At 45.3% G+C, this 288,358-nt stretch overlaps 14 protein-coding genes across 14 annotated transcripts; 4 read left to right on the forward strand and 10 right to left on the reverse strand.

Moving 5' to 3' along the window:
- Positions 1-751: 751 nt before the first annotated feature.
- tmcc1a (transmembrane and coiled-coil domain family 1a) lies at positions 752-28,818 on the forward strand (the record flags this gene model as incomplete). The annotated part of the gene is made up of 5 exons (XM_079225949.1): positions 752-1,396; positions 24,283-24,540; positions 24,707-25,398; positions 27,051-27,186; positions 28,504-28,818. 5 exons carry the CDS (start codon positions 752-754, stop codon positions 28,816-28,818), a joined length of 2,046 nt encoding a protein of 681 aa, XP_079082075.1.
- Positions 28,819-33,254: 4,436 nt separating this feature from the next.
- Positions 33,255-98,313, forward strand: plxnd1 (plexin D1; the record flags this gene model as incomplete). Its single annotated transcript, XM_079226791.1, has 36 exons — positions 33,255-34,466; positions 36,577-36,753; positions 41,297-41,428; positions 42,969-43,069; positions 48,302-48,431; positions 52,351-52,528; positions 52,717-52,825; positions 58,083-58,182; positions 59,429-59,527; positions 61,510-61,599; positions 61,825-61,933; positions 63,016-63,173; positions 66,335-66,480; positions 71,936-72,041; positions 73,348-73,487; positions 74,789-74,968; positions 75,392-75,476; positions 76,123-76,392; positions 78,953-79,102; positions 81,161-81,275; positions 81,861-81,968; positions 83,387-83,499; positions 84,500-84,604; positions 85,529-85,662; positions 88,029-88,227; positions 88,325-88,471; positions 88,612-88,768; positions 89,136-89,239; positions 90,614-90,677; positions 92,020-92,054; positions 92,704-92,808; positions 92,930-93,093; positions 93,184-93,331; positions 95,670-95,810; positions 95,918-95,992; positions 97,441-98,313. 36 exons carry the CDS (start codon positions 33,255-33,257, stop codon positions 97,555-97,557), a joined length of 5,703 nt encoding a protein of 1,900 aa, XP_079082917.1. The 3' UTR covers positions 97,558-98,313.
- Positions 98,314-99,369: 1,056 nt separating this feature from the next.
- On the reverse strand, positions 99,370-103,823 carry exorh (extra-ocular rhodopsin; the record flags this gene model as incomplete). Its single annotated transcript, XM_079226371.1, has 5 exons — positions 99,370-99,498; positions 100,288-100,527; positions 102,117-102,282; positions 102,470-102,638; positions 103,463-103,823. The coding sequence occupies 5 exons, from the start codon at positions 103,821-103,823 to the stop codon at positions 99,370-99,372; spliced, it is 1,065 nt and encodes a 354-aa protein (XP_079082497.1).
- A 640-nt stretch (positions 103,824-104,463) lies between these two features.
- ift122 (intraflagellar transport 122 homolog (Chlamydomonas)) lies at positions 104,464-122,801 on the reverse strand. The gene is made up of 23 exons (XM_079226722.1): positions 122,674-122,801; positions 121,677-121,752; positions 120,589-120,780; positions 120,057-120,195; positions 119,469-119,671; positions 118,382-118,519; positions 118,018-118,182; positions 117,710-117,907; positions 117,475-117,615; positions 117,154-117,207; positions 116,488-116,649; positions 115,301-115,467; positions 113,637-113,808; positions 112,271-112,373; positions 109,591-109,731; positions 109,353-109,450; positions 107,827-107,927; positions 106,407-106,572; positions 106,208-106,325; positions 105,984-106,112; positions 105,331-105,407; positions 105,079-105,243; positions 104,464-104,984 (listed from the first exon to the last, which is right to left on the reverse strand). The coding sequence occupies exons 1-23, from the start codon at positions 122,784-122,786 to the stop codon at positions 104,898-104,900; spliced, it is 3,105 nt and encodes a 1,034-aa protein (XP_079082848.1). The 5' UTR covers positions 122,787-122,801; the 3' UTR covers positions 104,464-104,897.
- Positions 122,802-124,987: 2,186 nt separating this feature from the next.
- Positions 124,988-127,937, forward strand: mbd4 (methyl-CpG binding domain protein 4). The gene is made up of 8 exons (XM_079226425.1): positions 124,988-125,087; positions 125,241-125,488; positions 125,584-126,158; positions 126,862-126,927; positions 127,039-127,173; positions 127,263-127,412; positions 127,513-127,616; positions 127,717-127,937. Exons 2-8 carry the CDS (start codon positions 125,265-125,267, stop codon positions 127,789-127,791), a joined length of 1,329 nt encoding a protein of 442 aa, XP_079082551.1. The 5' UTR covers positions 124,988-125,087; positions 125,241-125,264; the 3' UTR covers positions 127,792-127,937.
- Positions 127,938-131,549: 3,612 nt separating this feature from the next.
- Positions 131,550-135,500, reverse strand: creld1b (cysteine-rich with EGF-like domains 1b; the record flags this gene model as incomplete). The annotated part of the gene is made up of 10 exons (XM_079226154.1): positions 131,550-131,770; positions 132,279-132,419; positions 132,505-132,600; positions 133,200-133,283; positions 133,386-133,481; positions 133,569-133,748; positions 134,029-134,120; positions 134,384-134,494; positions 135,219-135,301; positions 135,384-135,500. The coding sequence occupies 10 exons, from the start codon at positions 135,498-135,500 to the stop codon at positions 131,550-131,552; spliced, it is 1,221 nt and encodes a 406-aa protein (XP_079082280.1).
- A 2,797-nt stretch (positions 135,501-138,297) lies between these two features.
- Positions 138,298-146,941, reverse strand: LOC306743900 (uncharacterized protein; the record flags this gene model as incomplete). Its single annotated transcript, XM_079226463.1, is given in 16 exon segments — positions 138,298-138,822; positions 138,824-139,581; positions 139,891-139,929; positions 140,018-140,113; positions 140,267-140,318; positions 140,450-140,497; positions 141,024-141,250; positions 141,348-141,405; positions 141,630-141,751; positions 142,317-142,358; positions 142,845-142,953; positions 143,741-143,856; positions 143,955-144,074; positions 144,326-144,463; positions 144,547-144,574; positions 146,810-146,941. Coding segments are annotated over 16 exon segments (2,280 nt in total). The 3' UTR covers positions 138,298-138,627.
- A 2,035-nt stretch (positions 146,942-148,976) lies between these two features.
- On the reverse strand, positions 148,977-155,091 carry LOC306743901 (interleukin-17 receptor E; the record flags this gene model as incomplete). Its single annotated transcript, XM_079226464.1, has 12 exons — positions 148,977-150,540; positions 150,921-151,028; positions 151,134-151,185; positions 151,273-151,341; positions 151,442-151,593; positions 151,681-151,726; positions 151,810-151,857; positions 152,588-152,769; positions 154,303-154,369; positions 154,461-154,529; positions 154,616-154,732; positions 155,002-155,091. 12 exons carry the CDS (start codon positions 155,089-155,091, stop codon positions 149,618-149,620), a joined length of 1,923 nt encoding a protein of 640 aa, XP_079082590.1. The 3' UTR covers positions 148,977-149,617.
- Positions 155,092-158,891: 3,800 nt separating this feature from the next.
- On the reverse strand, positions 158,892-172,259 carry brpf1 (bromodomain and PHD finger containing, 1). The gene is made up of 16 exons (XM_079225550.1): positions 172,192-172,259; positions 170,188-170,969; positions 169,689-169,878; positions 169,309-169,596; positions 168,250-168,767; positions 167,527-167,689; positions 167,188-167,319; positions 166,404-166,532; positions 165,458-165,881; positions 163,916-164,224; positions 163,090-163,368; positions 162,842-162,989; positions 161,693-161,826; positions 160,790-160,908; positions 160,530-160,684; positions 158,892-159,732 (listed from the first exon to the last, which is right to left on the reverse strand). Exons 2-16 carry the CDS (start codon positions 170,922-170,924, stop codon positions 159,549-159,551), a joined length of 3,909 nt encoding a protein of 1,302 aa, XP_079081676.1. The 5' UTR covers positions 170,925-170,969; positions 172,192-172,259; the 3' UTR covers positions 158,892-159,548.
- Positions 172,260-175,661: 3,402 nt separating this feature from the next.
- LOC306743902 (serine/threonine-protein kinase WNK2) lies at positions 175,662-216,681 on the reverse strand (the record flags this gene model as incomplete). The annotated part of the gene is made up of 27 exons (XM_079226465.1): positions 175,662-176,009; positions 176,352-176,659; positions 180,952-181,176; positions 181,395-181,621; positions 182,222-182,901; positions 183,069-183,142; positions 183,236-183,293; positions 183,750-184,522; positions 184,938-185,036; positions 185,229-185,271; positions 185,558-185,728; positions 186,277-186,393; positions 186,495-186,654; positions 187,870-187,913; positions 188,121-188,426; positions 190,227-190,412; positions 190,916-190,954; positions 191,079-192,191; positions 192,766-193,665; positions 193,990-194,105; positions 194,197-194,473; positions 196,407-196,626; positions 197,843-197,931; positions 199,699-199,856; positions 199,973-200,193; positions 200,285-200,457; positions 216,043-216,681. 27 exons carry the CDS (start codon positions 216,679-216,681, stop codon positions 175,662-175,664), a joined length of 7,764 nt encoding a protein of 2,587 aa, XP_079082591.1.
- Positions 216,682-223,524: 6,843 nt separating this feature from the next.
- Positions 223,525-226,207, forward strand: LOC306743903 (ninjurin-1; the record flags this gene model as incomplete). The annotated part of the gene is made up of 2 exons (XM_079226466.1): positions 223,525-223,732; positions 226,065-226,207. Exons 1-2 carry the CDS (start codon positions 223,540-223,542, stop codon positions 226,205-226,207), a joined length of 336 nt encoding a protein of 111 aa, XP_079082592.1. The 5' UTR covers positions 223,525-223,539.
- Positions 226,208-229,590: 3,383 nt separating this feature from the next.
- On the reverse strand, positions 229,591-235,064 carry LOC306743904 (caspase recruitment domain-containing protein 19-like; the record flags this gene model as incomplete). Its single annotated transcript, XM_079226467.1, has 6 exons — positions 229,591-229,694; positions 229,849-229,914; positions 231,876-231,944; positions 232,840-232,996; positions 233,452-233,597; positions 234,878-235,064. 6 exons carry the CDS (start codon positions 235,062-235,064, stop codon positions 229,591-229,593), a joined length of 729 nt encoding a protein of 242 aa, XP_079082593.1.
- Positions 235,065-235,788: 724 nt separating this feature from the next.
- Positions 235,789-242,005, reverse strand: susd3 (sushi domain containing 3; the record flags this gene model as incomplete). Its single annotated transcript, XM_079226468.1, has 5 exons — positions 235,789-236,678; positions 236,769-236,936; positions 237,869-238,016; positions 238,763-238,957; positions 241,921-242,005. The coding sequence occupies 5 exons, from the start codon at positions 242,003-242,005 to the stop codon at positions 236,333-236,335; spliced, it is 942 nt and encodes a 313-aa protein (XP_079082594.1). The 3' UTR covers positions 235,789-236,332.
- An 11,196-nt stretch (positions 242,006-253,201) lies between these two features.
- On the reverse strand, positions 253,202-271,439 carry fgd (faciogenital dysplasia; the record flags this gene model as incomplete). Its single annotated transcript, XM_079226469.1, has 19 exons — positions 253,202-253,791; positions 254,685-254,825; positions 255,751-255,879; positions 255,979-256,080; positions 257,324-257,377; positions 257,842-257,946; positions 258,532-258,562; positions 259,390-259,469; positions 259,572-259,664; positions 259,755-259,901; positions 260,406-260,464; positions 261,585-261,723; positions 261,981-262,137; positions 263,050-263,186; positions 265,357-265,446; positions 268,094-268,706; positions 268,867-269,068; positions 271,052-271,222; positions 271,301-271,439. The coding sequence occupies 19 exons, from the start codon at positions 271,437-271,439 to the stop codon at positions 253,543-253,545; spliced, it is 2,838 nt and encodes a 945-aa protein (XP_079082595.1). The 3' UTR covers positions 253,202-253,542.
- Between the last annotated feature and the right edge of the window lie 16,919 nt (positions 271,440-288,358).

Genomic DNA, 288,358 nt, shown 5'->3' on the forward strand with positions numbered 1-288,358 from the left:
CAAACAACCACATGTCTGATATAGTTAATCCTAGAAGAAGAAGAGAGGCGACGTCCCGCTTTAGTCCGGGTTGTCGGGCATTGAATCAAATTTATCTGTTTAGGTCCACAAACGGAAGGAAAGATTGTCTTCTTGTCTCAGGCTGGTCGTGTCATTTACTATTCATATTTGTGGATAAATGTTTTGCAATTTAATTAATGAATACTGCTGCAAGCAGTATGCTTTTAGTGCCAATTACAAATCCTTTTGAAATTATTTCAGACCCCCCTCAAAACGTTGTTGAGGCTTTCAGGCGGTCAATCAAATATATTTTGCACACTGATTTTGGTACTGATGAATGCGGTTTAGCCCGCAGACTGTTTAGTATGTATTCACACTTTCAAACCATTTGCATGACATTTCAAAGATGCAAATGTCACAAGTTAAAAAAGGAAAATGTGACTGGATCTCGGCAACATTCCAGCCTCTCATAATCCACGTCCTCTCTCTGTCTGTGCTAGACCAGCAGGGCTACTTGTTCCTGAATGAAAGATGCATGCTCCCAGTTTGGATTCATCCCTCTGACCGTCACTGAGCCGATCCAACCCTCCAGCAGGCAGCCCCATCTCCACTCCCACTGTTCTCCTTGTTCTCTACTGTACTCTATCCTGGTCTGACCCTCCGCGTGTCTTACTGATAGACAGGGACGTGTTTGCTGACTGTTTGATCGGACGATTCCTCCCTGCTATTCATGCGGGGTCGGCAGGGCCGCATGCAGCAGGGCAATGACACTCATAGGGAGCCAGAGGGGGTGGGCCCCAGTTCAGATCCTGGAACTGGACGAGAGGCAGGGGGGACACAGGGCCCAGAGTTGAAAAGGGCCTCAGAGAACCCCTCCTTCAGTAAGATGAGCCAAAACGCCAGGGAGAGCATGGGGGTTCTTGGCCAGGGACTGAAGCAGCTGTTCCAGCAGCAGCGTAGACGCCTTTCCCTCTCTCGCTCCACCATCCCCTCGTCGTCTTCCTCGTCGTCTTCCTCTGTAGCGTCGGCAGGTGGCGCCTCCCCCTCTGCCCCGGGGCCCCGCTGTCCTGAATCTGACCCCCTCTCTGCTCCTGTGGTTCCCCCTGCAGCTGGCCGGGGCTCGAGCGCCGCGGGCACGATGAGGCGCGGGACCAGCCTGCAGAGCCGCCGCAGCAAAGGACCCGGGTCGGGCTCCGGAAACGGAGACCGCGACCCTCTCCTGAGAGGTAGCCCCCAGGCCCCGCACCGCCGCAACACCCACGATCCGCAGCAGCACACCAGCCGCCCGCGCTCCTCGTCCACCACCGACACCACACCCAGCAGCCCCACGCCCGGATGCACCTTAGGCGATGTGGTGCTGTCATCGGGGTACCAGTCCACGGAGGAGACGGACAGGGTAAGTGACGGCAGCCGGGAATCGTCTTATGACGGCACGGGAAGATCGATGCGTCTCCTGCACCCTTTTTACCGGCGTCAGGCCTTCAATCAAGAGCTGAGGTTCACCTTGCTGCCGATGTTACATCGCAGAGAGAAGGTCGACCGCTGTCCGTCATAAATCCATGAACGCGCGTATAGATTCACAATAGGCTAATGCACAACAGTGCAGCCAGTTTTCAGGACAGGTTCACAACTTTTCATATAAGAATAGTCAGGAGCACATATGAAACAAATTTTCCTTGCTTTATTCGTTCCTCCGGTTACACTGTCTGGAGAAACAAGGAAGGATTTTTGTGCTAAAATTATTTACTTTTGAAGATATTTACCAACTCAGACTGCTGACGCCTCATTGTGACTTCAGATATACCTTGAAATATATTATATATAATATATTTTGTAATTTATACCCCATTATTTCCAATATAATGGGATGTTTTATTGGCCAGATTTACCAAGAGGAATGAAAAACTGTTTTAATGTACTTAATGGACACCTGACTGGTTTTAAGACAAACCTTTTGAAACATTGTGAATCCAACCTTTAAAAGCAAATGACTCTTTAAATAGTTTTGCCTTCACTTTACAGTAAATGCTGCAAGATATCAACGTGCTTTCAAAATCCAGATCTTCTGTATTCTGCTTGGACAATCATCTATATGTGTAGTACTAATGAAGTCCGTTTGAAATACATTTGATTGCCATATCAATGTTATGCGAAAGGTTCTGCCTTTTTATTGTCAGACCATAATTTGTTAAATCCAGAGAATGTATGAAAAGTAGTATAGGGGGTTAAATGTTCTACACCTGTATGTGTATGTGTGTCGCTATTGGTTTGTTAAAACCTCACAGCCTTTTTACAACCGATACTATTTTACCTCGAGTTCAGATCGTGAACCTCCTTCCCTCCAGACTGCAGTTGGTCCGTCGGCCACCAGAGGTCGCTGTCGGATCAGCTGACCTGCTGTGAGCGGCGCTGGGCTTGGTTCACGTGGAGGTTGTGTTTGCATCATGAGCTCACAATTGCTGCGGAACAGACTGATCTTTTTGGGGTTAATGGAATAAGCCGTGCTGAGGACTCTGGTATCGGTGTGTCACAGAGGGAGTGATGCTCGGCTATCACTCTATCAGCGGGGAATAAGTCTAGACCAGTAGGCGTTACTATCCAATTTCCCTGACAGCTTCACTCTGTGAGCTAAATTTAGAACACAACCCCCTTTTGTCACTTGCAAAACCAAGTCTCCTCCAGTCGTATGTGAGTGACCTCACCTGGGACGACGTCTCGCTCGTCTCTAGCGAACGCCACAACAAACCCTGGCAATGTCATTCAGGTCACCCAGGGAGTTGCCGCGGTTACCCCGAAACTTGCCTCGAACTACGCCCCGCCCACCCCTGGTCTAGGTTGCCATGATAACCGCGTGGTTGACCTTGAAAGTGTGTGACATCCAGTTTGTAAGTGGAGGTTGAGGGATGCATAGCTTGTCAAAGTGTATGTGTGTGTGTGTGTGTGTGTGTGTGTGTGTGTGTGTGTGTGCGTGTGTGCGTGTGGATGATTCCTTTCTTTCTTTTTTTTCTCTCCCCCCCCCCCCCCCCCGCCCCCCCCCCCCCGTGTGCTCCCCTCGCCTTTTCTTCCTCCCTCTCTCTCTCTCTCTCTCTCTCTCTCTCGCTCTCTTTCTTTCTCTCTCTCTCCTTCCCTGTCCCCCCTCCCTATGTCCCTAGAGATAGTTAGTAGACAGTCAGCTGGTCCCTCCTCCCATCTCCCCCTTCTTCTTCTTCTTCTCCTCCCCCTCCTCGCCCCACCCTTCGGCTCACTGACAGGAAGCAGGAGGCAACCTTTCCTCGTCCTAGATGAGTGAGAGCCAAGCGCCGAGGCTGTGTGTGTGGTGTATTTTGTGTGACAGAGGATGTCGAGGGGTGTGTGTATATGTGCGACTGGAGGTAGCAGATACAGTGTGTGTATGGGTGTGGGTGTGTGTGTGGGTGTACTGGTAATCATTTGACAGCCATGTGGTGTGAGGATCTTGTGTGAGCGTCTGTGAGAGACAGAGCTCAGGGGATCACTGTGAATATGAGTCGAGGGCAACACAGCTGAGCTGACTTTATCTCTGCTTGCTCTCCCTCCCTTCTTTTTCTCTCTCTCTCTCCTCACTTGTGTTTGCATAGTAGACGAAAGCGGTGTGGACTAGAAGCGTGTGTGCTCATGGCTGTTTGGAGAGGAGGGTAGCGTATGTACCCTCTGCATGCATGTGTGTGTGTGTGTGTGTGTGTGTGAATGTAGCGTCTACGGTGTGAGGCGTCTTGCACTTGCACTCTGAAGAGATATCAGTGTAGAGGAGTAGAGCAGGGGTTCCAGCTGTGAAGCACATCAGTCAGGATGGTGCAGCGCTTCAATCTTCGTAGACAGTACTCCAAGGTAAGTTTAAAACACACAAGCTCTTTGGACTTTACAACCGTGTCTCTGTCGTCCCATCTCCACGCTGCAGCTCCATTCATGACTACAGCACAATTGTCTTAAGTCTTTGCCGTTGGCACAACCCTGTGTGGCGGTTTTGCTTCTTTTCTTCATCTTTCTGTTTCTCCGTCTTCCAGCTATTTGGTTTAGTGTCAGGAGTTTTTTCTTGGATGCTTGATTAGTATTTTGTTCAGACCAGCAGTCAAAACAGAAAAGATTGACTCTCTTGTCAGTTGCACCCTCGTACATCAGCCAGTTGACAGCCGGGGAGAAAGCACTGTTTGCTCAGTTCTTGCATATCAGAGTTTTTTACTCACTTTTCGGTAGTTCATTCCACACAGTAACTGAGTGGTCTTTCTTTGCACTTTATCTCAACTCTTGTTAAACAGTAACTCGCGTTAACAGCAGCGACAGTGGCGGTGTTCGGTCCGAGCCGTCGCCAGGGGATGTAGTTATTGGTAAATATTGTGTTTGATTGTCGCTGATTGGGGAGAGTTTATGGCTCGTTTGCAATAACAGGGTCGTTTATGGCTCCGCAGCCGTCTGTGAGTTTGATTCGTCTCTCCTCTGCTGCTGTTAAAGACAGTAGAGCGTATCAGAACTCAGCATTAGGTCTGTTAGAAGCCTGCTGTTCTGCAGCTGGTGCTCAGCCTCTGGGATTAATTACAATCAGCTGCTGATTAATTGATTGACTGCGTGCACGGACGTTCAAATGCCTGGAAGTAGCAACATGCACGTGCAGAGACCTGGAAGGCCGGATCCCAGACTGACGGAGACTAATCCGGTGTTTTCCTCTCTTCTCGGAGGGATGGGAAGCAACAACAAATGGAAGAAGTGAAGGGCTGCGAGGGGTTCGGGTTAAAAGAAGACTGGAGAACCAAGGAGGAGGCTCTAGTGGGACTTGAGCTGCAGAGATAGAACAGAAGCTAAACCTTGAGGCTAGTCCTCTCGCACCATAGATTTTATTTTGCTGGTGAGACTAAAGCTGTTGTTTTTTCTTTTGGAGAAAACAACCTCCTCCAGGGCTCGTCTGCGAAGGCTCACTGACCTTGGGTAGATTCGACCCTGTGTCTTTCCCCCCCAGGCCGCATCTCCACATGTCCACCTGTCTTCTCCTTTGTCTTCTTTCGTCTGCCACCATATTTTGGTTTCCATGTCGAGGTTACCTCCTGCAGTGTTTCCCAACCATCTCAAAACAAAAAGCCTCACATTTAAACAATTCAGAGGAGCAGCATTCAGTCGATGCACACAGCCGGATGCAGGCTGAAACGAGAACATGTTCTCAGCAATGCGTGGTTTTATATTTAAAAATAACATATTTTATTTATTTTGAGCTCCATATCTTATGCAGGGAAATTCCATTTTATTTTTTTATTTTTTTCTCAGCTTCCTTCATTTAGTTATATCTTTAAAATAATTAACTACACTGATTGACATAAAAAAAACAGCAAATTAATAATATGCCGTATCATAGAAACAAGTTAGTTTGTACAAAATGATCATCAAGTGCCTTATTACATTATTTCTGTAATGTACCTAGATTAAATCATACAAAGGTAAATCTATTACATCAGGGTCATTGATCTTTGTTTTCTTTACAAATGTATAGTTTGATTATAGTTGATTATGTTTGTGTTCAGACTGAACACTAAGAATAATAGATTTGGACAAATGAATGAATTATAATGTGACTCAATGATGTGTAGTTCAGGCACATTATAGAAGAATAGTATCCATAATTGCATGATATATTGTTGGATGGATTAGAAATATGAATTGCATGAACAGGGCCTCAAACTCTGCTCTCCTGATTTCAAGTCTTAATACAAAGCATGTATGTTCCAACTCTTCCAGTTTCCATCTCTTGTGTGAGGAGTTTGTTTTGCACCTTAATGACTCACATTAATAGGATTTGTATCTGGCAGAATACATTTCTAAAGGATTCGCTCCTCTTTCGTAATCCCAGGAGGAAGAAGTGTGGGTGGGAGGCGCCGCACATCACCTGGTTCCCCCGAGGCTTGTTCCGTCCCCTGTTGGTTTAACGTCCTCCTCGTTGCTCTCTCGTCAGTCTCTCAGCTCCCCGGGGCAACGGGCTTTGTGTCGATGAAAGCGTTGGTGCCCTTTGCAGCAGGACACACGCAGCTCGTCCTGAAACTATGCTGACGACATTGAGTTATTAAAAAAAGCTGCAAAAGACAACACGGAGTATCGGGTGGTCACATTCACTGATGCAGATCCGTACCGTCATTCACCGTGCAGAAACTCTGTATTTGCAGATAAAGATTAGGCTACACTAATATTAGTAATGTTGTACTATTTGTGGGATCGTTTCCGACTCTTTGAGATCCTAATAACGTCCAAAAGTCGGAACTCTGCAACTGGATTTTATCTAACGAAACATACGGCTTCAATCCATATTTATTGGTGTTTAGTTTTTCAAAACCAACATTTTCGCTGAGGTCAAAAAAAGGTTTTGCTCTGGATAGTTATATTTATTAAGGGCAGTTGATTTAATAAGAAAGACTTACTCATTTAATCCAATGAATCACTTTATTCAAATTTAGTTTACGTTTTTTTTCTTTTTCGGGTTATGAAGTCATAATATTCAAAGCTTCAATCGAAAACCTGAATGGAAGCTTTGAATGTAAAACAAACAAATGAGTTTTGGTTCAGCTCTAATAAGTCAAAGCAGTGCCTCTGCAGATTGCCCTCTAGTCACATTAAACACTGTCACACAGACACACACAGTCAAACCTGTGTGTGAACAAACAACTGAGTTTCGATTGACTTTCTCTGGCGATGAGGAAGCATGTGCTCTTAGTCCACACTGGAGGTGATGTCACTGTCGTGTTTGCCAACAACCGGCTCGTGGCAAATAGTTTTTCAGGCGCCTCGAGTGGGTGTGAGTGTGTGTGTGGGTGTGTTTGTGTGAGTCGTCGGCGCACCATCATGACTCTCTGTGGTTCGGGGTTGTTGACATTAAAGTACGAGACCTTATTACGGCGTTCCGGTCGGATGAGGAAGTAGCTAAAGCCGCTAATGGGTTTGGCACATCCGGCTGTGTGGTCTTGTTCTCCCTTTAAAAGTATAAATTATTTTCTAATGTGTTAATGTCCCGTTCCCCCTCTCTTGTCCTCGACGTCCTATCTGCCCTTCGGTCATTTTCCCTCCCTGTCTTCTCTCATTAGTCGTCTATCACTCATCTCAGACAAACAAAATACTCCTGTCTTTCGTTCGTCTTTCATACGTGTAAATTTCGCCTTTTTTCTCTCGTTGCAGTGTGTTAGTGTGTTAAACATTGTGTATTCTACCGTGTTGGGATACGTGTGTAGGTGCATGTGTGTGTGTGTGTATGTGTGACGAAGAGATAGTCATTGATTAAAAGAACAAACGCCGTTATCGACTGTGAATTAAACACAATGGATCTCCTGTTCTGGCCCTGCACCCTGTTCTCTGCTCTCTCCTTACTTCCATTACGTGTGTGTGTGTGTGTGTGTGTGTGTGTGTGTGTGTGTGTGTACTTTGTTAGTATTCAAGGAGCAACACAGGACTGCACAACAAAATGCAGTTGTGGCCCATTTGCTACACGAGAAAAACACGACAAACAAAAGGAAAACAGTAGCGCATTCCTGTAGTGCCTCAAGAAGAGTGTAAACATGCAGCAACAAAACGATTCTCTGGGCAATATGGCCGACGTCTTAACGTTAGATATTTGACAGCAGGTAAACACTGACCATCTACTTTAACATGTGTTTGTGCTCCCAACTCAAAACACTCTGCGCCTCCTCTCGTCCCGCTCTGTCCGGCGGTCTGCAGCTCATCCAGGATGCCCTGATGGAGCCAGGTGTCTGTGAAGATGTGAGCACAACAGTCACCATCTTCAGGTTCCTGGGTTAGCTTGAAATATTCAGCCAGACGTCAGCCAGCAGACTGGGTGGCGGCATAGCCTTAGGTCCTAGCTAGGTTAGCTTAGCTTCCATCTCTTCTCCCTCCGTCTCAAGGTCGACTCCCCTCTAATGAATTATATATGGCATGACTGCTCTAGTAATATAGACGGAAGGACAACAGATTAAGACTTAAATGTTGCAAAATTCATGGGAGCTACCGGGCCGGGGCAATACATTCAGACGGGTGTCGAATTAAGTCAATGAGGCACCAGATAGCTTCAAAGCTCCTTGGCATAGATTCAACAAGTCTCCAAACTCTACTGAAGAGATCAAACACTATACTTCTGAAATATATTCCCCCTCATTTGGAGTTTTAATGGTTCTAGACTTTACTGTAATTTTACTGTTTGTCTGACAAAACTGTTTGTCTTCCTGTTTGTCTTAGAGACGACAGGAGGAAACCATTAAAACTAGAAACTTGGTTCTAAACGGGAACCGGTTCCTAATTAGTAAAATAGAGTGTCTAAGGTCTGGAGTTAGCGGTTCTGCTATCGGTAGATAACCAGAACCAAACCTCCTCTCTCTGTCTCTTTGTCTTTGCACGAGGGGCGGAGTCGTGCTTCCATCTGAAACACACACAGTGTGCGGCTCAGTGCAGCGTGAGACACACAAACAACGGCGGAGAAAACAAAAAGATCCAGAGTGTGGCTACATTTTACTGCAGTAGGTGCTGAAAAACTCTCACAACATTTGGCCCTCAAGCAGAACATCAATCTGCAGAAATTATGATTTTTTAACTTTTATTGCTACTCAGAAAGACTATATTTATACATACAAGAATAATAAATTAAAAAAAAAATTCGAAACCGAAAGAACCTAGAAATAAGAGTTATAGTTTAGTTTTATTAGAGTATAAAAGGAACCGAACCGATAAGCAGTATCATTAAGAGCTCTACTATTGATAAAATCCTAACGATACCCTACAAAAACCATTGTGAGAACCTGAACACAGGTTAGGCGGAGTCCCTGTCAGATAAACTATGTATTTAATAATTTTATGCACTCGAGACGAATGATTTCTTGTAGAAATGTTCGGTGGCTCGTCGGTAGTGAATGGGACGAGGTCACTTGCTACGTCCAGAGCTTCCTTTGAGGTACTCGGTCCACGCCTGCCGCCTGGCTGCCATCTGTGCTCTCTCTATCTTACTGGGCGTGTTAACCGTTCTTGACAGTTTCCCTTTACATTTGACATTCAAGTGTCCGAACCAAACGTCCACATTAAAAGACCAGATTTTTAGGGAGACCATTTCAAAAACATTCTTGCTCACCCCGAAGCCATTAACCTTTCTGAGGAGGTGCAACCTCTGCATAGCTTCTTTTAAAAAATCTATAAAACAAAGGTGTTAAAGTCTAAATATAAAAAAAAATGAACCTTTTAGAGGTTGACATAAGTCTGGACTAACGTTCACTGGATGCGACCATTTCTCTCTCTCTCTGTCTCTCTCTCTCTCTCTCTCATATCTGTGTCCAATGCTTCGGCCGGGGGAGCCGCTTGCAAATCTCCATGGCAACAGGGTGATGTTCAAAGAGGGCCGTAGCGGCGTTACCCGGCTGAGCGCTCACAGGTTCACCGTCTGATCTCGCAGCCACTTCGTCAGCCTGAATAAACAACCTCTGAAGAGCGGAGATGATGAAGGCGTCTCTCTAAAACCGATTCTTTAAACGTGCTGACTTTGTCCTAAATGGAGTTTGTTCCTAACGTATTTGGGCTTTCTCTTTCGTCACAGGAGACGCTTGAATGATTTACAAAGAGAGTTGTCAGTAAATGTCAGTAAAGAGAAGTGTGTGTGTGTGTGTGTGTGTGTGTGTGTGTGTGTGTGTGTGTGTGTGTGTGTGTGTGTGTGTGTGTGTGTGTGTGTGTGTGTGTGTGTGTGTGTGTGTGTGTGCTCGTCGGTTGACAAACCTCGATGGGACTCACGTCTTCCACTTCAAAGAGAATTAATCAAACAAGTAAATACATACAATTTTAAATGGTTTGTTGTAATCATGTAAAATCCTGACGAGTAGCCTCGAATCAAACGCTCATCTATTGTGTGTGTGTGTGTGTGTGTGTGTGTGTGTGTGTGTGTGTGTGTGTGTGTGTGTGTGTGTGTGTGTGTGTGTGTGTGTGTGTGTGCATCACGTGCGCGTGTCTTTGTGTGCATTTAAACTCTCCACCCAACTGTTTGTGCTCTCTTTGAAGCGTCGCCCCAGCCTCTTTAATTAGGCTGTTGAATATTCATATGTGATTATACATATAGGCCAACGCCCTCATCCGGTGCTGGTTGCTATTAGCATTCACTACAGTGGGAACACACACACACACGCACACACACACACACATACACACACACACACACACACACACACACACACACACACACACACACACACACTCATACTAACACACATCACAGGTTTCACAGTAGATGCATAACAAGATAATTTGAGTGTGAAACCATTAAGGCGGGTGTGATGTTGTGAAAGGAAGGGCTCAAAAGAGAGACAGGGTGGAGGAATGTTTGTGTGTGTGCGTGTGTGTGTGTGTGTGTGTGTGTGTGTGTGTGTGTGTGTGTGTGTGTGTGTGTGTGTGTGTGTGTGTGTGTGTGTGTGTGAGGGCGGCCATTGATCAGTAGGATGGACAGAGTCGCGGGAGAGGAGAGGAGAGGAGATGAAGCCGTGTGTTTGAAGCCCACTCTTCCCTCTGTCAGTTTCATTAGGTTTTTCTAATCTGGGTCTGAATGAGGAACGAGTCGGCTGCAGCGCTCGGCCGCTTATTAATAGACGGATGTCTGAACTCGTGCATGTCAAGTTCACCCTTCACAGGCATTTAAATGTTTTAATATATTTTGGAGTCAGAGGTTTCCTTCACACGGACTAATATTCCACCCTTTGAGAAGTATATTTGTCTCACCTATTCCTCTCTAAAGGACAATACCAGATGATTGGCTTTTCTTTTTTTGTAAATAACTTGTTGCTGTTGATGATTTAAGTGATTATTATAGTATTTATAATGCACTTTCATCCTGAATGAGAATGTTTAAAGTGTGTTGTGTGTGCATGAGGTCATGTGCATTTAAGTGTGCATGTCAGCACTGAGTCACTATCGGTCATCCTTTGTGTATTTATTTTTGGCCTGCAGCTGGTCCTTCCTCTTTGAGCTGGTGTGTGTGTGTGTCTGTGTGTGTGTGTGTGTGTGTGTGAGTGTGAGAAAGAAGACATTAGTGTGTCTTTGCTGTTTTCTCAGCCGTTGCAGGATTGCTACATGCTTGGTCAGTCGGTCACTAAAGTATGTTTCTGCTCACCCTTGACCCACATGTCTCTTCCTACTCCGCTGGATTCATTTCTACGATCGCCGGCGCTCGCTATGTATATACGATCGAGGCAACCTTGACTCGTGTTGTCAGAGTGCGCTGCTGTGCACCTTCGTGAAAAAAGATGTCTGGCTTTTCTTCTCTCTGCTCGGAGAGGTCAGTGGATTGTTTGCGAAGGGAAATTGCTAATTCTGAGGGAGAGCAGAGAAAACAGTCTGACCGCCTCAGACGGGGCACGCTCCGCATCCCTGCCACTCCCTGCTCGGTCTCTATCGTTTGTGTGATTCTGATGAATTATGGATGAGGCCATAGATCTCTGAGCTCAGCTCTGCTCCACTGACCCACTTAGAGCACACACACACACACACACACACACACACACACACACACACACACACACACACACAAGTCAAATCTGATCACAACCTCTAGAGAGATATCGTCATGTTGTGTCTCCCCTAATAACCATAACCAATCCTCTCATTCTCAGGTGTTTCAGCCAGCATGAATTCTAGGATCTTTTTTTTTTTTACTCTATGCATCCCATCAGAAAGGCTCACAAATAACCTCTTGGCCACTGAGATAACATTGGCAGTGTGTTTGTTTTTGTTTAGGCAAAAAATGCAGCTGGTTGAAAGTGTTCCATCTGAAACAATAAAGCATCAACAAGCATTGTTTTATAAATAGACATGCATTTTTCATGACTTTCTCTAGTCTCCTGTCTTTGAAATACTGTTCAACCAGAACGGCTAAACCGCTTTCCGCCCTCAGCCTTGCCGGGTCCTCCCTGATCTCAGTGCACAGCCGTGTGCCTCAATGTTACTGCCACATCAGGTGTGTGTTGTGTTGCATGAAGGGCTGCATGTCAGTCAGGAGGAGTGATGTAATAAGGAAAGAATGCATTAATAGCAGGGTTATAGACAGGGAACATGACGGGAAATGTTCAGTCAAAGGTAATAGATTCAACTGTCCATACAGCAGTTGAATATTGTGTGCTCTAGCTCCCCCTCGTGGATTAAGACTGTAGGTGTTTGTGGTACTCATTTAGACAGTCCATCGCGTTGTTAGATAATCCTAATGGGCAACGTTTTCATTAGGTAATAGCTGTCAAGCGCTGATGAGAACTTCCTATTAGCGAAATGACAATCCTCATTATCTGTCCCCCTGTTATGAAATCTACTGCGTCCTAGTGGCCTAATTCACACAGTGAAGTCTTGCTCAAACTTCCCAAAACAGTACGCAGGCCCCCGACCATCCAATAAGTGTGCTCCAAAGTGGGGTCACCGTGGGGCCACACTGAGTGAGCGGTTCGGGATTCGGGTGGAGGCAAACAAGAAAACTGCGAAGGGGGCCGGACCAAATAATCTTTCAGGGCCAGAAAGCTTTGGACTGTTTGTTCCAGATTCTTCATCTTCCTGCTTATGAATAGGCTGGCAGTGAGTTTGGTTCCGCATACCGCCCCGTGGTACTCTGGGTGTCGTGCAGCATCCAGCCAGTCAAACTCGCGCATTTTGGGCCAGTGCCCTTTTCTGCTTCCATGTTGCATAACCAGAAGCAGCTCCAACAAATACCAACCACCACCAATGGATAAACATTGTCTCTGCCCACATCGCCACTGTTTCCCTTCATGTACACACACACAAACACGCACTGTCTCACCTTATTTACCCCCACACTGTCTCTTTAACGACACACCACCACCTGCAAATTCATACATAGACATGTACTGGGTACAGAAATATACATTCAAAGTTATAACCCAACTAATACTGGCTTTGTAAGGCTATTGCCACATTACTACCTGGACAATGTTTTGTTTAACTGGACCATGATGTGTACTGAGTAGGGACATAAATAACCTCTAAATTACCCGAACCTTACTTATTGGCCAATACGTATATATCTGCAATAAGCTGATATAGAGATACAAAGTCCCGCCCCTTTCCAGTTGACCACCGTGGGACCTTATTTTGGAGAAATTGTACGGTAGTCAAAGGCTGAGTTTTGCCATGAATTACACGTAGATTGTGCGACACGAGAGACGTTGTCCACTGGGCGGTTTCAAACAAAGCGTAATGTTATTGCGAGAAACCTACAACGTTCTTGACTTTCTAAATTATCTTTTATATTCATAAACATCATATGTGTAATTTATGGCACAATTCAAACCAGTTTCAGCATTGACTGCTATACATGTTTTTTCTGAAATATGCTCCCATGTTGGATGACGGTAGGGCCGGGACTTCCTCTCTCTTTATTAAGTTAATGTATATAAAGGCCCACCTATTTATTTCACATATGCACTTCATTCATCCTCAAAGGCTTAAACATTATGCTGAACTTTCACAAACCCTCATACTGTACAAACTGACCTGTAACCAGCTGAGCTTACCACGGATCAGCTGTCTGGCTTTTCTTTTGTAGACAGTAGTTCCAATGAAAACATTTGACACGCTGTTCACCGTTACATGTGCCCACTCCAGGATACTCTTATTTGTTTGGGTTGTTGTTGTTGTTGTTGTTGTTGACGTTTGTTTGTTGTCCTTCCTGCCTGGCTCTTGTACATGCCAGCATTGGAGTTGGCTACCAAGATGTTTCACGCTCTCTGACCTCGCCAGTCATAATGGCCCCTGTGTGTAAAGTGCCCAGTGGTTTATGTAACTGCTAATAGGGCCGTTGATTATACTGGAGCTTAGACTAAGGAGGACTGCATGGCTCTGTCGGACAGGGGGGCTTCTTTTTATGGGTGCGCTATTGTTCTGCAGGGCCTGAGCCCCGAGTCATGGTTGTCTCCTCTCTCAGGCTTGAATTACCCCCAGTCCGTGCAGACAAAGCTCTCGCTCTTCTGCCTTTATGTAACCTCTCACACCCCCAAACCTATGGCACACATGACCACAAGGCGGGGACCATAGATCGATAGTTAATGAGAAAATAAATCCTCAGAAACCCTTATATACGTCACATAGTCCCACGTCAATGGCTCTGTAATGAATGAAAGTGTTGTGTTTTACTCTCACTCGCTACATGGCTGTTACTCAATTCACATATTCTCCGATCAGCAGTCCAGTTCCATCAGAGCCGGTCTCTTCCCTCTGTCTTCTGGTTTCTTCCAGAACTTTTTGGCAGCGTAGCACCCGCCTGGCCTCCGTTCAGCACCAGGCTCTGTCCTCGGAATGACAACGAGTTTTATGTATTCTGTGTTGAGGACACATTGCATTGTCCATTAAAAAAACATGCAGCGTGTAAAACAATATATATTTTTACTAGTAGATTGATACAAAAGGGTGTCAGCACAGAGTCATCAGCAGGGTGGAGCATTTGGGGGCGAAGCCGGCTATTGTTGTGTTGCTACACTTTGGTAGCTGTGGAAAAATGGCAATAAATTACCCACAAATCGGCCATATTAGCATCCTTGCCAAGCATTCTCTCAAATATATCATTATTGTGCCTTAATTAAAAAACGTCTGTCTGCCCGAAAACACGATTGTCAACAATAATATCAGTATTTTGTATTTTATTGAATGTAGCTCCGCCCACGCAGAAACACATACTTTTCGGTCTGTCAATCACAACAATGATGAAGCTGCCTAGTTGTTGTCTACTTAGGTTCTTTATTTGTTTATATCATAACATAATAATTTATATATTTTTTATTCCTAATGTGTTCCAAAGTAAAATGCAGTCTAACAAGGTCGGAGAACTGCAATTTATTAAGAGAGTGAGTACATTCTTTGTCATGTGATCATGCCTATATGCTTGATGTATGTCTCAAAGAAAAATGAAGTTAGAAAAATGAAGTTAGTAACGGACATTAGCCTTCAAAGTTAGATGTGTCCCCATAACATTCTTTAAAAGCGATACCGGGTTACCAGTGCGTTTTTGCATGATTGACGTTCTGAGTTCCCGTTCAACTGCAGATGACATGATACTGTTGTAGCCTGGAGTCCCACTGCCGGGTGTGTCGTATAACTAGATAAGCATTCCAGCTCTGGATTGGCCGCATACATCAGCAGCTCAGCAGGTCGTGTCCCTCAACACATGCGTAAAATGCAAAACGTGTGGGTGAGAAAGAAAGAGATATTGTAATGCGATGTATTCATCAAAATGGGCCATTGTTTTGTTCTGCAAGGCACATCTGTCTCAAAGCCATTCAATTAGATGCCACATGTTTTCTGCTTTCTTTAACTGAACCCATTTGCACAAGCATCCTCTGACATTCACACATGGACATGCATCTATTGTACATTCTAGAAATGAACTTAATTGCAATTCAACTCTAATTCACATGTTCTTGGAACTGGGAAGCAAATCCGATCCCAGATGTGTCTCTGAAGAAAATGTCTACATTTAACTCTATTTTGAAAGAAACAGTTTGCAACGTTAAGGGGGATCTATTGGTGGAATATTAATAGGTATGTTTTCTTTAGAGTGTAATCGCCTGAAATTCGTTGTGTTTCAGTTAGTTCTGATCTGCAACCTCACCGCTAGACGCTCCCACATCCTACACATTAAACCTTTAAGTGGAGAATAGAACAGAAAACATGAAATCTAACGAATGACACGTGCTGTCTTTGGGCAGTCGGCAATAAAATGTGTCATTACTCCAAATTTAACCCAAAAATTGCACCACAGTGTCCAAGAAATCATATTTGAGTTGACAATATAATTATGAATATATTCTAATCACACATATAATGTATTTTTTCCAATAATTCTACTCCCGTCTTAGTTAACGTGCAGCAAACATTCATTTCTGCCGATGTAATTGACACCAGGTCACAGCTGTTCTTTCTGTCCCCTAATTTCTGACCAGATAATGTGGCACTAATAAGGTACAACGGCCCCAGAGGCAAACAAACTCCATTTTCTGTTTTGCCCTTGAGCATCAGTCACTTGTCAGGGCATGAGTGCCCCCACCCCCTCTTCTCTCTCTCTGACTGTCATTGCGCAGCCAGCCTGCTATTTGAGGCATGTTATTAAGACGTGACCAGTGAGTGCGTGAAGACGCCCTGAGTCACCCTGAAAGCCGGAGTATTCCTGGACTGACAGGAGCTGCTGGGGGCCACTCGGCCTCCAGGGGGGAAAAGAATGATTGTAATGCTTTCGTGCCTGAAAGGAACTTGAAAACTCTGATGACTAACGATTGACCGTCAAGCCATCTATAAGAAAAAATACCCGATTTAAACTTTTATTAGTTGCCGGATGCTGAACATTTATTTTTGTTTCCAGTCAAAGAACACATCTCAGCAGCTGTTCTTCAGTTCAAACCTGTTTACTTCATAAAGAAAAAGGTTACAACACCACTCAAACTTGTTCTTACACAGTAATTAGTTGTTAGTAAATATTTACTCTTAACTGCCGGATGTAACGAGCTAAATGAACTAGCTTGCTAGGTCAACTGACTAAGTAGATATTTTCAACAAATAAGACTCGACATTCTGTTCAGTAAACTGGAAAAACTTTAAATTACACATACAACGATCAACTAAACAAAATTACCAAATAAAGCTGGTGAGATTTCCTCCAGAATACACACATTTCTCCTTGTATGCATATATGAATTAAACATGCTGACATTTTTAAATAGTTGTTACGTTTAATAAACTGTTAAACCCTTAAAATAGTCAGTGTCGGTGACATTGACTTCCTGTTTACACAGTTGATTTCTTTTGATTTTACAATGTTTTCCAGCAAACCAGTTTACATGATATTCTGCTTTCGCTTTCTTTTGCAATGTTAAGGCTTTAGGCTTCAGACTTTAAATGGCTGCATGACTGCCTCCATGTGTCACATCGATTTAGTACCGGGGTCAAACCTCCGTGTCACACACTTGCATTCCCACCCGAGCAAATTGGGTTTTTCCTTCTTCTTTTTTTTACAGATGCAGCCTTTTCCCTAAATCCTAACCCTCTCTTTCCCGGTCCCCGAACTCCTCCCGCTCTCTCATTAAGGCCTGTATTCATGCTCGCCCCCCTCCCTCCCATCGGCTGACAAAGTCTTTAGTAGCCTTTCTCCTGCCTTACCCCCCACGCTCCCTGCTTTGCTCTTTCTCCCTAATTGGTTTGTACACTTTTGGAAGTAATGGCTCTCAAACACCACGATTTCGTCTCCGAGCACAAAAGCGCCAAAAGCTCCTATAAATAGTGTTTGTTGGAGTATTTTAAAATGAATTTGCATGTGTGTTCATGCAGCGAAGGGGACTTTACCCAGTGGACATTTTATTAGTGACAGTTTTCCTGCATTAAACGGTGCTAATGAACCGTAAACAGGATTAAGCTTAAGAATTCTAGTACAAATGATCGGTGTGCCGTTGCATGAACATCACCACTGTTGGACATTTCTCGTCGGTGGATAAGTAACGCAGTGACGCAATCGTAAGCTAAAGTCATGTGCACACATATGCACAGCTTTGGAATAGCAGCTTAGTAATCATCATATGACCGTGTGCTCTGTGTAATCTTGTTTTTTTCTTCTTTTTCCTCCTTGGGTGCAAGTTAGTATTTACCGGTCAGCAGAAGAAGCCATTTTTTGTTGTCTTTCTCTGGTTTTGTTCGGGCAGTGGAAAGCGATTCATTAACGCGATCACTCAGGAAGCTGATTGGCTGCGACAATCAAACTGTGAGATAATTGAAAGGCGGGAGTGGACACTTTTTTTTTCTCGCTCTCTGCCTGAACTAGTGGAGCTGGCCTAGAAACTCAGACAGAAGAAAAGCCCCCCTTCCCCTCCTCCCTTCACAAAGCTTTCTCACAACCCTTCTCTCGCTCCGTCTCCCTCTCAGTGACAGCTCCTGGTGGGCTCTTTTTTTTCTTCTTCTTTTTCTTCCTGTCTGCTCCCTCGCTTCCCTCACATCCGTCCTCTGGGGCTCTGCCTCTGAGGATTATTATCCCCGGCAGACTCTTTGAACACTTAACTTCACAGTAAACTCTTCTTTTAACCCCGCCGCCGTCCGGCCCCCTGCGAGTCTTCATCCGATTAACCGCCTCGGCTCTGACACCCCAAACCCGCCTCAGACGGGACCCTTTCGCTCCCGAGGAGTCCTTGTTCTCCCCCACGGATGCCCGCTGTCTCTAGGAGTCGTGCTTAGCGAAGCGCGCGCTTGTGTGCGCTCCATAGGCTCTCCGCCGAGGCGCGTCGTTGGCACTGAAGCGCGGCCGTGGGCTTTGAGGAGCGGCTGCACAACACTCCCGAGGCTCTGCAGCCGGCAGTAGTCACGCTTCATAGCCGCAGGAACCGAACGCTCTACGGATTCTGGATATTCAACCGGGCCACCAGTAGTTCCTGAGAGTCTCTACGTCTTTGCTGTGAAGCGGAGTCGTTGTCCGGTGGACTCCGAGTCAAGTGGACTTTGTTTGGGGGAAGCGTCCTGAGGGATGCGTTTCCTCCCGGGGCCGCGCTCTCCCCCTCTCCCCTTGGCTGTGCTCGTCTCCCCAGGGACACGGCAACAGATAGGCAGACCGAGCAAAAACCTCCCGTCCGAGCCACGCGCATGCGTCTCCCCGCCATGGAGCTCATCCTCAACCTGGTAACTGCTGACACCTCTCCACTTCCTGCTCCCTCCAGCGTGAGTCTCCGCCTGGTCATCCTTTATGTCATCATCTCATCCACCTCCTCGATGATTCGTGCAAATGTCATTAATCCGGCACATGCATGCGATATGACTACTCCGCCTGTTTTAAATTGGGTGTTTTAAGGTGTTGTGAGTTGTGTAACTAAACAGGATACTGTATTGAAAGCATTAAAGGTGTTTCAGAAGATGAGACCCGCAAAATCTCTGAGGAACGAAAAGGGTTTTGTCTTGAAATCATAGGGATTTAACATCTTTGTTGTGATAGAGGGGCCCGAGAAAAGCCTGTGTGTGTTTTTATTACTCTTTCTCCCCAGATCTACACTCTCAGCTGATGTGTGTTTCTTTCTTTTGGATTTCAAGGGTTTTTTCAAAGGGCTTTTAAACCTTTTTAAAACCCTTAGGAAATGCACTGGCAGGCATTGGCTGTGTGTGTGTGTGTGTGTGTGTGTGTGTGTGTGTGTGTGTGTGTGTGTGTGTGTGTGTGTGTGTGTGTGTGTGTGTGTGTGTGTGTGTGTGTGTGTGTGTGTGTGTGTGTGTGTGTGTGTGTGTGTGTGTGTATGATTAATAGTGTGTGTTGTGCTTTGTGCTAATTCATGGGTGAATGTGTTGAGTAAACTGCCACTTGTCCGGCATCACATGGAGTTATGCAATTTTCCATATCTGGTGAATGGGCCTCGTTGTTTCCACATATGATCCTTTAAAGGGAAACAAAAGCAACACGTTTAAAACGTTGTCTTTTGTGTGAATTTCAGCACAGTTTAATTTAGCACAACTGAGTGGGAACTGAAACCATGAGGAAATGAAAAGGGGTCGGGCAGGAAAATAATAGTTTCAGAGATTTGTCACAGAGATTTTTCAATAACTACATCACTACTAAGTGCAGCTGGACTCCCTCCATGGAAGCACGTGCACTTCACTGCATGCCCACTTCTGCTCTGTCACTCCAACCACACACCGTGAACCATTTTTTATCTATTTAATAATAAAAAGATATCAGGATCACTACGTAATGCCAATTTCTGCTGTGACAACCGCTTTCTGGTTGAATGCGGGGTTAAAGATCGAACCGACTAATCAGGAGTGTGAAGTTCAGCCGGTCCGAGATGATTGGCTTCGATGCCTCCTGAGTGATAAGGTCAGAGATACACAAGGTATAAATGGAGAGGGGACAGTCGTACAATTCAAAATGACTGTTTACATGGGAATGGGTCACGGACAGCGCTAAGCGTACAACTCCCGACCCCAATTCCCACGTCCACCATGGATCCGAGGTCCCGCCGCTCAAGGATATTGCACCCTGTAGATAAGCAAGGTTGGGGAACCAGCACAGCCAGCCAGCCAACTGCCGCTCAAACTCTGATGGGCTCTACCAGAGGGAATGCTGTGAAGGTGTAGAGCACAGCGATTTCCCCAGAAAGAATCCTCAAGTTACGGTATCACCGTTGCATCTTTGACACAGGAAACACACGCTGACATCACAGGAATGCGAGGCCTAACGACCAACAAGGTACTGCACTTGTTGCACATACAAATTGGCCATGTAGAGCGTGACAGTTTTTTGTGTGTGTAATAGAAGGAAATATGTTTGTATTCAAAACAATCGCAGCTCAACTCAGTGCCGTGTTTACGCTAAATACTGTATTTAAGATCATTATATAAGCTCATAAGTCTTGTAGCCCTTTGCCCTCTGGGGGATTGTTTCATTCTTAAACATGTGATGTAGAATTCTTCATCTTTTAACAATAAGCAGCCGTCAAGGATGGAAATGGGGTTCAAATACCCCCTCGACCTGAACTCACCTCACGTAACAACAAGTACATTAAACAGGACTTAAAGGAGGAGGAAAACATGCCTGAAGCTTCCGGGATTGAAAGAAATGAGAAGTGATGAATTGCCCCAAAATATATCGGAACGAGTCTTCTGGCGGCATCGGACAATTTTCCCGCTCCGGGACCTACATTGAGGCAGGAATTTGAGACACACGTGTGTCCTGTGAGGCAGAACGAGCGAGACGGGGCAGCACAGGATGTTCCTGTGGCCGGCATCTAATAATGCGTGATGCATATCTTCAGTAACTTGATAAACGCCTGCTTGTGTGAGACGTACCGGCCCGCAGGTCTGAGTGTTTAGGCTTTACCCATGCACTTGGTGGATCCAAGGTAAGTCAGGGTTGCCCTCTCACGGCTCTAACTAGCTTTACTTGGATCAGAGGCTGTTGCGCAACCTGATCCACCAGCAAACGGACCCAGTGTTTTTGGGGGACGGGGGTGGGGTGAGAACAGACTCTTTCCTGTGTGGATACAGGAGGAGACAGGTTTTTTGTTGTTGTCTTTTCTGACTGATAAAGTCTAATCTCCCACCCCCACCCCAATTACAACCACACACACACACAGACACACACACACACAGACACACACACACACTCAGCTTCCCTCATTAGGCTCCACCAGCTCCAGTGATGCAGTGCCTGTCGCTTCTTGCTCCAGCGGCTCGGCTGTTAACGCTCGTCAAATTGGCCTAATCCTTTCAGCTCACCGTCTTTAATTACGAAGTGATTAGCCGCGGAAAAAAACTCGACCGTTCGGGGACGACACCGATCCATTTGCTCACCCTCCTTATCTGTAGCATCCGAACGGAGCGTCGCTCTGCCCTGCGTGCTGGCAGCATGGAAACAAGTGTCATAAATGTGCAGTTAGCGGTCATAAAGAACGCGAGCCGTGAAACAGGGTACACCCTCGTGGATAACCACCTGACTGAGCAGCCGTGTGGTTCCTCTCCGCTCAGAATGTTTTGATCAGTGAGAGGCCGTTGATTTGGTGCCAGTGTTCTCAGATCACTGGGCCTTCTTATCACGTCTAAAAGCTCTATCTGCTCTGCAGTCCAAAGGGTTGAGCTGACTCGTCCTTTGCCCTCTTTATCTGCCGGATATCTTTAGTCAGAGGGCACATATGTTTAATTATTCAGATAATGTAGTCATCTGTGACCCGAGAGCAAACTGGGAAACCTTGTGAACTGTGCTCATATGGATAAAAGGAGCACTTAATACACCCTCATGGAGCTATTAATACTGTGTTGTTTATAGCGAGAGCCGACCAGGTGCCACTGTGAAGCGTCACCTCTTGGTTCTAGTCTGGCTGTTCTAGTCCCCTGATTCATTTGATCGCCTCGGCTGCCCGTCAAGAGGATTTGATCATGTAAAGACTCACCGCTCACTCGACAGTTGTGAGGTTATTGACTCGCGGCCGCCTTCTGGTAAACGCTGCCGTATAGGGACCAGAATGATGCAAAGCCGTTTCATTTCTTTAAGCCAAATTGCCTTAAAGAAAATGAAAATCTCGTTCTCCCTCTACCCGAAGGAATGTGCCCTTAGCTAAGTGTGTGTGTGTGTGTGTGTGTGTGTGTGTGTGTGTGTGTGTGTAAAAGGATGTCAGACTGGTTTTTCTTGCCCTTTAGAGCTGCTCTCTATCGGCACAGACGGAGTTGATGTAGTCTCACATCACATCAGGGCTCAGTCCGCCCTCCGTCCGTTTTGTTGTTGTTAAAAGAGTAATTATGAATGACAGGCTCTGGTGCAACGGACACCATTATAGTTTAAGTAGCAGTTTACTGTTTAAAGGGACAGTTCACCCCCAAATAAAATAAATACCTATTTACCCTCTTATCTGTAGTGCTGTTTATGTAGCTTGAGTAGTCTAGTTTTTGAGAGATCGGCAGTAGAGATGTCTGTCTTCTCTGTAATATAATGGGACAATAGGAACTATACTTTCTACATTAAATGGCTCACAACCACGTTTGTGGGTTATCTTGCGTAACTGGTTCTTAATTTGTTTTATTTATGTAGAAACTGATACTGAACAGTATTTTGTATCTACAAGTATTAACAATAGCTGTAAAATAAATGCAGCAACTATTATGACAATTCCTTCTGAAGTAGCTTGTGTGGTACTACTCTAGTTAAGTACATATATACCTAATTGTACTTGAGGACCGTACTTGTGTATTATTCTAATTGTAGTAGTGATCTATAGCCGTTTCACCCTTCTAATACCGGTTCTTAAGAGTTGACGTTGTTTTCTTTTTTTGCCTGTGAATGTTTTCTCTATGACAGTAAAATAAATGCTATTCCTGCTGCTGGTGAGTATGATTGACGGTAGCTCAGAGGATGATGTCACCCCTCAGCTGTGAGGGGAGGGGCGTGGCCAGTAAGGGGCGGGGCTTATCGCTCTGCCAGCTCGCTGAGTTTCAGGTGCGCCTCAACTTTCACAACAAGCCCGGCGAGCTGGAGCGAGAGCAGCGCGGCGAAACCACCCGAGGAACCGGCGCGGATCTCTTACTTCTCATTTTTAAAAACTTTTTTTTAACTTCGACGCATGAAAACACACAGCTCGTCTTCACTTTGTGAGGCAAAATGCACTGGGAGCAATTCCTCCGTTTGACGAATGGAAAGGTGAGCCGCTGTGAGCGCGCGCAGCTCCGGGAAGAGGAGTTATTACGCGTTTTTTGGGGGGTAATTTCTCTCTGTTTTGTAAAAGTTTGTCAGGAGGAATCTTGACTCTTGAATTCTGGTTTTGCTGCTGGGTGCTTTGAGGTTGTTTACTGCGCTGCATGTCATCAGTTAGTTAGTCATGCAGGTGAGCTGCTGCTTTGTTTTTGACCTGTTATGGTAATAAGGCACGCCTGTTCTGAGGGTGCAAGGTGAATAACTGTCTCTTCCTGTGGTCCTTCCTGGCTTTTTTTTATTATTATTTTTTATCTGGGTGGCTTCAAATACCCCGAGGTGTGCTGGGAAGTTCAGCCGCTTATTTTGTGTGCATGAGAAGAATAATATAGGAGAATATTATTGATCTCAATCTCCCCCTCTCCGGTGTCACAGTGGTCAGTGTATTCTTCCCCGGAGGCATTTGTGGGAAAATAATCACATTTGTGATTGAAGGTGCTGCAGGTTCATAATCTTCTCCGCTTGAGTTGATTTGGATTAAGAAACGCAGGAAACCCCCAGTTTAGATCGTTTCTTTGTTTTTTTACTCAATCGCTCTGTGGCTTTTTGACTAAATCAGATCAGTGTCTGAACAACGCAGACAAATATTCATAATCTGTGAAACTACTGTGAACAAAAATCGAATATCCTGTCTGGCTTGACCTGTGTCGCCGCTCCCTTAAAACAAATAGAAGTGGAGATTAGGCTGATGCTCTTTTCCTTCTGTTCCTGTCCCTTTTAACCAAAGAAAAAAACTGTGGATTCACACTTATACACTTCAGTATCGAGCTTTGTCAGGATGTACTGGAACGTTTTTTCCCCACTTTCCTTTCTTCGTAAATGAATACAAAAATGACATCATGCATCTTTCTCTTCAGGGCAACTGACCGCGAGTGGCCTTATGCAACGTCTCATTTTGCGCTCCTTCTTGGCGACTGGCTGCAGAAATGCAGAAGCCTTTTTTTGTTTTTTGACGTGTCAGCAAAATGACCTTCAATATGCACTCCAATAACACTTTTTTAAATGTTCCTCTTCAATCCCTCCTTTCCTCCTCTGCCACCTTACCCTACCCCCTCTGTCCTTTCTCCCTCTCTTCGTCTCCTCCCTCTCAGATCGACCGGCTGGAAGTGAGCGGCCTCGGCCAAACACCCCTGGCTGTATCGTGCGGGGCCGACGGTTCGTTCCCGGGAGCCGAGGACAGCACCCCCGACCCTCAGCGCACCAAGCAGGCGATCGCCCAGCTGCAGCAGAAAATCCTCAAGCTCACCGAGCAGATCAAGATCGAGCAGACGGCCAGGGATGACAACGTGGCGGAGTACCTCAAACTGGCCAACAATGCTGACAAGCAGCAAAGCACACGCATCAAGCAGGTGAGATCTAGGAAAGTAGTCATATTTATTTCAGGTTTATCTGACAATCGGTGCATTAAAACCAAACCTGTTGATTCACTTTGTTTGTCCCGAGGAGGGGGGAGTGCGTTATTGCAGTGTAATGTTTGTTCCCCTCACTCATCAAAACCCGCTCTGTGGCTGTCAGGTTTTTGAGAAAAAGAACCAGAAGTCGGCGCAGAGCATCCAGCAGCTGCAGAGGAAGCTGGAGCACTACCGCCGGAAGCTTCGGGAAGTGGAGCACAACGGCATCCCGCGCCAGCCCAAGGATGTCCTGCGGGACATGCAGCAGGGCCTGAAGGACGTCGGGGCCAAGGTCACGGGCTTCAGCGAAGGCGTGGTGGACAGCGTGAAGGGAGGCCTCTCCAGCATCTCCCAGGCCACCCACTCCGCCGCCGGGGCCGTCGTCTCCAAACCGCGGGAGATCGCGTCGCTGATCCGCAACAAATTCGGCAGCGCCGACAACATCCCGTCTCTCAAGGACTCTCTGGACGACCCCTCGGTGGAGGAGGCCGTGACGGGGGCCGGCGGACGCTCGCTCGGCAGCGCCGGCCACCACCTCCAGCCCAGTCCCAGGTACGGCAGCGAGGACGACTGCTCCAGCGCCACGTCGGGTTCCGCGGGAGCCAACAGCACCACGGGGGCCCCCGGAGGTCCGCCGAGCTCCAAGGGCAACACGCTGGAGAGGAGCCAGAGCTCCAGCCTGGACATGCTGCTGCAGGAGGTGCAGGAGCTGAGGGAGGGCCAGGCAAGGCTGGAGGAGAACCTGGACAGTTTGAAGAGCCACTATCAGAGAGACTACTCGGTCGTTATGCAAGCGCTGCAGGAGGAACGCTTCAGGTACGGAGAGAAGAACGTACGAGAGAGAGAGTGTGTGTCATACGTCCCTCAGGCACTTCCTGTTTAGAGCAAGAAAGTGTGTCATCTGTTCTATGTGGAAATATACTTCTGAATACAATACTGATGATTCATATTTCTGTAACTCGTCCTTCTTGTGAGCTCTTTTATCAAAGCTGTAGATAAAAACAAAACCTTGACCGGGACCTCCTATACATAGAGATTCAAGATATATTTTTTGTCATATGCACAGATAACAGAGTTACTCTGTACAATGAAAAGCTTATTTTGCTGGGTCTTCCTAACACACATAATTACAACAAACTTAAGGCAAAGAAAATAAGGCACAAAATACATAAACATGCATAAAGGTGCTGCTCCTGCATTATGCAGATTTTGAGTGTACCTGTGCTATTACAATGCCTAACTCTTGCGCTGACAACTTGCTTTTAAACATTTCAACGGATCCAGATATCCCTGGCTTCTGTTGGTTTTGTCACAGACACACCTGCACAGTTCCTCCAAGTACTTTGATCTTTCAGATCTTCTGTGTTATTTCGGCCCCTTTGTCCCAGCTCTGCTTATCTCGTCTCCGGCTCAGACGTCTCTGTGCAGCTCTTGTTTGGGGTTTGTCTCTGGGCAGTTGGCTTTAAAAAAAAACACACACACACACACACACACACACACACACACACATTCCTCCAGAATGTCCTGACAAGAGGGCACGAAGATTAGGAGGGCAGGACAATGGAGGGGAGGGGAGATGTGGAGAGCAGCTTACATAGCAAAAGAAACAGGGGCATTTTTCTCCCTAAAATGTCCACAGCCGTCTGCGTTTGTCCTGCAAGACCAAAATAATATCGGCCAGAACAGAATGACCACGAAGGAGCTTTTTCCAGCCCGCCTTCTGGGAATAATCATTCACAAACCAGTCTTGTTGCTCAATAGCTATTCAGGGACTGAATCAATCATTTCCATGACCAAGAACAGCCTAAAATATATATTTTTTTGAATTGTTGATGAATGTAGAGTTGACATTAATAACCAATGGACAGAAAACAAATCTTTGATGATTAATTATGTCATTTTCTAATTTAAAATCAAACACTCAGTTGTCTGTGTTCATAGTCTTGTATATTAATTACTGAACACCTTTGTGTTTTGAAGACCTCCCCTTGGGCTTTTGGAAAACATGACGTTCCCCTTTCTCAATGTTCTGACGTGGTCTATGTTAATAGACCAAACAGAGGATAAATATATCAAGAATGTTTATTGTACCTCCCTGAAATATTCAGTGAAAATCTAGTAAAAAGGGGAACAAACTTAGACGAACATACACGGATTAAGTCCAATGTCTATTCTTGTCCTACGCTCTCCATCCTGCCAAAAGTTCTAGAGCCGTATAGATCGCCCTCCTCCTGCCGGGTACCTCCCACTGGCCTCTCTCTCCTCCTGCTGACTCTCCGATTGGCCAGTTGGATCGGCAGATGAATAAGCGTGCCCTAATCTTGTCAGGGCGAGTCATCGGTTCAGTCGGGTGCCGTGTGGTCAGAAGCCCCCGGGGTCTGGTTCTGCTAATTATGCCACAGACTCACCTGTTTGTGTTTGTGTGTGTGTGTGTGTGTGTGTGTGTGTGTGTGTGTGTGTGTGCGCAGGTGTGAACGCCTGGAGGAGCAGCTGAACGACTTGACAGAACTTCACCAGAACGAGATCCTCAACCTTAAACAGGAGCTGGCCAGCATGGAGGAGAAGATCGCCTACCAGTCCTACGAGAGAGCCCGAGACATACAGGTCCGTCCTCCTGGCCGACGCGTCGCACATACAATGAACGGCCACCCAAAAAAAAAGCCGACAGTCATTGTACTTTTTTAAATTGGCTGCTTCAAAAAACCAGTCTGCCGTACAAATGAAGTGTCAGAAAGTGATGATAAGAACGCCGAGAGGATGGAGTGTTCAATTAAATGGCTGTGGTCCTCTCTGGTGAGCCGCTGAGTCACTGAAAGCGGTTACGTGACTCCTGATAAACACACACAAGCGACTGCTTTACATTTCATACACGGCAACGCACCAACACTTCACACCTCGCCTTCTGACATTCTACTGACGCCAAAAGCCGCTAAGCACCGAGTTTATTGAATATTAGTTTTTGTCCACATGTGGTAGTTTTTCTTTCAAAATGTCAGAAGTCTATTTTCACAGTGATGCTTTCATTTCCTTAATGCCACTTAATAACGGGGGTGTTGTCACTTAATGCCGGCTCCTGTCAGCCAATACCCGCCACCTCTTAGCACGCTCAGCGACTGCTCCTGGGTTTAACCAGCTCGCTCCCGTTAGCTAGGATGAATGTTTGAGTTGTAATGCTTTAACTTACAGTTTCTATCTGTAGTTGTCTATAAATATTCTTATCGGTTCATAGTCGTGTCCATTCGGAGGTCTGGCGAGGGCGTGTGCTGAAGAGAGCTCAGCCGTCTTTAATTTGCTTTTGTATGTAGTGCTAAGCTAATTAGGTCTGCTCAGACTGGACGTCAAGTTCAAGGTAGTCACACACACACACACTTGCACACACACACGCCCTCCAGCAGCTCCCGGCATGATCTCATCTGTCCATATTGGCACTGCAAACAGGAAGATGAAGTTTTCTTCACAACACGAGCGTTTCCTTGTCGTTGACTCGCATCGCTCCTCTCCTTTCCCGTCGGCTATCACGGCTTTGTGTGTTTTTATTTTTGTGTCTGCCTGCATCGAGTCTATTTACAGTTCCAAGTTGCCCCTTGGCTGCAGTTCTTGTCCCTGGAAGCAGGGGGCAGTAGAGGTCCATGAAATACACCCTTGGTAGGGACACCTGAGAAGTCTATTGCAACACAAATACAGCAGCTCAGACAAATATTCTACCTGCACTAAGATGATGATATGTAATATCAGGAACATATTTATATATAATGCAGTACATTACATTCAATTTAGCTGACGCTTTTATCCAAGTACAAACTCAATTCTATTCAAGGTATAGTCGTAAAGTAAAGTGGCCGCTGTGTGTGTCGTGGCTTTACTTCTCTGGACCCGAAGGTGACTTTGCTGACAGCCTTTCTTTTCTTTCTCCCTCTGCAGGAGGCGTTGGAGGCGTGTCAGACCCGGATCTCTAAGATGGAGCTCCAGCAGCAGCAGCAGCAGGTGGTCCAGTTGGAGGGGCTGGAAAACGCCACGGCCCGGACGCTCCTGGGAAAACTCATCAACGTGCTGCTCGCCCTCATGGCCGTCCTCCTGGTCTTCGTCTCGACCGTGGCCAACTGCGTGGTGCCGCTGATGAAGACGCGCTCGCGCACTCTCTCCACCCTCCTCCTCATCCTCCTGCTGGCCTTCCTGTGGAGGAACTGGGACGCCCTCTCCGGGTTCACGCACCGCGCCCTGCGACCCCCGGGATGAACCGGAATCCGCAAGCCAGCAACGTGTTTTTTTTTTGCGTTGGTGTGTGACACCAGGTGATGCAACTTTAGCTGCAATCGTGCAGGAAGTTTGAAGAGCGGCGGCCGCCGTTACAATGGCCGCCGCGCGGCCGGGCCACTGAGATATTCTGCCGAGCGCTTTCGGAACGCGGCATCCAGGAAAAACGTGACCCGAGCGGATCGGAGCCGAGAAGACTCGTGATTGTCTTTTAGGAAAGGACGAGACTGTTTACATTTCTGAAAATGAACTATTGCGTCGCTGTCCCTCAGAATGCAGCATTGTACTGTTTTTGTCCTTTTACGAGTTTAATCAATTGTTAATGTAATTATTTCTGATAATAATATTTTTCATTCTCGTTATTTTATTCAGTACCATGTAGCATTGCGCTCCCCTCGCGCTACACGGCGGGGAGCGCAGTCAGGAAACCGGGCCGGCGATTTGCTCCAAAGGCCCGGTCCAATTGTAGAGACAGGCAAATGTGATGATGTGGTTGATTTGCCTTTTTTAGGAAGAGAACTCTCCTCCAGCTGTGATTGGTGGATTTTAACCGAGGCTGAAAACCTTCCTGGGAGTTGCTCCTTTCTTGCTGTGATGAAATTTGTTCATACAGAACATTTTGTGACCGTGACCTTCAGTATGAGAGTCACGGCAACCAGAGACTTTTTGTGCTTCCTTACCATTTCTAATCACGTGCTTTTGACTTATTTCCTTTTTTATTAAAAGAAGAAAAGCTGTTTTATAAGGGAGATCACAACTGAAACACAAAAGACAGAAGGGGCCGGCGTGAATGAGGGGAGGAAAAAGCTCACCGTCGAAACGGCACATAAACACACAGACTGCCATATTTGCAACATTTAAAATACAATGCTGAGAAAAATTACAGGAACCAGTTTTGTGTTGTTTTTTTTTAAATGACAAAGGACCGCTGTCCGAGTGAAATCAATTTGCCGGGATAATTGTCTCTCCACCATGTTTGAGGAGATCAGGTCCGGAAAGAGAGACCACTGGTGCTCATCCAGCTCCATCCCAGCTGGAACAGGAATACTGCCGCTCTGTATCCACGCGTCCTCTCCTCCGCCATGACGGTCAAATGCTCCCCACTCGTATTGTCTTCATCTCCGCCTGTTATCTTCTCTGGCCGCCCCTTTTCTTTTCCTACGAGTACGCCGTCCTCGCGGTGGTAACCACCCAGTGCCAAAACCCTTCCAGAGGCTCCAAGCTGAGGCGCGTGAAAGAGGAGGTTGCTTCTATTCAGATATTTCATGAATGTCAAGGATGTATCCTTCTTCTTTTTTATTTTGCAAAGGAGGAAAAAATGATCTATTAGAGAATCTGAACACGAACTTCAATCTTCAGATGTGTGTTTCTGCACCTCGGGTACAGTCCCTCAGCTGGCGGCGTCCAGTCTTTTATTTCTTTCTCTCATTAAGTCAAGGACACAACAACACGTTAAAGTTCATTGTACATTTCTTGCTGAGAAGCGGATTCCCTAACAGGTGTCGAGATCATTTTTCGAGCTGCACAAAAGCACACGGCTAGGTAACATGTAAGTCAGGCGGAGGCTTGAGGGACCTTTTTTTTTGATGGAGACTTTCAAAGGCTGTCAGTCTGAAGACAGAAGGCCTCGGAGGGACTGGAGGAGTTGACTCGGGTCAGGATCACTGTCATCCTCGTCTGAAGAGAAAACCCGCAGAGAGGAACTCGCTCCATTTCTTGTCAAAGCGTTGATTAACTCGATTCGTCTCGAGACGAACATGCAATTAAAAGTGGTATATTTCATTGATTCTGCTTCCATCTCACAGCGGACAAGTTGAGAAGGGGCGGACCTTTGACCTCAGCTTGACCTTGCAGTAACACCTAATGATGTCGGGGGAGGGAGGGATGTGTGCTGAACCACTGCAGTGCCTTCTGATGTCCTTTTCTAAGTGTGGAATAAATAAAAAGCATTCCTGAACTAACTCATGAGCATCATTCTTTCTTAAAAGTGACTTCTTTTATTGTGTGTGTGTGTGTGTGTGTGTGTGTGTGTGTGTGTGTGTGTGTGTGTGTGTTGTTGTTGTTGTGGCTGCATCTTTGCTTTATGGGGATTCATCATTTCTGCAGCAGAGTTCTTACGGTCATGGAAAACCTGGAAAAGTCATGGTATTTTAAAATGGTTATTTCCAGGCCTAGAAAAGTCCTTGAAAAAAATGAAATCCCAAAAGTTTTGGGAAAGTCATGTAAATGTGTTATATTCATATAATCATGATGTTCATTTACGGCGAGTTTTAAATAATGAATATGCTTTTAAAAGAAAGACATTTAAAATATAAGCAGGCATACATACAGGCATCTATATAAATGTTTATTCTTTTAATCAAACTATTGTCTCATTCATTTGAGTCATTTAAGGTTTACTGTATGCTTTGTATTCTCATTGTTAGTTTAAATACTACATTTACTCACTTTTTCATGTTTACACCCAGATTTCACGAAATGTTCGGCCATGAAAATTTGGTTTAAAGTCGTGGAAAAGTCATGGATGTGTATGAACCCTGTCCTTAATAAAAGTCCCCTCCTGCATGTTCCTCGTGTCGCCACTAGGTGGCGGTATTTCACCTTGTATGCTCCTTCTCCCCCCATGACTGTGTCCGTGTAGAGTTGGTGTGAATGGTCCTCCGTGGGAGGTGGAGGTCTGAACAAGGAGGTGTTGCACCTTATCAGGAAGGAAGCAGGTTGGGTGGGAGGCCCCCATAAACCGCAGTCAGAGTGGTGGGCTACTAGGACACACACCGGAGAGACCACGTCCCCTCACACACACTTTATCTACTCACACACACACACACACATTTAGATTAATTCGGCTGAATGTCGCTTGATTGAGCAGCTCTCGGTCACACCTCGCCCGGTGGTATCTGATGCGGGCAGCTTTTGGCCCCGCACCGAGCCTTATCCCCGCAGGAACTCGTGTGCGCGTCCCCATGTGCGCGCGCGCACGGGGTTGAGGCTGGCTCATTCATTGTGTGTGCTGTGTTCCGTTTTTGGCACCAGGTGATGGAGGATGGAGGGGGGTCATTATGTTGCACTTTATCAGCGCGCTTTCCTCCTCTTTTTTTTTTGGATGCGCATGGCTGTGCGCCAAGGTAAACACGGCCGCGCACTTATCTGCCCCACTGAGAGCTCGCTGCAAGTGGCGGCGCAGAGGAGAGAGTGAGTTTATCCCCCCAGAGGAGTCCACACTAAACAAGCACAATCGATTGCGCACGATTTAGCATCGAGTTTAATTATTGCATGTATTCAGAGATAACACACTGCTGATTTATGCAGTGTCTGACACATCCGCGGTCATTCATTTCTATTCAGAGATGTGAGCATATGCACACGCCATCCAGAGAAAGAAGGGATGAAAAAAAAATGCTAACCATATTCGTGCATTTCTGAGTGTGGGTGTGGGTGGGTGGGGGGTGCGCATGTGTTGCGCTTGAATATTTATGAGGTAAAGAGCGCAAGAAAAGCTGCGTTGGATGGATTTGACTGTCAAAAACCGGAAAGGTGCGCTGGTGTGCCCATCTGGTAGCACTTTCACGCTGCTTACCGGGCCGTATGTGCCCAAAAAACGGAGCCCTCCGGATCTGCAGAACTAATCTGGGAGCCGAGGGAGAGGGGAGCGCAGGAGGCGGGACTGTGACCCGTCATTAACCCCAAAGACGAGCGGAACCACGCAGGGAGGAGGAACAGGGGGGGGGGGGGGGGGGGGGGGTCATCAAGTGGCCCATGAAAGCAACAGCACAGGCTACGTGGTCACTACGGCTTCATATAGCAGGATGACACACATTATAACACACACGGGCTCATATTTAACATTCAGTCAATATGAGCCTCGTCATATTTGATCTCGAAAAAAGTGCCATTCAGGTCAAATTAGCTCTAATAAGTGAGATGAATCTCATAATTGCATTATAAATGGAGGTGGCATTAAAACTATTTCCCACTGTGCAGTAGAATCCACATTTTACTTAAATGTGTACTTTATTCGTGATTTATTCATGAACACATTTTGGAATAAACCCACCCAACAAAAGTTTGATCACCTCTGTGCTGGCATGGCAATGTCCACAACTTGCGCATCAAACAAATTGAACAAATATCTGTGTGTCTCTATTGTCTATAGGGACATTTCAATTAAATAAATAAAAAATAAAACCCTGTGTTGTGGCTCGTGTGACTCGGGAGCGGCCGCTGCGCTGCGCGGTGGGAAGAGAGGGACAGGGGAGGAAGCACGACTCGCTCATCGCGTCATTCTGGGTTCAGGCGCTGAGCAGGAAACAGCCTTTCCTCCTCGGATTGTGTCGCAGTATAGGAACAAACAACACAATTCCGTCTTAGCTCAATGCACCCCTCGGCACAGAGCGCGCGGAAGCCGGTCAGAAGGAAACATGCCTCCTTCGGTAGCGATAGCCGTCCTGTTGCTCGGCGCCCTGGCTCTGGAGACGCGCCGGAGCGCCAGCGCGCTGCGCGTCCAACAGGCGTTCGCGTCTCCAAACCACACCAATAACTTCGCGGTGGACCCGGTGTCCCGGAGGGTCTACCTGGCCACCGTCAACACCGTGTACCAGCTGAACGGCACCCTGAGCGTGGAGGTGGAGAAGAGCACCGGCCCGGTGGAGGACAACCTGTTGTGCCACGCGCCGCAGCTGCCCCAGGCGCCGTGCGAGCATCCCAAAGCCCTCACGGACAACCACAACAAGCTCCTGAAGCTGGACCGGGACCAAGGGGTCGTGGTGGTGTGCGGGTCCGTGTACCAGGGCTTCTGCGAGCTCCGGAAAATGGGGAATATCTCGGAGATCGCGGTGGAGTTCCCGCACCAGGGAGAGAAGACGGTTTTCCCCAGCATGCTCAACATCGCCGCCAACCACCCGAACGCGTCCACGGTGGGGCTCATCTTCAAGAGCCACGGGGGCAGCACCCGGCTCCTGGTCGGGGCCACGTACACCGGGGCCGGGACACAGTTTTTCCCCAAAAACCACAGCAAGGAGGACCTGCGCTTTGAAAACACCCCGGAGATCGCCATCCGCTCCTTGGACATCAAGGATCTGTCCCGGCTGTTCACCTATGACATCAACCCCTCGGAGGACAACGTGTTCAAGATCAAACAAGACGTGAAGACCAAAAACAAGCTGAACTTCGTGCACGCGTTCATGCAGAAGACTTATTCCTACATCGCCTTCAATAACGACGCGAAGATGGGCCACAAGGAGAGCCAGCCCAACAGCATCCTGGCCCGCATCTGCCTGGACACCGAGAACCCGCGGAAGCCCAGCGGGCCGGAGAGCAGGAAGCTCACGGAGTCCTATATCCAGATGCCGCTGCAGTGTGGATTTAACGGGAACATCTACAACCGGCTGCTGTCCGTGTACCCGGCGGAGATCCAGGCGGAGGACGGGCGCAGCTCGGAGCCCTACCTGTTCGGAGTGTTCACCAAGGCGGACAGGAAGGCCGCCCTGTGCGCCTTCAGGTTCGGGGACATCGACGAGGAGATCCGGCAGGGCCGCCGCAGCTGCTCCAACTCCCCGAGCAGCGACGTCCAGGTGCTGGACAGCGTCATCCAGGGCTCCGGGGCGGCGTGCATCCAGAAGGGGAACCTGGTGGTAAGAGCTGTGTTTCATGTGGACGTGTTGCGTTGGAAATGTGTGTGTGTGTGTGTGTTTGGTTTGATTTCACGTGGTGTGTTATGCCATTAAATCAAACAAAAATTATCAAGTGACATTGGACGTTAGTATGGAAGCTCGTTTCCGCACACAAAAAAAAGAAAAAAAAAGTCATAAATATGAGATAATAAAGTCGAAATTATGAGATAATAAAGTTGCGCTCTTACTATCTCATAATCTCGATGAATTATGACTTCTTTTTTTTATTTTTATGTGGAAATGGGCTTCCATACTGTAGAGTCTAATTTGACAGAACAAATTAAGCAATCGACTAATTGAGGCAGTATCTTGATGATGCAGAATACAAATAAATTGTTCTCCACTTTTCGATTTCATATTATCAGAATCAGAACCATTTATTTGCCAGGTATGTTACACATGAGGACAAACAACTACAATCAACAGTCACCAAAGTGCATATGTGAATAGAAACATTCAGTGTACAATAGAATATCATGTATGTATCATGTATCAATGTATGCATTATTTTATGAACGTTATTGGATAATGACAATGCATACGTCTCCATTGGACGAAGCCTGGAGACATGCAGATTGGAGCTTAAGTGTATTTAATAAACCTGCAATGGTCCTGCTTCTCATCGATGGAGATATGCACGCTCATATCTGCTGCATCTCTCACGGCTTCTATCCTCTTTCGCCCCGAGGCTCATGACTTGGAGAGAGGATCTCCGGTGTCACGAGTAGAGGTCACGATAGCTGGAAAGATGCTGCCGCGCCGCGCTGGGGGTTATGGGAAGGGTGAGGCAGCAGCTCCCTGTCTTATCAAATAGGAAAAAGAGGAAAGGGCCAAATAGCCTTCTTTGTTTTTCCACTTCAACCTCAGACATGTTGTTTTTTTCCCTCCTTTTTATTGAGTGTGTGCTGGTAACTATAACCGAACCACAATTTTAGCACAACATTAGTGAATAAAAGGGCGGCTTTGTCGTAAACACATGGCTGAATGTTATCTCGCTTTTATGCTTTCCGCTCGCATGAAAAAAAAAGAAGAAGCATATTTTCCCTGAAGGAAACTTTTACCCTTTATCTTGAGCTTTGCACGGTGAAATAGGAACGCCGTGAAATTCCGGCTTTTTTTCTTCTTCTCCCATTGTGGCCGTTCAGACAGACGGAGCGGAGGTCAAAGGAGGCCGGGCCGCGACCACCGGGTCAGGAAGCCGCCCTCCACGCCGGCCCGGCCTTGTCGTCTGTGGCCCCGGGGCCACTTCTCCCGTGACCAGTTTTCTGAATACTATCTCAATTGGCCCACAGGCCTTCTTGAAATAGAGAACCACTCAGTTCAAAGTGGCTTTTTTTCTCCAATTTTTATTCCTCTCTTATTTTTTCTTGCTGTAATGTTTGTCAGTTATTTGGCTTCACCGCAGTCAACGTGAATTACAAGTAAGATAATATAAGAAACAGTAAAAAAAAACACACTGGGAGTTCAAACATGTGCAAACTCAGCGAGTATCACAGTAACAACCTACTTCCCACTCACAGAATTAAGTAACTCTTTCTTAAGTTTCACGTTTGTGTTGCAATGGCCGCTGAAATGCGATCTTTTGTTTTTTTGTAGTCGACAGTCTGAAGGCCAACACTGAGGGAAAGCCAGACACAATTTATGATAAGAGACACAAGGCCGTGAGCAGAAGGGCTCGTGGGAAACGACTCTACAAATATCCACTCTGCTTAATTCTTTCTCTTTTTTCTGCCTCTGCCTTCGCACGCTCTGAAATATTCAGAGAATTCCCAACAGATCCCGGTGCTCGTCGAAGCGTGGCACTAATGTTTTATCATCGCCGGCTGAGGATTTGACAAAAGCGGAGTCTTATGAGTGTTGAAGACCCTTGTAAGCTCCTTTCAAGTATTCCGAGATGTCTAAAAAGTGATTTGGAGGAATGAGCGGCTCCGCTGTGATAGCTGCTATCGGCTCTTGTTCTCCACTCCGCTTTCATCCTGCGCCGCTCTGTTCTCTGCTGCTCTCTAATCTGTGTGTGTGCTTCCGTGTGCGAGCTAATGAGCATCGATCTCGCTCTGGTTCTGGGTTGCAGCTGCAGCTGGAGCAGCTGGACTGCGGGGCGGCCCACCTGCAGCACCCGCTGGCCCTGCGGAGGTCCCTGAGGGCCGCGCCTCTGGTCGAGTACACGGGCCTCACCTCCGTGTCCGTGGACAACGTGCACAACCACACGGTGGTTTTCCTGGGAACCGGGAACGGGCGACTCCGTAAGGTGAGACTCATGAGGAAGACCAGCAGCACGGACGCATGCGCTCACACACACGCACACACACACACACACACACACACACACACACACACACACACACACACACATACACTAACTGTAAGTCTCAAGACTTTGCCCTCAGGTCTCTAGTCAAGACGGGAAAGTCTCGAGTCTTGATTCGAGTCTTGACTGGAAAGTCCAGAGTCAAGTTGCGAGTCAAAACGAGCAAAGTCTCAAGTCAATCACAATGGGAAAGTCCCGAGTCAAGTTTTGAATCAAGACAGGAAAGTCCCGTGTCAAGTCTCGAGTCAAGAGGGGAAAGTCTCGAGTCAAGTCCACAGTCAATACTTTAGTGAAGACGGGAAAGTCTCGAGTCAAGTCTCGAGTCAAGTCTCGAGTCAAGTCTCGAGTCAAGACGGGAAAGTCTCGAGTCAAGTCTCGAGTCAAGACGGGAAAGTTGCGAGTCAAGTCTCGAGTCAAGACGGGAAAGTTGCGAGTCAAGTCCCAAGTCAAGACCTGAATCAAGACTCTAATCAAGACGGGAAAGTCCCGAGTCAAGTTTTGAATCAAGACAGGAAAGTCCAGAGTCAAGTCTCGAGTCAAGTCTCGAGTCAAGACGGGAAAGTCTCGAGTCAAGTCTCGAGTCAAGACGGGAAAGTTGCGAGTCAAGTCCCAAGTCAAGACCCGAATCAAGACTCTAATCAAGACGGGAAAGTCCCGAGTCAAGTTTTGAATCAAGACGGGAAAGTCCCGAGTCGAGTCTCGAGTCAAGTCTCGAGTCAAGTCTCGAGTCAAGCCTCGAGTCAAGTCTCGAGTCAAGTCCCGAGTCAAGTCTCGAGTCAAGTCTCGAGTCAAGACGGGAAAGTCCTGAGTCAAGTCTCGAGTCAAGTCTCGAGTCAAGTCTCGAGTCAAGTCTCGAGTCAAGCCTCGAGTCAAGTCTCGAGTCAAGTCCCTAGTCAAGTCTCGAGTCAAGACGGGAAAGTCTCGAGTCAAGACCCAAGTCAAGTCTCGAGTCAAGACGGGAAAGTACCGAGTCAAGTCTTGAGTCAAGTTTTGAGTCAAGTCTCGAGTCAAGTCTCGAGTCAAGTCCCGAGTCAAGTCTCGAGTCAAGAAGGGAAAGTCCCGAGTCAAGTCTTGAGTCAAGTCTCGAGTCAAGTCTCGAGTCAAGTCCTGAGTCAAGTCTCGAGTCAAGACGGGAAAGTCTCGAGTCAAGACCCAAGTCAAGTCTCGAGTCAAGACCCAAGTCAAGTCTCGAGTGCAGTCTTGTTTTGTTGACCACCGCATAGTTTTTCTTCGTGAACAACATCGTTGGTGTCACGTTTTCCAGCTGTCGCTCAGTGATGTCACATCTTCCTGGTTCTTCTTGCAACTGGATGCTGGGGGACCAGTTCCAACCGAGTCCATCTGGGGAGCCAAGTGTCGACCTGCATGGGAATGAATAGCATTAAGGGAAATGATGTTATCTGCGGCACACTTTTTGAATAAGGGAAGGCTAAGCTAAGTCACAAGCTTTGTGTTAAAGTCCAAGTCGAGTCTGCAGTCACCAAACTCTCGAGTCTGACTCGAGTCCCAGTCATGTGACGGCTGTAAGTGCTCCCAAGCGAACACACACTACCTCTAAACACGGTTGCAGCAGATGGCCACCACTAAAAAGGAGTTCATATTTATTTAATGTGAATGAGCCCTCAAGCCTGGAAAAGAAACTATGACTGTAAAAGTTGCGCGGCTCTGATGTGGCTGCTGAGTCTTTCAATAAACCAGACAAAGGTGTGTGTGTGTGTGTGTGTGTGTGTGTGTGTGTGTGTGTGATGAAACACTCGCAGGAATGTCTGCTTTCATCTCGTAGGTTCTCAGCCCCGTTCATCCATGACCCATCACGGCCCATTAAGTCGTCCTAATCACGCGCTCTAATGGCCCTCAGACCTGGTCATTGTCTGGGAGATCACCAGGAAGACGTTGAACAAGAGCGGTCGACGAGGTATGACTCGGCGTGTGTTGGTCCGCTTCCTCCACATCTGCAGGAACAAAAACCTTATCCCGTTCAATTAACGGCATTCCTTAATTCTGTCTCAACAACATTCCTGGTCACCCCCGACCGAGCTGAGCTGCCTGCAAGCTCCTCAGCTGTCTGTGGGGAAAAACAACATAAACCTACTCCAAAAGCTTCGTGCGCCTATTGTTTTGCGTTAGGCGGGTACTTTATTATCATTTTACAACATTAAAACCACTCTGCTGGAGGGGCGTGTCTTCGCTGCAGAGGAAGGCGCTGTTTGAGCCCCAGCTGAGCGCGCACATAGTTTCTGGAAGGTTTATATCAGATGCACAACATTGGTGTGTGTGTGTGTGTGTGTGTGTGTGTGTGTGTGTGTGTGTGTGTGTGTGTATGCTACAGTATGTGTGTGTTTGCTTGATTGCAGGGTTGACTGTGTTTTTGAGGTGTTTGACTTTGTCTGTAGGCCAGTGTGAGTGGTTTAGTGATTTCATGTGTTTACTCAGAGATGACTGCATACCCTGTGATTATGTGCTATATGTGTGTGTTCTCTCTCACCGTGTGTGTGTGTGTGTGTGTGTCAACCTTGTTTCATAGGACGCACGGTATTTCGTGTGACCTTGGGCACCAACATACTCTGTGCTTTTTAGCTTTATGTGTCTTTTAATGTTCGTGTATGTACGTGTGTGTGTGTGTGTGGCAGCGTCTGTCTGCGCCTCTGTGTGTGTGTGTGTGTGTGGTGAGCCCTGAGGATAGAGCTGTTTCAGAGGTTAATGGTGCTGTTAGTGTGTGTAATGTGATTCTGACTGTGAGTTTGGCTCAGACTAAACACAGGGGAACAGTGGTTGAGATTAAGTTAGGCCTCTTTTACTGTCTTTGAGAGGGGCCCTCAGTGAAGTAATTTGTAATTACATGCATTTCTTAATGAAGTCTCCCCCTCCCCCATTACAGCTGACTTCCATTTTTCTGCCCCTCTCGCAGTGACCGCCTATTATCTCACTCAGTTTTTACTCCCGCAGACGCCCCGCCCCGCCGCTTCCCCGCTCCTCTCGGGGCTCCGTCTCAAATATAAAAGGCCTCTTTGATTCATTTTTGCAAACAAACAGACGTCATCTCTTTCTCCCTCTTGTCCTCCCATCTCTTTATACTCCCTCCTTTTACACACCCAGGTACACACACACACACACACACACACACACACACACGGACAGCAGCTGAGCACTCCTTAGTTGAATGGCGTCTTTCATCTGCAGGCAGATAGACAGAGAATGGAGTCAGAGCGACCCGCCAGTACAGCAGGTGTTTTGTTGGTTGACCTGGTGGCGCTCTGGGCCACAGCTCTCCTCAATCTTCCTCTTCCTCCTCTTCCTCTCGGCTCCTATTCTGCTCCCCGTCCAGGTGTGTGGGCTGCTGTTTACCAGCTCCTCACCGTGTCACTCAGCGTATGTGTTTGCAGTCTCTTGGGTGTGGGGTGAAGACATAGCACAGCTGCTTGCTATCTCCCCGGCAGAAGTGTGTGTGTTTGTCTGTGTGTGTGTGTGTGTGTGTGTGTGTCGATGGGTGGGTGGTATTATAAAAACGACAGTGATATTTGGAGGTTGAGATAACGCCTCTCATCACAGGTTAAGCCAATGGTTTGCTAAGCTTCTGTCTGCTCTGGTTTAACATTAACCAGCAACGTCTCAGTGGGTGGTGATAGTTTGTGTGTGTGTGTGTGTGTGTGTGTGTGTGTGTGTTTGTGTGTTCAGCGGATGGAGAAGTGAAGGAACCCGTGCTTGTCACCAGATGCCGGTCAGTTTGCCAGTTCCTCAGGATGTCTCCATTGAAGGGAGACCCAACAAATCGGAGAAATAAGAGCTTTCACTGTCTGCGTGACAGGAAGTCTCACTCGGCACAGTTTGTTTTCGCTACACAGCTCCGTGTGTGTGTGTGTGTGTGTGTGCATATCTCTGTGCGTACGTGAGAACATGTCACCCGTTTGTATTATCTAGAGCTGCAGGAAGGCCGGCGCGTAGATAAATCACAGCTCGGCGAAACCAGATTAGGAGCACAGCTTGAACAAAAGGACCTCCTAAAATATATTTTAAGGGTTGGGAAAATATATTTGGAATAGAACACAGGAGCATTTGTGATTAAGAAAGTACAATTAACAGAATCCGGCAGCTAACGCATATACATATTCATCTTTTAGTGCTGACTTGTGTATCTCAGTCGGGTTCAGAGCGAAAGTTTCCCCACAATGAAGGTGTTTATCTTCCCGAAACACCTTCGGGCTCCATGGCCTCGGAGTCAGACGAGTGATCATGATGTGGATTGCTGGTCGTGAATCCGCTGCCGAAAGCAGGTGGAGGAAATGAATAAAAAAAAAAAGTAAAAAAAAACAGCTTCCTCCGAGAGAAAAAAACACCTGGTCCTGAATTTAAACTGAGTTGCTTGATCAACAGAAAAAAACTGCTGCGCTCACATCGAGTTCTTTTTGTTGAATTAACTTGGAGGGAAATGTTTACCTCAACCCGCTCCAACCCGTGTCCTCTGCTCTTGTTGTCTCCTTCACAGCTGACCCTCTTGCCGAACATGACCTTGGCCAATCAGTGGACGCTGAAGCTGCCCGCCAGCGAAGCCGTCCACCACATCATGACCTTCGACCCCAACGACAGCAACTTCCTTTATCTCATGACCTCTCACCATGTAAGAATGTGGCCGGGGAGACGGCTCCTCTCTCAAGATCCATCTATTGATTTCTGCTCTGCCTCTGATTTATTCACGTGGGCTGTGGAGCAACGATCAGACCTCATTTCACATCCAGCAAATCCTCCTCCTCTCCTCAATTTGGCCGATATTTGCAGGCGTTATTGACGCATCTCCAAACCAGTGTGTTTCACGACAATCGGACTCATGACAGGACGTGGCGTGCACCTCCAGCACCTGAATGTCAGTGTATCTCAGTGGTTGTCAAACCTTTTGTTTTTCACGCCCCACTTTGGAGGAAGAAAAATGTTTGTGCCCCATCGACCCAACAAAATAGTTAAAAAAAATGGTCCATGCTGAATTATTTGTGTGAATCCTCCATCTGTGCTTTTTCAAATAATAGAATGAAGAAAATTGTAATCACTTTCAAGTAAACCAGATTGCTCCACCAGACAAAAACAAATAACATGTGCAATCACTTTGTTAGAACAATGCTCTATCTGTGCAAAAAATAACTCATATTTGGAAAAACAAAATAGTTTATTGTGGCTTTGATTAACCTGTTTTCCACTGAATATCTTTTCAAGATAATAACAATAGCGTGCAAAACAAAACAGATGTGTGAGCCATCACGTTATCAGCATCAGTGGCTGCAGTGAGCTGCTTTTTAAATCTAAAAAAAAACAGGGTTGTAGATTTGATTCGGCCGCTCTCAATTCATGCTCAATGTTGAGCTTAGATCTGTATTTTGTTTTTAGAGATGCAACAGCAGAACAAACTCTGGTTTAACTCGTCGTCCCACGGCTCAAGGTGACGCCGCTGGTCCGAAACCCCAAACATGTTTGATTAGCAGAACAGAGAAAAGCAGCAAAATGCTCCTGTAGCACTTTATGATAAGTACAAATTATTACTATTTAGCATTAGTAAAGCATGAATAAACACTTAATTAATCATGACATTTATTAATGCTTTGTAAGGCACAAATAGTCCTCACTTTAGATTAACTAACGAGTAGTAACTACCTGAATGAATCATGAATTGTACACATCTAAATCATTATATGCATAAATAAATGCATGAATAAATGACATTTAAATAAATAAAAATGATCATTTACTAACACTTTATATAGATCTTATCTAAAAGTCCTTAATACTTCATTTACAAATGTGGAATCCATCATTTATAAAGTATGAAAACCCAATCATGAGACATAATAGTCAAGCTTATTAATCAAGAATGAAAAATGTAAAACTGTGTCTATGAATTGCATACTAATGAGTTACTAATGAGTATTCATGTTGGAATAATGCTTTATAAATGATGAATTAAGTGTGTATTCATGCTTTACTAATGCTAAATAGTGTGCACTTATTATAAAGTGCTACTGATGCTCCAAAAGTAGGAAGCTGGAATCATATTTGTTCTTGATAAATGATGACCTGATAATCAGAATTGTTGTTTCAGGACAAGTTCATAGTGCATGAATCTTTCATCTAAAACATAGTGTGTTTAAGATGTTGTGTGTGTTTGTGTGTAGATGCTCAGGGTGAAAGTGGCCGACTGCGACCAGTGGAGGAGCTGCGGCGACTGCTTGGGCGCGGGCGACGCCCACTGTGGCTGGTGTACCCTGGAGAACCGGTAAGAAGCGCTCGCAGTTTGTTTTCCTTGCTTCTCCCTCTCTCCGCTCTCCATCTCTCCAGTTAAACGGCCGGCTCGCACTCACAGCCTCTCCCAGTAAAAAAAAACGTATAATTCATCCAAATTATCACACGCCACATCCTTTGTGCTTTAGAAACGTCTCCACTGTCGGCATTTAAGCGGCGATCACGCTGCAGCTGTTGACACGAGTTAATGCTCATTTCCAAGCAGTAACAGAGCAGATTGATGGCACAATAAAGCCATTTGAGCTTTATCGTTTTGTCTACTTTTAGCGTTTGAATTGATAGAAGAAAAAAAAAAAACACCCACAGACGCTGGTGTGCTGGTTTTCATCGCCTTCATTCTCAATTTTCAAAAATGTTGCTCGGCTGAATGAGCCTTTGGCAGCGAGGGAGCGTGATTTTTTTGGGCGGGGAGGGGGGAGCCTGGAAAAGCTGTTGTTGGATCAAGCTGAATTGATTTGCTTTTCATTAGGCCTCAGTGGTCTGGGGGAGTCACATCGTTGTCCCCTGACTCCCTGGTAGTTTGGGGAGGGCCCGGCGAGGAGTGACTTGGCGAAAGAGAGAAAGCACACTGTGATTAATGTGGCTCTGTCAGGGACCGGCTCTCTGGCTGGAACGTGTGGCGTCGAGCTATGTTTGTTTGTGTGTGTGTTGTTGTTGTCTTGCGTGCGTGCATGCATGCGTGCGTGCGTGCATGTGCGTGTGTGTGTGTGTGTGTGTGTGAATTGGTTGGTTGCTTGGTGATTAAAGCAGATCAGACGAGATAGAGCATTTTGTGATGAGCTGTGCTGCGGCTCTGGAGGCGCTGGCGTCGCCAGGGGCCATTCAGAGCTGCAAGAGTGGAACGGATGAGAGTTGTGTGTGTGGTCAGACCGTCTCGCTGTCATCTCCTTGTCTCCTCTCCTTATTTTACTATGTGTCGTCTCTTTATCCCAGTCGCTTCACTGCATTTTTTCTTCTTCTTTTACCCTCGTGATTCTCTCTCTCCCTCTCTCTGCCTTCAGCTTCCTTCTTTCTCTCGCCTTCGTATTTTCCAGTTGCTTTGAGAATTTAGCCCCAACTCTCAGCCTCCCTGGTCCTCGTCTCCTCGTCTCCTCCTCCTCCCCCAGTGCCCTTGTCCTCCTCTCTATCCCTCTACAAAGGAGCGTTGATTGTGATGATGGTGGTGGGAGGGGAGAGCGCACACTGGTTCTTTTGACAAGGAAATGTCAAAGTGTGTAAGCCTGTGTGCAAGTGTCAATGCGAGTGTGCGTCGCTGTCTGGCTCTCGGAGGCCAGGGAGCTGATGTCATGCGTGTGTGTGCGTTTGATGCACTGTTTGGCCGGTCATGCCGAGAGAGCTGGCGCTGTGGCCCTCTGAGCCCGAGGGATCGTGGGGGTTGATGTGTGGGGGCGGATGGACGCCTCCATCACCTTGCTGCCTGATACAACTAGAGAAAAGAGAGGAGGAGGAGGGGCTATCTGGCAATCTGTGAAGTTACAACTGTCTCCGTGGGTTTGATTTGAGCCACGGGCGTGACGTCCCTCAGCACGTCTGCATGTAGAGCATGTCTGTTCGCTCTTTGGAGTCGACATTGTTGTCTGAATAAGAGAGCGAGATAGTCCCCCTCCACCCCCTGCCACAGATAACGCTCAGTCCTTGATCACTCTCCAGCGCCGGAGCCGGTTTAATCTGCCACATGTCACAAGAAAGCACTTAAATATCTTTATTTGAATCAAATTATGCGTCATGTGCAGTCTTTGCTTTTCACAAATTATCATGCTTATCTCCCAGTGACTTTGTGCGAGGTTGTGCGTGTGTGTGTGTGTGTGTGTGTGTGTGTGTGCACTTAGGAGCTTGCATGTTCTCCGGCTGTTTAACAGTCTCACTGGTTTCCCACCTTATCTGATGAAATGACACTTAGAAGGTGGTGAGTTTTCTCGGGTCATATTCTAGCTGCATATGTTGACTCTGTTTATTTTAAGAAGCTGTTTGAAAAGTCAGCATGCAGTTGAGTAGTGTGTGTGTGTGAGAGTGTGTGTGTGTGTGTGCTGTATGTGTATAAATGTTGCTTTTTTAGGGAAGAGAAAAGTGCTTTGAATGTATTTCTTGCTCACTGCTGCACTTGATCAAAGAGTTGTGTAAATAAGTGGGCGAGTCGTGAATGCATTTAGGGGAGAAAGAAAATAGATACAACAAACAGAGAAAGACGAGTACACCGTGATGTGATTTTGCCAGCCAGTCGTTTCAAATCACGCAGCGTTTGTTGATGTTCATCCGAGACCGCATGTCTTTTTCTCTTTGAGATCATAAGATGACATTTCCTAGACGTCTGTTTCCCGTTTATATCAAGTGGCATCTATGATGTATTCAGTACTTAAAGATAAAGTCTGGAGTTTACTTGATAATCTAAATATATTCTTCCAGATGGAAAACAAGCAGGGCACTTTGGGCTCATTGTAACCCGAGAGGAAGTTGTGTTTTACGCCGTGATTTTGAAATGAAACGTAAATGAATCCCAAAACAAGTGACATAATTCATGTGACAAATGGTTGTGATCTCAAAGATAGGGCCGTTTTTGTGATGTGTGTCTGCAGCATCGAGGACCAAAAAGCACCGAATGCTAGCATCAAATTAGCAAGTTAGCATTTGTATATGTCTTGGTTTAGGTGATGACTAATGTGACACTATTTCATGGCTATTGTTTGAGAAGTTTGACATGATTTGTGAAACATATTCTATATGTTTGATTCAGAGCACTAAACAAGCAGCAGACAGCTAACGGCAGTGTGAAGATAAAGTGGAGTCATGTCTCTCTGAGCAGAGTCTCTCTGTGTTTGTTGTAATTGGAGCTTCTCTGTTTGCCGGCTGCTTCTAGTGTTTGTGAGTCTCTCCAGCTCCCCCCCCCCCCCCCCGTTTGGGTCCGTTGATAGTGTCCCAAAGCATTGTTACGTTTTATGCACTTATTTTAAGCCCAGATGTGAGATTTTTCCTAAACCTAACAACGTCTCATCTCCCTGTTAAAGTTTAATTGGGAGGGGGGGGTGGAAGAGTTTTGTTTTTCCTGTGCCGATCGATATGAGTTCCCGGGACAAAGGATGTCATATGTGTCCAGATTGTAAAGCCCTCTGAGGCACATTTGTGATTTTGGACTATGCAACATAAAGTGACGCCAATGGCTCCGACCAAAACATCTGTATGTGACGAGTTGGAATGAGAACCTGGTCTCTGTTGTGTCCCTCTGGCTGGCTCATGGCCACCACCCTGCAGTTAGCACTGCTAGCACTGTTAAAACTGTTGTTAGCACGTCGTTTTGTGCTGTTAGCACTGTTGTTAGCATGGTTTGTGCTGTTAGCACTGTTAGGACTGTTGTTGGCACTGTTTGTGCTGTTAGCACTGTTGTTGGCACTGTTTGTGCTGTTAGCACTTTTAGCACTGTTGTTAGCATGGTTTGTGCTGTTAGCACTGTTAGCACGGTTGCTGTTGTTTGCACTGTTTGTGCTGTTAGCACGGTTCATGCTGTTAGCACGGTTGCTGTTGTTTGCACTGTTTGTGCTGTTAGCACTGTTAGAACTGTTGTTGGCACTGTTTGTGCTGTTAGCACGGTTTGTGCTGTTAGCACTGTTAGAACTGTTGTTAGCACGGTTTGTGCTGTTAACACTGTTGTTGGTACTGTTTGTGCTGTTAGCACGCTTTGTGCTGTTAGCACTGTTAGGACTGTTAGCACTGTTGTTGGCACTGTTTGTGCTGTTACTAGTCGGCAACTCTGAGCGTTGTGGAGCAAATAGATATGCTCTAAATTCCTTATCGAGCACCTTTAAAGACTAAATAGTCTCTGGCCACGCTAAGCTCAGTGAGGCTGTGCAGTGTGCATACATGCTAGTCATGCTAATGTTTACAGTGTTCCCCGTCTCAGGGCAGGCTAGTGGTTTTAGTTTAGCAGGTATGGTCATAAAACATTGAATGTTTTAACTGGTGCTGAATGAAACATTCGTCAGTAGAATTCCTCCTCTGGACACCATGAATGTCTTTAGAAAATGTAGTGAGGTAAAAAGAGAAGAAAGAAAAAGCATCACTTTGGTACTCTCACTGAGAGTCGTACTCAAAGAACAACTTTCTGAATGGAAACTAGATCAAGAACTAAACCAGTTCTAAGCGTATTAGGCGGCTGAGAGTGTATCCAGAGTTTTGATTGTGTCTTTTTGGTGGCTTGCAGAGGCACTCAGCTCTATTTTTAGTTTCGGCAGCGAACCTCTTGGCCCCCTCGCAGCCCCTCATCAATCTGGACGTTCGCTTTTCCCGGACGCAAATACTCACACTCGGATGGCATTGTGGGCCACGCAGACACGCGCTTTATTTTAAAACAACTATAGAAGCGCGAGAGGGAAGTTGGATGTGCCAAACTCATTACGCGGCTTGTTAGGACGCCGCTATAATGGGGCCTGTTTGATTCCTCCTCACTCTGAGGTCACTTTGTCCTTCCAGGCTGCTCCGCGGATGAACTGAGCTCTGTGCCAGTGAAGTTCATTAGTGAAGCAGAGAGTGCGCGGCCACCTTGCTTGTTGAATGCCTCCTCACAATCCTTCTGTCCTCGAACGTTCATTATACTCACAGATTGGCTCGGCAGACACACTGTATTCTCTGTGCACGTCCACACAGACGCACACATTCACGGAGGCGCTGTTAGTCCACATTAAGAATCAGCAGTGTGTTTTGTGTGTGTGTTTTTTTTTTATTCAACTATTGGTCCTGCAGGACGGGTGTTGCCATAGCAATGTGTGTGACCTAGAGTCAAGTAGTCTCTTGTGTTGAGCCGAACAAACTGACAGCCGAGGTCTGAATGTGACATTAGGAGACCGGAGCACCTCATAAATCTGTGGGAAGCGGACCGTGAAAGCCCAGCGGTGAGAATTCGTCAAGTCCATGGGATGAATTGGAAACACAAAAGTTTGGTCCTCTCCGCACAAAGGATTAAACGTTGACCCCCAAAGCTCTCCGAAGATCGATTGGGTCTCCTTTACCAGCTGTGGCATTGACAAACAATTACTCTACATATGTTGCGCCACCTTTTGCAGCTTCTGTGCGTAAATTGAGTTTCTGGATTGAAGTCTCCATGACGTATCCAGTGCAATCTCTCAAATATCCTCTCTGTCTCTCTCTCTGTGCTGTAATCTAATCCGCACATCGATACGGCATGATATGAATGTGATTGTCTGTCACTTTGTTCCAGATGCACCATCCAGAAGGAGTGTGCTCGGGCGCTGCAGGCCCGCTCCTGGATCAGCATGGGCGAAGGCCCCCAGCAGTGTCCCTCCATGACCCTGACGCCTCCCGAGATCAGCATCGCCGCAGACATCAAGGTAGAGAAAATAAAACATCTCCCGCTGCGTTATTGTTGTCCCTCACACTTCATTTCCCTTTTGCTCCTCATCAAGGTATGTTTGTAATGGAGCCAGCCTATTTAAAGCGGATGTCTCATGACCACCTTTATAACCGGACACCTCTCACTATTATTACACACTCTATTATTATTATAACCGATGGCTGATAAAGTCATGCTAACACTGATTCAGCTCCATCCTCACAGTGTGTGCACGTTCTTGGTAAAGTTGGCTTTAATGTGGTTACGATCAATATGGGGATGATGTATTTTTATAGGCAAACCCCCGGAAGTGTTGTTGTTGTGTAGTCTCATTTAGCCGCTTTCTAAAGGCACGTAAAAGCTTAAAAAATCACAAGAGGGATGTTTACGGATGTATTTTATATATCGTAGAACAAAACATTACAATTTCTCACAGACTTTCTTACAGGCATCTAACCAAAAACCCATAAAACCCCCCAAAAAACATTGGCTTCGAGACAAAAGAAGGAGAAGTGCAAAAATGCTGACTCATTTCCGTTTCTGGACTCCTGCAGCACTCTATTAAAAATGTGATAACAGTGTGTGCTGGTTCCCTCTCACTGCTGCTTCGTTGGTTTTGGTTCAAGTTAAATGTTCAAAGTCAGAATATTACATAAAAAAAAAACAATGACAACGTTGTGATGTTATCAGTTTACTTCAGCGCACAACGGATCTGAACACACACTTTTATCGTGTCGTTCTTTCACAGTTAGTTAAACTGCAACCAAGACACTGAGAAACTTAGTTTGTGTGTATCACTTTGGTCGTAAAACAGCAAACCAGGTGTGTGTGTGTGTGTGTGTGTGTGTGTGTGTGTGTAAAAGCAGAGCTTCCCGGTGGCACAGCATGAGAGAGCATGCCATACACAGCTGTTTCCTTCTCTTTAACCATTTACTGACAGTAATTAACTTTTGATATCTGCCGTTGCTCGTTTGGCTCAGCAGGAAGGTTTTCTCCGGGCCTCCAGCTGTCGCTCCAAAAACACACACCAGTAGGGCTGCAACCAACGATTACGGGCATTGTCGATTAATCTGCTGATTATAAGTTGTTTGAGCTATAAAAATGTGAATCAACGTCTCCGAAAAGTCAAAGAGGACGTCCTCAAACTCAAAGATATTCAGTTTACTGTCCAGAGGAGTAAAGAAAGGATTTGACTCAAATAGATTAATCGATTATCATAAATATTTGTGGATTGGTTTCCTAGTTCTGCGAAAGATAAGTTTTCAACTATGACGGACATTCAGCCGTCATCAGATCTAATTCATATAAAGTTTAACTCTTTTGAATAAAGGGGCTGAAGCAAAATGTTGCACAGGAAACGCCGGCGTGAATTTTTTTCAAAAAGAATACAAATTCATTTTCCGAGTAGATTTTGTGAAAATTGAATCTGACGATAATCCATCTTTAATTTATTTTGTGCAAAACGAATTTGCATTGCAAAAAAAAGCAAAATGCCTGCTCTATTAAACATCTTCTCCAGCAGCCTCAGGGAGCCGACTGGACGACAACCGTCACAGTTCAGGAAATCAATACAAACTATTCCACCTTTTCTGACACGCAATCAAATTTAACGCAAAAAAAAAAAGCCTGATTATTATCACACATTAACTTCGACTCATAACCTGCGTCTGGTTCTGCATTTCCGACGTCGTGTAATTGGTTCGTGACATTCAGAAAGCTCAACCTCGCGGAGGCTATAATATAATCTGATGTGATTATTTTCATTATTTTCGAATTTGGGAGCGGCGCAGCCAAAATTGCGAAGGTAGCCCGTCCCCGTTTTCTCTCCATCGGCTTCAGCGGAAGTCGTGACCGTTGATAATGTCGCCGTTAGCAAGCGGCTCACTTTAATCCCCCGATGGCACTGACCTGTGTTTTTATACATAACCATGTGCTCTTCTCCCCATGATGCCATGCGACTTGGCCTCATGTGACTTTATTATTGCTTCATTACTACGAGACATCTGATCTCATTCTCTATCATGCTATAATAACATCATCTGCTTTTAATGCTATTTATTTTTAGGCTTCTTGTTGTCGTTCAAGCCCCTCAGCAGCCAAACTTTACTGAGCAGCTCTTCATGCGGCCTCCGTGTCGTGACAGCTGTGATCGGTCCGTCTGGTTCATTCTCGTGGAAATAATTTCTCAGGATCGCCTGGAAGGCATTTCTTCAGATTTGGCTGAAAACGTCCGTCGAGCTGATTAAATATTGGAGGTCAAAGGCAAATGTCAAGGTCGCTGTGACATGGCGACACAACCGTTTAGCCAGAACTCATGTGCTAATTATGACAAATGTCCAATTAAAAATGAATGTAAGGATAATCAGAAGATTAATAAGTGATGACTCTTAAGACATTGATGTAAACTCTAACCTGACCGGGGCATGGCAAAATGTCCACCTCTGTTATGTTTGCCATAAACGTTTAGTGGTATTAACAATCTGGGGGGAGGAGATTAAATATATATTTTCCAATGTCAATCGTAGGGACCAATAGAAGTGTATATATCCATAAAATATAATATTCAGCCTCCTTCACCACACCAACCATGTTCATAATGTTCCAAAGTCAATTGAAGACAAACTAAAATCCCTGCAATACCTTTAATAAACAATCACCTTATGTTAGCTTAGCATTAGCTCGCCAGATTAGTTCATTTTAGAGCAGTTAGTGTGTTGGCGCGTTTACTTTATTCATATCTTCAGCCAAACGTTATGACCATTGACTTTACATTTGACTTCAAAAACTGCTGATGCACAGTTGTGTCTCTGACTAATAATATAAATACAACAATTTATATTTATAGAGTGTCTCTGAAATGAAAAGTAATCTTAGGAAAAACATTTTTCACAGATTTAAGTCACATTCCAAAGTGGTCGTTTGATTCTCTTCCTTTGGTGTTATTCCCTTTTCTTTCAAATATGAACGTATAGTAATTATAAATCATGCTGCAAACATAGTATACTGGGAAGATTTAACACGAGATTGAGACGTTTGTGTCGTGTTTGCTTCTTCTCCGTAAACCTGTCCTCTTCAACCCGTCACCTGGATCTCGTATTGAATGGACTCGATTTTTAATGAAACCTCGCAAAAATATCCTGTCAGAAAGAGTCGCTGCATCACACTTTCCTTGCATTTCAACTGTTCACAGAAGCATAACAACACTCTGATAATTAGCTCTCCAAATTTTGACACTCAGAATTATATTTGACCTTTAATTACAGCTCATAATTAGACGAGCCCGAGAGACGACGGGTCATTAATTGGTTCATTAATTGTGGGTGTTTGCTTGTTATGTGGGTCACTTTGGCTTCGGGCTGTAATAGATCCACCAGCTGCCCGATCCACAGGCATCCTTCAGAGCCTCAGGAAGCGCGGCTCAAGGTTGTCTCCCCAAACAGGAAGCAGCAGGCAGGAAGTCGGGGCCTTCGGCAGGAAATGGCCGCTTCCTCCGAACAATAGAGCGGATTCTTTTTAGGACGTGTCAGCGCATGTTGCCGGCCGCTTCACCTCTAATCAGCAGATGTCCTCTTTCTTAACATTCTTCCTCCCACACCTTCTCTATTTTTCTCACATTGGAATCATTTAACTGAAATGCAGTCATGTCAGTGAGGTGTTATCTTTCTCATTACACGTCTGTCATACTTCATCACCGCTACAGCCACATTTAGACGTGAATGTAGCGCCGCGCCATCTGTTTCTTCGTTGCACATTAGTTCCTCCGTCTTTCTGCCGTTTGCCCTCCGCCAAAGACTAACTGCACACACCCTGGATTTGAATATGCGTGCGTGGGAATGTGGACGTTTTAGTTATTTAGTAATTATTTTTCTGTTCAGATGAGCAGGAATTCATATTCATGCTCCCTTTTTCCGTCGCAGGACGTCGGCATCCTGATAGATGGCAGCGTTCCCGATCTGGTCGGCTCCCAGGTGGAGTGCGAATACGGTCCGGGTGTTTCTACAGCTGCCACGGTGCACCTGGACTACGGCCCCGCTCAGATCCAGACCTGTCCCCTGCTCCCTCGAGAGAACTACCGACCCATCCCCCCCGGCACAGGTGAGACTGAGAACATCCATTTGCCCGTTCCTTATCTCTCTCTCCTCACAACCCAAGTACAGGTACGCGGCTTTAATTTCCCCCTTTTCAAAAGTTGAGGCCTCGCTGTCGGTGTTATGACAGCGATGCCGATCTCCGACGCTCGGCACATGCCGCGTTGTTGACGTGCCCTTTTTTCGTTTCTGCAGATCATCTGACCGTGTCCGTGGCGATAAAAGTGAACGGCACATCCGTGGTATCTGGGAGCTTCATCATCTACGACTGCGAGAGGACCGGAGCGATACACCCCAAGACGTCGTGAGTCGCACATTCGTTGTCACATTTGGGGGATTTATTATTCAGGGTGTGGGATGCTTTTCTTTTGCCAACTGCAAGCTTTGCTGTGATACATACATATATACCCCAAACCTCCGGCGCTGAGAAATAAAGCCAAACGCGGAACACTGCAGTTCCTCAAATGGCCACTTGAGGCAATCAGTCGCCCAATTTAACAGCAGAAACAAACAGAACCAGAACTGAACAGAGCAGACTGTCGGATGCCTGCTGCAGTAAAATCAGAGGTTTTCTCAAAGGGACTCTACCACCACTTTAGAGCCTCCAAAATCACCACAAAATGAACTTTAGAGCCTCCAAAATCACCACAAAATGAACTTTAGAGCCTCCAAAATCACCACAAAATGAACTTTAGAGCCTCCAACATCACCACAAAATGAACATTAGAGCCTCCAACATCACCACAAAATGAACATTAGAGCCTCCAACATCACCACAAAATGAACATTAGAGCCTCCAACATCACCACAAAATGAACTTTAGAGCCTCCAACATCACCACAAAATGAACATTAGAGCCTCCAACATCACCACAAAATGAACGTTAGAGCCTCCAACATCACCACAAAATGAACGTTAGGGCCTCCAACATCACCACAAAATGAACGTTAGGGCCTCCAACATCACCACAAAATGAACGTTAGGGCCTCCAACATCACCACAAAATGAACGTTAGGGCCTCCAACATCACCACAAAATGAACGTTAGGGCCTCCAACATCACCACAAAATGAACGTTAGGGCCTCCAACATCACCACAAAATGAACGTTAGGGCCTCCAACATCACCACAAAATGAACATTAGAGCCTCCAACATCACCACAAAATTAACGTTAGGGCCTCCAACATCACCACTACAGGCTGTGAGCATCTCCACCACTGCTTAGACCTTCATCCACTGCCTTCTTAAATTTGCAGGCGATGCCTTAAATCCAACCTCAATGAAACCTAAATACCAATAACCTGCGATCGCAGCCGAGCTGAGCAGCACTCAGACGTCAGCTCGAGTCTCGTCCATAACCTCTTCCTCTCCTGTGTTTTCCTCTGCTTTTCTATTTAGGGCGCCTCAGTTGGGTAAATATTGCCAACACGTCTTCTCGCGGCGCTCCATTGTGTGTTTGGCTCACTCAAGGTTTCTCAGCGCAGGATCAAATGTGGGGATTAATATGCTGTAAACGTTAAGCCAAAGGAAATTGGATGTGTGTGTCTGGCTGGCCATGTTGATGTTTGTTTTTGTGAAGGACTGTGACTCGTCTGGCCCGGCCACAAAAGAGGGTTTTCTCATATCTTGAGGCAATCCAGCTGGCTTCCTCTTGCATGTTGGACCATGTCAGAGGATCCACTTTATCTGATGGGCAGATCTGAGGCTCAGAGGGGCATCGCTGTGTGTGTGTGTGTGTGTGTGTGTGTGTGTGTGTGTGTGTGTGTGCGACTGATTCCCTGTGATTGAAATCGTTTGGGTGTGTCCCTTTTGTTCACTTTATGAAAACATCGTGGAGGTGTGAGCGCAGCAGTTGAAGGTGCACGCGTGCCAGACAGCACCCAACACTCGGCGAGCTTCAGGAGTGTGAAACTAGACGTTGGTTTGCTGAAGGTGATAATGAGCAAAGTGCCGTTCTCACAGGAGGAGCTGCTATACTCTGTCTGATTTTAATCACTTCAAGCTGTTTTTTTTAATAATCCCTAAAGAGAGTCTTATGAGCCACTTTTTTTTTCCCTTTCTCGCAATTAAACAATGTAGAGTCTCTTCTGTTTTGGTTCCATCATTGTTTTAGTCTTTTTTTCTCATGTCAAAGCTGAAAACGTTTTTTTTTTGGGCTTCACTCATCTGCACGGGAGAGAAAATATCACGTAGGAAGCCGTGTAAAAGTAAATTATAGAAAACTGACATCTCTTAGCGTGCGATTTAATTACTTTGTGATCCAAAAGCACATTTTCAGTCCAAACAACGAGGCGAGACCTCTGGATGCTCTGTCACAGCACATGTTCAGGCTGCAGCTAATGATGTGCATTATCGACTAATCTATCAGCTATGTCCTTGAATGATAATAACATAATGATAAAATAACATATAATGAAATAATAATCAGTCCAAGGTGACGTCTTCCCGATGAATCCTCAGTTTTGAGAAGCTGAAACTTGAGGAATCGATTCTCAAACTCTCGACCAGAGTTTCATACATTTTTGATAAATCCAATTATTAATTTAGCAATTAAATGGAAACAATAGTGACAGAACTTTTAAAGGAGCACTCCGCCAATTGTACACATGAAGATCATTTCACTTCTCAGTCTGTGAAACACATGATGTCTTCTGTAGCTTTCTTTTGTTTAAAGTTTTGTGGGCAGGGTCAGAAAACCCAGTGATGTCATCACAGTGATGACATCACAGTGATGACATCGAGTTTGTGTTGAAAGAGGTGAGATTGGGTGTGTCTAAAGACGATGTTATTAAGTTGCATTATGGGAAAGAAAAAAACTATTGCATTATGATTACGCATTTTTTTAATCTTGGCCCACACTAAGGAATAAAGTTCACAACATCTCGCCTTCCTCTTATTCCCTTTTGACCATATTTTATTTGAATGAGTCACCAAATTAACCAGAGATGAACATATTATAAAAGAGGAAATATACCGATACCTCACTAACCTACGACAATGTTACAAACTCCAGCTGTCTTTATTCAAGATATGACAATTTGTGTGAAATCAGTCTGCGTGTTTCCCTCTGTGTGTGTGTGTGTGTGTGTGTGTGTGTGTGTGTGTGTGTGTGTGTGTGTGTGTGTGTGTGTGTGTGTAGTCAGTTCTCCCATGACCCATTCAAAGTGGTCACTAGGCAGAGTGTTAATGACAACCAGACGATAGCATTCCAGTCTCACCAAGCAGCCCAGTAGGACAACCACCTGACCTGCCCTCTCACTCTCTTTATGTCTCTCTCTGTCTGACACACACACACACACACACACACACTCACACAAACACACACTTTTTCTCAGTTGTATTTGCATTATGTCTCAAGTTCTCCTTTCTCTCTCCCCTCGTCCGTCTCCGTCTCCCGCCTGAAATCTGCTCTTTTCTTCTGGACGTTTTCCCTCTTTGACAGAGACGTGATTGAGGATGTATGTTTAACCGCTGTGTCCACCGAGAGGCCCTGAGAGTGTGAGCCCGGCTGTGTGTTTAGTGTGTGCCTGCGTGTGTGTGTGTGTGTGTGAGTGCGTGAATGGTCATTATGCGTCGGGGTGGGCAGCGTTACTGGGTATTTACTGTCAGTGCTGGTTCATGCAGAGAGAGAGAGAGAGGGAAGGAGAGAGAGAGCGTACAATGTGTGTGTGTGTGGGTGTAAAGGTGTGTGTGTGTGGTAGTGCATAAGTGTTTTAATAGGACAGAAAGGGAGTCAGGGAAAACAGAAAAGCTGGAGCTGATAAGAGCCTAGAGGGGGCCGTCTGCTTCTAATCAGAACACACACATGTTTCGATTATGTCTCCACATCCCTTTACACCTATCCCATTCTCCCACACACACACACACACACACACACACCCCTAGTCTAGAGACCTCCTCAGAGTGGTGCTATCACTGGAGGCGCTATCATTCCTAGTGTGGGACATCTGTCTCCTCCCGGAGGCAATGCAGTGACACACACTCCTCACACTGTACAGCCGAGGTGTTCCAGTTTCGGTAGTTTATCGCTCACATGTTTCTACTCCACGTACCAAAAAAAACAGTGCAATCCAAATTCCCCGAACTCTAACCTGAACTCGTAACCTTCCTTTTTAGCTTAGTTTGTACTCGCCTGCCCGAGGTGCAATGACGTAACCGCGGCCTGCGCGGAGGCTGGATAAGCAGTCGCTGCAGAGCTTTACACACGTCTGTCAAAAGTAGCTCACTGATCGGAGTCGGGGGATTTTTGTTGTTTTAGTAACAGATGGTCAAAAACTGAAAAAAAAATCTACATTTGAGCGAATATTTTACCAGTCAAATCAAGTTGTTTACAGGAAAATCTAACTAGTCTTTCATTTGAAGCTGGCCCTGTTCCTTTGCAGGACGCGTATAAAGGCATTAAAGTCGTTCATGAATATAAGACTTCATTTAAAAGTTTATCAAAATTCCTCCTCGGGATAGAGGAGGTCGATTTATGGCGTTTTGCTCGTTACACTTGTTGTTTTTATGATTCTTCACAGTGCATTTTGTTTGCACACCCACTGGCGTTTCGGAGAACAGTGCAACGAGCAGCAGATGAGCGTCGACGCCTTAATGAGACACATAAATAAAGCCTGAGAGGGAGGATCCCCCGAATCACATAACATGTATTTACATTGACGTAATATCTATAAACCCGCAGGCAACGGGATGAGATTTTGGTCTGAGTGCTGTTGGAGAGCTAAAGTGGCGGAACGCGTTGGCTGAAATGCATTCTGGGAAACCCACCGGCGATCGTCTGGTGACGAGTCGGCTTTTTATTGGTTTGAAAGGAGTTTGTGAACCGGCTGCTTTGTAAAACAGTCCAACAACTCGCTAATCAGACTGCAAACAATGAGCAGCGCACAGACGGAAGAAGGAAGTCGTGGCCAGGATGTCCGCTGGCTACACAGGAACCCCGGAAATATAACCCCAAAAGTATAACCCCAAAAGTATAACCCCCAGAGGCTCATCCGCCGTCAGACCGATGGACGACGGCCTCATGGATTGACATTGAGGAGGTGGCCCACCAAAAAATAGAATATCTTATTATTTAACCTGAAGAGGAAATAAGGATTTTCAGACATCTGCAGCGTTAATACTCGCCATACGTCATTACAAATAACTATTTATTCTTGGACAAATGAACATTGCATGGAGTCTACACGCTGCTGATGGACTCACTCGCTAACATGTCCTCACTTAGCTGGTGTGAAACTCAAAACGGTGCTCACAATGATAGAATTACAAGAGGAAGCACTCAGACACACACACACACACACACACATCTAGAGAAGTGCTTTGGCCCAGTTTGACCTCCCGACTCGCTGTGTTGCAACTGTGGAATGAATGTGTCTGCCGCTGTGACTAATCATTATTTCCCTTTATTAGCGCTACACTTTGAAGCCTCAATCAGTTCGGCCTCTCAAAGCGAGCCACGTATTCTCCACTGTGTTTACTGCATGGGAACAGATGGGAGAGGAGATACAGAGGGGGTCGATTTCTCAACTTTGTGCATGTATGTGTGTGTCCCTCTGCGGCAGATGTGTGAGCTGCCTGAGCACCAGATGGAAGTGCTACTGGGACCCTGACAGCCACCTCTGTGTCGCCAATAAAGACGAGTCCAAGCACAACCTGCTGGAGGTGAGCGATCCTCTATGTCCTCTTTTAATAACACACAAACCAAGCAGACCTCTGCAGGGGTCTCATCATGTGAAGAGACTCTGTCGGCCCTCAGCTGTGCCGTAATGATCCGGGTCCAGACGGGTTGGGCAAGAGCAACCATGTGGTAATCCAGTTTGAGGTTGTCTCAACCACAGTATGTAGACATGTTGAAACTCTCTATAAAATCTCGGGAGTCTTTAACAGACTCCCTGAAGTGGTGAAGTGCCATTTTAAAGCTCTAAAGTTTCTCTTTTTGGCAGTTTGTGTTGACATCGCAGCATGTGGAGGAGATTCATTGTGTCTATTTCTTTTTATAGGGAGTTATTACTAAATGTGTGTTTGCCGCCAGAGAAAAGATAAATCCACGCCTACTTTTTCAGCCACGGTTTTGCACACATTTTAAGTAGGTGACTGCACAAATAGGTGATGTAGACGCATGTTTGGCAACGCAAAGCCCCTTGAGAGTGTGAGCGACTCCGCAAAGCAAACAAATTTACGTTTTTTCAGGCACGAAAAAAAGGCTGTGAAACTGGGAAAATGATCCCCGAACTTCAGTAGCCTCATTGAGACCAATTACAGCTCCCCAGCGTGCTCCTGACAGCTTCTAAGATGAAATCAGCCATCGTGTTATTCCTGTCTCTGGATCCCCGGAGGGCCTCTGCGTGAGGAGCCGTCCTCCCAGCAGAGCACTGGTCCCAGTTAGAGGAGAGAGGATGTGACTCACTGTCCTCTGGTCAGCTGCTGGTCAAGTGGTCTTGTTTCTCGGGTTTCATTTTATTGCAGTGACTGTTCAAAACCCCCGGATGACCCCCCCCCCCCCCCCCCCCCAAAAAAAAGAAAGAGCTCCTTTTGTTCAACAAGTGAAGCATTAAAGACATCACTGCATCTCTCTAAGCAAACGCCATAAATCCAGCTCGGACGTTCGGTTCTTTTTTAAGCCCGAAAGCAAAAAATGTGTAATGTGGGTAATGAAGAGACGAGGAGGCGGGCTCTTCCTGTTCTGCTGAGTCCATCACATCGCGTCCGCTGGGTCTGTTTTTCTAATCCCTCACCGTCTCTATTTGAAGCTATTGTTGTTTCCCCCTCAGAGCGAGAATTTACCCTCTCATTTCCTCCTCCTTCCAGATAAACAGGACAGGTATTTTTGGGGTGTTTTAGCGGATGTGTGCAGGGGAGCCATTGTTTTTCTTCTAACTCCAATATGTCACTTCCTGCCCCGCCACAGAATGCCGTTTCCTGCCCCAGCCTGGTGGCCTCAGAGGTTCCTCCGTCGCCGTCAGACGTGTCCCAGGACTTCACCTTGTCCCTCAGCAACATCCAGGAGGTAACGCTAGACAGACAGAGCCTCCGGCTAACGGGACTTGGACTTTGTCCAATGTGCATGTTGTGAAAATGATTGGAATAAAACAGAAGCATATGGTGCGTTTGCTTCAAGCCGAGTTAGACACAGATGGATGTTTGTGTGCCGGGTCAACGCATGAGAAGAAGAAAGGGAAGAAGAAAAAAAATAAAAGCGGAGCTTGGGTGATCTCCACATTGCAGAGACAGAGATGAAAATGAAGAATGAGCGAGTATCTTTCTGCTTATGCTGCTGGCGGCTCAGCCGGTGTCCGACTGCGACTCGCTGAGTTGCGTCCTCGTCAGCACGGCGCACAATGTGAGGCGGGAGCTTTACTTCACTCGCCTTCAATTTTAAATGCAGTCCTTTCCAGATTTCTTTTTTTTTTAAACTCCCATTCTCACTCTTAATCCATGCTGAGCGAGTCCGGCGCTGATCCCGCATCACTGATAAGGACACAACTGGGATCTTCGAAGGAATAGCAAATAAATAAAATTCCAGCGCCGACTATAGTTGCCGGGCGCGGCCGGTCAGACGCCTCACCCCGGCTGGCCTTTTCCAGCCCTCTCTCCCGGTGTGTTGCCATGGTGACAGACACCGAGTCACATGAAAACCCACACGGAAATACACACACACACACACACACTTCCTGAGGGCAGCCTGGACGTGACTGGATATTCATACTACTGCTGTTTTATCATGATCGTATATACAAATCCAGGCTTGAATGAGGTCTTCGTCACGAGGTCTTCGTCATGAGGTCTTCGTCATGAGGTCTTCGTCATCGCCGTCACTCTGGAATTTGTGGGGAATTTTTTGGTTTGGCTCCCACACTTCTTTTGGGATAAACATAAATTAAATTGTTTAGACTTTCCTGTCATAAACCGTCAAACCGTAAACACGGAGCGGCAAGTAGGGCCAAAATCTTCTATGCCGGTATAATTCATTTTTATATCTCGGTAACGATACACATCATTAAGTAGTTTCCTGGTAGGTCAATAAATAAATAGCCTGTATTAAATAACCCTATGGGGAAGCTTATTTTTGTATTTTCCTGCTGGAATTAAATACTTGAGAATTGATAAGTATTTTCTCATTTGATTGATAACTTTAGTGCAGAATGAACACAACAGTTTGAAGAGAAATTACGATATATATATATATATAAATATATATATAGCTATGCACTGACTATGTTTACACACATGCAGAGTAATTAGATTGAGTTTTATTAAACTGAGTTTTAGTTAGTATGTGTTTGTTATTATCACTTAAGACAACGTAATTAAGTTTCAAGATATCTGTATATATGAGTTCCTCATGATACAATTCCACTGACAAACATATATATATATGATATAATATCATATTTAATTACCGCTCAGCGCTAGTTCTCAGAGTCCAGGAAACATTTCCCTGTGTGTTGTGTTGAAAGAACTTTCCAGAAGCACCAAAAAAAAATAAACTAAAGCTTCTGTGGTGTCACAAAGCACAGAGAAATAGTCGTGGATGAAAAGTGGACCAATTTAAGCTGCTGGGACTCGCAGACATGGTTTCTTCCACTTTGAGTAATGACCTCTTACTGCTCTTACCTATCCCCGCTTATTTATGGCCTTACCGTCACATACCTCGGCTCGGAGGAACTCATTCAACTCGTGTTTTCATGAAGACTGAATTCATATTCATTACTCTGGCTCCCAGATGACTCGCAGAGATGTGGGAGTCCAGATGTGTATGAATATGAATTCTGAATGGATTGCATCTTTTCCCTGGCAGGGACAATTATTGCGAGGTTATTTCAGTCCCCTCCCCCCGCCCCCCAATTGTTTCTTTGCCGAAGCTCTTTTTTTGTGTGGATAGTAACGCCGTGGTTATCTCATTCTCGGAACAGCGTGGTATCACAGTTTGCCCGCTAGTTATCGCTGAAATACGGCACATAGTTTTAAATAAGTGCTTTCGCTCCACAGGGGGAGGACCTGGAGTGCGACTTTGGGACGGAGCGGCGGTTCGAGGCCACGTGGATGAACAGCTCGACTGTCAAGTGCAGCGGAGTCACAGTGAGTACACGCAGCGACCTTCAGGAAAGAAGGAACTCCTTCATTTTCCAAGCCGAGAATGAAAATCAGTTAAGCCGAAAGCTCGGCTACCGTGCATTTACTGGCTCAGCGGGTTCATTATTGTTAGATTTACTCGCTTGTAACTTGTTTTTATTGCAATTATTATAAACCCTTGTTTACAAGTTGACTAAGAACGCCTTTGACTGCATGTGTCTTTTTTTTTAGCTGTCCACCAACCAGAGGAGCCAGGTTTACCACCTCAACCTGAGGAGGAGAGGACGCTTTAGCGGGCGGACGGAGGACGTCTTCGTGGACAGCCCTCGGCCAATGAGAGGTGAGCTTGTGCAGACATGCACATTATAAAACAACAAGATGAGAAATAGAGTTTTCCATTAGCCACGCTTCAGCCGTTCGCCCGGCTCTCCTGTATTTGAGCGTAATTAGAAACTGGCAAAAACAAGGGGAGAGAAAAAAAAAAATATGACATGGCGTGCCACTGTGGCTCCCAGAATGCATTTCACCTGTGCACAAATGTTGTTTTTTTCTGATGAGGCTGGTGGATTTGATTAGAGCTGGAGGAACCGCTTACGGGGGACAAACGGCGTTAGACTGCCTTTCACTTGCAATAATAGTAGTTTGTGTATTACAACACATAATTTGCAAACTAGTAATTTACCGTGCGATCACATTCTGCCACCATCTAATTACACATAATGATTATAGAACACATGGGAGCCGCAATTGAAGGTGTGATCAATGCAAACGCGTACAAGTGTCCGCATGTGTTGTTTGCGAATGCAGTTTTGAGCTCCATGACAACAGTGAGATGATGAAAAGAGGCTCTCGCATTGTTCAAAAACTGGGCACGTTCTCCGCTGCAGCTGAAAGCCAGATCCCCGTCCCAGATGTGCTGTTGGCGGTCCATGTGTCTAGCATGTGAACAACAGCCCTGGGCCGCAGCCAGACACTCTGCACTGTTAAGGACACGGCGGCGGCGTCGCAACATGCAGAATCATCACATTTTTAAAACACATGCGGGCACACACACACACACCTCTACACACACCGACACAGACACTGCATTGTGAGCACAAATGTACAGATGCACATGCAGTGATACAAATGGGATGTCTCACTGGGAGGCACACTGGAACATGAACATAATCATCTGTTTCTCGCTGGCTTTGTTCTCTTCCACTCCTCTTTTTTTTTTCTCCCTGGTTTATTTTTACAGCCGCGCATATATCATCCTGCAAATGCTTATGCTGTTTATTCAAAACAAGCGGCCCATATGGTTCCTATAGAGTCAGCTATAAAAAATATTTTCGGAGTCTACAGCGCTTTAAGTTAAGGCCACACAGTTCAATGGTTCTGTATTAGTGTAATAATTACCTCTACCTCCCGTCTCCTTCTTAGTGGAGGTGTACAACTGTGGAGTGGGGAGCTCCGACTGCTCCCAGTGCTGGGGCCGCGAGGACCAGGGCCACCTCTGCGGCTGGTGCGAAAACATCTGCAGGCCGAGGGACGGCTGTCAGCCCATCGTGGATCAATGCCCGACTCCTGAGATCCACAAGGTGAGCTCGCAGGTTCAACACGAACACGAAGCCCCGCCTCCTGTCCTTCAGCTCTGTTTTCGAGCCGTCATCATCACGGGGTCACTCGCCCTGAATAGAGTCTCATTAAATCAGCTCACTCAGTAATAACACGAACACTCGCTCTGCCGCATCCCTCGGGGGAGTCAATCTGCAATCACTCAGAAGGGCATGGGAACACCTTTTATCGCCGCGTAACTACAGTATGAGTGTCATGAGCGTGTTGAGCTCGTTGTGTCGAAGAACCACAAAAAGAAAAACGCGAATAAGAACCAGGAAAGGCTTCTTGGGGTCTGCGACCACAACGAGAGCGGGGGAAAAAAAACCCGCGCTGACCACGAGGAGTGTTTTGCCTCGTCGACACGATTAGCGGCGGGACCGCTCTTTTTAAAAACTGTTTATGGAGCTCATTTGCATGATTGTATTCATTTGTTTTGTCCCCAGCTGTAACGGAGGGGGTTGGATTGGAGCCGTCCTCCGAACCCTTATATCAGCACGGCAACCGCAGGCGGTCATGGGAAGCACGGCTCACATGCTACTCAGTCGGCTTGAACTTCCTGTAGATAAAAAACCTGGTCGGCCCAGGAGAATAAACAGGCGAAACAAAGCACACACATACACACACACACACACACACACTCTCACACACGCACGAATATATTGCACGGCCATATTGAAGCATTCATGATTAGCCCTCATTCTTTGTAGCTGTCAGCATACTGTGACTAACAGGATGCTGTGTGAGAGTCTAACTTATATGGACTTCTTACGTGACTGAATTTAGCCGGGCTGAGATGCCGTATGCGTGGGTAGACCATTGTTGCAGTGCTCTCTCACACACACACACACACACACACACACGCGCACGCATTGGCCGTCTCGAGAGAACGGATACTGAGGGCTGTGGTTTTTGTGGGGTGTGTGATGCAACGCTTTGGCAGCCATGTTTTCCCAGAGAATCCACAGGGGTTTGAGCCCGAGTGCTCCGGCTTAAGGAGGATAAGATCAGGCTCTCCCTAAACATTCACACACTCGTATACACCGCAGACCTCGTGACACCAGCCAACACGACGGAGAGTGTTTCTCCTGCTCTGCTTTGTCACCTGCAATTTCTATCACCGGCACCAAAATATCATTAATATGGAGGTTTTCATTATTCCTTCAACTTTGCTACCTAATTGTGAAAAATGTGCCCTATTCCGCGGGGTGACGTAAGACAATAGAGGCATTTATCATCTCCGCAGGGCCTTTTATTCTCTTGTTATGTGTGGGCTGGTCCACTTTTAACAAAAAAAAAGGAACCACCACATTGATTAGATGAACCAAAACAGGAACTACCAAACATAGTTCATCCCCGACATGAAAGGAAAGAGTCTGGGTGAGACGTAACGGGGTTGGGAGAGAGGATGGAGACGGGCACAGTGCATAGTGAGAAGCCTTTTCCTGTTTTTGTCCTCGCGTCCTCTTTGATTAGAGTGATGCTGGACTGAGGAAGATGAAAGCTCCGGACCTCGCAGAATATAACAAAAAGGCAAAAACATATGGATTTTATCAGTGAGGGAGTTCATCAGGAACAGGTTGCTTATCTGCTTCGACAATACGCTTTTGAATACCGGGGTGTGGAATACAACATCCCTTGTTGGTTTTTTTGCAGCAACACATTCACACCCTGTGATCTCCCTGCAGGCCTGGCGAGGTTTGCGCTGTAAATCAAGACGTGTGAGAGGTGTAAATGAACAGCGTGCCAGCTGATGTTGATGGCAATGCTCAACGGCACCGCGGAGACACATGAGGTGCTATGAGGCTCTCGGTGATGATGATAAGTAACTCGAGCTCTGGGTGCTTTTAGTCTGTCCTCAGTCTGTGTGTATGTGAGCTCTCACGCACATGTATGATGCGTTTGAAGGAATGTGCTTCTGTCGAAGGAAGTGTAGATATATATATATGTATGTGTGTATAAGTAGGTTCACATTTGCATTGTTTTCCGTGGTGTAGATCCCACGGAAATACTCCGAGTAATGTCTCGGCTTGTTTCCACACTTGCTATTTTAGTATGAAAATAAATACGCTCTGTCTTTGCTTAACGGCCTCCCTGTTTTTTAGCTGGGAAACACAGGCGGTTTATTTATCTGCGCTGTCGCTCTTCAAGTTATCTGTATGCAGCGGCCGGCCTCGTCCCCTCACCTAGACCAAGCAGAAGTGCTGTTTTCATTCGGAGGCTCTCGGTGTGTGTGTGTGCGATGGAGCCGGAGAGGCTAATAACACAGAGGGGTCACGCTGACCTCGGCTCAGCCGGAGGGGGGTCAGTCGGAGAGAGAGGCCCGCACGCAGCTGGGCTACAGCGGCAAAATGAGAGTTGATTGCTTCTGTCTGGGCGTTTCGGGAGATGCTATCTCTCTCGAAAAAAAAAGCCGGCGTCTCCCTTTGTGGTGATCGTGAGAGGTGACCGTCCTGCTCTTTTTTTTTTATATCCTTCTTGCTCTCGAATGGAAAGTTAAAAGACCAAAGGCGCGGGACGACATGATGCGCGGTAGAAATGGGGGACTGAGGAATTTGACGTGAAAAGATGAAAGGGAACGGCACTGAGCCCCTGCTCTCTCTCTCTCTCTCCCACCACCACCACCATCAGCATTCACTCTCCTCTCGACACTCAGTTTCCTAAATTGCCTCCCCACTCATCCACCTTTCGGCTGCGCTCTCCACCTCGCCTCTCCAGCCCTTTCTCTCTCGCTTCTGCCTGTCTCTTCTGGGATGTGAAGAGGGCTCTTAGGCTGCTCTTTATTTGCATGCGCTGTAGAGGATTAGAGGCTGAAGAGTCTCAGACAGGCGCAGTTAAGAGTCTCCTTTGTGTGTGTGTGTGTGTGTGTGTGTGTGTGTGTGTGTGTGTGTGTGTGTGTGTGTGCATACCCTACCCCATGTGTCTATTCTATCAGATCTCCAGCAGAAGAACACTTGTCCTTATCTGCCCCTCCTCGTCCAAAGCATCTACATTCTCTTCATTCTCTTAAGTCACGTTCATTATCACCCGTTATTAGTGGACATTTTTTTAAGGGAGGTAATCTACTTATTGTGCATATTACAGGGTTTTCACAGGATTTTATCCTCCCCCCGTGTTCATTTTTATCCGCTCTGTGTCTTGTCAGATCTCCCCCCTGAGGGGTCCGGTGGAAGGAGGCACCCTGCTGACAGTACAAGGCAGGAACCTGGGCAGGAGGTCTGGAGCGGTAAAGGTCTCCATTGGAGATGTGCCGTGCACTCTGCTGCCGGAGCTCTACGCCGTCTCTGTGGAGTAAGTACCATATAATAGGGCTGGATTATGATTCACAAATTTGCATGTGTAAGCGGTTGTCAACTGTTCTTTAAGTGTTTGCTCAAGCTTATCAGTATGCAGACACCTTTTTTTTTTACCCCCTTTGTACTTATCTCATTTAATTTCATCTGCATTGGCAGCATGGTCGTGGGTTCGATGCCCCACCCCGGCCTTTCTATGTGGTTTCCATGTTCTCCCTGTGTTTTGAGTGGGCGTCCTCCCAGAGCTTCGGTTTCTGCCGAAGGATGCTGTAAGGAATGACATCCGACTTTTCAGACCTACGCGGAAAATATCAAATCTGATTTCCGTTTTTGCGAGCGCCAATCGATAACGGTGGCGACTCCGACCTGGAACATCCAGAAGAGGAAGAAGAAGAGGAAGAAGAAGACGTAGACAATAAAGAAGACGACGAGGACAACAAATAAGATGAAGAAGAAGAAGAGGAAGAAAAAGACAATGAAGAAGAAGAAGACAACAAAGAAGAAGAAGACACAGAAGAAGATGACAACAAAGAAGAAGACGAAGAAGAAGACAACGAAGAGGAAGAAGTAGAGGAAGACAAAGAAGAAGAAGACAACAAAGAAGAAGAAGAAGAAGACACAGAAGAAGACGACAACAAAGAAGAAGACAAAGACAAAAATAAGACGAAGAAGAAGACAACAGAGAAAACAATGAAGAGGAAAAGAAGAAGAAGGCGACAACAAAGAAGAAGACAAAGGCAACAAATAAGATGAAGAAGACAATGAAGAAGACGAAGAGGAAGAAGAGGAAGAAGAAGACAACAAATAAGAAGAAGAAGAAGAAAAAGAAGACGACAACAAAGAAGAAGAGGAAGAAGAAGAAGAAGACAGTATCAGAATGGCAAGTGGGATGAAACTCACGTCCTATACATTAACATTGTGTGTATATTTAAAACACTGAGAAAATAAGCAGTTGTGCTGCAATCAAGAGATGTAGTGAGATGATAGCTAACAATTACCCGTCGTCACGGTAACCTGACATGCTGTCAGGCGGATAAGTGGTCAGGCGGAGATGGAGATCAAGCGATGGAAAGATGTGTCACAGCGAGCAAACCTCAAGGGAATCCGGACTTGTGTAAGTAAGTCGACCCTGAACGCGACGTGGAAGCTGAAGCTCCGCCCCCTCCAGAGATACCCGACTTTATTACATTTAATTGACAGGAGGAGCGAGCCGTCTCATACCGGACGACCTTATCTGCAAGGAAAAGCGTGGAAAAAATATGAATGGGTGCCACGTAGAGTCTTGAATACCTGTAATACCGGCTGTTATACATATTTAAAGGGAAACACCACCCATTTTACACATTATAGTATGTTTACAGGTAACATACCTTGAAGCCGCTCTGTGGATGCTTATCGTTATTTATCGAACATTTCATCTTTTGGTTATTTTACGCAGTTAGGACGTGTTTTCTCGTGCACGTGTGATGGCTTTACGCTTCTACACGTGTGGATTTGGGTCGTTTTTTAAGTCAGGAAACTGTAAATCCGAGTCGGACACGGTCTGTCTATATAACACAGACGAATCTGAGTTGCATTGTGGGTAATGGATTTACCAGAAAGATGAATGGATGGAATGAAAAAAAAAGATATCCTCTATAATATCTTATATTTCTGGCAACCAAATAAGTGGAAACAGAAATGCAAACATGTTGTTATTGATCACCCACAGAGTGGTATGTAAACCGTAACTTACAGTATCAAGGAAATGAAATAAGCTTTTAAAATCAGAGCCAATGATCTCCTGAGCTCTCCTTTAAAGAAAACCCCACATGGAACCACATTTAAATGAGTTGTTAAACTTCCTCCCACAGATCATCGCCCTCCCACACAACCACCAGAACGTCAACCTCCGCTGCACGCTTTAGTTTTTCATGTATTCACGAGGGCTAATTTTCACAAATATCATTATGCATCGCCGTCCCCCTCCTGCGGCTCAGGGACCATCACACTGTCACCATGGAGACTGCAGGACCCCGCTTTGACACCGGCATACCAGAAACTCTGTGGAAGCCGGTGACTCTCCGGTTACATCCAAACTTCCATTCAGCGCCTGCAATGTTCCTCGAATGGAGCTGTTTATCCGGCCTCGCTCCGCTGAAGCCGATCATTGTATTAAGGCCGGTTGGAGGGTGACCTGCGGGTCTCACCTGTCACTCCGGCTGCCTGACACATTCCTTCGAAAAAAACCTCCATTTTTTTTTTAGGAAAAACAGCGAATCACATTTCACTTCGGGGGTGTTCTCATCTGGTGTCGTCATTTTTCCGTCCGTGGCTTGTTATGACAGCAGAGCGTATCCTCCTCTATGGAAGTGGCACCGACACATCATAACACGTCACGCACACACACACACACACACACACACACACACACACACACACACACACACACACACACACACCTTTACGTTCCCATCCTTGTGTCTAATTACCGTAAAAGTCGGATTACAAGCCGCTCCTACCTCCGGTCAGTGTCCCGCTGTAGCAAGCTAGGAGCAGCGCTAGCTTGCGCTGCTGCTAGCTTGCGCTGCTGCTAGCTCCCCGCTGCTGCTGCTAGCTCCCCGCTCCTGCTGCTGCTACTGCCCGCGTCCCCTCTGCCCAAGTCGGGTGTCAAGCTGGGACTGGTCCCGCTACCTTCGGTGGTTGTTGGAGAGCTAGCGGAAGTTAGCGGGGGAACTAGCATGAGCGCCAGCTGGCTACAGCAGGGAGCAAAAGGGGACACTGACCGATGGTAGTAGCAGCGTGTAACCCGACTTTTACGGTATATGATCCTCACATTTAATATAAAATATTGCAGCTTTTTTGAAAACCTTATTCAGGATAAAAGCGTTCACCTGTTCGTATCACCTCCCTGAATCCAAAACAGAAAAATATCCCCGACCTGGCTCTTCTACTCGTGCCCTCTGCTCACTCACACACACGGCACATGTGACCTCATTTACCAGGGCTGTTGAGACAGGTGTCTGCTCGTGTGCTGGGAGGTGAAAGTTCACAGCTGTGTGCCACAAGGAATACGTGTGGCGCAGGAGAGCCCCGCACCGCACTCGCCCGGGTGTCAACATTTTAATTGATGGCACAGTCGGTCGAGGCGCACCTCATTTACTGGAGGACTTCTCCAGATTTTTTCCTCGCTATCGTGTTCATGTGAGCCTCGAGTGGCCCTCGCTCCTTTTTCTTTTTACCCGAAAACCCACAGAGCTGATTGTTGATGATCCTCATCAATCCACTCGAGGGAAATGATCGGAGACGTCTTCAAAAATACCGGCCTCTGAAACCCATAATATCACTGCAGTGGTGGTGGGGCGCTCTGGAATGTGGAGCCGGGGTCATCCGGGGGCTCGGTCTGCTCGGGGAGTGTGTGTGCACGTCCTTTGACTGGGATCACACCGCATCAGCTTCACACACAGACACACACACCAGGACATCAGCAGCTTTCTCGAAAAAAAAATCCCTGAGAAGGCCTTATTTCTTTTTCTATGTTTTTATATCTGATAGCGTTAGGAGACGCCACACACGATACACTTTGAGAAGTGGATTATGCACACAGGTCTTTTTTCGTGTGGACCCCATCAGACCTGTAGTCGGTCTACTGTCGCTTACTGCGAGCTATAAAACGTCAATCGTCTCGGCAAGTGTCGGATTCAGCAGAAACTTCCATTAATTTAAATCAATTAATCCTTTTTAATGGGTTAATCCATTTTCTGACACATTCTGGGTCACTTTAACTGCATTACTCATGTCATTAGGAAGCATTGCTATAGTCTGCAGGTTAAGCTGCAACTATAAGAAATGTTATCTCTATTGTGATCATTTTTTAAGCTATTTAAACTCAATATTTTCTGCATTTCTCTCTTTTACATTGTGATTCAAATACATTTTGGTTTTGGACGGTTTGCTGAGCAAAGCAAGACATTTTAGGAAGTCACCTTGGACTCATTTTTCCTTCTTTTTTTCATATATCAAAAATATAAATCGGGAAAGTAATCGTCAGGAGGATTGCTAATGAAAATAACGGCCCTATCTGTAAGGAGGGCAGTAACTCCAAGGCCACATCGCCCCCACTGGGTTTCCATCATATACTTTCACATTCCAGCCGATTGTAAAACAGCATTCTGTGTGCTATTAAAAATGTCTGACAAAGTCTTAAATTTGACTTTAACAACCCCGACCAACCCACCTCCTGTGCTCTAGAAGATATACTGGTTTTATGTATTTTTCCCCTCCACAGAATAATCCTCCACATTATGGTTCAGATATCATACAGTGTCACGTTCAGAGTTTGATGCTGAGCCTGGATCCAGTTCGGCCCGGGAGCAGTCCGGCTCTCTCTTATCCGCCTCGGGCTTGAATCTTTGAACAGTCGAGCTTCATTTTATCTGTCCCTTCTTTCTGTGAAACGACGCATTCCCTTCAAACAGGTGCTCTCCGAAAACCCTCGCGACTCGTAACTGTGTAATCTGAGTGTAATGGCATTCTTTACCTGATGCTCCTGTAATTAATGAGCACGGATGTAGACGTCTCTATCAACAGATGGCTGCTCCTGCGGGTTATTTAAAAAATGTCTCTTTTCTTTATACGGCTATTCAGGCTTATGGAGAAAATCCACGTTTTAATTGGGCTCATTAAATGCCACAGTGGTTTGGGTTTCAGTTAAAACAGAGCATTTGTTTGAGCCTGACATTTAGAAACACACTCGGAGGCGGTCTCAGACCCGACAGCCTTGACCCCAGCGGAGCCCCAATCTGTCCGGCCGAGCCTCATCTCGTCCTCCCACGTAAAAACACGGCTCCTCCGCTTCTGTAAATCCCACCACAATTCCTCTGTCAGTCACCCGGTCGCTCGCTGGGAATTTGACAACCACTGTAGCGCGGGGGCACCTGACTACATAAACCGACAGGGTGTCGAGCTGGAGGAGGATCATGTGAGGTGAAAAAGGTCTTGTGTGTGTCCACCACCACCAGTTAGTATCCCATTGAGGCTCCAGAACAGTAGATCCCTGTGTCATTAATACAAGACGTCCCCGATGACACGAGGTTTAATCACAGCCAGAAGGCGAAAGAACGAGCCTCTGCATCTTCTTAATCTCCACTGTGGTGAGACACATCTGGTCCAAGGCGCTTTTGATCCTGACATCTTCTAATATATGATATCTCAAGGCTCGATATTGGATTCCATATGTAAATGTGGTCTGATGAATTGGTTCATAACCACCATTCTCCGAGATTAATGACGTGTCTTGGATCTCTTTCTTCCTCTTCACAGCGGTTGGGTCGTACTTTATTAGATTACAATTATAAGCTTTCTCCTTTGGGTGTTCATAACCATTATCATCAATTCATTTTTGTATTAACTGGTCTCTTTTTATAATGTTTTGAAGGAGTTCACGTTATTTAATTTTTTTTGCAATCCCGCAGGCTGGTGTGTGTGACTGGGCGGTCGGCACACGAGAGGACGGAGGCGGTCCAAGTGGACGTGGATCAGAGCGGGACGGGCTCGTCGAGGGACATCTTCTCGTACTCAGTGAGTATTATTTACCCTCCTGCTGGTCCTCTGCTCTCTGCTCGCCTCCGCATTCTTCTCCCTCCTCTTCTTCTTCTACGCTCTCTCTTGTTCCTCGTTCCCCACTGGGAGAGCCGTCCCGAGTGTGACAGTTGAGTGTTAACAGATGCGTTTTTTTACGATTGTGAGGAATTCTGAGGAGTGTGTGGGAATCTTCAAACGCTCATCAACTGAGCAGCATTGTCATTCTGCACTCACTGCCAGCAAAAACAAATATGGCGATAGTTGGAATGTCCCTTCTCTGTGAATTCATCGCTGGGTCGAGGCGAGCCAGCCAGCATTGTGTTAATTGACCTCGACCCACACAGTCTCCCATTGGATTTGGAGTCTCCAGTCAGTGGAAATACCCATGTAAGCCCTTTGTTTCTTTTTGTTTATAGACAAAGAGTTGTTCTCATAATTCATAGTCGGATCATTTCAGCAGCTCTGCCTTGTGAGGGATCCCACATAGAAATTACCCCGATCACGAAGCCCCCCTCTTGATACACGAGGATGAAGAAAATCCAGAGACAACAGAGAATTACGCTGCGCTGTTGTGGGAAGTCCTCTCGGGGTTTGAGCCGCTGTTACACACGATGGGTGTTAAAGGGGAAAGATGTGGGAGAAAGAGGAAAACAGTTTTCGGAGACAGGATATGCGCCTCCGCTGCATCTCCTTTAGACGGAAACATCTGCCTCCTTGTACCAACTCTGACACACAAACGCACAATAGGTCTCCTCCAGACGCGCACACTGAGGAAGTGGATCCTGTCAGCGAGGATAAGAGGCTTCCCTGGAGGCGAGGTTCACGGCGGGGATAGAAAGTTCGGGAAAGAGCTGATGCTGGTAGCTGCAGAGCTGGACAGGGATATTCATCTTCGCCGCGGGGAACAATTGTGTGTGTGTGTGTGTGTGTGTCTTTGCATGTGCATATATGACTGTGTGTGTGCATGCAGTTTCTCATGCGTTTGCATGGACATGATTGCCTCTTAGTGTAGCTGTCCTGCAAGCTTCGAGCCCAAAGGCCTGTTGGCTCCAGCAGCACTTTAACATATTGCAGCGTGGGCTGTCTTCACAGTTTTCTTCACTAATTTTTACTGTTATAGTCAGCAGCTGTCTCAGCCGATCTCCAAAGACAAGATATTCTGAAAACGATTTTCATTCGGTGTCAAGAAAAGGCATCGGAGAGCAGAGTTTTGAGATGGCCCGTCTCTTCCAGCGACGGGAAGCTGTCCGACGCCGAGTGATAAATGCGTCGTGTTCAGTTCGGTGTCGTCTTCTTTACTCAGGTCCCAAAGCTGCACTCGCTGGAGCCGACGAAGGGCTCTCGTGCTGGAGGAACCGTCGTCATCATCAGGGGGGAACACCTGGACATCGGCTCTCGGGTCCGAGTCACCGTCAACAACACGCTGGAGTGCACCATCAGAGAGTGAGTTAAATGGATTGTAGGTCCGTGGTCGAAGGTGTTATGCTTTCGGGTTATCGGGCCGTGTGTCCATTCATTCTCGGGACGTTATAGGGAACGCCTGGTGGGAGGGGATTTCTTCAAATTTGGCACAAACGTCCAACTGAACTGAAGGATGAAGGGATTTTGATTTTGCTGGTCAAAGGTCACTGTGACCTCACGTCCGGCCCGTTCTCTTGACCTCAATATCTCAGGAACGCCTTGAGCGAATATCTTCAAACTGTCGCTCAAAATAATCCAGTGGTCAAAGGTCACTGTGACCTCACACAACACGTTTCTGTCTTAACTCAAGAATTCATATACTAATTATGATAATTTCACACAAATGTCGAATAATATGAAACGAAGTGAGGACATTTTGGACGGACGTGGATTTAAACTGTTAGCGGAGTCATACAACCACGAGGCGATCATTTTAGTTAAGTCTGTGAGATCCAGGTCAGGGTCTCCCTGTTAAGCACCATAGCACCTATATAGGGTGAGGCGGACCTGAAACTTCTATTTTTGCTGTGTTTCAATCTTTATTTACTCTTAACCAGTAACATATATACTAATATTTACACATCCGAACAAAAGCTCACATGGGTTGCCTTTTATTATAACACCCAAATTATTCAAATAGCCCTTGTGGTTGTAGAGATGCACCCTTTTTAGTTTGGGTATGTTATTTCGAGCAGAATCCTAAAAAATACCTTGTTTTTTTTAAAGGTTACCTTTAAGGAACCAATTTTTGGCTCTAGACCTTTTTTATTTTTCCCTGTGTTTGAGTCGTTGTAGGAACCCCCAAATGAATTTCAAAATTTCAAAATTGTATTTATTTGTTCAGCAAAGTATTGGGAAAAAAATGTATATCTGCAAAAAAAATCACTTTAAACATCCAGCACTATATGAGCAAGATTTCCCCAAAATGCCTCCTTGAGCGGTTACCAAGTTTTTCAAACTGTATCATGGTGCCCTACCAACAGCCCACATACTAATGAAACAAAACAAAAATCATAATAGAACACAGCATTTGTGTTGTTCGGTTCAAAAATGTTGTTTACGTAAATACTTAAACTTAACGGTTACTTTAATTATGTGTTTTTAAAGTTAAAAAAAAATGAGTGTTTTTACCAGGTCAAAATTTGAGACTGAAAAGTGTTTTGCTTGTTTTCAAATCTCAAGTAAGAACCATCCCACTTTTGTACCAAGTCTTTTTTTTGTTCCAAAATTTCAAAACAGTTATGCATTCATAATATTTACTTTGTTTTTTACATTTCCTTCAGTAAAACAGATGAAGCCATTCAGTGCACGATGCCTCCAGCCCTGCAGGCGCACACTGACTCAGTGGCAGTGTGCGTGGAGTTCGAGAACCTTCCCTGTCAAAGTGCAGAGCTTAGCACCGCCTACACCTACGAGAAGAACCCCACCATCAGCTTCATCCACCCCAAGAAGAGCTACCTCAGGTGGGTCGGCTGCTTCACGCGTCGCGAGCATTAAAACCCAAGACGTAAACATCTGGAGCTGGAGGACGCTGCGCTTCCCCTCCCAGAGTCACTGACATAAGTCATTACTGTAATGTCATCCTGATGTGCAGCTTTTTTCTCCCTTTTGTGTCCTAAATAGCTCCGCATGCGTTTGTTTGACAGCGTAGCGGCATGTCTTTGATGACGTGTGTGTGTGGATTTGCACTGCAGTCGAACTGTTTTGCATTATTATCTGGTCCCTTGTTTCTTTCTTGTTTTGGTGTCCCAAAAGTATTTGCATACCAGTATGAATTTGACATGTTTATGTGTGTGTGTAATGGCTGAGACGTGACTCTCTGTGTGTGTGTGTGTGTGTGTGTGTGTGTGTGTGTGTGTGTGTGTGTGTGTGTGTGTGTGTTGTAGCGGTGGCAGGACCATCACAGTGACGGGCCAGGGTTTTGATCTGGTGCAGACCGTCACCATGGAGGTGCTGGAAATTGGAGAAAAAGTGAGTAATCAGCGGAATTGTTTGTCCTTTTTTTGTATTTGATAAAACTCTCTGGGAGCTCATAATTAAGTAGAAGAACGGGACACGCTGTGTTTTTAATGTGTCACAAAGTCATCCCACAAAAAAATGAAACCTCACAAGGGTAGTTTCACATTTTGGGACACGAATAAATACAAATCTTTTCGCATCGCTCTCCAGAAAGCAAATACGCAGATTCAACCACAATGTCAAACTAATTATTTAAGAGCGATATGCGAATAAACAGTGAAGGTGAATTATGGAGCAGGTTTATCATGTCATTAACCATCTGAAAAGGCATGAAATGTATAGGAAAAGTCAAATGTGGGATCTGATTGACTACAGATCATATTTGAGTTGTGTTTAGAGGTTGTACATGGGGGTTATATATTATTGTAGCCCTGATTTTTATGTTTAATGTGATACCTAACATGTTTTTTCTCCGTTTTTTTTTATTTATACCATGTTTTTTTCTTGATTTGTACCTTGTGACCTGATATAAAAGGGACCCTAGGCCTCTACAGGTTAAGTCAACTCACTCAAATTTGGTTTCGTGGTTTAAAAAAACATTTATTTGTTGCTTCACCCAGACTGTAATCACCTTTTGTCTCCTCTGGTTCTCCCCCAGCTCTGCACAGTGGCCTCCCCCTTCACCATCACCTGCCCGTCCCCGGCGGCCGGCCAGTCCCAGCAGACCTCGGCGCAGTTTATCTTGAACGGCATCCTCTACACCGGCGACCGGCCCTTCGGCTTCGATAGCGAGGCGGAGGATGACGAGGGGGAGCCGCATAAAGGTCACTTCCCGTTGGAGTACGTGGAGGACCCTCAGTTCTTCACCGCCAGCAAGGAGAAGCTGATTAAGCACCACCCGGGAGAGCCGCTGACACTCATCATCAACGTGAGTGACACTGCTGAGGCGGGACGCTATGTTTGGTCAAGCGAATGCTCACCTTCTATTAGACACTGTCTGTTGGAGTCAACATTAGTTTAGTGGCATCAGTTCTGCAGGTATTTGGTCACAAAACAAAGTATTGGACGCGTTTCAATTTTTGATGATGGCACTAGTGGGATCAACAATTATATTACAGTTTATCTTCAGGGAAACAGGAATGTCTGCTCCACATTTCATGGCAATTCTTCCCCCAGTTGTCGAGGGATTCTAATTAAAAAAACAAAAATGTTGACAAAAATGTGGACCATGAGTGCCTGCAACCAACCAACCAAGCACCCAGAGCCACGCTGCTACCACAGCTAGTCTGACAACACTGATTAACCTACATTTACCTTCAGATGCTATCAGCAGAAACTATTGTCTATTAACAATCTCAGCTTTAAAAAAAGCACATTAATATTCAACACACAACATAAGAAGAACTGATGTATTCTCCAAAGGTTTCTCAAAGCAGCACCGCTGCATACGGCATGCAAGGCTGAGCGTTCCTTTATTCATATCCACACAAACCAGAGGCACATAAAGCACATCAAAGGGCCCCTCCGCTGAGACGTGTTGATTTCAGTCGGGGGCTTGAGGAGGGTGGAGGTAGAGGAGGAGGAGGGGTGCAGCTTAGTGGGAGGTCCCGTGTTCCCGTGGTCTGGCTGATCCAAGCACCTGTCTGCATGCATTCATCACCCGCAAAGGGCTGCCGGCCGTGACACCGTACGACGCTCACATGCTAGCGGCGCAGACAGGGGAGCCTCTTGACGTGTGTGTGACGAGGCCCCTGCAGGAACCGCTGCCTCAGCTCGTCTTCATGGCCGACGCGTCTGTTGTTTCCTGTTTTTATTTTTTAGGGAAGGTGGATTGTACATGTGGTGGACCTTCAGGGGAGAAGTGAAGAGAATGTGTGTTTGTGTAATAGGGCGCTTGTTTGTCAGCCAGGTCCTATATTAAGGACCTGAGCTGGAATGTGGGTGGATTTTGTTTTGCTTTCCCTTCTGATTTGGCATCTAGAATCCGTTGTTTTGGTGCAGAGAGTTCAAGTGTGAAAATATTCCGTTGTATGCAATGTACACAGTATGTTTTTACAATACGCTCAACCATATTTTGGCGACAGTTTAATGTCTGTATACGTGTATTACGACTGTGTGTGTGTGTGTCTGTATGTGTGTGTGTGTGTGTGTGTGTGTGTGTCTGTATTCGGAAGCATTTGTTGACAGAGACCCAGGGGGTGGCATCCTGCAGTGGGGACAGGACAGGGCCCTCAGGGTGTAATCAAAGCAAGGAAAGCACACTGGGGATAAACACACGCGCTTCCTCACTTGTCATTCCAATATTAAAGGGAAATTGCAGTTCCATACAAATAGGGTCTTTCGGGGGGGGTTTGGCAACATTCCTATATATAAATAATAACACGGTGTTAACTTCCGTTAACTGCAGAGCTCTATGATTGCTGTGACATCCCCCCCCCCAAAAAAATAAAAATAAGTTTGACAGGGCTTAAGTCATTTAGAGGAGGAAACAGGCGAATATATCTACAGACTTCCGGGTGTGGCTTTACTTCCAAATAATGTTCTATATACAGTATATATGTAGCTATGCTGGTGGCCTGTGTATAATCTGTCCACTCATGCGTCTCGACTTTTTTGCAGCGCTGTTTATTTTGCTTTACTTGATCACATTAAGGAGTTGCAACCCATACTTTTCTTCCAAGACCAAATACGAGCGTCCTCTGTAAATAAACATTCAGACAACAAACTGTGGAATCGAAGAACATTGTGTTCTGTAACTGTAAGTCAAACACAGGGACTCGTTAAGTAGAAATCCATAGAGACTTGGTGCTATTGACCTCAACGGGCTACTGCATTGATCTTGTGTTGCACTAAACAAAAGTAAAGCCAGATTCAAACTAAAACGTTCCAAAAGCTCAGAAAACACCGGATCCTACATTTCCCATAATGCAACTTCATGGCATCTTTCCTAAAAAACCCTCCGTGCCTGGTATACGTCTTTCATCTGTCGTACCCCACAGGCATTCTGTTTATAAATCAGTAGTCTTGTCTCACTTGTCATGACGAGGAAACAGAACTTCCAGTGTAAAATCAGTGGAGTTCCCCTTTAATCACACCAGTGGAACCAGTGGATTGATTTAGAAGAAAAGGGCCATGCAGTTTATTCCAACAGGCTCCTGTAAGAGGCCCTGAGAATGTTATTTTGGGCAGAGGCAGGGATGACTGTCAGTCAGCGGGTTTGTTTGTAGAAACTTCCCGTGGCCATGTGACAGAGGCAGAGGAATGTTTGCTGCTTTAAGCTGAACTCCAGCCCAAAACTGGAGGTTTGCTTCTGCGGGTTTTCTCAGTTTCACAGCTGCAGTGACTCAGTTTCTGTGCGCGCATACGATAACACATGTATGTGTCTGCGTGCATTAAAGCTGCTGCGAATGAATGTTATCTGCGTCTCTTCAAACCAACCCCCCCACCCTCGTCTCTTACCGGCTGTGTTTTGTTCCTTTCTGGCGCAGAAAGGGCCGAGCGATCTGGAGCTGGTGCCGGAGGAATACTCGGTCATGATTGGCTCGTATCCCTGTAACATCAGCTTCCACAACGACCAGCTGTTCCACTGCACCATCACCGGGCTGCTGAGCTCCAACGAGAGAGAGCTGCCTGTCACTGTAAGTATGCAAACATGTACAAACACACCACGATAAAAAAAAAAAAACACAAATACGACCGTGTGCTTGAAAATTTTGCCGGATAGAACTCCGATAATTTAAGGATATCGCCCCGTCTGTCACGCGGCGCTCGTAAGCCAAACATCTGGTCAGAATCCAGACCATCTGTGATGCTCATTGAAACAGATTTGATCCGCTCAGGTCCGTGCGCTGTAAGAGATGTATGTGTGTGTGTGTGTGTGTGTGTGTGTGTGTGTCTCCAGGCATCATGAATGGTTTATAGACCATGAATCAGCAGTTAGTGTGGGTGGTGAGCCGTCACTCTGCGCCACAATGCCACAGCAGAACAGCCGAATGTCTACCACTTCCCCTTTATCTCTTTAATCCCTTATCAGCCCGTCTATCATCGCCGACACATCCCCCCATCGCACAGACACAGATCGTGCTCACGGCCTTCTGACTCAGCGGGGATCTCGCTCCTCGCTCCCGTTTTTGTTTCGTCTCCGTCCGTCGCAATTACAGGCCGCTAATCAAGACGTGGTCGAGCGCCTCGGAGTCCTGATAAAAACCCGGCGCTCTCTTTCCTCTGCCCACGTTCCCCATCTGTTGTTGTCCATGCTAAGAGGGCTTTATTACCCATATCCCATTATATCCCACCCTCGTCTACCTGTCTCTCTCTCTCTCTCTCTCTCTCTCTCTCTCTCGTCCTCGCCCGACCCCGCCCCGCCTCTCAGGACGCCTGGGAATAAACACAAGCAATTAGCGAAGACATAAACGACGGGTCAAGGGTCAAATGAGATGTCATAACACGATCGGGTGGGCTGCCAAGCACGCGAGCAGTGAGGATGATTAGTGTGCACATTCGACATCGGGGGGCGGGGGGTAAACATCAACGACAGACGTTTTTCCCGGAGTGTCGGCACATTTGAGTAAAACGCGTAGCTTATTGCCATTTGTGTGTTTCTTCGCTTGCTTTTTTCGGTGGCACCGTCTATTTTTACTCGGCTCGGAAAGTGGATGTGGGGAAGGAGTGTTTTTGTAACCCGGAGCGAAACGGGAACACGGAACAATGGCGTGTTCCACTCCGTTGCAAGAAGGCCTCCTCTCTCTCTCTCTCTCTCGCTCTCTCTCTCTCTCGCTGGTCTTGGTAAATAAATGCCTGGACCAGAAAGAGAAAGATGGAATGAGAAAAGCATGAGGGAGCCCAGTGAGGCAGCTTCTCTCCCCCACATCCCTCCCTTTCAAAGAGAGAGCAGCCTATGAGGGATTTGGTCTTGAGGATTGGAGGCTTTTCATCTGAGGCTCTTTTTATGAAGTATGTTGGGATTGGGGATGTGAGGAGGGACCGCGGAGGACTGCTGACTAATCAGGAGGCAGAAGTGAAAGTCCTATTCTTGTCACATCTGGGCTGCTCTGAACCGGGTGACTCCTGTACAGCGCGTTGCAGCGAGAGGCCATTTCTCAAAAAAAAATCTGCAGGGTGTAATTTATTTCTGTGTCTGCACCTGTGCCCGTGAACAAAATGATGCGTCTGTGCATATGTGCACAGGTATTTGTGTTCGCACTAAAAAACTGCCCATGTTGTATACTGCATATACTGCTAGTATTTCACTTTTAATGTGTGCTCCCTGCCATCTTCTTTCCTCTTAACCAGTAACACATACAGTGGTATTAACACATCTGAACAATATCTCACAAGTGTTACTGTTTATCTTGATACCAATATTATTAAAATGGACATTGTGGTTGCAGATATACTCCTTTTTTAATTTGGGTATGCAACTTTACCCAATTAAAGAAAGATTAGCTCTGTTTTTAAAGGGTTAATGCACCTATTCGCTGCTCATTTCTGTCCGTCTCTGCCTCTGCGTCTGTCTTGTCGTCTTAAAATTTGCTTCATCAGCTGATAAATATGAGGTATAGTATTGCCGTCGCACATATAGAAGGTTTACAGTCCTATTAAGAAACAATTCCACGTAGACAACCAAGAATCCAGAGAGGTATTTAACAGTAGCAGGTCTACTAAAGGCGCTCAGTCCGTCTTCTTTCTCTTTCTAGGTGCAAGTGGGGAACTTCCATCGCACCATCGCCAAAGTGCAGCTGGGCGGCAGCGAGCTGGCCATCGTGATCTCCATCGTGGTGTGCTGCGTGCTGCTGCTGGTGTGCACCGTGGGTAGGTTGTGTACTGGGTGTGTAACAGGTTGTGTACACACGCTGGGTGTGTGGCTGCGATGGATGCTCCAGATGTGGACCAGATGAAAGGAAATGCGGGGTCAGAGTTTCCCGCACTTGCTTCATCCCTTCCTCAGCACTCGAAGCACAAAGACCCCACTGTTCCACCTCGCTGTCTGCTGTCGCTGTGTGTGTGTGTGTGTGTGTGCGTACTGTATTCTGTATTCTTTATACGACTGAGGCAGGTGCATGGGTGAAAATTGGTGCCATGGTGGATTTTCACACTGTTTATATGTGTTCCTCAGATGTTCCCAGAATCCTTATTTTGTGTTAGATTTCTTTACGTGTGAGAAAATCATTTTTGTTTACGTGTTCTCACATTCGGGTACTTTCATGCACATGTCTTTCTACAGGCTCACAAAAGATGATAGAAAACCTTTTCTTTTCACCAACTCCAAATCTTTTAAGACACATTTTAGATCCTCCAGATTATCCTCTGGTTTACTGGAAGCTGTCGCCGTGTGTGATCGCGGTCTTTCTTGGTGGAAACGGGCCGTATTCAAACTGCATTTTGTCTCCTTCTCAGCTCTGGTGGTGTACTGCACCAAGAGCCGAAGGGCGGAACGCTACTGGCAGAAAACGCTTCTCCAAATGGAGGAGATGGAGTCCCAGATCAGAGACGAGATCCGTAAAGGTGCGTTTACACAAGAACCCCCCCCCCCCCACACACACACACACACACACACACACACACACACACACCCTATACTGTCGTACACGCTCTGCCGTCAGAGTTGTTTCGACCTGAAATGATGTTTTGTTTCGATTGACATGAAAAAAGAGCTTGTGGGAAGACAGACATATTGACCACATATATTTGTGTGTGTGTGTGTGTGTGTGTGTGTGTGTGTGTGTGTGTGTGTGTGTGAGATTGTTTCTCGTCTGAAGTGGGAGGGAGATACAAACAGTTGACAGATTTGTGCCGAGTAAGCGTGACTCATAAAACACAGCGTCTGATAAATGATCAGTCACACACACAGTGGCCACGTCTGCCCTGTGGAAACGAGGCCTGTGTGTGTTTTTAGTGCTCTGTCTCTGTCTGTGCATGTGTGTGTGTGTGTGTGTGTGTGTGTTTTGAGGGCATTAGAGTAAAGCCGTGCGAAGGCCACTCCGCGTCTGAGCAACCAGATTTATTGCGTGGAGATGGGGGGGACGGATAGAGAGAGAGAAATGGAGGGAGGAAGCGATAGGAGCGGGAGTCGGGGCCGCGAGTCCGAGGAGAGGCAGAAGCGTGGGAGGAGGAGTGGAGGGGAGGTTATTTATTCAGAGGACGCAGATAGATTTGTGGCCGAGTTCAGGGTGAGTGTGCAGAAAGCGAGGGATAGTTCCACTTAGACGAAAGACGCTGATAAAAGCGGAAGAAGAGGGAGTGAAGGAAAATGGGGGGAATTGACATATTCCAGGTTTACGGGAACGGGGAGGATCTAGGTATTTATGGGAGGTTTCAGCAAGTTGATGGTGTGGACTGACTTGTGGTTTATAAGGATAAATAACCTGGAGGAGTAAATACAATACGCTTGAAATCCCCCCCCGGGTCGAGTATTCCCTTCTTTCTACACTAACGCAGTCGCAGGAAAGTGGCATTGTAACCCAAATACGTCTCTCATCCGGTGACAGGAAGAGCTTTTCCACAAAAGGGATCTCCAGCGTCTCATTAGAGGCGAACATTATCCTCTCCGGGAACACGCTCTCCAATAAAGTGGCTACGGTATATTAGCGCCCGCATTCGAGGCCGCGTCTGGACACGCTGATACCGCTTCTGCAGCGTGTAAACCTCAGCCTGCACACATGGTTTGGATGAGGGGTGGATTTGGCCGCTCTGATTGGCGTGTGGTAAATATTTGCCTGCATGCCCGGCCTAGAATGGCAGAGGCAGAGAAAAGGGGGTGTTAGAAGATCAAAGGATCCGTGTTTGGTACATTTAGCATTCAACTAAAACATGACATTTGATTGGGTAAATTACACGATACAACTAAAATGTCTTCCACCGAAACCAGCCAGATATTTACAAGTCCAATAGATATATTTATGTATCTTTCTGTTCCCTTTCAGGCTTTGCAGAGCTGCAGACGGACATGACAGACCTGACCAAGGAGCTGAATCGCAGTCAGGGCATCCCCTTCCTGGAGTACAAACAGTTCGTCACACGCACGTTCTTCCCCAAGGTGAGAGCGCCGATTCATCCCCCTGCTATCTGATGTCGACTGGCACACTGACAATGCCATTTTTCTCAATGTTTTTTTTTAAATACATGTCCCATATTCCCCCCGCCAGCTTGTAATATGCAGGATGAGAATTCACCTTGAAACTTTTAAACGTACGTCTGGTGAAGTGTAGCTCGGTGTGGCACCCTGCGGGAGAGCTAATGGGTTCTCTGTAGGTAAGCGGTTTCCTCCACCCTGAAGGGGAGACTGCAGGTCTATCTGTTGGTGGGTGTTTTTTCCACTAAAACACACACACACACACACACAGCCTTCCAACCACAGGCATGGACCTTAAAGGACACAGAACAATGGCGGGCACCGAGACAAGGAAACTTTCCCCTCTGATTTCTCAAAACACACTCCTCACACACCCACGCTGTTGTGCAAGTCTACAGCAGCTCCGGCTGGCTGCAGCAGACGCTGGACTCTGTTTGTGTCATGAAGGAAGCGAGCGTTGAGAAACCTGCAAAGAGGGGAAACATAAATTCAATTGTTGCTGCTTCAGGATCGTCTCTCCATGGACTTTTCCAGAGTAAACAGCAAACTCATGTTCCCTTTGTGTTCTGTTTCTTCCCCTAGAGCTTCTGGTTCTCTTTGATTACACACACACACACACACACACACACACACACACACACACACACACACACACACACACACACACACACAAACACAGATTCAGACACAGTAAGCCAACTGTAGCTGTCCTGAAATGACAGATTCAGTTCTAAAGGTTGGCTCTGGGTCAGTTTGTCACGAAGGCCATTAAAGCCCATGACATTACGCGTCACAGTGTCGTGTTCCTTTTTTCACGGCCAGTTGGGGATCCACACTGCAGATTTACCACACAAGTCTCAATGCCAGCTCTTTCTGCGCCCCCATCCCTCCCCTGTCCATCCATCTCTCCCTCCTGGTGTTTACGGTTTTCTGTGAGCATTGTTTCGATGTGTGTTTTTTTTAGATGTGTTCCGATTACGAGAAGAGTCTGGTCCAGCCCGCCTTCGAGAACGACGGCCTGGGCCCTCGAGCGTTGCCGGAGACTCACCCGCTGCTGCAGGACTGGAAGGTGAGGGGTTAAGCCATTAGGGCTTTCTTCTGCCACGGCGCCTTGACTCGGCTCCTTTTCTGCACTCTCCTGCTTCTCAACTGGGTCACACTGGAGCTTGTTAAGGTCGCACAGTGGGCTCAGTGTTGATGAGGAGCAAAGAAAAGAATATTGTGCTTCTTTCTTGCTCCGCCTTGGCTTGTTTTAATGTGTGTGTGTGTGTGTGGTATGTCAACGTACTCTGTGTGTTTGTGTGAGTTGATAGCAGGTGGTTGACACACTTCCTTCCCACTGGCTCTCGGACAACCGAACAGTATGCTGTTCATCGAAATCCATTTCTAGTTGTGTGTGTGTGTGTGTGTGTGTGTTTAATGGAGGGGCGGATGGGAGTGAAAGCTATAAAGAGAGAGTGGGAGAGGGAGCGTGCACGTTCACAAACCCCTGCACGTGTGTGTGTGTGTGTGTGGAGGAGAGAAAGTAGCGATAGCAGCGCTGGTTCTGGGTCGGCAGCCGGGGGAGGCTGTCGGCCGGTGATGAAGTGCCTTGGATCCACATCGTCTTCCCAGGAAGTGTTTTCCAGGTCACAGCAAATAAATCTCACAGGCGGGCATTTATCTTAATGGACACCCCTGTTCTCCTTCTGTCAGACTGCAAACCACACCATATGGCTGCGGTCCAGAGGGAAGACTTCATCCCGGTTGCTGCTTAGTCGCACCCACAGATAGGCCACACTCATTAAGTCGACTCGGCACATTTAGAGGCAATCACGCACAGTCGGGGACCGAAGCGGGAGATAGAGGGCACCAGAGAGGGAGGTGGGGTGGAGGGATGAGGTGTTCACTAGATGGGTCACTCGAGACAAGAGCTGGTGAAATAGATTAGGGCGGGCGCAGCAGGTGTGTAATGCGGTGGAGGTGTTTCATCTCATCTCCCTTCTGACCTCAGGCCACCAACTCAACCACGAAGCCCAATGTGGAGGAGGGCATCACCATGTTCTCCACTCTGCTCAACAACAAGCACTTCCTGGTCACCTTCGTCCACGCCTTGGAGCAGCAGAAGGACTTCGCCGTGAGAGACAGGTGAATGCTTCACTGAGGGCGTTCAATCAGAGAAACATACAAATTTGTATTTTTTGTTTTGTTACATAGGGCTGCAACTTATCTGTGTTGTTAATTTAATATATCGATTAGTTGTTGGATCTATAAAGTGTCCCAAAGCACAATATGACCTTCATGTCTTGTTTTGTCCACAACTCAAAGATGTTCAGTTTATCGTCCAAGAGGAGTAAAGAAAGAAAACACATTCAAGCAGCTGGAATATGGAATATTTCAACTCAAGCAAAAATAGTTGACTATTAATTTAACAGTTGACAACATAGATAGATGGATAGATAGATGGATAGATAGATAGATAGATAGATAGATAGATAGATAGATAGATAGATAGATAGATAGATAGATAGATAGATAGATAGATAGATAGATAGATAGATAGATAGATAGATAGATGATGGATGGATGGATACTTTATTCATCCCCAAGGGGAAATGTGTTTGCCAGTAGCAAGCAAGTTACATAGAACAAATATCAGGATTGAAAAATACTCAATATATATAACACAACTCAATATATACAACAAAACAGCAGAGCATATTAATTTAGGAAATTAAACAAAAAAGAAGATGCAAAGTATATGCAGTGTGTATGAAGTGTATATAAGTATGTATAGTGACTAACAAACAACACAAGCGGTGCGAGGGCTCTTGATGTTGATGTTGAATCAATTGAAGAAGCATCTGCCCAGAAAAGCTTTAGTTTTATAAGAGATTTCACCGTGTCGGGAGGTGCTTTGAAGCTTCAATAATCTACATATATTTTTGTTATGAACAAAGGATGAAATGACATCATGGAGTGGAAGGCGGTACTTGTTGTAACAAGGCCTCAGATAAACATCACCTTCAGTTCCTCTCACCTCCAGAGAGCGTTACCGCCATTCAGCTCATTGTTTTGGTGTGAAGGTCCACGACTCGACTGTTTCCTTCTCTCTCGTTGCTCGACTGTTCCCTTCTCTCTCGTTGCCTGACTGTTCCCTTCTCTCTCGTTGCCTGACTGTTCCCTTCTCTCTCGTTGCTCGACTGTTCCCTTCTCTCTCGTTGCTCGACTGTTCCCTTCTCTCTCGTTGCTCGACTGTTCCCTTCTCTCTCGTTGCTCGACTGTTCCCTTCTCTCTCGTTGCTCGACTGTTCCCTTCTCTCTCGTTGCTCGACTGTTCCCTTCTCTCTCGTTGCTCGACTGTTCCCTTCTCTCTCGTTGCTCGACTGTTCCCTTCTCTCTCGTTGCTCGACTGTTCCCTTCTGTCTCGTTGCTCGACTGTTCCCTTCTCTCTCGTTGCTCGACTGTTCCCTTCTCTCTCGTTGCTCGACTGTTCCCTTCTCTCTCGTTGCTCGACTGTTCCCTTCTCTCTCGTTGCTCGACTGTTCCCTTCTCTCTCGTTGCTCGGCTCGACCTCGTTTCAAACAGAAAGCCTTTTGAGAGCTGCTAGACTAAAAGAAGTGGAATATCTGCTCAAAAAATCAGATTTGCTTCTCAGGAGCTGAGAGACGAAAACAGAAAAGTGGCCAAAACATCAATTAATGCAGATTCAACTTAATAAAAAAATGTAAATGAAGCGGACTGAAATATTTAACAATAACAGACTCATTATCACTTAAACAGCCAAAGTGATTATTAATTTATGCATTTTTTAAAAGAAGTCATAGAAATCCCATAAACAATGTAATAAAAGCCATAGTATAGTATGCTTTAAATGTCACAATATATGATTTCATAAAATGTTAAAAGGAATGTTATAGTATCCCATAAAATGTAACACGAGTCAAAGTACAGCGTGCCATACAAAATTGTTATAGTGAGCCGTAAAGATGTCGTGAAAATGTCATCGCATAATTAGTTTTAAAAAGTCGTAGTATTTATTATATGGCTTTTAAATTGTATAGGGAAGGTGTCTCTTTTCATGTCTGCACACAAACATCTTTACTGTCCAGAAAAGCATCCGATTTATCAGCAGCGGTTTTTGGTCGTGCTGTCCTTAAAACCAGCGAGTCATTGTGGAGAAGCGGGGAAAACTTCCAGAAGCCGAAACCACATCCCTCCCCGGCACAGTGTCAGCACTCACTGACTGATGTCGCCCTCTTTCTCCCGGATTAAAGGGGCTTTGTTAGGGAAATCCCCTGCACCTCTGGACTCTCTCAGCCAGACGCTCCCTGCATTAGATCAGCGCTTTATTTGGCTCTGCAGTCACAGGTGCTGTGGGAAAGATGAATCCCTGTTGTTGTTTCTGGACTGTAGTTACTCTTAATCCTCCACTGACGAGGCAACGTCTGCGAAAGCATGTTTTTTTGTTGCTCATCCGTCTCCTCCCGCTGATCTGTTTTCTCGCCCCTTCAGATGCAGCCTCGCGTCCCTGCTCACCATCGCCCTCCATGGCAAGCTGGAGTACTACACCAGCATCATGAAGGACCTGCTGGTGGACCTGATCGACGCCTCGGCCGCCAAGAACCCCAAGCTGATGCTGCGCCGCACCGAGTCCGTCGTGGAGAAGATGCTGACCAACTGGATGTCCATCTGCATGTACAGCTACCTCAAGGTGACGCTCGGGGTCACGTTGCGATTCAGGCTGGATGAAAGGAGAATTCCACGTCTCGGATTCATGACTCCACCTCTCTTTCTCTCGTGATCTCCAGGAAACAGTGGGCGAGCCTTTCTTCCTGCTGCTGTGTGCAATCAAGCAGCAGATCAACAAGGGCTCCATAGACGCCATCACGGGGAAGGCCCGCTACACCCTCAATGAGGAGTGGCTGCTCCGCGAGAACATCGAGGCCAAGCCACAGGTCTGCGTTCACACGCTCTGAACTCCATCCATCACGCCCTCGCACTCGCTTTTGCTTTTCTTTTTTTGTTGTTGCTCAAAGTTGGAAAGTCAAAACTTTGCAGAGTCTGAAATGCGTTGCTCTCTGTTTTACTTCCGCAGAACATCAACGTGTCCTTCCAGGGCTGCGGCATGGACTCGCTGCCTGTCAGGGTCATGAATACAGACACAGTCTGCCAGGTGAAGGAAAAAATCCTAGAAGGCTTTTATAAAAACCTGCCATTCTCCCAGTGGCCCAGAGCGGAGGACGTGGACCTGGGTAAGAGCGCGTTTCCTCTCTCTGATTATTTCCATCCTCTCCTCTCCCCTGCCCTCTGAGATTTAGTAATCTCCTTTGCAAAAGGTCAATTCTTCTCATGAAGCTCAACTAACCTGAGGCTGCAATATAATAAATGACAGAATGCATCCAGGAGAGTGTACAGCCATAATCACAAAGAGTTATTGCTTTCAAAAGCTGTGCAGCCTGCAGAGCTGATTTGATTAATGGTGCATGAATATTTCCACAGGTCGCGACACGGAGAGTTAGAGCACGGCTGCACTATGTCTCGCATATTCTTCTCCAAATTTAGGATGAAATTGTCTAATATCCCCCCTCCTCCACCTCCTCCCTCCTCCTTTCTCTGCAGAGTGGTTTGACTCCGGCAGCAACAGTAAGCTTCTGCAGGACCTGGACAACTCCTCATTGATGGAAGACGGCAGAAAGAAACTCAACACTGTCTTCCATTACCAGGTGTGTTATACGTGTGTGTGTGTGTGTGTGTGTGTGTGACCACTGTGGTAGGTGTCATGGTGGACCTGTATATCCCAGGTATTGTAACAGCAACAGCGGGGATGTAGAAGGTGAGAACTCTTGTAAATGGTGTCACTGGGTGTCCGCGGGTGGGAGGACGTGTCCAGCTCTCTCTCTCTCTCTCTCTCTCTCTCTCTCTCTCTCTCTCTCTCTCTCTGTCTCGGTGTTTGTGTTGTTGTATGATATTTCTGTGCAGGTCACCTACTGCTGCTGCAATTATTCTGCTGTTAGGCAGAGCCTGCATTTAGACACACAGTGTATTTATTAGTAGTAACTTTTCACAATAAAAACAAACAATAGTTGTAATGAGTAACAACCTGTAATGAATACAACAGTGGTTACTTGTTGTTTTTACATTACATTTCATTTAGCTGACGCTTTTATCCAAAGCGACTTACATGTTTTCCGGGGTGTCTCGCTCAAGGAGCCGGGGCTCGAACCACCGATCCTCTGATTGAAAGGCGGGCATGCTAACCACTATTTAACAGCACTATGTACATACATGACGTATGTTTATTTTAACACCTAACTTCAAGATCCACTCCAGACACGTTTTAAAAAACAGAATCATAGTTTGTGTCTACTGTTTTTTTCAATATTACATATTCAATAAATGTACTTTAACACTACTACTGATACTAATGTGAATACATACACATTCATAATTAAATTCAAATCCACTTTTATTAACTTCAGTTGCATCATAATGTATTAAATTAGTTAGCACTATCGCACACACACAAAAAATAGAGATTTTCTTTTTTTTTATATATATATATAACAAATTGTTATGTTTAGTAAATGCTAACAAAAACATGTATTTATAAAGAAAAATAACCGAGCAACAAGTCAAATAAATTCCTTCGCATGTTTGTTTGTTTACGTCTATGTTCATTTGCGCGTGAGTAAACAGTTGCCCGGTGACCTTTGACCCCATACCTGTGCTGGCTAAGTGCTCTGTTTAGCTCATGCCGTTGGGACCGAGCTGTGAAAGCAGCGTGTTCTAACAGTCTGGGTTCACCGGCAAGGCTGTTCAATCCATTTCACCACAGGTTGACTTTAATGAGCCCGGCCAGGCTGCTGCGGACTAGCCGCCACTCTAGATGCACGCAGGACACACACACACACACACACACACACACACAAACATAGGCACCTCTCAACACTGCACTCCCTTGAGGGCATGCTTAATGATGCTGTTCTGGTGCACCTCTGCTGACCCCTGACCCCGTGCCCTCTGTCATCTCTTGTCTTTCTTCCCTCCCTCTCACCCTGCCTCCTTCCCTCCTTTCCTCCCTCCTCCTGCCTCCACAGATCCCAGAGGGGGCATCGCTGGCCATGAGCATGAAAGACAAGAGAGATAACACCCTTGGGAGAGGTACGTCACCCACGAACACACCCACACCCTGTCGCTTTGTCACACACACACACACACACACACACACATGCTTGGAAAAATACACGCAGTCACTCGATTCCCAGGAAGCGACACATGCTCAGTTGATCACGAGAACACGATACACTCATGTAAACATGCATGAAACCAAAGCACCCTCCCGAAAACCCCCGACACACGCCGGGGACACCTAAACACACTCGCACCTAATAAATCACGACACCCCCGCTTTGCATAGGAGTTATGCTCCCACCTCATCCAGAGCTCTGCTACTCCGTTATAGATGTATTCCATTAGCGAATGTCAAGCTCGTGGGGGTGAAAAAATGCGACAAAAGTGAGCCCATTGTTCCGGCCTCAACCCGGGGATATAATGACCGATCCGCCTGTTGACAGATGAGTTTACATGCAGCTTTTAATGGGCTTGTCTGCTGGCTCGTCTAGGGTCTACCTTACATAATCAGTACCAGAGCAGAGCTCAGTTCTGCTCGGGCTCCGTCCATCAAAAAAACCTCTCGGCTCATTCATACCGGGCCAAAAATAGGCTCGTGGTGGACCGAACCTGGCTCCGGCTTCAAAGCGCCGAGGGAAGGTGTTATGAGCCTGTAGTGCTCCCTGGCTAATATAACACACGGTCCTGCCCGCCTGTGATCAGCAGTGTGGGTCTGGACTGAGGCCCGCCGGGCAGCAGCGTCTCTGGCAGAGCCGGCTGTAATGAGAACACACACTCACAATGCTGTCTATGCGTGTTTATGTGGACACCTGCACACAATGTCTGTTTTGGGCTGTGTGCAGTCATTTAGTGTATTTGTTTGTCCACGTTTTGGACACGCGTCTCCGTACGTGCATTCGGTTATTCATACGTTCCCACAAACGCACACGGGGTGTGTTTGTGTTTAGATCTATATATAAACCGGAGAGGTTTAATGCTCTTTTCCCAGCGCTGGCCGAGCATTACCATCTCATTACACCGGCTCCAGGACCAATCACAGACTCTGTGTGTCTGTCTCCCCTAATCTCTCTCTTTTCTCTCTCCTTTCACTCATAATCTTTCTCTTTCATTCTGTCAGACAGCTCCCCTCCCTCACCAGCCCACAGTCCACCTTAATCACTTTCTCCTCTCGCGTGTACTCTATCTCCCCTGCTCTCCTGTCAATCTCCCTCTTGTGTTTTCTTTTCCTTTTTTCCCTCCTATCTGTCACACTCCCTCATCCTGTCTCCTCTCATTCGCTCAGGTCTCCACCCTGCTGATTGCACATTGTTTCATGCTGTGTATATATATATATATATATATTCTTTTTTTGTCTGTGTCTCTCTCCTCTTAGTTAAAGATCTGGACACGGAGAAGTACGTACACTTGGTGAGTATCTCGTAGGGAATCAAAATGTTTCTAAAAGTGCGCGGTGGGTTTATTAGCAGAGCGTCTCCTGTGTGTGTGCCACCGCTAGTCAGCCCGGAGCAGGCATTACGACAGAGAGAACAGGGGGGTGAATGGAGGTGAAACGAGAAGCTGCTGAGAGGACATGACAGCACTAATGCTGCTTAAGCTCTTTTATAAACGTCAGCCAAGATATGGGTCCTTTGACTTTAGAATAATGAGTTTCTTGGAAGACAATTTGCCGGGTGAATAGTTGATTTAACAGGACAGTTCTGTGGGCCTTTTTTTTTTTGACACAACTAGGTGGATTTTGAAGGCTTCTTTCTTTTCGCCTTACCCCTATTTAGACCTGTGTGAGCAAGTCGGAGACATGACCCTCATGTACAAAGCAAACCAGAGAAAAAAACACCAGAATTTCCTAACACCCATCGCTTTCCCAGTTCTGTATATGCTAGCGTTTCGAAACACCCCCATGTGGTTTCTGGATCATGTGTCTAATGAAAGAAACAGAAAAATCCCTTTTGACAGCTGAGACAGCAGAGACAGTAGAGCATTCATCGAGGCTCTTATGAGGGGGTTTATTACCACAACTTGTGTGCCGTGTGTTGACCTTTGACCTCTGGGTTTCCAGGTCCTACATCACGATGACCTATCGGAGCACAAGAGATCACACAGGCAGAGCCACCGCAAGAAGGTGTTGCCTGAAATCTATCTGACGCGCCTGCTGTCTACCAAGGTGAGCACACGGACACTGAAGTCATCTATTTCTTATTTGTATGACCCATATTAGTCTCGGGGAATCTCCACATCCCATGGAACCATATTTTGAGCCGCTTCTTTTTCCTGTTCCTCCACAGGGAACTCTTCAGAAGTTCTTGGATGACCTCTTTCAAGCCATCCTCAGCATCCCCCCGGATCGCCCCCCTCTGGCTATCAAATACTTCTTTGACTTCCTCGAGGAGCAGGCGGACAAGCGGGGCATCACGGACCCAGACACCCTGCACATCTGGAAAACCAACAGGTACGACGTCTGAACTCTTTGATTAAAGTCCCCTTCGGGCGCCTCGCTGTGGAAGCCTTTTAAACGGTTCGTGTTTCTCTCTCTGTGCAGTTTACCGCTGCGCTTCTGGGTGAACATCCTGAAGAATCCTCAGTTTGTGTTTGACATCGATAAGACGGATCACATGGACGCCTGTCTGTCCGTCATCGCCCAGGCCTTCATAGACGCCTGCTCCGTGTCGGACCTGCAGCTAGGAAAGGTGAGATTATCTATTAATCTATGTATCCATGTTCCCGCCTGTCTGTGGAACTTGATTCAAAGTGGACATTTGTGCCAAATTTGAAGGAATTCTCCAGGCGTTCCTCGGATATCATGTTCATGAGGGAGGTAGACATAGTACTGAAAAAAAAAATATCCCCAAAAAAAGGAATGGACGCCAGTTTTGGAGAGGTACCGACCACGGGGGGGAATATAGTTGCATAGTTTTATAGTGTCTGCGACTATATTCCTTTACAAAGACAAAACGTCAGTTAAAAAAGCCATAGTATGTCATAATTATATATTTTTTTGTCATGTCATAGTACGTGAGAACATACAATATATTAAGTGTCATTACATTTTCATAAAAAGTGGCATAAAATCAATATGTATTCGTGAAACTGTCCAAAAAAAGTCATAGCATAGAATGTCATTAAATAGATTAAATATAACTTATCATTAAAAAAAGTCTTGAAAAGTAATTGTAGAGCATTTCATTTAAAAAATCAAGGTATCGGATGTTATAAAAAGTCATAGAAAAGTCATTGTCCAAAAAAAGTTTGATTATAGCATGTAAAAAAATATTTATTTACGACATTACTTAAACAAGGCAGTGTCTTTGTATCTCACACACACACACACACACACACACACACCTCCCAGTCCCCCTGTGAACCCCTATCTCTAAACCTTCAGACTGTCATCTCCATCTACCTCTCCTCATGTTATTTCAGCCGAGTTGGCGGATCCAAGGTCATGAGCACCAGGGATCTCTTTTTATGTGTGCGAGAGTATGTGTGTGTGTGTGTGTGTGTGTGTGCTCAGGCGTGCATCTGTCTGTCTGTCTGTGGGTCGCTGTGTGTGTGTGTGTGTGTGTGTGCCTGCATGTCAATGTCCTCACCGCTCACAAATCCGTCTCATCCCTCAGACGCCGTGACCCTGAGCGCGCTCTGCTTCCTGTCTCTCTCTGACTGGCTTCCTCCCCGGAGGGAGCCGAGGACTCATCAAGCGGTGCTCCTCTCTCACCGAGAAACCGTCTGATTTATAAACTTCAGCTCGGTGCCAAAGAGCCGGCGCTCTCACGGCAAACAAATATTCACATATCCGTTTCATATGGAAGCGAAGACGTGCATGAAGCGCTCCTCATTTACATGTCTGTGCGCTCGCTGTGGATTCACCAGGTGCAAGGACACGCCCCCCCGTTCGGCCCTGTAGGTCAAGGAGACCGGCATGACACAGGGCAGTGGAGGGTACGGGGGTCTGGATTAGCAGGAGTGCAGCCTGGTGAAAGAGAGAGAGAGAGAGGTGGGAACGCTCGCTGTTTCCACGGAAACCCTCTTTATCTGCCGAGGTGCAGACGTGGAGGGCCGCGGGGTCACCGGAGGGTTACCGGGCAGATGGGCGAGCAGCAGGAAGTGACCTTGCGGACAGGAAGAGAGAGCAGCTTCCCTATCACGCTACCTGCTTCAAGCTCTCCCACTATAACACGCATGAAGCGCCCCGCGAACATGCAAACGAACACGCACACACACATCAGGTGACACAAATACCTCATGACACGGGAATATTAAGGTGCGCTGTAAGCGCATTCGCTGGTGCTGAAAGCCGTCTCTCTTTCCCCTGTCCTACTTTTCTTCTCCGCCGGCACACACACACACACACACACGGACCGACACACACTCGCTCGCTACAGTAGCCGCCACTGAAAAACCCAGAGTGTGCTCACAACCTCTTAGAGGCTACGCTTCTCCCTGCTTGAATAAGCAGCGGCGCCTGAAGTGACTGTGGAGAGAGAGAGAGAGAGAGAGAGAGAGAGAGAGTATTGTTTGGACCGGAACGTTCCTTCTCTGGCTTCTTCTTGAGTTCATGCATCTCCTGGAAACCAACTCCCTCCTTCTCTCTTTAGGCCGGTTTAGAACTAATAACTTCCAGTTTAGCCGAGCGGCTCTTTATTGGTTCAGTCGCACCACATTGCCGACTTGCACAATGATGTACGAACCTTTTCGCTCGAGGCCGAGGTCCGGTGCTGAATTATTAATTAACCTGCAGAAGAGGGCACATTGCTTTTAGCTTTCCAGCCCGCTGTAGCGTTCAGTGGGACATGAATTTTGAAAATGTTTTACATGTGTTCGTGTGCATCGAATGCAGTGTGTGTCAGGCTAAGGAGGCGAGGGAGGGAGGAGGGAGGGAGGAGGGAGGGAGGAGGGAGGGAAGGCCCCAAAGGACGGTCTCTGTCGAGCGCGCTCACATTTAATCCAGAGCCACACCGACAAGCTAAAATGCACGCGGCTAAAAATAAAATGAAAACTGTCCCGACTGAAATGTGTTTTCATTTCCAGGACTCCCCGACCAACAAGCTGCTGTACGCCAAGGAGATCCCCGAGTACAAGAAGAGGGTGCAGTGCTACTACAAGCAGATTCAGGAGATGGCACCGCTCAGCGAGCAGGAGATGAACGCTCACCTGGCCGAGGAGTCAAGAGTGAGTGACGTCCGTGTGTTCTCAATAAAAAGCCTGCAAACACACACACACACACACACACACACACATTGTCCTTTGGGATCTAATACAAGTCTGTTGTGCTGTAGAAATACCGGAATGAATTCAACACCAACCTGGCCTTGACAGAAATCTACAAATACGCCAAGAGATACAGGAGCCAGGTAAGAGAAGAGGTTATTCTCTACGTTACTTCTGTCTTTGAGATGTCAGATTCAGATTAGATGTGTTTAAACTGGCCCGGCTCTGCAGTCGACCCTCCTTTGTGACGGATTAAGTTTCACAGACGGGTATCGGCGCGTGACGCATCGGTGTGGAGGATCATGTGCACGTTGAGAAAGATGTAGTCGACTGTAAACGGCCTTTCAAACGTGTCCAACCCTCCCCTCTCCGGCACACGTAGACCTTTCCCTTCAAAGCAAACAACGTGCTGTTTACCTTCTCGTTCTCCATCACCCTCATCTGCTTTACGGCAGAACACCAACCTTTCCTCGAAAATTGCGTACCCAAACTAAAATGGGTGTATCTCTGCAACCACAAGGGCTATTTGAATAATTTGGGTGTTATAATAAAAGGTACACATGTGAGATTGTGTTAAGATGTGTAAATATTAGTCTAAATGTTACTGGTTAAGAGTAAATGAAGATGACACACACAAAAAAATGAAAAGGTTTCAGATTCGCCTAGAATAAAAACACTTTCAGGATGATTATTATTATTAAATGATGCAGCTGTAAGGTCCAACTCTAACCCAAATCATAGCTCAATATGTGAACTCTCTCTCTGCAAAGGTTGACTTTGATAAAGTGAAGCAGAACAAAGTTAGAGAGGCTTTAGTACAGAGAACATTCAGGCGAGGTCTCCAAAAATGTGCGCACATCTGTGACATTTGAATGTTTTCATGTACCAAACCATTTATTTCACTTGTATATTACTTATGGTGTTCAATACATCCAAATACAGCAGTTTTGTTGTTTTTTTTCCTTCATAAAACAAGCTATGATTTACAGTTGTATCTCACAATCGCTCAGGGGGGTTGGTTTCTAAAAGGTTAAGTCGTCGCTTCACGTCTCCTGTTTCTCCTTGAACCTCTTCACTCCCCCATGCTTCCCTCACTGCTGCGACTATTCTCCGGAGGGTCTTACTCAGTGGTGACTGTGCCTTAATGGAGCACCCTCCATGATAATGCCGTTTAGCTGCTCTCCTCTGACGCGTCGGCCGCGGGACTCAGACTCTGTGAATGGCCCCTGATTGCCTATTCTCTCGGCTCGCTCCGCCTCGTAGCGCGCCGCCGCCGCTAAGAGCCCCATAAATCCCACTGACACCGTGACAACTACTGGGCATGAAAAACAGAGCAGATGTGGGTTTTGTAAATATGTGAAGAGCAAAGGCCTTTGTGGTGTGGAGGCATGCGTGAAGGCTGGAGAGGAGGCTGAAGCACTTCACTTGTTCCTCTGCCGCTCTATCGTCTTCTTTTTTTGTCCTCTCGCTCAACTTTCTATGTCCAGGCAGGTGGCTGGATTTCCTCCCTTTTCCTAGATGCGCGGATGCATGAACGCTCCACGGCCTCTGCAAAGCCCGTTGTTACATTCTTCTTCTCTGTCCCGGTCAGGTGGTGAGCGCTCTGGAGGCCAACCCCACCGCACGGCGCACGCAGCTGCACCACAAGTTCGAGCAGGTCATCGCCCTCGTGGAGGACAACATCTACGAGTGCTGCAGCGAGGCCTGAAGCCGCCAGTTCTCCGCCAGCCTCTCTCATCGTTCTCCTGCTGCCGGCTGCCTTTTTCTCCCACCTACGTCGCTACTTGGGAAACGTCGGACCACTGAGGAGTAAGCCTTCATGAGCGTCATTATTTGTTCCCCCCCCACCTAGACAGACTATAAGACGCGTGGAAAGTGGCAAAGGACTTAAACCCGCCTGTCAAGCGCCACGCATTTGCGAGGTGTTTCCCCCGCTTCTGATTTGGGAACGCCGAGCAATTTTTCCCAAATCTTTCTCCGTGACACGGACAGAATTCCAGTCTGGTCTCGGCTATGCTTTAGAGGGGAGGTGTAGGGACATGGAGGGGAGGCTTTATTCCGTAAGCCCTGGTGGCGATCTTAACGCACTGAACCCTTTTCTCAAGGGAATGAGCCAATGATGCACTGTACTGTATTATAATGTCCATAGCAATATTTATAGATGTGTTCAAATGCTTTCAAAGTGGCCTGTTCGTCAGGACGCGTGAGAAGGAGCTCCTCCCGCCTCCTAAATGAAGCCTGCGATGTTCTCAGGTGTGCTTCGGACAATACGACCACGACGGGATTTGCGGGTTTTGTGATGGGTGGAGGAGGAGCGGAGAGAAATATAAATGACAGAAGTTTATAAAAAAAAAAAATCAGATGTAATGTAGTTCACTGGGAAGAGCTGCATCCGTATAGAAGTGTCGATCAGTGTGCTTGTCAACGAATGAATTTCTTGTTGGATTCTGACCAATTTAAAAGAGGGAAATCTACATTTATGAGAAGATTAAAAAAAATGTGAGCTCAATATAAGGAGAGACTGTATTTGTGATGCCAAATGATTTGTCAGAGTTTGTGAAAATAAATTACAGTATTTAGGATTTTAAAGTGTCTGATGATGACAGTTTGTTTTTGTATAAAGCGCTTGATTTTGCAGCGGAGCAAATTTGAACGTTTGAAAAACATTAAGATCTGGCCCGCCACCCAAAAAGCACACAGGCCAGCATCTGGAACGTCTCAGAGAGCCTTGTAAAGGTTCTCATGATGCAGAGTTACTCATGAAGTGATGCAGACATGTAGCTTTGTTTTTATTGCAGGACACAGAACAACTTCCACGAGATCTACACCCTGTACACAATAATCTAATTAACACCCCAATATCTCATTAATACGCAGGCATTTTAAACAATTTAAACACAAACCTCCAAAACATGCATGCACGCCTCTTGCAGGAGGCGCCCTCTCCCTGCAGAGGCGCTTTCCAGGTCCATCTGTTTACACTCATGTCTCAGTCAATGCCAAGAGCAAACTAACAACCCCAGCTTCACCGCCATGAAGACCAGAGGACGGCCTCCACCAGATGCCTTAAAAACACATCGGATATATCTAAAGAAATCCATAACTAAGTGATCAAAAAACTGATTGTTTAAAGCGCATTTCGGAGACATGTATAGCTGTAATTACTTGAACGAGAGTTGATGTGGATGAAATCATGCATGTGGTGTGTTTTCACCTATTGTGTGCATGTGGGTAGTGGGGAGCTTGGAAGGCAGTCAGCTGGATAATGACGTGGACGACACCCCCGTGTGCAGCCAGCTGAACACTTTCCATGATTGCATGGATTGAAAATACGCAGGCTGGCTCTTGAGTATATCAGTCCCCCACCAAAAAGAAAAGTGTGGTTGTGTCGGCGCGGTGAAGACACGTGGGGAGAGAGGTGAGTCAAGAGGATCGGCCAAGAGAACACAGTGCTGCTTTGGCAGCGGTCGGCCCCCGAGGTGTGCGAGGACAGATGGGACAGTGAACGGGAAGCAGAGGGTCAAGCCGGGGCCACCTGGCTGCTCGAGACGGACGACATCTGAGTTTTGGAGGTGGAGGCGGTGGCGCCGTCGTCCTCTCCAAAGGGATTTCTTCCACAGCAGACCGTGGTGATCATGCAGTTTCTGAACTGAGGAAAAAGAAACAGTAGAATCAGTCAGACCTTCACTCATTGATCTAAGATGTACTCAAATGCTTTAAAAAGGTCATAGTCTAAGCATGTCATTACAAGTCATAGTTTAATATATCGTTATATTCATAGTTCAGAATATCATCAAAATGTCAAAAGGATTCATGTCCAAAAAAAAGTCATGAAAAGTCCCATTTCAGGATGTCATTTAACTAGAATTTACCTTTCCTGGCTGTATGCAACCAGTCATGTTGCAGTTTACATCCGTATCCGTCATCATCATGTCATCATTTTATCACATTTGACCTTTGTGTGAAATTATTACATCGTATGTAATCAAATGAACTCTTTTGTTATGGCCCAAACTGGATTTTGTGAGGTCTCAGTGACACCAAATTTTGAAAAATTTGTCCAAGGCATTCCTGAGATATCGCCTTCATGAGAATGAGACGGCCATGAGGTCACGGTGACCTTGACCTTTAACCGCCAAAATCTACTCGACTCATCTTTGAGTCCAAGTGGACGTTTAGGCAAATTTTCTTGATAATGGGACAGATGTGAGATCACAGGGACCTTGAACTTTTGACCTCTAAGATCGAATCGATTCATCCCATTCGACGTTTGTGCCGAATTTAAAAGGTAGAAGAAGAACGGACCACCCGAAAACATAGTATAGTATGTCATAAAAAACCCCAAAGTCATTAACGTCGTATTGTGTATGCAATTAAAATGTAAAACCGCCCAAAAACACTCTTGTCCACCAGGAAATAGCCAAAGCAGGATGCTCACCTGTCTGTTGAGCAGGATGTAGATGACCGGGTTGTACAGAGCGGAGCTCTTGGCGAAGAAGGCCGGAGCCGTCATGAACACCGGTCCGAACTCGGCTCCTTGATTGGCGAAGATGTACCAGGCCACGGTGGCGTAGGGCACCCAGCACACCAGGAAGGAGATCACCATGATGATCACCATGCGCGTCACCTCTTTCTCCGCCCTCTGGGTGGTTTCAGACTCCTGCTGCTGGGCGGCCGCCTGAGAGCGGATCAGCGGTTATTAACTTATTATTAAAAAGGGCAAATTGGTGGAGCAAAAGTGTGAGTGCATCACCGCCGTTGAAACACACAGGATGAGATTAAAACTGACTGACAGCTCCTTTAATCAACACTTAAAAAAGTGAAATCCACAGTAAGTTAATCATGTTTTCTCATGCTGTCGACGGTTTGTTTGCATCTGTAATTTTTTCTCTCAAACACAGCGGTAAAACAAACAGCTTAATTTTCATGATTAAAGTCTCCAATTACTTATGCAAATATTAATATCTGTAATTCATGGGTTGAATTGCAGATTGAGAATTTAATGGAAAAAGGCTGGTGCTTCATCAGATTTGAACCGGCAATATTTGTTTCTGGCCACATGGGGGCAGCAGAAACGAGCTGTGGAGACAACGTTCATATTACCGCCTTTTAAAATGCAGCTTGTTGAAAACAGTTGCATATTTACAGATCCAGCAGTTATGGATCAATATTATCATTACTTTGGAGTCGTGTTTCTGGAATGTAAGTTCAATATTCACTCACTTTTAGCTTGTTTTTGAACTCCGCTAGCCCCAGTGGTTTGTTGCTCTCATGTGCTAGCTCTGTATTCTGATACAATGGAGCAGCAAATTGAGAGAAATATAAAAAAAAAAGAAAATGCTGCCAAACGCTCCACTATGATCACTGTGAGAGTGAACCAAAACAGTTTAGTGGGACAGCTAAAGATGTGCTGAAACGTGCAATACATATCTTTAAAGTCAAGGGGAGCGACACATTCAGATGATAATCACTTTGAGCGAACACTTTATAAAGAGACATATTATGCTCATGTTCAGGGTTATACTTGTATTGCCGGTTTCTACCAGCACACGTTTACACTATTACTTTTTACTATTACTTTTCTCATACCACATTCACCTCATATACCTGTATATCTCTGTATATATGTCTCTTTAAAAGGGCTTAGCGGTGGGATTTGGCGTCATCTAGTGGTCAGGTTGCAGATTGCAACCAACTGAAACTTCTCCCGAGTGCCAAGCGCGTGGAGAACTATGTGAAAACACGAATGACTTAAGGAAAAGGGATTTGGGCTTTTTGATTCACATGTTTTCTAACCTAGGCAGCCACAAAAACATGTTGTGTCCCCTTTAAATTCATTACCACGTTGTCATTTATTTGTTAGTCTTAAAAGAAAAGAAAAAAGTCTGCTTTAATGAAAATTTTCATTTTTCTCTTTTTAAATATTCATGACTAATACATTATCGATGTTCTGCTATTATTAATGAGGGCAGGAGGCAGACTGCCCTTCAGATGGAGGACCCAGGTATAAGCTGCCATGTTGGCAGGGATCTGCTCCCCTGAAATGTCCTTGAGCCACTAAATCCCTCACATCTCCAGAGACTCTGCTCTGTGATGCTGCTAACCTCTCTGTGGAGGGGAGAAAGGCTACCTGCATGTTATATATATATATATATATATATATATATATATATATATATATATAACATGCATTTCCTCCTCAAGGATGAACAAAGGTATCACATCCTTATTAATAATGTTTTGTCTGGCAGCGGTGTTCCGTCTTACCGCTCGCACAGTGCAGAGAAGCCGACCGTAGCAGAAGAAGATGATGAAGAGGGGGATTGAGAAATGGAGGACGAACATATAGATGACGAATGAGGTGTTGCCGATCTCGGGCTTGGGAGTGTAGTAGTCAATCCCGCAGGAACACTGCATTCCCTCTGGGATGTACCTGCATCCGCACATAATGACAATGGAAGCATTTCCATCAACACCATCACACGCGGCATTTGATACGAGATGTGTGACCCCGAGTCGGTGTGCTGCAAGCGAGCAAAAGGCTTTAAAACGTGCAAATGATATTTGCTATGGCTTCTAAAGCCCGGAGAGCACAGTCTAGACACCGGAACATACAGTACCGGGACCATCCGGCGAGAGGCGGGACGGCACAAGTCAAGGCCATGACCCACGTGAACACCAGCCCCACGACGGCGTGTTTCGCCTCGAAGCGGAAGCTGCTCATCGGCTTACAGACCACAACGTAGCGCTCAATAGCCAACACCACCAGAGACCATAGAGCGATCTCTCCTGGGACGGGACATGAAAAAAAAAGCAGGCGGAAATGTAAATACAGCTTATTTACAGATGCGGTCTTTCAGAGTTCAAGTATTCGCACTCAAAGTGACAACAAATCTAAATGAAAGCGTTTAACCGCGACTGTTGTATAGAACTGTGAATCATAGCTTGTTTTATGAGAAAAAAAACAAAAAAAAAATGCTGTATTTGGATGTATTGAACACCATAAGTAATATACAAGTGAAATATATGGTTTGGTACATGAGAAAATTCAAAATGTCACAGATGCTCACAAATGTGCCCCAATGCAAATTTTGGAGACCTCGTCTGAATGTTCTCTGTATTAAACCCTCTCTAACTTTGTTCTGCTTCTCTTTATCAAAGTCAACCTTTGCAGAGAGAATGTTCACATATTGTGTATGATTTGGGTTAGAGAATGTTCACATATTGTGTATGATTTGGGTTAGAGAATGTTCACATATTGTGTATAATTTGGGTTAGAGTTGGACCTTACAGCTGCATCATTTCAAACAAATAATCATCCTGAAAGTGATTTTTTTTTTTAAAACCTTTTCATTTTTTTCGGTGTGTCATCTTCATTTACTCTAAACCAGTAACACATAGACTGATAGTTACACATCTGAACAGAATATCACGTGTACCTTTCATTATAGCACCAACAGTATTCAAATAGCCCTAGTGGTTGCAGAGATGCACCCTTTTTAGTTTGGTTATGCACTTTTCGAGGAAAGGGCCTAAAAAAAAAGTTTGTTTTTCTATTTCAACACAACAGGTGTTGTTGACAGTCCTAACAGTTCCACGTCCTCGTCTCTTACCTCCCATGGTGGCGAAGAAACCCTCGATGTTGCAGCCGGCGACGCCCAGGATGAAGTATCCGTGCAGGGCCGTGTAGAGCGTGACCGTGAAGCCGCCGATGACCATGAAGAGGTCGGCCACCGCCAGGTTGAGCAGGACAAAGTTCAGAGGCGTCCTCAGCTTTTTGTTTTTCACCGTGACGTAGAGGGTGAGGAAGTTGACGGGGAAGGCGGTGATGATGAGGAAGAGCATGTATGCGGCCAGGAGGGAGTACTTCCAGGGCTCCGCCAGGTAGTACTGCGTGTGCTCGTACGGGCTGCGGACCAACCCCGTCTTGTTCGACATGGGGACGTAAAAGTTGGGTCCCTCCGTGCCGTTCATGGCTGCGGTTGGCGATGTTTGGGGTTTTGTTTTTTTTGTTCTTCCTCTGAAATACGGCGAGAGGAGTCTTGTAGTGCAGACGGCGGGACGAGAGCACGGGAGGGATCTTTGGGAAGTAAGATGTGCTCTGGAGCCCCCTGAAGTGATGCAGCACCTTTTAACAGGCTGGTCGGATTAGGGACTAGTGTTAGCAGGGATGGAATTAAGACACTCAATCTCAACACACACACACACACACACACACACACGAGAAAATTGCGGTATGTTAAGCATGTTTTTCAAGGTCAGAGGTCACAGGCACGGTTACCCAAACCCACGTCATTACCGCCACGCGCGTCGATGCATCATCGAGAACGAGACGACGTGACCTTTTTTTTTTTTTTATTTATTTGCGAGCGGACAGACGACAAATGACATTTCTTATTTGCATCCGTGAAAGCCTAATCCCTAACCGCTGCATAATGCAGAGCTCAACTCACCGCCTCAAGAGGAATCAGAGTCAGTGGGGCGAGATGCTCTCACACCAGCTCTCCTTTTTCACACACACAGCTAATATTACTCTCTCTTTGCAACATCATTAAGAAAAGCCACCGTCATAGAAAGTACCAAAATATTTTTATTGAAAAGTTCATTTTTCCCATACGTAACAATATAAAAATAACATACAGATAGATAAAACAAGCAGATAGTGTTCTTTTAAATAAAATACTTTTCATAGTGACTCTTTCTTTACATTGTACACCCGTGTCCCTTTTAAAGCGATGATGCAGTGACAGATCAAGGTAATCTGATCCTAATAACCCAATTGGGCTGATGGTGCACTTTTCTTAACACTACACTAATGACCAACACACAAACACGGAGGAATTACTTCAGTCCGTCGTCCCCGGAGGACAAAGGGCAGATCTTAAGAGGAACGCAACACATTCACATTTAACCAGAAGATACACAGACGTCTTTGTGTAAAATATATTACAAAAGAATAATGACAAACTGTCACTGCGGGATAGAAAGCACGCAGACGAAAATAGGTCAGCATTGATCACAGAATTGTGTCTCTGGTTTTTAAGGAGGTCAGTTCTGCTCGTCGATGGGTCTGCGGCAGTAAGGGCAGCAGTTGTGCTGAAGCATCAGCAGCTCATAATCCTCACTGTGGAACATCTAGGAGGATAAACAGAGATGAGGGCATCAGAGCGGAATAAACTGACGCGATCCGAAATCAATGAAAACAGTGAGTGTGTCGTGGATGCTGTACCTTGAAGCAGGTGGGGCACATGGTGATGCTCACATCGGGCAACAGGGAGCGGAAGTATTCCCATTTGAGCGGCCTGGGCCAGCGCTTGATCAGGACGTCCCTCCTGCTCATGGAGCGCAGCGCCGCGCGGCTCACCTTGACGGGGACAAAGGTCAAGCCCCCCTGCTGTTCGGGGACACACACACGTAAATTACAGACCCCTGTCCTTTCACCCTCCCCATCTGGTGGAATATTCAAAACAATCGGCATTACCTCGAAGCTCATTTTGGCTGTGAACGGGTCGTCCTCTGCGTCGTCCGAGCCCTCGTTCAGCCTCAAGGCCTGCAGCTCTGATCGGGCGTTAAGAACAAACAGCGCACACGTTTCTACATCCTGCTTTATTTGTTATGTGTTTTCTGTGAGGATATATATTCAAGACAAGGGGGGGGGGGGGTGGGGGGGAGAAATGAATGTTCAAAATGCCGATCAGTCGCGCCTGTCAGTCACATCGTGGCTCTGGAGGAACCGAGCAGACCCCCGGTGCCCTTGAGTGTCTGTCGGCTAATGCAGGTTAATCCCCGCACCAGGGCTGTGGCTACGGCTCTTGGAGGGTTAGTGTCATTAAGATGAGACAGGAGAGCCTTCGCTAACCCTATTAGCTCAAGAGCCGAGATGACTTAGCTCACGACGGCTTTACCCCCACCGGCACAGAATCCAGGCCAACGCAGACTAAACAGCTTCTTAGAGCTGTCACAAGGCGGAGGAGAGTCACGTGCCTTTCACTTCCAAGAGATGTGTGAGGGCAGGGAAACCGCCTCTCAGGGGCCAGCAGGGTGGGAGTGAATAATTCATACGAAGCATGTGGATCATCTGTTCGCCGCATACGAACACACGCAGTGGCACGGTCTGCTCGATCAAAAGGATACCGCCGTTGTCCATATCCTGCCAGCGAGCATCCCTCTGATCCGCCTGAGGCTCTTCCAAGTCAATCAGAGCGACGGCCTCCTCGTCAATGATGCCCTCCTCCAGGTAGAACTGCACCAGAGGCAGCACCTCTACACACACACACACACACACACGGGGGAGGACACACTACGTTACAAAAAGGGAGCTCCCCTCCGGCGAATACGTCGCTCCGCGTGTCACTGACCGTACGATGAGGCCGAGTAGATGAAAGGCTGCCGGCAGTTGATGCACACGCTGCCCTGGTTGTTCAGCAGGGGGTTGTTGGTGGAGCAGCGGTAGCACATCATGCCCTCGATCAGGTCCTGCAGTAAACACACGGGTAAAGTTCAAACCTGTGTGTGTGTGTGTGTGTGTGGATTCATGAGCCATGTTCTCCTACGCACCTCGCTGTCGTGGAACGGCTTGGAGCGGATGGTGAGGTTCCCCAGCTCGATGGACTCCTGGAAGCGAGAGGGAACGTGCAGCTCCTGGAGTTTCTCGTAGGAGTAGCGGGCGAGTTTGTACGCACCCAGATTTCGGCTCTGCTTGGCCAACGCATACAAGGTGTTACTGATGGAGAAACGGTGAAGGAGAACTGGTGCTTTCAGCCCGGGTCCCTCACTGACCCCCTGCACATCCCTGCATACTTCATCTTGAAATACACTTGTCACTTTCACATTACTCTTGTAATAACTTAAAGTACTGTCACCTGTGTGTCTGTGCATTTTATTTGAAATGTTATATTCTATTGTAAATATTTCTTGCAGTGTTTATTGTCATGAACAACATACGTGGCAATAAATGATTCGGATGCACGAGGAACGGCTGGAGCAGGACGCTGATTTATAGATATGTAATAAAAAAAAAAAAAATGGGGAAACATTTACACTTTTGTTCATTTATAAATAGACATACCTGCATACTCGCTTATTTCTACAACTTAATGAGAAGAACAAGAGCCCTGCTGAGGCGGCAACATTAGCCGAATGCCGAGGTGTGTGTGTGTGTGTGTGTGCGCGTGTGTGTGTGTGTGTGTGTGTGCTTATATTCCTGTGTCCGAGTTGAGTCGTTGCTTATTTGTATTTATATGGAGACGGACTGTTCAGAGAGCCGCTGTGAGAGCAGCGCTGACGGGTCAATGAGTTGCAGCTGCAGCCGCTCTACGCTGGCACTCCTCCATCCCCGAGAACCCAACACCACTCCTCTGCCTTCCTCTCCACTCACAGACTCTCCAGCTCCGCCCACACTCTGCTCCACGCCTGGGACTGTTGATGAATGCGCGTCCTCCTATTGTCGAACTTGTTTTTTCTTGCGACTGTGTTTTATTGTTCAAATAGTCCAGGCTGTAAATCTAACTTTAAGGTTTTTGGAACGCCTCATGTCGGGCCGCTGCTCGGCCCTATTTTCCTCCTCGAAGGCTGGGCTTTCCTTCCTCACACTCTACGTGTGTGTGTGTGCGTCTGTGTGTGTGTGTGTGTCTGGATTTTATGTGTGTATTATTTCAAATTAAAGCGCATTGTTTAGTGTGTGTGTCCGTATGCACAAAGTTCACTAATCACAGCATTTGTTGAGATAACGGAGAATGTGTCACCTCCTCCTCCTCCTCCTCCTCCTCCTCCTCCTCCTCATCATCACCCCTTTTCTTTCTCTCAGCAGCAGCGTGGCGTCAACTCTTCTGTTTTCCCCCCCGACACATTATCATCACGGTCTCAGCCTTGATTTCAGATTGCCATGTCTGTCTGAGCCCCGCACTTCTTTCTTCTAAAAAAAAACAAAAAAACATTTGCTCGGTAAGGAGGACTACTTTCTCGAATGGAAGGATACACTTTAGAAATGCCTGGCGGTATGTCCTTGGTGAGGTTGTTCAGAAGGAACCTGCAGATGTTGAAGAGCGTCTCTGGCATGTGGGAACTGAAAGGCTCATCCTGGAGAGAGAAAAACAAATATATTAGTCTCCACTGAAATGTGGGTGGTTTACAGTTTTTTTGCACCCGGGTGAGAATAGTCACACAGCAACTATTCGGCTATTTACACCAAAAGCCAAAAGTCTTTCTCCCAGAAAGCCGTTTCAGTCAGAAAGACTTCGCAGTATCAGGAATATTAGTAGGGAGCAGGTCATGGGAATACATTTAGGTGAGTGGATAGATCACATCTCGGACTTTAATTCAGGAGATTGGGATTCGAGTCCCGTGAGAAGCTTATTTTTACACTTAGTTGACATTATTATCTTCAGTTTTCAGCCGCAGCTTGATTGGGTTTAAGAAAAATATACATCTAGTTAGCTACATATACACATTAAGTATATCTAAAGGTGCAAATAGCACTTGGCTGCAGGTCTACACACACACACACTCGGGCGTAAAAAGGGAAAGATGAATTTGCCAGAGCAATCACGAACGGCACTTTGCCCCAAAAGGTTGATCCTTCAAGTCGTTAGCGCCTGCCTGGGAGAGTTAAGGTGAGACATAGAGGGTTCCTGCTCTGCTCTGGATCACGGCGATGCCCTCTCTGGTGCAGGGGTGTGACCGACGCCCGGCGGAGAGCTGGAACAACAAGCCGGGGACACTGACACAGGCCAGGGTCCCCGCTGAGTGCTCATAACCAGAGATTGCTTGTTTGTAAGTGGGTTATGGGCGCCGGTGGCTGGGAGAGCAGCGCTGGTGAAGTGGTCATCATGATCAATCAAGCAGCTGATTAGCACGGCGATAGGGATCGGGGGAGGTTTCAGGAAGTAAACCATTTGGGCTGTTGGTTAAAGGGCACGTCTAGGTTATGCGTCGTATGGCAGGCAGAAATTCTCAACTTAAAAACGTCTCATAACGGAGGTTCTTGAGAAGTTCAGTCGGTTGTCTGAACCTGAACTTAAAGTCCTCAACTCTCTTTTGTTCGCTTTACCCAACAAACACGGTGCACATGTTGTATTTGTCCTATACACTAAATCCCCCCCCCACACCTTTTTTTGGGGGGGATTGACATAATCTCGTGGAGCCAGACCTCCTCCTCCTCCTCCTCTTCCTCGGAGCCACAGCGGTCTCAAGAAATGCGAGTACGAAAAGTTGATTAGAAAATGGGCAGAAACGCAGCGGGCTGTCAGCATACTTCCATGTGAAAAAAAAATAAAGAAATACATTCAAAAAAAAAAAATCTAAATTTGGAACATGAACGTGTTTGGATCCAAAACAGAAACCTGAACCACAGAGCAGGTACCGTTTCCAGGGCTTTCCATCTGACAGCCAATCACTGGGCTGCCTCCTGATTTCTAACACACACACACACACACACACACACACACACACTTTTCTCTGGTCTGGCTAAGAAAGATTAGGACTGACAAAGTGCGGCGTTCTCACCGTGTAGCGCTGAATGGAGCGGTAGACGTGGTAGAGCTCAGCGAGATGCTGAAAACGCTCAAACTTCTTCAGCATTTCATCCCGCCGGTCTTCACTTTCTGCCTCACACACACATAAACACACACACACACACACACACACACAAACACACAGACGAACCAAGAGGATCAGAAGGAAACAATAAATACATTACAGTAAAAAACAAAGCGCTGCAGTTGCAGTGAAAGATGGGTCTCACCTCTGGCGATGTCCAGGCACTGCATAGACAGCATCCAGTAATAGTAACCCGCGTCGTTGAACCTGTTCTCCACCACTGCATTGTGGGTAAGCTGCTCCAGGACTTTAACGGCTTCGTTCTGTCGCCCTGCCTTGTGAAATGCTACGTAGTGCGAAAAATAAAAGAAGAAGAAGAAGAAAGAAGCGGTGATTGATGAACAGTTCCTGATGCGCCCCGATCTAAAACATCTTTCCTCGTTGATTTATTTCCGGGGCGACGCCTTCGGTGCCAAGTTGTCGTTGTTGTGGTGTTTTTGCACTGTGCACTTCCCAGATGTTATTTCACAAGCAAACACTCAGCAAGTATTACGCCAACTTTTATTTTTGTTTTTTAAATGACGCTTTAGTTTGAGGAGGAGAAGCTCTTTTATTGGGAGCCGTTGGCTTCGGCAGAAGATTTTAAAACAGGGGAAAAACTACTTGCAAAATGTATATTATACATCTATTATGTCATATTAATACTATCAAATACAATAGCAATCATGTGCGTTTGTGAAAGTGGAGGTCGCAATACAAGTTGAAATAAATATGTCTGATGCACACAACTAACATATTCGGCCTGCAGTCACATCTGGATAGAATCACTCGAGATTAGCTGTGTTTCCTGACACAATCGGATTCTTTTACCACAGAATTTTACTGTATCTACACACACACACACACACACTGACTACATGCCACTACAGGCAATTTGCACTCCATTGACTAGAAGACGCAAGTTTTTCACGTGTAATAACTAACATAAGTCTTTTCCAAACTGGACGGTTGCTCCTGAATATCAAACACAAAGGCACTTTGACTGTAAAGACCTAACAAGCTTCAGGTTCCCATCGGAGGGTAATTAGAGGCAGCTTTAGGGAGGCGACCCCACCGGTGACCCCCTCCCCCGCTCATGCAAACCACAGTGGGGGTCAAGACATACGAGTGGCAAATATTTATCAGTCGACCTAACGGGATAGAAACCGCGTTCAGCTGCTGTTGGTTAATGTGAGGAAGTAACCCCAACTCCCCCTCACAGAAACACCCCAAAACACAAGCTGACAAAAAAACGTGTCGGCCTATAAACAGAAAGCAGGTCAATCATGTTCGTGACAGACGCAGATTTGTTGGGTTTACTTTCGAGAGCCGGGATGCAGTTCTGCAACAACAACAAAAAGTGAATGAATGAAACTGAGAACTGTGACAACTTTTAAAAGTTATCTTCAAACTTCGACATCTGTAATGAGAAAGTAAGGAGTACGCCTTGAGGTGATTATCAAAAAAATGCAGCAGGGCCAATAAAATATCTTGACGAAGCCCCTTATTTTAGCTTCAGGCCCCCCCAAAAATATATATATTCTGCCTATATAAATTGTTAGTGGCCAGGAGACAGACTGGATTCTGGAGACTCAATTACAGTTAATCTAGTAACACAATACTGCGTCACTAAAATACACACAATCAGCAAAACGCATGACCATAAGCGAGCCTCAACACAATCAGGCCCGTTCAGTCACGAGTTCATTGTCGAGACATGGCGGAGGAAGATTATGTGGAAGAGGAAACATGCCTGCTGAGATCATAATTATAAATCTATGAGCTGATTATAACTATGGTTACAGTCGGTAATCATCATCAGAGCCGCTTGTAGTACTGGTGATTAGAGGCATGCGTGCGTGTCATTCGGTTAACAGGCAGCTCGGCTCCGGCGAAGACGATCGTGTTTTATATATACTGTGAAGACGGGGAATCGCAAGGAAGCGGGAAAAAATGTCCAGAGCCGGCCGGAGTTTATCACTTCCACGTGGAAACAGTTGCTGTTGGCCTTCAATGCTCCGTGACATAATCATGGAAACATACATTTTGGATAAGGACGTGAATGTATGTATACGCTGGAGGATCCCTAATAAAGTGGTTCTCAAATGGGGGTACTTAAGGCACCCCTGGGGGTAAAATATATATTTCAAATTACCATAATTCAGGGTTCATACACATTCTGACCAATGCATTTCCATGACTTTAAACCAAATTTCCATGATCAAAAATGGTGTGAAATCTGGGTGTAAACATGAAAAAGTGAGAAAATGTAGTATTTAAACTAACAATGAGAATACAAAGCATACAGTAAACCTTAAATGACTCAAATGAATGAGACAATAGTTTGATTAAAAGAATAAACATTTATACAGATGCCTGTATGTATGCCTGCTTATATTCTCAGCGTCTTTCTTTTAAAAGCATATTAATTATTTCAAACTCAGCGTAAATGAACGTCATGAACACATGAATATTACAACACTTTGGGGGTTTTATTTTTTTCCAAGGACTTTTCCAGGCCTGGAAAAAAACATTTTAAAATTCCATGACTTTTCCAGGTTTTCCATGACCGTAAGAATAAATTCAAAAATCCTTTAAAAAATAGTTATTTAATAAATATTCAATAATACAAGTGCAAGTTCTTAAACTAAATTGTATGTATTCTATATTAAATCAGACACTGATGGCACAGCGATGTGTATTACATTTTTCAACTAAAAATGCTTTTGCGCTGGTTAGGATACTTGGCTGAAAGAATATTCCACAGGGAAACGAGGTTGAGAACCACTGCACTAGCAGGCTGACTGGAGGTGAAAGTGAGGGCCTGCAGGTCGATGCAAACTCACCTTTCTGCGCCTCTTCAAAGCGGTCGTTTTCCGCCAACCACTGGGCATACGGCACGAAGACGTTGTTTTTAAACTCGGGGTGCTTCTCCACCAGTGAGAAGGCCTGAGGGGACGGGGAGAGCAAAGAAGAGAGAGATGCAGTGTTTTGTGAGAAATCTTTGTAATACAAACAAAGACAACAGCAGTTGATTGGGTGACCTGCGAGTTACTGCGCATTATTCAAAGAAACACACGTTACCTCGGGCCGAAACACCGCAACACGAGCGTTATTAATGAGTCCAATTTATGAGCTAAATTGATTTCACGCTCAATTAGAACTACGACTGCGGCCTCCTGCGCTTTTTTGAATGACAGGATGTAAAGAGCTGTGGACACACATTGGCCAGTGACTGTGACTGATTAATCCCAATGTCATGTGGTGAAACCTGAGCCAAGAAACACACAGCAGGCATACCGTACAGTAAAGGAGAGAAAGTGTGTGTGTGTGTGTGTGTGTGTGTGTGTGTGTGTGTGTGTGTCCCAGGCCTGTGTGCACAAAGCCATTTAAAGAAGTACTTTGTAGTAGAGAAGAGTGAATAGCATCCATATGGTTCTTGCTGTGCTCGGCCCCGTCTTGGTGTCCACCTCTCCCAGTGAGGCCCATAAAGCCCAATAGATCTCTCACCCTCTTCCTCCCCTCCCTTTGGTTCTTCTTCTTTCTCTCTCTCTCTCTCTCTCTCTCTCTCTCTGTCGGAGGATACACACCCGAAAGCCGTCCTCAGACACTACAGCAGAAGACATGTGATCCGCGATTTGATGTTCTGTTTTTGGCTCTTCTGTCTCAGCATGCAAATCGCCAATGTGCATCTCTGTAACGCCTTTAACTCGATTTAAGACCGCAGATGGATTAAATAAAGGCTATATTTTCTTCTTGTCTGAGCAGCATGATCCACCCTGATGGGGGGAAATTTGATTGGAAGCAGAATGGAGCCTTTAAGCTGATGCTCTTTCAGCGCGGTAGAGCGCTTTTTTTGTGTGCTCAGTACTCAGTAATCATCGTGTGGGCATGGATTCAGAGAAATCCAAAAGCCGGATGATTAGCTCTGTAGTGCGAGCGAGTGTGTGTGCGGTTGTAAGTTTGTCAGTGCGGGAAATCAGGCAGATGTATTCTTATTGTTTGCATTCAGCCGTGGTTAGTTCAAGCCGAGGCAATATTCTTTTTCTGGCCCATGAACGTCGAGTGGTTTACGATCTGGGGTTTCTGAGCGCCGCGGCAGTTTGCTATGTGGTTCACGTTATATTTATGCGATTGTCTCGCTGCGTTCTATATATAAGCCGTGATGAGCGGAGCAGGTGTGCTTTCCTGTGTGCATTAAGTGTGTCAGACCTCGTCCCAGTGCCAGGTTTCCACGTGCAGCTGCGCGAGGGCCTGCAGGTCCCCCATCTTGGAGTAAGTCTCCGAGGCGTAGCCGTGGTGCTTCAGCCGCTTGAAGTGGAGCGCGCACTTTGCCAGCGGTTCGCGTTCAGCCTTGTCCAACTTCCGGGCGATGTCGATCAGCCTGGATGAGAGGAGGGAGGGGGAGGGCGGAAAAGATATTATCAAATTAGTCTGATGAAACCAAAAAGCCCAGTCGGGTCAAAGCTGCCGTGTTTATAGAGCTGCAGCATGCTGACCACAGCGCAGACGGGAGTTCTGATACGACCACCAGACCACCGGCTTATCAGTTTGCCTGGTTTTCAACCCCACATTCCCACTAATGCATGCACGGGTGAAAGCGAATAGAAATGTAATAATTCCCCACGTACTTGTCTTATCTACCGTAGCTGTCACTCAGCACATGAAATATAGCGTTAACTGATCCTCAGAGAGACTCACGGTCTGGATATTTACTTGTGGTGCCTTGTGCTACCAGAGTGCAACACAGAGTGCAAGTTAATGATCCCCATCGTAAAAGTTAAGAGGCCCATTTAGAAATTCTTTAAATTTCATCGACTATTTCTCCTGCGTTGAAAAAGTCCAGAATATCTATGAATATGCAGACATTTTTCCTTCCAAACATGGACAACAGATGGCAAGTAACAATAAGCAAGACATCTTTTTAAAGTTGGGAGGAACTTGAAACTTCAACACAAATCAGGAATCCAGGCTGGCTGAAGCCTCTTGACGGCTAAGTGTGCAGATGGATCGGATTCAACCTTGAAGTTCAGTTTGAATCTACATCTGGCCCTTTTGGTTTGTCGTCCCAAGCTTTTAGAGATTTTTTTTTAATCCTAACAATGGTTCCCCGTTGGTTTCCTCGTATTGATTTTGAAGTTCTTTTAGTCGTGTATGAGGCTCTGCGTGGCCTTGCACCAGACTGCCTCAGAAATATGCTTTTAGTTTATGAACCGGCTCCTCAGATCCTCTGCTTCTTCTCTTTCAGAAAATCCTTTTAAGAGGAGCTGAAAATATTTATATTTTTTAACATAAGAAAAAGTATTCAGTCTGGCTTTTTTTTACATTTTATAATTGTATGTTTTGTATTATTATTGCTTTTTATTAAGTTTGATTTGATACAATATCTTGTGCATTTTTATGTGATGGTTATCGTATTAACACACTACATATATTATGATGAATTTATTCAGTGTTGCGCATCAGCCTCTTCTCTCCATGTTCACCCTGTCCATCATTTGAAAAGCACTTTGAATTGCATTTGATTTGTTTGAAAGGTAAATAACTCAAACTTAATTAATTTAAACTACCTTCATTCCCTTCATTCCACTAATGTTACGAGTATTTAATTCATGTCTGGAATGTCAGAGAAACATTTAGACATTTTAGAGTGAAAAGTGTGAACATTTCTAATCATATTTACTTCTTTTGTTCAGATATGGATTAAAGAAAAAGTGCCCGTTCACAATATTAAAAGAAGTATTTTGGCTGATGTTTGAAGATTTGGTAACATCATGCACACAAATCTAAAAAGACGGTTCAGAAAAGGTGAAACAGGAACAACTTCATCTTCTGTGACAGGACTGATCTAGAACGTCTCATCCAGCGACACCTACATGTCTTCCCAGCCGTGTTCGCCGATGATGTCGATGGCTTTTTGGTGTTCTCCCGCCGACAGGTACATCTCCGCCGCCGCCCGGGGCTCCTTACTGCTCTTGGCCCAGTCCGCCTGCTTGGTCATCAGGATCCGGGAGCTCTTTGGGTCCGTCGCTCCAACGAAATCCTGCGAGAAAGACCCACGCAGTCACACGGCTACAAATGCATTACCACACCAAACGGGTAGCTGGGAGGTCCCCATTAACGCTGGTTACAAATCCTTGAATTTGATATGGGTTAGCTTAACAATTTAAAATAACATTGTAGGCCTGTCTTCTCGTTATCGCCCCCCACATTATTTTTTAAAGTTGAGGCAATGTCAGACTAAAGATGGAAGACGAGCGTAATGATATCTGATATCAGGCAACACGAGGAGTCCGTGTCAGTCAGCCAGGACCGCGTGGGTCAAGGCCGAGACAGGAGGAAGAGAGTAACACAAACAGCGGGCGACTGGCCCTCCGGTGTCCATCCTACCTAAAACAAACAGCCTGCAGGACCAGATGGCCTCACAGCCACATAAATATACAACAGCCACATCAAACACACACACACACACACACGATCTGATACGCGCGCACACACAAATATACACGGGCGAGTCATAGCGGTGTCATCCGCTCCAGCAATGCGAATGTAAAGCTTGACGATCAAAGTGTCCCCGCACCCCACACACACACACAAACACACACACACACACACACACACACACACACACAAGCGCAATAAAGCACGAATGTGCCTCAACTCCAACCGACCTCCTCATCAAAGTGATCAGGTAAGAAGCAGGCGCTCTCCTTAATTCTCTCCTTTTGTGCTCCATTTCCATTTCTAACTACGTGTGTAAGTTACCCATGTGAAGTACATGGATATGTCTGTGAAAACACGGTGTGTGTGTGTGTGTGTGTGTGTGTGTGTGTACGCACTGATCAGATGATATATGTGGAGATTCCAGTGATATACGAGGAGATGAAAGACAGACGGTAAAGGGGAGGGGCCGTTTGAACACAGTGCAGGGCCCCAACTTGGCATAACTGAGCACGATGAGGAAAAACATATGTTCTACACCCTTAAAACATGCAGCACGTTCCAGGTCGTCCTGTCCGTATTGATACAAAAGTGTGTTTTTGTCAATCGGAGATTGGATCACCTTGGCGTACTCGAACATGCGCAGGTCCGTGTACATGCTCAGGGCTCTGGCTTCGTGGCCGGAGCGTTTGTAGAGCTTGGCTGCCTCGTGGAATTTCCCCTGGTAGGCAAAGACGTCTGCCAGGAACAGCTCATTGTCGCTCTCGCCCCGCTTCTTCCTCTCCTGCAAATCAGTCAACACAAACACTGGCATGTGTGCGGAGATAAACACTCGCATGCATGTACACACACACAGACACACTGAGTCAAAAAAACGAGAAAAAAAAAGAAAACTTTTGGCTTGCAGGATGCAATCAGCATCACTAGACTCTTACAGAACAAGTACAATGTTTATATCATACAATAAATATTTATTTCAAATGACTGAACAAACAGGAGGACAGTTCCCCTTTTCAAAAAGAGAGAACGGCTGAAACTTTCTCCAGGCACAAGCTGAAAAAAAAGCCTTCGCTTTGCTCTGCATGCATATTGTCCAGGAATGTGTGTGTGTGTGTGTGTGTGTGTGCAAAGCCTTGCAATTAAAAAAGATATAACAACCATTCATAATTGTGATTGATCAAGCATCCTGTTTGCCTCGTCTAAACTCGATGATGTTGCAAAAATCCTCATAAAAAATACAAATAAAACAAATAGGTGAACTTGGCTTTACACAATATGTAAGCGTTACCTCGATGCTATTGATGAGCTCCAGGTAGCGCAGGTCTCGGATTCTAATGAAGGCCTGCAAATTGGGAAGACAAGAGATTATTGAGAGGATGTTATGCGTTTTCTTTTGCAGAACCAGCGTCATCAAAATCCAGCCTTTTTAATGTGAACATTTTTGTTTAAATTTGGCTTCCGGAGAGTTTGCAGATGACGTGAAGTCTCAGAGTGAAGCTCAAAGCAAAGTACTGTCACCACATTTAGAGGTAGTTGCTGCTCGCAAAAGGAGTCGTTCGATGACACTGAATGGTGTGTGAGTGTGAGAGTGAGAAAGAGAGAGACTGGCCTTCTTGGCGGTGTCAAAATCAAGTCCCTCCAGGGCATCTGTGGCTAAATCCCTCCAGTCACTGTCGGTCACGCCTAGACAGGCGATCTGGTAGGCCTCCTTATACATCTTCCTCTCCAGGTACTGGTACATGGGCGCCGACTGAGCAGAGCAACGACACAAACTAATCAACAACAACAGTCATATTTGTCTTTGTAGTAAAAAAACAAACACCATGATATCCACTGTCTCTTACCTGAGGCACCTCCACCGCCGACATGGAATAGACGTGCAGGCAGAAGATCTTGGAGCCGTTGTAGCCGACCATGAAGCCCTGCATCTTCTGCTGGTGAACGGGAAAGTTGCTCGCCTTGATGTTGAGGTAGCCGTTGCCGGAGAAGCACAGCATGTCCTCACACTGGGTGTTCCAGGCCACGCTGTTAGCGTTGGGCTCCTGCAGGGAGAGCAAACGAGAGGAGGCAGGTGAGAGAGGGAGGCGGGGCGGGGACACGAGGTCGAGAGGCGACATGAGTACATGAGTGCGTGTACCGCTGGCCTACTGACCTGGAAGAGCAGCTCCTTGCTGTTGATGTCGTAGACCAGGAGGGTGTTGTGCTCGTCCACCACAGCCAGCTTGTTGCGGGAGGCGCTCATGTCCAGGCAGCGCACCGAGGTCGACAGCTTCAGCAGCGTGATGGGAAAAAGGTTGTCGACGAATATCTTCAGGATCTACAGAACGACAAAAGCAGAGCATGAATCTGAATAGAGGATCAGAACTAATGCTTGTCGTGATAAATGGAAAACCTTCGTTCGAGAGGAAAGACCTTCCTTTTATGTTCACAGATCCCGCAGCGGTGGCTGTGTGAGCGTGGGTGTCATTTCTAAGGTTACCTAATGTGCGGCTGTATTTTCCCCCCAACATACTCACAGCGCCATTCTTTAAGCCCACTAACAGGCCCTCTCTGCCTGGCGGGCCACCGATCACTTTGATGTAGCGAATTAGAGACTCCATCACCCATTCTTTTTCCTTGACACTGGTGAAGGACAGGCACTGGAGCCTCTTCTCCTGCGGGGAAAAGGTGAGACCGCGATTACATTTAACACATGAAACCCCGACCGGTTCAGTATGACGACATTATTCTGGATTTATTTATGAATATTTCACGCTCTGTTAATCACGCCCTGAACCTTATTTAAAACACGCTCGGTGATGCCTCACGGTTTTCTCAGCACATTGTTCTTTAAAAGCGTGGCTCGGCTGGCAGACAGCAACGCCATAAAAGATAAACAATGATTCGATTTGACACAGCCCGTACAAGCACAGCCCATTTATATGGTCTAACAGCTGTCTGAGGCATGAAACACAGGCTATGCCTGTTCGAGAGAGATCTGAAGCAACCCTCTGTCACACACAGACAGATTTTAAAAAGGAAATAACCTCTGTGTTATGGCTGCTCCTCCTCCCTAGCAGCCTCTGTCAAACACATAGAGACAAGAAGCAGAGAGGAACCCCAAGAGACACCCACTGGTTCAGCCGACTGTGGTTCTTCCCCTTCATTCAGCTGTCTCGCTTGATCCAGTTTGAAGACGGTTGAGAAGGGGAGAGGGACGGAGGGCTGTGGGGCACATGCACAGCTGGAGTCTTTTGCAAACTAGGCAGAAACATCTGGAGGACCAGCAATTCCGTGATATTATCATTCTTCAATGGGCTGTTTGGGCTAGTGTTGGATGGCTAAGCGCTGACTCACTCTGCTTCTATCACGTTAATAGTTCTCAAATGTCTCTTCGGCCTTTTGCGCAATCTTTGCATGTGTGCGTTAGAGTCATTTACAAAGGAGTGTCATCTCAGGTCAGCAGAATTTAGTCTGGGAAGCACAACTGGAGGAGACCCAAAGCACAAAACCGGCTCCAGAAGAAGCAAAGCGAAGACGTTTTACGTAATCAAACTTTAAATGAGTGTTTCGAATGGTTTGTTTTTCTGAGCTTTTCTACCACGCAGCTATGTGTCCTCTGACCTGGCACAGGATGATATGCTGGGAACAGACCACCAGCAGGTTGCATTCAAACTTCCTGCAGATCTTCTCCTTGATCCGGTAGTGCATGTCGGAGGAGTCGTCCGAGTAGAGCTCGTAGATGAGGATCTTCTCGGGCAGCTGGATCGCGAGGCGGTTTCTGTAGATGGCGATCTTCTTCACCAGCTCGCGGCACTTTATCCTCACTGGGGAAAAGAGGGGAAGGGAAAGGAGAGAGTGGACCTTTTTTTTAAGTGTTATCATCTTCGCCCATGCATCCTGTCAGATGAGTTTCGTTGCGCTCATGCTGCTCTTTATTCAGTACGCGAAAAAAAAAAATCCATAACAATAACGAGCTGACGTCTGAAATGTGACGTTTGAAATGAGATATCCAGCATTTATTTAAAACATATTAATGAATGAATATTGATAGGACAGATGTGGTTGATATAAAACAAATGGAATATATTAAAGTTGATATTTTAATAGCTCAGAAAATATGCTATAATAATAATATGCTCAAAGACATTATTAATGACCATAGGTCCTCTATTACGAACTCAATATCCTGCAGCAAAAGCAAAAGCGCACCTTTTTGTTCCGTGATGAGGTGCTGCACGATGACATCAGTCATGCTGTCTCTGTAAGCATAGCGGTCCTTGTAGAGGCCGTGAACTGTACTGAAGATAAGTTGGTAGCAGGCGATGGTCCCGTCCTGGCAGCCCAACACCTAGATAAGAGATAACAATGCAGCAGTACATCCTATTAACACCTCTAAGAAAAGACTGGAAGAGTGGGAAAATGTTCCTGTTGCTAAAGCATCTCCACGGCGGAGCTGAGAGAATCTGCCAGCAGCCAATTCTCTCCTGCATGCTCCATCACTTTGGGCTAAATATAGTGAAAGAAAAAAAGGTGCTAAGGTGTTACTGCTAAATAAAATGACTGTAGCGAAATCAGATCAAGAAAACGTATCAAATGCACACAGACACTCTGATTGCAAGGTCTGAGCTCGATCAGTGTTTTTTTGCATTACAGTTTCTCCCTCATTCATGCACTGTTATTTCATATTTAAAGGCAGGGATCATTTCTCCGGACGTATAGCTTCACAAGCTAGCAGACCCACCACAAAGTTGGAGTCGGGCTTAACCCGGCACGTCCACACCCAGGCGGTCTGCTCTCCAACGGTGCCGAGCCGCACGCCGTCCTTGGTGTAGAGGGATGCCTGCTTGTCGGAGCCCCCCATGACGATGTACTCGCCTTTGGAGAAGTAGCTGACGCAACAAGGGTCGTAGGTCAGACTCTTGTCTTTTCCAATCTGAGCGAGACAAAGAGAGAAGTGAACATTAAACGAAGAATACAAGTATCATCGCTCGTATTTATTACCCGGGGGTCCGGGGCCACCGCCTCCCACTGTCTGGGCCGACGCGCATCAAAGCCCGCAGACTACAGTTTGATGAAAAGATAGACATAAAAAAATGTTTTTTATCATCCGGTTTAAACAGCCTCTATTGTATTAATGTTCAAAGACAATATGCACGATGTATCAGTGCCCCTTAACTCTGTGCGTCTGTTTCTCCTCACTCTGGGAAGAAGAAGAAGAAGAAGAAAAAAAAAGAAGCTGGCTGACAATCAGTTATTTTCTTTCATTGCGAACAATTCCTGGTGTTGTAATGAAAACAGAATGTCCACTTAAATAAATAGGCCAATGACAACATATGAGCCAACGGCAGAGTAATGAACAGTGCATACTTGTCTGTAATTACGGTAATGCCCACAGGGAATTTAGGAGGAGGGAGGGACAGTGAGGGGGCCATTATGGCATAGCAGGAGCCCTTCCAATGCACTGTTATGGTTTCAATAGAGCCTGACAGTCTTATTACGACAGGAAATGCATGCCTTAAACTCAGTTAAGTGTTTCCAATACCATACATTTTAGTTTGGACAGATAAACAGAGGAAGTATTGTTGCTGTAGCATGTGATAGCACATACAGTGAGCTGATAGCGTTTCAGAATGACGTCGTTTGGCTTTTTCCATGCACGGTAATGAGACCGCCTATATTTAGTCATCTAAATGGCAGAGGAGAAATACTTTTGTTTTATTAGAACATTTCGTACAAGACTGTGTATGTATTATGTGTCACCATGTTGGTTGTATACCATGTGAGGATTTGGGATACAGGATGTATAGTACGTAGACTTGCGGTGTTCACCTGCTTTCCACTCAGCTGATAAAAGGACAGCTTCTGACCCCAGTCTGCCACAGCCAGAATGTCATTGTGCTCATCCCTGTGAAAATACAACAAAAAGACACTTTAGGCATAAGCCCTCCTGTCAACACACGGCACTATTGGGGCTTTGGTTGATTAGCTAATGATGACGGTGTGAATAAAAGCAGAGGTGCCAGCCCTCAACTCGGGGTCGATTGGTCAAACCCTTTCCCCTGATGACTGAAAGACTTTAGCTTTACCATGTTTGTATGCTGTTTTTTTTTTATTTGTTCATCATGACTTTGCATTTGTCTTTATCATTGTCATTTACAGTCGGGCCTCGGTATCTATCCATGCAGGCCGGTGTGCGGAGCCGAATTCCCCCCGTTGAAGCGTCCATGAGCGATGCATTAAATCCCTAAAGCTGCAGAAGAGACACTATTCACTGGATGACCTCGAGCTCTGACCTCCCTGTTATATTTCGTAGAGAGATTTTAAATCTCGATGGGTCTATCCTTGCTAAATAAAACTGTGAACTAAATCTATCTATTGCATTGTCTCTCATCAATGCCCTCTTTGACCTCCCTTCCTGTGTGCCCTTTTCTCTCAATTAACCTGTTCAGCAGTCCTCTCTCATGGCTACAGCTGTACTCCTGGCTTCGACTGTAGGGGGCATCAAAGAACATGGACAGCGGCTTCAAGGTGTCATAAGCCTCTCTCTTACAGAAACGCCAACACTCCCTGGTTGACCGCTGCCACCTGCTGGCCCCACACAAGCTATTCACTTAGATATCAACGTACTCTCAAGAGCACATCATTTCTTAAAATTGTGGCGACATGGAAAACACTGTGTGTGTGTGTGTGTGTGTGTGTGTGTGTGTGTGTGTGTGTGTGTGTGTGTGTGTGTGTGTGTGTGTGTGTGTGATTAAATCAAATAAATAAAGAGCCATGTTATTTTTTCGTCTTTAATTGAACCCTGCAATAAGGAATTAAGACTAACTTCGAGGGGTTCCAGGCGATGGACCAGATGGGAGAAGCGGAGCCTCCCGGACGCTCGATCTTCACCTTCTCCTCTCCGTTCTTGTTCCGAATGCTCACCACTCCGTTCATCATGCCGAGGGCGAGGTACTGGCCGTCGTTTGTCCACCTTCAATCAAATGAAAAAACCTTCAACATTAAAATGTGTCACATTAAAGTGTACCAAATGTGACAACTACGAGCCTCACTTACCCACAGCATGTGATTTTGCTGCTCACTTTATGTTTGGTTACGGAGTTCTTCTCCGGGGACCAGAGACCTAAGAATGTATGAAAAAGAAAAGATACTCAGATATCCAATGGCGACAATTTTCTATAGTATAGTTTATTAAGCATAAGTGCAGTCTAGCCTTAAACTCATGGTGCACTCACCAAAGTCCCCAGACGAACAAGAGGCGAGTTGGTGAGTGAGAGGGTTGTAGGCGATGCACTGGATAGAGTCATTGTGACTACAGATAAACAAATGAAAAGAAAAAAAAGAGACAGTAACACACACTGCAGAGGACGCATTTATACTTGAGTGATGCACGAAAGTGAGACTTACGTATATCTCAAAATACCCTCCAGTTTAGAAGTCCAGATGATGATGCTTTTGTCAGCTGACCCCGAGGCAAACCTTTTACCTGCAGAAGAATGGAGTTAGTATGATAACAATGACGACCGATAAAGGACAATGTGGTGTGTAAATGGAAAGCCGCTTGAGTACCATCTTTAGCGTAGGCCACACAGTATACTGTGTCTTTGTGTCCTTTTAAAGGCTGGATAATCGCTCCATCTGCTACATCATAAACCTGCAACCAAAAGACCATATATTAAATGATATTAAATATGAATGCATGTATTCTCTAGATATATGCGTCTTGGCCAAATAAACCTGGAAAGCCTTACCAGGACACGAAGCCCTGCAGCAATGATGAGCTGGCTGCCATCTGGCTTGAAGGCAAGGTCATAAATACTGCAACAACAAAACAAATAGTTCCTCTGAAAAAGTGTTTCAATTAATTGATAAGTGAATTAACAATAATCCACTCATCGTTGAAGTCATATATTGAGGAAACATCACAAATATTCAAGCTTCTCAAATTAGAGGATTTGCTGCTTTGCTCATTTTCTTTATTAATAATAAACTGAATATCTTTGGATCTGGACTTCTTATCTGACCGAATAACAAATGTATTTAGCTCTAGGAAATATAGAAGGGTCATTTTGTATTATTGTATTTTTTTTTTACTTTTACGGACAAATGGTTTATATGGTGTATCAATTATATGATGAAAACGGATGTAAACGTGTAATGTTTACCTTGAACATACCAGTATGGCAAAACCTAAATCGAATCACAAGAAATATTTTTTCTCAAAAAGTTTTGTCAAATTATCTTGAGGGTTACGATATTGATTAGAATTCAGGATAGGAATATATAAGCATTATGCTGCTGCCTATACCTTTTTCAGTTATATTGTATGCTAGATTGTATACAGGGTTTACTCATTGTGTGACTGAATAAAACACTCCTAATACTAATACTACAACTACTACTACAAGGTCCACTTGTTTGTTTTTTATGGGAAGATGTTTTCCTCGTGCAGCAAACTGCATAAAAACTGCATATTGTTGTATTGCATATTGACAATAAATCATCCTTGAATGCTTTATTGTGGCAACAACAGCTGCTCTACATTACAGTTACAGCCCAATAAAGGTTCATTCATAAAGCACACACAGTTATGCGAGTTAATAAATACATCTGCTACCTTGGGGTCCAGATATATATCTTATAAGGAGGATAGTTTACGTGCGACGTGAACCGTAAACGAGAATTAACTGACGTAGCTCGCTTTACGTTAACGTTAGCTTCAATTTAACGTTGTATGGTAACAACGATGACACGCGACACCATTGGTTGAGAAAATACATTTTACAAGACAAAATAGGATAATAATAGGAACCAATAATACAAAAAAACAGCTTTAGTAACCGTTATTTAACGGAAGAGTTGAAGCCGGCGGACTCTAACATCAGTAGTTTACATAGCAACCGCCGTTGCTAACCACTGAGTGTTACGTCCAAAGCAACAAACCCGGGTGGACGGACGTAAAACGCAAACGTCGAGAGTCTCACCATTGTTCACGGATTGTTTCTTTCCACGCTAGAACGGCTCTCATCTCCACCTTTCAGTTTGTTTCGTGTCAACAGGTTGTTGTGGCTCGCTCGCTCGCTTTTTTCATACTAAGCTCCGTTTTTCGTGCTTCGTCCTCACTGCGCAGACTCGGATCTGCTCGCTACTTCCGGTCGTGGACTGAGCTCCAGTGTTGACATCAGAACATAACCGGGAAGACAACACAGAGCACGCGCGTGAGGAGAGGAGGAGTACGAGGTTAGTCAACTATTTTATTGCTGATCCATTATATTATTAATTATGTTTAAAAACTTGCCTACTTTATGTTGTATGCATTATGTATCCTAACTGGATATGGATGTCCTCCATGTGTCCAATACAACAACAATGTAATGACGTACATTTTAAAAGGTGAGGAACCAGGAATGGCTGCAGATGTGGGAGGAAGAAAAGAAAAAAGTCAGCTTCAGCAGCACACCTCTCAAAATGCACACTAGCTGTGATACCCAGCTGGAAACCAGCAACAAAAAAAACAACCAAAGTCCCAAATGTGAAGATGACTCCAGCTGTACTTCCACGTTGCCCCATGGCTGGATCAGAGAGGTTAGGCAGCGGAAAGCAGGCAAGACAGCGGGCAAAATGGACATCTACATCACAAGGTGACTCATTGTTTTCATGTGATCATGACTCAGTGTTTCGCAGGACCAGTTAGATCAGTGTCTGATTGATTTTTCTCTCTGTGTGTTGTGCAAAGTCCCCAAGGGCAGAGGTTCCGCTCAAGAGCATCTCTGCTTGCTTTCCTCCTGAAAGATGGAGAAGGGAGCTTAGACATAAACCTCTTTGACTTCACCGCATCCAAGGGCGACGTCGTCGTCGTCGCCTCCAAAGGGGGACGGAGGACGAGAAAGAAAAGACACGCAGACGGACAGCAAGGGACACCGGATTCCCCTCCGAGTAAATCTAAGAGAGCCTCTGAAGACGGAGAAGCGAAGAGTTGCACGCAGGCTGCATCTTCGACCACAGAGGATGATGTCAGACTGCGTCAGCCGAGGGAGAAGCTGCTCAGACCGGCTCCTTCCAGGAAACAACAAAACACTCCCGCTGAGGACGAGGAGGCAGACCCGAGGCCTTCTGTGCCGACGCTGAACGTGGAACCTGCCACTGAGAGCGAGGGCGAGGATGAGGAGGAGGAGGAGGAGGGAGGAGGAGATGAGAACAACGGCAAAGGGCCTCATTCTGAGCTGGAGGCAGACGGTCATCGGGGTGAGGAGGCGGCGTTACCGGACATCGCTGGTGGGAGCTGCACACCAGTGAGAGATTCCCAGAATAGTAAGTAGTTAGTTTTTATTTGCTTTAGCAGCACAATCACTACAATTTCACATTTAAACATGTCAGTTTGTCTTCGTCTCGTTTCCAGCTGCCTTCAAACTTATTCCTCACTTCCAGTTATGAAAACAGAAATAGAAACACATTAATTTCATAGAGTTCCCATAGTTTTGCAGCAGGATCAGGTTTCTAGTACCTGATCATGTCCACCAATATGATTTGTAACAAGCAGAATGTTCTTTAAGGGCAGAGCACACTTAGCACAATAGTTACTGAACTTCAGATTTGACCCAAAGAATGTCTGGATCTTATTACCTTTCATTTAAAATACCACAAAGTATCCGAAATATTCACCCACCGTGCCACTTTACATTCATTTCCACTTCGTTTCTAAGGTATTTGGGTTCATGCACATACATATTTTACTTTACTCATTTATAATTCTGCTCCGTGGTAGTGTTTTTTGTTAAATAATACATTTTTTAAATGACATTCTAAATCCAGACTTAGTGTGTTTGAGAGACACGAGAGCAGTTTTATTTTATTCTCATTTATATGTAGATTTCATTCTAAATCCGTGAGCGAAAAGTAAATCAAACGTTACATCAGGAATTTCACTTACAAGACACATACCGGTATATGACAATATATTCCATAAGAAATGTGTGTTTTAAAATATATATATAACTGTTTCCTGCCTGCCTAGGGTCCAAGAGTGTGGAAGACAAACGGAAAACAAGCCCTTATTTCAGCAGGAAACTCAGCAGAGAGGGTAAGGTTAAAATGTCTCTTTTAAAACAAGCAAAAAAGAAACAAAAAAGAATATATTTGTATGCGAGACATAAATCATACCTCAACATTAAGCAGACGTGCCTGTACACAGGCCCAAGCCCACCCAGGAGGAAGGCCTTCAGGAAGTGGACGCCCCCTCGCTCGCCCTACAACCTCGTACAGGAAACCCTTTTCCACGACCCCTGGAAGCTCCTGGTGGCCACCATCTTTCTGAACAAGACCAGCGGTGAGTGACGGTCCAACATTACACACAATGCATTGCAACATAATGTACCAAACGGCACGCAAAAATCCAGCGGTTTTTCAACGATGCAGGCAAGATGGCCATACCAGTGCTGTGGCAGTTCTTCGAGCGTTACCCGTCTGCAGAGGCGACCCGCGAGGCCGACTGGAAGCCGCTGTCTGAGCTCATGAAGCCGCTCGGCCTGTACGAGCTCCGAGCCAAAACACTCGTACGCTTCTCTGGTGAATGTGCTCGTCTTTAATGACAGTATTTAATGTGGCCACTGCAGATTTGTATGGTTTTAATGAGAAAAAAAAACTCCCTTTTTGCCCTCCTGTGTAGATGAATATCTAGCCAAAGAGTGGCGGTACCCCATCGAGTTGCATGGGATCGGGAAGTACGGCAACGACTCCTACAGGATCTTCTGCGTGGGCGAGTGGAGAGAGGTGAGTCTGCTCTGGATTGCATTCGTTTTGGAACGTCCACGGATGCCAACGTCACGCCATGTTTTAACGCCATTTTTTTTTTTTTTTTTTACATTAAAAGGTGAAGCCCGAAGATCACATGTTAAACAAGTACCACGCCTGGCTGTGGGAGAACCAGGAAACGCTTGGAATCTGAAACGCCACGCACGAGGAACCACAAGGAAGATTTGCACATCATGTAAAATACACATTTGCATCACGATGATCATAAAATGGGAAACCTGAAACCCTTTAAAAAAAGAATTATGCAGCGATAGAACTTCCTTTTATATAGTTTTTATGTGTACTGTGAAATAAAAAGGTTTTAAAGTGGTTTAAAAGTTGAAACGATTCACGAGTGGATTATTCTGTCCGTCCTCTGACTGCTTGTCTCGTGTCTTTTTACATAATGGAAGATCCGGAGACATCTTCTGACCGTATCTGGTTCGTCCATTGTCTCAGGCTGCTAATCTTTGCTATTTAGCGCACTGACACCTGACCTTGAACGCCACACAGCAGCTTTCTTTTTGACGAGGGCGGCGCGGTGGGGTGTAAACCCGATTCCCAAGGCAACTGTTGCCACTGCCAAAAAAAACACACTCAGTGAACGCACAGGCATGCCACAGTTTAATCTCTAACTAGTGCCCGGGCGCACTCATCTGCTTTATTTACATCTGCAGCTGTGTTGTGATTGAACTGGAAATCTTGATTGCAACTTTAAAAGAGGGATAATTAAACCGTGCTGGATTTGACACTTTGGAGAGTTTCATTCCTCCAAGACTTCTCAGGTGGGCGAACAGAAGAAACGGCCTGAACTTCAAGATGAGACTACGTAAGAAAACAGTTTTTTCCCCCCATTTTTTTGTCAATTTTAAAGTTCCTAGTATCTTAAACATGTGCAGTGATTCAGTTCATCTCAATCTCCGTTACAGCATCCATCTCTGTAGCCTCCACACCAGTGTGCATTCCTCACGATGCACTTCCTGTCCGGCAGAGTCGCTGCCTGGTGGTCACCTCCGTGACGTTCCCCAGCATCACAGACTCTGCCCGGCTGTGGACAAGCTGTCAGGTAAACAGAGATTCTTTTTTACACTGCATCCATTGCCCGACTGCCCTATTGTGTAAGAAGGAAGATTGTGTTTTATTTGAGGTAAAAACAAAACAAACAACAACATACTCCCATAAATCTGCTCTCTAGAGTATTCCAAGACTGAACCCTTTACATCCGCCTTTGGTCCATAAACGCATCGTCAGTCTGGAGACGCCTGCTGTTCACCACCACAACCACCAGAGGTCCCTGGCGATGCAGAGGAGAGAGTACCACAGGTTAGGACCATCTCACGGATATCTTACTACCATAGAATTCATTGTGCTTAAAGCCCCCTGACTTCAGGCTGGTTTGTGTGTCATCAAGGTATCATCAAGTGTGGAGAAAACCTTTTTATGGAACCAGCAGTGAGAGAGAAGAGTACAGGTAAAATAATAAACACTTCCACGATTGCCTGCATAACTTCTCAATGTTTTTGGGTCGAAAAGAAAAAAAAAAAACCTCTTCCTTACAGGAAGGAGATGCGCGAGCAGTTAAAGAGGCAGATGGAGGAGAAAGGCGTCGCACTGAAGCTGCAGCTGGCCAGCAAGGTGAAGGACGCCGAGCATCTCCGAGAGGTGGACCGCCTCGCCCTGTCCGGGGACAGAGAGCGAAGGATCCAGCACAGCAAAGCAATGACGGCTTACAGAGACGAGAACAAGAGGGTAAAGTCCCACGTTATGAGGCCGCTCTTGTGTTTACCTCCCTCACAATGGTGTCCAGATAATGCTTCCACTTGCCGGATGCTCTCGGGTTACAGCAGCAGGGAGTGTTTGAGGTTTTCTCTTTGTGTGTGTGTGTGTGTGTGTGTGTGTGTGTGTGTGTGTGTGTGTGTGTGTGTGTGTGTGTGTGCAGCTAATGGAGCAGAGCTGGAGGGACAGAGCACTAACGCGCTCCCAGGAGAGCCTGAAGGAGAGAGAGCTGCTGTGCCTCAACCCCATTAACTGGAGTGGAACACTGAAGTAGGATGAGCCTCGACATCCAGAGTCAAAAGTCTCGGTTTCACGCCTCGCTGTAGCGTCGGATGGAACTGGGATGCAACATATTTGGCACGTGTAATGAGTGCAGTCAAAGCTATTGAAGGGACTTTTGCAAACTGGGAAGAACCGGATGAAACAGACCAGCATCCCTTTATAATGTACAATAATGCTGATGTACATGTGTCTCCTATCTTACATTACACTCCTAAAGTAAATGTTTTCTTTAGTATCAAAATCAATGCAGCAGAAGCAGAGTAGTTTTTTTATGTTGTGCCTTTTTTTCTTCCTAGTTAGTCAAAACCTGGTGACTACATTACCCACAATGCAACATTACCATCAACAGTTCTGTTTGGGGTGGGGATTTGTGTGGGGATTTGAGTGTTATGCTAGTAGCGGCTTGAGCTGCTCGCCTCATGCAGACATGAGGAGGTTACTGAGGTCTGGTGAACTCTCTTCCTTGTAACTCCACATCCACAGATTTTTAATTTAATCTTCAAAGTTGTTGTTTTGTTTTTTTAAATAGATTTCATGCAGCTCCCTCTGTAACCACAACATACTTTATACAACTATTTACACGTGTGGATTAGTACTCCAAAAGACCTGCAAACAGACTTTGATGTGTAAAACCCTTCAAGAGTTTCTCCCCGTCACCGATTTCCAGAACATGCAATTGTATAGAAAATAATTTTCAACAAGCTCATTCTCCTTATGTAAAGAGCAATGGGAATTTGACAAAATCAATACAAAATTCAAATTTAAAACATGAGGAGTGACTTTTTATTGTAAAGCAAACGTATATATAAAGAATGACGACTGTGGAACACTTTCCACACTAGGAAAACCAACAAAAAAGACAAAGTAGATGGTGAAGTGATGCTTCAGTGACTTTAACATGACGCTACTGTATCTGCTAAAATTGAATTGACAAAAAAATACACACAAAAGGGAAATGTCAAGAGCAAACTATGATAAACATCTTCCCCGAAGAAATATTGCTTTCAAAATAAATTAAAAAGGCAACAGAAAATGGCTTTAATCATCTGGATCAGAGCTGGTATTTAAGCACAATAAGCAAACTCCCTCACAGCATTAGTGTTGCTGATCCAACCAGTCTTTCATGCCAAAGTAAGTCAATAAATACATAAAAAGGTGTAGTACCTATTATTTAAAATCCTATTTCCATGCATTATTTACTCAAAATAATCATCCAGTAAGGAAGGAGGTAAAAAGTAATAAATAAATAACCAGTGGCTCGTTATGGAATTATCCCAGAGTTTCAATGAGCTTTCACTTCGAGGGCTGTAATTGAGGAAATTACAAACAAAAAAAACATTCCCTCATCTAACCACATGCCCGCTGCAAGAATACACCCCACAACTCCACTCAGCCTGTGGGAAGCCCTCTGGCTCCACAGCACTGAGACCATGAACAACATGGCGGACGCGATGACGGGAGGTTTCGATTGTGTGGAAGAAAAAAAAAAAACGACATCATTTCAACATCGAGGCCAGATGAGACATCCAAATGCATAATAGATTTTTAACAATCAGTAGTGGTCTTCGTGTCGCCCCCTTTTGCTCCCAACAGAGTTGAGGTAGGGCGATTAAGTTCAGTTCCTTAATGGTCAGTGCAGCGTTGCTTTGTTATTCCTCCTCCGAGATTCACGGCTTCACAGCCTTCAAGTCCTCGCTTCATCAACTTAAATTAACCCGAGCCCCTTTCAAGTAACTCCCTTAAATAAATCCCTGAACGGCTAGCATTGCAGGGATAGTTTCCCGCCTCCTGTTGTTAGAGTCTTATTCACCTTTAAATTGGCTGGTCTTCTGGTATTCCCTTTCTCAAACCAGTCTAGCGTCCCTTCAGGAATCCGTCCAGCATCATGTCTCCCTTTTCCGTCAGCCAGTATCCGGCCATGGCGGCCACGCCTCCGATGAAAATGGCCGTGAAAACCATGTCGCCCTTGGCGGCGAGCGTAGCGATGGCACAGATGACGACGCCGAAGAACATCTGCTGCAGGACGAGGACCTCGTCGTCCGTCATGTCGTCAAACAGACCCTTATCCGGGTCGACTGAGGACGGACAGGAGAGGATACTTAGCCAGCAGATCTGAGGTCAACAGTATACGTGGACTTCATTATGGAAATAAACCGTAAAAGTCGGGTTACACGCCGCTACTACCTTTGGTCAGTGCCCCCTTTTGTAGCTGTAGCCAGCTGGCGCTCATGCTAGTTCAACGCTAACTTCCACTAGCTCTCCGCTAACTTCCGCTAGCTCCCCGACAACCACCAAAGGTAGCGGGACCAGCACCCGACTTGGGCAGAGGGACGCGGGCAGTAGCAGCAGCAGCGGGAAGCTAGCAGCAGCGGGGAGCTAGCAGCAGCAGCGGGAAGCTAGCAGCAGCAGCGGGGAGCTAGCAGCAGCAGCGGGGAGCTAGCAGCAGCAGCGGGGAGCTAGCAGCAGCGGGGAGCTAGCAGCAGCGCTAGCTAACGCTGCTGCTAGCTTGCTACAGCGGGACACTGACCGGAGGTAGGAGTGGCTTGAAACCCGACTTTTACGGTATGTATATTTACTGCTTACCAGGAGGCTTATTCTCGACACAAATGCTATCTCTTCTGATGTACCCGTCGGCACAGTCACAGTGGAAGGAGCCCTCCTCGTTGATGCAGGCCTCGTTGAGTCCTGGGCACGCTATTGCGCGATCGCTACATTCATTTACATCTGAGTGCGGGGAAGCAAAGGAAAAACTTCAGTTTCAGGAAGAAAAAAGGTGCAGAAGTAGAGCAGATAAGCGGTACGGCCTTACCGAGGCACTTCGCCCCTCTCAGCTTGTAGCCGCGTGCACATTTCTTACAGCGGGCGGGACCAGTACCCATGCAGCCCACACACGCCTGGTCACAGCCTGGAAACGACAAGATGCACCGGGGTCAGCGCTGCGTACTGAATTGGGCAATAGGCGCTAGATTGTGGGAATAATGTCACGACGTTTCCATTGGCACAAAAACTGCACGTAATGAAGTTTACAACAACCACACAACTAGACCTAGAAACGATTAGTCCAAAAAGATATATATCTAGTCGGTTATTCTCGGCCAGATATTCACAGGAAATGTTATGCTTTCTTAGTCATATACATATATAATAATGCAATTAATGTCTTTGGGTTTTGTACTGTTGATAAAATAAAATTGAAAAAAATTATACTAAGCTTATGCTGTGGTAAATTACAGGCAATAACATACAACAGGCATTTTTCTCTTGTTTTCTTAGAGATAAAATTAAGAAAAAAAAAAAGCTTAATCATTTAAAAAAATGCCTTAGTTGCACAGAAAACCATTTCTACTCTGTAATGAGATACAGTAGTTTTTCTTTTATTATAAATACATACATTTCTCAAATAAAAAATAAAAACACCAAAGAAAATGTAGGCAGGCGTACTGGCATGATGTCACTGGGTATCATGAAGCGCGCTGACTGCAGCTTCTACACAAGAGAACGTACCTCTGCACTCGTAGGATCCTTCGGTGTTGTGACAGAAGGTGTTCGAGGGACAACGAGCCAGCTCCGTGCCGCACTCGTCGATATCTAAGAGACACACACAAGGGGCAGTCAAACAACACACATACACAGAAAACTGGCAAAAGAGCCGATAAAATGTCGCCACGCGACCTCTGAAGCAAAACTCACCCACGCACTTGTTGTCGTGAAGGATCCAGCCGAGTTTGCAGTCGAGGCATTTGTAGTCCTGCGGCCCCGCGCACTTCTTACACGAGTGGTAGCACGCTGCCAAAAAAGGGATGAAAGGTGACGGTCAGTTCAAGACTTAAATACACGAGGAGCTTTGGACCAGCCGTCTTGAGTCTCGGGCACCTGCACAGGCTCCGATGCTGTCGTTGGAGCTTTTCTCTCTGTAGTAGCCGTCGGCACAGCTCTGGCACAGCCGGCCCGAGTATCCGGGATCGCAGACGCACTCTCCGTCTCCGAGGCGAGTGCCCGCCCCCTCGCAGCGGCCCAGGCCTCCACATACACCGCCAGGGCTGGAGGGACACTCTGTAGTGGAGAAATATGCCATTAGTGGCACTCTGGGACTTTTTAAACAACCGAGACTCTAAATTAGCACGGTGATTTGTTTTATTGTTTACATCTTCATGAAGTCTAAATCGTTCTACACATGGGACACCCAGGGATAAATACGTTTTAGTAAGGTTGTTTTAGGAAGGGACTACAGATGCAAATTAGCTGAAGCTATAATCTGGTACATGAACTGTACAAGGTCCTTTTCAAATAAAGACACCGATATCAGGAAGCTTCTGTTTAATGCTTTCCACACCTTTGCAGTCAGGTCCAAAGCGCCCGGGTGGACAGCAGACTCTCAGCTCCTCTATGCACAGCCACTCAGACAGGTCCGGTGCCTCCTGCTGCCTACAGGACACACACACACACACACACACACACACACTTATTGTTATTTATATTACTTGATTGTTTTTTTACTATGTGTCTATATTGTATGCAAGGCTGCTGTAATCACGCAATTTCCCCACTGAGGGACTAATAAAGGATTATCTTATCTTATCTTACACACACACACACAGACACACCAGACACACCATCCCAACAAAACATGTTCCTCTCTCCGATTCAACAACACAACACACACACACACACACACACATCTCCTTTACCTGTGGAACCACCATGTCTCCACCTGGTCCTCTATCTGCTCCAGCAGCTGGTTACACTCAAAATCGGCTTTCTCACAAGCAGCTTCTACGATCTCCAGGAGCCGGGTCTCGCTGCAACAAGAGACAAAGAGTAGAACCGCAGAACCGATGCCGTCTCACCCCAGAAGAAGAGCGGGGCCTCGCTCTCGCCCACCGAGAGGATTCACTCCCCTCGGCGGACTGCAACATTTACAATAGATTGTCTTATGATGTATTATCATTCACACATTATACAATATAATTCAAACTTTTAAATGTGCAGAGAAGTTAAAGAATACAAGAAAGTTCAATGTTAGTCTTCTTTTTTAGCAATTATGACGCCAAGCAGAGTGCGAAATACGAAGCTTGATCGACATTTGAAACACCCTGAAAGCACGAACAGCTACATTTTGGAAAAATTGTGAAAAAATGATCTGCAATTATAACTAAAAAGGCAGTTTATTAAAAGGGCAAACAATTTACTTACAAATCCTCCATTACCTTTATGGTTCTGGTAAGATGTTGTATAGTTTAGAAAACCTAACGTTACCTCGAACAATCTGAACATCAGGCTTCTGCGGCCCATTCTTTATAAATGAATCCAAAATAATCACTCAAATCTTCATAAAATATTAATGAACTTAAAATGAGTAACCAAGCAATGCCACTGGTAATTAAGAGTACACTTTAAGGGAGATGGAATACTTTTCGATCTCTAGCCTATGTCGGCTGTGACTGAATTTTTATTGACCCCACAATTCCCATTAATCAAGTCGATGAAGTGGAGGTGTAACTCCCAATGTAAACGTTCTCTTACCTGCTTGCATACTTCGCCAGCTTTTCTTCTTCCCAGGCAGTGTTTCCTCCCCCGAAGTTCTTGGTGGCTGTTCTCTCCAAGCCCTAAAAACAGGGAACATTTCAAGACTCAGACCAAAAAAAAAAAAACATCGCTCGGTAAGACAAGCATGAACTACCGCAGTACCTTAATGAAACTCTCCGTGAGTTTTCGGCAGGTCTGGCACGGCGCGGTCTGGACCCTCACCACCGAGAACTCGGAGAGCAGCACCAGAGCGTGCAGGAACGGCCAGGCCCACCACATGGTCCTTCAGGAAACACCAAAACCAGTGATGGACGGAACATTTTAAGAAAAGGAACCAGGGTTGATATACTACTCAGTGATAATCCGAGCAAGTATCATCAAATACACTTTTTAGAAACAGCTTCAGGTCTCCAGAGACCACGAAATAACTTCCATTACCTGGAGCTACGCAGCAGAAGGCGTGGACAAAAACAACAAGAACATCTGCACAAAGCCATGCAATATTTACACTTTTGTAAAGCATGATGTTCTGCTTTGTACTGCTATATTAATAAAGTATTTACTGGAACAGTGATAAATTATGGTTTTTTTTTTTTTTACGCTGTATTCCAGTAGATTAACCCGATACCACCCACCTTTGTGACGTCAAACATATTAATTTCATCACTCAGATTTAAGTTTTTTAAATAATTTGGGTGGTATTTTAAACCTACACACACTTGAATCCTCAAGCACAGTGACTCCTCTCCACCATGTTGTTTTTTTATTAATAAAAGTGTCATTCATAAAAGCCTTAAAGTGATGCTCTTCTTCCACGTTAGCTCGCGCAGCATCAGCACCACACAAGCAGCCGACTAGCAGCAGCTAAGGTCGGCTGCAGCTAGCCGCCGCGGCTCGAGCGTCGTTTCCGGTGCAACCTCATAAAGTCCGCGAGACTCCGGCGACGGCGTTATTAAATATGACCACCGTTTAAAAAAACACCGTGCACGGCGGCGGACGTCGCTCTTTGATGTTTGAGCGCAAACAAAAGTCTTTCATGTTAGCCGCTCCGTTGTTACCTTGTTGCAAAGCCACGACGTCCTCCGACGCACCGCTGATGACGACAGACGATGATTGTGGGATTCACAACAACGCAGGCAGAGTTTGCGACATTTTTAATGCTTCGAGTGAGCCATTTATTTCCTTTTTTGTTGTTGTTGTTGTGGTGGTGGAGGGGGTGGGATGCTGGTAAGCCAGCCGGAGGTGAGGTGCCGGCTGCCGGGCTGCTGTGAGAGATGAATGCACGAGCAGCTTCCAGTCGGTGCTCCCGTTTCCCGTGCAGCTGAAGCCAACACAGGATGTGGCACCGCCCAAACCAGCTGGGGTTTAATTCATCAACCAATCAGTCAACTTCACAGTCCGTGTCGTCGCATCTTGTTAAGCTCTTTGAAAAAAAACAATGAATGTATATGTGATGTATTTAAGAAGAAAAAACAATGCTGAAATCAAGGATTCAGGATTGGATTGTAACATTTGGAGATTAATTAAAAAGTAATCATTCAGAATGTGTTTTTAAAATTCATTTTTACTTGTCAAAAATACCCACCAAGTGATGGGGTTCCTTTTGTGAGAAAGCTCCCACTGATGCATCGTATGGATCAGGATGTAAATGTGCACAAACAAAAAGACATTTGCTCTGCACACACACACACACACACACACACACACACACACACACACACACACACACACACACACACGTGCCATGTTTGCAGTGAATAGTAATCAGCACCGTTTTGTCCTCAGAAAAAGAGCATCCGACTATATGATTGAGGCAGATTCTTTATTCGATCCCGCTGTAAACGGTACTACAAAACACAGTATAAAAACAGACGTGCCTGGACAAAGCAGTTTAATATATACTCATGTATTTAAAAAAAAGAGAGAAGGAAATAGCTTATTTTAGTTGTATCTGTATGTCAGGACTCTCCACATTTTTACGGTTAAATGCCACAAAATTCCCCCAAAACCTACAACTAAACATCTTTACAAGTTTACTACCTGTCATTTGCATTATGGTACAATGCAGAGGATGTGTCATATATACTAATGGACTGTATTTTATTTAATTTCATATAAAATGTATAGCAATGGACTGTTCACTGCTACTGCAGTTAAAGTTATTTTCTCCATTTCAGTGGCCACAATACTTCTTTACCTTTTAAACCATGCCAAATCAGAATTTACTTTAAAATAGTAAGTGATGAGCAAGAATCCTGAAACAATGATTATGAATTTCTGATCCATGGAGGTTTAATATCTGTAAAATCTATGGACCGAGCGTTCACCCACTGACGGGGCAGAAACACATATTCAGGGGGCGTCGTACCCTCGACATGTATTTTATTGTAATGGAGAATATTTCTTATCAATAACAACCATCAAACTGTTCATGTTTATATGTGCAAGATGAGATTAGTAGCATTTCGATTGCCTCTCAATGGTTCTCAACATGGCGACACTAAGCCTGCGGCTAACGGTGCTAACAGTGCTAACAGTGCAAACAACAGGGAAAGTGCTGACAGAACAAACAGTGTTTCCCTGAGGAAGAACCAGGCGGTGGACACTACACCTCCGCGACTTCTATACCAGTACTTAAACTAGTACTTATACCAGTAATATTTAGTGAATACTGTATAGTAGCTACATTTAGCATATAGCATTTACAGTATCGTTCTATAAAACACAGCTACAGCATCGTACAACAACACATATTTACAAAGATTTCTAATTAGTGTTTAGTCTGGTGCAATACATGTTTTGGGGTCATTTAGCTGTTGTGTTAGTTAGTTTTAAAGTGTTTTGTAGATTGTGAATATTACTGTATAATACACACACTTTTCCAAATACAGACAACGTGATAGCAAACGTAGATATTAAATACCATCTGCTTAGTGTTTTGGGACCTCATTCTCAAGCTTCAGATCGCTTATCAGGGTGTCCCATTTCCCATATCTCCACTATGTCTTTTGATTGTACTTATATACTGTATTTTAACTATGTTGTAAACAAACTAATCTGAACTACTGACGTCCATGTTGTTCTACTGTAAAACATCTTTAAAGTAAAAAAGGCACTGTTGCAGTAATTTACTTGCAACAGTGTTGCCTTTGAGTCACAGCAAAAATAATAGAATGTAAAGCAGTATATGCAACACGCTACAATGTATAGAATAGAATGTCAAATATTAGTAAATATGTCAAACACAATAACTTGGTTTCAGACGGGAACAGAGTCAAGACAAAACAATGGAGCAAATTGCTTGATTGAGATTTGTCTTGGTCTCGATTTGGTCTCAACCTCTCAAAGTCCTTTTTGGTTTTAGGTATAGTCTTGACTATGTGTGACCTTTTATTTGTGTGCGCTTTCATTTCTCTGGAGCTGGAACTGTAGTTACCGTTTCTGCCGACACATGAAAACCCCCCAGATGTTTACCAGAAAATGCAAAATCAGCAAAGTGAGCATCTCCCAGAGAAAACCCTTTCAACGCATTACTGGCTGCTTCTTCTTCTGTTTCGTGTCCTCCTCTGCTGTCAGACCCATTCCACGTCACTGACCTTGTGGCTCGAGTCAGGACTGGAGGGAGGCGTGACAACACAAGGCTGCAAGGGCACCGTCTCCCCAGAATCTTGCACTCCCACCCCAACGCAACTCTGGGTCGCGCCCGCGAGGCGTAAAACAGTCGTCCCCGCCGTGAACCCGGACAGCCGGCGTGCCAGAGCTCGGGATGCCATCCGGAGGCCCCCCGCTCTTTTCCGTCTGGCCGATGCGGTCGCCATTTGCCGAGCCCCGGCTAGCTCAGTCAGAAAACCCAGGCTGTGGGACGGGAGGCTGTAGACATGAAGGCCGCGGAAAAGTTCTGGCAGCGGCCGGAAACCACCGGGAGGCTCGGGGGGAAGGGATTCGAGCTGCGCCAACATGAACCGCTCACCGGCGCGGCCCTGCAAATAGTCTGCCAGGATACAGCTCAGCGAAGCGGTGAAAACGTCTCCGCAGGGAGAGGAGCTTCTTCCCGCCTGCTCCTCCTCCGCCACGGGAGAGTTTCTCTCCCAGCTCCGAGCTCCCCATTCGTCGGCCTTTATCCAGGCGGCCTGGGTCAGGACCAGCACCACTTTGCCCCCCTGCTTCTGCAGTCTGTTCAGTCTGGAGTGGAGCCAAGGCACAGGGCCCAGCGCGTTGAGCTCCGTTTGGCTCCACAGGTCCAGAGACACGCTGAAGCCCAGCGCTTGCAGGGACGAGCCCAGGTGACTCATCAGCTCTGGCAGAGCCTGGTCGTCACCAGGTGGGTACAGCAGCACCACATGACCATCGCCCACAGCTCCTGAAATAGAGGGGGGGAAACCTTTCAGAGAGTTTGACATTTTCCAAAATGAGCTAGTTTACTTTCTAGCAGAGATGAAGAGGATCGCTATCACGCTGGTATCTGTATCTAGAAACAGACGGATCTGTCCAATAATTTGTCACACTAGCAGCTAATGGATGAGAATTTCAGATTTAAAAAAAGGGTAAAAGTGAAACTTTTCAACATAAGAACATCAATATTCATACATCTCTACAAATGTATAAATGAAAATCTAAGAATATGTGGAAAACAGTGGTTGCCCAGTGTGAAATAGAGGCTTTCTCATACCTTTAACATCATCTTCTTTCAACCATCTCCACATGTATCCTTTAAGGAAAACAGAAGTAGGCAATTATTACTTTTTTGCAAAAAAGGCGCTAATAATATTTAATGACCAACAGAATTAAAAACTGACCTTTTAGGAACCCTTGTATAAGATAGGCTCCAAGTATGGCCAAACACATCAGTATCAGTCCGATGAGGATTGGGAGGCTCCATCTCCACCGAGATGCTGGAAAATGTATTAATTATTAAGTGCAGAAGTCTAATGCGTCATAACTTATCTGCCACATTCTAGTGAAAACAAATGTAGCTTGTTTTAGCTGATAATAGTTGAACATTAAACACACTTAATCTGGGTCTGATTAATGATTAACATCCTTACTTGTAAATGGACACTGGGGCTCTAAAAATGACTTCATCCCCTGTAGCTTTATCTTTAAAGTGAAAGAGAAATGGTTAGCTCTGTATGCAGTGCAGGAAGAAGCAGTGAAACACGTCTTTATAAGTGTGTGCAGGGCCACAGACAGATGGGCCTAAGTTGTATGTGTACAAAGACAAAGATCACCTGAACACAAAGCAGCGGATGTGACGACACATTGAACTCTCCCGTTTTCTGAAAAGTAAAAAAATAAAAAGGAATAAATAATGAGCAAGAAGAAAGTGAAGATTCATCATATACATACATTAATAATGGAAAGCGGTGGTTCATGGTTGCAGTGGAAAGAAATTTTCAGACGTGGATCATGTGAAGTATTTAGATGCTTTACTTTAAAGTAGTAACGCCACAATGTAGAAATACAGGTTAATTAAGTACTACACATTGTTGGAAAACATTTACTCAAATTATGAGAAGGGAAAGTTGTCTTTAGCCAGATAATGGTGATGTAAGTGTTGTGTTATTATATATAACATTATTGGATTAATATTACTGATGCATGAATGTGTAAGCAGTATTTTAATGTATGTGGTTGAGATGAAGTTGAACTAATTTACATTCTGTGGGGTGGTTTAAATGCAGTGGACAAATCTCTGAAATGTGAGTATAAAGTCCAATTAAAACGCAAATAAAAGTACGTCTATATTCTACGTAAGGAAGCACAGTACCGGAGTACATTTTCAACACAACGTGATGTGTTTACCTGATGCCTCGTGCGGGTCCTACTCCAGCCGGCGTGGCCGTGCAGCCTCTGCCTGGAGCCCGTCACCTCCTCACAGCGGCCTCCTGCCAGCTCCGTCTTGCACAGCCGGACCTCGGCCTCCAGCCTGCAGGGGGAAGTCACATGCCAGACCAGGCCTGTGCCACCCTGCCTGGTCCGAGACTCCTCCAATGTCACCGTCACATTGTGCTGCATTCTTTCCAATGCATCTGGGGGGGAAAGGAAGAAAAAAACATTGCTAAGCTGTGAAATCATTTACCGAGCTAGTTAGTTGCTCAAGGGTCGACCTCAACGAGCGTCCTTTACCTTGATGATTTTCGAAAGGGCAGAATTCACTTCGAAGCGCATTTCCCTCGCACCATACCTGAAGAAATACACATTTAAAACAAATTCCCAAATAAAAAGAATAAATAAAATACAAGTGTGAGTTGTCAGCTACCTGAAGGCACAGGCACGGAACAATAAAGTGTGATGGAAGGACCATTTCCCGCTTGCCTTCGGGCTGCAAAGGTTAAAAAGAAAGTTTCAGACAATATTGATATTTGACTCGCATATTAGATTGATAGAAGCAGTTTAGCATTGACTCACCCACACAAGAACCTCTCCAGTTTCTTTCCAAACCATCCAGCACTGGGCGTCCTCATCCGTGTTTTCCATTTGGAGGAGGATCACATTTCTCTTATGATCCGGCACAGCTCGGAGTCTGGGAGCTGAGACATCAATCATCATGATTTATAATGGAGCTGCATCACTCTACAAGTATGTGGAACTGTTTATTCTGGCACTGCCTTGTGCACGTTAGTAGGAACGCATCGATTGTGAAATTCAGGGCGGTTACCGATGTTTGAAACAACTATTTGGCCGATAGCCAATGTGCCAGGGAAACAAAGACATGTTTATATCAAATGAATTACTGAGCTGTTTTAAAATCATTCAGCAATGCATTACACTGTCTTTGTATGAGCACAAACTAAATAATATCAATAACCATATACATCTACTCAATTAGACGAATGTTTCACTGCATAACCCAACAAAAATATTAGTTTTGAGAAACATAAAGTCAATGTAAATAAATGTAAAAGCGATTTTCACACACATATACAAATTGGATCAGGTATATTAACAGTAACCCAATCATAATTGGCAACCCATTTTAGCTATTTTTATTGATTGACCGATGGCAGTCCTCAAGGAAAATATCAATATCCAGCCGATAAATCGGTGCACGCCTACATGTTAGTCTATAAACATCTTTTTAAAAACACATCTTACTATCACATTTCTTTTCAGTCCCCTGAAGCTTCATGGAGCAAACTGTAAGAAGGGAGAGGAAATAGTAGTCAGCAATTCAGCATGTTTCTCTATTTACATTACCAATAGTACTAATCTGCAGACACACTTCAAGTCACGCCCCCTAAATAAAGTCACACCCCCTCTTAAAGGGGTACAACCCTCCGAGGCCATTCTGGCTCTGATCTGTATCAAGAAATTATTTTTGCAATTTAGTTTTTTTGTTTATCACATTATTAAATGTATACATTCTTTTGCTCTATGTGTTCGTAGTAAATCATTCTTTTTGCCATCTTTTTTTAAACCATATGTGAAGTGCATTCATTTCCATTATCTTTCTCTATTTAAATGTGGAGGTGGTATCTATGTGCATTAGGCAAACAACCTACTGGACCATGCATACACAGAATGTGTTATCTACACCCTCCTGTCACGCCACAGGAAGGCACATTGCTCTCTCATGACAGCATCATTAGCGAGCATCAAACCCCACTCTACATTTGAACTCACCTTCTGTTAATGATGGGATTGTGATATTTCGGATGATGTCCGTTTCTTTTGAATGTGCGACGAGCACCACAACTGGACTGCCAAACGTTGTTTTCTGAACCAACAGCAGCTGCATTTGTAGGAAATAAACAAATATATATGGTAAACTTTCAGTATTTAGATCACAACAAACACACTAATAGATAATTTGGTAACAAGTCTTTGAGAATTTTAATAGATTTACACAATGCTGGAAGAAGTATTCAGATCCTTTACAATGTAAAATATCATTTTTTATTTATTTTTTCTCTCGTCTTAGCTTTTTTGTGTCTGTGATTCATATTCATATTAAGCCACTTAAGAAGTTTAGAGTTTCTCTGTGGTGAAACTGTAAACCTCGCTGACGTCACAAAAGTGCCCCAACCAGATACTGACATTTTGCCAAGAGCCGCAAGCTGAATTGTGGGTTTCATCTTGACAATGTGCTGTAGGCCTCAGCAGGGGAAAGGAGATAAGTAACTCAACATTTTTATTTTAAAGGTATAGTGTGGGGAGATCTGGTTGCATCAAGCAGTGAGCAGGAGAACTACAGTGGCCAACGTGAAAACATGACAATGTGAATGGCATTATTGGGTTTATCCATTCTGCACCACTGTAGAAGCATGGGTCCATGAAGAGAACCCCTCAGTATGTAGATATAAAAGGCTATTTAAGGTAACAAAAACACAATCTTATTTTCAGCTGATTACACACTAAAGACAACAAACATACTTAATAATATGTTAATCCTTATCTGCCTATAGATGCACACTGTACCTTTAAGCAGAGTTCTTGAGTAAATCTACATTGTTACTTTCCACCACTGGCGATTGGTTAATTAATGAACAACATACACTACCACCACATATGAGCTGTACCTCGTGTGTGGGCTGTTGAGAAGAAGCTTGGTCTAAACCGGAGTGGCTTGATTTAAACTGGATTGTCTTGCAACAGTCAGTGGCGCCAGGGGAGCTGATACACACATTCACCACAGCTGCAACACAGAATGGAAAAAGTATGAAAAGGTCATCTTAAAAACAACGTGTGTGACTTGAAGTGTGTTTTGGGGTTGAGTGTATTGCTGCTCGATACCTCTTGGATCAGGAAGCACAAAATGACCACTTCCATCCGACATTTGACTCATGCCAAACAACTCGTCTTCATCGTTATGGTGCCCAGACTCCTCAGACACGTCCCTTGTATTATTCACGTCTGCAACAATAATCGCAGGCAGTGAATCGTCTATTAAAACAACAACTGACTCGTCGACAAGTCAAACAACTATGTAACTATATAACAATGCAGGAAGCAGCTCGGCGAGAGATGAGCTGACTAGACAGCAAGATCAGCAACAAGGATGTTCATTGTTACGAGAAAACGCTTCAGGGAAAGGAGAGAGAAACATTTAAGGTATGTGACCCGAGCTGACGAAGTCAAAGAAGTGAGATTTAAGACAACGCTACCTTGGACGCCGATGGTGATCTGCAGGTACGGTTCACATTCCTGTGTGGCTGAGCAGCGCAGAACCCCCTTCAGCTGCACACGTGTCACATGCACCGTATCGTCGGGTTCGGGCAGAGTAGCGAGGAACCGTGAGCACTCTGTGGAAACCAGAGCGTTTCTGCTTCTGATGAACTGTGATTTATTACCGGGGTATTATCATTAGATCGTGTTGATTCGTTACCTGCGCTCACGTGGCAGTCACTCAAACCCTGAAGGAAGAAAAGTTGTGGGTGAGAATTGAAAGCTCAACAGAATCGGCAAAAATGAAACACACCTCTTGAGTGGCATATTGGTGAAGGAGGTATTCAGAAAGTTTACACGAGGAGAAGCAGCATTCTTAGAAATAAGGGTTGCAGACGCGTCTTCCCGATAGGCGGAGGTTCTACCCAGAACCATTTGTTTTAAAGGACCCTCAAGTCTAAGGGTTCCATTAAGAAACCCTTTTCCTTTTTGGAAGAAAGAGTTTGTCAGGGATTGTTGAAAGCGAACGCCCATAAATCCAGACCACACAACCACAAACACATGGTTGAGAACCATGATTGTTGTGGGTTACGATGCACCACATCCGCCCCGTCCCTTTAGGGTTCAAGCTGAAACTCGTAGAATAGGGTTCCCGGTAGAACCCTCTGGTTGGGTTCTAGATGAAACCCTTGAGATATAATAGAGTCCCGGTAGAACCCTCTCGTTGGGTTCTAGATGAAACCCTAATAATATAAAAGGGTTTTTCAATAGAACCCTTGGTGAGTTCTAGATGAAACCCTTGAAATATAATAAAGTCCCGGTAGAACCCTCTGGTTGGGTTCTAGATGAAACCCTTGAGATATAATAGAGTCCCAGTAGAACCCTCTGGTTGGGTTCTAGATGAAACCCTTGAAATATAATAGAGTTCTCTGTAGAACCCTCTGGTTAGATTCTAGATGAAACCCATAGAATATAATAGGGTTCTCAGTAGAACCTCCTTGGTGGGTTCTTGTTAGAATCCTTAGAGACGCTTCTGAATGGAACCATTACACCATAGACGGGTTCTGGGTGGAACTTTACACAGATGGTTCCAGGTATGACCCTTTAAATCCGGTTCTTGGTAGAACCCCCTGAAAGGGTTGCAGGTGGGACTTTTATAAAATCTTCCATGAGGACAAGCAGAAGAACTCTATATGGTTCTAGTGAGCACCTTTATTTCTAACAGTGTTCCTACATCACTGGGCTGCATCACATTTTATTTCAATTTCAAAGTTTTGCACATAATAGAAATGGAAACTACAGACAGGTGACGATTCAAATAAATGTTTAGTGACACAAGTCATCTGCATTTAATTCCTCTGTATTCTTCTGTGGCGTCAAAGCGTTTGGACCAAAACACCAAATGAGGAACTATGTTTTAGAAGAATGACCCTCCATTCCCAGGAGAGTTCCAGAGAGAAATGTATATGTCATATACACAACATAAGTAGGCTATAAGTACACTTTTACTAATCAATAAAACAGACACGTTGACTTGCTTTGGTGAGGAAGGTCGCGGTGACACTGATCCACAGCCCGTTACAAGTGTCAGTGAGAGTCAATGTGTGACAGTGAACCAGCACACGATGCCAGCACTGAAACTGAAGCGGCTAAAAATAAAATGGCTTTAAAAAGGTTGACTGTAGTTTATTATACTTGTGCTAATGTTTGATATACTTTATACTTCATATGTGCTACAGTATATTTGATGCTACACATATGGAAGTTCTCTCTGCCTGATTTACGTCTATGAAACAAAAGTTCAGAGAAAATTCAAGCACCAACAAACCTCCTTGGAAATGGAGTGGTGGAGTAAGGTGTCAGGCAGATCGTAAATAAGTAATGGACATTAAACTCGGATAGCTCTCTCTCTTTCTCCGTCTGTCTGTCTCATCTCACACAACAAATGTTGTATTGTTTGACTAGATTTTTCAAAGACAACAATAAAAAAGGTGCTTAATTTAGTAATATGTATAAAGTAAAACTAGATAAACCAAAATTATAAACAACCTATAGCTGGATTGTTTTGCTTACATTATAAAAGTCCCTTTTTATTACTTGATTTAATGATATAAATAGAGTTTTGCTGGCATACATATTATAATAAGTCGTTATAAAGTCTCTTCTAAGTACATTATGAATAAATACATAATATGTAGCTTGTTATAAACCACAACACGCGTTTCAGAAGCTGGATTAAACGTTTATCCCGGTTTTGATACTCCTATAAAAAGATAGTGTGGCATTAAAACACCTTATCTTGTTTTATCAACTCTTTGATGATCAAGAGGCTGAGCTGGTGAGAAATAAAGGCAAGACAGATCATCAGAAAGCTGAACACTGTTATGATCAATAAGGTGTAAACGCCACAATACTATATGATCAAAAAACAGCTGATACAACCCAAAACCAGGAGTCTCGCGCGCATGCTTTGCCCTCGTTACCTCGCTGCAGGTGAGTTCAGGTGCGTCACCATCGATCATCTCCAGCGCTCGCGCAGACATAAACAGCCAGCAGCACAGCAGTGACAGCAGCGGGAGAGGAGCGCGCGGCGCCCGGAGCAGCGCGAGAGCCATGTCTTGGAGAGAGCGCGTGGGAGAAACCCGGGCAATCTGTCTCCGTGCGCGCGCCTCTTTAGCTCCACGGTCAGACTCCCCTCATCCGAAAGCCAGAGTAAAGAAGCCTGAAGCCTAAATCCACCCAGCAGCCCGCGGCATGGCACGAGCGTCCTGGGAGGAACCGGTTGCCATGGCTTGTCCAACACCAAACTACCGAAGCGCTCCTCTGCGCATTTTGCTGCGCACGTGCTTCCCCGATGATCGACAGCTCGGCGGATGGGCGTGTCCAGCGCGCTAACCTGCTCAGGTGTCACGCCGCGCAAGTTTCTCCTTTTTGTTTTCGTCACTCGGTGGAATGCGAATGAGGAAATGAAGAGAATCCAATTAGTCATAACAGAGATGAGTGTTCAGATTGTTGAATAATAATGATGACACATGTTGATACTTCTGAGGAAGACGGCAGTTTATTTTAAAAAGACACAATCAGGGTGTTGTCCTATTCATAATGGCACAGACAGATTGTGTATAAATACACAGGATGTTAAATGAAGTAGGTAAATAAAATATCAAGATGCACCATTAAATCACAGTCACATTTTGCAGCATGCAAGCTAGCTTTCCTGACCCACAATCCTTTGCACAGCAGATATATGGGGTCAAAACCTGAGGAGCCACATTATAAGGGTGCAGCATGTCCCAGTTGAATGCATACCACATGCAACACATGCACTTTGTAAGGGAAGTTGCAAGACAACACGTATGCAATTTGCAACGCAGCTTTAATATTTCCTGCATACTTGATATATAGTATGTGTATTGGAACGCACAGATGTAAGGTCCCTATTCAAATGCAGTATGCCAAAAATACCAGGATGTACTTAATCCAATCACATTTTCCTGTATGCAAGTCATACCTTTCTGGCTATTCTGACCCTTCCAGTAATTCTTCATGCAGCACATATATGAGCAAGAGGGTCAAAGTGCCATGTTATGAGGAAGTAGTATGTCCTAATCGAATAGTATGTACTTTCTAAGGGCAGGCGCAGTATGTACTAAAAGCAAAACGCCCAAAAGTATGTGATTTGGAAAGCAGCGCTTGTTTGGCATTCGGCCTATTGGACACATTATGAATTGTGTTTACCGTTTATTTTTTGGCATCTAACCAAAACTCTTCCAAAGAGAAAGCGGGTCGATCGCTCCTCTGCATCAACATATTATCCATCGCAGTAATTGCCACTAAAAACCACAAAAACCAAAATGTCACACGTTGACATTTTGTTTTTTTTGTGGTTTCTCCGCTGTAAACTACCTTTGCACCCAGTTATAAATACAAGCAGTTGTTTCAATGTTTTCGGTTAGAGTGCTGGAGTTTAATTATTAACCTCTATCCAAAGTGAATGGGTCAGTTAAAGCCACTGTTGGAGATTAAAACATATGTTCTCGCTTATCTGCTGTACGTTATGGAGATAGTCCACCTGTGTTAACAGGGTGCATGTGGTCCTTTTGGGCATTAGCAACCATACAAATGAAAAATCATTATGGATCTTAAATTAATTTGGCTGCTTCCATGTTGGCCACGAGCCAAAAGGAACACACTAAAAACTCTACAGTTCAGCTCTTTATTTTATGATCTAATTTCCCCATGTGATTAAATTGACCAGCCGACTGTAAGGGTCCTAGAATTCCAATTTATACTGTACAATGTTTTTTATTTGTTTCATCTTATGAACAGTTGTGTAATAACTTAGCCCAGTTCACCTTTAATTACATCAGGAATTTGGTTTCGCCAGCCAAAGAAAACCTGCCATGAGATTAATCTTTACTTAGGGAACTTGACGTTTTGGCAGTAATGGAGGGTCTAAGGTTAAAGCTACTGTGGATGACTATTCACTTTCCTAGTAATGCTGTGGAGCTGGTTTCTCAGCTCTGGAGTCTTATCAAAGTTGTGTTTATAAATGAATGAACGCGTTTAAGAAAACACATGAAGCGTATAAAACAAAACAAAACATAAACACAGTTGTATCTCGGCCATTGTTTATCAACACAAGTCATTTCAGTTACTATAAATTAGTCTTCTTTTTTTTACCATAAAAAAAACACCTTTTTGGACAGATTTATACTTTTTCTTTTTTTTTAAAGAGGTAGTATGTGTGCATATATTGAATAACAGGTCTCTATACTAAAAGGGGCAATAATAGTACATAACCACATGATTTAATAAGCAAACGGTGGAGCACACCTCAATGCCAGTTGCTTAATCTTTCCACCTGTTGCCTCGCTTATAAATCTTGGGACAGCTTTGGCTCAACGTCCCCATTTATGAAAACACAAAGCAGATTTGCATGTTCCTGTATTCTCATAGTCATAACGTTAGTTTGCCAAACAATAAATGCATTCATGAAGAGTGGGGTGTAAAATGCAAACATATTTTTTCATAATGGTTCGCAGATTTACATGCCGGTGTTCACTTTGGCCATGAAGAGCCTCTTTTACGCCGGAGTATTTACCAGCTCTTAATATGCAAATCGAGTGGTGGCCTTCTTTATCTTTATCTTTTTTTTTTAAACATGATGGTGTCAAGTAATGAGAAGCCGCAGTGCAACAGCAGCTCCCGTGTCTCATGGGTACGTGTCGTGTTTCCAGCAGAACAAAAGTCTGCCCCCCCCCCCTCTGTCAGACACGTGAAACCGGAGATCAGCGTTCCTCAGCTCGGAGAGTCTCGCGCTCCTCTGCGGATCCCGGCGGTGCCCGGTCGGGCTCGCTCCCGCTCCGGGTCTTAACCGGCTTCGTTCCCGGCGTTTTCTTCCCCGGCGCCTGCGGCAGCAGCGTTTGCAGTCTGCTCGTCAGCTGCCGCGCCAGCCGCACGGACAGCGCTTTGCTCAGGAGCCGGGGCCAGCAGTGCCACCGGAATCTACCCGCTTCTGTCCGTCTCCTCATCCCGCCCAGCTCCTGTATCAAGCCCCGGAAATCCTGCGGCAAGCAGTACCGCGGGAACCCCCTGAAGGTCTTTGGGATGTCCCGTCTGTGGCAAAGGCCCTGGAAGTAGACGAGCGCCACTCCTTGACCTTTGCACTCCTGCAGCGCCCCCTCTAGGCAGGCCAGCGCCGCCGTGAACACCGGCGCTATCACAGAGGAGGGCTCCCTCTGGTTCCAGTCTTTATCGTCGCATCCTTTCACACATGCTGCAGCTTTCTCTTTTTTGCATTTCCCCAGTCTTCTTCCGGTTGATTTCAAACCCTCTTCCACCTCTTCTCTCATTTGCTCCCGCCTCACCTCTGCTCTGCCGCGATCCTCCATGTTTCTCTCATTCTTATCCGTTCTTGCGCTCTCCTCCCTCCACTTCTCATACGCCCTCGTGGCTTCAGGACTCCAGATAATCAGCACTTTTCCTCGAGCCTTACGCACGGCTTCCCACTGCCCGTACAGCCAGGGGAGTGGACCCAGATCTGCTACGCCGGTCCCAGCCTGCGTTTGTGAGCTTTGGGCCCACAAGGCCATGTGCACTTTGGCACTGAGCTCTCCCTGCAGGATGGAGGCTAATGAGCACACAGCGGAGATGTGGGCCGACTGCTCCGACGAGCACACCAGCAACACCGGCTCCTGGATGCAGAGCCAACCTAGAGGGAAGACCGGGGAGGAAAAAAGAAGAAAAAAGACGTATTATTTGTCGGCTGAATTTTAATTATTCCTTTAAAATGACTGTGAGGATGTTTTAACTGGTTATGAAACCACACATTTGTCAATTTAATTTGAATGCCACTATATGAACACATGCTAAATGAGAGATTGTGTCCCTGGTGCACTACCATGTCTGTCCACAGGGACCGCCAAAATCAACTCTAAATGAAAGTTCCTTGTCGTAGCCTTAAGATTGTAAATTTAGCAAAGATGCGATGAGGCACCAATTAAAATGAATCCAGCAGTGGAATTAAATGCATTCGTAACCTGCAGATGGAGACATGCAACCACTCAAAGACACGGAGGCAACAGAACCAACCTGCAGCTCCAATCTTGGTGAGTCGCTGGATCAGAATCCCCAGTAATGCAACAATCACCACAAACGCCAAAGCTGCCACGGCATACATGCCACAGCGGTTGTGCGTGTCTGTAGAAACAGAGAAGTGTGCGTTTATTCTTTGTAGGAGTTGTGCGTGTGTCCGTGCATTCATGAACTAATGCTTGTGTGTGTGTTTATCTTGAGAAGACTCACAGTCCGGGCAGAGAACTCGTCGTCCACGAAGAGCCGGATCCGACCGCCACACCTGCAGGAGAGCAGATTGAACGAGTGAGAGGAGAAAGAGAGAGAGAGAGAAGGCCAGAAACAACTTCCTCTCAGGCGTGCACTTTACCTGCACACACGGCTCCTCGGCACGAAAGAGAAGCGGCACATTCATCGTCGTTTCAGTCGAATTCCTTTCCTGTAAAAATGGATAAGAAGAGTCGCAAATGTGCGCCAATTAACATTAAATACCATATTTTTCTCTCTTTTTCCTTTCTCAAACACGTACGCGTGCTTACCGTCGTCACCGAGTGGACTCGCCCCACGGGAGAACATCCCATCTCATCGAGGACACAAAGTTGGGCCGAGAACGTCGCAGGAACAGAGGAGGTGAGATACAAATACACACTCCTCCTGCCCGGTCCGATGTTCACCTCCCAGGAGGACATAGCTGTGAAGGACGAGGAGACACGGAGTCAAGAGACGGAAACAGACGCGATGCATTGAGACTGCTGAGAGGACTTCCTGTTGGACTCACCGGCAGAGAAGGGACAAGAGATATGATCGCTGCCTTGTAGAGAGAACTGCATGAAAGAAGACAGAAAAGTGATATTCTGCAACTAAAACATAGGCAAACTGGACTTGTTCACATTTGGCTGATTCTCACCTGCAGACACATCTGAGGGTGTTTGTCCACCGCAGACGTGTTGTACATCTGTTGAGGAGACGCAGAGGGTGTTTATTCATTTATATCTAAAAGTCTAACACAATCTTGACATCAGTTGTGTATCTGATTATTTCAGAGACCAAATCTGTTGACTGCATTTGGCATTGCTCCAGACTTTGCCAAAAGCAAACTGAACTTGAACTTGTTCTTTACTGGCTCAACAAGTTATTTTACTCAAGTGACAAGACTCCTTTATTTATTTATTTCATCATTTCTAATTATAAAAATAAAATAAAAAATCCTGTCCTATTTATTTATTTTCTATTTCTCAACATGTGTTAGTATTAAAAGTAGATATATTCTCTGTACTGTTGTCTATACATTCTTACTTCATTTTAAAATGAGCTGTATTTAACATGCAGAGCATTAATATCGCCCTGTCAGCACTTTCGCCCTGATGGACTCGGGAGCCATTTAGAGGCAATCGAAATGCTCTCAATCTCAGATCTTGCACTTTTAATTATATTTCCCCGTCAGCTGTGGTTGACCGTCAAGCAACACGTGTCACATGCATTCAGTCTTTTTAAAAACAAACATCAGTCTAAAAAGGGAATAACTCAGGTTCTTCTGTGTTCGGTTGAGGAAAAGATCATCGTTTGGGTTCAAATAACTACCGAAGTGCAGCCTCTGAAATATGGGTTACGTTAATAAATCAGCGTTGAATGAAGAGCGCCTTCCTGGCTGAAAGTATCCTATGTGATCCAGTTTAAAAACCTACCAGGTCGGCTCCATCTCCCGTCTCCTCCAGGGTGGCGTTGAGGACAGGCGTGCAGAGGCGTTGGTGTTGCCTCCAGCAGAGGGAGGTAGAGAGCTGCAGGTCGCTGGCGGAGCACAAGGAGCTCCACGTCACGCTGGACTCGTGCAGCGTGACCTCAGAGGAGAGCCAAACATCTCTGACGTCTGTGGAGGAAACGCGGCGATGAGCAACAGCGACGGCAACATCCCTCACTGTGGTTGCGGTGAACCAACGTCAATGATAAGAAGACTGTAGAAACTGAACATGTGCTTTTAAGGGTCAGTGACCCCAATAAAAAATAAAGATGACTTTCTCATCCCTTGTGTGTCAAGCCATGCAGATAGTTTGGGTTTCATGTGCTGAAGTTTGGGGATATCCGTCAAGGGATTCGTTAAAGAGATAACCAACACTTGTTTTTTATTGCCGATAGCATCTGATCTAATCTGCTCAGTAAATATGAAGCTACAGTCGTGCAGCGACCATTAGCTTATCATTCAAACTGGTTAGCCTGGCTCTGTGCGGCGGGGCTATGTGCCGGTCCAACCTTTTAAAAACCTATTTTCTCGAAAAGTGCATACCCAAACTAAAAAGGGTGCATCCCTGCAACCACTAGGGCTATTTGAATAATTTTAGTGTTATAGTAAAAGAGTATAATGTGAGATTTTGTTCAGATGTGTAAATAGCAGTCTATTTGTTACTGGTTATGAGTAAATGAAGATGACATTTATACAGTTTTAGACCGTTTTTAACAGGTTTTAAGAGCCATGCTCGCCATTCGCCGCACGCTAACGAGACACGAGCTACCAGATCTCCTTTAACTCCTCTAACGCAGAAAGCAGATGGGCCTATTTCCCGAAATATTGAACTGTTCCGCAAATTTTAAACGTGAAGATACACCTCAATAGAAACAATGTCCTCTATTTATGTGGAATCATATTCGACTGAATCGAAAGGGAAATTGTTACTAAATGAGGTCATTGTTTTTTTTGGCCAGTTGCATTGTTTCCGAAAAAGTTATCATCGAGTTCCCTTCACCTGCACGTCCTAAAACCGTCACACACACACACACACACAGACACACACACCAAAACTATCTGCATGGCTAGATACCACAAGGGAAAGAAAGTCTCTGTAATTTTGGTGAATGACACATTAAAAGTATACATCTTAAACATGATTTCCTCATGATATAATTGTCTAATAAAACGGATGCGCTCCAAACACAATAATAATAATTCCTATATTACCTCATCTAGTTCACTATGTTTTCTTCCTCATGTCTTGTCTTTACAGTACACAACCTTTGAGATGTACAGTAAGTCAAGTAAGCGACGCTTTGAGGCGTTTGAATGAAACCACATGAAGGTTTTTGGGGATTTTTTTTTGGACGCCCCTTGATCACAACATTATGAGATGTGGGCAGTAATCTGTCCCGTCTGCAGGAATGGGGGTAACATAGTACAGAATCTATAAATAAGGTGCATTTTAAATAGAAACATAAATACCACAGTGTGATTGTGTGTGTGAATAAATGACAGGGTCGTGAACTGATACGAGATCTAAAAAACTGCACACGGGAGGGGGAATACCTGGTTTGTTTTTCTGAATCATGAGACGGAGCGTCTCAGTCATCAATAAAAAAAAACAAAGAAATGTGGTAAAATGTCCAAAAAGTCCCTGCGAGATGTTTTTCTCACCCGAGAGGCTCTGGTTCAGAAAGGGGCACGTCACATGCCGCTTGGAATCTGTGCGGGCGTAGTACACCTGTCAATGCAGAGAAGTCACAAACAAATTATGATTTCAAGATCTAAATCATTTTGCCGGCAAAGAAAAAAATACAAAGAGCTTAAAGTACCTGCACACACACACAGGGCAGCAGGTAGGGGAAGTTAAGGAGAGCGAACCGAGACTGAGATGGATCAATCTGGAATAACAACAACACACCAATATGTTTAAACTTTGGTGTGTCTAAATAAAAGGAGCACTAGTGCAAATAAATGTGCGGCTGACACTTGCAGTGATTGGAGGAGAGTCCTCGGCCGTGCAGGACGCTCCATATTTCCGGTAACACCATCTGGCGCGAACTTCGTCTCCGGGCTCCACGGTGATGGAGATGGATTTAGACGACTGGTTCACAGAGAGATCAAAGTCTGGGATGGGATCTGAAGACACAAACACACACACACACACACACACACACACACACACACACACACACACACACACACACACACACACACACACGTGGGTGACGCATCAAAAAGGGGAAAACTTGCATAAGTGGGCGCAGTTGAGGAATACAAGTGTTTTTACAGAGGTTCAACAGAAAGAGTGTGAATCATAAGCTGCGGCCTTCGCAGCCAATGGTGGTAAAACTCGAGGTCCGGTGCATTTACCTGGCACTGTGTAACTGACGCTGCAGCTCCCCTCCGTCGTGCTGTAGGACGCAGAAACAACAGTGTTCGCTTCGGCCTCGACACAATCATGCACCAGCTTCCACTGTGAATGAATACATACGGAAATACATAAATACAGCATCATCAACATTGGAATTGTCTTCATAGCAGCATACGTTTGAGCTGAAACCAGGAAAAACTAATCATCTTACCAGAGCTCTGCCGCGTCCCTTGTTGTTACACCTGAGGCGGGTTTCCCCCGGCCTGCTCTCACACTGAGAAAGACAGAATAAAGAAAGCCAGGTGATGTTCAACCCTCGTTGATCGGATTTGAGATGTTACACCAGCGGGCGCACAAACCTTTGCTTGTATTCTCTTCCAGACGGGGTCGATTATCAGTCCAGATACTTTGACCTTCGGGGCTTTGCAGACATCTGGGGAGAGAATGACAGTTTCGAGATGATTTAGGAATGTGTTAGGGCCACGTAGGGGAGGTCCACTGCCGTACCTTTGGTTCTCAGCACGACGCGGACGGAGACGCACTCAGAGTAAATCCCCCCGGAGGCCGAGGTCGGCTCAGAGGTCAGCTCCACGGGACAGTTCCCCTCAGCGGGGTCTGCACAGAGAGGAGAGTCAGAGCAGCCGGGAGAGACACGGGACGCTTTTCCATATGGAGTCAGAAACCAACTTACTAAATGTATCATTTTGGATCCCACTTCCTCCTTTCTTCTTCAGCTGCAGTCAAATCAAGTCAAATAAATGCAAAGATAAAGACAATTAGTTTAGGAAGCGTCGAACATTCACATCTGCGTCTGGATTTCTACCCCCTATTTGTTTATCATTCTCAAAATAAGTTGTTCACTTAGTGTTCTGGAGGTCATCAACCTGATCTTATTGGAACATTAACAGAGATAAAACTCACGTGACATATCGGGGAGCATTCCAGCAGTGACGACACCACGAAGGCAACCAGCGCCAGCGCGCCGCCGACGCGTCTAACGCACATTTGGAGTTGAAAGAGGAAACGCTCCCATAGTTATAATAAATACATTAAAAAGCTCCAAAAGACGCAGACGTCACGGTTTTTTCCTCGCCAGGTGCGTTCAGAGCACCGACGTGCGCACGCAGCGCGTTCTCGTGAGCGCGGCGGCCGGACTCCGGAGCGCGGCAGCCCGCGTGGAGACGACAGGTCTCATGGCGGGTCTCTAGTTCTGTTCAAGAAAAAAAGACAAACACACACATATTTCTTTCCCTCTCAGCTCCGCCTCCCGTCAAACATTTACCTTGCTGAGAAAATAATAGAACAGAAAAAGGAATACTCCCACAGGAACCTGGAGTGCGCGAGAGCCTATCCGGTCAGACTTATAAGGGCTGCTTTTTAAATTTGGTTTAAGATGACGCCTCCTCACCCACTACTGTTAGCAGCTGCCAGGAAGTGATGGGAAGGCTGCAAAGAGCCCCCTGCAGCTCTACATGATATGCAATAATGCTTTAATTTAACCTGGACCTACTTGTATTAATGCTTTTTCATAACCTATAAAAAAGAAAGATCCATTTCCATGCTCTGTTTGAGTTCGACCTCCTGGTTTTGTGTGCCTCATTTCTTGTATTCATATATTTATTTTGTGTGTGCATCAGAATTGAGTATGTTTCACCAGGATACACCTTGATGACGTGACATAGGAGCCTGTAATTGGAGAAACATGATTAAATGCCCTAGGGCAGGGGTGTCAAACTCATTTTCACCCCGGACCACATCAGCTTCATGGTCGTCCTCAAAGGGCCGGTTGTACCTAACACTGTATAAATGTAACTCCTCCCGAACATAATGTTACATAACTGTCTTTGTATTAGACTATTGTTTATTCAAGTGTAAAAATATTGTACATGCATTTATATGAATGTAAAAATGTATGTAAGCAAATTTCTCTGTTACTATGATAGAAATCCATTTCATTTAGGGTTAAGAAACCCACATTACTAAATTATAATTAATATACAATTATAAAAGATTAAACTTAAAACAGAAGAAAATAACAAAGACAAAGATCAAACGCACGTAATTATATTAACTTTCTTTCAAGCTTTTTTGTCACAGTTGAGAAGGACATAACTAGTCCAACAAATAATTGTGAGCAAATAAGAACATGTGGTTCAACTGGTGTGGGGCAGTGGTTCAACTGGTCTGGGGCAGTGGTTCAACTGGTCTGGGGCAGTGGTTCAACTGGTGTGGGGCAGTGGTTCAACTGGTCTGGCTGCAGGACCCACCTTGATCCCTTTAATGATATGGTGCAGTTTGAACCTGAGAAAGTACAGAATATCACAGTATGCCAACAGACAAAAAAAGTTTGAAATATTCCCTTTTACACTCAATTAAAAAGCCCAAAAGTGCATCTTAAGGACATGAGGTAATAGAACACACATACTCATTATATAACTATATATATATATATTATATAACTATATATATATATATATATATATATATATATATATATATATATATATATATATATAATAGTTATAAAACCCTCAGTCTTTTTTAACAGACTCGGGGTTTTCATGCCCAAACATAAAATAAAAAAGTCGGTAATGAAGCTTAACTATCACAAATAGTCCAACGTGTAAACTCACGCAAGTAAAGCGTGTTGTGCACGCAGCACTGAGGAGTGCGAATAGATGGCACTCCGCTGCATAAAAATTCTCCTTCAAAATAAAAGCCCATGCAAAGGTCCGCGATTCCCTGAAAAACGGGTCCGCGAAGCCGTCGGCCTTGAGTTTGACACCAGTGCCCTAGGGGCTCATAATGTGAAGAAGTGCCCTCTAGGTGCCTCTGAGATTAATGTGACTTAAATCAATATTAAGAAATGTAAAGATTACATTACGAAGCTGCAAATCTAGTCAGCCGCCAAAATCGCACTGCTTGATTAAGTCGCTGTGGTTTTACCTAAAGTATCTGGTGTGTGGTTCATTTCAGGCATTACATACAATCTTACTGCAACCACACAGATAGCAACAAGGCTGAGTCTAATTCCTGGTATGTGTACTGATTCCTATAATCCATGCATTCTTGTGTGTGCACACAGAGCAGGATGCCATATAGCTGCTAGAAGGGAAAGCTAAAACAGCTCTGGGTTGCAACACAGATGAATGAGGTTACCGCACAGAGGCTCCTGCGTTAAGCGCTGTCGCAACCGCTGACTGATGCTTATCAGTTGTTTCCAGTCACGTTGAGCGTTTTCGGGACAGGAAGCGAGACAACTTTTCTCAGAGGAGTGTCGCTCTGGTGGCAAATCTGAAGACATAGATGTTGTGGTGAGCGGCTGTTCCAGTTGGGGGAGGGGAGCGGAAATATTGATCACAATCTCTGGTTTTGGGGGAGAGGAAATTCACAAATGAGCTCACGTAGCCAACTGATGGTGTTGAGTCAGTCAGTGGGAAGCGCACTGGGAGGACAGTTGTACTTAGTTTGACTCTTTAAAATGTGCACAGCACACAAGGTGCATCTGACACCCTCTGCAAAAAAAAACACACACAAGAGATTTAAGTGTTTGTGTAAAGGCTGCCCGACCAGTAGAACCAGTACAGGGCTGGTATACCATAAAGGACGCTTCACATTTACCATGATGCAACACTATGAGGTATCAGATGAATATAAAATAGGTCAACTTCAGTATCAAGAGATAATAAACCTTGAGACCCGTGAGTCAGTTTCTTTGGAAAGCACCAATAAGAACATATGGAGCGTAGACACAAGGATGTTCCACACAACCAGGAAGAGCACCGCAGACACAGTCACCACAACAAGTTTAAAAAACTCAACTCTTTTTTTTTTATTATTAAACTTCTATTCTTTATGCAATCTGTATATATAAAAGTTCTAAAGCCCCTCCGCCTGAGTCTAAGACAGGCGTTTCAGTTTAGTCCTCGTTATTCGCTGACTGTGTGACAGACGTACGTTAATAACAAAATAAACAACGTAAAAACAGGAGGACATGATGAACACAGAGCGACAGAGAGGACCGCACAATGTCGTGTGCAGCCGGAGTGATTAGAAGTAGTCCATGATTTAAAAAAAAAAAAGAAAAAAAGAAAGGGAGCTTGTGTCCACCGTGTTCGAGTAAGCAGAATAAATAACATTATCGTCTCTGGCTGAGCTCCACTGCCGGACGCGAGCACCAGGTTCTGTGTTGATGGACGAGTCCGTGAACCGTCGTTTATAAAAACATATCCACCACAAACGAGGAACATTTTTTGTTTGGCGATTCTGAACAATAGCATTTTTTCCCCCCTCCCCCGTCATTATTATTATTATTATTATTAATTCAATTTCAAATTCTCTTAAATACAATATTTTACATGTCAGATTAAATACGGCTTAGTGTGCATGATGCGTGTTTGTCTGAGGGCCAATGTGTAGTGGACATTTCTTTGTTTTCCCCCCGGTCCCCTCCACACTGTTCCGTGTGATCCGTGATGGAGGGATGTGCTCTCGGTGGAGGAACTCCACGACGTGAGTGTGCTTTTTCTTTTCTTTTTTTTTGTTTTCAGTCACTGTCACTGGTCTCGCTGCTGGGGTCTCCCTGCACCTTGCTGCGGTGCTGCATGGCCCGGTGGTAGGCCACCTGCACCGACTTGCGGATGTTGGATTTCCTGCCCTCCAGCATCTTCTCCTTGTCCAGCTCCTGGTCCACGCCGAGCGGCACCAGCTTCGAGCGCGGCAGCCACTGCCTAAAAACATAGAGGCGAGCGTTACGTCACCTTCCAATCAGACAGAGGGACAGGAGATTTTATTTAGGCCACGACAAGGTGGAACAAAACAAACAGCAGGAAAGCCAAAGGACTTTAGAGCAGTGTCTCCCAAATTATTTATCTGGGTACCAGGAAAAAAAGAAAAGACAAATCATTGCGATCAAATTCTTAACAGGCCGCATCTATAAAACCGCTATTTCCACATCATTCCACATCATCATGAATATTAATAGTTTTAAGTGTGTTTTATTGACAACATATAAACAAGTTAAATACTTTATAAATGAGAAAATCTTTTTTTATTTCCTCTCCTCAGTGAAGAACTGAATGTACCCTCGCCCTCCTCATCAGACTCAATGTTTTAAGTCGGCTTGAACTGCAGATATTAAATATGAAAGAATATTAAATAAAAGACAATGGGAGCATATTGGGCGACCCTAATTAACCCTCCTGCATCAAGTTTCTCACTTTTGTTTTTCTTCAAACTCAAAAAGCAAACCGTGAACATTTGTGATTGCGCAGCACATGATGACCCGTTTTTCTTCTTCTCTCCCTCCTCCTGTTCTCAAAAACCCCAATTGCCCCAATTCTGCAGCTTCCTTTGAACTACTGTCACAGACCTGTGTGCACACATCCAGTAACAACAGACGCTTGTTTTTTGCTTGCGTTTGACTGTACTCATCATTTTTTAAGAAGAAGAAAAAAAAAGACAGGATGTCAGTGAGAACAAACACAGAAGAGACAAACTCGATGATTCGGTGACCCGGAGTGCTGACCATGTTCTTTTGTTGTCAAAGAACAGCACCAGGAACAGGTGCTCCCGGGCCTCCTGCGTCATCTGCTCCCCAAGCTTCAGCACGTCCAGCGGGGGGACGGGTATCGGGACGCCCCGGTGGAACACCCCCTCCCTGGGCATCTTCGGGTCAATTATCTGCAGGCAGACGGAGGCAAGAGGAGCGTTAGACATTCGGTCATCGGCCCCCCGGGCAGAATGTGCTGAATTGGCGCCGTTTGCGGTGTTTCGCTTGCGTCTCACCAGAGCCGGGTAGGAGGGGTAGCCTCTGCACTTGGCCCACACCAGGTCCAGAGCTTCAAGAGAAGAACAGTCATCAGAGGTCATCCAGCAGCCGGACCTGCCCCGACACATTGCGCAACCTCGCGTCCAGCTAAACTACGGCCACCTGGACGATCACACCTTTCTACGTGTTTAAGACCAGATGTGACGAGAAGCGATTATCTGTTTCTGTAGTGGGGCCACCGGTCACTTCATCTGCCTTTTTCCTTTACGTTTCATTTCCCCTCCACATCATGGGAAACTACAGCAGCTGTCTAGTGTTGAGCAGGAGATGTTTTCTGAGTGACTGATTCTCAGCTTTTAGTTTGAGTTGATTTGTTGTTTTCTAACCTCAGACAAATAAGTAGATGCATCGTGTCACAAAATGTTTGCATTGTGCCACTTTGCAGAAATATTTGAAGATCCATTTGGATGTTTTGTACCATGAGGATCAATTCTGTCCCGTCCTTTATATCTTTCTTAGCACGAATTGTTACCCAAACAAAAAGTTTAATAAAAAAGAAAAGAATTTAATGAAAACGCAAAGGGCATTGCATGTTATTTTTCAAATTGGATACGAGGCAAATTTAAAATCCCATCTATTACTTTAAGAAATATCAGTAGATCATTTTTAATAGCACATAAACCAGCGTGATGACAACCTCATTAGTTATCTCTCCACTGGTGCAAATCTTATCAGATCAATTAAAAGATGGCTGCCGTCGTATCGGATTGGTCACAGACTCAAAGATATTGCGGCTTCCCCGTCATGAATAATCAACTCCATCATTCTGAGAAGACGCTCGCTGCCTCCATGAAGAGAGAGTCTTTTTCTTTCACGCAGACGTGAGTGCGTGCGGTTCGAGGATGTGAAAGTGTGCTTACAATGTGAAACGCTCCGCGATCCTCCGACGGAGTAGGAATCGTTTTCGGTGCCCGACGTCTCCTCGCTGCTGTCCTCCTGGAAGGCGGAGCGGGAGAACGACGCCTTTCCTCTGCCCTGCTTGGAGGGAGTCGTACTGAGAGAGACGAGGGAGACGAGACAGTCAGGAGCCATCGGCCTTTAAGTTTCACCTTCGGACGGGCCAAAAGATGTTATTGACTATTGCCGTAATCACCAGGTTTCACTACTCGCTAAACAAGATGTGGCTGATGACATCATTCAGTTGTTTCATGTTTAACCGCTGCACTAAAGCTCTGGAGATGACACCACAGCAACATCATATACGTAAGCACTTGTAATAGAATAGAATATATCAACATTTTGGGAAACATGCTCATTTCTTGTATCGGTGCAAGAACTATGGAGCTACCTTTAGCGGAGTTATAAATAAATATACCGGCACAATTTAAATAAATAAATAATTCCGACTGCTCTGTGTCCCGATAACAAAACATTGTTTAAAAAGTCGGCTAGTGAGCCGAACGCAACTCGTGATGACTCAGCAGAGCTCTGATTACTCTTGTTGGCCGAATTTATGGAGCAATAAAGCTAGAACAATAAGCTAAAACAATAAAGCTAGAACAATAAGCTAAAGCAATAAAAGTAGAACAAAGCAGTAAGGAAACACTTTTCTTAATAAGGAAAACAAAAAGAGATCAATCGTTCTGTTTAAGTCCAGAACAGTTTCCTTGTCAAACCGTTATCTTGAGATTAAAATCAACATCATACATTGTCAGAGTTTGTCCCCAAACATTTTTTTAACGACCTTGATTGTTTTGCTCAATTCATCTCAAAAGGCAACCAATAAAAGTGTCTGCTTAAAGTTTTGGTGCAACAGAATTAATTTAAACTTAAAAAATTCAAAGAGAGGTTTTCAAGATCATTTAAACTTAATTTAAAAATGTATTCTTGTTGGTGCAACCCGGCCTGCATCTTTCTCTCTCTCGGGGTCAGAGGCTTCCTGGAGACATCAAAGTGATGACGAGACTCCAGGAAGTCACTGGAAAGCAAATAAATGTATTTAGCGATAAGAGCGCCTGTAGATCTGAGCCGTAAAGATAAACAATGGGCTATTGTCCTGCTCCAGTCACCTGGTCCTGTCTGAGGCGGCGCTGCTGCTGCTGCTGGTCGTGGACTCGGAGTCCGAGCTGGAGCGAGGGAGACGAGACTCGCTCCTGTAAACACGGAAGCTCTCCGTTACCGGCTGGTTCCTTCCATCGAAACCGTTACTCGGCAAACCTGAGGAACAGAGAGAGGGAGTGTGAGAGTGAGTGTGTGTGTGTGTGTGTGTGTGGTAAAAAACAACACGGTAACATTGATAATCGTTCGTGTGCCGCACCCGGCAGCATGTCGTCATTGTCGCTGTCGCTGTCCGAGCTGGAGCTGGTGCGCGGGCTGCGGGGCCTCTTCCTCTGCCGGCTCGGGGACAGCAGGGGCAGCTGAGGGGGCCCGATGGGGCTCTGGCCCAACACCGGGCCGGCGTAGCCCATGTCCCGGTTCTTGGGGGGCCGTCCGGGCCTTTTGGGAGGTCCGGCCATCTTTTGGTTCTTCTTGGAGAAGAGGACGGATGTGCGGCGGCCCACCTCGGGCGCCAGGGCAGACGAGGACACGTTCATATCTGGGAGGAGGAAGAGGAGGAGGAAGAGGAGGATAAAATGAGCAGAGTTCAAAAAGTGACACAAAGACTAACTAAGGTCAAAGAACACTAAAAAACACTAAAATAGATGAGACATAAAACCAAATTGATACAAGAACAAATTAAGACAAAATAAATATAAAATTATAATTTCAGTAAAATTAAATAATATCAATAATACAATTAAAACCAAATCACCACAACAAAATAAATAAGTGTGTTTTGAAAACAGCACCGTACATATCTCCGCAACCACAAAGTCGAAGCCAACCAAAAAAAAAAAACACAGTTATTTGACTGAATATGCTTCATAACATGACAATGCTTTCCTGCATTGTGTTTATTGTTGCATATTTCGATGCTTTAGGTCTTAATCTTTCTATAAAGGTGCACTATCAGTCTGTGGGTTGTTGTTAAGGCACCGAACAATACTTAAAAAATTTTTTTTTTTTAAATCGGATAAATTTGGGGTTCCTACGATGACTCAGCCAGTCTGTTGCCAATGATGCTTTAATCTTTCCACACGCACCTTTTCCACCGATCTCCTGGCTGCTGCTCTCTCCCCCTTCGTCGTGGTGTCCCGAGGAGGACGGGTGGTGGGGGAGGGAGGGGCCCCGGTCGACGCCTCCCGCCGACTCCCGGCCCCCGATGCCGGGGCCGCCCTCCCGCTGGTGCGCGAGCTTCCTCTTGACGACGCTGATCTCCTTCCTCAGAGCTTTGGCTCTGCGCGACTGGCCGATGCTGTGCTTCCCCAGGCTGACCTCGTCGAGACGCGCCTGCAGGTAATGCAGCTGCTCCTCCAGCGGGAGCCGCCGCCTGTTCTCCGGCAGGAGCAGCTCTGCGGGAGAGAAAGGCCGTTAAAAAGAACACCTTCGGAGACGGAAAGAGAGCGAGAACAACCGGGGGGGGGGGGGGGGGGACAAATGAGTGGAAACAAACAAAGGGGAGGTGAGAGGGCGGCTTCCTGGAGGACGTCTGATAACATAATGCTAATTTGGGGCCAATTTTGGTGCCGAATTCATCATATCTGTAACATTCGCCAAACGTAATCTGAGAATGTTTAAAAATAGTTTAAATGGGAGTTTGAATTAAATGTGTGATGAGGACTAACAGGCGACTTTGTCTGGTAAAGACGGATTTATTGAGGTTGTTGTGAAACAAAAGTAGTAAAGAGAGAAACTGAATGAATGAATGAATGTTCTGCACCACCTACTGGCCAATATGCTTCACTGCACCAAAGATCTTTTTGTTTTGTTTATTCCACATATGTCTAATGCTGTTCCAATGCTGGAGATGGCCTGACACCTACTGCTACTATTATTATTATTATTATAATTAGTTGCATTGCTATTACTATTACCGATCCCATCACTGCTTGTATTATCATATTTATTCTACTACATCCACTGCTGCTGTTATTGGTAGTTGTAACTTTTCCCCCTCATGCCTTCTTCTCTCATTATATGAATAGTTTCTCTCACATGCGTTGAATGTGTTGTAACTGTTATGTTGTTCACTCTGGTCACATGACATCTATTGCACTTCTGTGCATCCCGATGGAGGGATCCTCCTCTGTTGCTCTCCCTGAGGTTTCTTCCCTTTTTTCTCCCCGTTAAAGTTTTGTTTTGTGGAGTTTTTCCTGTGTACAGATTGTAAAGCCCTCTGAGACAAATATGTGATTTTGGGCTTTACAAAATAAATTGAATGTATTGATACAGGGAACATAAATAAAAAACACCAACAATAACCTGTACTAGCCTTGTGAGGTTTTAGCTTTATCTCTCCTCCACTAATGACTCGTTAGTCATTAATGTTAATTAACCCTTTCCTCTTCTCCACTATGGTTTCTCTCCAACCCCAATTCCCTCCAGTATTTCACTCGTGTTATAACCAAGTGTCGTTTACATTTTCGTCTAGCTTCTAGCCGGCCAAATAGAAGAAAGACATAATTTGGTCTCCAAAAAAAAAGTTATCTCTGCCAAAGATACAATATTTGAAATATTTCACTTCTCCCCTACATTATTCTACTTTGGCTTGAACCTCTACACCGAAGTGAAAATAGTTCACTTACCATCTTCATTAGAGGACAACGGCCGGTCTAGTTCTCTGTCTCTGTCCCGTTCCCTGTCCCGTTCTCTCTCCCGCTCTCGTTCCCGTTCCCGTTCTCGGTCCCGATCCCTCTCCCGGTCCCGGTCTTGGTCCCGCTGACTCTCCGGGCTCGGCTCTCGGGGGAGGTGGATGCCGGCCTCGTAGTCGAAGCCTATCCGCTCGGCGTGCCGCCTGGCGGTCCGTATGACGGCCGCGCCCATCTCCCTGAGCCGCAGGGCGGCGCGGTAAAAGACCGTGTCCTTGGCGTTGTACTTGAGGCAGTTGTTGACGATGAGGCCAAAGTCTGCCTCGAAGGCCTCGAACGTGAGGTAGTGGTGGGACTCCAGCAGGTTCCACATGGTCTGGAAGTCCATCGGCGTGTCGATGTGGTCCAGGTAGTCTGGCACCTGGAGAGAAGAGGGCAGAGATCAGGTAGACGTGAACCGATGAGTGTGTAGAAGAACACTGATCAGGTGACCAATAATGTCATTTTGATGCCGCTATCAGTATGAGATGATGGGCAATAAAACAGTCCATATCCTTCATCCGGCGAAGAGTTGTATCAAAGACAGAGTACAAATAATATGTATGTCAGCCATGTTGCAGTTCACATCAGCTTCATCTTTTTATCTCATTAGAGTTGCTGTGAAACTGTCATAATTAGCGAATGAATTATTGAGCTAGGGCCAAACACTTGTTTTGTGGGGTCACCTTGACCTTTGACCACCAAATTCTTCAGGGCACACATTTTGTGCCAAATTAGAAGAAATTTGCTGAAGGCTTTCCGGAGATATCGAATGGAGGAAGGTGCAATATATAATTCAAAATACAGTATACACTCATTCAATGTGATGTGAACAGGTTGTTAAAACGACACGTATTCAAAAAGGGAACATGAAAAACCTCCAGGTTTGACTGTGTGCGTTTACCTCTACCAGCGGCACAGGCTCAGTGAAGAAGTTGTTAATGTCTCTCTCCTGCAGCTGCTCCAACGTGCTCCTCAGCAGCACCAGGAAGGGCGTCAGCTGCATCTCCAGCACCATCTGCTGCACTTTAATCTGAAAGCAGACGGCACGTCTCTTAAAAACGCACACCCGCTGACCGAGAACAGAAAACACAAAGAAATCTACGGAGAAAAGAACTTATTGTGTACGGAGTAGGGCTGCAACTAACGATTATTTTCATAATCGACTATTTTTTCGATTAATCGACTAATCTGATGACTATTTCCCATAGCAAATTAAAATAATGACTCAAAATGTTGGAATTTGAACTTCAAATGTATTTGAGTAACAAGATCTGAACATCATCATAACAAATAAATGAAATAGTAATGCAAATTAAAGTGCAAATATGCTTTGAAAGTAAAGAAAAAGTACAAATAAAGTTTTAAAAGTAACTCAAAATAGCAATCAAGCCTCTGAAACTAAAGAATAACTAACTGGGCTACAAGTGAATAGCAGCTCCCAACCAAAAGACCTGACCACAACAAATGATTAACCCTAGAAGAAAAACTGGAAAGACATTGTCTTGGTGAAACTGCTAAAAATGGCTTTTACATTATTTATTTTTTTGACCTAATTATTGAAAAGGCATTTCATTGCCTGCATGGAATCAACGTGCACAGTTCACCGGGACATTAGGGTGCCACTGCTCACGATGGCGTTTCGATATCAGTTAGTGACGGAAACAAAAAGGTCATTCGTGTCTCACCGTCTCCCTCTTGAGTTTCTCCCTCTTGCGGATGAGCTCCACCAGGAGCCGGGCTCTCTCCAGGTCGTGCCTCAGCCTCTGCCACGCCTTCAGCTGCTCCTTTAAAGCCGATTGGTTCTCCTCGCTGTCCCTCTGCGACACCAACACACACACACACACACAAACCCTCAAACATGTTACACAGCTGAACGCGGCAAAGTACAGAACGAAGACGGCATTTCCGTGTGTGTGTTTTGTTTTGTTTACAATTGCGCAGGTCACCGGTGAGAGTTGCGACAGAGGTGGAGGAGGTGGGGGTGGAGGCGGTGGCGGCGGTGGGGTGGGTGGAGGCGGTGGGGTCGGAGGAGGCTCGATATGCCGCTGGGACTGCAGGTGGGTCTGGAGCCGGCGTAGCAGCGGTACGCCGTTACGACTTTGCCTCTTCAGGGTCCAGTAGCTGTGGAGTCGCTGCATGAACTGGCTCTTCCTCGGCACCGTTAGGTTGCTGGTGATTTTGCTCAGCCTGGAGGAACAGACGCCACTTCAACTCGTGTGCCTCGAATCACAAACGCTCACGGGGGGTACGGGTGATTTACACAACGGCGATTAGGAAGTAAGCAATGAAAAAAAACAATGGATTTTCCATGACTTTAAACCAAATTTCCATGGGCAAACTTTTTTTTTGTGAGAAAATGTAGTATTTAAACTAACAATGACAATTCCAAAGCATACAGTAAACCTTAAATGACACAAATGAATGAGAGACAATAGTTTGATTTAAAGGATAAACATTTATATAGATGCCTGTATGTATGCCTGCTTATATTTTGAGCGTCTTTCTTTTAAAAGCATATTCATTATTTCAAACTCAGCGTAAATGAACGTCATGAACACATGAATATAACTAATTTACATGACTTTTCCAAAACTTTTGGGATTTTTTATTTTTTATCAAGGACTTTTCCCATGACTTTTCCAGTTATCCATGACCGTAAGAACCCTGACTATCGTGCAAAAAGGATAACAGGCTTGTGCATCTTGGAGCACACAAAGAGACATACATGTAGCGTGTAGTGTACGTACCTATGGGGAGGTATGCAGGGCACGGACACGACTGGCGCGGCCGCTCTCCTCTCTGCTAAGATCTTCCTCGCTCGCTTCATCTTCAGCCTGGACTTGGCCTTCGCCCTCTTGGCTCGCTCGGAGCTCCAGCCCTTGGAGTCGTCGTCCTGGCAGATGCTGGGCTCGTCGTCGTCGTCCAGCTCTCCGTCGCTGTGCGACGAACCCATGCTGGCGCCGCCCACTCCCCCCAGAGGCCGGGCCGACCCCGGCGGCGTGTGGATGTCACAGTACGCCGTCTTGCGGACGCTGAAAGAGGTGCCGTTGGCCCCGGTCTCTCGGACGGGCTCCATTTTCATGTAGAGCCCCGCCTGCTGGGCGCAGGTGACGTGGAAGGCGGTGTAACAGTTGGCCTTGTGACACTGGATGCAGGCGCCGGAACCGCGCTGCTTGCAGATGTAGCAGGTGAGCTTCCAGCGGGCGGGAGGAATGTGTTCGATGCTGTCGATCGGCTCCAGGAAGACTGTGTTGGCGAAGCAGACCTGAGGGAAAGCAGCAAAACTCACTTTTCAGAAGAGTCGGGGGTCGTAACGAGGCAACAGACTGACTCGCTGTACATTAACGAGGATGTTTTTTCCACGTAAACCACTTGCAGTCAGTTAACAAGGTTAGATCCTGATGCACGCTCTGCAGGAAATCAAAGCAACTCTGATTCTGAAGGAAAACAAGCAAAGCCTAAAAGCTGCACAGAGCACCTCAACATCTGCATGATGATATCGTTCTGATCAAGAACGCATGTAGTGGTGAAAGGATGGGCAATACATAGATATTGGGAGACAAGACTACATATTGTTTAAGATTCTGGATATCATAATGTGGCATAAAAGTTGTTTTTTTTCCTGGTTTTAAATGCAACACAACAGTAAAGTGATGTCATTTTATAAACTTAATCATTATGTATCCACATTACTGATGATTATTTATCCCAAAAAGCACCAGCACCCAGGTCTAAAATATTGCGATATTTACGTTTTCTCTAAAAGCGCTCTGCCCTTTTTTGCATATGTGTGTGTGTGGATTTACCTCCGGGATCCAGAGTGCACACACGACGTGAGCCCAGCGCGCGTCGTCCGTCTGTTTGAACGCGCCCCCCTTGTTGGGACAGAGGGCGCAGTCCACGGCTCGGCTCGGCGACTGCAGGCAGCGGCGACATAACCACTGGCCCTCCGGGATGTAGGGCACGCCGTAGCACTCCTGGTGCACCGCCAGGTTACACATGTCGCAGAACAGGATCACGTTGCTGTTCTGACACTCCCCGTCGTTGCAGATGCAGCAGACGGCATCTTCGTCGATGAGGGTGCTGGGGTCGGCCTGGGGGAGACGGGAGGATAGAGATCAGACATGGACGTACTCTGTGAACGTGTTTAAATTGTATTTTCCCCTCCGCTTCCACGTTCAGGCACCTTGTTGTGGCTCTCGAAGTACGACTCCTTCTCCAAGCGGTCCATGAGGTACTCGAAGACCTCCTGAGGGATGGGCGTCACGCCGTCGCGCCGCCGCTTGTCGTTCATGATGTCGAGCCAGATGTAGTCTTCCTCGTCGATGTCATACTCGACCTCCTCGTCCAGCTCCTCCACGGACTTATCAATGTACCTGAGTGGGAAAGAAGAGGAGAATGTGTTTGTGTAGGTTTGGCACCAACTTCAACTTTCTGCAGAGAAGAGGAAATAATATCTACATAATATGCAGAATCTGGGGTCAAAATTAATTTCCTGCAACAAGCTGTACAATTGCAAACAAACGATACTGTCTAACTGTAAATATGCGCTTGAATAACAAATTTCAGCATAAAAAAATATGCCTCCTCTGTACGTGCACCCTATTACAATGGGACCTTATCGTTTAATTGCCTGCCATGTATTTACCAACAACCCCGCTTCATAATTATTAATAAATGCAGACCTGTAGTATGATAATGGTCGAGCGGGAGCATCAGGTCTCTCTTGATCCAGTTCTCGGAACACCGCCTCCGGGAGCTTGACCGCGGGGCCGGACTGATTGCTGTGATGATGGGATGAGCCGTCCTTCTTCTTCTCTTTGCTTTTGTGCTTCCCGGACTTCGGGGTGGATTTGCCGCCATTGGAGGACGGGATGTCCGGCCGGTCCTTGCCACTACCTCCCAACTCGCTCCCGCCGGCTCCGCCGTCGCTCCCGTTGCACACCCCTCCGCCGACACCCGTGCCGGACGGAGGAGCGTCCTCCGCGTCGCTGTCCTCCTCCGACACCACGTCGATGTTGTCGAAGATGCTGATGCGGTGGAGGCGCCCTTGAAACTCCAGCTCCACCATGCGCTGGGCCTGGGCGTAGGTCATTGTCTCTCTGCCCGGGGAGTGCGAGTGATCCGACCGGTTGGGGCTACCCGGCGTGTTCCCCCCGTGCCCGGGTCCTCCGCCTCCGTTCCCGCCATCGTCCGTGTCCCCCGACCCGGCCAGGGAGGCGCGAGGGGGCCGTCCCTTTCTCTTCTTCTGGGGCATCGCCTGCGCGGGAGTTGGGTTGTCGTGGTCATAGTGGTAGAGGTGATACTCGATGCCGCTGTAGCTCTTGTACACCTTCCGGCAGGTCTCCACGGGGCACTCGTATGGGGGCTTCGTGGCCCGCAGGTTGTGGCAGAACGTCTTTACATCAAAGTCCAGCCCCATCCTGCCAACAGCCACTGCTGGGACAGATGCTGTTCAAGTTTACATCTGGAAGAGAAGAGCACAAGAGGAGCACGGTGCTGGAGGATCACTTCCAGAGATGTAATCACATTTACATTAGTCTGGTTGGAGAGACACCCCCCCCTCCAAGCAAGTCGTGTCTGCACGCTGTGCACCTGTTATGATACAGTCACGTGACCGTTTCTCCCAACTCCCAGCAGTAAACAAATTGTCCCCTTTGGGTACTCCAGTGACAGGTGCAGTTCAAGTCAATATTTATGCCTCTTGTTTCCTGCTTAAAAACGTGCAGCAGCGCTAGCTGACAGCAAACTCAAGCTGGTTTACAGACGGATAGAACAACAGTGCATAACACACACACACACACACACACACACACACACACACACACACACACACACACACACACACACACACACACACGAAAAGAAACACAATAGGACGTTAACCGTCGCATTTTGCTGACGCTTTTCCTTCTTCTTCTTCTTCTTCTTCTACTCAAACAATGAAACATTGCAGCCGTTAGCTCGCTGGCTAACGGCAAGCTAGCAAACAACAACAACATACGGTTCACTCTCCCGTAAAAAACACAACAACAACAAAACACACCACAACACAGCCGCTCACTCACGAGTTAACGTCAAAAAAGTAGCCATTAATCTCAACCGCCGCGGTTTCGGTAACGGTTGCGTTCAAGTCGCGTGCTATATACGTTGAGCTAACACTGCGCGAGACAAGACGAGCCGTTTAGCCTCCTTAAAGGATGCGCGGTGGTGTTTGTTTCTATATATTTAAGGTGTTTAAAGTTAGACACGATGCACACGTTTGCCTGAAATGTAACTTTAGATGATTATTCAAGCTTCTGCAGCGTTTCCCTCCACAATGACCTCACCCTGTGCGTCCCATCCCCTGATTCCGAGCAGCGAAATGACAGAAAAACGTCTCATTTCACGAGGTTTACCGCCGTTATTGCGACGCGTGGGAGCAGGTTTATTGTTTAATTACACGGCCAGACACAAATAATGTACTCGATCGATCTCTAATATCTCTTAAAACGCGCTGCAATACGGGGAGCGCGCAGCTAAACGTGCTTTATTGTGCAGCAGGGCTTTGATGCACAGTTGTTTACTAAAAACACCACGAACGATACGATTTAATTGTCAAAATGTGCACCCTATCCCCCCACACACACAACCCCAGCCTTCACTCGTTTTAACGCTACCGATCAGGTTATCACGTTATAAACACTTACTACTCCACGTTCCTCGGGACTGCGGAGCTTCGGGGAACCTTCACACCAGATCTGACGTTTTGTTTTTGTTTTTGCAGGTTTTAATTCATGAGATAATCCCAGGTGAGGTTCGCGGGACCCGCGGGTGCAAGTGAAATGTGTTTGTAAAACATAATATCCAGATTTCATTTCATTGTGTTGGGAATAATTCAGGAACTCGGCTGAACAAAAGGGGGCAACCGTTTTGCCGTAACGTTACGCGGCGGACTACGGTCGGCACATTCGCCACACGAAAAGAAGGGTCTATTTCTCGGCTTTTGTAGCAAAATAGTACATTTTAACAAAGACTTTATAATAATATAAACTATATTCCGTTCAGAGTTTTTACTGAATTTAAAAACAAATTTAATTAGATGGTTTCTACTGGGCCAAGTATTTCCCACGGGTAATTTATGACTTGAACGTTGCGAATCTGCGGCTTCGTTTCAAAGATCTCGGCCGGACGGAGTGAAAAAGTGGCCTGAGTGCGCGTCGCGCTTTCAAATAAATCGATAAAAATACTTATGAATACACAACAAAAATATATATATATATATTCGATTAACAGATCAGTTTATGTATATTTATGTATATGTTTATATACATACATATATAAATATAAATACATACATATATATATATACTTTTTTATAAATATTGATGTGTATTTATATATATATATATATATATATATATAATCTTTTTATAAATTGATATGTATTTATATATATTTTAGTTTTTTTATAAATATATATATTTTTTATATATTTGAATTTTGTATACATATTGACATGTATTTATATATATATTTGAATTTTTTATAAATATATATATTTGAATTTTTATATATATATATATAATATATAGATTAAATAGATTATTTAAATGTGATTATAAGCTCTGAAATGAAATAAAAACACATGGAAACATACCATCAAGCACAAAATAATATTTATTTCTCTCTGAACATACAGTCTGTGATTAGAGTGCAGCAGGGCAGGGTGGGGTAATGCAGTGGGACACACAGCAGGCAGAAGCAATCCCACAGTTTGAATACAAGCCTTTGACAATCGGCGCATATTCAGCAGGGGGCAATGTTGTGGGGAGAGAAGAGAATGAGCAGAGGGAGGAAGTGTCAGGACTACTCCTCCTCTTCATCTTCCTCCTCCATCTGATCACTTCATCCAAATGAATACGCCAAAAACATTTATGCCTTCCTCTGCTCGCCAAAGGGTTGGCAGCAGAAGGCGGTGGAACAAAACCAGATATAAGTGACAGAGAACAGAAATCTCTTACGACTGGAAGTATTTCACCAAAGCAGACGACTCTGCATAATATCCTATAAAAGTCCAATTCAAACCGAATTGATGTATTCATATTCATCAAACCAACCCCCACCACCACCACCACCATCACCACCTCTAAACAGTCCCAAAAAAAAAGTACAAATATAAACTACAAGAAAACTGTACAATTCACAGCTTGGCAGAATTGGGATGCTGTAACCTTTTACATGTGTTGTGGCGTTGTGAAATATCGAACCACTGTAGCTGTAATGTTTATCTTTGCTTTGTGGAACATGAACATTTGGCCATGCTTGTCAGTGACAGGAGAAAAAAAAGGCGGTGAAACCCACTATATACACAGTGTAGGAACCTCTTAAACACAGATTAGAATTAAGGGAGACTATATTGTGCAAATCTCCCGCATCAAGTATTTGAATTTTGCAATACATTACTGGAAATAAAATGAAAGAAAAAAAAAAAAAGGCTGTCACCCGAAGCAACCTGGGAAATAAACATAAACATTTCCACGACGCAATAACACTGCTTTGTGAGCGTCTCGCTCTTTAATTTAAATTGTATTAAAGTACCATGTTAAGTGAATATAATGCTCAACTGTACAGTGGAATCACCTTAGACGATAGCAGCATAAAAGAAAAAAAAAGAAAAACCTTTAAACATCAAGTAATTTAAAAACATCAGACTTAACTGGTGATTGCACAACACATTTCACATACAGTGTATGCCGAGTAATAGGATAGCAGAGTTGAAAGAACATTTAGCAGTCGTGACTTGCTTGCTTGGAGGTTTGTAATGTTTATACTCTGCCGGGTAACTTCCGTCTGTCGCTTGGTGATTTGTAACTTTGTTCAACTTTTTTATTTCCAGCTTGCTCCCGTTGCACACATCAGAGATAAGGCTTGTGGCAAAGGCCACGATCAAAGCTTTTGTGGAGGGGTTAAATTGCACTTTTGAGCCTCAAGCCTTCACATAATAATTGCTACATTCTGATCAGAACGCTACCAGAGGCATATACTGTAGAATGAACGATGTACAGCATACATGGCTCTGGACTCCGCCTTTCCTCTGAGCACAAGGCTGCAACACTGCCAACTCTTGGACAACGCACCAGTTGTCCTATCAAAAAGACGCCGCGTCCGACTGAACCATTTGACCTGAAAGAGTGGGTTTTGGCTGCTGGCGTAACACTTTTTTATTTATTTTTTCCTTTCTCTCATCAGTCGCACATTAACCATTTGTTTCTGCAAGGCAACGGTTCATCTCACCACTATGGCATTCCATCTGTTACAGGGGTGGAAAGTAAACAAGGGTTAAAACATGACTTTATTATTATTTTTAAATAAGAGCATAGTGTTAATAGTGCAGTTCTACAAGGGCATTCATATGTAAACCAAAAATAAAAGTGTCTGTAATGCATTAAACAAAAAAAAAAGAAGAGACTGCACTCAAGCTACCATCAAATAAAATAACTTGGATGCACACATGCTTTGTTTCACAGAAGAAAAAAAACAAATCTATAAATCAATGTTCAAGGCACTACATTCCTTAAAATATCTTCATCATAAATACTGTCTTGTAACTGTATCTCACACCACTGGCATCTGGATTCCAATGTAGTGTTTAAAGTGAGAAAGGTGAAAAAAAACAAAAACAAAGAAAACTGCAGTAATAAAGAATAAAGTGAAAAATGTTTTTTTTCCGAGACTGCAGACAAATTGTCTTGTATGGCCGAGTTTAGTCAAAACCAAAGCCAAAAAAGCGTTAGGTATTCAGACATACATACTTAACACGCACTGTATAGTATACACCTCACACACACTCTCACACACACTCTCACACACACTCTCACACACACTCTCACACACACTCTCACACACACTCTCACACACACACACACACACACACACACACACACACACACACACACACACACACACACACACACACACACACACACACACACACACACACACACACACACACACACACACACATAAACTACTGATATAAGTGTTGTATAAAGAATATCAACACTTGCGTCATGTAATTTACAAGATCAGATTATGTACATTTGTGGCTCTGGTGAACCACAGCGGGGTGAAGTTGGACGACGGTGCCCAAACACACCGACAAATGTTCGTGAGCGGATTAGGTAGTCCTAGTGGTTTTCGGAGAGGGGCCACTCTCGGGGTCGTGCGTGCCCAGAGAGGCTTGGAGCCCTGGGGTTTCCACTGTGGCATAGGGCATCATTCTTGCAGCACCGAGCAGGCCGGCGGGACCCGCGGACCCGACAGGACTCGGCATGCCGGGCCACTGCTGCGGGTAAACAGGACCAGGAGCCATCCCTCCGTAGGAGCCCGCGGGTAAAAGGCACCCATTAGGGAGCGCGGCGGAGGAGTTGGGAGCTAGGCTCGCGGGCCCGCCGGGGCCTAAAGCAGCAGTCAGCGGGCCGGAAAGAGGCAGCTGGAACTTGCGGGGACCAACGTGGCATTTCATCTGAAACAGAAGGGAGGTGTTGTACTAAGTGCTGCATCGACCGCCTCAAATGTCATAGATCGGGGGTTTAACAATACAATACTTGTATTGTATTGAACAACTCGATGCAGGACGTTCGGTTCGGTCATCCTTTCTCGGAATCGCCGTGACCCAAACAGCCGCTTTATGTCTACGACTCGAACACGCGGAACAGAAATTCTGCAGAGCGAGTTTCACCCGTAAAGTTGGAACCAATGTACGCACCGAACCGTGAATTTCTTGTACCGTTACACTATCAAGAGATCAAAGCACAACCGATGCTTCATCATCCATCCCTCGAGCGGTCGTCTCCTTTTTGAATACCTCACGTGCGGCTGCTCCCGTGGGCGGCGCCCCGGCCTGCAGGTCCTGCTGGCGTCTCTGCTGCTTGATCTGGTTGAGGGAGGGCCGCAGCTGATTGGCCGCCGCCGCCGCCACGGTCTCCTTCGTCCAGTCGTCCACCAGTTTGTGGAAGTCGTCGGTGAACACGCCCCTCTTGTTGTTGCTGTTGTTGGTCTGGACCTGGGCGAGCCGAGTGATTGGCCGGGGAGACGGCGAGGGCGTGGCCGCGGTGAGCGACGGCTGCGTCTGACTGGAGGCCGTGTGAGCCGCGGCGGCGGTGAAAGCGGACCCTGGAAAGACACAAAAAGGTATTAAAAAGCTGTCGAAGGTCACAATTAAAAAATAAAAAATAAATAAAGATGTCAGTCAAATCAATTGGCTGCTGTTTGGCGTGATGTGAGGCACTTTAGACACAATTAACCTTTTACATCACCTTCATGAAAGCCAACTTTAATATACATACTTTTTTGATAGATAGATAGATAGATAGATAGATAGATAGATAGATAGATAATACTTTTACTGTTTATTTATATTACTATTTATACTACTTTTATTTTACTATGAGTCTCTTGTGTTTACCTGCTGCTGTAGTCCCACTGCGGGACTAATAAAGGGTTATCTTATCTTATCTTAAGAATAGTCCTGCTGGTTTTGTGTACAACTTATTTACCGCGACATGTTTTGCCAACAGAGCAGCCAAAGGATTTCAACATGAGTGACTTCTATAGACAAATCAAATGGTGGATATGGAAGCAATGACAAAATTGAGCAATCAAGACACCGACACCGCCATGCAGAACAACGACAAAACCAAAATCAATGCAACAATCTGTAGCGTACCCACATCTTCGAAAATAACCGCAACAAAGTGCCGAAAAAAAGAAAGAAAAAAAAATAAATAAAGTGCACATACAAAAAAAAAAAAAAAAAAGAGGACTAAAATAGTGAGAACAAGGTAAGAATTGACAGAGTAAGAAAGTAAATGATAGTTACTACTACTGCGCTCTTTGCCTAGACATAGTCGTTTCAGAGTGGACCCTATGAGAAGGTAAAACAGCACAAGACAGGAACAGTTAGGCCAGGACACACTGCACACCACACGGATGTGGAAAAGCTGCTTCAGAAGCACATTCAGCTATTAAAAACAATTGGGGAGAGAGAAAGAGGGAAAAGGAGGACAAAGGGGTTTAAAAGTGAGGAGGGCTGGAAGAAAGAGCCGAGGTGTTCTCTTTAAAATCATTTGGAAAAGTCGACTATGGGAACGCGGACCTGACGGGAAGCACACCGAGCCTCGGGGTGCGACTCTTAAATAGTTCCTGCGTTTATTAGCAACAATGTCAGGATGAAGACCATCATGTTTTTTTAAATGCTGCCTTCTGAATTAACTTACTGAAAACAGCAGACGTGTTTTTATAAACAATGCTGTGTTGGACAGAAATCTAGTAAAATGCATTCACTATCATCTGAATCGCCATTTTGATTTAAAATATTGTTTTATTTAGTTGAGGATGTGTTGGTAGCGAGAGGCCGCAACGAGACAATAGTGTCGTCTACGACAGGAAGACTGGATTTAAAAGAGATCCCTTTTGTCGATGTGAGAATGCCTGTGAAACCAAAAACGTGAAACCAAAAATAAAAAAAAGGAAAAGAAAACTTGAAAGAGCACACAGATGAGAGCTGGAGCTCATCGGAGTCAGCGCTTAAGTTGGAAAAACATGCAGGTAAACTCGGGAGAGGTGGAAGGAGGAAGGAAGGAGGAGGAAGAAAATAAAAAAAGGAAGTAATATTGATGATACAGCCCTTCATGTGGCGGAGCAAGTCTCCATCAGTGCGCTGCCTGGCGCCTGCACCATGCACGTCTTCTCCGTCCAAACATGAGGGACAGAGAGAGCTGCCTATCAGGGGAGGGCGCTTGTTTTGTTCCCCTCTGTGTTAACGCACAGAGGAGCGCTGACTTGGGCAAAGTGCCTGGACTCGGGGAGATCTTATACAATTAAAATTAACAGTGGATGGAAACGCACAATAAAATTAAATAAAAAGGTTTTGGCATTCTCTCTCACACACTCTCACACACACACACACACACACACACACACACACACACACACACACACACACACACACACACACACACACACACACACAGGTTTTAGATCCGACCTCAGGCCCATGTTTGGAGAGAACTAGCCCCAGTGCGTTTGTTTGTTTTTTTAAGCCAGAAGCACTGCACAAAGCATTTGTATGAGGGGGAGGGGGCATTATACCCATGAATGAATGGTTTATGAATGGATTCTGTGAATTGTGGATGAATGCCAGACGACGGATTAAAAAGAGGGGAAAAAAAACCTATAACGTCTAAGTTTCCTGCAGCCTGGGTATTGGAGGCCACACACTATAAGCGGCCCGCACACCCTGGATATGTTTCCTTTTCAACCTTCATGCCAAGAAACTGAATGGTGGCCAGACTCTTTGGGGTCATTCAGAGTTCACTCTGTGTTCTGCCTCATTCTCTCTGACCACCAGAGACAGTGGCAATACTCCGCAAAGCGCATGTTAGCTGCTACAGCCGTCTAAAGCGCTGCCCAGCAATGCAGACCCAGAGCTGGTGGCTACACTTGATATCAAGAGATCTAGGAATTACCCTCAAACGGTTACAACCATCAAGCTAAGAAGCTTCTGCTTTGCCAAAAACAATGGCATCAAGCTAAAAGCCTGGATTTGATGAAGGTCTTTTTCAGTCATTTCATCCAATCCTGTAGTCCCAGGGTTTTAAATAAAAGCTGATGCAGAACTTCCAACCCCCGAGAGGACACGGATGTTACTAAAGGAAGACATAACGTGAGCATAAGCGCTTTCCAGGGACGGACTAACATGACTGGGAACCAAAAAGGCGCCGTGATCCAACTTTAAGTGGCACAAACGAGTGTCCACAGGCACCGATTACGACGCCAGGCAGCGGCAACCGGTGACGGGACTGACGGCAGAGACACAGAAACGCGACCTGCTTCATGGGTCGCTTAAGAATAAAACATTTTAAAAAGGAAACATTTCCCGGCTGCACAAGCCGTCGTTTTCCTATATTACTGAGATTCCGTTAACTTTGTCGAATGCTAGCATCACGTGTGCATGTGATGGATATCCTCTGGCGTTAAGAAGGAAAATATCACACGGAAACAAAAGTTTTGAGGTTGTTGAGGGAGAGTGGTGGGAATAGAAGATGAGTGTCAGGTGACGAGGCCTGTGGGGGGTGAAATACAAGATCCACTATATTACAGATACATTTCTTTAATTTTGCTTTGAATGGTTGATAGAAGAGAGAGAGGCAGGTTAAATAAAGAGAGGGTGGAAATGAGCGAGGGGAAATAGAAAAGAACAAATACAAACAGATGGACAGAGACACAGGTCCACTGAGGAATCTAGTGCGTGGTTTGCTACTAGATTTATAGGTGACTCTCTCTGACGTTTGGTGGTAAACCGTCCAGCCTGTGAAAATGAATATAAGAGGGAAGAAGAGAAGAAACAAGAGAGACGCTTTGTAAAAGTGCACAGAGACTGGGATGAGAAACCCCCAACATCAAAAGCACCAGCAGAGGACACAAAGAAGAAAAGTGCACGATACGCAGGATCCCATTTACATCATCTGGTGATAATTACATCTGAACACGGAGCATCATCGGGTAAGAACATACGGTTTTTGCACCTGTCCCCAAAACGTGCTTTTGTAACGACGTAAACATGAAAATACACTGCAATTCAAGAATAAAATGTAGGAAAAATGATTTTGCAAAAACTTTATACTCCACATCAAAATGATCAAGTAATAACTTGTGAACAAAATTCAGAGTAAATTAAAAATCACAGGAAACTTTGGAATTATTGACTAAAGTTGATTCAAATTAACTAGATTAAAAACGTCTCAAACGAACGAAAAAAAAAATGGCAAACTGGTACCGCTTGTGGAAGAATATAGAAGTTACAGTGACATTTAAAAAATATTGTTGGCAAACTCAATAAAGTTGTCAGCATGCGTTATTGACTGTTGGAATGGAGACATCTCTTGGTTTTCATAACAGTGATGGACCCAGGGCCGTTAACCGTAAAATGCATCTATTAAAGTTGCAGTAGTCTAAAAATGTGTATTGAATTATAATATAATAAGGTTTTATAAACCATATATACTGTATTTATTAGTATGTGTGTTTGTATCATATTTACATCACGTTCTTGGCATCAACTGAATATGAACTCACATTTATTCATTTCTCCCAGTGCTACAAATACAACGTAGGACTTGAATTGACTTATAATGGAAATGTACAATGTGAACTATAAAATGTGTCCCACTTAAATGTATTGTATACGATTATGATACGATGTTTATCGCCTTAGAAATATAAACACATCGTACTTTAAGAGGTGTGCTTGTGTCTTGGAGATGAGGCTCCTCCTGCTACAGCATTAACACTGTTGAGCATTTGCCTTAGCCCTAGTGGCTGTTTTGTAGATGACATGTCCCATCCACACACACACACACACACACACTCACACCCCAGCATGCACATGAACCCAGAATGTGTACCTTGGCCGGGGCCGGCTTGGTTGGCCGCTCCGTCCCTGTGTAGCCCGCCGTAGATGTTGTCTGAGGAGAAGGAGCCCTTCAGGGAGCAGGGCTGCTGGGTGTGGACCTGCTCCGGGGCGGCACTGGGCTGATTGCTGGAGCTGCAGCTGCCGCTGGAGTGAGCGGAGCCGTCTGACAGAACTGAACTTTTAGCCGGGGAGCTGGATGAGCTGGCGGCGCTCTCACCTTTGGAGCAGAAAAAGAAAGAAGAGAAAAAAACTAAACAAAAAGAAGTGCGAGTCAGAGTGAATCACTCTGTGAATCACACAATCCTACGGTTTTCTGAACCATCCCTGTCTTCTTTCAACTTGTGTGCTTTCAGACCGGAAAAAAAAAAATGCTCTCGCATACGAACGACTCATCCCATACAGCGCTTGTCACCCCGCCATCCGAAGCCCACACACCTTTCCTCTCTGCGGAGGTGTTAAGATTGTTTTTGAGCTGCTGCACCATCGGATTCAGCAGTTTCCCAGCCTTCAGCTTGTGCTTGCTGGCCCTGCGCCGGCGGCCATTTGGGGGCGCAGCGTGAAGCAGGCCGACATTGGGGGGCAGCGCTTTGCCCAGCTCCGTGTACAGGTGCTCGATCTCGCCCCTCTGGAACGCCTGCAGCTCAGAGATCTCCTTCATGTGTCTAGTGAGACGGTGCAGGGAGAAAAACGGACAGAGAATAAACTACCTGCAAGTACTTTTCTTTTTTCAAGCATTCCCTCAGTAATTTACTCTCCGTGTGGTCCACTAAAGCCTCCGTCATTACAGCTTGCAGTCATGATACCTGCGTCGACAGACAACTAACGAGATGCACGCGTCAGATTATGAAGTCATTCAAAAACCTCTCCATGTCTTTCAGAAACAAAGTTGTGTCGACTCGACTGACGAGCCTCCACTTAACGGCATCTGATCATTTTGCGGGCTTCTACATGATCATTAGTGTCAAAAAAATCAAAAAATAAACAAACTCAACAACCCTGAAAAATTTGATTTTTCTCAGACTCGGAGCCAGAAATCTCCCCTTCAGCAGCTCTTACATCCAAACTTTACAAATTCATTCATTAGTCTGATTTATACAACATTTCATTACTAAACAAATGCAGATTTGTTTTCCCTTTTTTTCCTAATGTATGGAGTGGTACAAAGAGATATTTAAAAATTCCCATTGTTAAAGAACTTTGACCGTAATGTCAAGAAAAGGAAACGATCATTTTGAACCTGGCTTGTGTGAAGGTTACTTTACTTTTCTCTCAGCTTCTGCAGTTCTTTCCTCATATCTGCATCCTCAAACTCGGAGTCATTGTCACTGCTGATGTACGACGAGTGGGCGTGTCCCGCGGCCGGCGAGGGAGCGTGACCGTTCATGGCCGCGGCCTGTCGGCTCGGCGAGTCGGAGCTCTGCTCGCTTTTGCTCCGACCCGTGCGCCGCAGGAAGGCCACGGCCCTCTTCATGAGGTCGCTTCCACTGTGCTCCGACGGGGCGTGAGCCGGGGGAGCCGGAGGGAGGGCGACGCTGCTGCTGTCCTCGTCCGCCGAGTCGGAGTACAGGTGAGCGGAGCGGTGGTAGCTGTGGTGGGTCGGGGTGTCCATCGTCTGGGCCCGGGGGATGTGGCGCGGCGTGACATCGGGGCTGGTCGTCGGGGTGGCGTGATGGAAGTTCGGCGGGGCCGAGTAGCGGTTACTGCTGTGCGGTTTGGACGTTCCTGCATGATCGGCTGCGGCCGTCGCAGGGGATTTGCCCACGACCGCGCAGTCCTCTTCTTTCCTGGCCGGGGACTGGGACTGGGACTGGGACTGGGACTGGGACTGGGACTGGCTGTACGAGCCTGCAGAACCACTAGAGGGTGCCGGGGAACTGCAGGTGCTACCACTCTTCTTGCCTTTCTCTAAACGGCAAATGACATCCGGTGGAGTGGGGATGATCTGGAAGGAACAGAAGCCTGTGTTTATAACAAAGTTAGGGGCCATAAACATCATCAACTAATGCAGCGAACTGGACCCAAACAAAGGCTTCAGTCATGATCTATTATTAGATCATGACTTATGTAATATAATTACATTCGGTCAAAGGACATTTAGTGGATTCTTACTTGAAAACGGCTTTTGGAGCCACAGGAACCGGAGCTGCTGGTCACGTCTCTTCTGTTGGAAACCCTGTTAGCGGCTAAAGGACCAGGAAGAATGATGGAACAGGTGCTCAAACCAGCATTCGGCAATACCGAGATATGGACAACGTTACATAAATAATGCTACCTACCTGCCACTGCAGAGTCACTTAGTGCACCCACACTATCTGTGCGCTCAGGAATCTGAGGCTGACAGAGAAAAAGAGAAGGGTGTGTGTGTTTGTGTGTGTGGGAGGTCGCAATCATTCGAGTAGCAGAAAGTGGTAAATCGTTACATGCACTAGATCAGTGTGGGACGGCTAGCCATCAATCTTCTCCTGACCTCAGTTTTGTCTGTGTGACTCAGACCCTGATTTTTATTTTTTAGGCAGCAAGCATGCACACAGAGAACCACACACACACAAAATGAAGCTGCCAGAGAAAGAGATCACGATGAGTTACGGTGCTGACGGCAGTAATTGTGTTATCCTACCCGCTTTCTAAACACAGTATTCGTCTTGCTCTTAAACAGCCAATCGTCAAATCGATGATACAGTGCAGGGAAACGATTCAATGATGTTGCCGTTAACTTAGCTCCTTACCAGAGTCTGAATGCTCAGATTTCTCTCACACACACACACACACACAAACAAACGTGTATTTTACCAGCAGCTCCCCTTTCTTCTTTGCATGCGCTCCCTCGGAGCTCTGGCCGTCAGAGACCGGAGGCGAGCCGACTCCCTCCGTACCGGAGGCCTGGGGGTCGGAGGCGGTGCTGGAGGGCTGGGAGGGAGCGTGCTCCTGATACAGCAGGTTCCTCAGCTTCTCGTCCAAAGTCTTGATGGTGCGGTCAGCGAACTCCACCCTGCGTGGACCCTCGCTGTCCGACTCGCCCGGCCCCCCGCTGGCTGGCTGCTGGTGCCCCGAGTTCTGCGGGGTCTGATGCGCCGGACTCTGGGGCTGGGAGGTGACGGTCCCGGGCTGCATGGGCGTGGCATAGGGCTGCTGCAGGACCACGGCCTGGTGGGAGGCCAGCTGAGGGGGTAGTTCTCCAGAGGGACTGGCCTTCTGATTCGTTTGGGAAGAGGTCAAACCACTGGACGCTCCTTTATCAACAGCGTTCACATCCAGAGAGAGGGGCGGCACAATAGCGCAGCATGGGATGTCCGTGACCATCGAGACAGCGGAGATGCAAGGCTCTTCCACAGGAAGGAAGCTGTGATGGCTGGCACCGCCGGCAGCGAGCGTGTGTTTCGTGACACAGGGCTGAGGCTGCTGGATCCGGGTTTTGTCAATGTTTTGGTCTTGAGGTGGAACTGAGGTCTGCGCTGCAGGGGTCAACGCGGCGGAGGAGGACGACAGGCTTTGGGAGGATAAAGACGCGACTGGGGTCGCCGCTGCAGTCGTGTTGCCGTTCTGCCTGACAGCCGTTTCAGATTCTGGGGGGACATAAAAAGACCAGAGTTAATTAGGAGCAGATCCGATCGGGAGCTAAACAGCCAAGGCCATTATGAAGGGAGGCTGGGTCCTGTGGGGGCCCCGAGTGTTACGTCACTGCCTGTCGTCCCCCATCAGGCTCTGTCAGCCGCAGTACGAATCCCGCTCTTCATTTCTGCCTAGAACCACTGCAGAAGCACTCTTATATAACTGACCCCAACAGATGAACCACACTCCGATGCACGCGCACTATCTTCACTATAAACAGCAGCAAGCCAGACAGAAAAGATTCAGCTTATTCTATAGAAAATATACTACTGGCAAAGAAAGCTGCAGCTCGTCGGGCTCATATGGCAAAGCAGTGCATCTCAAGACGTAAAGCATTCTTGATTCTGTGTTTCTGAGTGAGCGGCATACCCTGGGCTGTAGAGGTGTGAGATGGCGTCTTCTCTTCGTCCAATACAGGCGTCTCCGCCACGGGGCAGATGATAAACCACCGCTTGCCAGTGTGGAGGACTGAAGAGGACAGAGTGAAAAAGGAAAACTCATGAATGCACTTCAACTATAATATTAATTCAGAAAGTCATCCTCACATTGTAATAGGCCTCTTTAAAATGCACATGTGCAGGGAGGCGGCTGAGTTGAACTATATCTGAAAAGGATTTTGTTTGAGTGAATACATAAGTTCCAGGTAGCTCAAAATCTTACCATTTTGCTGGTACACCAGCTGCGGTGTGCTGGGTGCAGACGCCTTCAACCCCTAAAAGAAAAGAGAGGATTACTACACAGATTTGATGTGCATCCATTTAATAAGCATTTAAAAAGGTTTTCTCAACCAGCCAAAAAAAGCTGAACCTTTAGAAACAAATTGAGTTAAATAAAAATGTCCCATCAGCAGGAGTGGTATTTTTGGCAGCTCTTGTTGGCAGCGTTGGGTGCAGAGTCATCTCGAGAGTGCCGTCGGGATGATGAATCCAAGGCAATGGTGGACAGAGTGCGCCATCGCAACTATTCACTGTCAACGGCTCCTTTCTCACCTCTGCTCCCAGAGCGCCGGCGCCGTCGCTCTGTTTGGGACTGCCTCCTTGGTCGGAGTTCCTCTCGCCCTCTGCGTCCTCGCTCAGCATGTCCTCAGCCTTGTCCACAATGTCCTTGAGCTGCTCGATGAACACTTCTTTTTCTAACGGCAGAATGAAGTCATTCTCCACCTGAGGCGACAGAACAGCAGAGGTTTTAGCCCGACAAGAAACGCTTGAAATAAAACTGTGCCAGGAACAACAGATGTATGAACACGCCTAGAAAAGAGCACCAGATGCATCTTCTATTCAATAAGGCGCAAGAAAATCCAATGACTACTTTTGCGTAATTGGTGAAGTTTTTCCAAGTATTTATGTTTCGAATCATTTCGCAACATAAAGTTGAATAAGCACACATTGCTTTGATGAGCTTCATAAGTAGGCGTTTGCCTCCGACCACTTTTATTATACATGATACGTTGGTGGAGCAGTTATGCCATAAATATGCATCTATCTATCTATGGACATGAGTCAAATATGATTTTTTTGGGACAGGAGGAGAGAGGAGGAGAGAGAAGGAGAGAGAGATAAATATTTTTGCTGCATTGCAGCTCAGCAACACGGGGAGTTTCAGACTTCTGAGCTTTCCGGAAGCTCCGCAGGCAGCTTGCAGCACGACCCGAACACCTTTGCATCATTTGAAGCGGCGCTGACTTTACGTACTCCCCGACTCCACGTACCATGTATGTCGCGATCGCTTCCGGTGCGTCGCCATCCAGGTCAAACTTGAAAGTGACCATCTTGTGGTTGTGAGTTTCCAACTGACACTCCACCATCTTATCGCCAGTGTTGCACAACTGCAGCGAGAGCAGACACAGTAAATGCATCGTACGCTTCTACGGCATTTGACTTCAAGAGATGTCTTTTAACTGTCTGGACATATATTTTGGTGACCCACGTTGAGCATGGTGAGCTTTGGCCTGCTGATCTTCTCTTGCCGAGAGCGAGTGCGCGTGGACCTGCGGTGGTGTTTGCGGACTTTGCATTCGCCTTTGACTCCATTGGTCCCCTCATAGCCGTCGCTCATCTCCTTCCCTGACATGGCATCGGAGTTGACGCTGAGGAGATAAAAGTACATCAATTAAAGCGTCGCCTTGTCCGTCAATACCTGACTACCGAGCACACGGCTCTGCATTTAGATTGGCCATCGACTTCAAGATAACGAGGTTCCTCTTCAAACATTTTCAAAACTGTTGCCCAAGAAAAAGACAGCAGATTGACAAGAAGAGAAATAGTAAACATTTCTACGTCCCCGGCCTCGACGTGCTGCTTAGGGAAAAGGTTTTGTAAAGTTTATCGCCGCTCTGGAATGCCTGCAGGATTTGGCAAGAGCCTGATGTATCAACCATGGGTGACTGTAAACTCCGCATGAGCTTACAAGGGATATAGATTTGTGGGGGATAAGCTATCTGCTATTGATTATGAAGGAACAACTGAACTTAAACGAAAAGGAGCTTTTCCGTCCACTGATCACAATGATATGGAAGATTGATAGATGCCATAAGAGGGTTCGTCAGTAGACTCTGGTCCTTTGGCCGATGTCCTGCCAGACTAGTCAGCAAAGACGGCTGTCAACGCGATCCACATTACAATATAAGAAATAGGACGGTTTTAACTTTACAATAGGAGGAACAGCTAGCTAGTTAGCAGTTGTTTCGTCATTTTTGAGGATTAGTGGTACGCCCTAAATGTTTGCGAAAGGCAAACAACGTCTGTGACTCAAGGAGTGTAAAAAACAAACAGTCAATGCTTTTGTTTTTACTTTTTGTTTGAGACAAAAAAGAAATATAGTCAACCAATGCAAGGTTCTGCTCGGCATCCTTTCACGATGGGTGTGGCTACTGCAACCATGTAAACAATAGAGCCTCTAATTATTTAAGTAAGAGAGGACGGGAAACTGGTCATGACCAGTCAGAATGCTGCTCTGGACACTAATGTCCATTTGACATCACATGTGAGCTGGCTAAGTTTACGCTCATCCACTTAGGTTCATCATCTGGTGCAACATATAATACATTTAAATACTTTTCATATACTTTTTTATTCCGTCTGTATACTTAATATTGCTATTGTATTCTTCTTTACTGTTTATTTATATTACTTGATTTTCTATTTACTATGTGTCTCTTGTGTGCACTGCTGCTGTAATCCTGCAATTTCCACACTGCGGCACTAATAAAGGATCGTCTTATCTTATCTTATCCATTTGTTACAATTCTGACAATGCCTGACTGGTCACCTGCAAAGACGGCTGATGGGAATAAAGTCGATACCTGTCATAGCTCTGTCCTCCAGTGTGTTTCTCTGCTGCTTGATCCTGCAGATACAGAAACAAACAATCAGAGGGAAGGAATAAAAGAGTAACATTTATCGGGTATTGTATTTGACATTCCGGATGGTGACTGGAGAGGAAGTACAGTGGCACTACATGTGAATGCACTAGTATGTTTGCAAAGCAAGGTGGGCAGAGGAAGAAATATAAAATGAGAACTAAACAATGTGGAAGTGAGTCATATGGCCATACCTCCGCGTTGGTCTCTGTTGGACCCTGACCTGCAGCTCCGGTGAGACTGCTGAGCTGTTTCTGCTGACTCAGATTGAAACTGGCAGACCCAGATAATGCTTTCTGAGAGTCAGAGGGCTGCAGTGCAGGAATCTGGCTCTGAACCTGACTCTGGGCCTGCGGGGCCAGCTGGCATGGGGTCTTGTCCACATGGGCAGCGGCGGTGACCGGGCCCAGGTCGCACCCATTCTGCAAAGGTGAGGAGAAGACTGCAGGCTGGCTGAGCTGAGCAGAGGAGACGAGCTCAGGATGGCTGACCTGCGCCTGCTGTGGAAGACAAACAAGATAACACAACTCTATGAAACATTATGCTATCTTGGAATATCTAAAAAAAAAAATGCTTGCATGACCTCAAACACATAGTCAACAGGGTTTTCATTCATGAGGTACAGTGAGTATACCAACACCTGTTTTTTCATCTGCATTATTGAATTAATCCGACATTAAAGTTACTACAAGGAACTTTCGTTTTGTGTTGATTTTGGCAGCCGCTGCAGACGAAAGGGATGTTGTTTTCGAGCACCAGCCCCTCTGGAAAACCTCTAATTTTACTGCAGCAGGGGTCTGACAGACTGATCCGCTCAGTCCTGGTTCTGCTTCTCCAGTGACTCTATTCCCTCCAGCAATACGGCCAGGGCCTCCAGCAGCATGGCGTCGGTTGCTGCTGGAGTCTGAGCTGAAGGGATTTTGCGCAGAATCCAACCGATGACACGCATAAAAAATAACTATGTAGATCGGCCTTGTTTACTTATGTAGGTCATATAAAAAAGGCATCGGTATGAATCATAACCAGTTAAAAGTTCCTCACAGTGACTTTAACGTGTAAACTATGATCATCCTTTAGCCACAGAACAGCAGCACAGTGGCCATAAAAACATTAGATGCAAACTACGATGCAAGCAACGGTTCCAGTTCACACCCTCTTGGTAAACATCTGCCCTCCACTGCAGCCAACATAATTACCTGTATCAGAGGCTGAGTGCCGCCATTTGTGGGAAGGTGTGCGTTCTGGCACGGGAGAGTGTGTGTGTGTAAGGGGTGGGTGGTTGGTGCCGATATAAATGCAGACAGTGAATGAGAAGCTTCGGCTCTAACGCTCTGCTGCAGAACAGCGGGGTGCTGGTGCTGCGGGGATGCGGGTCCCACTTTACCCAGAACGGGTGAGGGGGAAGGCATGAGGGACACCGGGACGGGTGAAGCTAACACGTTTTCAATGTGCAGAGGAGAAAGGGGGGCGACAGAGGGGGGCACAGTCTGTCCAGGAGAAAGGAAGCTGTGATTGAGAGAAGAGGAGGCTGCAGGGTGAGGGGCATTGCAGGAGTGAGGGTAGGAGGAGTCACAGTCAGTCACAGCTGTCATCACCTGGATTGTGGGATACTGTGAGGGAAACTGAAGGGAACATAAAAAAAGAAAGGAAGAAACAGAGGAAAATCAAATAATCTAGAGCGCAAAGAACAAAGACAGGCGGACGATGCATCAAGACAACATATTGTTATCGGTCTGTAAAATCCAAGGTAGAAAGAAAAGCTGCTGAGGCATACAATATCTCAGACACAAGGAGAATGAACGGGTATTATCCAGGTGAGATATCAGTGAGAGTTGTATGTTGGAGCCATATCATTTGTTTTGATTACACATCATGTCATATCATTTATTTGTATGATCTAAAGACATTCCTTTGCCAGATGAATGGATTTTATATTCATATTCCAAATAATGCTTGCTTTTTTGGGAGAATTATTTATTTTAATCTGATGAGGATCAGCTGTTATAAGAGGAAGGGGGCGGGACCAAATCTCAAGTTTTATTTTCTTTATGTAGAACGGGACATCGGCACAGTTTTTGACATCACGCTAGACCTCAAATTAGACTTATGATTTTGTTAAGTTCGATAAAAGTGAAAAAAAAATAAAAAATCGACGAAATTATGGAAATGGAATCAGCGTCTACAGATTATTTATTATATAACCCTTTTAATGTACGAGTCAAGAAACAGAATCCCGTAACGTGGCACAGAATAGGACAACAACAAGGAACAGACCACCACACTGCGAGAACAGACAATACCTGGGATAGGTGAGTTGGGGGTAGCGAGTTTGAAATCTGCAGAGGTTGGAGTTGTTGGCGGACAGTTCCCTGAGCCATCGGCTGTTGAGCAGGCGGTACCTGGGCTGGCGCACTTGGAGCCGACTGGCTGAGATTCTGCCCGTGGCCCTGTCCATCTTGTGCAATGCTATGACCAGCAGGAATATTCTACAGAGCAACAAAAAAAAAAGGGGGAGGAAGTTCAATAATGGCGGAGCTTCCAGTTTCATCTCTCCGTTTGGAAATCTGCATTTCCTGCCATTGACCCAGATCAGAATAGCTCACATTTTCCATGCTGTCCCTAAGCCTGGAATAAGTCTGAATCAGCTGCACATGCTGGAGCACCGAGGACCACAGAGCAGCCCAGGAGGCCAGGCGGATGCAGCGGCTAAGACCAATGTTATTGTTTTCATTACTGTTCCCATCAACTCTTTGTTGCCTCTCGTCTGAGAAAACTCCTGTTGAGCCGTTCATATTTTCCTTCACCCTACTGTCCACCAACACGGCTGCTTCCAATTCAGCTGCACCACTTCAGGACCAGGCGCCACACTATGAGGAGCCCCAAAAGCAATAACTGCACTGCCATATAAATAATCCTGTTTTCTTGTTTAAGTGCGTTAGTTTCTGTCCCTCCAACATTGACAAATTGTGTTGAGACAAAGGCGTTCTACCTGGTTCAGGATAGCAGCGATGCAAAGATACGGTTGAAACTGATGAAAAATGAAAACAGGACGAGGTCAGAGGAGGGCAAACAGACATGAAAACTTCTAAAACTGGTGCACGATGTATGCCGCCTTGCTACAATATACCCGTCAAGTGGTCATCAACACTCACCTGTTGTGCTCCGTAGGTCTGTGGAGCACCAGAGGACAGGTACTGGCTCTGAGCCGGAGCAGTCTGCTGCTGCTGCAGCGCGCTGAGGGCAGAATGTGCGTAGCTCTGCGAGGCCGCATCCGGTAGACCAACCGCAGGGTAACTCTGGTGTGTGGCGTCAACCTGCACACCTGGGGGTGCTGTCGGATGAAGTTGAGAAGCTGGGGCCTGAAGCTGTTGGCCTGTAGACTGGGATACATCCTGGATCTGTTGGGGAACCGCGGTCTGCATGGCTGTCTGACTGTGCTTCTGTAGCGTTGGGGCGTGTCCCTGCTGCTGACTTTGAGACAGGTGGGTAGGCGGTTGTGCCATTTGTTGGTGCATGGTGTGCAGAGTTTCCTGGCTGTGCTGGAGTTGAGGCTGAATGTAAGCCTGCCCAGCATGATGCGTTAGTTGTATGTTGGTCTGAGTGTTCAGTTGGTGCTCTTGTTGAATCGGCATCTGTTGGCTGTAAAGTGCTGGTGTGGAGGCGCTCGGACCAGGCGGCTGACTTGGCAGGTTGACTGCGGCTTGCACGTGTTGCAGTGCACCGGGAGCTTGTGTCGGATGACACTGGGCCATGGCTGCAACAGTTGGGCCTACAGATGCAAGAGGGTAGCCTTGTGCTGGCTGCTGTGCTGGCAGGGCGGACGCTGCCGCAGCAGTCTGTTGGTGCTGAATCGGAGTGGGATATCCCGATGCAGAGGGAGCCTGTTGTTGAGTCGGGGCCACGCAGTTCTGACACGTTTGTTGCACATTCAAGGGAAAAGTCAAAGAGCTCGCCGCTGTTGCCTGCTGCTGCTGCTGCTGGTGGCCCGGTGCTTGGTAGCTCTGTGCAACATGTTGCTGCACTGCTGATGCTGAAATATTTGCTGCAACTTGGTTCTGTTGCACATTTGGGGTTGTGTAGCCAGCAGCATTGACTGTATGCTGGATGTTGACTGAGCATAGACTAGCTGGAGCTGGTTGGCCAACATATGGAGCAGCAGGGTAACTCTGTCCAGGCTGGAGGTACTGCAGCGGCGTGTGCACCGATGTGCTGGAAGACGGCAGGCCATGTACAGATGGTTGAGTGTGGTGACCTGCTGAACCGGCCTAGGGACACAAACAAGAGACATTCAAATCAGACCCTCTCGATAATTTTTATATAAAACAAGTATAATGACAGGATGACGAAAAAAAAAAAAAAAAAAAAAAAAAAAGTTAATGAAACATCTGTTGCAACAAAGAGCAGGCAGTGACAGGTGTGCGCTAAAAAAAGGACACAAAGGAGAAATGGGAGGAGAGGCCCTGAGGAGGGAGATCAGACATCCGCCCCACCACCTTCAATCATAGGCTGTCTGTCCAAGGCAAGCGACGGAGCAAGACAGGTGCAGCATTGGGCCAGTAAAGCAGAAAGGAAACTGTTAGAATCTAGAAGGGATTGGTTAAGGTTAATCAGCAGGGAAACGTGGTCTATTAGAGATCGTTCGATTGTCCTCCATTATGAGCAAGCGTATGATTGTTAAGGAGGAAAGCTCTGGAAGGCTACGCAGGTAGCAAGACTCAGGAGGAGATCAACACCAGCTCCATGCAGAGTAATGCTTCATCTCCTAGTGGCTGGATTTGGGTTTAGTTGTTGACCCCCGTTTGGGAAAACCAAAGCGACTTGTCTGCTAATGTGACCTACCACTCCCACAGCTCTGGTAACTTGCTGCTCCCTGGCACAGAGTCTATCCTCGCAGTCCTGGACGGGTTCTTCGTCACACAGCAAGCGACTCTTCAGGCAGTCGTCTCCGTCGTTGCGTACGGGCCCGTGGGCGGCCGAGGATTGCAGCAGGGAGGCCTGCGTGGGCGCGGCGGGACAAGGGGCGGCTTTGCGGCCGATTATATTGAACAGGGACCGCTGCAGCAGTGAGAAATCGGCGCAATCGCTCAAACCTTTCAGCCGTCCGTACTGGGCGGCCATCGCTCCAACAGAGGACGGGTTTTGCCTTAAGTCGCAAGGACAGTGGGGTGTTGGCAGGCCGGCAGAAAGCCGGCGGTGGCTCCCTTCCCGTGACCTTAGAAGGAGCAAAGAGAGGCAAGCCTGGCACACGTGGCTTCTGTGCGCCGCAAAATGGTGACTATGATGCGCGGTCAGACCCAGGAGACTGCTGAGGTCAGAGTGCCTTCGCTCACTTGGCACAGGCGGGGACAAGATCTCGCCGGCGGCGTCGGACGGCGGTCTGATGGTGGTGTCGCTAAAGCGGCGGCACTCAGAGGGCGGAGAGATGGGGAAGCCCTGCAGTACTGGCAGACTACTCTGGAAGGGGAACCCGCCCTTGGCGTCCGCGTAAAGCTCCAGAGGGTCGAGTTCCAGACGGACCTCTGGGGTCGTCGGGGTGGGACTGATGGATCTCCGTGACTGAATGAGGGCGTGGAGTTGAGCGATGTGGTTCGCCCCGCGAGTGTCAATAACCGGGGCGCTTCCTCTTCGGGTTGCCGCTCCCATACGGGTCCTGAGCTCTGGGCTCAGTGTTGGCTCCCAAACTTCTCCCTTTTCACAGGAGTGAGGACGATCTGTTAGAAAAGGGCTTCTGCTCTGGCACTGATCAGGAGGAGCAACGCAAAAGCAAAACACAGGTTACTCAAAATGAACAAATCATAACCGTAAAAAGAAACAGTATGGAAACAATGAGGACGAACAAACTTGCTCGCAGGGACACATGAATGTATGAGAAAAACATTTGCATCTAAAATGCACGACTGTTGTAGGTGAAGACGGATCTGCAAATGTCCAGAAATGTGTTGACTGTGCGGATGCTGTGCCTGGGCTCAGTTCCAAAGCTACGTGAGCAATGGCTGTGTGTGTATTTTGATAAATCTGAATGTGCATGGTCCACCTGGGTGTGTGCGTGTTCATGATACAGACCTGCTGTGTTGCCATAGTAATAGGCTCCAGCAGGGACTGGTAGAGGACACTCTGCTGGCTGCTGTGGGAGTCCGAGTACACAGTGGAGCCATTGCCGCTATCGAGCGTGCCGTCTGCTGCAAAGACGCACAGAAATCATGCACTCGTTAAAAAAAATGAAAAGTCAGAGATTAGGCTTGTGTGTGGAGGGGGAACAGAATCCCTTACATGTCACCGAGGTGGCACTGGCTGGCAGGTTACGCAGCCTGTTGTGCTGGTCTGCCTCCGGCTCTTCCGGTTCCAACGAGGGCTGTCCTACATGTGCAGCCCCGGCAGCCATGCCCTGAGATTGCGTCATCTGGACCCTGTGACCCGCTTCACCTTGATCCACTGGAACCGCGGCACACACCGTTCTCTCCCTCCTCCATTTGATCAGTGCCACGCGGTCCCTGATCGACTTTCCCACAGTCTTCGCATCACTCTCGTGGAAGAAGCCAGACTCCACCTGACAAGAAGAAAGAAGGGGGGGAGAGCGTGACTTCCAGGATATTTTTAGCATGGAGCATGTGAGAGAAGAGAGAGCACACTGAGCGAGGGAGAAGGAAAAGAGCGAGAGAAGGAAGGAATAGAAAAATCTATTTCAAGGGGGATCAGAGCAGTGGGGAAGTATTCCCTTTGTCAGCAGCCGGACTCATTGTTCACAACAGAAGTGTCTGGAGCTTTACATCTGCAAAGAACAAAAGATGAAGACACAATGCAAAGAACACATGTTGTGTATGCAAAACATAAATCCAATTCTGTCTCAAAACTAAAAGCGGATAACAAAAACATAGAACTATGTTTAAATTGGATACAAAGCTTTAGCTCCATCCGAAAGTAGACGACACTATTCAGCAGTACAGACAAAATACTAAAGCAGTTATTTTGCGCATATTTTGTGCAACTTAAAACCAATTAAAGTGGTGCTCATTCATCTAATGTGCTGCATAAAGCACAGTGTGCATGGTAATTAGGCACAATTAGCACACAAGTCAGAATAAATGACCAAACAAAAAAAGGGAGATGCAGGTCCATTACTGGCGTCTCTCACGATGCTCGTCTGCAGAGAAATGAGTCATTAGAGTGGACGAGGAGCGACTCGACATGTGAGCACGCTGGCCTCCAATCACATGTCTGCCCTCATGCCCAAGGCGATTGTGATGCTGGGAAATAAAAAAATGAAGGCCGCTGTAACAGTGTGGTCAAGGCCACAACCGATGAATAGAGGGAGAGAGTGCAGACGAGAGAGAGTGGAAGAGATGTGTGTGGGAGAGAGAGAGAGAGAGAGAGAGAGCAACAATGAAAAGACTCTGTTAAAAACAAGAGGCAGAAAAACAGAAGGCCAAAAAAAGCAGGTTGTCCCTCACTAGTCATGTTGCAGAGCAAATTTCAAGCAACCTTTTGAAAAACACCAACTCTTTTTTTTCCGACAAAGGCAACAAAAAAAAACCTTTTTCTGCAACAGAGGAGTCAGATTGTGCCGTTTCCAAACAGCTTTTATAATAATTTGTGAATGGAAACACGTCTATTGCTCTTGTTCATTGGAAAGGTTGCGGGAGTATTAAACAAAACACATCTTTTTTTGTATAATCTGAGGGACAGTGATTAATGTACAGCTGACACACCTCACTCCTTTACTACACGTGATGCACAAGCATGTTTTAAAGCAAGAGCACTGGAAATAGTCTTAAAAAAAAGAAAAGATCCTGATTTTAGATGTTACACTGAAGACTTGGTCTCTAGTATTTCTGATGTAACCATTTTAGTTTTTCCATCAAAACCTGTTTATGCCTGTTAAAATAAAACAAAGCCTGGCAATGGCTGTGTCTATTCTCCATCTGAAGCCGAGCGGTGTTAACTCAAGCTCTTTTAATCCCATTCCCCAATAAATAATTTCATGATGCTGCAGAATGTTTGATGAGTGTTTTTAAAGGTTTGAGGGTTGGTATAATCATGGAGTTTGTCTGAGCCAGGTTTTCATTGCAGGGCCCGTGGGTGCCTTATCTGATAGTGTTCACTGGAGAAAAGCATGTAAATAAAACGAAAAAAAAAAAAAAAAAAGTCCTGGAAGATCAGAGTACGTTATCTCTGACAATCTGCATCTGAATGCATTCCCCAACGATGAGACATGAGCAATGCCAGCAGCCAGAACACACCAATGCAATGCAAAGCGTGACAACATGCATAACCAGCACGGGTTAAAGCTAATGTAGGACATCATTTGAAATTAGCCAGAGGATTTGAACCGTGTCTAGAAGCCATATTTTTAAAAGGTGGACTTATAATGTAACAATAATGACAAAGTATATAAAAGAAAAATCGAAAGGAATCCAAATCCAGATTTATCTGAAAACATTTTACACGTATCAAAAAAGTTATACCGTCAAATATTCACTCACCATTTCTTGAGCCACGACCTCAGCGACCTCCTTTTCCAGGTCAAACGTGAACTCGATGGCTCCACTCTCCTTGTACTTCCCTTTTAACTTCTTGTGGTCCTCCACCCAAAGTTTCAGGGCTATCGAGTCCTTTTTACCATCGTCCTCCTCGGCCAGCTCGACCCTCACGCCCGTGTCCTCGGCAAAGAAAGCGTGGTTCAACAGCTCCTTGATGGTGTAGCTGGGAGAAGGAACAACAACGGCACTTATATTTTTTTACTGTTATTTTAAGGCGCGTTTGGCTCTTTTCTGTCACTGTAGTGTGTGTGCGTGCGTGCGTGCGTGTGTGTGTGTGTGGGAGGGGTGGGGGGTGTCGCCCCTGCAGTTTCAGCTGTGAGACGTGTTCAGGTGGTTTAAACTTCATTCAAACCCACCAAAACTGCCTTCTTTCCATTGTTCACATGTATTTGGTTAAAACGAAACCCTCAATGCATCGAGTTAGATTTGAAAATGTGCCGTCTCTGCACGCCGGTTCCCCTCCACTATATCTCTCTCTCCCCGTGGAGTTTCGGTTAATTCTGTTGCGCGTCCCGTTACATTGTTAGATGCCACTCTTACAAACCTTGTATGGTTGTGCATATTTCAAGATTTTGTTATTTATTGTCATATGCACAGATAACAGACAGTTACCCTGTACAATGAAAAACTTATTTTGCTAGGTTAAGAATACCAAAAAAAAAAAAACATTGCTATAAATGCTAATAGTATAAGAAAATATGTAAAACAAGGCACAACAATATGACAACAGTATTGCACAATCAGTGTATAAAGTGCACTATGCATTGCTCCTGAGGATCCTACGGTGTGTGATTTCTCTTCATCAATGGATAGTAACGTGGTTGGATTATATGGAAGGGAGAACGGCACTTATAAAAGAAAAAAAAAGTAACCGCTGAATTATTTATTTTCCTCCATGTCTGCCTGTCAGGTATCCTGGTCGAAGAGAGCGTTGTGTTGTACGTTTGAGAGAGAACTTTGTGGGGAGAAATAAACTGAAAATGGGCCAAATTAATTGATCGTAATTCACTAATTTATGGCTGGAGCGCGCGTGCGACCTCTAGTAATTACGTCATACATGGACATGGATTACCTTTGCCGTTGACAGAGAGCCACTCACTGAAGTCATTCACTGAACCCAATCACACTTGAATAAATAAAAAAAAGCCACTGGAGGCTAATTAAGGGTTATTTCCCCCTCTGTACACAAACTAATTATGTAACGGAGATTGAGAGACGCCCTGCAGATATGGTGGGACGACTGCAGCGCTGCTGAGAAGGCCAACTGTCAGCGCCACGGCACTGAAGCAGGGGAGGTGAGGCGAGGCATGGGAGATACGAGGGCACCTTGTGGGCCTCCATTGGCCGGACACTGGACAGTGACGGGCACAGTCACTCACCGCTCCTCTTTCTTTTGGCAGATGCACTCCCCAATAATCTCCTTGATTTCAGGATCCATGACCTTGTTGTAGCTGGCTGGCTTCACCCCCTGAGGAGAAAAAAAAAAAAAGAGAATTATAAAAACAAAATTCTGACGACACGCCGTGAAAACAAAAGAAAAAGAGAACACGGGGATGATTTTGTCACCCGGAAATCTGATCTTTTAAGTATCGGACACTCACACCCTGTAGGCTCGTCAACCTTGACAGAGCATGGCAGCTGTGGTCAGCTTCAATCCATGTCTGTCGCACTGGATTCCAAAAGGCATAAAACCCCCAAAGAAATTTCTCAAACCACTCCTGCAGCACAGTTAATCTCTCTTTCATCCGAGAGCTCAGCACGGACCCCGAAATATAGTTTAATGGCAACACGCGTCTCAATTTTCAGACAGAATTAACATGGACTGTTCAGAACATCCGGAGCATATGGATGGACAGCAGGAGGGGCTTGAGACGTTTTTATACTCTTTCATAAACATTTGGGTTTTACTTTTAAATTGGTGGATTTTTTGCAACTACAAAATGTTCTTTGCTCAACACTCTGACCTCACTTTCTCCATCTAAATTATAAAATATATGCATCATCCAGATTAACATTCCAACTGGTTATGACGCTACATGCAGTATGTGCTCAGGGAGTAGTTTAAAGCTATCAGGGTTTCTCTTTGATCAATCTCCTATTAATATCCTGCAGTGGTCCCTGCAGGGTACTCTAACATGCACACAGTAGCAATGCAGAGAACAGTACCGAGAAACAGCAGCACCGATGCTGCTGTTAACGCAGGCTGTCTTTTTTTATTTTTTTTAACAGCAGGTGAGAGTCATATCTCAGGTTTCCACAGCACCAATTCTCAAGCGTGGAAAATCAATAGCCTTCGTCAAATCAGGAAGCACTATCATGACTTTAAACACTCCTTAATCTAAAAACAATTTGCAGCACGGTTTGCTTGCAGGGACACACACACTCATTGAAAAAAGGAATGGAACACAGCCCTGTGGGCTTTATCTAAAAAAAACAAAAGAATACTTGGACTCCCTCTGTGACTCCATATGGCTCATTAGATTCTTCCCACAAGAAAAAGGAGCAGATCTTGTACTCTACAGATATGCTGCATTCATGCAATTAAAAACTCTCTGGACTCATTATATGGAGAAGCAGCTTAAAAACATCCCTGACATCATTGCACCCTCTCTCACAGGTTCACTCAGCATGACTCAGAGATATTACAGGATGCTACGAGCAAGGCCTCTTCGAGAAGACTGGAGCGTAAACACCACTTTTTGCTGTAAACACAGTTGGAGTTAAACTGTATGAGTGCTCGGAGAATATCTGTGACCGTTTTGTTATTGATGTATGGACACTTGATGGTACTATTGCAAACACAGCTAAGAGAACTACCAGCACACACACTGCTTAATACCTCTTGACTGCTGCAACCCCTAAAACAGTTAGCTCACTTCTACTGTTTATGGACGGTGTGTTTAGCTAAAAGTTGCTGAGTACATCGCCGCCATTCAGCCGCCGCTACGTGGCCAGACGAGTTTTATTTTATTTAGCTAAGATTGTATGAAATGAGCCGATGGCCTGCATGCATCACCGCTTGCGTTTAAATAGAAATGAAGTGTGTTTTACAGCGACTTTGGTGTTTAAACGGGGGTTTGCTAATAGTGCATTCATTCAATAAACAGCAGACACACCTAGCAGAGATCTAACTTTACTGATTGCACCTTTTTAGTCTTTGTCCGTTATCATTTTGGGCCACTGAACGTCTCCCTAAATTTAAACTAAAGAAAAAAAGCACAGCATCAGTACTCACACTCGTGACTTTGCGGTATATCTGAGCAGCGTTCTGACACTCGGAGTAGGGGTATTCCGAGGTGGCCATTTCTAGCATACACATGCCGAAGGCGTAGACGTCCACGGCCTCGTCGTAGTGTTCTTCATACATCTCTGGAGCCATGAACTCTGGGGTGCCTGAAGAGAAAATACCCAACGGATGTGTCATTTAATTTTAATTAATAATAATAATAATTTTAATTTAATTAATTAATTTAATTAATCCGCTCGGTTACATTTCAAAGCCTCCTTACCTATGACGCTCTTAGCAAAGGAAGCCGCCTTGAGCGTTGCCAGTCCTAAATCCCCTATTTTGACCGAGCCGGTCGGTCCAGTGATAAAGATGTTGTCGCATTTGAGGTCTCTGTGGATGATGGGAGGGGTCCTGGTGTGCAGAAAGTGAAGGCCTTTCAGGATCTGTCTGCACCAGCTCCTCAGCACCTTTGGCTTCATTACCTTGAACCTCTTTAGATAGCTGCAAGAAGGAAAGGGAAACGCATTACCCGACAATGAAAGGAGTTTCGATTGTGTTGTGTTTGGTGTGTTTAGCCTTCAACTGCACTCACGTCTTTAGCGTTCCTGACGTCATGAGCTCCGTTACCAACACGATGTACTTCTTCCCTTTCAGGGGCGACTCCCAAAAGTCATAGAAGCGGACGATGTTGGGATGCTGAAGACCCTTCAGCATCTCGGCCTCCTCCTTAAAGCGCTGGCGCTCCACCTTCGACAGCTTGCGATCCTAGAGGAAAGACGACAGATGCAGCAGAAAGAAAAAATTAATATGATGCCCTAATGATGAGATAACTTGTTTGAACATATTTCCTTCGCAGGAACTACCAGATGGAAGAGGCTTTTTTACCCTGAAGTCATTTCCCTGCACATTTTAAATTCATGCATACAGTATGTTTTCAGCAAATGGGAAAGAACGAGTGAGTGAGAGGGAGGTTAGTGTCAGTCTTTGAGTCCTATACAAATCTTTAATTCGACCATATGTGTATCAAAGCAGAAAACAGTGTATGTGTGTGTGTTTGGAAATAATCCAGATCAGTGGCTTTCTTAGGCAGTAAAAAGATTCAGCCTAAATATCATGCATGCGTGTGAAATTTGTTAAAAAGGTATTTTTAGACATTCGACAAGTGGCCTGTATGAATTGAAAATAAAATGGTGGTAAGAATGAGATAAATACAATTGTTATAGTAGGTTCAATATGGAGGATGATAATTTATGTTCAATTTATGTTCAATTTATGTCCGTGTTTTTCTGTCTGATTGTTCGTATAGTTGGTTGTTATGCCGTTATATATTGAATTTTTTGTTGTTGTTTTTTGTTGTCTAGTAATGTGTGACTTGTAAAAGCTTAACTTATGCTGTTTAATACCAGTCAGATGTGACCTCTCACTCACAGAGAGGCTGTGAGAAAGACATTAAAAGGGTGACTAAAGAACTGGGACATTAACATAGTCCCACCCACCGCCCACTGCAGCTAAAGGTTACATGTCATTGATCCCTTTCATCTTTCTCCATCTCCTTCACTTGCTTGCTCCCCCTCTCTTCCACTACCTTTTTTTGCTCCTTTACTCCCCCACCCCCACATCTGCAATCCATCTCTGCACCCCTAACACCAACCACTCCCTCCTCCGAAAGCAGACATCCCCCACACACACAGAAACCCCCTCTGTAAGCGATCCCGCTCAACCCCTTCCCCTTTTCCAGTTCTCCGTGAAGCCTGACCCCCGCTCCGAGAGCATCCGACTCGCGGTATAGCGCCGAGGGGGTTCTTTACTGCGATTCCCCTCTTTGTTTCTCCGCCACAGCAGCGACTTATGTAACAGACGCGCACGCACGCTCGGCACTTAGCGTGGACTGGAAGCACGACCCCGCCCCTCGCAGAAGACGGACGACACCGGCGGTGGAATGCGAAGAGCACAGCGCTGCGAGATTAAATCTGTTCAATTATTCAACCGCCGTGAACCCCCTCCCCTGCGAGATGAAAATGCACAATACATACTAAATCAGCTTGAATAACCTGAAAATTAACTATGAGGCACGATGCAACGTGTTGAGGAATGAGATGATGTGTCGATAAAGCATGGTGCGAGTGTGTGTGAATGTGACTTATTAGGTTTTGTGTGCAAGTGTGTGGGGGGTGGGGATTTTCACTGCACTCTTCTAAAGGCCCATGAATAATTCAGTTCTGCAGAGAACCTTTTCGACTGAGGCGAGCCGAGCAGTGGAGGGCTGGTGCCGCCCGAGTTGGGCTGGGTTCTCCCCCAGCGCTCTTTGCTGCATAAGAGCAGCACATGGACTGAAGTTTACCTGAACCACAGGTTTAAGAGGAGGAAGAGAGAGCAGCTTTCCGTCCCTTTAGACGACACTCTCGCTCTCCTCCTCCCACATTATCCTTTTATCTTTCGTACTCCCTCCTCCTTCTCATCATCTCGGCATTCGTCTTTCAGGAATCCCGCAGCTGTTCGTAAATAACCCCTTTACCCCCACCGCAGAGCACTTCCCCAGAGTCCCAATCAAACTCCCCACAGACACCTCCGTTCGCTCTCCCACTTCCGTTCTCTCTCTCTCTCTCTCTCTCTCTCTCTCTCTCTCTCTCTCTCTCTCTCTCTCTCTCTCTCTCTCTCTCTCTCTCTCTCTCTCTCTCTCTCTCTCTCTCTCTCTCTCTCTCTCTCTCTCTCTCTCTCTCTCTCTCTCTCTCTCTCTCTCTCTCTCTCTCTCTCTCTCTCTCTCTCTCTCTCTCTCTACTGGGGCTTCTGCATATATATTTCAGAGGCGTTTGTGCACAGCGTGGACGGGATACACAGACGGATACATGTGCACACGGAGACAGACACCAGAAGAACGGCACTCCCAAGAGGCACGCGCCAGACAAATGAGATTCATCGGCTTCACGGTTACTGTGAGGGCTGTGAGCTTTTTGACCAGTGTGACTCATCATTTCATGACATTTGAAAAATCACAAAAGTGCTGCAAACACGCTGCATGAATGTTGTCAGAAACGTGTGGAGCCGGTACTACACACATGGCTAAAGAAAAAGGCCCAGCTGGAGAATGTGGAGCCACATAGGCGAGGTTAACACACACACACACACACACACACACACACACACACACACACACACACACACACACACACACACACACACACACACACACACACACACACACACACACACACACACACACACACACACACACACACACAGAGAAAACCATACGGGGTAAATAGATTGTGACATTATCAGGAAGCAATCTATAAAGCCGTGTTCGACTCTGCTGCCACCCCTTACGTCTGTGTGCAGGACTAGATTAGTTCCCCCGGCCCTGGTAGCTCACACAGGTGACACAGACATATGGGACCAGCTAATAGATTAGAACATTAGTCCTGGGAAGTTTGCAGGCTTAGTACACCATGTTATTGCAAAACTATGTGTTCAAATCAAGTTCCTGGCGTAATGTCACATGTCATCGTTGATGCATGCTGTCCATTTAGGAAGAAAGCACCCGTATTGTGGAGAGATTGCTATCGACTCAGTGACCTGAACGCAGCTTTTTTTGAGTCTTCTGGATTCAGCTGCACCTCGAATAAAGAACTCGAAAGTCACATTTTTCTACACCGAGCTTTCCTGAGGAAACATGTGCTATGAAGCAGGCTGGCAGGGGACCGGAGAGTCAATCAAAACCAGTTTACTACCTCTTATGGCATGAATGTGAATTACATTACAAGCAAAAGCATCATATAATCTCGCTTAAAATAAAACACAATCCTTTGTTTCACTTCGTAACCAGATTTCCCCAAAACCAGCCGACTGTCGCTGCTCATCCGTTACGGCTCTTGACTCCATGAGGTTTCTTTTGCAGGAAAGGGGATTTGATTACATGCAAAAATCTGTTCCTCGTCTCCAGCTACGTCTGCAATATTCATATGTTGACCCAAGTCTGAAAATGTGTGAGGACAGAGCCTCACTCTCTTAGGAACACCAGCTTCTAAACCTTTTAACTGCAATAATTTAAACCTACAATGCTAAATAGTGTTAACTTGTCTCCTACCACTACCATTGTGCCCCACTAGCTTTATGTCTTCTGTGGTAAAGTCTATACTTTAAAAGAAAAAAGCCAAAATCCTAATAAAAAAAAAAAATACTGTCAACCAAACCTTCCATTCTTTTCAAAAGTACTGGAAAGAGTGGCATCTCGTTCAAACTAAATAAAAACAATGTTTCACTGCCAAGAATCTATGATCAGCATATTAAAGATATCACCAAAAGCTAGCTAAAATGTGGTCAAGTCTATTTTTAAGTTCCAAAATGTATCTGGACACTTACACAATACATTTTGAGTTTCAAAGTGCATCAAACTGCATAAAGAAACCACCATGCTATTGGTGAACGTGGTGACCCCTTGGTACATAAATAGCTTTTCACTAGATTATTTATAATTCAAGAGTGTGATGTGGTCCTTTTTTTTTGTTTTAAGGCTGTTTTAATGTAGTCGGCGTCGCTAGTTAAGCTTGATTATTAGCCTTTTATTATAATAACAATATCATTGTTATTCTCAAACTCATGTAGAGAACCCCCCCCCCACACACACACACACACCAACATAAAACATTCAAACAATGAGCATCTTTCATTTAATAACCGTTTTATTATCATAGCTCTCTACTCGTACTTGTTAGTACTTGTGTTTGGAGGGCCTAAAAAGAGCATGTGAAATGATTTACCATTTAATTGGAGTTTCTGCCATGAACAGAAGCATAAAAATCATATTTTGTGAGTAAAAAAAAAAAAAAGTTCACTGATTTTTTGCTTGAATCAAAAGAATTCTGGCTAAGTGCCAAAGTGATTGAGGGGGTTTATATCAGGACGAGTGTCTACTATCGATATATCCCCTAATAGAATCAGACTGCCCCTAGTGGGAGAGCACACACACACACACACACACACACACACACACACACACACACACACACACACACACACACACACACACACACACACACACACACACCATTTGTCATCACACACACCGCATCAACCACAAATTGTCTGCGAAAGATGCAAAAAAAAGGTGAGTCATGGCATTTATCGAGACGGATTCTTCACATCTCATAATCGAAAATTACATATAAGAGTGTGGCCTTCAGCCTTGAAAAATACAGATTTCAGTCGGCTTAGAGTAGGTAAATAGACAATAACCACTTTCTAGTCACTGTAAAACATGGCATACAAAACAGCCAAATTAATGAAAATGACTAAACATCAGAATCCGGGTTGATAAATCACTGATATTCTGAATTATGTGATGAGCAAAATGTAATTATTATGTTGATTAGTCTCTTGTATTAATGGGCCCTTATTTTTCAACAAATAAAAGGTTGTTAAATGATCCAAATCAATCCGTCTTATATGACAAACATTATGCTGGACTGGATCATTATTATCATCCCAGAAAAGTATGATGAAAAAATTAATAAAAACCTTACTTTTTGCTTAATGCTTTGAACACACAGCATAGAGAAAATGAAGGCAGCAGAGCACAGAGGCAAAGATAACAGGCTTTTTTCTCTCATAAAAAAAATCTAAAAGACCATAATGTTTTTGGACCTCGGCCCAGATGGATCTATAAAATGACCAAGCAGCTGACCCACTTCTCCATCTAGACAGCACCCAGTCTGTTCAATGTAGGTTCTTACCCAATATTAAAATCTCAAAAAATCAGTTGCACAACCCAATGAAGTACAGTTACTGCAAGGGCAACAGGTTTCATCATTAGTCCTAATCAGAACAGCAAAATTACACGCTCAAAAAAATAAAATTAATGTCGACTTGGTCTCTCTGCACAGCTTTGTGTTCCTAATTACAGTTTCCGATCCCCCCATAACCTGGCTTTATCGTGATCCTTGGTTAACAAGAAGCCGATTAGCATCATTTGGGTTTAGCAACAATTGTGTGACAGCGATTTACAGTATTTTCAAACAACCTCTACTATAAAAGCTAGACAGCTAAACCCAGTGTGCTCGAAGACTTGGCTGAGGAGATTAAGAAAGAAAATATTTCCCTCCAGGATGTACTTAAAAACAAACTAAAAGTGGACTCTGTTGAAATCAGGAAGCTATTTAAAGTTAAGACTCACACACAGACACACACATAGCTGGCCACACTGAACCCACACAGCCACCAGGAATTAGTATAACTTTATAACACTGCAATGAAAAGCTGAGGTCCAGTCACAATGATAATGTGATGCTTTATCAATCCCTGCAGAGTGATTCTCCTTACTAGTGGTCAGAATGATACTGAACACCACCTCCCAAAAAAGCTGCGTCTTACTCACAGCTGAGACATTTCAACAATGAGGATGCTGGGAACAATGGGACACGGAGGTTTGCTCGGCTTAAGGAAGCGTGCAACATTGCTCGGCCGCCCTGTCGCCCTCTGCGCCCGTCCTCAATAACAGATGAGGGTTGTGGCAGCGCTGGCTTAACAGAAGCTGGTGCAGGGCGAGCCCAGAGCCAGCAGACGGCCCGCAGCTGAACGGCGTCCCATCGGTCACGACTGACCGGCAGCTGTGGCGGTCACTCCGGGATCTCTATTTCACCGTTACCCTGCGATGAAGCCACTCTACACCCGAGCTAGGGCACAGTAGGCTTGGGAGGTATGACGGGAAATATATATTCAGTCTCTCGCTTTCTTTTTCCCCTCACGCTTTCTCTATGCGTCCTTGCATTGTTGGAGCGCATTAAACAAATAAAAACAACATGCTAGTGTATGTCTGATTTTGTGTTATTGTGGTTATATAAATGTGATTCATGGTGCGGCTAGACCGCCACCGTTAAAACAGTACCATGCGGTAGAGTAAACTGCAGTGAATATGTCGTTTTTGAAAAGCCACATGCCAACAAATATGGATTGAAGCCAACTATTTCTTGAGATAAAAACTTGGAAATAATGAGGACTATTTTTGATGAGCAAAGTGATTTGTAAGCTGTGCAATCCAGAAAGAGTAGTTGCACAAAACTATCAGAGCAATTCAGCTGAATCATCGGGGCTTTGGCAAAGGAAACAAAATATAAACATGACCGTCAACGGTGGCGGACCGTACAAGGACAGTTACCACCAGTTGCCTAATCTGATTTATTGATCTCCGCGTGCCCTTCTGTAAAATAATGCTTACTGATACATATGGGTATTGCAACATATGCATTTCCAGTCCGTAGATATTTATAACTAAGAGTCTCTCTCTCTCTCTCTCTCTTCAGCAGTTGTTTTTTCTTAAAGCAATATCGTCAGGAGGGGAATTTAAACATCCCAATCCTTTCACGGCATAACATTTTAAACCTGGACAGGGAATGCTGGGAGTAACAGAGGACATCAAAAATGTGCACGCATCAGCCAACCTTGTCTTATTATCAACGTATATCACTTGCTGGTCATCTTCCGATGATGTTGCGACCTTTCATGCTCCTCCTTGATAACATTGCTGCCTCAAAATCTGCTTTTAGACAAATGACTATTCTGCTGTTTGGGTGTGACCCGAGTGAGCTCAGAGAAATGAGGGGGAAGAGGTCAGGAGACGTATAGCAGACACCACCACACCCACAGAACCCTGAGTTAACAGGAAAGAAACAGGAGAACAACAACGCTGCACTCATGACTTAAAACTAGCCGCAGTGAAAGTTTGTTGTATAGGTGTTAAAGTGTGTAACTGTGCGTCTGCCTGGCTGATTGAGACTTGGAGTTAGCCAATGTGGATTAGCTCATACGAACCTCCGGTTAACCTCTTTCTCGTCACAGACTAAATGCGTGGGCTGACAAACAAATGGTTCTTTGACTCAGAGATAAAGAAACAAAAACTTCTGATTACACACTTGTCTCTTCAAGAGACTAATACTTTGTATACAAAGGCCAAGACAACTGCTGACTGATCACATTGTTAAGAGCCTGAATGATGCCGAGATAGGAGGAGCTTTTTCTTTTTTTAATCAAATGACTAAGTTTCTGGCAATATTATAATTCTTTTCTCAAATTTGGTGAGGGGTTATGACAAAGATATGCAATGAAGTACAATATATTTTACAGTTGAACTTAAAGTGTTAAAGCTTCCCCTTCAGGAGCCCTCTTCTGTTTGACGAAATCCGCGTCGGCAACTCAGACAAGCCGGGAAAAAAGCAATGTGGCATTAGTTATGGATTAATCATTTAAACGCTTTACCATAGCCCAAGGTTTTGTCCATCTGACAGTCGAAAACTCAAACATATTCAATGTAACATAAACCAGAGAAGAGTAGGAGCTCCTTGCCTTTGAGAAGCTGGAACCAAAGAATGTATGACATTGTTTGCGATTTGATTAAAATAATCCATTAATTGAGTAATCCCTTCAGCACTAAAGCAGATAGTAATAAAGACAGGCTTGTGCATTGTCTGGGCTCCAATCTTAGAGACGCTCTGAAACAGATGACCCAATGACCTCCTCCATTAACATAAAATAAAAACATTGAATATACACATATTCAACTAGAAATGTTCACTCAGTGGAGTGCCAGGTGTGTCTGCAACAACCAATGCTGTAAAAACATCATTCAAACTCCAAGAGAAGCGGAGATGTATCGCTGTAAAAGCAATGGACTCGAAGTCGTCTCATAATACAAACTATATATAATCGTGCCAAAACGCGAAGGTAAACAGCCTAGCAGAGGCTGAGTGGTGACGGGGTACAGCAGTGCGTGTACTGGTATCTCAGTTAGCCAAACACACCGTCCAGAACATTACCGGTGAGCAAACTGTTTCCACCCCACTGAGTTTTTGGCTGCAGGTCGGCGATGCACTCGGCTGTGCCGTCGCTAAATGCTCCTACCAGCCAGTTGAGAGCGGTGAGTGAGGAGCACGCAGGCAGTCAATAACAACATAAAACAGGTTTCATAGATGTTTTGAGAAAGCGCGAGTCACCGGAACCACGAGAGGTCCTTGACCCTGCAGCCATAACTGGCCACCCGAAATATCATGTAGTGTGCTGGAGCAAAATGTGCAACAGTGGTGCACACTTGTTCGTTCACAGACGCACACACACAGTCACACACACACACACACTCAGCCAAACACATAACCTCTCCCCAGACTTACACCTGGCGGAGTAAATAAGAGTGATTACCGTTTAGGCTATCATCCAAGATAAGGTGCCCAATCCCAAACTTAAAAACTCACAAAACATTCTGGGGGAAACCTCAGTGTTTTGGGATCAGACGCACACAGCAAACAGACCCGTTAACCTCCCACTCCCCGGTAACAGGGGAAGTCACAGAGATTCACAGCACCCTTGTCACACGGTTCTCCTTGTGCTCCTCTTCAGTCGAGCTGCAACTCTATATTTATTTTTTCTAAATTCAAGCCGCAAAAATCTAAATAGGCCATGTTTTCTAATGTTTTCATTTATCATGTACCTCCTGCAAACACAGACACCAAACACACATAATGGTAACACACAGAGGACCCATTCTAAAAACCTGAGAGTAGTCAACACAGCTAGCTATAAATAGCTGTGGTGCTATGATACCAAGGAATTTACCCCAAATGCTGAAGAAAAATATTGACAAATGTGCTAATTGGCATGTAGATGACGAGTGTGTGAGCGGGGGCAGTCTTGCCCATGCGCCCCCTTTTCCCGCATCACTTAGGAGGCAGAGAAGAGGAGAGTAGAGATGTCCTGTGCTGAACTGGGCGGCCTGGCCGACCCCCCTCCCTTGACCATTTCATCAGCCGCTGCAGTGTGCCAGAGAGACAGCATTGGTTCAGCATGATACCCTGAACCAGACTAAACAACACAGGCAAAACCCAAGCAAGGAGGCTTTTTTTCTGCATGGAGATTAAAAAAGCGGTCGTTTTTTCCCGAAACTTTGTGCCGAGTAAAATGCATCAAATTGCAAACTGTAACAGTAACTACTCCTCCAGGGACGCCGCCGATAAAAAGAAAACATAGCAGGAGGATATGCCATCTTAACAGCGCTGGCCAATAAAATCATAACTCTCGACATTAGGTGCCGCAGGATGAATCAGACAGCAGTATAGGACAACTTCTGCAGGAGGTGAAGGAGATGATGAAGAAGAGAGTGCTGCATGGTAGAACAGACTAACTGGTTTTCTAGTAGCGACACGTTTTGCCCACGGTGAACATAATATAGCTATTAAACACCTTTCCGTACAAGTCAGCCTGGTGCAACATCACCACTAATTACAGCCTCTAAATGTACCACATTTTAAACTGGAGAGCAACCTGCGACAGGATCACACCAACCGCAACGCCAAATGGCCAATTTCCCACTTCCTTAAACACATCTTTCCACAGACTCGGAGTGAAAACAACACCAGCTCTCTGACCAGGGCTCCAGACTGCCATTATTAAGGCACATTTTGCGACCTTTTTTTGTTTTATTACTGTGAGCACCAGTAGCAGTTTGTTTCTTTCCTCACACCATCATTGTACATCATGTGAAACACAAGTAGGAAACACTGTTTCCCGTCCCACTGCAACGGCGTGGCGCGGGTTGCATTCATTGCGAGCTTAAAAAAGCAACAATTGCCACGGTGCGCAGATTTATTTTGCAAGTGCAGCTGAATGTGGACACGAGGGCCGCCGCAAGCAATCCCAAAACAATTACTTTCATTGCGTATTGTCTCTGGACCGCACGCCCCAGAGAGCGAGAAAGAAAGTGAGAGTTGGAGAGTGAGACATAACACACTTATTTTTTATAGTCAATGGAACTCGTTCACGTCTGGCACCGGAAACAGATTGACATCCTTTGAGTCGTAATGGTTTTGAGCCCACATGATTTGATCAGTTGCTCAACAATCTGTCTCCACTCGGCCTCCCTGATACTCCTACAGGTTGCCTGATAATCATTCATAGGCTAACACTTCTGAATCATAAGAGTAGCTCATAAGACTCGACCACACAACTTATTATGTGGTGTTTTTTTATTTAAAAGCATGACTTCACTTTGTGACTTTTCCTTAAAAACATAACAGCGTATTGCTATTTCTGTAAATTGTCTTTTACTAAGGCATTTATCAGTGACACAGAGCCAACAAATATGAATGTGTTGCATTGCGTGTTGCTCTCATATTGGGAAAAAATTGTTTCTGACACAGATGAATATGATCAAATGCATTAAGTTAAGATTTACTCAGTATTCCTAATGTCCAATTGTTTTAATTCCATGCTTCTTATCTAGTTCTCAAATTAAATGCATTAAGCTTCAGTGGAAGGTAATCCAGAGAAAGCACACATGAAAACCCCACGACGTGGATAACATGTACATATATCAGAGCCACACATACCTCACAATTTGGACAGTGTTAAATCTAAAACAGTAAAACAATGAGAGCAAAATATTGTTCGCATATTAAACCGGCCTCAAACATAACAAGCTTTACATCTATAATGAGCCGTCAGGATGTTAAACTTAAGATGCATGTGCTACTGTGTGGCCATTTATTTTCCACCTCGTTACGTAAATAGCTCAGCGATGCAGCGGTCAACTAGAGTGCATTACAAGTAACCCGCGTCTTCATTCCACAGAGCCTACAGTAAGCAGGAGGCTTTGACAGGATACAGAGGTGCTCCAGATTCAAAAGGGATTTCTCGTCCTAATAACTATAATACTTCAATCTTATATAGCGCTTTTCTAAGTACCCAAAGACGCTAATAAGCTGTTGGGACACTTTCTATTGCTGGTCAAAGGCCATTTACATTTTCAATCAGTTCCAAGTTAAACTGTATGTATACTAAAGGTTTTTACTTTATCCCTCATTCAAAGTAAAATAGACAATAAAGCAGGGTATGCGTAAAGGCGTGTCTATCTTTGGACCACGGAGTTGTCCGTCTTTCCGTCTTACAACGTTAACCCTCACACTGTTTTTGGTTCATGAAAGTTGATTGAAACATTTTGGCTGCGACGGCTAAAATGCCAAACTCAACGTTTCAAAAGCCGTAGTCCACAAAGCGACAGGTGACATCACTGTGACTACGTCCACTTCTTATGGGAATAACGCAGAGGATGAATGCCCAGTGAGCACCAGCGCAGAGACGGTTCGAGTACAGGGCCTTGACCATATGTACAAAGCGCTCACCGAAAGCCATTCTTTCCCGGGACAGACGCCACAAAAGGGAAAATTCAAGTCCATCAAAGGCTTTCGTCACGTCAAGGGGCAGCACTGCTGACGGGAGATCAAACTTTTTCCATTGAGCCCAAAATAAAAATGCATAACCAATTCATTTTTATCACTGTCGCTTGCTATGTTTTGTCTCTCATGTATTATTAGATGTAGAACTAGCCTCTTTCCAACCAGCCTGTTGGAGCGATACCACAGGCCGCGTTGCTGTGGCTCGAACTGGCCTGTCCTCCTTCCCTCTTCAGTTGGCTGAGTGACACTGGAGCTCAGGCGTGCCAGAAGATCTGGCCACTGGGTCTGTGTCCCAGGGCGTCTCAATACCAAATGGGCTTTAACCAATGACCCACTTGAGCATCTCCAGCTTTGTTTTCCTTTCGCCAACCCCGTCTGACAAGTCGAGACAGGCTCGTTGCCTAGCATGCCGCGCTAATCCAACGAGACGGCCACGAACGACGCTCAGAAACACATGACCGTCCTCGTTAAAACACGGCGCCGTCTAATCTGCCGGTCCAGCGAAATCAAGCGTTTGGAACAAAGACACCGATCTGGTGACTCACGGGTGTCATTGGCTGGGTCTGTTTAGTTCAAGGATGCCCAAATCTCCAGCAAAAAGCGGCGGTCTCATATCATTGCCGTGGTATCGTCGGCCACTCTGCATTCACAAACTGAGAACCAGATTTAATCTACAGAACAACAAGCTCCCTGCCAAAAACCAGAGAAATCTGCACAAGAAGTCAGAAATGAACTCGTGCGCAACATTCAACACAGAGATTAATATCTATACACACAGCCACAATTGGCAGCAACGGGAAGTTTCCAAAGAATAATGAATTCCGGTGAACAATGATAAAAATGAGACAATGCAAACAGAAACACAAGAAAGTGTTTGACTCTTCTGTTGTTGTTGTTTTTACTCACAATAGGCATCTCAGATTAAGCTAACATCCTTGCCTGTGCCATGGCCATCTGTGTTATGCCAGCGGCCTGGCACAGACACAGGGAAGTGGGGGAGATGGGAGGAAAGGGGAAGTGGATTGAGTAAGTGAGAGAGAATAAACATGGTACCAGATTACAGTTTCTAGGAAGAAAGCCATGTGACCACTGGAAGGAGGGAAAACAGTGGAAAATCACAGAGTCATATCTCCTTCCTTGTGTCTTCCACCACGGTTCACTGAGCTGGATAACGAGGGCATCATCTACATGCAACGCTGAAGATTAAACGTGCATAACACAAGCATCTAAGTAACAAAAAGCTTCATAATTTCAGGGTGTAATCTTAAAAGTAGTATATACACTTGTGCGCTGTTGGTTATGACCGAGGTCATTTGGAGCGATTGTGGGCAGCGTGGGTTCTCGGTTGAGACCAACAGTCTTTAAAGTGACTCATTGTATGACACACGATAACATTAAGCATGCTGGTAGATGCCACAAGGGCGACAAACTCTTTAAATGTCTCTTTGAGAAAGTCAATAAAACTTCTCATTCGCTGCACTTTGATAGATTTAGGATATGATCGGTGCACAACTCCAAACCTGGTCCAAAACATTAAATGGCACTTTGATGGTGGCTTTGTGCATTGCAGTAGCTTAAACATACATTCAATTATCACAGCTGACTAGAACTGGAAATTATTCTTCTGTCAACTTGATAATCAATGAATTTTATGATCATTTTTAACCCAAAATAATTCAACCAAATTCCCTGGTTCTTTATTATTTTGTGAATATTTGATCGTTTTTTTGTCCTTCATAATAGCAAACTGAATATCTTTTTGGTTTTGGAATGTTCAGACAAAACAAGACGTCTGAACTAAGGCTAAACTTCATTTTATTTTCAGAATTTTTATTATTTTCTCCATTAATTGTTCGATTAACAAAACACACCTATAAAAATGGCTTGAAAGTGCAATATACGGTATTCAGAGCATTAATATATTACTAACTATTATCTATGTAAAGACACAGTGGAGTAATGTCCGCCAGAGCAGAGAGTCGCTCTCCCTCTGTGCGTTTAATCCGAGCTTTATGGACGTCCCGACCACCGGTGTCGTCGTTCAAGCTTAACACCAAACCCCCGGTTCTCCCTCAGGTAAACACCGTTAGCTCTGTCAGCACTTTTGCCATCGTGTTAGCTCTGTTAGCATTGTAAGCTGTAACCCACTGGCTCAGCCGTCGCCATGTTGAGAGGCAATGGACTGCTTCTTGCATGTAGCACCTTTAGAGCTGAAGGTGACATCATTAAAAAGCTCTTGTTTTGTCCGACCACAAGTCCGAACCCAAACAGAATCAATTTACTGTCATGTAAAAAAGACAAGAAAGGGAAAGCCGCAAATTAATAAATCAGCAGATTACTTGATGTTAGTTGAAGCCCATAAAATTACGATTTCATATCAAGTTTTGCGTTTACAGATCTGCCACACTATTTGAGTGACCAAATGCAGCTCCATTAATGGTTTAATGTTGAACTGCTTGCCATAACCCACTTAAAGGTTTAACCCACTGGACGGTCAATCTTATAAAAGGCGGGTTAATCGACATGAGATCACTAGCGGTTCTGATCAACTGGGGGAGGGCATCGCGCGAGACCTTATTGATTCAGGCGCACAAAGTCTCAATTAATGGTTCTGATCCGCTCAGTAATCTAAGGAACCACAGAGCGCTCTGATGAAACACACGGACCGGGTCAGAAAAATACTTCAGAAGACCGTGGGCTCAAAGCAATAATACAGAAAAGAGCGAATAGATGAGAACATGCTTGTGAGAAAGGACCATTTGTGTTGTGATTAACATCCACTATTGGCTGTCCACTAGAGGGGGTATTGATGTGTCACCAGGGGAGAATAAAACACGGATAATTGCTTCCTACTCCACATCCCATCATCCGCTGAGCCCAATTCGGCGGTGTCAAGCTGAGGGAGATCTGGGATTGCTCACCGCTACTATCAGTCTGCATGACATCCTCACACAAGTGAAGTCATCACGTCTCTCCGCATGACCTCATCTTCACTCGTTCCCAGTCAATGGCATGTTATCTTCCGGGGACAAAAGGTGCGTCTCCGTCTTGCGATACCAATCGCACAAAACAGGTTTAGTTCGATTGCGTTATTTAGTGACTCGGGTTGCTGACGCAGCGTGTTTTCAGAACCTGAGGAATTAGTATTCACCGGGGCCACGGGGACGCCACACTGCTCCCAGCGTGCTACGGCGCACTTCAGCTGCTTCCTGTCTGCCTACCTCCTGTTGCACGGAGGGAGGGAGGCCGCTCATAACATGCTGGGACACACACACACACACGCATCTCCGGCAACTGTCCGCTCTAATAACTGTGTCCACTGCTGTGGTATTATCAGTTGGGCAAATGACTAGAGCAATACAAAAAAACGAGGGATGATTGAAAATCTTAACTATTTTAATCTGAACGTTGAAAGAATAACAAATCAAGGTAGAAGTTCTCTTTCTTTGAGTGCGGCCAGTCATGCTTACAGTAGTCCCCCTTAAGCCTCCTGGGAGACAGAGGGAGAGAGAGAGAGAGGTAATCCCTTCTGCAGTCACCAAAAGGACAGAAATAATTAGTTAATACCTGTGCACAGTCTAAGCTGGTGATTTTCCAGCGTCTGTGTAACGCAAAAAAAGATAGACACTCTTGTGCATTTGCAAAACTGCTGATCACCATTGGTGTGTGTGTGTGTGTGTGTTGGGGGGTATGCGTCTCCATGTCAGCAGACAATGCTTGTCAATCACTTTCCCTGTGTAAACCATTAAATATCAGTGGCAACCCATTTGCTACTTGGCCGACTCCCTCCCATGAGGCGGATTGACAGCTCCCTGAAGGCATCACCATTACACTAACCATCATGTGTGAACCTTCACCGACAGAAGAGGGGGAGCTTCCTGTGAGAGTCAGACCAGCAAGCAATCCTCCACCACTGATTGCAAAAAAATGGTGTATTGTGTATTTCTTGTAACAAGAATGCGAAGATAGTTATTACTTTAATTGTCTCCCATGCCCATTTGTAAGGGTTAACAATGAGAAGAGGAAAAAGGGTAGTATATGTGACGGCTGAGAATATGCGTCGTCTATACATCACTCGCACTGCTCGGGTGTCACAGAGATGGATTGTAAATCAGATGCACGGGTTTTAGTTCTTTACCTGCAGCTCACACCAGGCAACTTCCACCCAGGTCTCAGTGTCCAGGCCCTTGTAGACCGTCTTGAAGGACCCTCTCCCCAGCTCTATATCAAACTTGAGGAACCTTCCCCCAGGGGACGTGGAGACCGCTTTCATCTCCGCCTCCTCCTCGTTCTCCTCACTGGGCGCCTTGACGGCGGCTTTACCGCCATCGTTGCACGTGAGGTTCAAGGCCTCTCCGCTTTTATCCTTGTCCTCGTCGGCACTGGCGCTCTCCGTGGCGCTGTCCTTTTGCCCAGCTTGGCTTTCGGTGCTGGAGCCTTCCTGTATCCCGCAGCTGGTCCCCCGCGTCCGGTCCACTATCGTCCGCAGGTTTATGTTCATGGCCTTATTCCTGCTCTCGCACTCGGGCGCTTCAAAGGTCTGCTCGTCGGCCTCCGAGAACCACAGACTTCTCCTGATGAACCTCTGGTGCACATTCCTCTGATAGCTGCAGGAAGGGTCACTGGGGTCACACCCACCTCTCACTTCCGAGTCCCCAGAATGGAGGCTCCTGTTACCAGAGGCCTCCTGCATGTCTGTGGGGAGATCACACTGAGAGTCTTGTGCAGATGGATGGTTCAGTTCTTGATGGACCTCGGAGTTAACCTCCAGCTCCATGCCGATTTATTTATGGTTTTAAAGTTCAAGTCACTTTGGCTTCCAGGTCATTCGTGCCATGGCCAGACAGACTTTCCCCAACGTGTAGATTTAGAGGCAAATACCTGCGGCGCCCGCTCGGTGACGCAGTTTGCCGGAAGAGGCCCCTAACGACGGTGGGATGGGTGGCGGACGAGATTTCATCCGATCACCAGGAGCTGCTGCAAAAAAAAGAAGAAAGAAATCGTTGCCAGTTAGTGAAACAAAACAAAACATGCAACAATTCCTGTTGTGTGGGAACAAGGCAGCTGGCTGCGTGTTGGGTTTATGGGGTGTCAGTCGTTACGGAGTTTAGGACAGTTAAAAGCAGGTGGATGCAAAGACAAGCCCACGAGATAAAATATCTATATTAACATATATATTGTTAGCAGAAGCCACCACCCATCACTGACGAGGCACGTCCGCGTTAAGTTTCGCAATTCCGACCTAACGTATTGTTGTCAATTTGTTGTTTTTTTACCGTTAACGTTCAGATAACAAAAGGTTAACGGGTACATTGTTTTAATCCACACTCAGCCGAGAAGAAGGGGACACGACTTACCTTCTTACCTCTGTTAAAAAAAGAAGACGAAGAAGAAGAAAAACCGACGGTTGGAACTCACGTCCGCGCTGCCCGACACGGACAGGCGCGAGCGGGGAAGACACCTCTCCAACGGTTAGCCGAGTGTCCAACGGCTAAAAAAAAAAAAAAAAAAAAAAAAGGTGGACTTTAAAAACGCCCTATCTGCATAGTGTCCCCGTTTCCACGTCCATAAGATGCCCCAAAACGGTCGCAAACAAATCCGGGGTCAACTCAGTCTTTGCTAAGTGGACACAGACCCCGATATTAACGAGGAAGCCATGGCGAATATATTGTATTTATCCTCTTTAGAGTCCTCGCATCCTCTCCTTCCCTCGCTCTCTTCTTCACTGGCAGCGACCGATGCCGAGGCTCCGCCGTGACGTTATGCGGAGCGTGTAGTTTAAAGACCACTTTGAGGGGCGGGAATTTTCACACTTTCTCTGCCTCCCGCTCGGTAAATCCAATAAAACAGGAATGTTTCGCGGACGGACTGTTTTCGCTTGTCATCCTCTTGTCAGTTGCACCTTTTTTTTTTTTTTTGGGGAGGGTTTTTGAGGACGGCGAGGCACACAAATGTGTTTCCCACTCAGCTCGCTCGCTTCCACGCCCCTGGTAACGACTGGAGGACCCGTCCAATCACAGAGCACGCTGCTGGGAGCCCAACTCAAGCTGCTGACACATCTCACACGAAAAGACCCACACAGTCTCAATGCATGTGAATAATTCAATAAAAATAAAATTAAAACAAGATTATTCCTTACAAAAGCCTATTATGGTTGCACAGCCTTCACCAACCAATCACGTGTCTCTGCGTCTAATTTAGAGCTAAACAGCCTAATGTACAACACAGTTTTCTGGGAGGGAAAAAATAAATTAGTGTTAGCACATATTAAAATAACTGCAGTCTGCACATGCATCTGCTACTCTGTTAGCAGGCCATGCTTGCAGGCTGCAGGCTCTTCCTCCCCCTCGGGCACTTTGTTGCAGCTCAGGTTCTCAGAGCTGCAGCCTGAGGTGCAGCACACCACACGCATGGGAAAATGATGAGCAGCAGCAGCAACAGGGGAAGTAGAGCTGAGGTAAGACTTTTGAAAGCATAAAAAAACAAAAAAAATAGAACAGATTGATTATACGTTTTGTGGGTTTGCAAAAACGTACCGCTGCATGAAATGGGAGAAGCTTGGCTGCAATCTGTCTGTGACCACCAAGGGTTTATTTGTGTCTTTGAGTTCATGGTAACAACTGCATCCAAATCCAACCAACAGGGAAGTGACGAACGAGTGATGAAAGACGGGCCTGGAAAAATGAATGGAATTCAATTCAGCAGTCGTGCGATGCATACCAAAGCTGTCAATGCTTACATGGTTGCATTTGTGTTTTGGCCTTTGTTATGTTGTTGCATTTTTATGTAATGTGATCATCCACCCTCTGTGGGTTCTGCATTTCCACTTCTTCTCATATTACATGTCATATATGAGGAGGAGAACTAAGCTTTGCAGAACAGAAATGAAGCATGTCCACACACACACACACACACACACACACACAAACAACAACACACAAATAGAGAAAAAAAGACACACACACAGAGGTATTCACGTCTGTTATTGAGGCCTGCAGTGTCAGATGATATTCTGGTTCAGTTGACGAGTTGAAGCATTGTCGACACCTGAGTGACCTTATGCATAATGAATGCGCTTCTTTGTTTCCACTTCACCGGCCAAAGTGCGCACACACACACACACACACACACACACACATACACAGAGACACACACACACAGAGAGTGTTTATTGTGTTTTATGTGGCGACTGGAAGTTGCCATTTGACAAGTAATTACAAGATAGTTCAGATGCAATTTTTACAGGCCGGAGGAAATGGTCTTCATTGTCGCAGCGTTTATAGCGTCGTTTAATTTCAGATTGATGTGTAAGTGTGTGTTTGAGGAAGAAGAAGAAGAAGAAGAAGAAGAAGAAGAGGAGAGAGAGAGAGAGAGAGACCATGGCAGCCAGAGACAGCATATGTGACCACCAGAGCTTGGACAACAGATGCAGAAGGCAATACCCTTGCGCTCGATAAAATGAGCAATTGCTCTCATTTACAATGTGTCTCCCACCAGCGTGAGTCAGTAAGATATGAATCAATCCATTGGTCGCTGTGTGGAGGGAAGATCTTATATGCAGACCTTCCACAGGCTTTATATCTGTGCCTGTGTTCAGCTGAAACCTGAGACCAATCAGATTCCACGTTAGACGTCAGCACATTCCTGAGCATGGCCCTTTTTTTTTCTTCTTCTTCTTCTTTTTTTGTGTGCTAATCAGTAGGTTTTACTCTGCAACTTTCCCTGGAATAAGAAGGTGTTTCAGCCTCTCTGACACCGCCATGTTGTCCTTGCACTGTTTGTGTAAGGCTTTAAAAACTAAAAGCCCAACAGAGAATCGTGGAAATTAGATTTACAGTTGGGTCGATCCTCATCTGGAGCAGGGCCAGAGTTTGATGTGAGCGAGAGAGGGAGGCTGCTGATACCACATGATGGATGGAAAGCAAAGAAGTGCTGATGTATGAGAAAAAAGGAAGAAACAAATAAGAAAAAAGGAAGGGGAACACACCCATGCTGTTACATATGCAAGCAGCAACTAAACAATGACTGCAAGGTATCCCCATGTCTAGAGTGGTGGCTTGCATTGTTGCTGCAAAAGAGATTTTTACAATGTCGGATGCATAATGGTGCAAAGCAATAATCATGACATGCGCCCAAATATACTAAAACATGCAGGTATTTGGCTTAGTGTGACAATGTGGGAAAAGGTTTTTATCTTTTACTTGGATGTGAGCCAAAACTTTAGTTAGCTTTTGAATCCACGAAATAAAAAGAAGCTACATGGCTCAATTAAGATTTAAGTAAAATCTCATGGGATATAGATATTGCAGCCTTTCCAGAGGCTGCATTGGGTTTCAAAGCAGCTTTGAGGCCCGACATAAAAAGCATAGTTATTTATGACGGGAGGTAACTTCACTCACTCGTGTGTGAAAGTGCTCCGGATGTACAGAATCAGTTTCATTCGTTTTTAAATCGCTGCATAAATCGGCACCACTTTAAGTCTCTTTCCAGCTCTCTCTCTCCCCGGATTACCTGCAGGCCTTTTAGATTTTCAGCCCAATTACTTCTCTCCATTCCACTGTTCAGTTGCCATCACAGTGATCAGGCATTTTACATTCTCTCCCCTGATTGGAGAACAGTTACACATCTCTGTCACGTTCCAAATATGGATCATGAAACTGGATCTGAGGGTCAAACTGGTCAAATGTATGCTTATTGCTTACTATCCTACTATCTGGAGTGGTTTATTAATTACTTTGAGCTTTTTTTTTGTTTATCCACATTCTTAATTATTCTTTCATCAATGTATCCATTATGTTTAGCCCGCTCACTTGCTAAATATTTTTTTTATTTTCCGTTTTAACATGATTATGTAAACATATCTCTTTTTTTTATCAAATCATAATTTTGGTTGATTTTGGTTGAGTTGATTAGTTGAAGTAAAAAGTCTAAACGCCCCTGGTTAGGAAGCGCTGCACTTTATTCTACAATTTACTTTTAAATTCTTGTAAGAGAATCTGTTCTATTACTCAATCCGCATAATTCTTAAATGACTGACATTCTTATTTGATCTGTTTATGGAAGAGGGGGGGTATATATTAAATATATTATATTCAAACATAAATCTGAAACAAAAACATATTGCAAGTATCCTATATAGTCCATGGGTGGTATTTATTTATTTATCAATTCATTCATCAAGTCATTTAATTATGGAAACATAACCTTGGCCAACAATCATCACTTTAAGAGTTATTCTTTATTTCTTACCCATCTGCTTGCCTTTGAGCCGCCTTCTGATTCCCACACAGAGATTAATATTGCTGACAGCTGATCTGATTCTGCAGAAAGCAGGATATGTTACATTTTATTGTATGAATCTATCTGCTATTCCACAGTGGCACATTGAACAGAGAGTTAAAACAGATTCACTCTCTCCTCCTCTTCCTCCTCCTCTTCCTCCCCTCCCCTCCTCCTCCCTCTCCGTGGTCTGTCCCCCCCTGAGTCTTCCTCAGACAAGGAATGCAGTGTGAATAATTCATCACAACAATAAGCATGGAAACCGAGGAGTACATAGTGATTGACTTAATGAGCACCTTCCTTTTAGGCTGTGCCAAAATAACAACAGATCCGTCATCAATTCATTCTTCAAACGGGGGAAACAAAAGTCAGAGCAATCTGTCAATTGGAAAGTGTTGTCCGAATGAAAGCCTGGATCAGATGCATTCTGTCCGATGGGTTGTGGCACGCTCACACGTAGTGTTACACCACAGGGTGACACACACCACAGGGTGACACACACCATGGCCTATGTGCACGATGTCTTTCTGCTCCTCGCCGTCTCCTCTGCTGCGATTAGCTGCTATCCTGTGTTCTCAGCCACATGATAAGAGTAGACAGCTGGAGTAATCCTGACAAAAGGCTCGGACTGACCGAGTCGCTGGCCTTGAGCCTTGGCCTACTAGTATTTGTACAAAAACACAAAAATAGTATACAAAGCCCCCCACCCCTCCCCGCCCTTAAAAAAAGTGCCTTGCATTTTGCTGGTGAGTTTCGGTTTCTAGACACCCCGACTGCTCGTCTCCAACCCGTGAGCTCAACAACAAGCTTTATCTGTGTTGACTCTGGGATAAAGGCTCCGTCGGTGTTTGAGAGCAGAGCGGCTGACCCTCTCACACGTCAGACGGCGTGCCATTTGTGGCACAAATCACATGTCACGAGGTCGCTGGACGCCGCACCACGTCTCATCCCCGGCCTCGGACTACAGCAGGGGGGGAGGGGGGGGGAACGCCTTGTTATATACGAGTGCTATACCACGCTCAAGATGAAAATCAATATAATTACATGCGTCAAGAGTATTCCAGCTCCTCTCTATCGACCACACCTTCTGCTCAGTTGGGACTTCCCCCCTCATACATCAGTTTAACCGATGCCAGCTTGACTGTTGAGAATCTCCTGAGCACATTGTAATTCAGCTGTCGCCTTTCCCTGTGGCAAATTAGAGGGTGCAGCTCTGCTCTTCCTCTATCTCTGGAGCGCTGGGAAGACAGTCGGTATCAGCCCTGTGCTTTGGTTAATCCCGGACAAACTGTGCTCTCAGCAGCTGCAGGTGGGGGTTGTGTGTTGTGAGAAAGAAAAGAAGAAGAGAAAAATATTTTAAAAAGGCTTCAACGTCAAGGAGGAGATTGTCAGCGCTGGCTGCTGATTGTTTTATGTTGGCAGAGAGAGTGTGTGTGTGATGCGCTTCAGGCCTTGACGAGGCCGAGTCTTCATCTTCCTCTTCAGCGCTTCAGGTGCGATGCCAGGCGTCGCTGAAAAGCAGCTCCGAGTGGATGTTCATCCGGCAGCGGGGCTCCGAGGGAAGAAGTGTATCCATCATTTAAAAAGAAGAAGAAGAAGAAGAAGAGTGATCTTCTTATTCAGCAAATAGCAGACTGCCACCCAGTGTTGTTCACATCTTTCTCTTGATGGACACACACACACACACACACACCGCTTGTTACATAACCATCGCCCACGCAAGAATCAATTGGTTATAGAATTCAACGCTAAAAACTAATATTGGATTTTTTTATCTTTCTTTAAACATTTAATTATCACTCTTCTTGCAAACCCCCTGCCATATACATGTCTATATGTCACATATAGTAAATACATTCTGTTATGTGCTCCATACACAGAAAAAAAACACAATGAAAGCTGGGTTAATGAAGAAAGCTGCTGCTGTGTTGTACTGCAGCTCTATCTGTCATCCTGCTTCCACAGACAGAGATATATGAGCAGGAAATGACCGATGGCTCGCAGCATCAAACCGCTATACCAGCATGTCAGACGCAGGAGTAAATCTGCAGGCTGAGTCGTGCGCACGCCGACTTTTTTCCCCGAGTGTTTTAATGGGTCCGTTGCCATTGTGCCGGCCTCTCTTTGCCGTACTAATGGCTCTGTTTTCAAAAGGTCACTCCTCTGAAATGGCTGCTTGTTGTGCTAATTAGGTCAGAAGGATAACCAGATCCTTTCCATCAATGCGCAGGAAGCAGAAAATGACTGCTAGAGTCTCATCGACACGCTGCCATGAACCTCGTCTCTCTCACTTTCTCCCCCCCACCATCAGGCCTCCCGCCCAGATGCCGGGCCCAGCAGCCGGGCGCCTCTGAACATGAACCACTACGCCAATAAGAAGAGCGCGGCGGAGAGCATGCTGGACGTGGCTCTGCTGATGGCCAACGCCTCCCAGCTGAAGGCGGTGCTGGAGCAGGGGGCGAGCTTCGACTTCTACGCCCCCATCATCGCCCTCATCTGCATCTCCCTCGGCCTGCAGGTCGCCGTCGGGGTCCTCCTCATCTTCATCGGTGAGAAAACCGTTTTGGTATAAAACCGTCTGCTTCACACCTCTCGACCTTCACGAGCCCTTTGCGTGTCCTTCGGCAAGATTCGCCAACGTCAAGTTCGACCGACTTCCTGACAAAGCGGTTGGTCTCCGGGTGTAACCACGGCAACCAGGCCTGACACCAGGGTCAGAGTTCAGTTTTTTTTTAGTGCTGCTCTCAGCGCTCGTGGGAGTGGAGCGGAGGGAGGGAGGGAGGCTACTGCGTGTGTGTGTGTGTGTGTGTGTCAATAAGTGTCGGTGCTCATGTCTATACATGTCTTGGAGTAAATAGAAAATAAACAAAACAGGGTAAAAGGGTCATCTATTCTCAAATTCAAATCCAGAGACTTTGAGGATGCATTCAGCTGCCATGTTTGTGGGTTTGTGAGAATAACGGTTCCATTAAGGCGGGAAGATGAGTTAGAATGAGATTTAATGCTGTTGATCAGACTGCAGTACATTTTACTGTGATGACTGAACAGCGGGTCAGTGCACTTTAGCCAGGTCACACTGACTCATCGCAGCTCAACAGGATGAGTCAACAACACTGTTGGCAGTGTGGAAAGTAACAAAATACATTTACTCAAGTATAAATGTGCGGTAGTTGTCAAATACTGTCAATAGCCATTAAATATCCATTTTTGCCATGTTCAAACAAAAAAAAGAACAAACCCTTCAGTAACAACCTTCAGAATAAAGATAGGAATGAAACTGGAAAGTGTGGTGTATGTACGTGTGACTGAAGTGGAGATTGTTATGCTCAGAGTCTGAGAAAAAAATTATTTAGAGTAAAAAAAGATGCATATTGTCAAGTAACATAGTCATTTTGAAGACACTACAGGTGAATAAGGTAAAACATGTAATAATACATATCACCATGAAACCTCCCTAGTTGGTTACGGACATTAAGGCCAATGCTTTTTGAATGACACGTTTTCTGAAATGTTATGTTTAAATATTCAAATGAGGCATTATTATCTAAATGGTAGCTTTTGGTGAATTAAGGAGAAATCTTCAGAAGAAGTAATATAAAGGTTTTATTTCCACTCGTCTGAATGAAGGCGGAAACAAATGAGCCCCAAATCAGTGCGTGAAAAACTAATCATCATTATTATAATCATATACTCATAATTGGCTGTAAATTCCGATTTGCAAATTTTGTCGTCAGCACTGTGAAAGATCCCGCGTCAGAAAGGCGGTCGCTTCATCACGCGGCTGTCATCGTCCCACATTCATGGCCGCTCGCCCCCTTTGACCTCCAACTAACAAACCCCTCCCCCGCCTCGTCTCCACAAGAATATCAAACGAATCTCATTCTCGTCACTCCTTTCATTCCTCGTCCCTCGTTTTCTTTGACCGTTGTGAACCCCGCTGTTCCTCTCCTCCCTCTCCGGAGGATCCAGCTCCGTCTAATGGAGCCGGAGGAGCGTGATGCGAGTGGCCTACATACCACCGACCCCCACGACCAGACCCTAGACCAGACGCACACGCAGCCAAGAAGGGTCCCTACACCGTTTAACCTTTGCTACTTCTCTCTCACACACACACACACACACACACACACACACACACGCGCGGTTATAAAGGAAATACGAGCTTCCCTCGATCAGATCGCTCTTCCCTGTATTGTTCTTTGTTTATTTCTGTGTGCTCCGAATCAGCAGCTTGTCCACAGAATAGAATAACAAGTATTTGAGCGATGAACTATTAGTCATACCAAACAATAACTGTATAACATACTTTCCCACAACTTTTCTGAAAGCTATATCCGTCTTGTTGGGTAAGCACATGGAGCTAATTGTGTTTTATTGACATTAGCTTCACCGCTACTGATTGGTGTCTCACAGAGCCCATTGGTATATGTATAAAAATAGAAGTAATCATTTCACAATCAAGCAATTTGCCCTTTAATGTTGTGGTAAAACTCCAAAAAACAACCTTTTAGATAGACTTATTTGAAATGTGGGTGGGTATTGCTGCATCTCAAATATATAGAGCAGACGAATCCTTCATTTTTAACGAGGTTTTACAGCTGGAGCCTCTGAGACCCCATGATAGAGGTTACGAAACATCTGTCATGCGGTCTGTATTCGGTAAAACCTCATATGCCCTTGTCAAAATAAAATGTAGGAGTCTGAATTTTTGTCTCCAGAATTAAGTAAATGAGTTAAAGTTCATATTGTGTCTGTGTACAAAGATTTGGCTCGAGTCCCAGAATCAAGGAGACTGCTGATGTTTCATTCGACTTTCATTAAGTGTGTGAGTGTGTGTGTGTGTGTGTCGTTTTTAAATGTATTTCCTGGTTTCGTCCGCAGTTCGTTGGAACCTGAATGATGAACAAAAGCAATGGCGGCTGAGCATGATGGAGAACTTAGCCACAGCCTTGGTTTTCATCATCGTGGTAGTCAACGTCTTCATCACAGCCTTTGGAGTCCACGGCCCGAACCGTGGCGGCTGACCTTGAACACACACACACACACACACACACACACACACACACACACACACACACACACACACACACACACAAGGTATTCTCTCGGTTTCTGCTGCTCACATGTATTCTTTATGCTCCCCTGTCTCTCCACACAAAGGTAGCTTCTCTCCTGCCTTACTATGCCGTTGTCTCCTATAGACATCCATGTAGTCAGCATGTTTTTTTTGGGGTCCTCTCCTCTCCTCCAATGAGCTGACCCCTCACAACCCCCCCCCCCCTCCCTGACCTACAAACACACTGACCTCTCCAGGCTCTCAGAGAAATTTCCAACGGGGGGAAAACAAACTCACACGAAAAGATCATTGTCCGGCACCGAGACAAAACAAGCGCACCTAGAGGGAACCGCCGTGCAAACAACGCAATATTATGGACAAACGGAGACAAACATGACCTCACGCTGTCTGCCTGCCTCCTTTGCTGGCTGGGAGTGACCCCCGAGCAGCCGGGCCAGACACAAACACACACCTACAAAATGCTGACGGCAGGCCAGGTTTCAATTTTTAATTTCACGGATGACGTTCAAGAAAGATGTCATTGGGTTTTTTCACCCGGGACAGCTCGGACCAGCAGGTATGATGGGTCAGGGTGTGCCCGTCATGTGACTCAAAGCTCCGTCCCACCTCCACAGATTGAACCCCCCACTCCCCACCCCTCCCCCGCAAAAGGCCCGGGCGTCGTGCCTAACGCTCAGTTATAACCTCTGTTTGGTCGACTCTCCTGCGCGCTGAAGCAAAAGCTGGAGTGTGTGTGTGTGTGTGTGTGTGTGCGTCTTCGGCCCTCTGAACCAGCAGCTGGTGAGTCACAGTCAACACGCCGCAGACCCTCAGCAGAACCGCTTGTTAAAATGGAAGCCTTAATTAGACTGTGTTCCTGCAATGTCACTGACACCCCAATTAGAGCCCGGAGCAAATGCTCATTGAGTACACTTCAGTGGTTTAACACAAGAAAAACAACACACACAAAAGAAGAAGCAGTTTGAGCCGGTTTGAGCGTCCGCTAAACACCTGGAGAATATTCAACGCGGTAATAAGTGTTCAACGTGGCTGTGACAAAGCGCCCTGCGGATGACGAAGCCGACGTCACAATCTGATCCTTTTTTCCCTCCTCCACAACTATATCATCGGTAACCGTGGAAACAGCCAGACGAGCAGAGAGCCAGATTGATGACACACACACACAGCTCCACTCAGGGCAGATCTGTGGACTGATATATATATATATATATATATATATATATATATATATATATATATATATATATATATGTATATATATATATATATATATATATATATATATATATATATATATATATATATATATGAATCCATAATGTATGTCTATATGTGGCTCCCATCACTGCTGGCTCCATCTCGGCCCTGGAGTTGAACATGACCGGCTCTATGGGGGTCCACGACATCAGAGGAAGCTGCTGATCACCAGCCTCAGGGCTCATAATAGCTCCCTCGTGGGAATGTGGATACCAGTAACTGAACAATCACCCGGGTGACAATCCCAACCCACTTCAGCCCCCCTTTCCCTCCTCCCCTCTCTTATCTGTTGCTCAGTCTTTGCAGAAAATAAAGATGTGAGCGGATCTCCTGACGTCAGACACCTGAGCTCTCCTCCTCCGCTGCACTGTACAAACCATCTTTGACGTGCACCATTATCATGACAAATGCTTGAAAGGGCTTCAAGTGAGTATGAAAAGCATCCGCCCGGTACACAAGTCTTCCTTCAGCGGTTAGCAGTGTTTAATGTGGCATTTAATTAAGTTGACTCCGTTCATTCAATCAACTTGATTGTTATTGTTAATTAACGAATGCTGCCTGTTGCTCCAGTTTGTCATTGTTAGAGCGCACAGGAACATTTTCCATCATCCTCGGTTCCTCCCTTAGGCGCACTGCGCGAGGGAGCAGCGCCCTCTAGTGTATTTATGGATGCAGTTCAATCAGAGAGATGCATGTTTTATTGTCTTGTTTCCATTTCCTGTTTGCAAGCGCCGGACGCAGAACTAGAAAAATCACTGCACTGCTCGTTACTGTGATTTTATTTTTTGGTATTTGATGCTAAATAGCTGGACACAATTCTGTGTATATATGTGTTCCTTCTTTGTTATACGAGATTAAATAGAATAGGATACAACTCATGTCAATGTGATGTCAAAATTTGCTTTATTTGAGCAAAAATATACACATAATAGTGTAATCGGTATATTTTTTCTACATTTTCTTTGTCACCGTATAAGAAGGCACTGAAGGTGGGTGAGCGGGTGGAAATGTGTTTACAAATTAAAGCCGCCAACACAACAAGTGTTATCACTTCTGTTGCCTAAAGAGACCTCCAGTGTGTTAACCCCTTATCGTTCATATCGAGAGGTGAAGTCCCTCCTCGTTCCGGTTAACCCCCCATTGGACCTAATTATAGAAAAAATATATTTATGGCGAGAGACAAAGTCTTTTGATAACGTTTGAATGATGCCCTGAATTACACAAAATATGCTTTTTTATTTATTTAAAAAGATAATTTTGCAAGTCAAGAAAGTCGTTTTTTGTTAGTTTTGTGTGAAACCGCTCAGTGGAGATCATCTTTCGCACAATGTACACCAACATGGCCGTTACCTTGGCGTGTTAGCTAGCTAGCCGTTACCTTGGCGGGCTAGCTAGCTAGCCGTTACCTTGGCGTGCTAGCTAGCTAGCCGTTAACTTGCCGTGCTAGCTAGCTAGCCGTTACCTTGGCTTGCTAGCTAGCTAGCGTTACCTCGGCGTGCTAGCTAGCTAGCTTAGCTAAGTTTGATGCACAAATGTAATGTTTTCTTACCCGATATATGTGTTTTAATACAGAGACTCTTTTTATCACCTGACTTTTGAGTGTGTAGCCTTCCTAATTACGTATTTTCACGGCCTTATGACTATTGACCGTAAAGGGCCGGACTTTGCCTCTTTATTAGCACATGGAGTTTGTTGGCACGATGTAATTCCAAACATGGCTCCAATCAGCTTCAGACCGAACAAAGGTCTAATCAGCCGGAGTGATTGAAAACAGCTGTGTGGGTGTGCAGTTACACTCAGTTACACTTAATGCCACGCTTCATTTTCACTGAAAATATGATTGGAATTGTTATTGTTCCCTACCGACGATAAATCCAGCATTCATTTCTTTCTTCATAAAGAGATGTCAGCTGTGGGAAAAGTTAATCAGTCATTGCTTACGCATGCGTGCAGGTTTTAGCTCTGTGTGTGTGTACGAGTTTGGCACAGCAAAGTGGCAAATTTCACAGCTCGCTCTTCTCACGGTGGTTACTTCTGAAGCATGTCAGCATCTTGACGGCCTCCTTTTTTCTGCTATCCAACCTCAATGTAGGAAATGAAAACATCTTTAGCGCCTTTGCGAAGTCTCGCTGCAGAGCTGTGAAGAAACGGCCCAGTTCTTCTCAATGTCTCGCTCTCTGCGGGCAGAAAGAAGGCCAACGAGTGGTTTGAGTGGTTTTGGAAACGATAAACACAAACAGAGGGTGTTTTAAATATGAAAAAAAAGAGCTAGCTTTAAGTTAGCTTTTGTACGAGGACAAATGAGTCTGAACACTTTTCTGTACCACTCACCTCCGTAATAGTAGAGCATTGCAACGCCGACCGCAAACCCAAAACAGCTCATGAAGAATATCGATCCTGCAGAAGGAGAGAGAAGAGATCATCAGTGACAAATGACACCTGGAAACATATACAAATCTGATCAACATACTACATGTCCATAGTGGATTTGTGTCTTCCAAATAAATTATATGAACTTAAACGAATAAAAACAAACTGAAATGAACACTCAAGTCCAAAGCCGCTCTGTGAAAAGACAGATATCTTGTTGTTTCCGGTGTGAACAAGGAGTATTTTGCATGACGTGATCAGGAGTCATCACCGCTGACCCATTTCCCTGCTGGCCCAACTTTGACCCCCAACTGATCAAAGGAATGCAGGACAGAGGAAAAGAGTTCGGGATGAGGGGAGGGTGGGTTACACGTGAGTTTAAAGTGACCCACAAAGCCAGAGTCCTGGATGTAATGGGATGATGAATGGCGAGGCGCTGCGCAGCATCAGGGCCCACATTCTGATGCTGCGGGGTCAAAAGGTTCAGCATACAACGAAGTTTGTGGAAGAACAAAGCTTAGTTGGGCTTAAGGGGGCTTACGCGGGGATCAGTGAGGGGTCCAGAGGCACCCTAACACACACACACACACACACACTGTAAGACCACCATATTGAAAAACACCCGAGTAGTCACGCTGCCAAATTAAATAAAAGAGTAAAGGCTTTCCAGCCCATTAACTACAAATCAGCATTATGTTACACGTCCGCACACAAGTTCCCAACGTTCTTGAGAATGACTTCCTACTTTCCCAGCAGCCAAAGGTCTCAGCTGATGCCGGTAAAGGGTTAAAAGTCAATTTGTTAAAACAAAAAGGTAATCCAACAGAATACCTTCTTTTTTTTTAAGAACATGAAAGGAGCATAGAAATAACAAAGTAAATGAATGAAATAAGATAGAGATTAATTATTGGAGGGCAATACATGCATGAGGGTGCGTTTAATGTCTGTGAAGACAAGACAACCCAGTGCAAACGTTGCCGACTTTGCTCTATTTTTTTTCCATGACGTGTCTGCTGGTGAAAAAAACACATCTAAAACACACATTTCTGGGTTTATTTTACTACTTTGTCTATTTGCGTCTGTAGATTTCACCAGAATTCACCAGACGTTAGTATTAGATATTGCCTCATTTGGATTATTTAAACATAACATTTCAGAAAACGTGTACTACAGTGTAAGTACTAATCAGCTGTGGAAGTTTCATTGTGATATCTGTTAGTTAAATTGGTTTCCCTATTCACTTGTTGTGGCTTCAACATGTCTGTCATTTTACAATACATATCTATCTATACGTTCTTTTCTCAGACTTTGAGCCAGAAACCAGAAATTCCTTTCTATATTTTTAAGGTTTTCAGTGAGAGGTTTGTTCATATATCATTCACAGTCAGATTTATACAACATTTTATACGATGGCGAAAGGGAATATTTATAGGATTTTGAGAGTATTGTATAAAGAGATATCTGAAATTCCCTCAGTGGAAACCTTCAACTCTAATATGTCAACTAAATGAAACAAGAATGCTGAATCTGGCTTAATCCAACATCTAGATTAGCACATATTTGATAAAAGAATGCCTCATTTGCATATTTAATTTGAGAAAAATTGTAATACAAAAAATAAATGCTTTATTGTAATTAATCTACTGGGTAAGTTTCATGGAGATACCTATTAGTCCAATATTTTAGCCTATTCACTCATAAGGGTGACTTTCACAATTTCCACAAAGAAATCAAATATAAATCAGTCGAGTGTATATAAAGTCAGTCATGAATACACTGCGTTGTTAAATGAGAGGAAGTGTTTTCTTATCAGATCAGTTAATATCAAATTGTGAATATAAACATAAACCTCAATTTGAGTTGTTGACAGTCATGCAAACTTTACATGTGCATGTGTGCAAAACTGGTGTACATTCTTTTAAATTGCACCGATATAAATCAAAAACTGAATTATCATATATCACTCTTACTGTGCTGATTAAATGTACCTCTGTCGTTAAGCACGTATCTCTGCGGGTGGATTTCCACGGTGTTCGTCCCCTTCGGATCGGCCGCTTCTGGAACAAGTAAAGACGGTTAACTTTAAATAACATTCTGCGTAACGTCACCTCCACTCCTCGGAGGGCAGTCCAGACGGCTTCCTTGGATAGGATATAGAATAAGCCTACACAGGGCCAGACAGGGCAATTACACAGCAGGGGATCCGCCATGATGGGACACCGGGAGAGGTTGCTCGTGAGACTTGCCAAAACATCTCACTTAAGACACACATCGGGTAAACTGTCCAGTATAACATGAAAGAAAAAGTGTGGCGCACTTGTGGGTAAACGTTCACATATGACAATACAAAAGAGAGGAGCTTTTTTAGTTTTAATGCATCTCACACTTTGGGAATTAATTTACTTGCAATTTAGACCCCCCTTTTTTTGTATTGTCACGATAGTCTGTGACTCTTCTATACATTTAATGTTATATCTATATATAATGTTATACTACTGCAAGATATTTCTACATCTGAAAAACACATTCAGGAATGAGGGATGCTTGTTTTCTCTCTCTCTCTACATCTATATATTTTTTTTATATATATAGAAAACTAAGTAAACTAAGAAAAACATAAACAGAGTCAAATGTAAATAATGTAATATCAGTACGGAAAAGGAGACACAACCATCACTAATGTAACTTCTAATTAACTCAACACCTGTCTTGAAGACGGGTCTCCTGATTGAAAGTCCTGTTTTTGTTTGACCCTCCCTATATGTGTGTGTGTGTGTGTGTGTTTGCGTGTGTTTTTTCTACTACATCGTCACACTCCCGGAGCATTTTGTCTGATAGTCTAATAATGACGCAGATGTGTTTACGTTGCAGTTACTTGACTTCATCCGGACGCTAAAGAGCGCCTTGAGCGTCGATATGTGACACCCTGTGAATGTAAAAGCGGGGCCGTACCTCTTCGTTTCACTCTGGATGGGAGGCGGGCGTAGACGTTCTCAGCGAGGATGTGAAGTCCTCTGTAGAATTCGTGACACGCCTCCTCGCCCCTCCCACGCAGGTGCTCCAGCAGCGCGGCCAGCCTCACCTTGGTGGGCACCCTGAGGTCCCTGAACTGCAGGGAGACACATGCTCAATTACACACCTGTTTACCTGCACACTCTCCTTCTGGTCCAAGATCCATTCAGCTCAGCACAGTCAAGTCTAAAGCCACTGGGATGAAGAAAGAAAATGAAAATAATGATTTAGTTTATAAAATATTATGATTTAGTTTTGATTATGGGTTAGCTTGCCAAATTATGATTTAATATCTCAAAATATTGAGAAACTGTCTCATTATTTTGACATACTAAGTCATTATTTTTTAAATACCATCTAAAATTATGAGATACTACTGACTTAGTATCTTGAAATAAATACCTAAATCTTTATTTTGAGATAGCTTCTCATTCAAACTACTTGTTTCATCACAGTGGCGGTGTTTGGCTTCCATAAGAACATGATCACTTTCAAAACAGGATGTTTTTGGGGATGTTTTTTGGAACGGTGTCATAAGTTATCTGTAGTGACCCGGTGGGCTTCCTTGTCGCTGAGTATCTGGGGGTAGATCCTGTTCAGCTGCAGCACCAGTCTGTCCACCAGTTCAGTGTCCATCCTCTTATCGGAGCACAGGAAGTGGGCATCTCTCCGGAGCTGCTCATGGCAATCGTCAATGTCTATGATTGATAGAAATGACAACAGTAAAGAAGAGATGAGCAGGAGGCGGTGTCAAATGAAATACACTTTAATTGCTCATGAATAAGTCATATTCAAGAAGGCATCAGTGATCTAAAAGTTGCAGGAAGAAGTTTCCGTCCCGACTTCACCCGTTGGTTTGTGGAGTACGGTTTTGAAGCCTTGCTTTCTGCCATTTTAGCCGTCGCCATCTTGTTTTCTTGGCAAGCAGAAGTGGACACAAAGGGGCGGAGCTAAGTATCACCAAACACAGAATAAGACAGTTAAACCTAATGTTACAACTAACTTTTATGAAACCCACTTTGAAAGGGTTGAAGTTGTAGGACGAGAACACGGAAAACGCCGTGGTAGCGACCTGTCAATCACCTTGTAGCCCCGCCCTAAAGCAGACCATAATTTACTAAATGAACAGCATGCTGTATTGAAGAAGACTTGAAACTAGAGATTGAGACATAAACTCATGTTTACAATGTTTACTGAGGGAATAAATCAAGAGAGAAGCAGAGTCATTTTCTCATAGACTTCTATACAACCAGAGGAGTCGCCCCCTGGTGGTCAGCAGAGAGAATGCAAGTTTAAGGCACTTCAGCATTGGCTTCATTTTTCAGAACCGTACATTGCCGCCTGGCTACAAATCCACACTGTAAAATTACTTAAGGCCTGCAAATTTTATGTCTAGCCTTAAGTAGTTTCTTAGTAAGCTGGTCTTGGCATCAGTTCTGCTCTGGAAATAAATAACTAAGAGGTTTATTCTCCTGTTCAGAAAGGTGAATGCAAGTTCATATGAAATTGTCTTCCTGGCAACAGTAACAACACGTAGTAGTGAATACCAGTTTGGTGAATGTTCAGGGTATAACGGATGTATTTTGTAAATGTCTTAAATCGTTGATCTTTGCCTGTGCAGTTCTGTGTTTGACATCCATCTTTAAGATTTGTGAAGAAATAATCCTAATGTCAGATTTAAGGTCACATCAAAGCTCTTTAGGAGAGACATTCTTCTTATTTCATGCCTAAATTATATCTGACCTGTCTAACTGCTCATATTTATGTATAAACCATTGGCTATATCAACATACAAGTAGGAAGTAATACTCCAAAATGAATCGTAATAACACATACACGCACTAAACTTACACGTCATGCAACAAGTGGCGCACCCACACGGCGCAGCAGGCGGGCAGAGTTCATTTGGAGGAAGTCAGCGCGGATGGATTTCTAATCCAAAACGAGCCCCAAAACGTCTTACCCGTGGTTCACACACCTGCCATGCTGACACACGAGACGGGGCGCGTGGCACTCGCTCTCTCCGAGCCGACAGCGCTCCCGGTGAAACTTCCCGGTCTCCCCGGTGTGATGGTGGCTGCTGTCCGGTTACAGCAGCGCGCTGCGCAGCCCCGCTGCGCACGGAGCCTCATGACTGACCTCAGGGTCACGTGGTGATTATCCATCCGCAGACAGCAGACTGAGCTGATTACCAGCAGATAAACTTTCTGTTGCAGACACTGCAGAGGTGTCATTAGTCCTTTTATTTGATTTCCCTTTTCTCCTTTCCTTTATTAGACCTAGCACCAATTATTATTCTGATTATCATTATTATTAATCTGACTATTGTTATTATACTGTCATTATTATTAGTTGCTCAATAAATGATAATCATAATAATAATTCTTCACCATGTTACTTGAGATGCCTTTGTGTTCACTGGGGTCAGATTATGGAGCCAAATGCAGGTCAAATGTTTTGTTCATTTGAAAAAAAGATTTGAACCTGAAAAATCTAGTTTTGTTGTTGAACTTTCAACAATGTATTCAAAATAATAATAAGTCTATGAAAAGTTGTTTTGGGTTAAATATAACTTTGATTCAGTTCTGTTTTTGTATTTTTATAAAATATATTTTTTCAGTTTTCAGTAACAGATTTTATATTTTTCTGGTCCTTCAGTGTATCTGTGGATGTATCCGCCTTTTATTCTATTTTTTAATCACATTTTATTATATAAAGAAGCCTCCTGTGGACAGGTGTTGGAAATTAGCGTTTCGCTATAGACACTCAACACATGTATGTTATAAATTATAATGTCACTGTGATGTCTTCCTTAAAATAAATAAAGTCAAAGAGGTCAATGCACACCATTTCACTTCTTCCACTGCGATACAGTCACACTTGTTATCAGTAGAAGTCTTTATTTATTTATTTAATTACGTTCTGAAAATAAAAAGAATATATTTACATTCCAGCCGGTGCTTTTTAGCAGCTCTCCTCAAGCAACAAGGTGGACTTGTAGCACTGAGATGAGTTTCTCTGACAACTTCCTCGACTGCTTACAACGCACGTCCCATTAAACATCTTAATCGTTAACTTTAACCAAAACATAATAATTTAATGGGTTTCTGAAAAGCTCAATTCCTCAATTGGAGATCCTCGGACCTTCTAATTATACATAATCATCTAACAAGGCCGGTGGACTGAAGCTGCAATGGCTCCCTTTTGCAGACAGAGGGCAGTGTGCCATTGCAGTTTACAAAAGGCACATGAATCTGTCACATCAGTATTCCTGCAGAGGCTTCACACTGTGCCGAACTGCAGATTCTCTCATTTCAACAAGATCAGGAATGCTCACTTATTCCTTCCCGTAGTCCTCCCCGTACAGACCAACATATTTTGCTCAGTAAACAAGTTCTTGACTCATGTTTTTCCCCTCCTGCGTCCTACGTCCTCACACTGATATAATCCGAATGGAAAATTCTTTGGCGGGCCTCACACTCCTCGTGCTGGACTCGTCCCTGGTGGTGGTGGACGGGTTCGCTCCCGACAAGCCGCTCTGCCGTCCTCCATGCTGCCGCACCAACGCGGGCCCCGCCGCCGAGACCCGGAGCAGGCCGGGGCTCGTGGTCTGACGGGACTGAGGCGGTCCGCTGTATGCGGGCGGACCCGAGATCTCTGCACATCCTGGGCTTCTGGGTAAGAGAGGCCGGTTGTAGTCATAGCCGGGGAGAGTGGAAAGCGGAGGAGTGGGGCCATATGTGCTTGCAGGACCATGCGGCGCGTACTGCTGATGACATCTGTGGAGGAGAAGACAGGAAGTTGGATCTTTAATGTATTTTTTACCCCCTTTTTTTAATAGTTTAAGCAAAAGCCGGCCCACATCTCACCTGCAGGCTCGCATGTCGTCACACACAGCCGGGGCCCCGCTGTCCCACAGGGACTGCTCTTTGTCCTGGGTGTTGTTGTTGTTGTTGTTCCTGCCTTTATGGCTGTAGCGAGACCTGTTCTCCCCCTGATGTTGGGCCTGCTCCTCCCACTGCCACATTTCGGACTCCCTGTTTAAAATATACATTTAAACCGTCACGTCAGTGTTTCAGTCTGGAAATGCATCGCAGGAATCTGACCGCTAACTTTCAGCTTGGTTCTTCTCCATTCTTTGCTCCAAGTGATGGAAAGTAAGTACATTAACTCAAGTAAATAGAACTTTGTGCTTGACTTGAGTATTTTGGAACTATATCGGAAATACTTGTGTTTTTTGTTTTACCTCGAGTAGCTTTGGAACTGTTCCTATGAGTGAGTCCCTGTTGTGTTTGTCTCATGCACATCACATAACACCAGTTAACTAATCCGAGGCTGCAACCTCTGTTTCTGAAAAGTGAAGCCAATGCTGAAGTGCCTTAAACGTCTTCAAATGACCACCAGGGGGCGACTTCTCTGGTTGTATAGAAGTCTATATAAATGACTCTATTTCTCTCTTGATGTATTCCCTCAGTAAACATTGTAAACATGAGTTTATGTCTCAATCTCTAGTTTCAAGTCTTCTTCAATACAGCATGATGTTCATTTAGTAAATGATTGTCCATTTAGAGAAAACCAGACCATAAAGCATGCTATGCTTTAGGGCGGGGCTACGTTGTGATTGACAGGATGCTATCAGGCGTTGTCTTGTCTGGGAGTTGTCTGTGTTTTCTTCATACAACTTTAACCCTTTCACAGTGCGTTTTCAGTTCATGAAAGTAAGTAACTGTAACATTTTTTGGTTGCCTAAAATGTCTTTTTTCAGGCTTCGGTTGTACTTAGCTCCGCCCACTTCCCAGTGGGAGAAACACACCGTAAGATAGTAAACACTATTGGCTTTCAACACATTTGTCAGAGCTCAACATGCATTTTGGTGAGTATCTGTGTTTTTTTGTTTCTCCACACGGCACCTTTCATGATTTTAAGTGAAGGACTTTTTACGTTGTGGTGTGAATACTTTTAAGTTCACCTCTCGTGGTTTTTCCTCTTGTCGTCTTTGATGCAGTCGAGCAAACAACAGGTGATGAAGGCCACGGACATGAAGAAGATTATGGCCAAGCTTACGATGGACGCCAGCACGGCCACGCGGAAACCGTAGTCCTCAAAGGGAGAGAGAGCTGGAGTGAGAGAGAAGAATATTTATTTGTCATACAACACATTTATTCGACAGCTCCATTTACCATGCTGCAAAAATCTATGCTCAACAAGTCCTTATCAGACTCTGCCACCTGAGGCTTCACAGCCATAAGTCACAGGCCGCTCTATATATAAAGGCACTTTGCATGCCAGCTCATCACAGAAAAGGGAAACAAAACATCAATTCAGTTTTTTTATTTCTTTCAGTTTCACACCAGACGGCGTCTTCTCCCCCATGATGATTGATCCTGAAACATAACTACGATCCCGCTCTCACTTTTTTCCCACTCGCTCATCAAAAGAGCGGCTAACTGTGCACCTGCGAAGAAATTATTCCTCTCTACCCCCCATTTGCATTAATAATCTCCTTTAATGAGCTTCATCCCCAAAGCGCGAAATTATTTTCTCTCGAATGTGTCCAGACATAATTCAGAAGAATTAATTATCACGAGCCAAATCCTACCTTAAAGTGTCTTTGCGTAACATCGCCCATAGCAACTAATGCCCATCACATAATGTTTAATATATATCCCATCTCTTCAGAATAATGAGCAGACAGACAGCTCAGGGGAAGTTTTGCAGCCGCTGCAATTCTCCCAGTAAAAGCATTTGGAACATTTTATCTCCTCGCACACATTTCGCTTATGAAGTGAGTGCATGAGAGCTTTTTTTAATCTTTCTTTCTTCCTATATGAACTGTCACATCAAGGGGTGGGATGCTACTCACGTTTACAGTAGGTGTCCCCCACCCAGTGGGTGCTGTTGGTGTCCATGACGCACATCAGCTGCCTTCCCACCAGCTTGTGTTTGTCCGGGCACTGCAGGGAAATGACCGTGCCCACCGTGGTGCCATTGCCCTGGATGATCCTCTGGGTGCCCAGGGCCGGCAGGGGCATGGGCGTGCACTGGGCCTGGGTCTGACCTGGAGAGAGAGAGAGAGAGAGAGAGAGAGAGAGAGGGTGGCATGTGGTTGAACTGTGTCGCAGATGTTAAGGCGCTCACTAATCATAAAAAAAAGTTCAGCCAAAGTTTGAACACATGCATAATTCATGCGTCTTCAAAAGAAAATTTGTTTTCACCGAGACGATCAAGACCGCTCAAGATTCAGGGTGAACGGAGAGAGAACAACAAAGAAGAATGGAGCCCTGCAGATGAGATTCAAGGAGGGATGAGCTATCAGCGCTGAAACCACCACCACCAAACGTCCTGTACCAGCTGCTTCGCTGCATCCGACTCTCACAGTGTCGAAGCAGGAAATGTGATAAATCATTAAGCAAAAGGGCCCCGTGGAGTCGTGATGCTACACAACCGGTTATGCATACGGCTCAGTTCTCATATGCTATATGTAGGGAGGGGTCTTTCTCTGCGTCAGGCGTCTGGCGAGAAGAAGCTACAACATGAGAGCATCGCTTCATCATGACACAAGCGGCTGGAATGCAAATAAACACGATGATATCATGTCGGTGATTTCCAACCGGACCGGGGAAAGGATAATGAGATCAGGCCCAGGACGAGTCCAAACCAGCTGTTTGCTGTGGAGCAAAACCTGCACACACACACACACACACACACACACACACACACACACACACACACACACACACACACACACACACACACACACACACACACACACACACACACACACACACCAATGCACAGAGATTTTGGATTGTTCAAATGAAGGAAAAACCTCCAAGAATGTGAGGAGGAAAAACGACGTGTGGTGCACTTTGATCACCACAAGGGGCAGCAGATCACAAGAAAGGTTTGTAGCATCACTGACAGAGAGACATGGAGACAGGGAGACAGGGAGACAGGGAGACAGAGAGACAGAGACAGGGAGACAGGGAGACAGAGTGACAGGGAGACAGGGAGACAGAGACAGGGAGACAGGGATAGAGGGAGACAGAGCGACAGAGACAGGGAGACAGAGAGACAGAGACAGGGAGACAGAGACAGGGAGACAGAGACAGGGAGACAGAGACAGAGAGACAGGGAGACAGAGAGACATGGAGACAGGGAGACAGGTAGACAGGTAGACAGAGAGACAGGGAGACAGAGATACATGGAGACAGGGAGACAGGTAGACAGGTAGACAGAGAGACAGGTATAGAGGGAGACAGGGAGACAGAGAGACAGGGAGACAGAGAGACAGAAAGATAGGGAGACAAAGAGACAGAGATAGAGAGAGACAGAGAGACAGGTAGACAGAGAGACAGGTAGACAGAGAGACAGGGATAGAGGGAGACAGGGAGACAAAGAGACATGGAGACAGGTAGACAGAGAGACAGAGAGACAGGTAGACATGGAGACAGGTAGACAGAGAGACAGAGAGACAGGTAGACATGGAGACAGGTAGACAGAGAGACAGGGAGACAGAGAGACAGGTAGACAGAGAGACAGAGAGACAGGGATAGAGGGAGACAGAGAGACAGGGAGACAGAGAGACAGGTAGACAGAGAGACAGAGAGACAGGGATAGAGGGAGACAGAGAGACAGGGAGACAGAGAGACAGGGAGACAGAGAGACAGAAAGATAGGGAGACAAAGAGACAGAGAGAGAGAGAGAGAGAGAGAGAGAGAGAGAGAGAGAGAGAGAGAGAGAGAGAGAGAGAGAGACAGAGACAGAGAGACAGGTAGACAGAGAGACAGGGACAGAGGGAGACAGGGATAGAGGGAGACAGGGATAAAGGGAGACAGGGATAGAGGGAGACAGGGATAAAGGGAGACAGGGATAGAGGGAGACAGGGATAGAGGGAGACAGGGATAAAGGGAGACAGGGATAGAGGGAGACAGGGATAAAGGGAGACAGGGATAGAGGGAGACAGGGATAGAGGGAGACAGGGATAGAGGGAGACAGGGATAGAGGGAGACAGAGAGACAGGGAGACAGAAAAATAGGGAGACAAAGAGACAGAGAGACAGGGAGGAGACAGGGAGACAGGGAGGAGACAGAGAGACAGGGAGACAGGGAGACAGGGAGACAGGGAGACAGACAGAGAGACAGGGAGACAGGGAGACAGGGAGACAGACAGAGAGACAGAGAGACAGGTATAGACAGCGTCTGCACATCTTCTCTTTAAAGACATTCTATCGCTCCATTTCATTTCACTGTTGACACCAGACCAGACTTAACTGGGATGAATGGTAAACTTATAGGGCCATTAGCACGAGATCACCATATTCCATTTCATGTCATGAAAATAAAAATAAAAATAGAGAGCATCACTTTTATGTAACTTGTGTGCGCGTAGCCGTGCGCGCACCCGCGAGGTGCTCAGCCCAGCGAGGAGTTCCTGATGTTAAAGACACCAGTGATAAGCCTATACCTGCCTTTTTTCACCTCCACTTCAATACATAGATAGATACATTAATGAATGAATGAATACATAAATACATACATTAATGGATTAATGATAAGATATGGGGAAGAGGTGTGCAGGAAGTTCATGTTCACACCAAAACGCCAGATGGTCGTGTGAAGTGTATTTAATAATGCGATTTATGTTTCTCGGAAATGACACACACACACACACACACACACACACACACACACACACACACACACACACACACACACACACACACACACACACGCGCGCGCGCTAAAACAATAAAAGATACAACTCTTTAAAACGCACTGCATTATAGCCTATTTACCCTGACAATTAATCCGGGGAAACTGCTTTCACTGTAAATCCCTAAAGGGATATTACACAAGAATAAATAAAGCTTTATTGTTTTTAAGGTATACACTTTAAATCTCTATAGAGTTGGCAAATGAGCCTCTCACAAAATATGTGTATGTAAAATCCTTTGTGTTGTTAGTAGAACTAGATCAGTCCCGCGCGCAACTCGACACCATTTGGTTCGCTGTCTCTTACCTGACTTGCTCCGGACACGGCTGTCATCTTTATTGGTAAAAACAGTCCTGGACACGTCTGCTATGGAAGCTGTTGCCCCTGACATGGTTGTGACAGACAGACGGCCTCCCTCTCTCCCCCAAGTCGGCTCCCTTGGTTGTGCGTAAAGGACTGCGCAACGGAACGGTGCTCCTCGGTGCCCTGTGCAGGGATTCCGTGGAGCTGGAGTCAAGCGATTCTATTCGCCTCTCTACCTTCCAGTGAACAGCTTCTCATTCACATAGCCCTCCTCCTCTCTCTCTCTCTCTCTCTCTCTCTCTCTCTCTCTCTCTCTCTCTCTCTCGGTCGAGACCTCGTCGACCAAAGATAAAAATGACTTTGTGGATTAAGCGGCTCGGGTCAAGTTGGATAGCACAGCCGCGCTGTGCGACACTGACGAGCAACTACAGCACCAAGAAACAAACAAAAAGCACTATCTGTCGGCAGGATGTCGCATTTGAATCAGGATGTGGTGCTTCAGACATGTTGACATGTGATGAAACAAGAAAACACATTGAAGCAATGATGTGCAGCTCATCTTTAGGGAATAGTGCTGTTAGGAAATAATGTTTTCAACTGCACAGCTCTCTCCACTTTGCACATTTCTTCAGTTAAATGTTTGCACACTCAAATCAGGCTCAAGTGAATAAGAGAAGAAAAACAAACAAAAGGGGTTTTTATTAAAGTGTGTGAGAAGGGAGAGACGCATTTAAGTCAAAAGATGATTGGATGACATTTGACTGTACAAGCTGCATCCCGGTGTGTAACTTCTCAACGTTACCGCACCTCATGTCCTTTGTTCTCTTTTCTTTCACTTCTCTGTCTGTGTCTCACTGTGTCACAGTTCGGCTGCTGTAGGCTCGTGGTGAAGGTGATAACCGGTGATGCGGAAGATATGAATCATGAAACTGTTTAGCTGCTCTGGTTTCCTGACATGTCTCTTGAATGAGTAACCAAGGCTGGTTGCTAAACATAAATGAAACGAAACCGTTCATTTCACCAGGGAAATAAACACCGTAATGTATTTTCTCACACACATAGAAACACAAAAGAGCAGGAAAATAAAGCAGACAAACTGCATTGTCTTGTTTCCGCTTTGCATTCTCATCTGAAAGCAGCGCGGCGGCCCGGCCTATAAGGTCGTTGAGGATTCTGGGCATGCATGAGACTGTTTCTGCTGCAGGTGATAAGTGTCTCCACAGGCAGCAGCCGCCGCCGCCTCGTTCACCTGAGCAAACCCCCACACGGCACCTCGAACACACAGGGGGCCGCTGCTCAGACAGCCGTTAGCCTCATCGTGCGCGGATACACATTAGCATGGCTGATTGGTGTTACTGCTCGAGGATGCATTTATCGAGACTTAGAGTGAGGTTGCAGATGTGTTGATGGTGGCCCTGCGTGGACAGACCTCTTCATCATGATGTCAGGCTTGAAACAAGTCTCCTAAAAGTTCAAGGGAACCAACTTTCTGAGTGTGTGCACAGCAACACCCCTTTGGATTTGACTAATTAATTGCTAGAGAATATGTTCAAGAGCAGGAGGGTAGATGGAGAAAGAGACCCAGTGGGCAAGAACATTTTGAGAAATTAGTCTTCTTAAAGTGTTTGAGTCTTCTCTTTTGATTTGCAAAGGCGGTTGCTACAGCAACAGTTAATGTGTTCTGGCGTGTAGTCTCGCCGGGTACAGTTTGGACTCCGAGTGCCTTCCACTTAATTCTCCGCCCGGGCGTGTGTGTGTGTGTGTGTGTGCTCTGAAGTCTGTGCAACCAGGAGGTTTGCTAATGAAACCCGAGATGATCAATCGCGCCTCTTTTACTGTGTTAAACAAAAAGGGATGAAGATCATGTTATTGAATATTTCGTTTGAAATGGTGACAGAGAAGTGAACGCTAAGAGGCCGATGGGAGAAAAAAGCAGAAATAGGCGACCGAAAAGAGGATGCTCTCCGGGTGTTGCTGTTTTATTATTAACCCGATCTGACAGGACAGGCAGAGGAAAGGTGAGAGGGGTCACAGTGTGACACGGTAATTAGGTATAAGCAGGAAAGGGCCGCCATCTCACACCGCCAGCGGCTCCCTGTCAACACGTGCCGCTCCAACCAGGCCACATATGGCCGGAGGTCCGGGTGGAGGAGACTGAAGGTGCCCTCTCCAAAGTGCCCTTGGTTAGTTAGTTCCAAAAGTGATGAAACAAAACCGTGAGATGTCGACTCGCCATCCGCGAGGCAATTATTCTTGTTCAAAGGTATTTTCTACAAATGGGGTGAAGATTCTTTGAGTAGGTCACTGTTACAAGTATATGAGTCATTATAAACCTGCAAAAATAGCTCTATTTCCGACTGAAAGGAAGTTTTTCCATTCTTTTAAGTAGATCGAAACCATTTCATGTCAACACCGGAGCCTCAGAGTGCTGCAGTAATGAGTCCTAAAACCCAGAAATGAGTGAGCGTTTTCTTAAACTTCCAGTTCCCTGTTCTCAAAGTCAATGTTTTTCTTGTGCGTGTCTTAAAAATGTCCGTGCCTCAATGAGAATAGTACATGTCATCACGCCGAACACTGTCTGCCTTTACAGCCTCGCTCACACTAAACGTTGGTGGTTCATTTGTGGAGATTGTCTCCTTGAAGAAAACGTTCACATATCATAAATGTTCCAAAATCCAATGAAAAAGTGTGAAAACCAGTGAGATGCTACAACTTATTCTCACTCCGAAATTGGCAAATACCGGTGCTTTAGCGTCAGTTTGGGACGTGTCGGGACGTCCACACGTTACATGCATCATGCCTTCACTAAATAAACGTCCGCCTTCTCAGGAAGTCGGTATCAGAAGCAGAGCGGCGCTGACCAGGCCTTGAGTATTTGACGAGTTGGAAGTTAGACCCGTTTGGATGTTAAATTCCTGCCTTCAGAAATACTTCACTGCAGCAATCTGCAGGATGGACTCTTTGTACTGCTGATAAATGTATGTTTGAAAACCTTTGTTAAGTAAAGCGCAGACAAAATGACACCCACATTATCTTTCTCTTACTCACACACTCACACACACACACACACACACACCTGGTGATCCGTCCATAACGTCATTAACGCTCCCTTCTCTGTTGCCTGTGCCTGTAATCTGAGAACAAATCACTTTCTCGGGCTGGATGGTGGCCGCCAGCGAGCGGGCCGCTCCATAAATCTGCCCCACTCCGTATATACGCTCCCTGGGAGAGAGCGAGGAATGGAAGAGCGAGGAGATGGGAAACGGGGTGGCAGGTAAGAAGAATGAGACTTTGGGAGGAAATTGAGTTGATCAAGCATTTCTTTGCCACAGACGTGCACAGCTTGCAAGGCACGGGTTACGGATGCACAGCATCTCTCAGACACCACAGAGGATGAGGAACAGACTCACTGTGGCAGACATGGAGTCCGTTAGCCGGGTATTCGTATAGCACGGCAGATTGAATTGCAGCTTTTACTTTAATATCCATAAGCTCGCATGATACAGAACTGGTGGTGATTGGCTTTCATCACACAAGTGCTCACTATTTGAAACATAAAACGCAAAGCGGCACTAAAAGAAATAGCCATTTGAGAAATTGAGCGGTTAAAAAAAAAGAAATAAAAAATGTGTCTTTTGGCACTGACACGGAAAGAGAAAAAAAGAGCCGTGCTGGCGGCTCTGTGAGGCTGCGGTCGCTTTGAGCTAAACGCTAATCCCAGTATGCAAACATGCGAACAGAGGCAATGTTAAAACACGGATGATTTAGCAGGTTAAACCTTTTTTAGTTGAGGATATTAGCGTGCTATGCAGCTAATTGCTAGGGCAAAACAAAGTGCAGCCGAGGTTGATGGGAACAAGAGCTTCCCGTGTCACAAGTTTATATGTTTTTCTTTGTCTTTTAATGGAAAACACAGCTACAAACAGCCCTCTTTCTCTCCGAGTGAGGGAAGCACCACGGCAGGAATAAACGCTAGCTTCACACAAGGATCAGCATATAAAATGCCAGCAGATATTTGATTTGATATGCCGGTGGGCTGTAAGAGGATTAATGACCATGTGGCACACACTGTATGTGTGCTAATGAGTTTCTGTGGAATAAACTGGACATGTCATCTGGGGCTATCTTAAATGCTAATGTTGGATACATGCTAACATGCTGCTGTTTAGCTGCTATGTTTACCATACTGAAAATCCAATAGTTTTACATGCATGCTAACATTTATTACACGTTATTACAATCCAACCTGATAGGAAGATGAACGTTTGCATCAGATGTCATGTAAATCCACCCAACAGTTAACAAGACATTTCACTCAAAAGTCACAAACGTCAACCCCATGATGGAGCAGTAGAAAATGTTGGAGGACCACCAAAGTACTTAAGATTCATCATCTGGGAACCCAAGAATGTTTGCACTCAAATTCACAGCATTTCCTTCAAAAGTTGATATTTAAATCAACTTTTGGTGGTGGACAGACCGACATTTCAATCCCTAAAAAACACACTGTTAGCATTGCTAAACAATGTAAATATTCTAACTAATATATTGCTTTTTTGACCACTGAGGAAAACATTTTATCTTTGACACCCGTCATAGGGATGGGGAGTGACCAGACAGCTGTTGCAATACATTGCAGCAATACTTGCATCCACCCAAACCACCAGATCCTTTCAGCACCCATGAGAAAAAACACAGAGATTACAAAGAATAGAGTATTGCAATACTTTCTTTGTGCCACAGCTACCCTGCAGGTTCCTAAAGTGCTTGGACGTCCATGTGTGCCAAGCAGTGTTAATATGACCGAGGCAACCGTGGACGATTCCCGCTGAGGTATCGACAGAGAGCCAACAGCGGGGCGGCCCGGCGGTGCTGAGGATAATAGATGAAGGATGCGAGAGTCTGGAGGGTGGCAGGGATGGAGAGAAAACAGGAGGAAAAAGTGATGAGGTAGCTCGACCTGCACAGAAGGTGTGGGGAACTGAGGGAGGAGGTTGTGAACAATGGAAGTTTAAGTGAGGGGATAGTGTGCTGCTGCAAATACAGAACGCTGTTTCACTTGTTTCTAGAGTTCTGCAAAGGAGCAATACACCAACAATAAAAGAAGAAGAAGAAAGGACAAGCCACTGAATTTGATGCTGTGGTCTAGTGGCTTCATCCTGTTCTTATCTCAGGGTCTGTTTCTCTGGATGTCCTTCTTCCTCCATTCACAGATCCAAAAATACAAACTGCACTTTATGTTTCAAGTAAAGGACTTCAGCAAACAGAACATAATGTCTCCGGGTCTTTTGTGCGTCTTAGATGAACAGTGCCTTTCTCTCTAATATTCGTGTAATATTTGTGCACATTTTGCTTTTGTTTAGCCACATTTATATTTTTTTATTATTTATATGATATGACTCATTCTGTTTCTTTTCAGTGAGCTTTAGATGCTGCCTGCGTCGTTCCACTTCCTGTCCTCAATGTTCCAATGCGAGCTGATGAGATGTTAGATGTTCTGTGTAGTAACATATTCAGGTCTGGTGTTTTTCAATGTTGTTTGCTCAATGGCCCACAGCAGACAGTGTTCAGTCACAGATTGTGTTTTAGTCATTAGACGTGCTCATTTAGGCTGCTGTATAATTCAATTTAGTGCGAGTGCATGCAAGTTCACACCCACACACACACATTTACATATCTGTCAGAATGAATACAAGTGTGAAGCTCCAAGGGAAAGAATTGATATTAAGTGAACTGGGGAATTAAGTGAGACACACTCTATTGTCCCATGAAACAATGATGCTTTCTCTTGTGTGGAGGGTGTAACTGGAAACATTAGGGGAGAGATAGATAATACAGCTTATCTGAGGCCTTTCTGGTCATTCACTTAAAAAGACCTCAAATCAGCATCATCAAATCAAGCTTAACGACTTAACAATGACTAACCGTCTCCAGCGGCTGCAAATCTGAATGAGACTATTTATTTTTCCCGCCTCCACTCGAACTGTGAATAAGGCGAAGATGTGAATGGTGTTGTCTCTGGTGATCCATTGTTACTATTATTGCAATTCATCACAATCATCTAGTAAATATCCATCATGTACCTTCAGATTTTGCGATTACATGTAGGACGTTTCCCCCGGGGCGTCTGATGGATTTGTGTTTGAAGCCCGGGGGCGTGACGTCTGCTGATGCTATACCAAAAACAAAAGTTAAGAAATTCGATTTTTCGCCTAACTTCCACGGAGCCATTTGTTTGGTGAGGTGTGAAAAACAACCGCACCCAGGCAATGAAACCATGTGTGTGTGCGTGTGTGTGTGTGTGTGTGTGTGTGTGTGTACAGAGGACTAATCATGAAAATGACAGGAAACAGTTGCCACTGCTTCCTCTACAGAAAAGGAGAAGTGTTGCTTCACTGAACACTGAAGAACATGAAAGAAAAGTTTCAGAACTTGCTCGTGGGTGTTTCTGCAGATGTTATGTGAGACGAAAACATGAAAATAAAATTGTTGGATGGATGAATGATTGAGAGAAGATTTTCTATTATGATCCATGCTACTGGTAGTACAAAAAAACGTTTGGCCGGAGGGTGATGGCAGAGGAAGGGCCGAACAATAACCAAACCCCCAAGCTGAGCGATTGTTATATAAAACTGTAAATCATGGTTGTTTTATGATTTAAAAAAAAAAAAAGCCCCAAACTGCTGTATTTGGATGTATTGAACACCATAAGTAATATACAAGTGAAATATATGGTTTGGTACATGAGAAAATTCAAATAGGCCCCAATGGGACCCAATGAGACCTCGCCTGAATGTTCTGAACTAAAACCCTCTCTAACTTTGTTCTGCTTCACTTTATCAAAGTCAACCTTTGCAGAGAGAATGTTCACATATTGTGCTATGATTTGGGCTAGAGAATGTTCACATATTGTGCTATGATTTGGGTTAGAGAATGTTCACATATTGTGCTGATTTGGGAGAAGTTTAGACCTTACAGCTGCATCATTTCAAAGAAATAATCATCCTCAAAGTGCTTTTCAAACCTTTTCATTTTTGCTGTGTGTCATCTTCATTTACTCTTAACCAGTAACATATAGACTGATATTTACACATCTGAACAAAATCTCACATGTGTACCTTTCATTATAACACCAACATTATTCAAATAGCCCTAGTTGTTGCAGAGATGCACCCTTTTTAGTTTGGGTATGCACTTTTTGAGCAGAGGCCTAAAAATAGGTTGTTTTTTATAAGGTTGAATCAAGAAGGATTATCTGCTGTACGGTGGAAGGACATCCCAGTTTCGGCTGTACAGACCACACATGCCTGTTTCAAAGCCTCCATATAAACTCGCTGATGATGTCATTGTTACTGCAGTTTTAATTCGTCAGCCTCGTCAGATCGGCGGTTCACAACCTTTTTGGCTCGTGGCCCTTCAACATGAAACAGAAGGCTTCTCGTTTCACCCCATACAAAGCAGTTAGCATTAGCTGCTAGCCAAACACACCGCAGTCAATGACATCACACAAGAGGCAATAAAAGCTGTTTTGAGAAAGTATGCATCCATCGCACTTAAGCATGCAGCCCAAATATTATGCAGTTTTCTGCAGCAGAATGAGAGATCAGCTGTGGACGGACACAGAGGTGGACACTCACTCAGTTATTGGAATTTGAGTTAAGACTATGTTGTGACACTATATCCAAGGAATTATTATATTTTGTTTATCATTTTACAGCCTGCAAGATTTACTTTGTAAACCTCTGGAGGCTACTAAAGCCCCAGGATGGGATCCACTGGCCGGCGCTACAGCTGTGCTTCTAGCTGAATGTTCCCTCTGAGTATGCCAAACGGCCTCTCTTAGCATTAATCTCAGAGTCCGGCTGAGGTTAATGAATATTCAGTCATAGTTTTAGAGGTGCTGTTGGCACTACATAAAAAGTCAGGGTTACATCGATATTCGTATGAATCATCTTCAAGGGGACCAATAATGCCCGCACCAAATTTCACATCAATCCATCTTGATGTGTCACCGTGGACCAAAGTGTTGGACGGACCTGGTTCAGTGGAGAGGACTTAATAAAGTGGAGAGGAGAGGAACTGGAGGTGCTGTATTTGGAAGGCAGGTGGTGATTCGTCCTTCCCACTTTCCCCAAATAGGTAGGTCAGCTGGGTGGTGCATTCAGAGATTTGGGAATGCAAAATGCAAATGTTTCTAGGCCACACACACACACACACACACACACACACACACACACACAAACAGCTGGTAAGAGGCTTACGCTCCAGTGGCATATGACAGCTCTCCCATTAAAACCATTCAGCTCAGCTGTTGTGGGACGGGAGCACAGCATCATGGCCCCAACCTGAAACCCTGAGCAAATATAATCATTTAAAAAGTTCTGAAGTTTGCTTCGCTTTTTAGTTGCAACTGTCCTCGAATACATTCATGGCGACAACTATCACCCAAGCAAGTCACCGGCAGACGGAAGTGAAAGTGCAAAAGAGAGGTGTGATGCAGAGGATGAAGTAAAACTTGTAAGCCAACTAAACCTCAAATTGTACTGTTGAGAAAAGCGGCGCTCGAAAGAAAAACCACAACTCCGAGACTCGAGTTGACTGAACGCAGAACCGCCCTGCTCTAGATGTACAGCATGTAAAATGACAGGAAGGAGGCAGTCAGCAGTTTGCTCTCTATCTCTGCACCGCCGCTCACGGCTCTACCGAGACCTGCCTCGCCATTTATCAATCTGACACTCATAGTGTCGACTCGCTAAACAAAGAAGTTACGGTTCACGCGGACTATCAATAGCTGTCCTCCTGCTTCTTTCTCCTGTAAATGTACATCAATACGTTTGTGTCCACGAGACATGAAAACAAGCGCGATGACGACAAAGTGGAGACAAAACAGAGGGAGGGAGGATGAAACTGGATTAAATCAAGATGTGGACAAATGTATTGAAGGCAACTGCGGCAGCTTTTATACTCCCTCTCCACACATACTTGTATGTACACACACACATATCTGGGAGCTGAAATCAGCCATAATTCAAGTGCCCAACCCTTTCAATAAATCAGCTCCTATAATTCTTCTTTCCTTTCTTAGTTTTGCCTTGTTCTCTCTTTTGAGGTCTGCGTGCATAAGTGAATTACGTCCAACCACTACACACCCTGCATACAGTACATGCAAACACCCACAAACACCCGCATCTGAGCGTTTTGGTGTTGTTCCTGTGGAGACAGATGTAGCTCTACACACAGCAGCAGGCAAAGCTGCAGTGTACTTGACTTCATGTCCTACAGTTGCTATAGACCTATGCTACATGCTGTAGATCCATATCAAAAACACACACTTGTTTGCAAAACTATAGCTTTGCCACCACGGTGAACGTGTGGTGAGAAATGCTAACGTGCTAATGTTTACGCGTTCTGTACTACAGTGGCACTAGCATGCTTGAAGGGACTTAGTCCTCTTGGTTTTTTTTTAATTATCTTTGTTTTTGTCGCTATTAAGGTGCAAAGTACAAAGAGTCAGGCAAAAATACAGAAGTGAAAACTGGAAGGGAACATGAAATTAAAGGAGCAGTGTGTAGAATCTAGTGACATCTAGTGGCGAATTTACAGATTGCATCGAACTTATCCTCCGCTGACTCCTCCCTTTCCAAGTGTCAAAACTACGGTGGCCTTTAAGTAACGTAAAAACGCAAAATCCTTTCTACTACTGTTGAAACAAGGCAGTACAACATGGCGTACTCCGTGAAGAGAACACACTACATAGATATAAACGGCCCAACAACAAAAACTTCACTTCTTCAGGTGATAATAGACTAATACAAATATAGTTCTGCATCTTATATTCCCCCTAAATCCTACACACTGATCCTTTAAAAGGAATGTGAACTAAAACTACAGTAAAGTAACCCTAAATGACATGGACTCTGAAAATCATTTGCACACATATAGTATATGCCACATGTTCCCTAATCCTCTTAACATCCCGTCAGCATATTAAATCAAATATCCGTTATTTCATATGCTGCTCTGTGAGCGACGTCAACGCTGTAGGCTGGAGGGAACGAGCATCAATTTATGGCCGTTTGTGGTCGGCCCTTCCCTTACTCTTGGAGAAAGAACAATATGGCTAGTGTGTGTGTGTGTGTGTGTGTGTGTGTGTGTGTGTGTGTGTGTTCCACGAAAAGACAAAGAGCAGCATGTTTGCACACAGAGCCTCATGACACGTGAAGGTCTTGTTGGACAGCGCGTACTGAACGAATCACAACGTCTGTTTATTGATGATATGCTTGACTGCTTTTCCACTGTGCACAATCCATGTTTAAAAACACTCACTGCTGCTCACTTACAGTACGACAAGAATGAATCCTGGGGCATCAAAAAGGAGGGGCGGGGGCAAAGATTTCAGAGCACGGTACATAAATATGAGTGAGTTTACATGCACAAAGAGATCCGATGACCAGTTACTTTTTTGCTACGTTCGCTTGAAGGCTGGTGGCTGATAGGAGCCGGGTACGGGGGAGGAGGGGCAAGGCAGAATTAACAGCTTTTACAGTACAGTACTTTGTTTCCATCACATCACCAACATGAGAGAAGCAAGCAGACGGTTGCTAACCTAAGAAAGAGAGAGAAGTATATGGAAAATCTTTATTAAGCATGTGTACAAGTGGAGATATTGAGGGACTGAGCCTGAGGGTCAGAATTGAGGCCACTTGATCCCATTCTGGCTGCGTCCTCTCATCTGGAGGAGTCGCGATCATGACAGACATGGAAATGTGGAGGGATCAGACTCAGATTAGAAGTCTCGAGGGAGGGAATTATTACCTTTATAGATGAGAGAAGTATGAAGAGAGGGTCTGTAAGATGGGAGCGGACAGTGGGAGCATCAAGTGGCCAGCCACAAGGGTACACATCTCTGTCTTTTTTAATTTAAAACGTCTTTTTTTTTCTTCTTACATTGCACTATAGTATACATACTGTACAATACCCGCTGAACTGCCACTGTGTCCCCCAGCAGGAGGGAAGAGAACAGTGAGGTGGCGCAGGTTTCTTACACTAACATTCAATACTTAATAAACAGGGAGGGAGGGGCGTCATCGCACTCACACACACACACACGCGCACACACGCACACTTTCACGCAAATGGAAAGACAGACAAATAAGATTTAATGCTTCACAACACAAGTCGCATAATGTACAAGAAACTTCATCTTTTTGAAAAAAAAAAAAAAAACAAGAACAAGAACCTTCTTCAGCTATATTACAAATAAAACGTTTATCCTCTTCGGCGTTTAAAAACACTAAAATATCCCAACCGCGCATACATACAGTGGCGTTGGCGGCTTGATAGCATAGTCCTTTGTTTTCTTCTTGTGTGTTCGAGAGAGAGAGAGAGAGAGACGGGGTGATAAAGAGAGGAGGAGGAGAGGAGCTGTGTGTTCATGAGGAGACGATTGAAGTGGCATAGAAAGGATTGAGTGGTCCTGTCGAAAAGAGGAAGGAAAATAAAATCTAAAAACAAAAAGTGCCAAGATAAAGTGAATTCAAGTAATTGTGTGCTCTATAAACACGGGAGAAGGAGGGAGGGGTGTGGGAGGAGGGGGTCGAGTCCCGTGTGGCTCCAACATGGCCGCTACTGGCTCTTCCGGTGTTCAGTCAGACTCGTCGACGCGTCGGCGGGCGTTTCCCCGCGGGCCGCTTTGGAGAGGACGTCCACCCACTTGGCATGGAGCTCAGCGTCCGGGGCACTTAGGAGCAAAGTCTGCTGGGCGTGACTGAGGCGGAAGGCGTGTTTGATGTCCGACTTCTCGCCTCCCGACGGCGGCGGCGCGGCGCCCACTTCGAACCCGGGGAGAGGCAGCGCCCTCGCGCCCTTGGAGTCCTGCAGAAATGAGTCAAAAATTGGGTTTTCTCTTGAATGCAGAAAGAGAATATATTGCACCACGCATGTATGATAAACCCTAAACCCTGCTCTCTCTCCCTTCCCCCGCTTTCTTTCTGTATAATCAGGAAATGCTCGTCCAACTCCCATTAATCCTAATCTTTGGAAGGCAGCTTTCTGCGGTGGGATTGGGATATTAGTCTTGGAAATGAAACCGGGGGAGGCTTTAACAGGCTGACTTTCCCTTCTGTTTCATCCGCTATGAATGAGAGAGAATCATAGTCTTTAGCGAAAAAGCCTTCCAAACATGATTGCTCTGGGAATCTTTTCATTCTGAGCAGTCGTGTAAACCGCTCGTGAAACGCATCTCCTCGGATTTACACCGACGCGCGCAGCTAAGGCTTCAAGGAAACACTTGAGTTTGGCGTCGGGTCGGTGCAAACCGAAAACCTGACCACGGGGAGGAGGAGGAGGAGGAGGAGGAGGAGGAGGAGCGGCGTCGGCTATACCTGAGGTCAGATTCAGGACAACCAAATCCTCCTGGCCCAAATCTACAGAGCACAGACAGTACATAGACGACCTGGCATAGGCGGGATTGGATAGATCGGACTTACACGTGCACGCTCCCGTGCACGCGCCACACTGGACAGATGTTTGGCTTTGGACGGTAGCACGAGACATATAGGGGGGAACTTGTGTGCAATGTTTATTGTCCTTTATTTATATAATGTTTCACTTGAGAAGGGGAGACTTCATGTAATATAATCCATGTACTATATTGTGAGTGACGACTATTACTACAAATCCCTAAATCTGATCTGAAAGGTGGAACATTTTGTAATGAACAGCTGTCATGATCATCCTATCTGCAGATGTGTGTGTTGAGCTCTTACCTGTCCACTGCTCTGCAGGTACAGCACCAGTGGCTCAGCCTTGCTGACAGCCACCCACATCTTGGACCAGCTCTTTCCTTTCTCCTGCACCTGAAGGTGTCCACAGAGCAGGCAGTTCTCCCCCGTTAGAGACGTCTGTCTCTGCAAAGACAACAGAGGAGCATGCATGTAAACACACCAACCACTGTAAATATATATATATATATATATATATATATATATATAAACACATTAAATCCTGTTTTGATAGAAGCTATGAAATGCTGTTTATCATTATAGATTTGAATGAGCTTGTATTTTAAATCCGTCCGAATTGCATTTTGGGGATTTGAACTTGATGAGCAACTGCCAGCGCAGGTTTTCCGCTGTTCACCGTTACGAAACAACAATGTAGGACACAGTGAGATTTGTTGCACAGGACAGGTGTTGCCCCCCCACACACACACACGTCTAATCCTGTCACGGCATACAGCGCCCCCATGTGGTGACTAATGTCACTGCAGCTAAGCTTTGTCTAGAGCCATAATTGGTTGCAGGGTTTTTAAAGGGTTAAGGGAGGGGGGGTGGGTCTCGTCGAGGAAACAACAACAAGCAGCCCAAATGCGACCGAATAAATCTGAATCCGAGGAACACAGCGGGGTTGTCGGCTCTTCGGTGTGACCGCTGCAGACGCCCGAAGCCGCTGGACTGCGGAGTCAGCGGAGACGACTGGTCCTCGATTAGCCGAGATCTCATTATGATATTAGTCATCAGAGAGGGATTAGTTGATCTTTCAATGTGACTGTGTGTTAATGCACAAACACACATGTATTGCAAGTGCGTATGTATATATGTGTGTGTGTGTGCACAATGAGTTCAGTCCACACAGTGACTTAGGTATTCAGTGGAGATGGTGCACAGGCCTTGTTGTTGCCAGCAGCGCAGTCTGGCTGCTGAACCCAGGTCGGCTTTGACTGTTGGTATGCTGGGAGACTCGGCTCTGGCTGGACTGGCATGAGTGGAGGCCGGCGGGGGAATAAACTGCTAAATGTGTGTTCTTCTTTGGGGTCTTTTTTGTTTGTCTCACCTCAGGCGCAGCTTTCTTTTTCTGCTCGCTGACGCCGAGAGTCTCCAGGCTGACGCTGGCTTCGAAACACTCCGGGCACACGCGGCTCGTTTTGTTGTCCAAGGTCTTTGAACACTTTGCACAGATGGCCTGCAGAGAGAGAGAGAGAGAGAGAGAGAGCAGTTACTTCTCCACCCTTTCACTCCTCCGTCCCGCCCAAACGTCTTGTGTGTCCCCGTCTGCGCTCACCGCTCCACAGGACTTGCAGTGGTGTTTGCGCTTGGTGAAGTTGAAGCTCTCGTTGCAGCCTTTACACGTTTGCTTCTCTTTCTCCTTTTTCCTGGAACTCTTCTGGAAAACATAAGCATATGTTAAAAAAAAAAAAAAAGCATGTGTCAAAATGTTTCAGTCTGTTCTGTTTCTGCACCACTGGAGGAATGTCTGGTTTGTTCTGTGTTTGTCTGGTCTTCCATTTCTCCTTTCTATTAACCACGACAGAGACAGACGACCCCGTCTGCTAAAGACGGCGAGGTGGAGGTCAGATGGAGGTGTCAAAAGGCCGCTGGATGGTTGTTATAAATGCACTGTGGGCCGAGGGGGACGAGGCTCGTTTATCAGCAAAGTAGACACTTTTATTACGAGTAAGGACAGACGTACTGCAGCAGTTCTGTTTTCGCCTGTACACAAACGGTTAACCCACACAGGTGTTTTCACTTAATGAGCCTGATTAGGCCTCTTCACAAGGTGCAGCCAGCCTGAAATCTGCCAGGTGGAAGTTATTTGACAGGAAATAGAGAGGGAACCTGCAGGAGCCGACATGACTGGCAGGTTAACGGCAGCCGTGCACAGAGCTGCTCGTTATGCGGCATTCTGATCATACGTTTCACCGTCATTAACCTCTTGTCTCTAACTCTTTTATTAGTTATACAAATTACATTTCTAAACTTGGACTTTGCGTGTCAAAGTTGAATCAAACCCGTTCCACAGCATTCAGCTCTGGGTTCACCACGTGGCAAATTGTTTGCGGTAATTTGATTAAGTTGTTAAAAATTACATAATGAAGCCAAATGATAGGTTCCTTTAAGCAACACCTGCATGGTTATATCATCTTGAGACTGTCTTTCAGTTTTAGAATCTAAATTTGAAGGTTTTCCATTAATATTAAAAAAATTTTTTTATTGTGCTTCAAAAAAGGTACTCAAAGGCACTTTACATTGTAAAAATAGAAACAATAGAAGCATTAACAATATAAACAAGAGAGATAACATACATAACTAGCATCACAAGTTAATAAAAGCAGATTTAAATAAATCACATTGATATGGCGCATAAGACTAAATAAATATGTGCTTAATCAAGTTACAAGCTCGTTACTAACAGGCAGTGGGAGGAGGGGCCACACACACACACACACACACACACACACACACATAATTATTGCCTCGGATTAAACCCCGTTTAAGAGTACCATGTTTCTGAAATGAGATCCCTAGAGAGAGTGCTAACTTGTTTATATAATTTATAATCTAATAACACACTGTGTAAACCAGTACTCCTCCATTATTATAAATCCTCTTGTATTATTGTATCTTACCCTTTCATGCAGCCTTTCACCGTCTGAGTCGATGGATGTGTTGCACCAGGGACCCTGAAGAGAAGTACAAAACAAAAATAAAAAAAAAACATACTGAGCACCAGCAGCTCCTGCCTGAAGTGAGACATCTCCACCACTAGGTGTCAGTGTGGAGCTTCTGAATCAAGTCCTCTGGCTGCTGTCAAGTTACGCTTGGCCCGCGTCCAGCTCCAGTCGGCCCAAAGTGGGTCAAAACAGATCCATAAGAGTTGTGTATACACTTTGACTTGGGCCTTCCCTATTAGGTCATGAGAGAGTCCTGGAAGAGGAGACTCACAGACGCTACGTGTGCGACTGTCACGCACGGAGAGAAAGAGTTTCTTTATGCGTGTGATCCGACCACATCCATAGAAGGGAGAGCTCTGCTCAGGCACACAAAGACCGGACTATGGCGAACTGGTTTTGGTGTCACGGCACGGGATGAACCCGCTAAGTGACCGATCGATGAACTTGATTGGTTGTGGGAGAGCGAGGCGTACCGGTGACTCAGGGGGGTGGTCGTCTTCCCGGGAGAAGGAGCTGTTGAACGCTTTATTGAACGTCTCGCTGTTTTGCTTGTGCCGTTCGATGGTGGCCAGGATCACCTGAGAGTCGGGAGAGAGGGGGATTATTGATCAAACACGTCAGCATTTTGTCAGCATCCTGCGCGCTCGTCATGAGAGCAGATGTGTGTGTGTGTGTGTGTGTGTGTGTGTGTGTGTGCGTGTGTGTGTGTGTGTGCAGCATGATGTGAAAGGGTCTGATGTTCTGCATCCTACTGAGTCTGTAACTTAATCTGAGAAGTGAAAAAGAGAAGACAGGTGATAGAAAGTCATTGCATCCCTTCTCTCAATGCTCACACACACACACACACACACATACACACACACACACACACACACCTCCCAACCCCCCTCTGCAATACGCCCACGCCCCTCTCCCCGCCCGCAAAATGTCTTAATCAGCTTTCCTCCTGCTGTATAATGTGCTGAATGAGCATTAATGAGCGGCTTTTATTAAAGAATATAATTTCCAAACACACAGAATGAGTGTTGGGAGGAAATCTTTTGCTAATTCCCATTCTCTAACTCTGTGCGTGAGAGGCAGGGAGTGTGTGTGTGTGTGTGTGTGTGTGTGTGTGTGTGTGTGTGTGTGCGCGCATAATGTGCGAGCATGTGTGTGATGCTTGCCTGAATCCAATCTTCTTTCTCCTCAGCCGTCCTGCAGAGCAAATAAAATATCACCAGATTGCTTTATTTCAACACAAAATTTCAGACGATGAAATAACTTAGAGAATTCAAATATTCCCCTCAAATAGTGCAAGAAAATATGAAATTAATGAATAAATAATCACAATCTGAACGAGCTTTGCGTCTGTGTAGCTGGTTGGTGCAGCAGTTAAAAGGGTCATTCAGGAGCTAGCTAGTTGGCTAGTTGGCTATCTATCCTGAATGACCCTTTTAAGCTAGTTAGCTAGCTAGCTAGCTTGTAGCTGGCTGGTGACCCTGCATGTGATTGTAAAATAGCTAACAGCAGCAGTTAAAAGGGTCATTCAGGAGCTAGGTAGTTGGCTAGTTAGTTGGTCAGCTAGTTGGCTAGCCTGAATGACCCTTTTAAGCTAGCTGTAGCTGGCTGGTGACCCTGCATGTGATTGGCTGAGAGGTGACTGGTGACAACGACGAGTGATGCAAGGTGATATTGTGAAATAAAAGTAATATTACAAAAGAAAATGCAACATTAATTTAAAGCTTCCCCGGGAAAACTAGCATCTTTTAAATGGTATTTTTGGTGAAGATATAGTCTGTTTTTTTGTTTGTGAAATAATAAAAAAATATATATCTGACATAAACATTAACGTTAACTCTGTTTGTTTAACTTTATTAACAATAATAATAATATTTAGAAGAAGAAGAAATTAAATAATTTTGCTAATTTATATGATTTTCACATAATGCATTAATATTATTTAACATTTTGGGGTTCATATAGGATCAAACTGCATTTCATATAGAAACAGCACATTCTCAAAGGTGACCAAATGTCTTTACCTCGCTTGGAGCTCCAGCGATCGCTGCTTGCCGATGATGGCGAAGGTGTGAGGAAGGTTCTGCTTCACATTCTCCTGCACCTGAGGTCAAGAAACGAAGGAAATCAGATTTGCAGCTATAAAAAAAAAGGCTTGAGGCAAAAAAACAAAGTCATCTAACAGAACGAGAAAGCAGAACTTCACCTCCATTCCAGCGATGTCGATCCTCTCTCTGACGCTGAACTTCTGTCCCATCAGCCGGAGTTTAGGCACGCAGTATAGCACCATGTTGTTGAACTGGAGCGCAGACAGAGCAGGCAGTGAGTGAGCAGTGCAGATAACAAGGCAGTCCGGTATTTCTCTCATTCAACACGTCAGTCCTCTCACCACGTAGAGGTATCGGTCTTGTGCTGTTCCATTTTTGGCTGACATCTTCTTGATATGACCCTCTTTGATGAGCTCGTTGGCCGGGTTGACGATGTCCTCCTCTCCTCCGAGCCGCTCGTAAACCTCCAGCAGCTTGTGCATCTTCTCCTGAAAACACCAGGCGACAAGAGGATGAGGAGAGGCAGAGAAGACACAAAGACACTTGAGAGTGAGAAGCCAAACTCCTCCAGAAAAGGGTTTATTTAAGTATTTCATTCATTCACTAGGTTTTCCAGCATTGCAGGAAAGCAGGTGTTATGCTTCCTTATGGATTCAACACATTGGTCTGCTCGAGGAGTTTTTTTAAAGGATGTCAAAAATGCGAGTTACATAATTTAGGGAGGAAAGAGATGAAGAGTGTTAAAAAAGTCAGCCAGGCTTCCGCAAGCTGTGAAACCCGAGGCAGGAAATGGCAACTTCCTGTCTGTACTAATTCAACTTGCTCACTCCCTCAGACGAACTCTTGCAATGTTGTTGACCGACAGCATCAGCAACTCTTTGATTGAGTAACTCAGTGGCTGTTTCTTTGTTTGCTTTTAAAGCTCGACGAGACAGGGGAAGAGTGTTGAAAGGAGTTTAGAAAGAGATGACAGTGTTGAGTTTAAGTCTTACCATTTTCCTGATTGCTGCATTGGAATGGTGAGCGGCAGTAGAGATGAGCTCCAGTGCCTCTGAAACAAGCATTCACATGTATGTAAGCATAACATCCAGACGAAATGAGATCATATTTGAACACAACTGAAAATAAACTGCAGATATAAATCAATGTATGTCTTTTACACACACACGTAATATGCTTGTTGCTCAGTGAAAAATAAAGAGGTCGCCCGAGCTATACTCTATACATTTAACAGGATCAAAGGCTTAACATGCACAGTCTTAACATAAAACAGGGGGCATGCATTAGGCTGGCTCTTGGCCAGCACTGAGCCCCGTGAGCACCTGAGTCGGCCATCTTAATCACGGCCCACGTAAACAGAAGAGACACACGGCCGAGGGAAACGAGGCCCAAACAACGGTGATGAACTGCTTTTCAGCTGGATGAGAGAAAAGCCCTCCTCGGACTGAACCAACAGCACAGTGTGGGGGAGGCTAATGCTCAGGTAAATGCTTGAGGACATCGGATCATGTGAAATGGAATTTCTTTTAGGCTTTAAGAGCAATGCGTTAAGCTGATGTGGAGTGTGTAGTCTCCACCAGGCAGCAGAAGAAACTACACACAGAGCGTCATTACGACGACTTTAACAAGAAGCACCACTTCATGACAGATGGACGGGTCCAACAAACAGGACTTTCACCCAGGAGACGGCTGTTCGTGTAAATAAACATACATACAAAAAAAATCTCTATATATAAATACATATATTTATAAAAAATGTAAATATATATATATAAAAGAATATATATATTATATAAATATATGTATATGTATATATACATATATTTATAAAAAAGTATATATACATATATATTTTTTAATATATTTATTTATTTATATATATATATATTTATTTATTTATATATATATATTTATATATATTTACAAAATAATCTATATATATATAAATCTATATATTTATAAAAAAATTAAATATATATATACAAAAATATTATATATATTTATATAAATATATGTATATATAAATATTTATAAAAAAGTATATATATATATATTTTTTTTTTTAATATATTTATTTATTTATATAAAATATATATATATATATATATATATACACATTTAATGTGCACAGGTAAAGAGGTTGACGGGCAGAAAGAAAAAAAGTGTCTCACTCTCTGCGTCTTTCCGGTCCAGCGCGTCCTCGGGCAGCTTCTTCAGGTAGTCTCTAAGCAGCAGCTCGTAGCGAGGGATCCTTTGGACCGGCTCCAGCATGTGGTGCTGCAGCGTCAGGTTCCCACACACGTCCTGTTTCTGTTGAAACACAACACAAAGATTTGAACTGATAAGACGTGGAGATACTGTTTTTGTAATGTAGGAGCTACGAGAGGCCATACATCCTCTTCAGGCATCTAAATGTGTTATTTGAGGAATAAAAATAAGAAAAACTGTTACGTATCAGAGTATTCTAGTAGTAAAAAACACATAAAATACATGCATGAGCGAATGGAAACAGTAGAAGATGCTTTGAAATGTCCTGCTGATTAAAGGACGTGTCCCATCACAGCTACCTGTATATTCTGGACGACGCTCTTGAACTGCGAGGACCGCTGCGTCCAGGTGTTGACCAGGTCCATGGCTCGGTCAAAGTTCTTCACATATTCTCCGTACATCTTCATGAACGGAGCCAGTTTCTGGAGGATGTCTCCAATACGAGGGTTGGAGTCCCTACAACACACAGATCGATGAGAGGAATTAATACAAAGTACAAAAATCCTACAGTTTGTTCTGCTTCCTTCCCAAACTTATACTGTTTTTAAGCTTTAATGACTTTAATGACATTAATGATTAATACCACATACAGTATTTTTAGTACAATCTTTTGATTCTCGCACTTTTACTGTCTGTTAGCTTTAGTTTTAGTTTATTTTATTTTAAAAAATCATTAAAAGCTTAACATTTTGAAGGGAAGTTCAGCTTGTTATTTATAGTCATAGCATATTCAGTTTTTATCTTATCTCGTGAACAGCTGACGTGACTCGTTCATGTCAGTTTTATAGATTACAGTTGCAGCTCGGGAGATAAAACTCAGTGACGTGGGGTTAAAGGTCGGCGTCATCTGATTCAATCACATCTTTCCTCTTCTTCTTCACGAGCACAGATTCGCAATTTTGAGACCAATAAAAGTCACAATCACCACAGAGATAAGACACATGAAGGAAGCAATGATGTCATTTTTCCAAAGAAAGAAACAAACGAATGCTCACAGACTCGTCTGAAGCACATCGTTTCGGGGGAATTCCACAACTTAATCCTTCTTATGATCCGTCTTCCTCGAGGTGCATTGTTTTTTAAAGCTTTAACGACTTCAATGAGTTCCAGACAACACTGTGGGGGAACCATAATGCAACAGGTGATTTCCCTCTGGAGGAGTCATTATCTCTGGTGTTGGCACGATAACACACTTTGGGGGTAAAGTTCCTGCTCACGCAAATTAGGTTAAATCTGCACGTCTGACGCAGGCAGAATCGGCGTAACCCGACACCACCGAGACCCGGACACCGATGCCCTCAAACTGGCCACAAACGGAGCCGAAAGCATCTCCAGAATGGCGTCACGCCGCGTGTGTTTCCCCCTCACCATTCCCCGGTGATGCGCGTCTTGAGCTCCGGCAGCAGGAACTTGTCGTGGAAGCAGTAGATGGAGGAGATGTTGGAGAAGATTCCTGTGATCACGTCCTGAGGGATTCCAGTCTCTGTGAGCTTAGTGCAAAATACCTGCAGGGGGAAATAAATGAAAAAAAAACACACATGAAAAAAAATGAAATATGTTAAAAACACTCTTGTGCAACCGTTTCCCAAAAAGATCTGGCTCCTATTCATGAAGCAGGCATGTAAACACAGATAAGTCTCCAATGTCGACAGCTGTTCACATTTTTAATTGACATATTAAAAATAATGTTATAATTGCAGCCAAACCACTGATTATGCATTAGCGGCACAACTAACAATTATTTCTGCGATTCAGTCTAATCGTCATCAAATTATGAAAAGTGCCCGTCACTATTAAAATTAAAGAGCCCGTCTTCCAATAACTTGATTTGGGTGACCAACAGGAAAGATATGCAACTTACAAACATATAAAAAGCAGCAAATTACCAAATTGATCCCTTATTTATGAACAAGTCAACATGTGTTTTGTTTCTACAGCACCTTTAAAAGCATCTCTGAGAGGCAGTCTGGTGCAAGGTCACGTAGAGCCTCTAAACTAGCGGGTAACAAGTGTAAAGATAATAAAATAGGCGTGACATGTGCTCTCCTGTTGGACCCTGATGATGTCACAGTGATGTCATACAGGTTGTGGAGTCATCTCTGCATTATGGCCAATAAAACTAAAAGGGGAGGGAGGGAATCTCAGCCTCCGTTAGGTCTCACAACTTTATGAAAGCACAAAACTAAACGGCAGGAGAACCAATTTAAACGAACTGGTGATTATCATCATTTCCCGATTGATAAAATCAAACCAGCAGTCTGATGATGTTCGTAGTTTTGAAACACCTGAGATAAGCTGCTCCTCTATTTCCTCCATCGCTTCCCTGTCAGCCCCCCCCCCCTCCAAAAAATAACTAACACCATTGTTTCCATGGAAACCAGTGTTGTGTGAAGGTGCTAAGACGAAAACAGGAAGTGAACTGTGAGGCTTCGTCTGGCCTCAATAGTAAATACTCCACAACTGTTCTGCGACGGGGCGGCAGTGCATCTGTGCACCTCACGAACCGACAAAGAGGAAGAGGACTCAACCGCCGAGCGATTCTCATCACAAACACCAGTGGGAACTAATAGAGGCTGAAATATATATATATATATATATATATATATATATATATATATATATATATATATATATATATATATATATATACACACACACAATAACCTGTGTAAATAGATCATTTTGGGAATTAAATGATCGGTTAAAGGCACAGTCTGCAGCATATAATGGGATCTGTTGGCAGAAATGGAGTGAAATATTAATAAGTATGTTTTCTTTCGTGTATAATCAGCTGGAAATATGAATCATTGCGTTTTCGTTACCGTAGAATGATATGTTTATATCTACACTAGCTGGTCGTCATATTTACTACAGTAGCCCAGAATGGACAAATTAAACATTGCCGTTTTAACATTTTTGCGTCGGCCACCGTAGTTCTCCTACACATGGTGGTTTCAGTTGGTTGCAATCTGCGGCCTCACCTCTAGATGTCGCTAAATCCCACACACTGCACCGTTAAATACCGTTTCAAGCTAATTTTGTATTTACATTATCTTCCAATGTAAATATGTACTGCTCTGCATTGTTATCAATGATAATAAATTAACTATATTTGGGTTTTTGGGAATTTGATTATGTCAACTTATGCTTTGGGAAGTTGTTATGGGCATTATTGACTATTTCCTGATATATTTATTGACCAAATGACTCATAGATAAATCTTGGAAAGTGGAGGCACCGATTAGCCTAATTTGAAAGACTCTCACCATAAATTTGATTTGTCAGTAGCGATTAATACAAACAAGTAATCTTGAAAGAACCGGATGAAGTGCTGCTTAAAATAATATTTGAGCATTTTTTATATATACTATTGTTTATAATGTGTGGTGCAGAATTCTCCATCAACAAAACAGCCTAAATCTGTCAAACTGTTCGTTTCCCACACACACACACACACACACACACACACACACACACACACACACACACAGTAATCCAGTCCACAGAGGAAGGGGTTGTTGTCCAGTGGCCGCTCTTAATCCAGCTCAGCCCTGATCTCCATCACTAAGACCACTGGCACACTTAGGAGATTGAAATTTGGACCGAAAGGCGTCTAAAACACACCGACTCGCAAACACGCGGCAACGGAGAAAGAGCCGGCGGCGCGGCGTTTACCTGGTCCAGGAGGTTGAGTCGCTTGACGTAGGCCTCTTCAGTGTGGAGAAGCTCTTTGGCGATGTTCAGGAGATTATGAGTCTCTGAGCACTGAGGAGGACAGAGACACCGCGGGTTACGTCTGAGGCAGGAAAACCAAGATGTGAGCTGCATAATATTACAAAGGGCCACAAAATCATTCTTTGAAAAAAATGCTTGACAATGATATAAAAGGTTTACGTGACTAGATTACAAGACTCTCTGATTTGTGTTGGCTAAACTATTTTAAACACATTTATATTCATATTCCCTAAAGCCAAAACATACATGAACAATACACTGCTAAACTATCTTCAGTCCTTGACCATAATACTATAGTTATACTTTAGTACAGTATAACTATAGTACAACAGTGAGGATGAACCTGTGTGGAAATAAAGGGTAGAAAATGGGTTCTTATATATTTTATACGCTTTAAAAACACTTTTCAGCTTAAAAAAAAAGACGCTTTTTCGAAGAACGAATTCTTCAAGGTTCGTTGAAAGCACAAAGCCCACAATCCAACAACAACCCCCAACAACTGTGACCGTGAACCATGATTGTTTTGCACCCTGCACCCCTTTTGTCCCTTCAGGCTCCCAACTGAAACACTTGGAGTACAAATGGGTTTTCGCTAGAACCCCTCGGGTGGGTTCCCTTGAAATATCTCAGGTTGATCTCTCAAATGAAACAACACTAAGTGCTGAAGTCATCTGTCAGTTCATAACCAGGGACTTCCCATCTTCCCCAGCGTGTCCGGGGCCCTCAGCCCATTTATTTGTTTTCTACAAAAGGCTAAATAATGAATCAGTCTTCAGAAAACAGCACTCACTGTGGATCCGGTGCCGTCGTGAGCGTAAACTACAGTGTTCATTGTAACGCGACAATGTGAGTATTCAGCTCCAAGGTGCAGGGAAATAAGCTACAGGATATCTTTGTGCACACAGACAATGCTTCTTAGTATGTTTTGTTGTTTTTAACGGGCTTTTCTTGACTGTAAAGAAACATATAAGCCATCAGCAGACGTCCGGAACAGATTACTGACGTTCACAAAGCTTTCTCCAGTCTGTGTGTGTCTGCGTATGAAACTGATGCTATAAAGCTGAGGAGGTGAAACTGAACATCTGCCTCTTTCTCTCTCGTCTTGCTTCAATGGCATGAGAATGTGTGATTAAACACCAGCACCCGGAAAAAAACATTCCGGCCTCTTGCGACAATGCGGGTTGCACAACTTTGTCGTCTCCCACACGACGACACGCCCCTTTGCATCCTTGTTGCACACACCCTTTTACGCACAGAAGGGAGAGGTGGAAACGTGTGCATTGTTTTGGGAATCCAGCGACACCAGAAAAAGGGTTCCAGCCTCTTTAACCTCCTGCAACAGCACATCGGCACAGCCCACATCCTCTGTGACAGGGCGGCCATTACGAGTCAACGTGACACCTGTTAGCGAGACAACGCACCCTTCCTCTGTCTGAGGAAGCGCTGCAGGGCGGAGAAACGGAGTGTGTGACATTCGTGTGAGCTTTGGGTGTTTTTACAAGCATCGAAAACTGTTTTTTTCATGCTCTGTAAATCTAAAACTTTGCCTTTGAGTTCCTGCTGTCTCACATTTTCTGTTTGTCTTTTAAAAAAAAATCTATTTTTGTTGGATATTGATTCGTCTTTCTGTCATCTTCTTCTTTTTAAAGACTGTACCCTGATCAGGAACGGCATGTCTCCACACAAACACATTTAGGCCACGAGGATCATTATGTGCACGGCTCAAGGTATCAGTGGTGTTTATGATCAATAGTCAAACTGAAGGACAAGAGACGAGTGAAACCTCAGCTCAGCTGCGGGTAGATACCCGTCTCTGGACTCCTTTATCTGGCAGCCGTCACCAGCTCCCGTTACAGCTGCTGGGCAGGTATTCATCCTTTTATGCTGCTTTTAGATACGAGTCGGTCGCTCACCCGGACTGAGATAATAATAAGCACGAGCTGCTTTTTTTTCCACGACTTGAAAGGCCGTCTGACTGTCTGAGACGAAGCTTTGTGAACTCGCGAGTCCTAAAAAATCATGATGTAACATGAAAAATAAAGTAAGAAGTGCACTGTGGGAGGAGCAACGGAGAGACAACATAATGAGCGCCTCAGAGGAGTTCAGACTAACTTATGGTCCTTCAGGTTCAACCCTCTGGGGTCAGAGGTCCTTTTCTCCATTTACATCATTTCTTAAATTCACCTTTTTAAGGGCACTTGCATAATGATACGTAGTCATGTGTCGTATATCAAAATGTGCAGAACAATCTCAGCTCTCTATATAATGACGCCATATTATCCCAAGGCACAAGTGTAAAGAGATAATATGACCCTAAAGCTGAAAAATTGAAGCTCGATTTTGGAAATTCTTCAAATCTCTTGTGAAAACATAACTTTACTCATGTGGACGAACTGTTTTGCTGCTTGAAATTGGTTTAGCAAAGGTCTTAGGTTCACAAAAGCAGTGGAATATATGAATAACATGGTAGATAATTGTAAATAAATGGCTAATACCAAATTTTGCGTTATCATTTTTTGAGTAGAAGTGTTGTCTGTCACTACTTTCACCAAAAAGAGATAAAATGGGACTGAGGAATGACTTCATACTACAGATCAAGCTTCATGGCGTGTGTGCAAATGAAAAATGAATCAAAATATGTCATGATTAATGATGCTGGTGCACGAGAGCTACTCACTTTGTGCGCCTCCGAGTGTGCGTCCGTCAGATACCCGGTCCGCGTGTCCGTCAGAGAGTGTATCTCTCCGCTGCTCCCCTCGTCCAGGTCGCTGTCCTCGTCCTGCGTCGAGTCTCGCTTGTTGCCCAGGGTGACGCAGCAGGACACGCTCTCCGTCTCCGTGACGCTGTCGTAATGGTCCTCCTCGTCGATGGCGTCCTCGTTGGGGAACGCCTCGCCCTCCGCCGCGCAGGACGGGCTGTCGATGCCGCTGTCCCGGTTGGGGATCTTCCCGTTCTGCTCCGAGGAGTTGTCCGGATTGTCCAGGAGCTCGTGGGAGGAGCCCTCGTCGGCCAGGCAACCGACGAGGCCGTGCGCGATGTCGCAGTCGTCCAGCGGGGCGTCGTCCGAGCCGTCGATGTGCACGGAGGCCAGGCGGGACAGCTCGGGCGCCCCGTGAGTCCGTTCGGAGGCGCCGAGCGAGAGTTTGTCCGCGGCGGAGGAGTCGCCTGCCGCCGCCGCCGCCGCCTTCGCCGCGGGGTCCTGGCCGCAGGAGGAAGTGATGTCAGACGCCGTGTCCATCCTCAGACACAAGTGCAGCTGGGACCGCGGGAGCACCCCCAGGATGGGAACCCTAGGGAATAAAAAAACAAAAAACACAGTCACACCTGCTTTCATGAAATAACGAGAGAATGCAACTCTTTTAGGTTGAATTTCATCAAGCAGACCACGTGAAACTTCTCCTCGTACATCGACTCTCACATTTCTGAAACCGTTACAGACAAACACCTCACCTTGAATTCTCGAACTTCTCGATGAGCAGCCCCACCTTCTGGGCCTCTTTCTGGGGCTGCGCTCCCGAGCCGGGAGGAGCGAGACCGGGCTTTGGTTTGGGCGGAGGAGGCGGGGCGGGCAGGGGCCGGGACGGCGGCGGAGGGATCCGCTTGGGTTTCTTGTCTTGCCCGAGGGCGAGCAGGTGCGAAGGTTTAGGGGGCACTACGGACGCAGAGGTCCAGGGGAGGCAAGAACAGCAGAGCGAGAGAGAAGCGTGAGGCTGCAGACATTTACAGAAACCATCAGGTAGCGCGACTAAATCCAAGTGAGAAAACCTCCATGGCTGAATTCATGTGTCGTTTCCTCGTTTAAAAAAAAAAAAGTAAAGAAAAGAAAAGACCAGACAGAACTCTCAAAAAGGAACAGAACACAGTCCAGTATGGAAACGACTCGTAGCGGCGCAGAGCGACACCGACACTGAGCTTCAGCGAGTCTGCCGACTTCCTTATTTCAGAACAGGATGCTGAGATGAGCGTGTGCGTAAGTCAGAGCGCTTCCAGTTAGACTGCAAAAAAAAAAAAAAAATGCACAAAAAAAAGCACAGACAGAGAAATGGCAGAGACGTCTATAAAATGCAAACTGCGCTCATGCACGCTGCGGGCCAGGGGCTCAGGATTTACCTGTCTAGTCGGCGTATTTGCATGTATTTTGTGTTCAGAAAGCAGAGAGTCTGAGAGCAGGACATGTGACGATGTGATACCGTTGTTAATTTGAGCACTTCCTCTGTGTCTGTTTGTGTCCCTGCTTAGAAACAGAGAGGCTGAGCAGACTTTTTCCTCCTGAAGGTGAAGTTGTTCACGGGGTTCTTTTGTCTTATAACTGAGCAGTTACAAGCTTTAAAAGTGTTCAGACCACAGGAGCTGTTCCAGGAACAGCAGTACCTGCTTTTTTTTTTTTTTTAATCGGAGCTACTTTGAGCTCCCTAAAATATCCAGAGTTACTCCTCCCTCAGGACGAGCTGCTTCCTCCTGTCAGTATTAAAATGCACGAGCACTATTAGAAATAAAGTAGCTAGGAAAATACATGATATGATTAGATTCCTTGTCTTTTAGCACATTATTATCGTGGTTTTCCAACTTGACAGAATACTTTAATTTTTAAAAGGCTATTTATATTACTGGTAGTTCATTTTTATATTTTTTTTATTCTACTAGTAACTCATCAGTAACTAAGTGGACGCAGCACTAGATGTGGCCGTTTCTGATACTACACAACAAAGGACAAAAACTTGAATCAATGAGAAGAGAAATATAGCAAATCATTGTAAATTAAATATTGTATGGGTTTTTATGACAAAACTAGCACTTTTGAATGTCATCTTTGGGTCTTTTATTTGTATTTTTATGAGATTTTTTCAAAAATGTTCTTTTTAATAGTGAAAACAATAAATGGATGGTCTTTCTTAATGACACACCGCTCTGACTTTTTCAGTCCTGATACGGATTCCTGGGCTTTGAGTGTCGGCCGATGCAGAGAGCGATCCGATACCAGTGTTTAATTAATACAGTTGTAAAACAAAATGTAGAAAATTAAACATAAATATTGATTTCCTGAACAGCAACTTGGGAACAAAACATCTTCAAAATTATAAGGACTTTCTGTTCAAGTGTTACCCTTTTTTATTCAGCACCAAATTGTTCAAAAAAGGAATAAAAATCCCAGAATATAACGTATATAGTATATTGACATAAAAGTCAGTATCAACAGAAATTTTTATAATTTTTTGATGCTTTTAATGGTTTTATGTGAAGCACTTTGAATCGCCTCGTTGTTGAAATGTGCTCTACAAATAAACTTGCCTTGCCCATTTTTTGATCCGGCATCAGTGCATCTGTCATTGTTTCCACAATCCTTCAGCATACTTAAAATAGTTGTGCAGCACTTTAATATGTATTAAGGCTCAGTCTGACGCGTGTTGCTCATATTTAGCGTTCTTCAGAAGCAGCCAAAACCCCAACACTTGGGGACCGGCGGCTCTTTTAGCGGTGACCTACTGAGCCGTGTGAGTGACAGAGTGAGGTCACACCGTGTTACAGGAACAGTGTTTGTCGGAGCAGAATAAACGACACGCTCGGTGGCAAGAGGTTTGATCTCGCTGCACCTTTTCAATTAGAACGGCAAGGTCGAAACGTGGGGGGATTTCACCTTGAGGTTTCTGTGCGGTTGGCGGTCTGGGCGAGGTGGAGGGCTGTGGCCGGGGTTTGATGGCGGGCCGGTCGTGACATTGTCTGGGAGTCGGACCTTTCTTCGCCAGCCGTGGAGAACGCAGGTATTCCACCGATCCGCACTGGTACTGCAGAGAGGAGGCAGGCAGGTCTGGAGGAGAAGAGACAACGATATCAGGTGATGAGATTCATCGCGGGGAAAACAACGCACAGGATCTCGGTGAACGACCTTGAGCCCCCAGTGTGCGTTTCAGGACCAGAGGATCTCTGCGGCATCGATCCTGACACCGGGCCTGAGGCAGCAGACTGCGAGCCGCATATTGGTTTCTACCGCACTCTCTGATAGGCTCGTATCTGACTGGCTTCATCTAATCTTCTCTGAACACCGTCTGCAAACCGACTGAGAGAGAGAGAGAGAGAGATTGTGTCCTTTTGGAACCTGCTTTTGGTTTGATCCGTCAGATCCACTCTTTCTCAGTCTTTTGAAGAATCTGGACTGTAAATAGTTTTTTATTACTGATTTACATCTAAAAATACTCAATTTTAAAGACATAGATTTCAAGTAAAAAGACCAAAACCTAAGCAATAAAGCTCATTTATTCCATCTAAAAACATCTTCAACCTGCAATGACTGAGAATCCGGCCACTCGGGTGCAGGAACAAGTGCTGATGACATCATCGTTCTGGCAAACAGTTGTTTCCAGCAGTCAATAACACTGCAACGTGTATCTCTCTGGGTCTATTTTCAGCTGATTGACTCCACCAGGACGGTGCAGTCGGGATGAACTAAAAATAAACCACAGGGCCCCGTGTTTATGGTAATAATGCAACGGTGCGTTTCAATGATGAGTCTCCGGACAACAATGGAGCCACTGTGCGTTCGCCAAAGAGGAAGACTCTAAACAAGCTTTGTCAGGCTTTCGCTGCTGCAGGCGGTTCTTGTTCGTCTTTTCTGCTGGAAGAAGTCCATCTGTGATGATGATGAGAGCTCGGGAAAATCTTTCCGGGAAAAATAATGAGTTGCCAATTAATTATATTCAATTTCCAGCCAGAAGGCCACCGTATAAACATGGCGGACTCTGAAGAGGACCGGCTCCCTGTGTAGATATGAAGGGCTCAATCTGAGCTAACAAGAAAAATATTCTTCGTTTCAGGGTGATTACACACTGATGAAAGCATCTCTGCTGATAGATCCTCTATAAATGGAATTATTTGGGGATGAAATCATGGATCGAGATATCCTGATACACAATTACGTCATCTGAATTGATAACAAATATACTAACCCAAACTTCTCTGAAAATCTGATTCTTTTTGCATTAAAGTTCTTAAGTAAATTTAGTAAAATACTCAACTTTTCATTTGTCAAGTGTATGATTTACATAAGAGTATTCAAAACCACGTGGTTATTTCATATCGACCGTGTATTGAATGACCAGATTCTCGTTATCGAGATATGAAATGATTTTGGTCTTAACTGTCCCTTTAAATCCAGAACTGTCCCTTTAAATCCAGAGAGACAAACGCAGGATGGAGTTTATAACATAAATACGGCTGTCGCCTTCCAGTCAGCTGCAGATTCACGTCCATCCGAGGGGAAAGAAATGCAGCTTTTGCAACAATAACTGCTTTGTGAGCGTTTGTGTGTGTGTGTGTGCGTTCGTGCACGAGCTCCAGACGCACACATTGTGGCTGCAGCGCCGGATTTTGACACTCTTTAATCTGACGTGTCCGTCCTTTACAACAAAATGACGTCGCCCAGTAGATTATGTTGATAAGTATGCAAACTACTGCCACGCATGTCCGTTCCTCCAGGCCTCGTGGATTCGTTCTAGTCACCTCGACTCTCTCTCTCTCAACTGGATTACCCCCACCTACCCCCACCTACACCCCGAAATTGCACCGAACCCCCCACAAGAGTCCCGACACATCTAATTTGGTGTTTTTCAGCCGTGCTGCAGGGCAGTGGAAGAGAAGAAATCAGGGAGTAATGAGTCCTGTTACGCTGCCGGGGCCCCATGTGGCACTGGCAGACACACACACACACATACGCGCGCACACACACATACACACAGCACGCTTTCCCACCATCTCTGCACCACTGCGGAATAAAAGCATGCCGGTGGGAGGAAATATGAGGCTCCAAGACAAGTCTCAACTCAGGACGGAGATGAAAATAATAACATATGAAATTGTGTTTTCCCCACGGATGATCACAAATCCTCCACTCTGCAGGTTTTTATAGGGCACTTGTCTTGTCTGGCTGTCCTTGAATCCTATCCTGACCAACAGCTCCTGCTAATACCGTCTCTAAATCAGAGAGGACTCCAGGGTTGAGTCAGAGGAAACGCTCCACTTGTGATCAAGTGCGAAATCGGCCGGTAAAAGCCGAACGGCGGCCTGGTGGAGAACTCTGTGACCCGAGACCGGCTGCTGCTGCTGGTGGGAAAAACAAACAGCCGTGGAAGACGGAGACGTATACTTGCCGGTGCCTATGGAAACCTGGTGTAGCCATGGTTACCTGAGAGTAAAACCTGGCCCTCGTGTGAAACTGCCTCACACCAAACAAGAACCTGACGACACAGCAGAGAGAGGCGCTGACACTCACAGGTTTTTCTTCATTATTAGAAATCTCACAAACACACAAGGAGAGGTGTTGGGAGAGAGGGAGGGGGGTGACAGGAAATACACTAAGTAGACGAACAAGTACACTTTAATCTCGCTAATCAAAAAAAAGGTACCCGGGCGTTAAAGCTTACGATAATGCAGAATGGAAAAGAGTCGTGCGGTAGTTACCGTGCCTCCAGCCGCTCGGTTTCACATGTCCAAAGTCCAAAGAAAGAGTGAACGGAAAAATCCCACACACGACCCAGTCAATACCCAAACAAACCCTGCCCTCCCAGTTGGCCCCAGTGCGCCTGTGCAACTGGAACCAGACTGAGCTTTGTGGCAAAACACAACAGACACACACCTTAAAAAAGCTACTTCAAAGCTAAGTCCCAAACACACACACACACACACACACACACACACACACACACACACACACACACAAAACACACACATTCAAGCTAGACGTTTCCCGTTGTGTTTGAGAAGCTGCACCTGTCTCTTCACCTGCCAAACCTGATCCAGGTTCCTCCTCCCGGAGCCCAAGTGACGTCTCTGTGTGTGTGTGTGTGTGTGTGTGTGTGTGTGTGTGTGTGTGTGTGTGACCGCCGGGCCCGATCGATCCCAGCAGGCTCTCACAACTGGGCCGCAGCATTTAGCTCACGAACCCTAATTGATTTGGACTCTGAGGGACGAGATTAATGTTGTAATTGTGTAATTTTTTTTTAAAAGAAGGCCTTTGTGAGGACACACAGGAGAACACTGATCTGAGCTCATTACTTTCCCTCTACTGAGATACGATTGAATAAGACAATTAGATGAGAATTACACATCGGAGGGCAGCAACGGCGTGCCGGTTGCTGTGACTACCGTAGCTATCCCTGCCGTTATTAGTCACTGAACTACCCTGGAATTAGGAAACCCTGGTAACAAAGGACCCGTCTCACTCACCCGTTTTGTTCCTGGCTGCGTTTTAACTTGAAAAGGAAAGCGAAGAACCAACAACGAACGGGTCGAAACCCGAAAGACCGCATTACAGTGAAAGGCTGCTGTGTACTGTACGCACGGAGATATGCAGGTAGGTCCTCACAGGTATTTTAAAGGGACATTTAGTGAAAACAGGGTTCAATGACAAATTGATCTTAGAATAATATAATAATAATAATAAAAACTAGCAGTTACCAGCCAGCAGGGACTAATATGTACATTTGAAAGATGATGTCACTCACATTATTCTGAGTTTCGGATACTTTAGTTGTGAAGTCGTCCAACCTGCATGTGCTACATGTGACGTAAACATAAGCACCTAATGAAAACACTCTTATCATGATCCTGAATTTCACTTTGAGGCCTTTCCGAGAACAATATTATCTATTTTTCTATTTTGGGAAGCTCTGATTGATGAAAAATACGAGGATGATGAAATAATTTTCCAGGACAACAAAAAGACTTTCCAGGACTTCTGACCTTTTCCCTCATTTTCCATGTTTTTCCCCATGACTGGAAAATTGGTCAACTGTTTTCCAGGTTTTTTCCGGGACGCATTGGGAACGCTGGAAAAGCACATCGTGACACAGTGGAGAGAAACCGGAGGAGTGTCCCTCTAATGTCACCACCTACAGCTGATTCTCCCTCGTGATACGAGCGCTAATACTGCAACTGAGTTTCAGTGCAAATACCCAAAACAAAAGGAATTCCTCCACATTACACACGGACATTCACATCCAACCCCGAGAGCAATTGTGTTGAACTTGTGCCTCAATGAACTTGCTCCATTTAACTGATAAACGCACTAAACCAAGATGGCGACCGTGATACCCGTTAGCCTACAATAGCCTCGTCACTGTGAGCATGCTAATGCTAGCGGTTAGCTCAGTGCAGCCTCACAGAGACTGTGCAGCAAAAGACAAGTTCCTCCATGTTAAATTAACGCAAGCAGCGCTGCACAAGATTCCCTAATTAAGGATCAAGATTTTGATTTAAAAATCTGGAACTGATCAAAGAATAAAGTAAACAAGATATGAATAAAACATCAGTGTTGGCGTATAAATGTTTGATACCCAGTCGGGCCGCACTATTAATATTAATTAAGATCAAGATTCGGGCTTCCCACAATGAATGAACGGGATCGCCTGCGATGTTGACTTTTTTTCAATGTGTGCTGTGCTCACAGAAAGCTGCTGCAGATGAAATCAAGCGCTTCCCAAAGCAAACAGCCAGAAACCAGGAGGCCATCCAGATGTTGCCGCGCTGCAGCTAAACTTCCCCGAATGTTGCGGTTGCCGTTCCGGGTAGAAGAGTAATATATATATATATATAAATATAATAATATATTACTCTTTGTGCAAGTCACAGAGCAGATGGGCGGAACAAAAACAAAAAACAACCTCATTTTTTATAATTGTTTTGATGTAAAGTTGGAATGCACAACATTTATTTAAAAGTGAAAAGTGCAATAAAAATAGTTTGTTCTTGAATAAACATAATTTCAATACTGAACAATATAAATTGTGTTTTTCATAGTGTCGTGCAGCCATACTTCCAGTAAGTTATTAGCAGGTTAATAGTTTAATAGTAACTTTCTGTTTAAATGAATATAAAGCATTCTGCAATTCCCCAAAAAATGTCTTCATTTTGGACAAGAAACAAATGAGGAAATATTTAAACATTTTAAAATGGATTATTACAAAATATAACCCATTTCCTCATGTGCGTCATAGTTTGCATAACTTCCAGGGCAGCTAATCTGACGCAGCGGCTGTTGTGTAAAAAAAACATTTAGGAACAAACTCTTCACTCGTCGTCTTTTCATTTTCTCTAAACATCCCGAGAGACACGCAGACTCAAACTCGAGCCGGCTGTCAGTCACCGTCAGCCCTGAGGCGACCTCCTCGGAGTCATTTATTACCCATCATCCCTGGAGTACAGTCCTCTCTCGCGCTGCTGTCTGGGAGACGGATCACTCAGACTCAGCAGAGTCTCCCCAGTCAGGCAGCCAGTCAATCAGGTCTCCGACCCTCAAACCATCTGAGGCCGAGCTGCCAACCCCGCTGCCATCGCTTCGATCCCCGACTCCCCGCCAAGACCGCGCTGAATCCCAATGACATCCCTTTCTGAGTGCAGCAACCTCATTATTCCCGTACCACCATTAAAATCCCATCAGCCTCTCTGCCTGCATTATACCTGCCCGGCTCCTCTCATTCGCTCTCGATAAACCGCATTGATCTGTTTTCTCGAGTCGGTTGCCCTGAAAGACTGTGTCACAGACAGGCAGTCGTTTATCTGATGGCTCTTCGATTTATAAAAGGCCATCGGGCCGCGATCAACACTTAAAACTGGCTCTGCTTGCTGTAGTAGAAAGAGGAGACTTGAAAAAAAAGGTATGTTATCCACGTAATCATGAACGAGGAAGTATTACGTTAGCAAAAGCGCTCACAGGACGGTGGATGGGTCCAACAAACACTTGACCTTTGACCCAGGAGCCCACCGATCTTTCCCCAAGTCACCATTGATTTATTTATCGTGTAACTTGCGTACTTCGGCAACAGCACTTGAACCCGCTTGACAATATTTTCCTTAACCTAACCAACTAGTTGTGTTGCCCAAACCTGACCGAGTTGCTTCCTGTGAAGACTGAAGGTTATTTTTGAACACGCTTTCATAGGAAAACACAGGAAAAACCAGACAGTGGAGATGACGATGGAGGTCGACCGCCACCGTTTTACCATCCTGTCATCTACCCCCACCGCCCCGTCTCCCTCGTGTGCAGCAGGCACTCGACCTTGATCTACTTTACAGTTATCACGCCAATGGTTAAGACATTGAGCCAGAAATCCACAAAGAGAAAACCCCAATACTTGACGACACATTCTTGAAGCAAGCACATCGACGTGTCGGACCCGAGGACAGTGAAACGGGAAAGACACGCTGATAAAAACTTGAAGATTTAACAGCTTTTCTATTCACCCGAAAGGTAGTATTCTCCAGGCCAGTCATTCCCAAAGTAGGGGGTGCAAAACATGTCAAAAATATCTTTTATTTAATACTTATATATCTGTAGTACACCTTTGAGCCACATGAGGGAGCCTGCATTTGCATATTGTTCTGATAATTGTAGCCTAATTATATAACATTAAATCTATTATGAAAGGCAAGCGTACATTCTGTTTGTTTGACTGATGACAGGGAATGAAAAGAATGAGATATGCCTGCTAACCTTACCTAAATGCATTCATTTGGTCTCATTTGTATTTAACACGTGTGTGTTTTCAATAACACAAAGTTGTGATTTATTAAACCTATGGCTAGTGTGCCTGTTCAAGATAATACAAGGTGATGAAAAATGGCAATAAAAATGGTCAGAAAGGTTCCATTCCCTCTTCTCATGATTTGTAGGCGGGGCCTATCGTGAATTGGGTCGTCGTCATTTCCCGTTTTGTAAAAAAGTAGGTCCCCGGAATCAAAAATGCACAAACCAAAGCTGCAATGCAGGGACATAAATGCAACCGTTCAAGCCCACAGGGGGTTATGACACTGAAAAACAAGAGTTTGGGTGGAGAATTACTTTAAGAGGATCAATCTAAACACACACACACACACACACACACACACACTGGGAGAGGAAACAGTGGTGTCAGTGCACCGACAGCTGCTCCAGGATCCACAGGAGAGCAGTTCCTCAATCTCTGACAATCAGCACACACACACACACACACACACACACAGCTTTCTGATCACATACAGCAGCATCTGTCCCCAGATTACGTATCAATATTCCTCCATTTCTTATCATGCTCCCGTTATCATAACCAAACCTCTGCGAGTGGGCAGCGTTCTGTGGAGACTATTTGTTGTGTTGTTTGAGTGGCGGCTTAAGTTTCACTCGTATCATGGCTTCCCATGGGGCTGTGGGGCAAAGGAGGAGGAGGAGGGGGGTAAGTCATCTTGTTAGGTCCGTCCTCGTCCTCTAAATCAGGTCAGTGGGCACAGCGGGCTCACCGACAAGTCTCCCACACTAAGTGGGAGGATTTCGGCAGCTCCCACAGATTAGGACCTGCGACTTTGAAGGGGAGGAGGAGGAGGAGGAAGAGGAGGAGGAGGAGGAGGAGGAGGAGGAGGAGGAGGAGGGTAAAACAGGGAGAGACCGCAAGGTTGGATCGAGGATGAGGAGGCAGCAGATGGCCGGAAAAGTGTTGAAGAAAGTCACAGACTGCTCTCACGGATGCACAAAACGGTAGGAAAATGGGTGATAAAGATCAAGAGCAGCGGAGTGGTTTCTCTAGAAAGTCTGAGGCATGACAGCGATGAGTTGTGTTCGTAAACATGCAGTCGTCAAGGCTGTAAATATAGAGGGGAGAAAATAAGCCCGTCTGATTCCAGGTCCTGTAATGATACGCTGTGACTGCGGAGAAAGCTACACACACAAGTTAATGTCAGAGTGGAGTCCCAAACTAAACCCGAGTCACTCTAGAGAGGATTCTCCTTCGCTGCGACCCAAATATACCAAAGAAGAGGAGGCCGCCGTGGCAACAGTGATGATCTATTTAGCTGATATAGAAGGAAGTTCATGGGGAGCTGGGGAGTGCTGCACAAGATTTTTTTTAGGCCGACCCCTAGAGTCGCACAGGTCCCCTAAAAAAAAAAAACGTTGGATTTTTCCATTGGATTTGGATTATTGCAGAACATATACTCTGTGGCAAAACACAAGTTTATGATGCTTACATGTTTAGTTCAGTAAAATAATCTGTATTTTTTTTTTGCCGTGATGATGTTGTGTAGTCTCATTTAGCTACTTGTCAGCAACCGTCTTTTTTAAATGTAGTAAAAGCTTAAAAAGTTACAACTTAAAGTGACGACAAGGAACTTTAATTTTTGTGTTGACTTTGGCGGCCCCTGTGGACAAAAGTGGTAGTGTTTCCGAGCACCATATTCCCTGAGGAGGAGAAGCTTCTGATTTAATTTAATTTTTGCGTGGACGCCGACCTACTCACAAGCATTAACAATAACTATATGGAAAAGGCCAATCCTCCCTTGCATGCTCTAGTTTACTTATGTAGGTCAAATAGAGGCATCAGTGATACATTCACTGCTTCACCCAGTTACAAGTTCCTCACAGTAACTGTAAGCGTGTGTAAACCACATACCTTATTTCAGGCATCTAACCAAAAAGCCCATCGACTTCAAGACAACGGAAACGGAAGTGCAAAAAAAAAAAACGCTGACTCATGTCCGGGTTCTGGGTCTCGGTCCTGCAGCACTGTAGCATGAACCCCATTAGCTTTCAGGAGAAGATCTGGCAAAAGCAGACTCATTAATATCTTGATACAAGTAAATGAGGAAGCATCCTTTCTGTTGTCCTTTATGGAAAATAGAACGCCACCGGGCATTTAGTCATAGCCAGTGAACGCAACACATGCATGCATGAGTATACACGGGTCAAAGAGCAGACTGGGGGTGAAGTATGACAGCCACTGACCTGAGATCTGCTTTTCTTTCTTTCTACAGTGTGACTCAAGGCCATTTAATTCAGCTGGCAAATGCACAGTGAAGAACACTCAGAATTTACCGAAAGTAACACAATGACGTGAGGACATGACAGGAGCATGATTACAATTTCATCATCATCACCCTCATCAGGCACGTGACTCTCTAATTCACAAGCTTCCCCCACAAACCACAAACGCTTCAAGAAGGATTTTTTTTATGAGGCCAAGTGCAAAGAAGTGAGCCTCTGTTTGTCTGGATGCAGTGCAGTGCAGCCGCCCAGAGCGTTACTGTAAAGGAAAGCTGCCACGGATTGGCAATTAGGGCAACACACACACACACACACACACACACACACACACACACACACGGGAGAACAAGGGGGGGTTTACAGACCTGCCTGTGGAGATAACTGCCCAACTGTCCCAGAAACTACTGAAGCCTACACTGCAGCAGCTCTCAATGGTGGCTTTCACAGCGCAGCGATGAAAAAACCCAAACGGTCGTTTATGCACAACAATCAGGGCGAAGCTGGGCAGGAGGGAGCGGAGCGTCCATCTTTTCCTCTCTCAGTTCACTAAACACAAACACACCTCCACTGGAGAGAGGGAATTTTCTAACCACTGGTGGTGTGGAAAATAAAAAAAATACTCCAGCTCTTTCCATCCCCACTGGGGGAGGTCTTAACAAACACAGGTTTGCTCCGTGAATCATCGGCAACCCAAAAAGCCTGGAATAGCCTTTTCAAAAACAAATTTCAATCATTGCCTGTCCCGAGAAGGCCATATTGTGATGAGGATTACGCCTCTTTAATCTTCTGGATCAAGGCTAGAGCACTCTTTCTACTGACGGAGGCTGAACGCATTGATTATTTTACCATATTATCGATCGGTGGGATCAACCGATCACCGTCTACGACACACACACCGACCTGAACCTCCACATGCATGCTGCTGCTGCCCCCGCGGTCGTTTCACTTGATAGAAAACACATCTGCAGTACAGACCGTTACACCGCTAGTTTTACTGCACGCCGTTCCACTGCGACTGCAGAATAACAGTCGCCGGCGACTAGAGAGAAGCGGCCAAAACGAAATCATTCACTTTACCCCAAAATAAAAAAGCAGGGAGAACATTTCACAGCCAATCAAATCACACCTCTCGTGGCCACAATTACACCTCTGGAAGAGCCGGTTTCCTCCCCAACAGACGGACTGAGGGAAGTGGTGCAAGCAGAGCGTGTCCACTGAATGGAGCGTTCCCAGTGCATGTGTGTGCATGTTTTATTTTGGAAAAAAATGGGTTTTTGCTATGAGGAGGAAATGGGAAACAGGACTGTTGTAATAACAGTAATGACTGTTGTTGTAATTGTTTCATCATTTGCTGTGTGAAACTAAACGAGAAAAGCAGATTATCCTGGTGGAACAAGAGGCATGTTTTTCTCATTTTTGCTTGATTAAAAAAGAAAAGCTTAATTGGCTGTCAAAACAATTGCTGTCAATTAAGTTTCTGTACTGATACACAATGGACTCATGGCTTACCAACACACACACACACACACACACACACACACACACACACACACACGCGCACACACAGCGAAAGAGAGAGAGAGAGAGAGAAAGAGAGGTATTATGTGAACAAATACTTGCAAATGTTTATCTCTATGCCGATGATTCTTTTGCTGTTGGAAATTAAGTTAGATTACAATCTATGCTGTGTTGGTGTAAAACATGGAGGAAGTTAAGCAGTGGAACAAATAGTTCAGATACCGTTCAAGTATTTTGATTTCTTTCTCGATGAACTTGTGTCTATTTATGAACTTTTGATTCGATTTTGAGTTGAAAATCAACTGTTTCCTGCCCTCAAAATGAAGTATGATGAATATAGACATAGCACATGTCTTTACAAATCCGCTGCTCTACACAACGTCACATACGACATCAATCAGAGGCAGAGGCCAAAATGCTCCTTTGAAGTCCCTTAAAGAAAGTCACAGTGACAAAATCATGGAAAAATGTAATAATAAATAACTAATAATACATAGTTGGGAAAAAAAACACTTCAAAAACTTGGTGCCTTGCTTGTTTCAGCACTACTTCCTCCGACACCTTTCCACCGCCTGCATGCATTCACTTTACAAACGTCATCACAGAGCGTTGTTTTTTGCCGCGGCCCATCCCTCGGCCTCCTTTCTCAAGCGCCCTATAGGTGAGGAGAGGAAGCATCCGGTCCGGGCAGGACGGATGCCGGCATGTGGAGGGGCCGCTGACAGCCAGAGCGTCCCCGAGGCGGCTCGGCCCTGCGCAGCCAGCCCGGTCGCTGTAATCCAGAAAGGGGGTGAGTCGATGTAAAGGGCAGGGTGAGGAGGCTCCTCCCCCCTTGTGCTGATGCACACTGGCCTCCGACCAACACACACACACACACAGACAAAAAGGTCACTGTGCACTCAACACCGAGGCGTCTTCTTTGACGTCAGAATGTGTGTTTTTTTTTTCTTCGAAAGGCCACTTGGCTCCTGGAACGGCAGCATCAGCGATGTGTGTTTAGGGAGAGGTTACGTCTGAGTGTCCGGTTGACACTCGTTCACCCCGGCTGCACTTTCTCCGGTGAGTCACTCCACTTTGAAAGCTGAGAATATCGGAGTTAGAGCCTCGGATGGAAACCTACAATCACTGAAGCCTTTCTCAAGATGAGGTTTGTGGAGAGACGAATTAGTTAAGACATGAGAGGAGGAAGCCAACACGTACAGAGAAACACACACACACACACACATCACTGTACAAGGAGCGGCCTGTTATAGAAGCCAGGTGTACGCTAGACAGACTAATAAAGGCTCCTATTTCCTCTCTAATGGTTCCAGTATTTCCCATTACAGCACCGCACCGCGCTGGTGAACCCACACAGGAGACAGCCGGACGGCCTCCAACGCGTAGGAAGCCGTTCTCACCGCTCAGACACAAAACAGAGACGCTGCAGTGCGAGGTTGTCCTCAGAGCCACAGTGAAGCTGCACCGAGGGGATTCAGCACAACAGTTCAACATCCTTGTTGTCGTAATCCAGCCGACCCTCTCCGGCCGGCGACGGCAAATCACAGATAGCAGATTTTCTCCTTCGGGAAAAACATAAATAAATCTGCAGTCGTTAGAATCCATTATGTACTTCATGCTTTAACGGAATCAGTAATCTCTTTTAAATCACTTCTTTAAACTCATTTCTACAGACTGGCTGTACTCGCTTCACTGCTTTATTTGACTAAATTATTTCATTTATACTAATCAGTTAGTAGGGGGCGATTATGACCCCATGACACAGAACAACTGAGCTTTATTATTGAGCTTTTTGTCTTCGCTTCTCAGTTTTTCCCCTGAATTATGTACAACGAGGACTTCCACGCTAGTTAATGCTAACGCTAAGTGAGCTAACGTAACATAAATAAATAAAACTCACCATGTCGCCACTTAATTTACACTTTACCCATTCAGACTTTATGAAAATCAAACCTCCATGAGCTCTTAGTCACCTTTCATTAGGCCCTACATTTTTCAAAATAAGGTAAATCAGAGTTAACTGGAAATTAGCCAAACTTTACACATCTGTCATGAAATCATGACGCTTCCATCACACTCCCTGCTTCATAACTAGCAGCCATATCATCTTTCACGTGTCCGCTGGCTGAAACATAACCCGAGTTTGATTTCTATAGATAAGCCGCAGAGCTGCAGAGAACCAGAATCGCCCGCAGCAGGCGGCTCACCTGTCACCTGTGTTACCTGCAGCAGATTGTCTCTCAAGGGGGTCTGAAGGTCGAGGGGAGGAATTATCCAAGAGGGCTCAATTACAGCTGTTTTTTAAAATTATTGCTGCTACTTCAACATCAGCGATCCTCCAGGGTCGCGTAGAGAGAGCGGTTTCTATTCCTCCCTCGGGGGGATGTGACCCAATAATGCTGCATTTGCTGCACGATTCATACATTTTATAAAGTGCTGCTGGCTTGATCTCAGTATATATAACTACATGTAAAAGCTATAAAACATGCATCACATTTCCACATTTCCCCCCAATTCCCCTGTTTCTGCTACCGAAAAAAACAGCAGTCAAGCTTTGTGAACCCAAAAAAAAAACCTCACTTAGAACAGCTCAGTGTCCTGAAATTGACCATTTATGGTCGTTCCCCAGTTACTGAGAGCGGCTCCATGTGTGCACAGGTACTGACTTTTCCACTTTACGAGGAGACATTAAAGTCCTCCCCCTGAAGTTTCCCTGTTAGCCGGCGTGCACGGATGCATGCAAACAAGCACACAAGAGGTAAAAAACACGCGCACTCCCACTTCGCCCTGCAGCCGGGCTTCATTAAATATCTTGTTACTGGTCTCTGGAAGCCATCCCTCATCCTCTCCAGAGCAGTAGGACACCACTACAAAGACGGCTCCGGCGTTTTACACCCAAACCGTGGGAGCTTTTGAAGTGAGCAGTGGCTTGTTTTTCCTTTTCTTTTCGCGACTGGCCTCTCCTCCTGGAGGACGTCTCATTAAAAGATGTCAGATATTACTCGGTGGTTGAACTCTGTGCTGTTTGTGGACGTGTGTTTGCGTGCCATCTTTTCTTTTTTCTCTTCCTCTCGCGTCCTCTTCAACAAAGACAACACACACGCTTCACTGGAGACGAGAGAGCTCCTAACTCTTTCCGACTGCCTGCCCCGACCAAATGGAGAATAACACACACAAAGAAGACGCCACACACACACACACACACACACACACACGCGCGCTATACTAGAAAAACAACACTCTCTCGTGCTCTTACTGTCCGAACCGAAGAATGTAAGCGAAGGTTCAAACTGAAACTTGAAGCTGGGAGATGAGACGCACAAAACACACACAAACACACACACACACACTCAGGTTAATACAGTAGCTCCTGATCCATCACGACCTTGTTGATTAGCGTGCCAACAGCACAGGAAATGCCATCGTCTGCTCCGAGTGGAGGAAGACCCCAGGTGCCCAGGGTGAAGAGGAAGTTGTGGGTGTAATTACCAGTACGCTAATCGGGGTGACTATTAAACATGGTATCTGCATGTGTGTGTGTGTGTGTGTGTGTGTGTGTGTTTCTATTTGCATTTGGCTTAGTCAGCAACGGGGCACCTCCCACCTTTTGATCCAACAAGAGGAATGGAAGGAAAACCACCAGCACGCCTTTGATGAGTTTATATATGTGCAGTATAGTTGGACAAAATACTGGAAACGCCATTAGAGGCAAAGACTTGGAGGAAGTGCACAGAGCCATGGTCTAAAGTTTAACTAACCACTCCCTCTGCGCTTCAGACCAACCCTGTGTTGAATACTTGTGGACGCTGCGGGAGAAAGACATCTTTCCCTTTTTGGCTTTCTGTAGAAGTAAACCTGTCCAGACGAAGGAAGAAAAAAAAAGGGTGAAACATGACTCACTACGTTTTCCACTGCCCAGGGGTTCGAGGATTGCGAGTCTTTGTGCGAGTTGGCCTTGAGCCTTGAGCAGAGGCGGTTTCTCTACATGGCAGCCTCCCCATAAATACCAGCTCACGGTGTTTATGGTTTGACTGGCGGCTCGTTCTGTGTCACGGTGGTGCGGACTCAGACCACCGCTCCTTCTCCTGGGCTGCTCACCTTTATAGCGAAATACAAATCTGTGATTTGAGCACCGGACGTGCTTTGACTGGTACGGGAAATACATACTTGTTCAGTTAAAGGGACAGTTCACCCCAAAAACAAAGCATTATTTTTCTTACCAATCTAGATAGTTTTGATGTGAGTCGCCATGTGTTGGAGATGTCTTCCCTCCAATGGAATGAGACCATATGGCGCTCAGCTTTTGGTGCTCGTCTCTTTGCAGAAATCATGACCCGGTTACTCAAAATAATCCACAGACCTCGTTGTGAGCAGTTTCATGAAGGAACAGCTTTCTCTAAAACTAGACAACCTAGATTCATAAGTAGCACTACAGCGAAGATGATAAATATGTATTTTGTGGATGCACTGTCCCTTTAAGAATATTACAACTCGTCTGTTTTGCTTTCCCCCTCCATCTGCACTGTGGTTTTGTTCTCAGTCCTTCTTCATGTGGTGTTTCTGTGATTTCGTCCGTCCTGTGGTTACGTAAAATGACCCCGCTTCAAGGACAGCAAACCCAACCGGCACCGGCTCGGCTATTTCCAAAAAAAAGGTCACACTTTAATTACACTTTGAATAAATCCATCTAATGGGCACGATGATGTTGATATACGAGAAGCCTGTTTCCTACTCTAATCTAAGAGGATCAGACCGCTGTGACGCAAAAGCGAAGCCCGGAACCATCCGGGGAAACGCGGGGCCGCCGGGCCGCCTCGGCTCAGCCCCGTGGCATTGATCTGGGTCAAAAGGTCGTTGATTAGAGCCTCTAAGGCGATGCCACGGTGTCTGCCACACACACACACACACACACTCGGCCTCGGTTTGACTCACACAGCTGCTGCCGGTCACCATGGAAACACTGGAGACTCCCGGCTCCTGGAGACAACTCCCTAGTCAGCTAAATTATAGTGTGCCAGGAAAAAAAATCCAAAGAGGCCGAATACAAAAACACTAAAGAAACCAGCGCTTGAATATCTGACAGAAAACAGAAAGATGTTGACCTTAAATCATCTTTGAAGCCATGCGGTCATGCGATGACATCACTGAGGCATCCTTAGTCTCCTTTAGTGAGCGTATCGACTCCAGAGTTGTAAAAATGGTCAGAGGGAAACGGTGCGAGTGCTGTTTTTATCAGAGAGACAGCACGAGGGAGAGTAGAGGAGGAGGGGGCGATGAACTGAAAAAGCATTGGCACTGTTCTCCGCTCACTACATTACTCACCACACATCGCTTGCTGGAGGAGCCAGAGGGCTCTCAGCTCTCACTCCCAATCGCTCGCTGTGGTGTAGATGAAAGAGGGGAAACCAAACAGACTAGAAGCAAAACACACGTACGCTTCCATACTACAAAAAAAAAGAGAGAGAATTTGCCCCCGATGCACGTTCTCCATAAAACATGCAGACCGGCATGTATATTTCAGAAGGCAGAGAAGAGACTTAGCCCACATTCACGCAGACAGCTGCAAGCCCACCCAAACATAACCCAGACAGAGGGGTTTGGGGATCGGACGACAACACATGCATTTTGTAGAGCAGCAGCACCTGCTACACACACACACACACACACACACAGAAATAAATGCACACCAGCAGAAAAAAGGAACACTATCTTTCAAGTGGTGCACATTCATAGCCACATAACAGGCGCCTGTGATTCAGAGGCGAGGAAGCCATTTAGTTTACTCACCGGCTGAACTCAGTTTGCCATATGCCTTCGGTGTGCTCTGTTCTCACCCTCTGTCTGAAACCTGCGTAGATCCCTTTTCGTCTCTCGCTGAACACGAACACATACAAAAAAAATACAAAAAAAGAGCAGAAGCCGGCTGTCTGAGGAGCCTGGATGTTTTAGTAGCGCTCTCCGGGAGACGGCATGCTGCTGCTACTCCTGTTCCCTCATCGACTCTCTCTAACCACCACCACCACGCTGCCTCTCGCTCTCTCCTCCTCCTCCCTTCCTCCTCCTCTTCCTCTTCCTCCTCCTCCTCCTCCCTTCACCCTCTACAAACGCACTGTCGCTGCCCCCAGAAAGAAGGGGAAAAAAGGGGCTTCTCCCGTCCTGATCCCCGCTACCATTCAGAGCAGCGGACTAAACAATGCCTCCGCCGCCGCCGCTCTGAAAGAAAACCCAGGAGCCGTTCTCAGCCAGCAATAATGCTGCCCAGCTGTCGCCATGGAAACTAATGACGGGCCCGCTGGAGGGAGGCGGGAGGAGGGAGGAGGGAGAGTAAAGTGAGAGAGAGAAGAGTGGAGAGGGGGGGAGAAGTGGCTGAGTGAAAGATGGGGGAAGTGTGTGTAAGTATCAGTGGGTGTGTCTGTGCAGTTGTTGCATGAGTGTGTGTGTGTGTGTGTGTGTGTGTGTGTGTGTGTGTGTGTGTGTGTGTGTGTGTGTGTGCGTGTGTGTGTGAGAGAGAGAGGATATGAGTGAACTGGAGAGGAGGAAATTCTTTGCAAACTGATGATCCTCATTGTCTATTAATTGATTAGCGTATACAAATGAGTGAACATTTCCTTCCAAATGGATTGTGTCGTCCAGCCAACGGCCCAA

Source organism: Taurulus bubalis (assembly GCF_910589615.1).
Source record: "Taurulus bubalis genome assembly, chromosome: 11".
NCBI classification, from domain to species: domain Eukaryota; kingdom Metazoa; phylum Chordata; class Actinopteri; order Perciformes; family Cottidae; genus Taurulus; species Taurulus bubalis.

Excerpts from the sequence above, each read along its gene's own strand:
- ift122 (XM_079226722.1), bottom strand. The coding sequence starts at position 122,786 with ATGATGAACGGAGTGGTGAGCATTCGGAACAAGAACGGAGAGGAGAAG. Across the intron at positions 117,616-117,709 it reads CGGCGGTGGAGGTGCCTCAG|TCGGCGCCCATGTACCAGTA; the intron begins GTAAGAGACAGT and ends TGCTCTGCTCAG. Across the intron at positions 106,113-106,207 it reads CTACTCGGCCTCATCGTACG|AGGTGCTGCCTCTGGTGCAG; the intron begins GTCAGTGACACG and ends GTGTGTGTGTAG.
- mbd4 (XM_079226425.1), top strand. The coding sequence starts at position 125,265 with ATGTGGGAGGAAGAAAAGAAAAAAGTCAGCTTCAGCAGCACACCTCTC. Across the intron at positions 126,159-126,861 it reads AGTGAGAGATTCCCAGAATA|GGTCCAAGAGTGTGGAAGAC; the intron begins GTAAGTAGTTAG and ends CTGCCTGCCTAG. Across the intron at positions 127,174-127,262 it reads CTTTCTGAACAAGACCAGCG|GCAAGATGGCCATACCAGTG; the intron begins GTGAGTGACGGT and ends TCAACGATGCAG.
- brpf1 (XM_079225550.1), bottom strand. The coding sequence starts at position 170,924 with ATGGGGCTGGACTTTGATGTAAAGACGTTCTGCCACAACCTGCGGGCC. Across the intron at positions 168,768-169,308 it reads GTGCACTCTGGATCCCGGAG|GTCTGCTTCGCCAACACAGT; the intron begins GTAAATCCACAC and ends GCTTTCCCTCAG. Across the intron at positions 162,990-163,089 it reads CAATGACGACATGCTGCCGG|GTTTGCCGAGTAACGGTTTC; the intron begins GTGCGGCACACG and ends TCTGTTCCTCAG.